Genomic DNA, 254,594 nt, shown 5'->3' on the forward strand with positions numbered 1-254,594 from the left:
TACATTCCCCAAGCCTCCATATGGTGTCATATTTCTTCTACATTTAGAATGGGTTGGTCTTTTGGTGAGCAGTTCTCTCAGCTTTTTTTGTCTGAAAATGTCCTTATTTAACATTTATTCTTGAGACATTTTAATTGGTTATAAATTTTTTTCCCAGCCCTTCAAAGCTATCATTTCATTGTCTTCTGGTTTCTTTTTTTTTTTTTTTTCTGTTGTGAAGACAGCTATGAATTGTATCACTTTGTGTGTAATTTGTCTTTAAGACTTTTTCACTTTGTCCTTGTTTTAGCAGTTTTAAAATTAAATGCCTTAGTATGTTTATGTCTGTTCTACTTTCAGTTCATCATTCTTTTGAATCTGTGGCATGTTATTATTTTTGAAAAATTATCAAGGCATCACCTCTTCAAATGTTGGCTCTGTCCCATTTTCTCCTCCTCTCTTTTTGGAACTCTAATTACATGTATATCAGACTGTCTCACTCTAATTTATGTCTTTTACACTGTTTTCTCTATTTTCATTCTTTCTTCTCTCCATCCTTCAGTTTGTATATTTTCTTGTGGTCAGTATTCTAATTATTAATTCTTTCTTGAGCTGTGTCTAATCTACCTTGAAAACAATCCCTTTTTTTGTTTTGTTTTGTTTTGGTTTGGTTTTTGGTTATGGTTTTTGGTTTTTGTCTTTTTAAGCCTGCACCTGTGGTATATGGAAGTTCCCAGGCTAGGGGTCAAATCAGAGCTGTAGCTGCTGTCCTATGCCATAGTCACAGCAACTCAGGGTCTGATCCATCCTTGTGATCTACACCACAAATCACAGCAATACCAGATCCTTAACCCACTGACCAAGGCCAGGGATCAAATCCGCATCCTCATGGTTACTAATTGGGTTCATTGCTGCTAAGCCACATTGGGAAGTCCTCCTTTGTGTTTTTATTGTACTTCTCAGTTCTAGAATTTCTCTTCAGCTCTTTTGTATAGTTCTTATCGTTTGTGTAGTTCCCTGTCAAGATTCTGAATCTCGTTTGTAATGCCTTGAAAATAATTGTTATTTTAAGCATCTATATATTATAATACCTGTATCCTTGTGCATCTCTATTATCTATTGTTTCTCTTCCTATTTTAACATGTTTTATAGTATACCTGGTTTTTTTAGATTGAGTGCTAGAATTGACTATGAAAACTTGCAGAAAATTTTCAGGGCCAGAATTATGCTATTTTTCTTCCAGAAGAGATTTACTCTCACAGGCAGGTGTCCAGGGACACTAGGGATTCCAGATTATTTTAATCAATCCAGTTGTTAAGGTGATTTGAAACTAGCTCTTCTATTTTAGTTCACTTACTTCTAGAGTATAGCATTTTGGGATGCCATCCGAAGCTGGAGGCATTACTAGCCCCACATTACCACTTAACTGGTCTTGAACTTCAGTTTTTATGCTGCTAACCATATGAGTCTATGAAAAGCCCAGTTCAGCTTTTAGCCTATTAGCTGACTCTTCAGAAATTAATGGATGTTCCAAATAGCAGGCTTCGTATCTATGTTTCTTCATCTGGACCTTGGCCATATAATTCTTCACAGGCTCTCTGATGTCAGCTTTTCTAGTTGTACTTAGGACTGTAGTGATTGGAATTACCAGGTTCACTAGTATAGGAGAAATATATAATTTTTAAACCTTAAAAATTCATTATTGCAGTTGTTTTATATCAGCTTTTTATATTTTATATTTCTCCTATACCAGGTTCACTAGTATAGGAGAAATATGTAATTTTTAAACCTTAAAAATTCACTATTACAATTGTTTTATATCAGTATTTTTTTTTGTCTTTTTGCCTTTTCTAGGGCCGCACTTGCAGCATACGGAGGTTCCCAGGCTAGGGGTCTAATTGGAGCTGCAGCTGCCAGCCTATGCCACAGCCATAGCAACGCCAGATCCAAGCTGCATCTGCAACCTACACCACAGCTCACGGCAATGCCAGATCCTTAACTCACTGAGCAAGGCCAGGGATCAAACCCACAACCCCATTGTTCCTAGTTAGATTTGTTTCTGGGGTGCCACAAAAGGAACTCCAATCAACCATCGTTTACATAGGTTTAACTACACATTTATCATTTTCTGCATTCTTCTATAGATGCTTTGAAATTTTCTTTTCTTTTCTTTTCTTTTTTTTAGGGCTACATCCATAGCATATGGAAGTTCCCAGGCTAGGGGTTGAATTTGCTGCTGACCTATACTACAGCCACAGTGACACCAGATCTGAGCTACATCTGTGACCTATGCCACATCTCACAGCAATGCTGTATCCTTAACCCACCAAGTGAGGCCAGGGATCAAACCCACATCCTCGTGGCTATAAGTTGGGTTCTTAACCCACTGAGCCACAAAACGAATGCCTGGAATTTTCTTTTCTGTAAGTAGATTGTAGTAAATGCTTTCATTTTTGTCACAAAATGTATTTTGCCTTAATTCTTGAAGAAATTGTTGAATTTTTTTTTTACTACTATTTTTCAGCGCAACAGAGATACCATTATACTTTTAACTTCCATTGTTGCTATAAAAATCAGCTGTGAGTTTAACTGTTATTTGCTTTTCTTGAATTTATGGAATGGTGTCGTTCATAAATTCTGTAAAATTCTCAGTTTTTATTTTTTAAAATATTGATCTCTCTCTCCTTTCCTTCTCAGACTCTAATTAAATACATTAGATGTTTTTTTCCATCATTTGAATATATTATGCTCTTTTACATATTCTATTTTTTTATCTCCAAGGGCTGCATTCTGGATATTTTTGTCTTATTTATCTTACAAGGTTTTCTCTTCAGCTGTTTGTAATCTGTTATTTAACCTATCCAATGAATTCTTAATTTGCTTTCTTCCTTTTGGATATGATCTATCAGTTTTTATAGGTTATTCTTCCCTGCAGACTTTCCCCCCAAAATTTGTCTTTTATTCATTTATGCGTAGGTGCCTTTACAGTCTATGGCTGATAATTCCGGTATCTGAAGGTTTGCAGATCTATTTCTTTTCCCTTTCCTTTCCTTTCATTCCTTTCCTTTCCTTTCCTTTCCTTTCCTTTCCTTTCCTTTCCTTTCCTTTCCTTTCCTTTCTTTTATTTCCTTTCTTTCCTTTCTTTCCTTTCTTTCCTTTCTTCCTTTCCTTTGTCTTTTTAGGGCCACGCCTGCAGCATATGGAAGGTCCCAGGCTAGGAGTCAAATCAGAACTACAGCTGCAAGCCTACGCCACAGCCACAGCAACATGGGATCTGAGCCATGTCTGCAGCCTACAGCAACGCCTGATCCTTAACCCACTGAGTGAGACCAGGGATCAAACCTGCATTCTCATGGATTCTAGTTGGGTTTGTTACTGCTGAGTCACAACCAGAACTCCTGCAGGCCTGTTTTGCCCAGTTCTCGCTTATAGTGTTTTATTTTCTTGGTTATCTTTGGCTGCCTCATAGCCATTGTACTTAAAAAATATTACAGAAAATTCTGAGATCGAAAATAAAGTTACTTTTTTCCAGAGAAGTTTTAAATCAGCTTCTTCCAGATACCTAGGAATAATAATTATATCACCATAACAGGGCCACCTTAAGCAAGTTCAAGACTTAAGGTCCCTCTGCCTATCTCAATCATGGAAATATATACTGTAATACCACATAGGTGCTGGTTCATTTCTAGTTAACCCTTAGTCTCAGAGTGAGACCAGCTTATTGTGAGGAAGTATCTGGTATTAGATTCCTCACTTTGTCTGACTCCGGGCTTCTTTTCTGATCTTCTTACTCAACTGAAGTTGTCAGAATGAAAGTTCAAATTTACTGGGATTGGCAAACATCTTCAGGCCGAAAGAGGACTCTGTATTGGCTTAACTCTTTAGGGTCCTCTGTCCCCTTCAGGCTTTATCTGGTAATTTCTTACAATCTTATCAGCCCTTCATTAATTTTAAGATTAAAAAAAATTATCTAGTATATTTAGTTTTTTTTAACAGAGGGACTCATCCAGTAATTTAGTTTGCTGAAACCAAAAAAGGGGGAGGAGGACAACCTTGTAAATATTGTGAATATTTTTCCATTCTAATTTTACCACCTTAGGGTCAGAGAATAAATTGTGTCAAGTCTTTGGATGCAGAGTATATTAATATTTTTGAAATTTATTTATTTATTTATTGTCTTTTTTCTGTCTTTTTCTAGGGCTGCACCCATGGAAATGGAGGTTCCCAGGCTAGGGGTCTAATCAGAGCTGTAGCCACTGGCCTACACCAGAGCCACAGCAATGCGGAATCCGAGCCATATCTGCGAACTACACCACAGCTCATGGCAATGCTGGATCCTTAGCCCACTGAGCAAGGCCAGGGATCGAACCCGTAACCTCATGGTTCCTAGTTGGATTCATTAACCACTGAGCCATGATGAGAACTCTTCCTTTGAAACTTAAATTACACAGTACTACCTTTAACCTACTGATATGATCCAATTTGCAATGATTATCATGAGAGTTACTTCTGCGATCTTTTGACTCATCTTTTCCATCACTGTTGAAGCTACCACCTGAATACAGGTATAACCTGACAGTATGTTGTTTCAGCTGCACTATGAATTTCTTGTTTTCTACTCTAGGGCTTCTCTATCACCATTGCCCAGGACATGTGCAAGAATCTCTCACCATTGTGACATGAGCAAACCAAGAATTTCAGATGAGTTAACAACCATGAGCAACCCTTGATCAAGGAAGCATATGAACTGAAGGATGAATATTCCTCTCTTCTATCCCTTAGGTAGTAACTCCTTTTTTAAAGATTTTTATTTTTTCTATTATAGTTGATTTACAATGTTCTGTCAACTTCTACTGTACAGCAAAGTGACCCAATCATACATACATATGTGTATGTATATATATATATATATATATATATATATATATATATATATGTATACACTATTTTTCTCACATTATCCTCCATCATGTTCCAACACAAGTAACTAGATATAGTTCCCTGTGCTAAACAGTAGGATCTCATTGCTTATCCACTCCAAATGTAATAGTTTGCATCTACTAAACTCAAACACCCAGTCCATCCCACTCCTTCCCCCTCCCCCTTGGCAACCACAAGTCTGTTCTCCAGGTCCATGAGTTTGTTTCTTTTCTATAGAAAAGTTCATTTGTGCCGTACATTAGATTCCAGATGTAAGTGATATCATATGGTATTTGTCTTTCTCTTTCTGATGTACTTCATATAGTATGAGAGTCTCTAGTTTCATCCATGTTACTGCAAATGGCATTATTTTGTTCGTTTTTATGGCTGAGTAGTATTCTATTGTGTTATATATACCACATGTTAGTCCATTCATCTATTGATTGACGCTGAGGATGTTTCCATGTCTTGGCTATTGTGAATAGGGTGGCAATGTACATAGGCATGCATGTATTTTTTCAATGAAAGTTTTGTCCGGATGTATGCCCAAGAGTGGGATTGCTGGGTCATATGGTGGTTCTACATTTAGTTTTCTGAGGTACCTCCATGCTGTTTTCCATAGTGGTTGTACCAGTTTACATCCCCACCAACAGTGCAGGAGGGTTCCCTTTTTTCTACACCCTCTCCAACGTTTGTTATTTGTTGAGTTGTTAACAATGGCCATTCTGACAGGTGTGAGGTGGTACCTCATAGTAGTTTTAATTTGCATTTCTCTAATAGTTAGTGATGTCGAGCATTTTTTCAGGTGCCTGTTGGCCATGTATATATCTTCTCCAGAGAAATGTTTATTCAGGTCTTTTGCCCATTTTTCTATTGGGTTGTTGGTTTTTTGGCTGTTGAGTTATATAAGTTGTTTGTGTATTTTAGAGATTAAGTTCTTGTCAGTTGCATCATTTGAAAATATTTTCTCCTGTTCCATAGGTTGTCTTTTTTTTTTAATGGTTTCCTTTACTGTGCAAGAGTTTTTTGTTTTTTTTTTTTTTGTCTTTTTGCCATTTCTTGGGCTGCTCCCACGGCATATGGAGGTTCCCAGGCTAGGGATCTAATCGGAGCTGTAGCTGCCAGCCTACGCCAGAGCCACAGCAACGCAGGATCCGAGCCACGTCTGCAACCCACACCACAGCTCACGGCAATGCTGGATGGTCAACCCACTGAGCAAGGGCAGGGATTGAACCTGCAACCTCATGGTTCCTAGTCGGTTTCGTTAACCACTGTGCCACGACGGGAACTCCAAGTTTTTAAGTTTGATTAGGTTCCATTGGTTTTTTGTTTGTTTGTTTTTATTTCTGTTGCCTTGGGAGACTGACCTGAGAAAACATTTGTGTGCTTGATGTCAGAGAATGTTTTGCCTATGTGCTCTTCTAGGAGTTTGATGGTGTCTTATCTTATGTTTAAGTCTTCAAGCCATTTTGAGTTTATTTTATGCATGGTGTGAGTGTGTGTTCTAGTTTCAGTGATTTACATGCAGCTGTCCAGTTTTCCCAGCACCATTTGCTGAAGAGACTGTCTTTTTCCCATTCAATATTCTTGCTCCTTTGTCAAAGATTAATTGACCATAGGTATCTGGTTTTATTCCTGGGTCCTTATTCTGTTCCATTTGTCTGTATGTCTTTTTTTGTACCAGTACCATACTATATTAATTACTGTAGCTTTGTAATATTGTCTGAAGTCTGGGAGAATTATACCTCCTGCTGGGGTTTTTTCCTCAGGGTTTCCTAATTCTGGGTCTTTTATGGTTCCATATAAATTTTTGGATTGTTTGTTCTAGTTCTATGAAAAATGTCATGGGTAATTTGATAGGAATTGCATTGAATCTGTAGGTTGCTTTGGGTAGTATGGGCATTTTTATGATATTGATTTTTCCAACATGGAATATCTTTACATTTCATTGACTCCTCTTTAATTTCCTTGATTAATGTTTTATAGTTCTTATCATATAAATTGTTCACCTCCTTGGTCAGGTTTATTCTTAGGTACTTAATTTTGGGGGGGTGCAATTTTAAAAGGTATTTTTATATTCCATTTCTAATATTTTATTGTTAGTATCCAGAAATGCAACCAATTTCTGAATGTTAATCTTGTATCCTGCACTTTGCTTCATTGATCAGTTTGAGTAGTTTTTGTGTGAAGTCCTTAGTGTATTCTATATATTGTATCATGTCATCTGCATGGAGTGACAATTTTACTTTTTCTCTTCCAATTTGAATAACTTTTATTTCTTTTGTTTTTCAGATTGCTATACATAGGACTTCCAATATTGTGTTGAATAAAAGTGATGAGAGTGGGCATCCTTGTCTTATTCCAGATTTTAGTGGGAACGTTTTCAGCTTTTCTCCATTGAGTATTATACTGGCTTTGGGTTTGTCATAAACGGCTTTTATTATGTTAAGGTATAATCCCTCTAGACCCAGATTTGTGAGTGTTTTTATCATGAATGGATGTTGGATTTTGTCAAATGTTTTTTTGAATCTATTGAAATGCTCCTGTAGTTTTTGACTTTTCTTTTGTTGATGTGGTATATAATGTTGTTTGATTTGCATATGTTGAATCGTCTTTGTGAATTTGGGATGAATTCCACCTGGTCATGGTGTATGATCTTTTTTATGTTTTTGGATTTGGTTGGCTAAATCTTGTTAAGAATTTTTGTGTATATATCGATCAAATATATTGACAATATAATTTTTATTTGGGGAGTATCTTTCTCTGGTTTTGGTATTAGGGTGATGGTGGCTTCATATAATGTCTTTGGGAATGTTCCTTCAACCTTTTGGAAAAGCTTAAGAAGGATGGGTATAAGTTCTTTGTATATTTGGTAGAATTCACCTGTGAAGCCACCTGGTCCTGGACTTTTGTTTGTAGGGAGTGTTTTTTATTACATATGCAATTTCATATCTAGTTATCAGTCTGTTCAATTGATCTATTTCTTCTTGATTCGGTTTTGGTGGGATGTAAGTCTCTAGAAAGTTGTCCATTTCTTCTAGGTTTTCAAATTTGTTGGCATATAATAAGTCATTGCATTCTCTGTTTTATGGTTTTTTGTATTTCTGCAGTATCCATTGAGATTTCTCCTTTTCATTTCTTATTTTGTTTATCTGAGTTCTTTCTCTCTTCCTGGTGAATATGGCCAGAGGTTTGTCAATTTTGTTTACCCTTTCAAAGAACCAGCTCTTGGTTTTATTGATTTTTTCTATTGGTTTTTCTTTTTTTTTTTTTTGAATCTCTGTTTGATTGATTTCCTCTCTGATCTTTATAATTTCCTTCCTTCTGCTGACTTCAGGTTTTGTTTGTTCTTGTTCTAATTCTTTTAGGTTGTGTGTTGTCAATTAGAGATGTTTCTTCTTTTTTGAGGAAGGTCTGTATCACTATGAACTTCCCTCTAAACACTGCTTTTCTGGCATCCCATAGATGTTGAATGGTTTTGTTTTCATTATCATTTGTCTTGAGGTATTTTTTAATTTCCCTTTTGATTTCCTCATTGACCCATTGGTTTCTTACTAGCATGTTGTTTAGTCTCCATGTAGTTAGTCTTTTCTCATTTCTTTTCCTGTGGTTGATTTCTAGTTTCATGGCATTGTGGTCAGAGAAGATACTTGAAATAATTTCTATAGCCTTTAATTTGTTAAGGTTAGCTTTGTGCCCCAGTATGTGGTCAATCCTTGAACATATTCCATGTGCACTTGAAAAGAATGTGTATTCTGATTCTTTTTAATGTAATGTCCTGAAAATGTCAACTAAGTTTAAGTTTTCTATTGTGTCATTTAGGATCTCTGTTGCCTTATTGATTTTCTGTCTAGAGCATATATCTGTCCATCAATGTGAGTGGGGTGTTAAAGTCTCCTACTATTATTGTATTCCCATCAATTTGTCCTTTTATGTCTGTTAGTATTTGTTTTATGTATCTGAATGCTTCTATATTAGGAGCATGTATATTGATGATTATAATATCCTCTTCTTGAATGGATCCTTTTATCATTAAATTGTGTCCTTCTTTGTCTTTCTTTATGGCCTTTGCTTTAATGTCTATTTTGTCTGATATGAGTATTGCAACTCCTGCTTTCCCATCTTTTCCCTTTGCATGAAGTATCTTTTTCCATCCCCTCACTTTTAATTTATATATGTCTTTTTCCCTAAGGTGAGTCTCTTGTAGACAGCATATTGTAGGCTCTCTTTTTTTTATATCCAGTCTCCCACTCCATGTTTTTTGATTGGAGCATTCAGTCCATTGACAATTTAAGGTAATTATTGCTGAAGATGTATTTATTGCCATTTTAAACCTTGTTTCCCAGTTGATTATATGTTTCTCCTTTGTTCCTTTCTTATTTTTGGTTGGGTGATTTCTTTTTATTTTTTGCATGTGTCCTCTTCTTTTTAGTTTTTGTGAATGTAATGTTGGATTTGATTTGTGGTTGCTCTGTTTTTCAAGTATGTTAACCCTTCCTATACCTGCTTGCTTTAGCCCGATAGTCAAATAGGCTCAAAAACATTCTAAAAACAAGAGTCTAGATTTCCTTACTTTCCTTCCCCATGTTTTATGGTTTTCTTGTCCTTTTTTAACATCTTCATGTTTGTCCTTTTGCTATTCCTTGTGTTTATCATTGCTTTTACAATACTTTTTTTTTTCCTTTTAGATCTGTATACTGGCTTATTTAAGTGATTGCTTTCTAATTGTGATTTCCTCCATCTTATTTCTTCTTACTTCTTTTTTATTTAGAGGATCACTTTCAGTGTTTCTTTAAGAATGGGTTTAGTATTGCTGTACTCTTTCAATTTTTGTTTGTTGGAGAAAATCTTTATTTCTCCTTCTATTTTAAGTAATATTCTTGCTGGGTAGAGTATTCTAGGCTGCAAAATTTTCCGTTTTAGAACTTCGAATATATCTTGCCACTCTTCTGGCCTATAGTGTTTCTGTAGAGACATCATCTGATAGCCTTATGGAGGCTCCCTTATAACTCTTTTTCTCTTGCTGCCTTTAGAATCCTCTTTTTATCTTTACCTTTTGCTATTTTTAATACATGCCTTGGTGTGGTCCCTTTTGGGTTCAACTTGTTTGGGCCCTCTATGCTTTTTGTACCTTGATATCTGTTTCCTTTAGATTTGGAGTGTTTTCAGCCATAATTTCTTCAAATATATTTTCAATCCCCTTTTCTTTTTCTTCTCCTTCTGGAATCTCTATTATGCATAGATTGGCCCACTTTATATTATCCCAGAGATCTCCCTTTTTTTGAGTTTTAAATCATGTTTATTGAAGCAGAATTTACATTCAGTAAAACACTGAAATTTGACAAATGCAATAACCAACCTTAAATCAAAATGTAGGAATAGTTCCTCATGAACACACCCCTTGAAACTTATGCAGCAAACTTTTCCCTGATCCTTAGGAATCTATTGATCCAATTTCTGTCAAAGAGGTCAAAGTTAATCACTACCACCATGAAAGGGATAAAGAAAGCAAAAGCCTCTGTTCCATATATTTCACATGTTCAAATATACCATATCTCCTTGAAAAGCTTCTTCCAAGCACCAGCCCTGAATTTTGTCAGCATCTTAAACTGGACCAAACTGAGTTGTGCACCGCAGCCGAAAAGCCCAAAGGTCTCTTATGTTGCTTTCATGTTTTTTTCCATTAGGTTTTCTGTCTGCTGTCCTGATTGGGTGATTTCCATTATTCTATCTTCTAAGTCACTAATTTGTTTCTCTACATTATTCATTCTGCTCTTTAATGCCTTTAAGTCAGCTTGTGTCTCTACAAATGAATTTTCTAATTTTTCTTGATTCCTCATATTTTCTAGTTCTTTTCTAAAGTAATCTGCATTACTGTTCATATCTGCTCTTAATTCCTTCATATTCACTCTTAATTCCTTCAGTATTTTTACTCTCCTTTTTGAACTCGGTGTCTGTTAGATTCCAGAGGTCTGTTTCATTGTTTGCTTCTTCAGGTGAATTCTCCTCTTCTTTTAACTGGGAATGGTTCCTAGGCGTCTTCACTTTGCTTAGATTTTTCTTATTCTGCAAGTTTAGGGAAAACAACTACTGTAGTCTTGGAAGGCCATTTATATGCATGAGCACCCCTGGGTATTTTGTGAGAGCTTACTTTTTATTTTTTAGGGTGATGTTTGTGCTTCTAGTGAGGTGAAGGCAATGGGCAGGGCTAGTAGCTGCTGCCTGGTTGCTGGGCCCTTGATAGTGGCAAGGACCTGTTGGAAGATGGCACAAGTTGCTTCTAGTTGCCAGGGCTCTGGGAAGTGACAGTGATCAGGAAGGTGTAGGTGGTGCCAGAGCATTTGGTATTCCCAGGAAGAGAGAAAGCAACAATGGGTGGTGCTCAGTTGTAGTGCCCTCTCTTTACCAACCTCTGAGGTGAGTGGGGTCACAGGTAGTGCCTGTTTATAGATTCCTAGTGGTGGCCCCACCTACATCTAGTGTCTGAGATAACTGCTGTGGTTTGCCTCCACCACCTGTAGACCACACAGGAGGTGCCACAGCATGCTTAGCCTTCTGCTGCCCTTAGTCCATTCAAGAGGTGCCTGGCTGCCCATAGCCCACACAAGAGATACACTCTCGCTATAGCCTGTACCAGTGGCGCCTCACCACTCATAGCCTGTGCCAAAGGCACCCTGCCCTCTGAGATTCTGTGCATACATAGGGAAAGATATTCATATGGCAATACACCCCTTCTTCTCCCACCCTCCCCAGAAATGGCACCTTACTTCTCCTGTAGGCCCAGATCTCCTCCTAGGTTTCCTTGGCTGTGGTGCTCGGCTCCCCAGTCCATAGTTCACCATTGCCTAGCCCCTCAAGCTGTCTCCACACAGCCAACCCTAGTCCTCTCCCTGGAAATGACCTCAGGAGCCTGAGCCTCACCTCCCAGCCTCTGCCTGAGTGGTCCAGATGGTTTGTGTAGCTCTCACTCTGCTTTGCCCTCCTCAGTCCAGCTGCTGAACTTTTTTTGGTAACTTTGAGGTTCTTCCATCTCAGCTGATCTCCCTGTTAGTTAGGTGGCTTCCTGGGGTGTGGGCCCCTTTCCTCTTTCACAGCTCCCTCTCAGAAGTGCTAGTTCTGTCCTGATTCTATCTTTCTCTTTTTCTCTTGTTTTTCACCTATTGTTCTACCCAGTTGTGTGGAGGGTTTTTGCCCTTTTGGGATGTTTAAGCATTTGGTGGATGTTCTATGTGAATTGTTCTATGTGTAGTTAGGTTGGGGTTTTGGTTTTTTTGTTTATGTGTTTGTGGGAGAAAGTGAGCACCATGTCTTACTCCTCCACCGTCTTGATACTTCTCAAGCTTGTGTAGTAATTCTAAAGTTCATTCTACCTGGGTCTTCAGAAGACACTGGTAGATTGAGCTCCAGTTGCCCACCATGCTGATCAACTTGAATAATGGATTTTTTTTTCATTTTTTATTACTCAATGAATTTATTACATTTGTTGTTGTACAGTGATCATCACAATCCAATTTTGTAGGATTTCCATCCCACAACCAAAGTGCATCCCTCCACCCCCCCAAACTGTCTCCTTTGAGTAAATATCTGTTCTACAAAGAAATTCATTCTGTCCTTTCTTCAGATTCCACATGTCAGTGAAAGCATTGGATGTTGGTGTCTCATTGTCTGACTTCATTTAGCATGATAATTTCTAGGTCCATCCATGTTGCTAAAAATGCCCGTATTTCATCATTGTAACGGCTGAGTAATATTCCATTGTATTTATGTACCACATCTTCTGGATCCACTCCTCTGTTGATGGACATTTAGGTTGTCTCCATGTCTTGGCTATTGTAAATAGTGCTGCAATGAACGTTGGAGTATATGTGTCTTTGTGAGTCATGTTTTTCTCTGGATAGATGCCTAGGAGTGGGATTGCTGGATCAAATGGTAGTTCTATGTTTAGTTTTCTGAGGCATCTCCATACTGCTTTGCACAGTGGTTGCACCAATTTACATACAATCCCACCAAGAGTGTGATAGGGTTCCTTTTTCTCCACACCCTCTCCAGCACTTCTGGTTTGTAGACTTTTGGATGATGGCCATTCTGGCTGGTGTAAGGGTGGTACCTCAGAGTGGTTTTGATTTGCATTTCTCTAATAAGGAGTGATGTTGAACTTCTTTTCATGTTTTTGGCCATCTGTATGTCTTCTTGGGAGAACTGTCTGTTTAGATCTTCTGCCCATTGTTTGATAGGCTTGTTTGCTTTTTTTTTTTTTTTGGTATGGAGCTGCAGAAGGTGTTTATAAATTTTGGAGATGAATCCCTTGTCAGTTGATTCACTTGCAAAGATTTTCTCCCATTCTGTGGGTTGTCTTTTCATTTTGTTTAGGGTTTCCTTTGCTGTGCAGAAACTTTGAAGTTTGATTGAGTCCCATTTGTTTATTTTTGTTTTTATTGTCATTACTCTAAGAGGTGGATCTGAGAAGATGTTGCTGTCGTTTATGTCAGAGAGTGTTTGGCCTACGTTTTATTCTAGGAGTTTGATAGTGTCTGGTCTTCTATCTAGGTCTTTAATCCATTTGGAGTTTATTTTTGTGTATGGTGTTAGGGAGAGTTCTAATTTCATTCTTTTCCATGTGGCTGTCCATTTTTCCCAGCACCACTTATTGAACAAGCTTAACTTTCTCCATTGTATATTCTTGCCTCCTTTGTCATAGATGAGTTGGCTGTAGGTGCATGGGTTTAATTCTGGGCTTACTATCCTGTTCCACTGATCTATATTTCTGTCTTTGTGCCAGTACCATGCAGTTTTGACGACTGTAGCTTTGTAGTATAGTCTGAAGTAAGGGCGTCTGATTCCTCCAGTTCCATATTTTTTGTTTTCAGGATGTCTTTGGCTATTCTGGGTCTTTTGTGCTTCCAAACAAACTTTAAAATATTTTGTTCGAGTTCTGTGAAAAATGTCCTTGGTAATTTGATAGGGATTGCATTGAATCTATAGATTGCCTTAGGTAGTATAGTCATTTTGATAATATTGACTCTTCCAATCCAAGAGCATGGTAGTCTTTCCATCTATTTGTGTCATCTTTGACTTCTTTCATCAGTGTCTTATAGTTTTCAGAGTACAGGTCTTTTGTCTCTTTTGGTAAGTTTACTCCTAGGTATTTTATTCTTTTGGATGTGATGGTAAACATGATTGCTTCCCTAATTTCTCTTTCTGATCTTTCATTGTTAGTATATAGAAATGCAGTCAATTTCTGGGTATGAATTTTGTATCCTGTGACTTTGCCATATTCAGTGATGAGCTCTAACAGTTTTCTGGTAGAATCTTTAGGATTTTCTAGGTATAGTATCAGGTCATCTGCAAATAGTGATAGTTTTACTTCTTCCTTTCCAATTCAGATTCCTTTTCTTTCTTTTATTTATTTATTTATTTATTTATTTATTTATTTATAATTTATTTTTTTCCCAAAGTACAGCAAGGGGATCAAGTTATCCTTACATGTATACATTTTTTTTTGTCCCCACCCTTTGGCCTGTTGGAATATGAGTATCTAGACATAGTTCTCAATGCTACTCACATGATATCCTTATAAATTTATTCCAAGTTGTGTCTGATAAGCCAAAGCTCCCTATCCCTCCCACTCCCTCCCTCTCCCATCAGGCAGCCACAAGTCTTTTCTCCAAGTCCATGATTTTCTTTTCTGAGGAGATGTTCATTTGTGCTGGATATTAGATTCCAGTTATAAGTGATACATATGGTATTTGTCTTTGTCTTTCTGGCTCATTTCACTCATGATGAGATTCTCTAGTTCCATCCATGTTGCTGCAAATGGCATTATGGCATTCTTTTTTATGGCTGAGTAGTATTCCATTGTGTATATATACCACATCTTCTGAATCCAATCCTCTGTTGATGGACATTTGGGTTGTTTCCATGTCCTGGCTACTGTGAATAGGGCTGCAATGAACATGTGGGTGCACGTGTCTCTTTTAAGTAGAGTTTTGTCCGGATAGATGCCCAAGAGTGGGATTGCTGGGGCATATGGAAGTTCTATGTATAGATTTCTTGTTTTTTTTTTTGGGGGGGTCGAATCGGAGCTGTAGCCACCGGCCTACACCAGAGCCACAGCAATGCAGGATCTGAGCCACGTCTGCAACCTACACCATAGCTCACGGCAACGCCGGATCGTTAACCCACTGAGCAAGGCCAGGGACCGAACCCACAACTTCATGGTTCCTAGTCGGATTCGTTAACCACTGCGCCACGACAGGAACTCCCTATGTATAGATTTCTAAGGTCTCTCCAAACGGTTCTCCATAGTGGCTGTACCAGTTTACATTCCCACCAACAGTGCAGGAGGGTTCCCTTTTCTCCACAGCCCCTCCAGCACTTGTTATTTGTGGATTTATTAATGATGGCCATTCTGACTGGTGTGAGGTGGTATCTCATGGTAGTTTTGATTTGCATTTCTCTTATAATCAGCGATGTTGAGCATTTTTTCATGTGTTTGCTGGCCATCTGTATATCTCCCTTGGAGAAATATCTATTCAGTTCTTTTGCCCATTTTTCCATTGATTGATTGGCTTTTTTGCTCTTGGGTTATATAAGTTGCTTATATATTCTAGAGATTAAGCCCTTGTCAGTTACATCATTTGAAACTATTTTCTCCCATTCTGTAAGTTGTCTTTTTGTTTTCTTTTGGGTTTCCTTTGCTGTGCAAAAGCTTTTCAGTTGGATGAGGTCCCCTGGGTTTATTTTTGCTCTAATTTCGATTGCTTTGGGAGACTGACCTGAGAAAATATTCATGATGTTGTTGTCAGAGAGTGTTTTGCCTATGGTCTCTTCTAGAAGTTTGATGGTGTCCTGTCTTATATTTAAGTCTTTCAGCCATTTGGAGTTTATTTTTCTGCATGGTGTGAGGGTGTGTTCTAGTTTCATTGCTTTGCATGCAGCTGTCCAGGTTTCCCAGCAATGCTTGCTGAATAGACTTTCTTTTTCCCATTTTATGTTCTTGCCTCCATTGTCAAAGATTAACTGACCATTTCTTTCTTTTTCTTCTCTGATTGCCACGGCTGGGACCTCCAAAACTATGTTGAATAGTTGTGGCAAGATGGACATCCTTGTCTTGTTCCTGATCTCAGCAGGAATTCTTTCAGGTTTTCACCATTGAGAATTATGTTCGCTGTGGGTTTGTCATATATGGCCTTTATCATGTTGAGGTAAGTTCCCGTTATTCCCACTTTCTGAAGGGTTTTTTCAGAAATGGGTGTTGGATTTTGTCAAAGGCTTTTTCCGCATCTATTGAGAGGATCATATGGTTTTTATTCTTCAGTTTGTTAATGTGGTGTATCCCACTGATGGATTTGTGGATATTGAAGAACCCTTGCATCCCTGGGATAAATCCCACTTGATCAGGATGTACAATCCTTTTAATGTATTGTTGGATGCGGTTTGCTAGTATTTTGTTGAGGATTCTTGCATCAGTGTTCATCAGTGAAATTGGCCTGTAGTTTTCTTTTTTTGTGGAGTCTTTGTCTGGTTTTGGTACCAGGGTGACGGTGGCCTCATAGAATGAGTTTGGGAGTATCCCTTCCTCTGCAATTTTTTGAAATAGTTTTAGAAGGAGAGGTGTTAGCTCTTCTCTAAATGTTTGATAGAATTTGCCTGTGAAGCCATCTGGTCCTGGACTTTTGTTTGTTGGAAGTTTTTTAATCACAGTTTCAATTTCAGTTCTTGTGATTAGTCCATTCGTCTTTTCTATTTCTTCTTGGTTTAGTCTTGGAAGATTGTACCTTTCTAAGAATTGCTCCATTTCTTCTAGGTTTTCCATTTTATTGGCATACAGTTGCATATAGTAGTCTCTTAGGATCCTTTGCATTTCTGTGGTGTCCGTTGTTACTTCTGCTTTTTCATTTCTAATTTTATTGATTTGAGTCCTCTCTCTTTTTTGCTTGATAAGTCTGGCTAGGGGTTATCAATTTTGTTGATCTTTTCAAAGAACCAGCTTTTCGTTTCATTGATCTTTTCTATAATTTTCTTCTTTTCTATTTCACTGATTTCTGCTCTGATCTTTATGATTTCTTTCCTTCTACTAACTTTAGGTCTTGTCTGTTCTTCTCTCTCAAGCTGCTTTAGATGTAAAGTTAGCTTGTTGATTTGAGCTTTTTCTTGTTTCCTGAGGTGGGCTTGTATTGCTGTAAACTTTCCTCTTAGAATGGCTTTTGCTGCATCCCATAGGTTTTGGAGTGTCGTGTCTCTTGTCATTTGCTGCTAGGTATTTTTTAATTTCCTCTTTGATTTCTTCAGTGATCCATTGGTTGTTTAGTAGCATGTTGTTGAGTCTCCACGTGTTTGTGTTTTTTGCAGTTTTTTTCTTGTTGATTTCCAGTTGTATAGCATTGTGGCAGGAAAAGATGCTTGATATGATTTCAATTTTCTTAAAGTTACCAAGGTGGGATTTGTAGCCCAGGATATGGTCAGTCTTAGAGAATGTTCCATGTGCACTTGAGAAGAATGTGTATTCTGTTGCTTTTGGATGGCATGTCCTATAAATGCCTATTAAGTCCATCTGATCTAAAGCTTCATTCAGGGCCTGTGTTTCCTTATTGATTTTCTGTCTGGATGATCTGTCCATTGCTGTAAGTGGGGTGTTAAAGTCCCCCACTATGATTGTGTCATTGTCGATTTCTCCTCTTAAGGTTGTTATCAATTGCCTTATATATTGTGGTGAACCTGTGTTGGGTGCGTAGATATTTAAAATTGTTATATCTTCTTCTTGGATTGATCCTTTGATCATTATGTAATGTCCTTCCTTGTGCCTTAAAATATTCTTCATTTTAAAGTCTATTTTGTCTGATATGAGTATTGCTACTCCAGCATTCTTTTGATTCCTGTTCGCATGGTGTATTTTCTTCCATCCTCTCACTTCCAATTTGTATGTGTCCCTAGAATTGAAATGGGTCTCTTGAGGACAGCATATATATGGGTCTTGTTTTTGTATCCATTCAGCTAGTCTATGTCTTTTGGTTGGGGCTTTTAGTCCATTAACATTTAAGGTAATTATTGATATGTATGTTGTTATTGCCATTTTATTAGTTGCTTTGGATTTGTTTTTGTTGCTCTTTTTTCTTCCTTCGTCTCTTGTTCTTTCCTCTTGTGTTTTGATGACTGTCTTTAGTATTGTATTTGAGTTGATATTTTCTTATTTGTTTGTGTATCAATTGTAGATTTTGGTTTGCAGTTATTCTGAAGTTTTGATATGAGTCTATATATATATATGTGTGTGTGTGTGTGTGTGTGTGTGTGTGTGTGTATACACGAGATTGTTTTAAGTTGTTGGTCTCTTAAGTGCAAGTACATCTGCAGTGTCCTGCATTTGAATAATGGATTTTTAAATTGTCTTTCCCTCCTTCTCAGCTTCACTCTTGCCAGTCCCTTATTCTTGTTCCTTGAGATTCTTTTCTAAAGTAAGTCTCTTGCATATAACACTTTGATTCAAGTTCTCTTCTTTGGGAATAGAGGAAAAGACACCATGCTTTTCTCCTGAGTTTTCTTTCTTTTTTTCCTTTTATGCCACTTATTAGATAATCAAATTTGTTCTGGTGTTTTGAAATTTACTTATTCTACTTCTTTTCTTCTGGTAGTTGCCCCTACATTTCAACCAGAGGCATTATCTAAAGCTTATCTGCAGGGAGCCAAGAAGATACAAGGAGCCAAGGAAGGGAGCTTGCCTGAATGGAATAATTCCAAGGGCAAGCTCCTAATCAGAAAAAGTGGCCTGTTTGAACGGTGCAATTCCGAGGGCAGATTCCTAAACAAGGAGATGTCTGCATGTTCGGCGCAATTCTGAGGACAGGCCCCAAAAGACAATAAGGCTCGCCTGCTGACATTGGTGGGGAACTGAATTTTCCAGGAAACAATTTCCATTTTGCGCTGCTGAGTGGGGATTGTTCCATGGATGACTTAGTCTTTTCTGTTATTCATTTGTTATTCAGTTTTTCCTCAGTCTTTCCTGATTGCTTATTATTCTTATTTTTCATTCTTATTTTCCTGTGGTGATTTGTGATTTAACAAAATTGCAACAATATTATAATAAGAATTTCGTCCTGAAGGACTTTCCCCTATTTAAATCCAACTTAATTAAAACATAGTGTTTATCTACTAACTAGTTATATAGTAAACTTTAGAGTTAGGATTTTAATGAGGTTCGTAGAAGTGAGACATATATTATTCTTGACCAAATGACCCCTAGCTATGAGTTATAGAAGCTTTTAAGTGATAGCTAGTTAAGTTGGTTTATATTTTCTTACACTGTCTCCCTGCCATAATGCTTTAAAGATAAGCACTAGTCTAAAAACAAGATTGTTATGTCTATGACCTCTTCAATTTATGGAGACTTTCTGGCCATGGGATGATTTGTATTGAGTCTCCTCCTTTCTACATGATGTATTATACCTAATTGCCCTTAAATCGTACTCACTAAATTTAGTTAAAACAAAGATCTTAGAACATGATGTATAGCTGCTGTACCATGTAAAAGTTAACCAATGTACTTTTAACACTATGATGTAATCTGTGGTTAGGAACTGTCTCTATAATCAACCACTTATGCCAATAAAATTTGAGCAGTCCAGCGCCCTGAAAGAAGGGACAAAGAGGCTGTCTCTGTTGCAAAAGCCGACACGCGTCCCTCTCCTTCGGGAAAAGTGTACACTCCCTGGTTGCCGGAGCTGGCCTCTGGCACTTATCAACATCTCAGTCTTTTCCCCAAACAACCCAATAATTTTAACTGGTTCTTACCACATTTACACCTATATCTAAACATATTAGACTCTTCCCATATTTATATTATATGTCATTTAAGTTTCATTTAAACAATAATAAAGTACTCAATGCTTTGTTCATTCATATATATCTCACTGCCTGCTCTTGGATCCATTGCTCTTTTACCTTTAGTACGGCCTATAATAGTTATTTCAAAGAGGTTGTAAGATAAACTTTCTGTAATATTTTCTTCATTGCATTTATAGTTTAGCTGGAAATAAGACTCTAGGTTCAAATGCTTTTTCCTTCCAAATTTTGAAAACATAACTCCAATGTCGTCTTCTAAGTATTATTGTTAAAAAGTGTAATTCCTGGAGTTCCTGTCGTGGCGCAGTGGTTAACGAATCCGACTAGGAACCATGAGGTTGAGGGTTCGGTCCCTGCCCTTGCTCAGTGGGTTAACGATCCGGCGTTGCCGTGGCTCTGGTGTAGGCCGGTGGCTACAGCTCCGATTCGACCCCCAGCCTGGGAACCTCCATATGCCTCGGGAGCGGCCCAAGAAATAGCAACAACAACAACAACAAAAAAGACAAAAGACCAAAAAAAAAAAGTGTAATTCCTGATTCTTATTTTTTTTAATAATATCTTTCAAATTTCCTTAATTATTTTTTCTTTTTGCCTCTGGAAGCCGTTAGAATTTTCTCATCTATAATATTGTTAATTTTTGTTGTAATTTCTTTGAAATTGTTCTTTATTTCAAAATGCCCATGTTCCTTAGCTATCTTATTATTTTTCACTTTAAGCTCATCTTTAATTTTGGCACAATATATTGCCTTGGTTAGTGGCCTTTACCTTGAATAAACCCTAAGCCTTGGCTTATGTTTCTCATAGGGAGAGTGTGTGTGTGTGTGTGTGTGTGTGTGTGTGTGTGCGCATGCATGCATATGTATGTGTGCATGTGTGTGCATGTATGGATGCATTCATTTGTTCATCGGGTGGTTGGGGAAAGGGAAGAAGAGTGGAGAGAAAAGAAGAGGAAAAGACAGGAGATGAGAGAAGAGATGCAGGTTCTCCTTAGTCTGGGTTCCATTATTTCCTATTTTCCATTTCAAAGGCGAGCTGCTCCCTTAGGGGTGTTCTAAATCCCTCTAACTAGAGGCACTATTTGCATGTCAAAGCAAATGTCTTTTTTAAAAAATTTCTTTTCCTAGCCAGGGAGTAAGGGGTAGGGGAAATGCTGAGGGGCTTGTTGGGTACTACCTTCTCTAGCTTTCCATTCTTGTGAGGTCCAGAATCTACCCCATTTTCACATAGCTGCTCCCAGTTGATCCTCTTGCTTTCCATTTCCATGGAAAGAGATCAATGAGATGAGCACTGTTCTGGGTCTACCTCAATTCAGACTCTAGTTGTGGCCCCCTGGCCCCATTGCCCTCACCACCATTTTCTCTCTCCATTGAGACTTTAGCTACCTTCTAATTCCTAAGGATTGCTCATAGTTTGTTCCCTTTCCTGAGCCTGGCTCTGGGTTCATAAATTTCTTCTTCCTTCTTGTAGCCTTCTCAGAGTTGGGTATGAGGTGGGAGCCAGCAACCTGGACTTCATTTCTCATCTAGCAGGACTGGGCTTGCTTTTTCTTTATAAACTCTCATGTGGCTCTTTAACTTTGCATGAGTGTCCATAGGCAGATTTATTTTTCCCCCCAAGACACCTGACCTAGTCTACTACAAACAAATTCCAAAACTAGTGTACCATGAGAATAATACCTCAGGCTAGAGAGAGGCAATATAACCTAGTGATTAAGGGAATGGGGGTAGATGACCAGGGCTCAAATACCAGTTCTTGAGGTAAGCTAATGGTTTAACTAAATAAGTTCTTTAAGCATCTTACAGCTCAGTTTCCCAGTCTCTAAGATACAAGTGACTAATGAGGCCCTTTTCTCTGAATTATTTTTCTTTGTCAGGTAAGCTCATCATGGATCTTGCATTTAATGTAGGTGGCAGTCAGGTGGCCAGGGATAATGGAGCTGAAATAAGCCCTTTTTAAAGAAAAAAAATTACAAAATTAGATACAGGGACTTAGCAGGGGCCTGTGCAAGTGAGGATCCTTGGGACTAGATTCATTAGCTTGATAGCAAATCTCTGCTAACAATGGGAATGACAGGAAATCATGACTATTTGCTATTCTATTCTATCCTATCCTACCCTACCCTATCTTATCCTTTTCAAGTATTTGTACTTAATATGGTCCCCTGACAGATAGTAGTGTGCAATCAGGGTCAGCTTTCATTATTCTTAGAGGAAAAAACAGGGTTCTGTGTTGAAATAAGTGTAGAAATGCTACACAGCCTTTCACTCTTAGAAATTTTTTTTATTGATAATACAATTATAGAACTGTGTTATTTAATTGTATAGTTGCATTATTTAATTATAACTATCATAAATTCTTTGATGGAGAGGAAATCAGAATCATATCTAAGAAGACTTCAGCATTCCAAGAATGATGTCAAATGACCCCCTTCATGGTGGATTATGCACTTATTTACCATGAAATATATTTCTTCTCCAGAAGTTCCTCGTTTGTGTATCAATTGTAGATTTTTGGTTTGCAGTTATTCTGAAGTTTTGATATAAGAGTCTATATGTATATGAGATTGTTTAAGTTGTTGGTCTCTTAATTGCAAGTTCATCTCCAGTGTCCTGCATTTGTACCCACCTCTTCTCATGATTTCGGATTTTGATGGTATAATTGTGCATGGATGATTTCATACCTTTACTGGTGAGCTTGTCATTTGTGGAATTTTTGTTTCCTGTTGCTGTCTTGTCTTTTCTGCCTAGAGAAGTTCCTTTAGTCTTTGTTGTAAGGCTGGTTTAGTGTTGCTGAATTCTCTTATTAGCTTTTGCTTATCTGTGAAGGTTTTGATTTCTCCTTCAAATCTGAATGAGAGCCTTGCTGGGTAGAGTCATCTTGGTTGGAGGATTTTTCCTTTCATCACGTTAAGTATATCATGCCACTTCCTTCTGGCCTGCAGAGTTTCTGCTGGAAAATCTGCCGAGAGCCTTATTGGGGTTCCCTTGTATGTTCTTTATTTCTTTTCCCTAGCTGCTTTCAAGATTTTCTCTTTGTCCTTAATTTTGGTCAGTTTGATTAGTATGTGTCTCGGCGTATTCCTCCTTGGGTTTATTTTGTATGGTACTCGTTGTGCTTCCTGGATTTGAGGGAGTGGTTCCTTCCCTATGTTAGGGAAGTTTTCAGCTATTATCTCTTGGAATATTTTTTCTGTCCCCTTCTCTCTCTCTTCTCCTTCTGGCACCCCTATAATACGGATGTTGTTGCATTTCACGTTGTCCCAGAGTTCTCTGAGACTCTCTTCATTTCTTTTCAATCTTTTCTCTTTTCTGTTCTGCATCCGTAATTTCCACTAACCTGTCCTCCACCTCACTTATTCATTCTTCTGCCTCCTATATTCTGCTGTTGGCTGTTCTAGTGAATATTTTACTTCAGTTATTGTATTTTGCCTCTCTTCTTGTTTAAGTTTTGTATCTTGTATCTCTTTGGTCAGTGTTTCCTATAAGTTATCCACCTTTGCCTCCAGTTTATTTCCAATGTCTTGCATCTTCTTCAGCATCAACAGTCTAAAGTCTTTTTCCTGGAGGCTGAGAATCTCCTCGTGGCTTAGCTGATTTTCTGGGGTTTTTTCTTTCTCCCTCATCTCAGTGATAGTTCTCTGTCTTTTCATTTGTATAGGTTTTTGGCGTGGTGACCTTCTTACAGATAATAGAGTTGTAGCCTCTCTTACTTCTGACATCTGCCCCCCTGTGGCTGAAGTCAGTGTGGGGGCTTGCTGTAGGCTTCCTGATGGAAGGGGATTATGCCTGCCCACTGATTCTAATCCCTCTGGTGGGTGGGCTTAGTCTCTGGATGGGATTAGAGGCAGCTGTGTGCCTGAGGGGTCTTTAGGTAGGCTGTTTACTGAGGGGCGGGGCTGTGATCCCACCTGGATTGTTGTTTGCCCTGGACCTTCTCAGCACTGACTGATGAGTGTGGCCAGATTTTCCCAAAATGGCCACCTCCAGAGAAAGGCACTGCTGCTGAATATTCCCGAGAGCTTTGCTTTCAATGTCCTTCCCTCACAACAAGCCATGTTCACCCCTCTCTTCCCAGGATGCCCTCCAAGAACTGCAGTCAGGTTTGACCCAGATTCCCTTGGAGACCTCGCTCTGCCCTGGGACTCAGTGCACATGAAAGTCTTTGTGTGCCTTTTAAGAATGGGGTCTCCATTTCCCCCAGTCCTGTGGAGCTCTTGGGCACAAGCCCCACTGGCCTTCAATGCCAGATGCTCCAGGGGCTCTTTCTCCCTGTGCCAGATCCCCACACGTGAGGGTTTGGTGTGTGGCTGGCTCAGAACTCTCACTCCTGTAGGTGAGTCTTTGTGAACCAGTTAGTTTTCAGTCTGTGGAGCTTCCCACCCCGGAGGTATGGGGTTGTTTATATCACGAAATCACCCCTCCTCCCTCTTGATGTGGCCTCCTCTTTTTCTTCTGGAGTAGGGTATCCTTTTTAAGGTTTCCAGTGCATTTGGGTTGAGATTGCTCAGCCTTTAGTTGTGAATTTTGTTGTTTTTAGGAGAGAAGCTGAGCTCCAGTCCCTCACTCTCTAGAAATTTGCAATGCATGACCATATATTGTAATTACAAAACAATAAATCTGAGGTACAGATAACACCTTTTTCATCTGGTCTTCTGCCCATCCTCATCATCTTCTGCTTAGAAAAAACAAAACTCACTCCCTACCCCACACCACAAGAAAAACAATGTCTAATTCAGTTTGAAGTTCTAAACAATACTTTTTTTGGCCATGAACATTGCATGTGGAAGTTCCTGGGCCAGGGATCAAATCTGAGCCACAGTTGTGGTCTGCACCACAGCTGTGGTGGCAACACTTAACCCACTGTGCCACACAGGAACCTCCTCTAACCAATGTTTTAAATCTTTCTTCTAGGTAATGCTCAGGTTTTCCTGCATGAAGTACCAAGTCTCTTACCTGTCCTCTTCCTTCCTCCAGGGTAGTCAGATGCTTTGGAGAGAGGTACATGGCTTATGAGATATGAAGACATGGGGCCAAGACAGGCTCCTGTGACCCCAGGCCTCTCCCTTTGCCACCTCCTTCCCATCAGGAGTCACAGCCCCTGTTGCCTGGTGACTGAAAGCTAATCCTTTTGGGCTTGGACAGAGCCTTCCATGGGACTCAGTGACACATTCAGCCTCACTTTTAGGCTCCTAATGCCTAAGGACCTGTAAATCTCAAATTTTAACATGAATAAGATTCATCTGGAGAGCTTGTTAAAATGCAAATTCCTTGGCTTCACCTCCAGAGATTCTGATTAAGTGATTTAGGGTAGGGTTTGAGAATTTAAATTTCTAACGAGCTCCAGTTGGTGGTGGTGCTGACACTGTCCATCAAGGGAATATAGTTTGAGTGAGGAAGGCTCCCTTTGAAATCTATGACTGTTCTTTAGTCCTGTCTGAGGAGTCTTCCCTGTAACTGGCTTTGGGGATGATTCCTTGCCCTGCCATGGCCACCATTTGAATAAATTCCCAGCCAGGAACCCTAACCTCTTGACCTCCCTCTAGGTATGTCCATGCTGAGTCAACATGTTGCACCTGCTTCATGTTGGTGATGGGTGGGGGCAATCTGAGAGAACATTCTTCCAGAGAAGGGGGCAACAGCTCCTCATCTACCTTTGCTAATTTCCTCACTTACTAAACACCCTTCCCATCTGTGGGCCAAAGCCAGGAGAGCAGAAAGGGGTTCTCGTGTCTGCTTTTCTCACTATCTCCCTCTCTCCCCTGCATCTCCTTCCCGTTAATCACCAGCTGAGGAAAGGGAATGGTGTTCTTTCATTTCTTCCACACCATAATCTTCTGCTCAAAATCCTCCAGTAGTTTTCCATCTCACTCAGAATGGGAGCCAAAATCCTGGCTCAGGCCTGTAAGATCCTCTATGGCCTGGCCTCTCAGTCTCTCTGATCCCCATCTCCAGCTCTCTCCTGTTCACTCCTCCACTCATTCTGGCCTCCTTAATGTCCCTTGAGCCCCAGGGACAATGCCATAGGGCCTTTGTCACACTGTTAATATCTTTGGAACACAGTTTGGGAAACACAGGCCAGTGGGTAAATATTCTTCAAAATATAATGGGATATCGTCACTCAAACTGAAAAGTAAAAGGCACATCATTAAGCAGAACCCAAGGTCTTGTAGGAATAAAAAGCATTGTCATAAAAACAACTCAAAATTGTTAAGACCTGAGTCTTAGAGCTAGAAGAAATTAGGTCTGAGTCTTAGTTCGGCCCCTTGCTTGCTCTGTGACACTGGGAAATTACTTACCCTCTCTAGTCCTCTGTACTTCAAGTGAGTACAAGCCGTCCTCACTTTGCACAGTTCCAATATGTACACATTTAGTTACCACAGTTTAGTTAAGTAACACCAATTCCCCAACAACACAGTTCAATCTTGGTTACATGTATAGAAACTGTAGGTAATTGCATAAAATACAAACTTTTCTACTAGCTCTTCAGTCCTCAAATCATTACATAAATGGTAGGTACACCTTATGGTCAGTAACCAATCATATCACTTTTTTTCTTTTTATGGCCTTGCCCCCGGCAATTGGAAGTTCCCAGGTTAGGGACTGATTCCAAGCCACAGATGCAGATCCTTAACCCACCATGCCACAGCAGGAATGCCTCATATGGCTTTTTTTTGAAGTCTTTTTGTATCTGGTCACTGTGCATCTGCCATTCAGTTCACACCCACATCACAAAGCCTGTAGTTGTGTTGGTTCTTTGGCTCCCAGTGATAAAACCATAGGACATTTTTAAAAAGTGGCTAAACAGAAGAAGAAATTGGCCAAAAAGATGAAATGCAGCAAAGAATGAAAAGCGGTGATGCTGGCCACCATATTACTGGTGATGAAATTCAGGGTCAAACATAATAGAGTCACAGAAGAAATAGCTGACTGTGGGAATGTTGACATTGCTGCTGTTGGAGAGACTCTAGACAAGCAAGCAGAGGAAGTAAGTGAAGGCTATCAACACAAATGAGGAAAGTAGTTGTGATGAAAATAAGATGTATGTCCCAGAGGAACTGATGCAGGCAGAAAATTTCACATTAAAGGAGATCTCAGAGTTATTTCATGACTTGGAAAGCACAATGGATAAAATAGTGTAAGCTGATCCAAAGACGAAAGGAATATGACCATTTGCCAAGACAGAGGAAAGATTCTTGCTCCATATTGTAAGTTATAAAAAAGGAAGAAGGGGGCTAGAACCGTTCAAACTACTCTTGATAGGTTTTTTAACAAAGAAAACACTGTTTCTCTATGTTTCTAATTTCTGAAATTACAGTATGCTAACATTAGTTTGCAGATTTGTACGTTTCCCTGTACAGTTAATCAACAGAGAATTTTCTAAGTTTTGACAAAATTTTTTAAAGTCATAGAACAATTGTCATTTTTCTCATTTATGATTGAGATTTCTTTGAACAATTTAAGTTGCACCATCACTTTTACAATTCCTTTGGTAAGGTAAGGGCAGCCTTATAATAAAAGAATTTACCTTACTGGGCTGTTGAGCAGAGTAAATGAAACAGTGCATGTCAAGCACCAACTACAAGGTCAGGCATGTATTAAACTTTAAATAGATGTTATCTATTTTATGTGATTATTGTCTGTTGCTCTATCTTTTAGGAATTTTAGGGAGTTTGGTGTGGTTATGTATGATTCATTTAAAATTTTTTTTTCTTTTTTTTTTTTTCTTTTTAGAGCTGCACCTTGTGGCATATGGAGGTTCTCAGGCTAGGGGTTGAATCGGAGCAGCAGCAGCACTGGCCTACACTACAGCAACAGCAACACAGGATTTGAACCGTGTCTGCAACCTACACCACAACTCATGGCAACACGAGATCCTTAACCCACTAAGTGAGACCAGGGATCGAACCCGGATCCTAGCCCAGTTCGTTAACCACTGAGCAATGAAGGGAACTCGCTCATTCTAAATTTATAACTGGATACTTTATTAATTGTAGGAAATTATTTTAAAATTTATATTTAAGCTAAATATCTATATATTTCCTCCTGAAAAATTTGTGGTAGAATATCTCCCCAGCTCCAAACTTATGTGTCATTAATGGAAGGGAAACACTGCATGTATAAGGCACTTTCATTAGAAAATGTTCAAAAGATTTCAAAGCATCCTAGTAGTCAAAAGGATTTGAATGCATTACTGTTTCATTTCCTCCCTATTTATTTAATTTTTTTATCTCCAGGGTTTTGCTTAAAAATTAAAAGTGTCAAGTTCCTTTAAAATATCCTTTTAGGGATTAAAGAATGAATATTACCTGAAGCTCAACCTGAAACTCATTTGGGCACTAGTTGGAAGTGCTTACAATTGGGTGGACTTTTCAAAAGGAATCAGCACAGCATGGCTGACCCCTTTGAGTCAGCAATTAGGACCCAATACAAGCAATAGAAACAAAGAGAAAGGTTATCATGTGCCTGTTATTTAACAGTTTTGTCCTATACAGAAACCAGAGGCTTAAAATACCCAAGCAATGATTTTTTTGGCTACATGACTCTACACTTGTAATGGAAGAAAGCTCTTATGGAGGCTGTCTGCTGATGAGTGAGGATATTTTGAACCAGATATTTGTGAGTTTTGATGCTCTTGAAAAACAGTGTAATCTGCACAGAATCCAGATGGGCTAGTGAGCTGATAAACTGAGTGCGGCTTGTATCTTGTCACCAGAGAAGTGATATATATTTAACCATTACATGGTTAAGTGCTTGTGAATGGGTGTTCTTTTTTTTTTTTAAAATTGAAGTATAATTGATGTAGAGTATTAATATGTTTAGGTGTACAACATAGTGATTCACAACTTTAAAAGTTATATTCCATTTATAGTTATTATAAAATACTGATATATTCCCTGTGTGTGCAATATATCCTTGTGGCTTATTTATTTTATACACAGTAGTTTGTTCTTAAAGGAGGGGTTGAGCTAAGACTGCAACCTAGTGGTGAGTTTGTTACTGAAAACAAGTGCCTGATTCACACTTGGCCATTGACAAATGCTGTATTTGAATTCAAAGTGGGAATGAACACACAGACACATGTGTGTAGACTGACTTTCAAATCATGTTGTGGGTGGACTAGAATTGGAGAGAGGATGACTTAATTGGATTCCTGGAGCTATTTATTTAATGTAGCATTTTCTACCTTGTATGAAGCTCATCACGTCTCTCAGTTTTTCTGTCTCTGAAGATTCAGAAGGACCTTGTCGAGACATTGTAGCTTATCTTCTCACATGAGCTGGTTTCTCTTATTTACTTGTTTAATAGTTCCACTTCAGGGCAGACTTGTTTTTATTTTTGTGACTGAAGCGACTCAAATCATACTCTTCTTTAATCCAAGAAAATCTTCCGTATAACATGATTATCAAATTCTCATTATTTTGGACTCAATAATAATGTTCAGTTTTTTAGTAGAGATAGATTTTATTTCTTAGAAATGATTATTACTAATTGTGTTAATTATTATTTCATATTAGTTTGCTTTAATATGGAAACATTAATTGACGTAGTCATGCTGAGGCTTTGTTCTTGTTAAAAATTATCACCTTCCTTACACAAAATACAGAATATCCAGGAAATATTTCTGTATTAAAATTTGAATCTTTTAATTATTGTATATATTAATCTCATTTTAAAAGTCTACTTGCATCTTATCTCAATTTTCCTCATTTCTCGTCAGTCCTTTTTAAGCATATACTTAAAATTAGTTTAATCATTGTTTTTGGATTTTCACTCAGATCATCCTTGTTCGTTAGCACTCTAATTCTGTTACCTTATATTAACTTTCCTTTTATAATTTTATTTTACCTGCAAAATGTTACCCGTGGCTCTTTCTCTTTGATTGTTCCTCTCCAGTCTTCTTTTTCTGACAAAGCTCGGTATTTGGATGTGAAATCTGATTATTCCATATGCAATAAAATAAGCCTTGTGCTTTCATAAGAGATAATGCTATTAGCTTTTAAATTCTTTCTTCACCCCAAGTCTTTCACATTTAATTCAAGTACATTTTCAGAAAATGTCTTAATTGTTTCAAATTTATACACTCCCAAGTTTGAAGCATGTGAATCTCTAGATTGCCAAAAGCAGATAGCTCATGATTACAAGACTTATTATACTAAGTTAACTGCAACTCTGTCAGTGAAAAATTAGGTACTCTACATAATCAAAGGACATTTTTTGTCTCTAATGTTACCCTAATGAAATAGGATTTTGGTTTTTTTTTTTAATTTTTTACTATGATTGATTTACAGTGTTCTGTCAATTTCTGATATACAGCAAAGTGACCCAGTCATATGTATATATAATTTTTCTCACATTACCCTCCATCATGTTCCATAAGTGATTAGATATATAGTTCTCTGTGCTGAACAGCAGGATCCCATTGCCCATCCACTCCAAAGTTTTCATCTGCTAACCCCAGATTCCCAATCTGTCCCACTCCCACCCCTCCCCACAGCAAACATGAGTCTGTTCTACATGTCCATAACCTTTTCTGTTTTGTAAATCATTTCTGTCATATTTTAGACTCCACATATAAGTGATATCATATGCTCTCTGTCCTTCTCTTTCTGATTTACTTCACTCAGTATGAGAGCATCTAGTTTCAGCCATGTTGCTGCAAATGGCATTATGTTGTCCTTTTTATGGTTGAGTAGTATCCCATTGTATAGATGTACCACATCTTCCTGATCCATTTACCCATCAATGGGGATTTAGGTTGTTTCCATGTCTCGGCTATTGTGAATAGTACTGCATTGAACATACAGATGCATGTATCTTTCAATGCTCCAACTGAAAGAGAAAGACTAGCTGAATGGATTCAAAAGTAAGACCTATATATGCTGTCTGCAGAAGACCCACTTCAGATCTAAGGACACGTACAGACTTAAAGTGAGGGGATGGAATGAAATACTACATGCAAAAGGAAATTATGGAAAAGCAGGAACAGCAATACTCATATCAGACAAAATAGACTTTAAAATAAAGAGGGTCACAAGAGACAAAGAAGGTCATTACGCAATGATCAAAAGATCAATACAAGAAGAAGAAATAACAGTTTTAAGTATATATGCACCCAACATAGGAGCAGCACAATATAGAAGACAACTACTAACAGCCATAAAAGGGGAAATTGGCAGTAACACAATAATAGTGGGGGACTTTAACACCCCACTTACAGCAATGAACAGATCATCCAGACAGAAAATCAGCAAGGAAACACAGGCCTTAAGTAATGCACTAGACCAAATAGACTTAACTGATATCTATAGAACTTTTCACCCCAAAGCAGCAGATATACTTTCTTTTCAAGTGCACATGGAACATTCTCCAGGATAGATCACATCTTGGGCCACAGATCAAGCCTTGATAAATTTTTAAAAATTGAAAATTATTTTAAGCATTTTCTCTGATCACAATGATGAGACTAGAAATAAACTATAAGAAAAAAAATGGCAAACTCTTGGAAACACAAACTCTTGGAAGTTAAACAATATGCTACTAAACAATCAATGGATCATTGAAGAAATCAAAGAGGAAATTAAAAGATACATAGAGACAAATGACAATGAAGATACAACAATCCAAACTTATGGGACACAGCAAAAGCAGTTCTGAGAGGGAAGTTTACAGCAGTACAATCTTATCTCAGGAAAGGAGAAGAAATGCAAATAGGAAAAACAAAGTCCAAAATTAGTAGAAGGAAATCAAAATTAGAGCAGAAATTAATAACATAGAGACGAAGAAACAATCAAGAATCAGTGAAACCAAACTTTAGTTCTTTGAAAAGATCAACAAAATTGATAAATTGTTAGCCAGACTCATCAAGAAAAAAAGGGAAAGGGTTCAATCAATAAGATTAGAAATAAAAAAACAGAAGTTACAACTGACACTGCAGAAATACAAAGGATCACAAGAGACTACTATGAGCAACTGTATGCCAATAAAATGGACAACCTAGAAGAAATGGACCTATTCTTAAAAAGTACAACCTATTAAGAATGAAATAGTTTTAGATTCTCTTGTGCTCTTCAAAACAAGGGACAAATTTGGTCTTGACTTAAATGGAGTGAACCTAAAAATCAGCCACTCTGTAATGAGTGCAGAAATCAATGCTGGAATACTGAATTATCTGAGAGAGCTTTCTATTTTCCTTCCATTATTAGGGGATATATGTTGAGAAATCTGTCACACAAAAGATCATGGTGACTGACATGGCACCCTAAAGGCAATTTCTACTAAAATAAAGGTCCATGGGATTTGCAACGACATAAATGGATTTTGAGGATATTATGTTTAGTGAAATAAGTCAGACAGAGAAAGGCAACTACTGTATGTTGTCACGTAAATGTGGAATCTAAAAAGTAAAACAAACTAGAGAATACAACAAAAAGAAACAGACTCACAGATATAGAGAACAAACTATTGGTTCCCAGTGGGGAGGAGCAAGATAGGGATAGAGGATTAAGAGGTACAAAATAAATAAGCTACAAGGTTATATTGTAGAGCACAGGGAAGATAGCCAATATTTTATAACTGTAAATGGAATATAATCTATAAAAATTTTCAATCAGTAAGTTGTACACCTGAAACTAATATAGTGTTGTAAACCAACTATACCTAGATTTTTAAAAAGTTCATGGAGCAAAATGCCTCCTATAAATTAATTAATGTAAAACTGAGAGAAACAAAATAAATCCCACCCTTCTCAATACACTTAATTATATTTTGGAAGGAGGAGGCAAATTAATAAAAGTAGCATGGCAGTCTCAAAGTTATTGATTTTTCAACAGACTACTTATATAAAGCTATGTAAAAAATATGACATGAGATATATTTGATGACCCTCATAATCTTTTTAAAAACCAATGATGTCTTTAATAATTTAGATTTATTAACTGTTCCAGAAGTAGTGTATTTAAAATGAGGGTACATTATATACCAGAAAGTATCATTATGGTTAAAAATTTATTAACAGAAAATTGTTGTGTAAATCTGCATAAAATAGTATAGTGATCTGAAAGCATCTTCACAATGTCCTTAAAATAAAGGTTTATCCTCAGGTAATGCCTTAGTTTTCATATAGGAAAGAAATCTACAAGTTTATTTTTCAGGTATCAAAGAGCTATTTTACCTGGCATTCTTAATATATCTAAAATAATGTAAGGAATACTGTTCTATTTCATATTCTTTTCTAACAACAACACAAAATCTTCAGTCGGGGGTTAATATTACTTCATTTTTTTAATAATGATGTTTATTTTTTTCCATTACAGCTGATTTACAGTGTTCTGTGTCAGTTTTCTACTGCGCAGCAAGGTGACCCACATGTATACATTCTTTTTTTCTCCCGTTATCATGCTCATCACAAGTGACCAGATGTAGTTCCCAGTGCTACACAGCAGGATCCATTGCTTATCCATTCCAAAGGCAATAGTTTGCATCTGTTAACTTCAAATTCCCAGCCCCTCCCATTCCCTCCCCCTCTGTCTTGGCAACCACAAGTCTGTTCTCCATGTCTATGATTTTCTTTTCTGTGGAAAGATTCATTTGTGCCATATATTAGATTCCAGGTATAAGGAAATCATATGGTACTTGTCTTTCTCTTTCTGACTTACTTCACTTAGCATGAGAGTCTCTAGTTCCATCCATGTTGCTGTAAACGGCATTATTTTGTTCTTTTTTAAGGCTGGGTAGTATTCCATTGGGTATATATAGCACATCTTTTTTTTTTTCATTTTTTTTATTGCTCAAATGAATTTATCACATCTGTAGTTGTATAATGATCATAACAATCTGATTTCACAGGATTTCCATCCCACAGCCCAAGCACATCCCCCCACTCCCCAAAACTGTCCCCTCCAGAAACCATAAGTTTTTCAATGTCTGTAAATCAGCATCTGTTCTGCAAAGAAGTTCAGTCAGTCCTTTTTTCAGATTCCACATGTCAGTGAAAGCATTGGATATTGGTGTCTCATTGTATGGCTAACTTCACTTAGCATGATAATTTCTAGGTCCATCCATGTTGCTAAAAATGCTGGTATTTCATTCTTTTTGATGGCTGAGTAATATTCCATTGTGTATATGTACCACATCTTCTGGATCCACTCCTCTGTTGATGGACATTTAGGTTGTCTCCATGTCTTGGCTATTGTAAACAGTGTTGCAATGAACGTTGGAGTATATGTGTCTTTTCAAGTCATGGTTTTCTCTGGATAGATGCCCAGGAGTGGGATTGGATGCTGGATCAAATGGTAGTTCTATTTTAGTTTTCTGAGGCATCTCCATACTGCTTTCCACAGTGGTTGCACCAATTTACAATCCCACCAAGAGTGTGCTAGGGTTCCTTTTTCTCCACACCCCTCCAGCACTTCTGGTTTGTAGACTTTTGATGATGGCCATTCTGGCTGGTGTAAGGGTGGTACCTCAGAGTGGTTTTGATTTGCATTTCTCTAATAAGGAGTGATGCTGAACATCTTTTCATGTGGTTTTTGGCCATCTGTATGTCTTCTTGGGAGAACTGTCTGTTTAGATCTTCTGCGCATTGTTGATAGGCTTGTTTGCTTTTTTTTTTTTTGGTATGGAGCTGCAGAAGGTGTTTATAAATTTTGGAGATGAATCCCTTGTCAGTCGATTCACTTGCAAAGATTTTCTCCCATTCTGTGGGTTGTCTTTTCATTTTGTTTAGGGTTTCCTTTGCTGTGCAGAAACTTTGAAGTTTGATTGAGTCCCATTTGTTTATTTTTGTTTTTATTGTCATTACTCTAAGAGGTGGATCTGAGAAGATGTTGCTGTCGTTTATGTCAGAGAGTGTTTGGCCTATGTTTTCTTCTAGGAGTTTGATAGTGTCTGGTCTTCTATCTAGGTCTTTAATCCATTTGGAGTTTACTTTTGTGTATGGTGTTAGGGAGAGTTCTAATTTCATTCTTTTCCATGTGGCTGTCCATTTTTCCCAGCACCACTTATTGAACAAGCTTAACTTTCTCCATTTTATATTCTTGCCTCCTTTGTCATAGATGAGTTGGCTGTAGGTGCATGGGTTTAATTCTGGGCTTACTATCCTGTTCCACTGATCTATATTTCTGTCTTTGTGCCAGTACCATGCGGTTTTGACGACTGTTGCTTTGTAGTATAGTCTGAAGTAAGGGCGTCTGATTCCTCCAGTTCCATTTTTTTGTTTTCAGGATGTCTTTGGCTATTCTGGGTCTTTTGTGCTTTGAAACAAACTTTAAAATATTTTGTTCGAGTTCTGTGAAAAATGTCCTTGGTAATTTGATAGATATTGCATTGAATCTGTAGATTGCCTTAGGTAGTATAGTCATTTTGATAATATTAATTCTTGCAATCCAAGAGCATGGTAGTCTTTCCATCTATTTGTGTCATCTTTGACTTCTTTCATCAGTGTCTTATAGTTTTCAGAGTACAAGTCTTTTGTTTCTTTAGGTAGGTTTACTCCTAGGTATTTTATTCTTTTGGATGCAGTGGTAAACGGGATTGCTTCCCTAATTTCCTTTTCTGCTTTTTCATTGTTAGTATATAGAAACACTATTGATTTCTGTGTATTGATTTTGTATTCTGCAACTTTGCCAAATTCATGGATAAGCTCTAACAGTTTTCCAGTAGAGTCTTTAGGATTCTCTAGGTATACTATCAAGTCATCTGCAAACAGCAATAGTTTTACTGCTTCCTTTCCAACTTGGATTCCTACTTCTCTGATTGCTGTGGCTAGGACGTTCAGAACTGTATTGAAGAGTAGTGGCGAGAGTGGACATCCTTGTCTTGTTCCTGATCTCAGCAGGAATTCTTTCAGGTTTTCACCATTGAGAATTATGTTCACTGTGGGTTTGTCGTATATGGCCTTTATCATGTTGAGGTAGGTTCCCGTTATGCCCACTTTCTGAAGGGTTTTTTCAGAAATGGGTGTTGGATTTTGTCAAAGGCTTTTTCCGCGTCTATTGAGAGGATCATATGGTTTTTATTCTTCAGTTTGTTAATGTGGTGTATCACACTGATGGATTTGCGGATATTGAAGAACCCTTGCATCCCTGGGATAAATCCCACTTGATCAGGATGTACAATCCTTTTAATGTATTGTTGGATGCGGTTTGCTAGTATTTTGTTGAGGATTCTTGCATCAGTGTTCATCAGTGAAATTGGCCTGTAGTTTTCTTTTTTTGTGGAGTCTTTGTCTGGTTTTGGTACCAGGGTGACGGTGGCCTCATAGAATGAGTTTGGGAGTATCCCTTCCTCTGCAATTTTTGAAACAGTTTTAGAAGGAGAGGTGTTAGCTCTTCTCTAAATGTTTGATAGAATTTGCCTGTGAAGCCATCTGGTCCTGGACTTTTGTTTGTTGGAAGTTTTTTAATCACAGTTTCAATTTCAGTTCTTGTGATTAGTCCATTCGTCTTTTCTATTTCTTCTTGGTTTAGTCTTGGAAGATTGTACCTTTCTAAGAATTGGTCCATTTCTTCTAGGTTTTCCATTTTATTGGCATACAGTTGCATATAGTAGTCTCTTAGGATCCTTTGCATTTCTGTGGTGTCCGTTGTTACTTCTGCTTTTTCATTTCTAATTTCATTGATTTGAGTCCTCTCTCTTTTTTGCTTGATAAGTCTGGCTAGGGGTTTATCAATTTTGTTGATCTTTTCAAAGAACCAGCTTTTCGTTTCATTGATCTTTTCTATAATTTTCTTCTTTTCTATTTCACTGATTTCTGCTCTGATCTTTATGATTTCTTTCCTTCTACTAACTTTAGGTCTTGTCTGTTCTTCTCTCTCAAGCTGCTTTAGATGTAAAGTTAGCTTGTTGATTTGGGCTTTTTCTTGTTTCCTGAGGTGGGCTTGTATTGCTATAAACTTTCCTCTTAGAATGGCTTTTGCTGCATCCCATAGGTTTTGGAGTGTCGTGTCTCTTGTCATTTGCTGCTAGGTATTTTTTAATTTCCTCTTTGATTTCTTCAGTGATCCATTGGTTGTTTAGTAGCATGTTGTTTAGTCTCCAGGTGTTTGTGTTTTTTGCAGTTTTTTTCTTGTTGTTGATTTCCAGTTGTATAGCATTGTGGTCGGAAAAGATGCTTGATATGATTTCAATTTTCTTAAAGTTACCAAGGTGGGATTTGTAGCCCAGGATATGGTCAGTCTTAGAGAATGTTCCATGTGCACTTGAGAAGAATGTGTATTCTGTTGCTTTTGGATGGCATGTCCTATAAATGCCTATTAAGTCCATCTGATCTAAAGCTTCATTCAGGGCCTGTGTTTCCTTATTGATTTTCTGTCTGGATGATCTGTCCATTGCTGTAAGTGGGGTGTTAAAGTTCCCCACTATGATTGTGTTATTGTCGATTTCTCCTCTTAAGGTTGTTATCAATTGCCTTATATATTGTGGTGAACCTGTGTTGGGTGTGTAGATATTTAAAATTGTTATATCTTCTTCTTGGATTGATCCTTTGATCATTATGTAATGTCCTTCCTTGTGCCTTAAAATATTCTTCATTTTAAAGTCTATTTTGTCTGATATGAGTATTGCTACTCCAGCATTCTTTTGATTCCTGTTCGCATGGTGTATTTTCTTCCATCCTCTCATTTCCAATTTGTATGTGTCCCTAGAATTGAAATGGGTCTTTTGAGGACAGCATATATATAGATCTTGTTTTTGTATCCATTCAGCTAGTCTATGTCTTTTGGTTGGGGCTTTTAGTCCATTAACATTTAAGGTAATTATTGATATGTATGTTGTTATTGCCATTTTATTAGTTGCTTTGGATTTGTTTTTGTTGCTCTTTTTCCTTTCCTTCCTCTCTTGTTCTTTTCTGCCTATAGAAGTTCCTTTAGTCTTTGTTGTAAGGCTGGTTTAGTGTTGCTGAATTCTCTCAACTTTTGCTTATCTGAGAAGGTTTTGATTTCTCCTTCAAATCTGAATGAGAGCTTTGCTGGGTAAAGTCATCTTGGTTGGAGGATTTTTCTTTCATCACGTTAAGTATATCATGCCACTCCCTTCTGGCCTGCAGAGTTTCTGCTGGAAAATCTGCCAAGAGCCTTATTGGGGTTCCCTTGTATGTTCTTTGTTTCTTTTCCCTAGCTGCTTTCAAGATTTTCTCTTTGTCTTTAATTTTGGTCAGTTTGATTAGTATGTGTCTCGGTGTATTCCTCCTTGGGTTTATTTTGTATGGTACTCGTTGTGCTTCCTGGATTTGAGGGAGTGGTTCCTTCCCTATGTTAGGGAAGTTTTCAGCTATTATCTCTTGGAATATTTTTTCTGTCCCCTTCTCGCTTTCTTCTCCTTCTGGCACCCCTATAATACGGTTGTTGTTGCATTTCACGTTGTCCCAGAGTTCTCTGAGACTCTCTTCATTTGTTTTCAATCTTTTTTCTCTTTTCTGTTCTGCATCCGTGATTTCCACTAATCTGTCCTCCACCTCGCTTATTCATTCTTCTGCCTCCTATATTCTGCTGTTGGCTGTTCTAGTGAATATTTTACTTCAGTTATTGTATTTTGCCTCTCTTCTTGTTTAAGTTTTGTATCTTGTATCTCTTTGGTCAGTGTTTCCTATAAGTTATCCACCTTTGCCTCCAGTTTATTTCCAATGTCTTGCATCTTCTTCAGCATCAACAGTCTAAAGTCTTTTTCCTGGAGGCTGAGAATCTCCTCGTGGCTTAGCTGATTTTCTGGGGTTTTTTCTTTCTCCCTCATCTCAGTGATAGTTCTCTGTCTTTTCATTTGTATAGGTTTTTGGCGTGGTGACCTTCTTACAGATAATAGAGTTGTAGCCTCTCTTACTTCTGACATCTGCCCCCCTGTGGCTGAAGTCAGTGTGGGGGCTTGCTGTAGGCTTCCTGATGGAAGGGGATTATGCCTGCCCACTGGTGGGTGGAGCTGATTCTAATCCCTCTGGTGGGTGGGGCTTAGTCTCTGGATGGGATTAGAGGCAGCTGTGTGCCTGAGGGGTCTTTAGGTAGGCTGTTTACTGAGGGGCGGGGCTGTGATCCCACCTGGATTGTTGTTTGCCCTGGACCTTCTCAGCACTGACTGATGAGTGTGGCCAGATTTTCCCAAAATGGCCACCTCCAGAGAAAGGCACTGCTGCTGAATATTCCCGAGAGCTTTGCTTTCAATGTCCTTCCCTCACAACAAGCCATGTTCACCCCTCTTTTCCCAGGATGCCCTCCAAGAACTGCAGTCAGGTTTGACCCAGATTCCCTTGGAGACCTCGCTCTGCCCTGGGACTCAGTGCACATGAAAGTCTTTGTGTGCCTTTTAAGAATGGGGTCTCCATTTCCCCCAGTCCTGTGGAGCTCCTGTGCATGAGCCCCACTGGCCTTCAATGCCAGATGCTCCAGGGGCTCTTTCTCCCAGTGCCAGATCCCCACACGTGAGGGTTTGATGTGTGGCTGGCTCAGAACTCTCACTCCTGTAGGTGAGTCTTTGATGAACCAGTTAGTTTTCAGTCTGTGGAGCTTCCCACCCCGGAGGTATGGGGTTGTTTATATCACGAAATCACCCCTCCTCCCTCTTGATGTGGCCTCCTCTTTTTCTTCTGGAGTAGGGTATCTTTTTTAAGGTTTCCGATCCATTTTGGTGAAGTTTGCTCAGTCTTTAGTTGTGAATTTTGTTGTTTTTAGGAGAGAAGTTGAGCTCCAGTCCTTCTATTCTGCCATCTGCAATATTACTTTAGATCTATGGGAAAACCTCCTACATACATAATTGTTTCAGGACACATCAGAGTACATTACAGAATGAGGACTTTTAGGAAAAGGGCAGGGGAAATAGGTAGTTTTTACTTAAATGATAGACATAATATATGTAAATGACACCAAAAGACTTGGTATCTTACTTTTCTTAACGTTATTGGTTTGAATAGATGATGGATGGGTAGAAAGAGAACATACACACGCTCCTCAAGTTTTTGATGTATTTGTGTCTTTGACCAAGGTCACACAGACTTAGTAGAAGCCAGCTGGCCACACATCCCAGCCTAACTCAGTGTGGCTGCCTGGCCCCCAGACCCCCTATCCCAAAGAGGGATTTACAACTGTTAACATTAGCTGCACACAGGAGGACTCTCCAGATCTGGGAAGCTTAATTTCGTCCTGTACTTTTTATACCAGGGACATACACTATTCTTTAGGAAGATCTCAGGCAATCAATATATGGCCCTATTGGAGGGAAAAAAAAATTAAGACATTTGGGACTCTGGCTTTCTAGCCTAACTCAGCAGCAGTCTCATTCAGAGGGAAAAACAGAATGAACGCCCAGCTACCCATGTGTGGTATCCTGACTCCAGCTTTCTGGGGTCTTGGAAAGTCTGGTTTCCCACCACATACTCTTTCCTCTTTCAATCCCATAACCTCAAATCTCTATCCAGAGCAATAAATTAATGCAGTATAGAGAAGTGAACAGTGAACTTATGAATAATAAATCTTGGACGAACTCAATGCTTGTGCAGATCTGAGAGAGCTGGTAAATCTTAGCACTATCTAAATGTACTTCCATACTACTACAAAGTAAAAATCCATGTTGGGAAAAGCATCATAAAATTTATTTGCCATTCATAATCAGAAAGGTGGTTCAAAATGAAGTAACTTTTTCCCCCAGTATATTCGCTCAGTCTCATGTTTCTCCCTCCTTACCTATTAGCATAATGTTTGGGATAAAAGTGGATGGAATAAGTCAGAGCCAAGTTCCAGTCTTACCGAGCATTTCTCTTCATTGTCACTCAGTGTGGTACATGGACCAGTAAAATCAGTATGTGGGGACTTGTTAAAAATGTAGAATCTCAGTCTTCATCCTATATATACTAAATCAGAATCTGCTTTTTAAAAGACCGCTAGGTGATTCACAGCATATTAATTTTCAGAAAACACTACTTTGTGCAAATTTAAGTAACTGAATATTTTTCTTTCTTGGTTTGTCTTTGGTCAAATGATGAGGCTGACATAGATATGTGTAGGAATATTTTTCATGTGTTTTTAAAAATTTTTTATTACTTTTTAAATTTTTATACAATTTTTAAAAGTTATACTCCATTTACAGTTATTGCAAAATATTAGCTATATTCCCTATGTTAAACAATATACCCTTTTAGCCTATCTTACATGCAATAGTTTGTACCTTCCATTCCTCCACCCCTATGTTGCCCCCCTCCACTGTTCTGTTCTCTGTATCTGTGAGTCTGCTTCTTTTTTTTGTTATAGTCACTGGTTTATTATATTTATTTACTTAGCTCCTCCCGTGGCATGCAGAATTTCCTGGGCCTGGGAATGTGTAGGAGTTTCTAAACTGGAAGGAACCTATGATAAGGATTAATGGTTTAGAGCATGGATTATGGAACCATTGTATCTGGGTTTGATTCACAACTCCACCACTTACTGTGTGATTTTAGGCAGATTATAGAGCCTCTCTGCCCCAATTTTCTCATTTGAAAAATAGGAATTATAGTATTTTTAACTTCATGAAGTTGACGTGACTAATTGAATTTAATAAATGTTAAGTATTTAGATTAGTGCTTGATAGAGAATAAGCACTATGTAAGTATCGACTCATTATGAGTTAAGATTCTTGATTGACTAGCATTCTAGAACATATGGAGGTGCCAACCGACTAACTTGAACGTTGCTAGTGAGGGCATTCTGTCAGTATGAGTGTGTAGAGCTGAGAAAAACTTTATGGAGGATATGAGAATTTAGAATAGTTTTATGGAATAAATAAATTGAGGAATGATTGGAGATAAAAGCATTTTTTATCTCTAAGGGCTTTCCAGGTAAAACAGACTTAGAGGCAGTAATAAATATTGGAGAGGGACAGAGGAAATCAGGGATCATATCTACAAAGGTGCCAGGAACTTCGAGGAAGGCATGGGGTGACTAGGGCAGAGGCTTGTTGGGCAGTTGAGGGGCTAAGATTGGATCCTCTTTATTCCAGACTTTAAAAAAATTGTCAGCTTTAACTGAGGAATAGAGAACTTTTATATGTATTATTATATGTATTTGTGCTAGAAAATAAAGTGATATAGGAAGACATTAATAGACAAGATGACCCAGTAGAGAGAGAGTAAAGGAATAAGCAGCAAGATTTGGTCATTAGACATGAAGGATATGAAGGGGGAGAGGCAATTATACTGCTAGGAATTTAAGTCTGAAGAACCAGGAATGTGATGGTTTTCTTTAGCAAAAATGGGAATATTGGGAGCATTAATGCTTTGAGGAGAATTTTTGTTTGTTTTGGAAGTGCTGAGGACAGGTGATAGGAATACATCCAATAAATGATTTGGCAGATCCTGTAGAAAAAGCACCATTCAGAGTAGGGCCAATCACACTTTCACCTTTGATTCTTCTATTACTGAGCACTTCACTAGCATCAATACAAAACAAAGGCAAAATCTTAAAATTATGGAATGATGACCCATTTTTCTTCTTATTTCAAATTCTCAGAATCTACTAACTATTTTTAATGTGAGTTTAAATTAAATGAGTCATATTAGCTTTTTATGGATCAGTAAAACAACTTGAAATGAAATGAGTCTCAGATCCATTATTCCATCATTCTGCTCTGGACAACATCTATACTCAGACACAAAGAAATTAAGAACAAATGAAATATGTAGTTTTCAGGCTTTTATACATACTCCTAGACCTAGAAGGCAAAAATCTTAATCTTTTTGTCCAGCACAGCCCAGCACAATTCAATGTCCATGAGACTATTAGCCATCATCAATAATGTTTACCAGAGTCCCTTGCCTTTAATGAAACAGGAGCAGAAAAATTGATTGGGAGGCAGTATGTGTGTTATCATAATACTGATCCTTGGGTAAAAAGTGCATTTGTGAGCAAATCTAATACTGCCTAGCAACTGTCTCTAGGTGAAGAGTGGCTGGGAGCCAGCTGCTGCTGTCTTTCGGAAGCCATCAGCCTATTTCTACCCACTTCATAGGATATCTGTTTTGGATCATTTGGATTCGTTTTAAGGTAGAGTTTTTCTTAGCAATTCTTAATGCCAAATATTTTGCTTTTGAGTGACACAGTAAACCTAATGTTATTTTCAAACATCTCAATGTAATGCAAGTATATAGATCTTTAATTTCAATGGAATATATCTAAAGTCAGGAGCTTCAGTGATTTTTAAAATCATTCATGTCTGTTTCTTTTAGGCCTGCCACATTCTTGAGTGGTCTAGGACTGTACCCAGATCTACACTTTCTTCTAAGACATAAGATGTGTTAAACATAATCCAGAAACTCCAGCTTTGACCTTTCCTCCTGAAAAACCCATGCCTGGCCTTCTTGTGTGGTCACTATGTCTACTTCTGCTACTGGCCAAGATTTATTTTCTTGCCCCTGGCCCTCGCAGCAGCATATAGCTCAGCTAATAGCAGTGAAGCAGGAGTTTCCAGAGGAACTAGCGGTTATGTCAGAAGCTGGTAAGGGGCAGACAGGCCAGAGGAGTGGGAAGGAAGTCTCTCCAGGGAGAAGAATGCACAGAAAACTTAAAGAATGTAGTCAGTATTGTAGCCTCACACTGGCTGTGTACTTCCTGATATTCCAGATAGTCCAGCCCCTCTAATTGTGTCCAAGCTGCTTGCTCAGTGTCCCTAAATACTTCCCAAAGCATTCATGGCATTCAGTCAATCATCCATTCATTCTTTGATCCCCATGACCTCTTTCTTTGCTCATTTTCTTACTGCTGTCCAGTCTCTCAATTCAGTTCCACAGGATCCTTTGAAAGCCTGATTCCTTTACAAACCTGCTTCCCTCAACCCATTTATAGAATATTCCATCACATCTTTCAATTAAAACCCAAGGACCTTATTCATTTTCAGCTCCTCAGACAAAGCCTGCTCTTTGTCCATAACCATAACCTCATAAACCAGAGCCAGGAGACAGGTTGTCACCCACTTTAGCCACCTAGGCCACTTCAGACCTTTCTTTTTTATTTTCATGAGAAGCCTTTCTTCATTTGGGAGACAATATAGCATTTAAGATCATGGATTGGAATTTTGACTCATATTCGGGGATGTTATATAGATCACCCAACATTTCTGAGCCTCCATTTCCTCTTCCGAAAAAGGGGAGGATCATTTTTGCATGGCTATGGAGATTAAATTGATGCATTCTTTTCACAAATCTTTGCTGATTATCATGTGCTGGGGATTTTTCTAAACACTGAGCAAAACAATTCCTTCCCTCATGAAGCTTGTGACAAGAAATCTAATATATATACATAATTTAAAAATCTGATATGAAAGAGAATATAGGGTGTTGTAATAAAGGTTTAATTAGAGGTATAATTGAGATGGGAAAGAGGTGGTCAGGAGGCAAGGCCTGAGGAGGAGACAGTTAATGTGAGAACAGCAGGATTGGTAGGATTTAGGATTTAGGCAATGGAGCAAGAGATGGAATGGGCATTGCAAACAGGTTCAGCCCGCCACATTCCAGGGACTGAAGAGGCCTTTGTGGGAGGGAGAGTGTGTCACAGAACATGGTTAGAGATGTAGACTGGGGACAGAATTTGTTTTTTGGGGGGTTTTTTGGTTTTTTTTTTGGTTTTTTTTTTTGTATTTTTAGTTATTTCTTGGGCCGCTCCCGCGGCATATGGAGGTTCCCAGGCTAGGGGTCGAATCGGAGCTGTAGCCACTGGCCTACACCAGAGCCACAGCAACGCGGGATCCGAGCCACATCTGCGACCTACACCACAGCTCACAGCAACGCCGGATCCTTAACCCACTGAGCAAGGGCAGGGACCGAACCCGCAACCTCATGGTTCCTAGTCGGATTCGTTAACCACTGCGCCACGACGGGAACTCCTGGGGACAGAATTTGTGTGACCTGAGTATGAAGGCTAGACAAAGAAGTTTAATAGTTTAATATCTTTTTCTTTTCTTCTTCTTCCTTTTTTTTTTTTTTTTTTTTGGCTGTGCCTGCAGCATGTGGAACTTCCCAGGAAACTGCATCACAGTAGCAACCCAAGCCTCTATAGTGACAACACTGGATCCTTAACCCACTGTGTCACAAGAGAACTCTTAAATTTCATTTTAAATGCATGAGAAACAGTGATTTTATTATTTTATTTTATTTTGCATTTTTACAGCCATATCTGAGGCATATGGAAGTTCCCAGGCTAGGGGTCAAATCAGAGCCGCAGTTGCAAGCCTACACCACAGCCACAGCAACACAGGATCCAAGCCACATCTGTTATCTACACCACAGCTCATGGCAACACCGGATCTTTAACCCACTGAGCAAGGCCAGGGATCGAACCCATGTCCTCATGGATACTAGTTAGGTTCATTACCACTGCGCCACCATGGGAACTCCAAGAAGCGGTGGTTTTGAAAAAGGCTGTAGCAAGACTTATGCATTTGAAAGATCTCTCTGAGGTCAGTACTTGGAACACAGTACTTACTTGGTAATATAAGTTATATTCACGCGCTCTGGTATTTGCTGAGTCTAGTCACCCTGAGTCACAGTTTTTCACTCTACCCCAGACTCTTGCCATCTCCCCTTGATTAGATCAGCCACAGCTCCTTTTTCAGAGCTCCTGGCATCCACAACTCCAGGGGACACTCTTTGGAGCTTCCCTAAACTGGGGGCCACCCTACACGAGGTATCTTATATGCCAGTAAGCTCTTCTGACCACATTTTCTATCTTCCTAGTTCCTACCACACCTATACATGTCTAGAACCCCAGGGTGGTAGGAGATGAGGATGGAAAGATAGGTAAGAGCCAGTTGTGAAGGGTTGCTTTGAGGCTAAGGAACTTGAAATTTACCCAGCAAGAGTAGGAAAGCAGCGCTAACTGTTGCCTATGCTTGAAATGCCCCCTCTTCCTGGGGTCACCCTCAAGCTCCTAGTCATCCTTTAGCATCTGGCTTGGCTCTTGTCCCTCCTAGGAAGACCGCCTTGGCAAAGAAGGTGGTTAATCATGTTAAATATTGTGTATAGCTCTTGGTGCTCTTATGCTGTGTACTCACATCCTTGCTTTTGCTCTACCCTTTAAGTTTGAACATCTTGAGAGCAAGAACTTGTATTCCTGTGGTATCCTCAGAATCTGACATAAAGGATTTCATCAAGTGTTTTGAGTTCTCAAGTTCCACTAAAAGGTAAAGTACCCTGATAAAAGATTGGCAAATTGGAAGTAAAAGATTGGCCATTTCCTCATGTACTCATCTAAAACCTCTAAGAATTGGCACCAATTTTTAAGAAAATTTCATATTTTTATCAATTTTTTTTATTCAAATATCAAAGTATTTAAAAAGAATACAGAGAAGTCTCATTACCTGTGCCTTTCCACCCATTTTCCTCTAGCTGCTATAGATTACCATTCTTAGTATTTTTTTTTCTTTTCATTGTTTCTTTATGCAAATACAAGGAAATATGAATATATTCTTATATAAAAGATAGCCTAAAATGGATATTCTTTTATTCTTTGCTTTTTGTAAAAACACAAACATTGGCCGAGAGATGTCTCTAAGTCAGTAGTTGATAGAGATCTTCCTTAATCTTTCTTGTGGATGCCTAGTTTTTGACATACCATGATTTATTCAACCATTCCCTTATTTCTAGATTCAGGGTTCCAGTCTTTTGGTTTTACAAACAATCCTGCAAAAGATAACCTTGTACAACTCTTGTTTCATATTAGCACAGATATATAGATAGGCACACACGTGTGTATGTTTTATATGGTATCTACCCAGCTATAGTCACCCTATTCAGGTCTCTCTTTACTGTTTGATTTGATGTGAAGTCTTCATGGAGCAATAAATTCCCATAGGTAGTCAAGTCTCTCTGGACTTTCTATTCTGTTTCATTAGTTTATCTTTTTATGAGCCAATCCTAGACTTTTAGTAATTGATTCATTTTTACATATGTGGTAGAGGTTATACCCTTATGGCTCTTTATCAGAATCTTCTGGCTATTCTTCTTTGCACATCTATTTTTTTTTTTCCTGTGAACTTTAAAATTGTTTTATCTGGAGTTCCCGTCGTGGTGCAGTGGTTAACGAATCCGACTAGGAACCATGGGGTTGCGGGTTCGGTCCCTGCCCTTGCTCAGTGGGTTAACGATCCGGCGTTGCCGTGAGCTGTGGTGTAGGTTGCAGACGCGGCTCAGATCCCGCGTTGCTGTGGCTCTGGCATAGGCCGGAGACTACAGCTCCGATTCGATCCCTAGCCTGGGAACCTCCATATGCCGCGGGAGCGGCCCAAGAAATAGCAAAAAGACAAAAAAAAAAAAAAGAAATAAAATTGTTTTATCTAGTTCCAGAAAACAACCTATATTTTTATTATGATTTTTTCTTGATAATTTATAAATAAAATGCACTGCTTTATGATATTGAGTCTTCCTACTAAAGAACACAGTACATCTTGACATTTATCCGAGTTAACTTAAAAATTTTTTATTATGATGTATTTGACATGGAACATTTAGTTATTAGTTTCAAGTGTCCAACATAATGATTCAATATATGTATATATTGTAAAATGACTATCACAATGAATATACCTATTACCACACATAGTTACACTTTTTTTTCTAGTAATGAGAACTTTTAAGACCTACTTTCTTAGCAACTTTCAAGGATACAATACAGTAATAACTATAGTCACCATGCTATACATCATATACCCAGGACTTATTTATTTTACAACTGGATGTTTGTATTTTGTGACCTTCACCCACCCCCTACCTCTGACAACCACCTATCTGTTCTCTGTATCTAGAAGTTCGATCATATTTATTTATTTTTTAGGTTCCACACACAAGTAAGATCACACAATATTTGTTTTTCTCTGAGTTGTTTCACTCAGTTTAATGCCGTTAAGATCCAAATGGCAGTATTTCCTTCTTTTCATGGATGAAGTATATAAATATAAATATTTATGCCACTTTGTCTCTATCCATTCATCCATCAGTGGATACTTAGGTTGCATCTATAGCTTGGCTCTGGTGAATAATGCTGAAACAAACATGGGATATCTTTTCAGTTAGTGTTTTTGTTTCCCATGGAGAAATACACACAAGTGGAATTACTTAATCATATGGTAGTTCTATTGGTAATTTTTTGAGGACCCTCCATGCTGTCTTCCATGTGGCTGCACCAATTTATATTCCCACCAACAGTGCACAAGGGTTCTTTCTTCTTTACATCTTCCCAAGTTAACTTGCATGTTCTTTGTATTAGAAACATTCTTCTTTAGGTTCTGGCTGTTTCTTAAACCCTGAGTATTTTGTCCTTTGTCGTTTTTGAAAGGGGGTCAACTTATCCATTATTTCTGTCATTGTTTGTTATATTAGTTAATTGACTAATTTCAGTATATTAATAATTTGATATCTTACTACCTTGATGAATTATCTTTATAGTTTCATTTGCTATCTCTTGGATTTTTCAGGTGTGCAATCATACCTTCTGAAAATATAGAGATAATTTAAATTTTTTCCAATTTTTGTACCTTTAATTTTCTATGGTTTTGGAGGTATTAGGCAATTAATTAGACAGTGTGAAATAGTAGTGATCATTGTGGGCATCTTTGTCTACTTCCTGACCTTAGGAGGAATATCTTCAGTGTTTCTCCAGTAGGAAATACGTTAGCCTTAGGGCTAAGATAAAGACATATAGTTATATAAAGGAAGTTTTCATCAACTCTTGAGTGTATTTTTTTTAAATCAAGAGTATATTTGATTTTTATCAAATTCGTTTTCAATAACTATATATATAAACAAGTTTTTCCATGGATTGATTAATATGCCAAAATACATGATTAAATTTTGTACTTTTGAATTATTCCTCCTTTTTTTACAAGTGGTAGGGAGGAACTCCACTTGATTATGACACATTATTCTCTTAATGTGCTGTTTGTTAATATTTTACTACCTTTTTGAGTTGATAGTCATAAGTATAATTCAAAATCTTTTTGCAATCTATCAGATTTTAGATCAATGTTTTAATTTTTAAAATAATTTGGAAATTTTCACTTTTCTGAGCTCTGGAAGTTAAAGTTTAAATAGCAGTAGAAACTCTCTAAAGATTCCTCTGTGAGGAAGTTGCCATATGGTGCAAGCCTGGAAATTTCCACATGCTGTGGGTACGGCCAAAAAAAAAGATTCCTCTGTGAGACTAGATAATGGTACTTTTTAGGAGGTGGAATAGGTGTTTGCAATATATATATAAACAACAATTAAATTAGTTTTAACCCACTCAATTCCAATATGCAATGTTAGAATTATCTTACAATGTTTAATCTGGATAATCTTAACTATGCTTAGGCTACTACAACCTAATTCATCAATTTTAATGGACATCAAGCTTAGTAGAATTCATAAATCTGTTGGGGTGAGTTTAAATAATCTGTTGGGCTGATTATATTTTATTTTTCCTAAAATTTTTCAAAGAGATGTGCAAAGTGGCCTTATAATCCCTTTTGTTTCTGTGATTACTCCCATCTTTTCATGTCTTATTTTTTGACTATTTCATCTGTTAGGGGTTGGAAAGTAAATTAAATTGTCCTATTTTTGGCACATTTCCATTTATCCTTATACATTCTATAGGATTTTACTTCATGAAAGTTATTGCTAAGTTATTTGGTACATGGGTATTCATATCTTATATTCCTTATGAATTCTTACCCTTAACATTAAAAAAAAAAGTCTTTTAAAATTGCTTTTGGGTTTCAAGTCTATATTCACTTATATCAAAATCACTGCCCATGCTTCCTTTTTGTTTGTATTTGTTCATACTTTTATTTATTTATTTATTGTCTTTTTAGGGCCACACTCGCAGCATATGGAGGTTCTCAGGCTAGGGGTTGAATCAGAGCTGTCACCACCAGCCTACACCACAGTTCAGGGCAACACCAGATCCTTAACCCATTGAGCCCAGGGATCAAACCTGTGTCCTTATGGATAGTAGTTGGGTACATTAACCACTGAGCTACGACTGGGAACTCCTATTTTTATCTTTACTGAATTGCATTTCCTCTGGGGTGCCTCTTGCTTACATCATAGGGCTAGCTTTTGCTTTATAATTGCAGTATGACTTGTATCCATCATGCACACCCCCAAATCATATTTTCTTATGTTCCACTGACCAAAGCAAATTTCGTGGTTGAGTCCAGATTCAAAGGACAGGGAAATTAACTCCATTCTTAGGGAAAAGCTGCCAAATATTGTGGCTATTTGGTCAGAGGATGGGCTCTACTCCAGGCAATGAGGTGGATTGCCTTGGTAAGAGCTAAGTCGGGAGTGGAGATGACATACATGCCTGTAGGCAGATCTCTTCCTGAGGAAACTCCCTGCAGAAGTAGAGATGCTTTTCCAAGTCTTAAGAATCCAAATGTTGACTGAGAAAGAACAACAACAACTTTGAGTTCAGTTTTATTTGGTGCTTACTGAGAGCCCCTCAGATAGCTCTGTGGAAATGCTCTTAAAATGTAGAGGGGAGGTCAGTATATATGCAATTTTTGGTGAAGGGAGTACATGCAATCAAGCATACATCTCGGTAGAAGGGTGCTTCAAGTCACAAGGAGCAGATGTCCCCATTAATGTTTGTAGTGCTTTTCTAGGCATGAAAAGATGAAAGAAATTGAGTTGAAAAAATTTTTTCCTGAAAATATCTAATTATCTGAAGGCCTGTTCTGCCAGTTTTTCCCAGAGCACAGAGTGCCTCATTCCTGATCTCTGCCCTGAACTCTCAGGGTGTGTTAAAGGTCAGTGACTGCAGTGGCTAGTGACTTCATTCTTGTAGAACCAGATGGCGAGTGGCATTCTTTAGTTGGCACATGCACGTACAGAAAAGAAAGCCAGCATTTGAATGTTCACTCCCCAGAGAACTTTGATGGTATGCAGTGTTAGCCACGGGAACAGGGACACCCACCACAGATGACAGCAACTTTCACCAGTTAAGGAGGAAAATATTTTTCTCTTCTCTCCTCCCACACTTTACCCCAAATACAGAAGAGCAAGAGAGAGGGTGGGAAGGTGTCTGGGAGCCAGATTCTTGCCCTTTCTTCTCACTCTAAGCTGATAGAGCCATAGTTTTAGTCTACTTTAAGAGAGCATAGGAGAAAAGGTAACAGAATAGTGTATTCCTGATGGTTGGAAATGGCTGAACAGCTGTAGAATTTGGTCAAGAGCCATACCACAACAGAAAAGGGGAATTTAACAGAGTACAGAGACTGAAGAAAAATATAAGAAACAGAGGTAGAAGGTGCAGGAGAAAAGAGGGCATAACTAATGGAGCAAGGTCCTCAGGACATTGAAAGGATTGGAGTCAATAGAGCCTGAACCTGAAAAGAAGGAAACAAATTTCTTCCTTCAGAATTGGAGGAGAACATGTTAAGAATGGGTATGACCATAGGTGATTGTGCATGGTGGAATGGGAAGCAGATAACCCCTGTTTTTTAATGAAGTAGGAAATAAGGACTTCTGGTGAGAACAAGGACAGCTTGAACAGTGAGAGAGATTTGGAATGGTCCTTGAAATACTAAAATTGAATTTGACCTAAGGTAGAGAGATAAAATAAATCACTTTTTTCTGTACAAGCAACAAGTTATAAAAGAGAAAAATAATAATGGATCATCTGAAAAAATTTATACAAAGACATTAAACAGTATCTGTTTTTAGATAGAAAGATTTAACATCTTAAAAACATTAATTCTCCCCCAAATTAAGCAAGTGTATTACAATTCTAACTTGAATGTGAAAAAGATGGGGGAGGTCGAATAAAGTGATCTTAAAGTTTATATGGAATTATAAGTGTAAATAAGAAGACTAATAAAGAATAACTTGCTTCACATTGACGATGTGAAGCATGCCACGACCTCCTTATTGCCTTTGGTTTGGGCTTACAAAGAGACAAGTCACAGAACAGATCCGAGAGCTCAGAAATAGATCCCAGAATCTGCAGATACTTGATATGTAACAAAAATGGTATTTCAGTTAAAAGAAAAAAATGGGTTATTTTTTAAAATGGTATTGACCCAACAACACATTCATCAGGAAAAAAAAATACATTATATAAATTCCATATTGACTAAAGAAAAGAAAGAAGATGTAGTGGATTTTATATACAGATAAATATCCCTCAAGTTGTTGCTTAGCTAGGACAGGACCAAGAAGCTGCAAAGGAAAAGACACATATTTTACAATTTAATCTGTCTACAAAAGATTAAACATAAATCAGAAGGAAATGAATATTGAGCTTCAGTAAAAACTTTACTGTAGAAAAGGAAATAATAACTTAGGGGAAAGTATTTGAAACACATAATAGAGAAGATCTAAACTGTACAGAAGTACTTACTAATGGCTAAAAATGTAAACAACTGAATAGAAAAATGGGCAAATGAGGTTTGGAGAAAGCAAATCCAAACTGCCACTAAACTGTGAATGACGTTCAACCACTCTGAGTTAGGGATACAAAGTAACAGTGACACATCTTCTCAAAGCCATTGGATTAGCTAAAGCTGAGAGTGAAAATACGTGTTGCTGGAGAAATTTGGGGAGAAGTATACTCTCATACATGTTGAAATGGTCTTTGTGTTAGCCTTCTTGAAAAGAAATATCATATTAGCCATTAAAACTAATAATACACTTACCTATCCCACTCTTAGGAATCTCTTCCATGGGAATAAAAGCACTAGTGGATTGCTGTACAACAGAAATTGAATGAAAATCATAAGGCAACTATAATAATTTTTTTTAAAAAAAGCACTAGTAGATAAGGTATACATACAGTAATGTTTATTGTACATCGTACTAGTCAAAGATTGAAAACAAAGTGAATGGCCCTTAGGAGGTAAATTACTAAGGATTCCTGGCACACCCATGTCATATATTATGCAGCCCTTGAGAAATAAAGTAGGTTCTTAGGCAGCACTTCCCCTGAGCTAGGAACTCATTTGATCCTCACAACAACCTGATGAGGTGGGTAGTAATAATGCTACAGGTAAGGAATTAAAACACAGAGTGTTTTTTAAGTTACCCAAGGCCTCACAGAACTGTATTTAAATATACTGTATTTTCTCCTTATGCCAGTTGAATTAGAGAGATTTTCATAGTGCTGTTCAGTGTGAAAATCTTGATATATAGGCTTTTATATAACGAGGTCACATTATGATAAAAAATAAATAACCCCCTCAACTTTAAACACACACACACACACACTGTAGCATGCTGTATATACTATATATCTCTAGAATATGTTTGTATACCAGAAAAGTATGGAGGGTTTCACATGAGGTAACAGTATTCCTTATAGAAGAAGTAAATTTACTATTTGTGGTTTAAAAAAAAAATATATATATATATATGTATAATCCTATACAGCTATTTATGAAAGAATGATTATCTGAGGGGAAGAGTCAATTCTATGTGATTTTTATCTTTATCTTGGTTTTTAATTTTTAATTACCTTATTTTTGTTAATGAGTATATATGACTGAGGGAAAGGAAAGCTCTATCCATTGTGGGAAAGAAAATCTAAATTAATGGGGACACAGCAATGATATTTATTCTATAAATCCACCTCAACAGATTTCCCCCTGTCTCTAGAACTTAAAAAATTAATGCTAGTAAGAGAAGATATAGTGATGATATTCAAGACCTAATGTGTAAGACTCGAAACATCAGGTCATGAAAGCACAGTTTTTAGCAGAAGTTAGATTTAATCTATACTTCAGTGTGTATGCAGACCCCTCAAACAAGCAATTTCATTTAAAAATGTGATGACTTATTATTTCTGACATTAATTAATCTGAAGCAAATTAAATAGTATGTTTCACTTATTGAGGAAGAACCAGTAATAATTTTTGACAGTCCTATATAAATATATAGTTTAAGTGATATAAATGTATTTTATTGCACACAAACTGTAATCACATTACTTTTTATGTTACTGATTAAATTATAATTTCCTGTGTGGATCCACCATATAATATTATCACTAAAGAAGTTTATCTTTTCAAAAATTCTGTTCTCCATGGAAAACATTATCTCCAGCATTATGCAGACAGTGGGGTGGAGAGGAAGGGTGGCCCCAAGCCCCAAACTTCCAATGAACAAGGAAATGTGTGTACAAGGCTGATTTTAAAGAATGATGAAGCATAGCAGAGAGTATGATCACACACAGAAGCCTCAGGAAGCAGGGGAAGTGCTGGCGTTTGGAGACCAGGGTGGGCGGAGAATCATATAGCTGTTTTGGAGGGAGGGCTTCAAGATAAGAGCTATCCTCAGAGGAGGACCAGGTTTCCCTTAGGGTCTGGAAGTCAACTGACTTCTATGACAAGATGAGGATATAGGAGGTTGACTAGAATGGGATTAGGATTCCAAAAGCTGCTGTGAAAGGGGCTGAAACAAAGCATAATGGTGGGATTCACCAGGCTGAGGAAACAGAGGACAGGCATCAGGAAACTAGAGAAGGTAGGTGGTTTTAGCTGTAACTAAGTACTTGCCTCCCTCCCTCCTTTGAGAGTTATGATTAGCCGAGATTGGCCTCCACCCAATTTGATAAAAATTTTATTGGTGTTGTAGCAGCCAGAAGGGTCCCAGGCAGTGTAACTTGTCTGCAGAATTTGTTCATATGGTCTGGAGTGGCGCTGAAGTGCAGGACTTCCAGGGAGGTTCATGGCAATTGTAGGATGATGAATACTATCGTGCTAAGCTGTTGTGTTCTCACTTTCTATGTAAATCACTATCAACAATGGTATTTTTGTGAGTATAAAATATTCACTTTTTGGTCATGAGCTAAACTGTTTGGATTCAATTTCTAGATATCTTTGGGTTTTTTCATCGAATTCAGGACATGCCCTATTTCAATTTGTGAAGAGAGCCACTAGCCTGTTGCAGTTCTGTCATATTTGGCTGTGAGTGGGTCTCATATCTTTGAGCTTCCTTTGTATTGTGAAGCTTGGTGTTTCAAGTTCTCTTGTCCCAAAGTTCCTTGGCTGAGGACTGCTTTGTAATCACAATCTTCTAGCCAACATGACGTAAAGTAATAGAGCTTGCCAGTAACATTCAATACTTCAGACTGAGAGATCACTTAGATTCTTAAGAAAGAAGGCTGAATTCAGTGACTTACAAAACTAGACTTTTGCCATACATGGGAGAGGAAAATATCAAGGAAGCCAATGAAGTTCAAGTTTCATAGTCCATTCTTACATCTAAACATCTATTCTTTAACCTCTCAAACTGCTGTCTTTATCTAAAAACATTAAGGTCCTACGAACTGGAATTTGCTGATGCCAAGTCAGAAGTAATGTATGAGTTTAGAATTTCATTGCAAATAAAGCTGTATTGAGCACGTTCTGTTAATGTTTCAGTTTAGGCTTGAGATAATTGTTTAGATTCAGGAAGTTACTCAGACAGTGGAGGTTCAATTTCAAACTCATGAACTTTTTACGGAGGACCATCAGGAACCAGTTGACCTTTTCATGGATCTAGTTTTGTTGTGGCTTTCAATCTCAGGTACTCTGATCTTTTTGATTTCTGTTCCTTAAATTGAGTTGCTTTGCAAACAACTACATTGCAAAGCCTTGGAGTGGGTTGATGATATGGTCGTTCATGAATTGCTCTTGGCCATTGTTCTGTTATCCGCATCCTCTGCTCCAATTTTTCCTACCTGCGTTAATGGCACTAGTCCTAGAATATATTTTTTAAAGCCATGATCATGGGCATATCGGTCCATGTTCCTCTGCAGGGATCCCCCACCTCAAAATGCCAACCCCCAAAGTATTGGTTTTTTGACCTTTTATTTCTAATTATTGTGAGAATTGCATAGCTTACTATATCCTGTGCTGAAAGAGAATACTTAGAATCTTATTTTCTCCCATGATATTTACAAAATATGATTGAAACTTCTGTCTTGACTCAAGGAATGGGAAACAAGTTGGAATCTTAGGATATACCTCTTTCTCATTTAATGCAAGTATGACTAGACTTTTGTGTTTGACCCACACTGATTAGGTAAAATGTCATGAGGTCAAAACATTTTATGTAATTAGCTCTCTTTCTTCATTTAGAATATATTTAAGAGAAATAGGCTTTGAAAATTGTAGATATTAAATAATAACCATAAAGATATCATCATGAGAGATGATAAATATTTGATAGGTTCTAAGACAAAATGTATTAATCTCATGGATAAGTAACTTTTAATTCTTAATATAACAATAACTTTTTCTTAATGATGCCACACGTCTATTCGCAGTTAAATAAAAGTCTAGTCATACTTGCTTTAAATTGGAAAGATATAGATTATGTTCCAGATTATTTCCCTAAGTGAAAATATGGTTTCATTCAGTTAAATTCTGTAAATTTATAGTCAATAATTATAGAAAAAGCCAATCCTATGTAACGTTATGTGAAATAAAAGTCGTGTTATAGAACCGTATATGTGTAAAAACCACTATTATAAAATATGCACATAGACATTTACTATAAAATATATAAAATACTGAAAGGAAATACATCAAAGTATTAAAAGGTTTTCTCTTTGAAAGATAGGCTCATTTTTTTCTACTTAAAAGAACTAATAATCTTCTGGTCAATCAATTATACTCTTCAGTGAAAATAAAGTTAATAAAATACTGACATGTAGGCGTTCCTGTCATGGCTCAGTGGTTAGCAAACTGGACTAGCATCCATTAGGACTCGGGTTCGATCCCTGGCCTCGATCAGGGGGTTAAGGATCTGACATTGCCATGAGCGGTGGTGTAGGTCACAGACACGGCTCGGATCTGGCCTTGCTGTGGCTGTGGCATAGGCCGGCAGCTGTAGCTTGGATTAGACCCCCTAGCCTGGAAACCTCCATATGTCTTGAGTGCGACCCTAAAAAAAGACTAAAAGATAAATAAATAAATAAATAAATAAATACTGACATACGAAGAATGCTAAAATGTAAATTTTAGTTGGTCTTAGATGATTCATTAGAAAATCCTAAATAGCAAATGGAATCTAGGAGACTTGACATTTTTAAACTTTCCAATTATTTAGAAACAAAACCAGGGCTTTAATTCAGTTCTCTTGATTTATAGTTAAACTTGTTTTCTTAAAAATATATATGATGAAATAGTAGAGGCAAATATGAGAGGAGAAAACAATTTAACCAGTTGTCAATGGTTTTCTAGTTTCTTAAACCATCTTTGGTTTATAGTGAAGGTAATTTTCTGATGCTGTTCCTTACAGTTTGAAGATAATTCTTAGATAAGACTCCCTCCCTGCCTTTCTCATTCTTGCTTAAATTGTTGAGAGAATAGTCAGATATCTAAAGTTGTCTGCCCATGTTGCCAGCTGCCGTAACAGGAGGGGGCCAGCCGTGCAGGAGAAACTAAATTTGAGCTGCTCTTGAGAAGCTCTGTTCCACTAATTTCAGTGACACTGCTGGTGCGTGAAGAAAGACTTTACTCCAAAAATCCTTGCCTCCAGAAATTATCAAACGCTTTCTATGGTGACATATTAGTCACTTTGTTTGCCTTAGTCAGCCCCACATTGGTGATCCAATACGGTTGAACTCAGAATATAGTTTATACCAGCCTTTAAATTGCATTTCTTTACTCTATACAAGTGGCACACTTATTAATTCAATGGATGGTCCATCTAAAATTATACTAGATTTATTTTCCATAAACAACACATCTGGTCTCCTCAGGCCTACTACTTAACAAGTAGCAGTGGACTCTAGGCATAACCATTCCATTTTTACTATTGTCATATTGTCTTGTGGAGAGATCTGTTCAACTCCTTCTAAAACAGATTATTGGTTTTCATTTTTGTTGATCTTTCATCAGTCTTTGACTCCTGGGGCAGGAATCAGTTATGAGATAAAATTCAGTAGCTCAGTATAGACTTTCTGCTAGAGATGCTTATACAGAAGCAGGGACTGAGCAGCGAAAGCATTCTCTTGATACATAAGAAAATATTTTCTAGTGCATTAAAATAAGAATGTGGGGAGTTCCCATTGTGGCTCAGCGGGTTGAGAATCTGACTAGCATCCATGAGGATGCGGGTTCGAGCATTTCCGTGAGCTGTGGCATAGGTCACAGACGCAGCCTGCGTTGTGCTGTGGCTGTGGTGTAGGCCGACAGCTACAGCTCAGATTTGACCCCTAGCATGGGAGATTCCATATGCCATGGGTGTGGCCAGAAAAAGAGAAAAAAATCTTAAAAATTAAAAAAAATAAAGTTGAATCTAATTTATTCCTAATGTTAGAAATCTGATATTTGAAAGAAAAAAATAAATAAACCTCAGTGATTAAAACTACCATAAATTTTAACGATCTTCGAGGTAATAATTACCTTATTTAGGCATTTTCTTTTCTTTTCTTTTCTTTATTTTTTATTATTTTTTTTTTTTAGAGCCATACCCGTGACATATGGATGTTCCCAAGCTAGGGGTCAAATCCGAGCTGTAGTTGTTGGCCTGTGCCACAGCCACAGCAATGCAGGATCCTAGCCATGTCTGCGACTGATGTCTGTGACACAGCTCAGGGCAATGCCAGATCCTTAACCCACTGAGTAAGGCCAGGGATCGAACCTATGTCCCCATGGATGCTAGGCAGATTCACTTCCAATGAGCCACGGCGGGAACTCTAAGGAATTTTTCTACTCAAAAATATCTAATTAAATATAATTGAAAAAGGAGTTCCCATCACAGCTCAGCAGAAATGAATCTGACTTAGCACATTTTCATATATTTATTAGCCATTTAAATATGCTCACTTGTAAAGTGCTCGTTGAAATTGTTAGCCCATTTTAAAAATTGAGTTATCTGTCTGCTTCTTGCAGGAGTTCTTTTCATTGTATATACAAGATATACATAAGATACATGAGATACATAAGATATCTTTATTGCAAATATACTTTCCTATGATATGGTATACATGTTCATACTTTTTTTTTTTGTCTTTTTAGGGCTGCACCTTCAGCATAGGGAAGTTCCCAGGCTAGGGGTCTAATCAGAGCTGCTGCAGGCTGTCAGATTTCTAACATTAGGAATAAATTAGATTCAACTTTATTTTTTTTAATTTTTAAGATTTTTTTCTCTTTTTCTGGCCACACCCATGGCATATGGAATCTCCCATGCTAGGGGTCAAATCTGAGCTGTAGCTGTCGGCCTACACCACAGCCACAGCACAACGCAGGCTGCGTCTGTGACCTATGCCACAGCTCACGGAAATGTACCTGCTGGCCTACACCACAGCCACAGCAATGCCAGATCTGAGCTGTGTCCATGACCTACACCACAGCTCACAGCAATATGGAAGTTCCCAGGCTAGGGGTCAAATTGGAGCTATAGCTGGTAACTTACACCACAGCCATAGCAACAACGTGGGATCTGAGCTGCATCCACGACCTACACCACAGCTCATGGCAATGCTGGATCCTTAACTCACTGAGCAAGGCCAGGAATCGATCTTTCATCCTCATGGATACTAGTTAGGTTTGTTTCTGTTGAGCCATGATGGAAACTCCCAAGGAGTTCTTACTTTTAATTTGATACTGTTTTTCAATCTTTTCTTTATGGATATGCTTTTTGTGTTCTGTTTAAAGAATAATTAACCTTCCCAAAGTCATTAAAAAATAATGTTGGCAGGGTTTTTTCCAATACTTTGATTGTCCTTCTATTGTTTTTTTGCTTTCATCAATTCTTTTCAAAGGCAGCTGTAAATATTATTATTGCTCCTTTGAGAATGATGTATCTCTTTTCCCTCTGCTGCTCTGAGATTTTCTATTTGTTTTTGTTTTTCAGCAGTTTTACTATTATGAGCTTAGATGTGATTTTATTGGAGTTTATCCTGCTTGGTGTTCATGGAGGATCTTGAATCTGTGGCTTGATATCTTTCATCAGTTTTTGAAAATGCTTTACAGTTATCTATTCAAATTATCACTTATGCCCTATTCACTCTATCCTCCCTTGGGGCTCTAATTTCAACTATGACAAATAGTTTCATCCTGTCTCATAAGTCTCTTACTTTTTTTCATTATTTTCCATCTTTTTAAAATTTCATTATTCATTTTTTATTATTTTTTAATAGTTATTTCCCCAATACAATTTTTTTCTACTGTATAGCATGGTGACCCAGTTACACATACATGTATACATTCTATTTTTGCACATTATCATGCTCCATCATAAGTAACTAGACATAGTTCCCAGTGCTACACAGCAGGCTCTCATTGCTAATCCATTCCAAAGGCGATAGATTGTATCTATTAACCCCAAGCTCCCCAACCACCCCACTCCCTCCCCCTCCCCCTCCCCCTTGGTAACCACAAGTCTATTCTGCAAGTCCATGATTTTCTTTTCTGTGGAAAACTTCATTTGTGCCTTATATTAGATTCCAGATATAAGTGATATCATAGGGTATTTGTCTTTCTCTTTCTGACTTCCTCCACTCAGTATGAGAGTCTCTAGTTCCATCCATGTTGCTGCAAATGGCATTATGGCATTCTTTTTTATGGCTGAGTAGTATTCCATTCTGTATTTATACCATATCTTCCTAATCCAATCGTCCATCGATGGACATTTGGATTGTTTCCATGTCTTGGCTATTGTGAATAGAACTGCAATGAACATGCGGGTGCATGTGTCTTTTTTAAGGAAAGTTTTGTCTGGATGTATGCCCGAGAGTGGGACTGATGGATCATACGGTAATTCTATGTACAGATTTCTAAGGTACCTCCATACTGTTCTCCATAGTGGCTGTATCAGGTTACATTCCCACCAACAGTGCAGGAGCATTCCCTTTTCTCCACACCCCTTCCAGCATATGTTATTTGTGGACGTATTAATGATAGCCATTCTGACTGGTGTGAGGTGGTATCTCATGGTAGTTTTCATTTGCATTTCTCTTATAACCAGCGATGTTGAGCATTTTTTCATGTGCTTGTTGGCCATCTGTATTTCTTCCTTGGAGAAATGTCTATTCAGGTCTTTTGCCCATTTTTCCATTGATTGATTGGCTTTTTTTGCTATTGAGTTGTATAAGTAGCTTGTATTTTCTAGAGATTAGACCCTTGTCCTTTGTATCATTTGAAACTAATTTCTCCCATTCTGTAAGTTGTCTTTTTGTTTTCTTTTTGATTTCCTTTGCTGTGCAAAAGCTTTTCAGTTTTATTAGGTCCCATGGGTTTATTTTTGCTCTTATTTCTGTTGCTTTGGGAGACTGACCTGAGAAAATATTCATAAGGTTGATGTCAGAGAACGTTTTGCCTATGTTCTCTTCCAGGAGTTTGATGGTGTCTTATCTCATATTTAAGTCTTTCAGCCATTTTGAGTTTATTTTCATGCATGGTGTGTGGGTGTGTTCTAGTTTCATTGATTTGCATGCAGCTGTCCAGGTTTCCCAGCAATGCTTGCTGAAAAGACTGTCTTTTTTCCATTTTATATTCTTGCCTCCTTTGTCAATCGACCATAGGTGTCAGGGTTTATTTCCGGGTTCTCTATTCTGTTCCATTGGTCTCTATGTCTGTTTTGGTACCAGTACCACACTGTTTTGATGACTGTGGCTTTGTAGTATTTCTTGAAGTCTGGGAAAGTTATACCTCCTGCATGGTTTTTGTTCTTCAGAATTGCTTTGGCAATTCTGGGTCTTTTGTGGTTCCATGTAAATTTTTGGATTATTTGTTCTAGTTCTGTGAAAAATGTAATTGGATAGGGATTGCATTGAATCTGTAGATTGCTTTGGGTAGTATAGCCGTTTTTACAATATTAATTTTTCCAACCCAGGAGCATGGAATATCTTTCCATTTCTTTACATCTTCTTTAATTTCCTTGATTAATGTTTTATAGTTCTCGGCACATAAGTCCTTTCAATGTGGATGTTTTCTGTTGTCCAATCTTCCTATTCACTATTCTTTTCATTAGTTGTATCTAGTCTGCATTCACTCTATTTGAGTTCTTAATTTTAGTTATTGCATTTTTCAGTTCTCAAGTTTCTGATTTGTAAAAAAAAGATTGACCATATTAATCACAATTTTTTTATTAGTCTGTGTCTGTAACTCTTGTAGATCTACTTATTTTTACATTTTTCTCTTAGTCTTTGGTCTCTATCTTCAGAGTATTGTAAAATTTAATCAAATTGTGATTTCAAATTTAATCAAATTGTGATTTCAAATTTTTAGGAATGATTTGAGACTCTGGATGATGTTTTTGCAGTCTGTTAGACTATGAAAGACTACATAATGGATTGAGCTAGTCGAAGACTGGGTTTAGTTTTCGTGAGAGCTGATTTACTTTCACTTTATTCTTGGTTTATCCTGGAGTGTGCCTCTTCAGCAGTTCCAACTCCCAAACTCTGTGAGAAGAATGAAAGCTTCTCAGCCTCCTGGCTTGTTACTTAAAAATTAGCAAAGGCCTCAAATGGATATTATGCATAAAATATCAGACTCATTTCCCAGCATTTCTATTCAAATCAGGATCTTGGCTCCTTGAGTCTTGGCTGCTTTGATAGTTTTTGGATACTTTGTCTTGATTATTATTATTATTTTTTTTTTGCATTCTAACCAAATTCTATAGTTTTTCTCCTTGGAAGAGTTGGTATAATACAAACTAGTCTATAATAATTGAAAGTGGAAATATATTTATTTGCTCAAAAAGTATTTTTAATGCCTACTGTATACCAGGTGCTATTATTCTAGGCACCACTGGATAATGTTTAAACACTATCAAAGGTTACTCTTTTAATGGATCTCACATTCTAGAGAAGGAAAGTAAAAACAAACGGCAATTTCAGGTAGTGGTAAAAGCTGTGATGGAAATAAATAGTGCGATGTGTAAGAGTAGCTGGTTGTGGAGAGAAGGTCTGCTCTAAGATATGCTAGTCAAGAAAACCTTCCCCAAAGAGGTGACATTTGAACTAAGGCATGAAAGATGTGGAGGAGACAACCAAGTGAAAAACTAGGGGAAACAGAGGAAACGGAAGGTATGAAGGCCTTGAGGTGGAGAAGAGGAAAGTGTGGCTAGGACTTAGTGAGAGAGGAAATTAGTTGTACAAGGTTGAAGAGGAGGTAGTCCAGGTAACAGCTAGTGGACTGTATATAATGAGAGGAGGAGAAATATAAGTAGGAAAACTGAAAATGACTCCTGTTTGACATTAGCCACTGGTTACCATTTATTGAGTTAGAAAAGACCAGAGGAGGAGCATATTTGGAGAATAAGCATCAAGATTTCTGTTTTTGATGTGTTAAATTTGAGGTACTGTTAGGCATCCAATGCAGGACATGTAAATTTGGAAATCAGGGACATAAGGACATATTAAAACAGTGCAAATGGATGAGCTCCCCTGAGAAAATATTGCAAAAGAAGAAGAGAAAAGAATCTGACACCAGGCCCTGAGAGATATCAATACTTAGGGGTTAATCAAAAGAGTAAGAGCAGCTAGAGACACAGGAAGAAAATTGGCATCACATAAGCTAAAAGTGTTTCAGGAAGAAGGGACAGGTCAGCTCTTATGAATGCACTAAAAATTAAGATACTGCTAAAAAACATCTGTTGAATTTGATAATATAGAAACATTGGTGATTTTGATCTTCTAGTGGTGGGGACAGAAGCCATACTGGAGTGTGCTGAAGAGTTTCCAGTTCCAGCAAAATGAGGACTGAACAACTCATCATTCTCTAAACATGCATACATGCTAAATTCAAATAACATTTACATGTATACTGGCCTCACAAGAAAGACACAGAAATTCCCAGGTACCCACCCCCCAAAAAAAGAAGCTGACAACTAGAGTCATATGTATAGAAGCTGACATCAAGAGGTGATGGGTACGAGTGGAATAAGAAGGGCAGGGGTCATCACCTAAAGTCTAGTGGCTTAGGCTTTAATTCGCTCACAGCAGTAGGAGGGGTGGTCTTGGCCTCATGCAGGGAAGGAAATGGGAGCTGAGATCCATGCCTAAAACTGAGATGATGCAGCTGTAGTATAGATGTTCTATTGTACTTTACCCTAGGTAGAGTCAGTCTTTGCTGATCTCTTTTCTTAAATTTGCACAGTCAATCTCCGTTCTTAGATCAGGCTGGTTAGGGATCTGGGATGCTGATGGAAGATTATGTATGTTAAACTTCCTTGTATGTAGACTGGGTAGGAGTTCTCCTGTGATGTAGCAGGTTAAGGATCCGGTATTGTCACTGCTGTGGCTTAGGTCACTGCTCTAGCATGGGTTTGATCTCTGGCCCAGCAAATTTCTGCATGCCAAGGGTGGGCAAAAAAAAAAAAAAATCCTAGATCTGATAAAGTAGTAATGTCCTCAAAACTGAACTCTTTTCAAAACTGAGCTTACCATTCTCCTGGGAAATAATTTTTATTTAAATATCTGGTGGGACTCCCAGTAACTGTTTTTTATTGGCAGTTAATCCTTTTAATCCAGATGGTCAGTTTAGTTCAAGAGCAAGTAGTTCACTGGGTGGATATAGGTCTTAGGAGACCTATGGAAAGACAATGAAATGATTTAAAGCACCTGTCTCCTTTGATGTAGGGCATAGATTATCCATAAATTGCCTCTTGCACCAATAATTCTAATTCTCTATTACAATATGCAAATAAAATAGAGAAAAGATAAACAGTGAAATTGTCATACTGTCTAAAATATTTTACTGAAAGTCAAGCGAGGCCTGAAAATGAGGTTAACAGAAGAGATAAAACTGCACTAGTAACTAATTCCTAAACAAGTTCCCTTTAACATGATCGTGGTTTCTTAGAGGAATCCCCAAACTATTCTATTCCACTTTTCAAAGTGAAAATTGTTTTATTGGATTCTTTTATGATTACAAGTATAATCAATGTTCATTGTAAAAAAAGTTTAAAGTTCTGAAAATAAAAGCCTTTTTCCTCTTAAATTCCAAATTCCTGCAGGCTCAGCTAATAACTTTGCCTTATTTTTACTGAGCAAACTGAGGGATTCAGTTTTTCCTCAACTCTACTCTATAAATGTACAATTGGTAGATACTTTTTTTTGCCCAAGCAAATTTCCTATTACTGAAATACTTAAACAAAATGGATAGTGATTCCATTAAGTTTTAAGAGCTTCATATCTTGGTAGTTGGTGGCAAGAATAACCACAGATATACTAAGTTTATGAAGGGAAAATAAGTCTCTAGAAAAAAACAAAACATCCTCTGTGGATGCTTTTTCATTCTCTCAGGCATTATGGGTGGCTGGGTCATTGATATATTCCATCTGGATCTCGGCAGCTTGGCTTGTGCCACTAATCTCTACCTACATTCTCAGAGTTGCCAAATTAATTCTATATCTATTCTATTCAAGGACAATTTCTATTACATTACTTTACAATTTAAGAACCTTCAGTGCCTGTCTATAAGTTGTCTAAACAAATTACCCTAGCTTGGCACTAGTGGGCCCTATGCCTTGCTGGCTATTTCTTACAGATTCACTTTCTTCCCATTCATATATATTCCAGGCTCATTGGCACCCCTGTAGATATAACATCAACTGTACACCCATTCTCTTCTTTCAGTAGTTAAAATTCTATGCTTGTGTTATGCCCCTGATCAAAACGCACCCACCCTTCATTGACCTCTTATGATTTACATTTTACAATATAATTTTTCCTTTCCCCACTTGTATGTATTTACTGGTTGGTTTGCTTATAGCTATTCTTTAGTTATCTCATGACTATCTTATTTCTATGGCTGGCTTTATGTAGCTACTGCATGTGTGATGTCAAAAACAGAGTTCATGGAATAGATCCTTGCTCAGAAACATAGAGGCCATAGAAAATATAATTGGTCAGGATGCTTCCCCTATCAACATATTCAAGCCAGATATTCTATCACCAAAATTTCATCAGTTTTGTTAACAACTCATCTTCTTTCCAAATCTCAGTACCTTAGAGATGAATACTGCCTATCAGAGTTGAGGAGCACTGCTGCATGGAACTTCGGCCATTGAACAAGCCATTGTGTGGACAACTGAGACATTGGACAGCAATGTAGAATAACAGAAGGAACACTGGCTTCAGACTTAGGCCTGGGTTCCAATTCAAGTTCTATCACATATTAATAGTTACCTTATCTTTTTCACTTCCTCATATTTAAATTATACCTACCTCATAATGCTATTGTGAGGATTAAATGAGATAGCATGTGAAAGGCTGTTGTGGTTCCCAGCACATAGTAGGTACTCAATAAATAGGAATTATCATTGTTATCTATAAACTATAATAGGTCCCCATTCCATCAAATGAGGTTAGCAGTTAAGTGAAATATCACAAGCCATAAAACACTGCTATGTAGATAATTTCTTATTTTGAATTAGCTGGAATTCTTCTTTGAGTACCAATTTATACAACATTTGGTGGTTGATTTGCTTTTAAGGAAAAATCTTTAAAAGGTGCTAAACTGCCTCCTTAGCCAAGGACACAGCATGGCTCTCTCTGTCCTTGTAGATGACACGCACGGTAAGACATCAAAATAATATCTGTAGTACTGGATTGAATACAGTCCAAAGGCCAAGTTCACATGTATTTGTATTGCTGAAAAACTTCTAAGATTACAGAATCTTGGCTTTGGAGGGATTTTCTTAGAGGGTATGGAATTTTGGTATTCTTTTTATAAATCTCCATTACAGCATTCTAAAAGAGTTTTTTTGTTGTTGTTTTTTTGTTTTTTTTATAATTTTTTTTTTTATTTTCCCACTGTACAGCAAGGGGGTCAGGTTATCCTTACATGTATACATTACAATTACATTTTTCCCCCACCCTTTCTTCTGTTGCAACATGAGTATCTAGGCAAAGTTCTCAATGCTATTCAGCAGGATCTCCTTGTAAATCTATTCTAAGTTGTGTCTGATAAGCCCAAGCTCCCGATCCCTCCCACTCCCTCCCCCTCCCATCAGGCAGCCACAAGTCTCTTCTCCAAGTCCATGATTTTCTTTTCTGAGGAGATGTTCATTTGTGCTGGATATTAGATTCCAGTTATAAGTGATATCATATGGTATTTGCCTTTGTCTTTCTGGCTCACTTCACTCATTATGAGATTCTCTAGTTCCATCCATGTTGCTGCAAATGGCATTATGGCATTCTTTTTTATGGCTGAGTAGTATTCCATTGTGTATATATATACCACCTCTTCCGAATCCAATCCTCTGTCGATGGACATTTGGGTTGTTTCCATGTCCTGGCTATTGTGAATAGTGCTGCAATGAACATGCGGGTGCACGTGTCTCTTTTAAGTAGAGTTTTGTCCGGATAGATGCCCAAGAGTGGGATTGCGGGGTCATATGGAAGTTCTATGTATAGATTTCTAAGGTATCTCCAAACAGTTCTCCATAGTGGCTGTACCAGTTTACATTCCCACCAACAGTTCAGGAGGGTTCCCTTTTCCCCACAGCCCCTCCAGCACTTGTTATTTGTGGATTTATGAATGATGGCCATTCTGACTGGTGTGAGGTGGTATCTCATGGTAGTTTTCATTTGCATTTCTCTTATAATCAGCGATGTTGAGCATTTTTTCATGTGCTTTTTGGCCATCTGTATATCTTCCTTGGAGAAATGTCTATTCAGGTCTTTTGCCCATTTTTCCATTGATTGACTGGCTTTTTTGCTGTTGAGTTGTGTAAGTTGCTTGTATATTCTAGAGATTAAGCCCTTGTCGGTTGCATCACTTGAAACTATTTTCTCCCATTCTGTAAGTTGTCTTTTTGTTTTCTTTTGGGTTTCCTTTGCTGTGCAAAAGCTTTTCAGTTGGATGAGGTCCCCTGGGTTTATTTTTGCTCTAATTTCGATTGCTTTGGGAGACTGACCTGAGAAAATATTCATGATGTTGTTGTCAGAGAGTGTTTTGCCTATGTTTTCTTCTAGGAGTTTGATGGTGTCCTGTCGTATATTTAAGTCTTTCAGCCATTTGGAGTTTATTTTTGTGTATGGTGTGAGGGTGTGTTCCAATCTCATTGCTTTGCATGCAGCTGTCCAGGTTTCCCAGCAATGCTTGCTGAATAGACTTTCTTTTTCCCATTTTATGTTCTTGCCTCCCATGTCAAAGATTAATTGACCATAGGTGTCTGGGTTTATTTCCAGATTCTCTCTTCTGTTCCATTGGTCTGTCTGTCTGTTTTGGTACCAGTACCACACTGTTTTGATGACTGTGGCTTTGTAGTATTTCTTGAAGTCTGGGAGAGTGATGCCTCCTGCTTGGTTTTTGTTTCTCAGGATTGCTTTGGCGATTCTGGGTCTTTTGTTGTTCCATAGAAATGTTTGGATTGTTTGTTCTAGTTCTGTGAAAAATGTCTTGGGAAATTTGATAGGGATTGCATTGAATCTGTAGATTGCTTTGGGTAGTATGGCCATTTTTACAATATTGATTTTCCCAATCCAGGAACATGGAATATCTTTCCATTTCTTTACATCTTCTTTGATTTCTTTGATTAAAGTTTTATAGTTCTCGGCATATAGGTCCTTTACCTCCTTGGTCAGATGTATTCCGAGGTATTTGATTTTGGGAGGTGCAATTTTAAAAGGTATTATATTTTTGTATTCCTTTTCTAATACTTCTTTGCCATTACAGCATTCTAGATCAGTCATGTAACTTCTGATTTAAGGGGAAGCTCAATATTTTGCCAACCAGTTCAGTCTGTTATAAGCTTTAACAAAAAGACAGTCCTTTCTTAATCAAATCCAAATATGCCTGCCATGACTTCTTCCTCATGGTTCCAGTAATGCTTACCAGAGCAGTGTAAGTTTAGTCCCTCATGCCTCTGAATACCCCTTAGATGTCTATTCTAATTCCCCTAACTTCTCCAGAATAAACATCTTAATATCTTTACGTTGGTATGCCTATTTTGAAGATATGTTTATCAAATATTTGATTCACTTGTAAAATTGTGAGCTATTAAACAAATATGTGAAAATCCAGAATTCCAGGGGTAAGCTGAACTATTTTGATCAAATTCGGACAGATTGTTTTTAACAACCAGGGTATTGAGACAATAGAAAATGAGTCATCTTGAAAGTCACATATGCCCTAAGTGAAAAACAAATCATGCACTATGATATGACATTTGAAATAATAAACTTTGGAACAATGATTACTGCAGAATTTATCTAATTTTTAACAATGTCTTCTCTCCACATCATATGCAAAAGAAGTTGGCCCCATCTTAATGTTAGAAATGGTTATCAGAATAAATGTAGGCAAAGAAGACTTACAGGAGCTTGCATTCATAGATATAAGCATTAATGTTTTTCTCTGTTTGATATGAGAAGAAATCATAGAAAGCACCAAAGCAGAGAAATGATGTTTAATTCAACAAATTTTAATGCCTTCTACATGCCAGGTGCTAGAAATAATTAGTACATAAAATACATAAAGCACATAGTTCCTGTTTCCATGATACTCAGAATCTAGAGGGGGAAACAAATATACAGCTCCAAAAAGGACAACAACAACAATTAGAGAAAAAGAAGATGTTCATTTATTTCCATGCATTTCTCTTTGGGGAGTGTTAAATCTGCTTTTACAAGAGAAATGTAGAGATTGTTGATGGTGATTAAAAGGCTCCAAAATTCGTTTGATTAAGTTTAGTATAAAGCTCTTCAGACAGAACTTGTATAGGTTACGTTGAGGCTTATTTACTGACAAGTGCATATCGCTAAACTTTAAAGACCAAAACTGAGAATGCAGAAAGAACTTTAAGGAAAAATAAAACCAGTGAGGAGAAGAAATAGACTGATGGCATCTTTGACAACCTACATAGTTGTTAATATAATGGACAGAGTTGGATTATACAGTATATGCTCAGGAAATATTGTTCTGTTAAACCCTGATGCTCAGCGTTGTTAAACCTTATCTGGAACTACCCTTAATTTGAGTTGCCAGACACATAACTACATATTTGGAGAATCAGAATAGGTCTAGAAAAGCCTGACAAATGTGAGGAAAGGAAATCTTGTGAGAAAACATTAAAGACACTCTTTTTCCTCAGGAAAGAGAAGGTTTGAGGGGTGATTTGACTGTCTTTCATATGAAGAAGACTATGTTAATCACTTCTCAAATCACTCACTTACATAATGAGTAGGATTAGACTGGCCTAAAGTACGGTTGTGAACATTTATGTAGGGCATAAGAACTTTTAAACATATCATGATATATATTAAAACATCAAAATGGGAAACTCATACAGGCTTGCATTTTTACCTGTTTGGCTGGTCAGGTAATTTGATGACTTATTCCTTGATTCTGGGCAAACATGAAACAGAGGTTTTTCACAAAGGCGTGATTAAGGTTTACAGCAAGATTTCGAAGGCTGCTCTGGCATAGCAACAGCTGGAAATAGTATGAAGTTTACAGGAAAAGGTCCAGGAGCAAAGGATGGCCCCATTCTCATATCTACAGTTAGTACTTCATCAGGAAATATGTTCACATGTCTTGGGCTCAGAAAGTGTTAAAGACTCTATATGCCATTTCTGCTGCTCAATTTTTAAAGCTTTACATCCTAAAACCCTAGTCTAAGGTGAGACATGAAAATATTTTTGTCATCTAGTCAGAGGAGCTATCTGGATCCCTCAGCTCATACAACTTGTTAAGTTCACTGTAAAGATAAGTTCATGTAAAAGCTGGATCAGTGAAACATATATGTAGGAAATAGTCGTTTTCCAGTTACCTCTAAGTGTTTTTTTGTTTTATTTTGTTTTCCCCTAGAGTAGACAGAAAAAAGATGTTGAGCTGCATTGAGGACTGCATGGCAAACAGTAAAGTTGCAATTAACAGGATCAAATCAAATCACCCCCCCCCCATACCTTTTCCCTTAAATAGAAATCCCATTTTGGAGTTCCCATTGTGGCTCAGCAGGTTATGAACCCTACTAGCATCCATAAGGACATAGGTTTGATCCCTGGCCCTGCTCAATGGGTTAAGGATCCAGAGTTGCCATGAGCTGTGATATAGGTCACAGACACAGCTTGGATCCCACATTGCTGTGGCTGTGGCGTAGGCTGGCAGCTGCAGCTCCAATTTGACCCTTGGTCTGGGAACTTCCATATGCCACACCTGCAGCCCTAAAAGAAAAGAAAAAAAAAAAAAGGAAATCCCATTTCTACCCACAGCCCCCTCAAATTTATTTAACAGAGCTTTATCATTATGAAAGTCCAAATGTCAAAATGAGTTTTCTCATAGGTCATACCTATGTGTTATTTTATCAGGGTTCATACCCCACAATGATATCTAATAATGATAGATATTCTTCTCTCCCCTCATTTTCTATTCTTTATAAATCTGTGACTTTCGTAATTCTCTAACACACATGCAGGCTCTAGCCCTTGTATGAAACTCCCAAACTCTTCCATCCACTCATCCTGTCCTCATTACTTCACCATCAGAAAACAAACACCATCAGACAGCTTGATATGCTGTAAGAGCCCTAATGGCAGAGAATTGAGTCCCAGGGCCCAGATCCCCAACAGGGTTGTCATTTCACTAAGAGTTCTTTTAGAGAGGGTGCCTCTGCCTGGCTGGCATGCCCTCCATGGGAATCTCAGAGGTGTGAGCTCTGACCTGTGGGCCTGAAGTGGAAATAGGGTCTGAGGTGCTCAGTAGGGAAACCAATGTAGGGGGTCGGCTACCTACCTCTCTCTGACCTATCAGGATTGGAAATGGAAGTTTTAGGGGACTGGAGGTGGAAATGGGATTTCATCAAAAGGGAAAGTGTATGGGGGTGGAACCTTGATTTAATCCAATTAATTATAAGTTTACTATTAGCCTACAGTCCTCAATCCAGCTCAATACCTCTTCCCTGTCAACGGCATGGGCTCTGGGGTCAGATCACTTGTGTTCAAATTCTGGTATTTTCTCATCACTATTTTTATTATTTTTAAATGCTGTATTCCGCACACTTTCAAAATCCTACACTCTGTGCCACCACCAGTTTTAGGACCGCTGGGTTCCCACCTCCTCTTTCCTTGCTCTAGCCAGGCTGAGAGAATGACAGGAGGGCAGAAATGCTGTCCCCGACTCCCAGTTCCCCTCTGGGCTGCTGAGAGGAAAGCCAGTATCTCTGGGCCCCAGCAGCAGAAGGCACCATGCTTCCCTGAGCATCTTCCTCCAGTCTTGACTGCACCAACTAGACCAGAAGCAGGGCCTATAGTCCTAAGAGGAGGCTGAGGCCCTGGTCACCTTTTAATGTGACCTTTTTAAGGCTGGAAGCAGTCTTCCTTTTGAAGGATCTTGGGGAAGCATCTTCTGGGTCCATGCTAGACCTAGTGGCCAAGTTTGTCCAAGTGCTGGGTAAGTCCACCTGGCCACCCAAGAGCCACTGGGAAGTATTGCCTTTGGTGACCCAGCCCACGAGCAGGGGTTCCTAGTGTGGGGCTGGCGTCTGGAAGCCCCACAGAGAGAAGGGGCCACTCCTAGGTTTTTCTCAGTCTTGGCCAGACCTGGGATGATGGATGGAGGGCCTGGTCTGAGTCTGGCTGGCTCAGGGAACTAATACTTGATACAGATGATCCAGTATATCTTTGAATTGAGTAAGAGACAGGAATGTACATGTATGCAAAGTATTTCTCTTCTGGTAGAGCCCAGACACTCATTCTTGTTCCATTACTGCTCTGGTAACTGGGAGATCAAAATATAAATTTTTAAGTTTCTCTTTTCTCACCTTGAGCACATATGGACTGACTCTGATCACTCACTGTGGAACCCAGAGGTCTTGTATGGATCATTCCAGCACTAGGTTGATAAAGGCTTAAAGCGTGAAGGGAGAGTGCCAGCAATGACACACCTTCGGTGAAGAATTAGGCCTAAAAGGTAGAACCTTGCATTTGATCATAATTATTTAGCATGAGATGCCTGAAGTATGTAGAACTAAATACTTGTTTTATTTTCATATAATTGATTTATATACATTAAAAATTGATTATATACATTAAAAACATTGAAAATTGATTAATTATAGATTAATTAGTATAAGCAAATGTATTCACATTCTATGATTGTCAGAATATACCTGTTTCGATTCCATTAATATTGTCATGGAGCAAAATTACATTTCTGGGCTATTGTCTTTGTAAAAACTACCTTACCTAATTTAAGCATAAGAAGGTTTGTTTCATTTGAAGTCTAAAAAAATCTGAGCTAGATTTTGTGTAATCTATGCTTCTCAATTCCTCTGAAATCTAGGCATAGTCTTTACTGTGTTGTATCTTTAGAGAGCTAGACCTCATGTTAGTCTAAAGACTGTGAGCTTTGTAGCTTCCAGTCTTTTTCACATTTAGTTTTGCCACTGGACTCTGGCCCCAGTGTCCTCACCTGTATTGAAGGTGAAGTTATCACCAAGGTCTCTTCAAATATGAATTTTGCATGACTAATCCATTGTAGAATGCAACTGAAATAATGGTTCTTCTGTAGTTCTCTTGGGGCTTTTACTATTGCCAGGAATCATGCTGTAAAGTTACAGGTATCACAATGGAATGGACAGAGAAACACAAATAATGGCTTATGTTTTGAAATAGAAACATTGTTAGTGATTTTTTAGGGAGAAATACGTTTGGAAAATGTTCTTGAATATTTCTGGTAAAGAAGTAGAAAATGGATGAGTCCTTTTAAATGTTTGATTACATCAAGCTATTTGCTCTGTATACTCACGGTGCAAGCTAGGGAGGGCACAGTCCCTGACTCAGGCCTGCACCGTGTGGGCTTTGAGGTCAAAGCGCGTTTGGCTGCTAAGCTTGGACCCCGGCGCCAGAACGCTTAGCTATGAGGCTGCGGCGAGTTCACCATATGCAGGCGAGGCGCGGCGGACCTCGAGCACCTGTTCTCCCCCATGGCGGGCCCCGCCTGGGTACCAGACCCTTCTCACCTGCGCAGAACCCAGGAGAGTTAGCAGCCCAGGTGGCTTAAATGGGGACCCGTGAAGTGATTTGCTTGCTTATGGTTTGTTTTCGGGTTTTTTTGTTTGTTTGTTTTCAAATTTGGGGATTTAATTCCTGCCTGGGGTCAGGGGCAGCCGTATTCTGGGTAGTGTATTAAGGGTGGGCGTGAGGATAGTGGCCACAGCTCCGCCCCGCCCTTACCAAGGACCCGCGCCTGCGGACATGACCGCCTCTGCCCCCGCCGCCCAGTACTCGCGTGCGGCCCGCAGAGGGCGCGCCCTGGAGCCGAGCACCCCTCGGACGCCACCTGCGGGGCCCGGCCAGCCGGGTGCTGGGCGCGAACCGGCCGGGAGCGCGTAGCGGGCGCGGCAGCCGCGGCGGGAGGAGGAGCCCGGAGTGCGGCCGAAGGACACCCCGTCCTCCAAATGCTGCCACTCTACTGAGCCGGCCCTGGCGGCTGGACAGCACTTCGCTCCGGCCCGGGCCCCAACTCCCACCCGCCTAGACTCGGACCGGGCCCGTAGCAGCGCGGACCCGGAGCGGCGGGAGCGCCCAACGCCTGCTCGGTCCGGAAGCCCGCCGACGTGTTGTGTAAGTGAACAGTTGGGAGGGGGAGACCTATGTGTGTCCGTCGGTTTCTGCTCCTCAGCTTTGCCGTTTTGATTTTTCAGTGGCATAAACCTTTGAGTCACAAGAGGCTTTGATTAAACCAGACCTTTCTCGGCAGCTGCCTCGGATAGAGCCTCACAGCTTCTAATTGAGTACTTAGCCCCCGGCCCTTCCACCTTGCTCCGAGCCCCCACATTAAAGGGTTTGCATTACGAGCAGCAGTTTCATCTCCCTCCTTCCCTCCTACTGAAGAGTGAATGAAGATCTTCAGGTATAAGATTTGCCTGGGAACATTTAATTTGTATGCCAAGCTGTCAGGCTTGTGCTCTGAATGGCCGGCAAGTCAGGAGCAAAGTGTGAGCTCGCGTTAGAGCGGTGGGAGGCTGAGTCTCGGGTGAATTGTGATGCAAGTGGAAATAAAGCGGAGTTGAAGGGTTAGATCCTTCAGCTTTTAGAATAGGGATCTGAGAAGCAGAGAGAAACAGCTGGAGTTGTTTCTCTTCTGTTTCTCTCCCCATCCTTTATGGAAATAGGTTAACATAAAATTATTAAACGTTCTCATCGAAGATTCCATTGTTTTAGGATCTGGTGTTTATGGTATTTATCTTAGGGAACATTTTGGTTAAAGATTTTGGAATAAGGGCTCTACTTTTATTATGACAAAGTATAAGTCACATCAATATCAACAGTTGAATATATCTTTTTTTCTTTGAATGAGGTTGTTTTCAAGTACCTAAAATACAGGTACCATATATGGATGGGAAATAACATTAACATTTAGGTATCCTGCCTGACATATGCAACAGCCTGGTCTGGAAAAACAATAGCTTCAGTTTTTAACTTCTTTATTTTGCCATCAAAAAGTACTTATTAGGCCCACAGTGTTATAGCAAAAAGGTACGTTAAAATCATGGGCCAACCTCCTGACAGACCAGCCACATTTTGAGCGAACACTTCAGTGGCAAGGTGAGGTATCCCTCCTTTCTGCTCTTGTCAGCAAGGCCTTGTTTACACTGAACTGACAGCTGCTTCCCTGGGACCTGTGTCTCATCAGTTTTCCTTTTGCCAACAGCCCTCCAACTTGTGAAATTACACGTAGAATTTTTCAGCGGAGAAGATATAAAACTTTGATCCATCTGAGTCTATGACCAAAAAACTTAAGAAATGAAAAGTTTCAAGTGGTACAGAGTAAGAGTGAAAGGCTCTTTTACTTGACAGGCTTTCAGGTCCCTGAGCTGCAGTTTCCTCATCTGTAAAATGGGAATGATAATATATTCTATAGGGTGGCTGTGAGAATTAAATGAAATAATGTTCATAAAGTACTTAGCATAGTTGCCTAGAAGTCAGTAAATGTAAGTTATCTTTACTAAATAATCTTCACTCTTATGTTTCCTTCTTTACCTCTATAGCACAAATTGAACTTAATGATTCATTCTAATCTGAACAGTGCAGCGTACAATGAATTCCTATCTTCAAACAAAATCATCTCATTTTGTATTGGCTTTTGTAGTAAATATACCAAAGTTGACCCCCAAAAATCTCACCACTGCCACCACTACCCCCACATACACACACGCTTTTGCTGTCGAGGTAGGCTTTATTCATTTTTTTTTTAATTTATGGTTAAAATTTTGAGTGTAAACATTTTTTCTCTTCTATTATTTAAGCCTCTCTGCAGTTTCTAGTTGGATAGATGGGTTTTAATCTTGATTGTGACATTCATCATGTTAACTCTGCCTGGTTTTTTGTCACCTGCACATGTGGTGTATTTATTCACCAGACATTCAAGTCATTAATAATAGATGGGACAGGGCCTTTTGCCATGGTAGCAAATCTAAAAGCTTGTGACATGTAGAAAGTCCTGGACTTTTGGAGCCTGGTTTTGGAGCCTGGCTACTAGCTTTGTGACCTTGAGAAACTTCTTTTCCATGTCATAGAATGAGATTAGGAACATCTATCTTTCAGGTAATCGTTAGAATTCAAAGTAATATATGCAAAGTGCCAAGTAGAGAACTGGTTGGGAAGCTAGTTGGCCCTCACTAGATATTGCTGAGACAGTTAATGAATCAGCTGAACTCAGCTAGCACTGTCCTTCACATCTAGCCCATAGATCAATCTTTTTCATAAGGACAGAATTTTAATCAAATGCTTTGCGAAAATTAAAGATCTTGAGTATTCTCCAATCAGAAAGGTAAATGATGTTAGTTTAGAAATGACTGATGCTTAGAGTTCCCAGGTGGCCTAGCAGTTAAAGATTCAGTGTTGTTACCACTGTGGCTTAGGTTCAATCTCTGGCCCAGGAACTACTTCTGTATGCCACAAGCATGGCTGAAATTAAAAAAAAAATAATAATAAAAATAAAAAGACTGATTCTTAGTGAACTGCTAGTTCCTAGAAGTCTCCATTTTTTTCTCCCAAATAGTCCTTGTTTTCTGATTAAATCTTGAATTTTGCCAGAAATTGGCATCAAAATTAAAGTGGTTTATAATACCTAGGAATTCTAATGCTTTCCTTCACTTTTGAATTTTAAAAAATTAGGGGAAAAAGCATGTTTGAGTCTCTAGCCTCTTGAGTCCTCCCTCCTTCTGTTTTTCTAAAGGTTGTCAGAATATTTCTGAGCTTACATCTGCGGGTCCTCCCTGGAACATAATTCACCAGAATTTGAAGACTTGAATTCCTTTAAAGTGACCTCTTCTTCTTGTACCTTGATCCTCTCTTAAATGAAGTTTCTTCTGTCCTTTCCAGCTGAAAGATCATTTGCCTTTTAAGAAAGTAAAACAGTTGCTGAACAGTTCTGTTTTCTTTCTCTAATTAATTACTATACCATCTGCCTTGGGTTTGGGAATTTTTTTTTTTTAATTGGAGCCTGTTTTGGAGCTCCCGTTGTGGCGCAGTAGTTAGCGAATCTGATTAGGAACCATGAGGTCACGGGTTCAGTCCCTGGCCTTGCTCAGTGGGTTAAGGATCTGGTGTTGCTGTGGCCGTGGTGTAGGCCGGTGGCTACAGCTCCGATTCGACCCCTAGCCTGGGAACCTCCATATGCCGCGGACCTAGAAAAGGCGAAAAAAAAAAAAAATTGGAGCCTGTTTTCCCGGGTAAGCATACTCTGACAGAATTGGGGGAGAAATACAACCAAGGGAGGTATTATAATGTTGAAAGTTTGGAGAATAATAAATTAGGAGTTATGGGATAAAGGATGCCTCCGAAGGGGCTGAAGGCAACATGAATTAGTGGAGCTGGATGAGTGACAGAGTCCTGGGAACTGGAGAATGAATGCCCAGCTTAGGACTGTTCTAATTCAGAACAGTTTGCACATCACACTGGCCAGAAACACTGGCCCAAACACTACTATGAGCTTGTGGCTTCTGCTTGTTGAGAGTGCCCTGGAAGAGGGAGAACTACATATAGTTCACTGTTTTATTTCCAACATCTAACACACTTTGAAGTACATGGATATTTGATAAATAGCCAAACTTTAATTAACATTCATTACATGCCTCTATGTGTGAGAACTATTCCGTGCAAAGTAACAAAAGGAGAAATTGGCTACTGCTCTAGAGGAATATTTAATCTCACTTGGGGAGGCGGCACTTGTAAATTAAATAGTTGGACATGGGCTCAAGAAGAGAATACTGACTGGGTAATTCCAGGAAGTCTGCATGAAGGAGATGGGCTTTCTCTAGCCTTCAAGATTGCTCAGGCTTGTTTTATACAGGGAAGAGGGGAAAGGGTGCTGGGTGGAGATACAGGGGAGGTGGTGTTTTCCAACCCCAGGGCAGGCTAGCAGGAGAAAATGAGCATGGGTGTGTGTGGTGAGGATAAAATAGCCTGAGTGGGGAGGAAGCTTCCTCGGATTCATGAGAAATTGAACCCAGTAGGAAAAAGGTTTTTTGTTTTGTTTTTTAAGAATGTTTAAATTAAACATACCTCTGCCCCTACCTCACTTCTACTCCCTGTCCTAAAACACGCCACCATCAGCTTCAGAGAACAGGAACTCTCTAATGATGCCTTAGGAGTGTGGTATATGTATCATGAAAAAATTACCAAAATTTAAATAGCAAAACTTTCAGAATTCTTCTTCCTTTGACCTAGAGTCCAAGCAGATTTGGACGCTGTGTTTTCTCACATCACCACATAAGAATAATGGTTCTTTTAAGTATTCAAAATTACGTATGCTACTGACTGGAATTTAATTCAGTGCACAGCAGTTGACACTTTCAGTTTACTGTTAATGCTCCCTAATCGTTCTAAAATAGTTGAGGTTGTTTCACTACGTAACATAAAGACTAACCAACCTTGAATGTGTAGGGGAGGAAGAAAAAATCATCTTCTTCTATCCTCTTAGGTTCATTGACTGGGCCTGCAAATCAAACTGATAACAGATTAATAGGAGAAAAAAAATTAATTACCTGTGTACACATGGGCGTTCACAGAGAAATGTGATTCATGGAAATGGCGACTTGGGGGCTTACATATCATTTTAACAAAGGGTGATAAAGTGGGGACAGAGGCCAGACTAAGGAAAGGGGGTTGGAGCTCCAGGCATGACAGTGAGTTCTGAAAGGGTGACTAGATGTATGACTAATAAGGGTTGTTTGTTTTGCAGATAACAGTTGTCTCCAGAGTGGTTATCTTTTTGGTATAGGAGAGGGAGACACCTTTACTAAGGGGAATTTATGCCCTGCTTTTGAACAGAAAGGTAGAGGGCAGTAAGCTAATTGCTTTTGGCTCAAAACAACCCCTATGGCAATGTGGCATCTTTTAGGGTGGCAAACTCTGACCCTTTCAAACTCCTTAAGAGTTTTATTTGCAGTTGAGGTTAATAAAATTTAGTGCCCTAGAAAAATGCCAGTTAAGATAATTTCATCAAGTTAAATGACTAAGATTTAGGTGTTTTAGACAAACCTGGAATTAGAAACTACTTATTAAAGTTCAGGCTTGAGTGAGGCCAAGTGTCTACCCTCTGAATTCACAGGCTTAGGAGAGAGGCATCCCAGTGGAGTGGGCTATGCATTCATACTGGAATGTAATTCCACAAGGATCTACATTTGGGGGTTGTTTTGGAGTGCATGGCTTCTACCTTTGAGGCAAGTTTTGTTACTGGGGTAGTGCTGTGTTTCTTGTGTGTGGACCTCGTGCAGGGGGTTGGGAGAACTGTTCAGAACCAGGGAGTGTGGGTTACCCAAGATAAGGCCCTCAGCTGTCAGCATCTCCTTCCTTTTTAGTGTTTTTTTTCTTCCCTCTTACATCATCATCCGTTTAGCAATGGATAGTAATTGTAGTAGCAGCATAGCTGCTGCATTTCTATAGTGCTTTTTCCTTATCACTCTTCATGAGGCATTTTGGGGCAGGTATCATTGCCCTTAGTTTAGAAATGAGGAAACAGTCTCAAAGAAACAAAGAAAAACTCCTATGGTCACATTATTAAATTGCTCTACTCTTTTTTGGACAAAAGCCATGTAAAGAACTCTCTATGTGGAATCTATTGGTTTTTCTGACTTTTCTGAGTTCTAAATGACCTGAGTTTACCGTACAGATATACTTCTCTCCTTAGGCCCAGTGAAGTTCAAAGAAACCCTATGAGAAAAAAGAGTTTATGCACTGATTTTGAGTATAAAGTAATTTTGTTTAGTGAAGCATTTTAAGTTTGGTATTCTATGATACCAAGTTGTCACTTTTTAAAAAGAACTTCAGTTACGTTCTTGGATGAACTACTAGTCTACACTCAGAGAAATAAGAAATGGCTTGACAAGGAATAATTTTGTTTACCAAATCTAAAACAACTTTTGCCTTCTTTCTGTGCATATAGCTTTAGGATTAATAAAAAGCACATTTTATACTGTGTGTAGAAAACCTGTACCCCCAAAGTGATCTTGGGCTAGAGTGTGAGATGCAAGCATCTTTAGGTAAATCACAGATGGTAGATACTGAGTTGATGAGAGATACAGGAGTTGCTCAGCTTTTTAATGTTTTGTTTGTAAACCCTGACCTTCTGGAACCACTGCCATGGAGTTCATCTATCATATCCCCTCATAAACTTGTTCTTGCTTCTGAGAGTCAAAATCCTGCATTAGTTTAACTATCATTTGAAGGCTTTTTATTTTTTAATTTAAGTGTAGTCCTATTGACTTTTGACTTGCTAATTCAGTGCCATCACCCAGATCACGATATGAGTCCAGTGCTGTTCTTTCTCTTCATAAGGTGGTTGAGTATCATATTGGCATTAAATTTTGGGTTCAAGCAGCTAAAGGGTACGGCATCATATAAAAATCAGTTTGGCTTTAAAAAAAAGATATTTCTGATGATAAAAAATAATACATGCATTTCAAAAAACTGGAAAACAGAGAAAAGCATAAAGAATTTAAATTATCTATAATCCCACCATCCAAAGAGAAACCCTTTTGATGTTTTCCTATATTTTATCCTATACTTTTAAAATCATTTATATTTTTAAATTTAGACTCATATTTCTGCTTTTAAAAATTAACTATCAATTCTGAAGACTTGGAAGAATTTTCTAATCTTTGTAAACTTTTCTCTGTATTTTAGGAGGCAGATTATAAGATTTTCAATGCTTGGTGTCATTTCTTTAGCTAATGATAATTATACTTAAAATTATATGATATTATAAGGCATGCTTTTAACATTCTTGATTTTTTTTTTTTTTTTTTTGCTTTTTAGGGTCACATATGCGGCATATGGAAGTTCTCAGAGCCACAACCATGGCGGAATCTGAGCTGCATCTGCAACCTATACCACAGCTCATGGCAACACCAGATCCTTAACCCACTGAGTGAGGCCAGGCATCAAACCCACATATTCATGATACTAGTCGGGTTCATTTCCCCTGAGCCACAATGGGAATGCCCCAGTCTTGAAAATTTTCAGTGAATGGAGATGTTGGAGGAAATTATTATTTCAAGTAACAAATATGTGAGTACACAGTACACTTAAACAATATTTTTGTTATTAACAGCCTGAGTTTTTTAATAGTCTTGTCATGGATAAATAAATCATTTAGCCAGTAATTTAAAAAGTTAATGTATGAGCATTTCCTCACGTTACTAAATATTTTTTAAAGTTATTATTAGGAGTTCCTGCTGTGGCACCACGGGTTAAAATCCAGTGTTGTGTGTGTGGTGGTGGTACAGGTTCAATCCCTGGCCCAGCCCAGTGGGTTAAGGATCCAGTGTTTCCACAGCTGTGGCATAGGTCTCAGCTGTGACTCAGATACAATCCCTGGCCAGGGAACATCCATACACCTTGAGTGCAGCCAAAAAAAAAAAAAAAAAGTTATTTTTATATCATGAACTACTCTAAAATCAAATTGCTTAAAATAACAAACATATATTAACTTCACAGTTTCTGTGGTTCAGGAATCTGGGTACAGCTTAACTGAGTATCTGTGCTTCAAAGCCTCTCACAATCAAGTTGTCAGTTGGGGCTGTGATCTTATCTGAAGGCTTAACTGGGAGACAGTCCAGTTCCTTGGCTACTCTCATACAGAGATTTCCTTCAATTCCTTGTCTTATGGGCCTCTCCATAGGGCAGCTCACAACACAGCACTTGGCTACCATCAGAGTGAGAGAAGGAGTGTAAGACAGAAGTCACAGGTTCTTTTAAGCCTAATCTTAGAAGCGACATCTCATATCTTCTGCTCTATTCTTGGTAGAAGTGAGTCATTAGTCCTACACTTAAGGGGAGGGAATTAAACAAAGCACGTGAATTCCAGGAGGCAGAGATGGTTGAAGGCCATTTTGGAGGCTCTCCACTGTAGTTATTAACAGTTCCATAGTATTACAGGATATAGACATATGATAAAAATCTTATTGTGGGACATTTAAGCAAACTTTCAGCTTAAAAAGGCTTTGATGAAAAATTTATATATAAATTTTTGTCTGCAGATCTCCTCATTTCTTCAGGATAGATTTTGAAAACAGGGTATTTGGGTTAGGGCTTTTAACATGAATTGTTGTGCTACTCTTGGACCAATCTGTACTACTAACATCTGTGTTTAGAGTGCTTGTTGAACCCTGTCCCCTTCAAGATAATTCTTTTGAGGGAGTTCCCGTCGTGGCACAGTGGTTAATGAATCCGACTAGGAACCATGAGGTTGCGGGTTCGGTCCCTGGCCTTGCTCAGTGGGTTGAGGATCTGGCATTGCCGTGAGCTGTGGTGTAGGTCGCAGACACAGCTTGGATCCCGAGTTGCTGTGGCTCTGGCGTAGGCCAGCGGCTACAGCTCCGATTCAACCCCTAGCCTGGGAACCTCCATATGCCGCGGGAGAGGCCCTAGAAATGGCAAAAAGACAAAAAAAAAAAAGATAATTCTTTTGAAAAAATAGGTTTGTAAAATAAATTGCTCTGTAACTAGGCAGTTTATTTGAATTAACATGTCATGAAATATGAAAGGGAGGAACTGTGATATAGCAGCAAGATTCTATTTGACTAGAATCAAAAGATATGGATTTTAGAACAGGCAGTGCATTTGGTCTCTTACAGTGTCATCAAGGTCACAGGCTTCCCCAGGCAGGATATTTAACATGCTTATGTATATAGTTATACATCAATGTATTCTGTAATATGAGGAAAATAATTCCTTTCTGTTGTGTAAATTAATTATAAGACACCAGGGAAAGAGGAAATGAGATATGCACAACAGAAACAGAGATAGATGGGTAATTTACTCTGAAAAGCTCCAGACACTTGGTTATCATTTGTAACTTAGAGCTATACATACTCTGTTGCTAAGAGTACTGGAATTTCTTTAAAATATCTAGACTTAAATTATTTAAACCAGTTACCATTTACTGAGGCCCTTCACTATGCTAGGCATATAGAAGTAAGATATAAAGATGAACAATTACTTATTACCCATCTTCTTTCAGAAAGAATTTAAATGGTATGGCCATGTTCCTGCCGTCAGGAGTCTAGGCACAGACTTGTAAGCAGGGCAGGATGGGAAAAGTACAGCAACGGAGATAAATGTGTTATGGAAACCCAAGGGAGGGACAGAGTAATCTGAGTGAGATGGCCTTGACACAGGCATTGACTTGAGATGAACACTAAAGAATGTTTCAACTTTTTCCCAGAAACAGTAAGCTGCCCACCACCTGCAGTTCATGAAGAGCCACCACAGCCTCCCCAGTTTCCTCCTAAAACCTAATAAAGGCTGACCTCCTCTTTGTCTCCCTAGACTTGCCTATGGTTCACCACAGTTTGCTGTCCCACATTGCAATTCCTCTGCTATTCCCAAATAAACTTGCTTTGCCGATTAAAATTAAAAAATAATAATAAAAAAGAATGGGTCAATTTTTAAAGAGATTTGTGTGAATAAGGAAGGAAAAAATAAGAAATCCCTTTTTAAAAGGGCAGGCATTTTACAAATGTGATATAGGAGTCTATGGAGTAAATTCCTGGCTTAGTATATAAGGATGAGAGTGGATCATGATTTTCAGATTGCAGGAAATTGAGGACTGAGCATTCATCTTTGTGTTTTATTATAAGTTTCGTGTTCTGATTTGAGCTCAGATTCCCAGTTTCAGCTATAGGATCAAAAGAATAGTCCAGCTGTAACAAACTAAAGACAATATTCTGACATAGTTACTCCTCTCACACGCCCCCCCCCCCCCATTTAATGACAGTTGCTTAAGGAATTGGCTTCAGAATCTTACAGAGCTTAATTCATGTGTGTTGAGTACAGCTGTGACAGAATATAAAGTTTAAATGTTTTACAACCTTACTGGTGATCTAGGGCAGGTTTTCCTCAACTGGTTGGTCAGAAGCGACTCTTCATTTCCTGCAAGGATTTACATTACAGTGCTGGGGGAATTGCTGCAGACTGAAGTTCAACATTTATGGTCACAAATAGGAGTGGCCAGGGGAAGTCAGACTTGTTCCCAGAGTAAAGCCTGTTTGTTTCTCCTGCACCTGAAAGACCTGGTAAATGAGATGTAGCACTGACAGCTGACTGAGATCTGTCACCCAATTCTAACTCTGTAAAATCCCAAAGGACTGTCAACATTTTTAGGTTATTATTCTTTTTTCTTAATTATAATCCTAAACTATAATAACCAAAGCACTTAAAATAGCTAATAATTTGATGTTACTAGGTTTAGGGAACAATCTAAGAGAGAGAAGGAAAGGAAATCATACTTACTGAGCGCCTTCCATGTTCCAAGGCAGTTCTAGATGCTTTGTGTATAGAAACTCACTTAATTTTTACAATGAATGTCTGAGGTAGATTCCTAGTTTACAGATGAAGAAGTCACACCACACAGCTCAACTCAGGTTTATTAGAATCTCAGATATCATCCCTTCACTTAACAATGTTATTTTCTCTGCCCCTCCATTGAGAAAATGTGGCCCCAAATGTGTCTTCCCAGAGAGCCTTCTGAGATGGCCCTGCTGGTAGGCAGCTGCACACAGCCACAGCGTGTGTTCTCTGTGCCTAAGGATGAAACCAGCTATTCAGTTTCCAAAAACCATGCAGTAGTGTTCTTTAGGTGACCTTCAGACTGACCCAAATCACATTTACTATATTTTGAGCTTTTACTTTTTTGTGAAATATTCCATTTAAATTGAGTTCATTTCTGTTTGCCAGTTTAACTGGCATCGTTTGATCCTGTTAGAAATTTATAGTGTGAGTCAGTGACTGTCAATATTACAAGGACAAAGACCTCTGTTTACTCTCCAGTTTTCACAGACCCCCCCCCCCCACAAGAAGGAAAACATACTCTTAGTTCCCATTATTAGATAACAAATAGTGATAAACATGCTATTAGGAACTTTGTTATTTTTTTCATACATGTAGTTATATTCATAATAAATAGGCATTTTTGTTAATTGCATCAACACTGACATTTGAAAAACAGCATATTCATTAGGCTTTTAAAGACTGAAATATGGTTTTTATTACATAGAGATTTGCATTAATTTAGGTCTAGGGCCCATTTTAAGCTATAACTTGAGATACAAATATCTTAGAAACCTGTTTTAAAGGATTATAATATGATTTAAAACTAGGGCAACAGTAATAACCATTTCTGTTAATCTAGTATTTGAGATAGACTTTCAGGGATTTAGCAGCCTATTAATTTATAGAGCAGATTTTGGAGGTTGCTTTTTTTCTGCTGGAGTCTTGTGTGTTTGATTACACTCATATTCAAGTTATGGCTTTTTTGCAGCACCTTCCCTGGCATATTCCCCAGGAGTTTACTCACCAGATTCAATCTGATGACACTGTGTCCAGGAGGAAGGACCACAGTTCCAAAATGCACTCTATAGAATAGGGTGTGTTAAACTGCATCTTCTGATCCAATAGAAGACCCCATAGTTGCTAGACCTGTTCCTGAGGGAGATGTCAGGGCTCTGGCCTGACCACTTGATACACTTAGTGCTTTGAGGCTTCAAAGTAATGCTGAGGGAACCTAGTAAAAGAGGCCTTTTTTTCTTTACGTCTGACTCTGACGTGTATGTATGTGTGTCTGTGTATTGGGATTTAGGGGAGGGAGTGGTGGGAGGAAAGGCATTCTTGTATTTTATTTTTGCTGGCAGTGGCCACTTCACACATATTAAGGCAAGGATAAACAAATCAAGGATGCTGTCTGGGCAGTTGCACTAATTACAGCCTGAATAACTTGTCGTCTCATTCTCATTCTCTCTTTCCTTATTTTGTTACATAAATTTTGAGAGTATTTACAGTGATAGATATTAGAACACACAGTACAGACTCAATGAAGACTGGCTGGATGGTTAAGAAACATTCTCATTGATAGCTCTTTATGTATCTGAGGATTTTAAACTTATAGAGAAAATTAATTTGCAGTATTTTTGAAAATTATATTTTTTAAACATTTTATATTTCTCTATCAACCAGTTAAAATGACAAGAGAGCCAAAATTTTTTCTTGGCTAATATCCAGCATTAAATGTATTATACCTTCAACTGATAGCCATAGTAACTTTCCAACCTGAAAGATGAATAATACAGACTAAGAATTAACTTCAAAGGGTTAACCTTGCAAGCTGTCCTAAGAAGGCCAGACGTATGATCTATTCAACTACTGACCTGCCTTAATAGCTACACTGTTGAAACTTTATTTCTTCATTATAAACCAACTCTTATTAGAGAATGAAATTATACCAAGCTTATTCTTCATTGATGAATAATTGGTTGGGATTGGGATTATAATGGTTTTAGATGTCTGTCAAATATTTGAATAGCTTGAACAGTACACTTGTTTTGTTTTGTTTTTGGCTCTTACTTTCCTTTAGGGACCACCCTTCCTTATTTATGCTAAATCACAAGAGGCTTTTGTGGAACAGAAGCTACAGAATTAAAATCTGATTAACAAAAACATGGGGTTACCAATCCTATTCTATCAGGGCAACTGTATCTTCTCTGAGCATGTTATAAACAATTCCATTAGACAGTTATTGTACCAGTTGATTACATAAGGACATGAATATATCAGTGTCATTTTACCCAAGATAGGACCTGAAGGTCAGAGTTGACAGCTAGTCCCAGGGTAGGAAACTCTTTAGGAGCCTGGGAAACTGAGCCATAATGTCCCTGCTGATGGAGACAAGGTCAAGAACTGGGCCAATGAGCAGAGACCCTGGGAAGGAGCTACACTGGTTTTTGTCGTCAAGAATTAACTTTAAAGCTAGGAGTGAGGGGAGTTTATCTATAAATTTGAGAGGTGGAGGATGTTTAACACTTACAAACTATGAGCTATATTTGGATAAAGTATTATGGGGGCAACTGTTATTTCTAGGAGAACCTGGAATTAGGAATTGGAGAGCCATGCATATTTGCCATGTGACCTCTCTGGGTCAGTTGCCTCTGCAAATGGAAAGTGCCAAGCCTGTCTGCTTATTTTATCTATTAGTTGGAAGGAAGGAGGTGGTAAACATGCTATGTTAGGAAACTGAAATGATAAACAGCTATAGAACAGCAGCCTTCTAAACGATAGAAGCACTATGGCTAAACTAGATTGATGGCATAAATAGTATAATTGTACTGCACTGTGGTTTTTAAAATATCTTTATAATGTTTACAGTAAAACTGACTTTATTTTGGTGACTAGGTCTATGAGTTTGATACATAGATAGACAGATAGACAGACAGACAAACAGATAGATTCCTGTAACCACTATGACCATCAGGATACATTGAGTTCACCACTCAAAAGTTCCCTCTTGCTGCCCCTTTGTAATCTCTTTCGCTTCCTTACCACTGACCCCTGAAGACCATATCTGTTGTCTATCCCTATAGTTTTGCCTTTTTCAGAATCATGCAGTATGCAATAAATGGAATCATGCAATATGAAACCTTTCGAGACTAGCATCTTTCAGTTAGCATAATGCCTTTGAGAGTCATTCATGTTGGTATCAACACATCTTTCTTGTTTTCAACTTTTGGCAATTGTGACTAAAGCTGTGACAGGTATTTATGTAAAGCTTTTGCATGAACACAAATTTCATTTTATATTCATTCATCACTAAATACCTAGGTGTGTTGATTTATAGGGTAAGTGGATGTTCCAACTTTATAAGAAACTGCTAAACTTTTCCAGAGTGGATGTACCATTTTGCATTCCCACCAGCAATGTATGAAAGAAAGTGTGGGTAAGAGTGGTATTATTTCTTTCTGAAATATTTGACAAGAATTTAGAGCTCTAGAATTATCATTTGACCTGGAGGTTTCTTCTTAGAAAGGTATAACTTACAAATCCAATTTGTTTCATTGGTATGGGGTTATCAGACTTTCTATTTTTTCTTGTGCCAGTTTTGGTAATTTGGTTTGTATAAAGTTGATCATAATATTTCCTTGTCATTTAATGTACATGAGATCCTTTCCCCAACGCACATCTTGGTAATGTGTCTGCTCTCATTTTTCTTGATCAGACTAGAAAGAAACTTATCTCTTTTACTAGATTAAAAAAAAAGCATTGATTCCATTGATTCTTCTCTTTTTGCCCTTTTCCTTCACTTTATTGTTTTCTGCTCTTACCCATATTATTTCCTTTCTTCTACTTACTTTGGGTTTAATTTACTTTTCTTTTTCTTGCTTCTTAGGGTAAAAGCTTAGCTTGCTGATTAAAAACCTTTCTTCTTTTCTGTTACAAGGATTTAAATCTATCAGTTATCCTCTCAGCTTTAACAATGCATTTCAAAAATTTTGATATGTTGTTGCTTCTCTTATTTAGTTGAAAATATATGTTAATTGTCTTGTGATTTCTTCTTTGCTCCATGGGTTAGAGATGTGATATTTAGTGTCCAATTATTTGGGGCTTTCCTGGATATTTATTATCCATTTTTAAATTTAGTTCTGTGGTGGTTGGAAAATATACTCTAATATTTCAAGCTTTTGAAACCAGTTGAGACCATTGTGTAATCTATCTTAATGAATGTTCTATATGCATTTTATAAGAATATGTATCCTACAGTTGTTTGGTATAGTCCTCTAAAATACCAGTTAACTCAAGTGGAATCACAGTGCTATTCAAAACTTGGATTCCTTATTCACTTTTTTTGGATATTCTATCAGTTACTGAGAGTAATGTTTATTTCTGCCTTTATTTATGATTGTCATATCTTCTCTTCATTGACACATAAAACATCCCTCTTTACTTCTGGTAATACTACTGTCTTCTAAAATCTCCTTTGTTTGATATTCACACAGCCATAGCAGCTTTTCTATGTTTCTTCTCTGCATGGTGTGTCTTTTCTCTTGTTTGCAACCTGTGTATTTTGCATTTTTATCTTTTATAGGTAGTGTATGGCTGGACTTTTTAAATAGACTTTCTTTTTAGAGCAGTTTCAGGAAGCACTGATACCCTCTTCCTGGTCTTCTCCCTAACACAGAGCCGCACCCACTATCAGCATCCCATTCCAGAGTGGTACATTTGTACAGTCAATGAGCCTACATTGTCATATCCCGATCAAAGTCTACAATTTACATTAGAGTTTATTTTTGGTGTTGTACATTCGGTTTGGACAATTGTTTAATGGCACATAGCCACCATTATAGTATCATACAGAGTAGTTCTCTACCCTAAAAATCCTCTATGCTCCACTCATTCAACCCTCCCTCCTCTCTAACCCGTGGCAACCACTGGGCTTTTTACTCTCTCCATGGTTTTGACTTTTCCAGAATTTCATACAGTTGCAAAGATTGGCTTATTTAAGTTAGTAATGTGCATTTAAGGTTCTTCCTTTCTTTTCATGGCTTGATAACTGATTTCTTTCTAGCACTGAATAATATTGTCTGTATATACCACTGTTTATCCATTCACCTACTGAAGGACATCTTGGTTGCTTCCAATTTGGGCAATTATGAATAAAACTACTATAAACATCCGTATATAGGTTTTTATGGACATAATTTTTCAGCTCACTTGGGTAGCTACCAAGGAGTGTAATAGTATGTTTGGTTTTGTAAGAAACTGCCAAACTGTTCTCCAAAGTGGCTGCACCATTTTGCATTTCCACTAGCAATGAATGAGAGTCCTGTTGCTTCTCATTAGCATTTTGTATTGTCAGTGTTTTGGATTACCATTCACAGAGGTTGTAGTTGTATCTCAGTGTTGTTTTAAAATGCAACTCCCTAATGATATATGATAAACATTTTTTCACATGCTTTTTTGCCATCTGTATGTCCTCTCTTATCTGTTGTCCATTTTTAAATCAGGTTGTTTTCTTACTGTTTAGAGTTGAGTTTTAAAGAGTTCTTTGTACATTTTGGATAAACAATCCTTTATCAGATACACTTTTGCAAATATTGTTTCCAAGTCTGTGGCCTGTCTTATTTTCTTGACAGTGTCTTACAAAGATCAGAAGATTATTTTGGCAAAGTCTAATTTTTCAATTATTTCTTTCGTGATCATGCCTTTGATGATGTATCTGAAAGGTCATGGCCAAGCCCAAGGTCATTGGTATCTCTAGATTTAACTGCTGGATGTTATCTTCTAGCATTCTTATAGTTTAAAATTTACACTGGTGACTCACTTTGAGTTAATTTTTGTGAAAGGTCTTAGGTCTATGTCTCTCTCTCTCTCTCTCTCTCTATATATATATATTTAACATATGTATGTCCAGTTGTTCCAGCAAATATTGAAGATTATCTTTGCTCTGTTAATTTACCTTTGGTTCTTTGTCAAAGATCAGTTGACTACACTTGTGTAGGTTGGATCTTATTTATTAACTAGTCAGCCCCCCTTTTTTTTTTTTTTGGCTTTTTAAGGCTGCACCCACGGCATATGGGGTTCCCCAGCTAGGAGCTGAATTGGAGCTACAACTGCTGGCCTACACCACAGCTAAAGCAATGTGGGATCCAAGTGGTGTCTGTGACCTATAACACAGCTCACGGCAACGCTGGATCCCTGACCCACTGAGCAAGGCCAGGGATCAAACCTGCATTCTTTTGGATACTAGCTGGATTCATTTCTGCTATGCCACAATGGGAAGCGCCCCCAGTCTGCCTTTTCATTGAAAATTTTGGTCTTTTTTTTTCAGATAATTTTTGTTATCTATAGGTTTAAGTCAGTCACTTTGCTGTTTGTTCCCTAATTGTCCTATTTTTTTCTTCCTGTTTTCCTCCTTTCCTGCCTTCTTCTACGTGAAGTGTATCTAATTCCTCATTATTTTTAAGCCATACTTATTTTTTTAATGGTGTCTATTCAGCTTTTTAAAATCTCCCCCTCATTGTTCAGATTGGCTATATCTATAGATTTATGTTCAAATTCACTAATCCTTTCTTCTCCAGTTCCCAATAGCTCATACAGTGAGTTTTTCATTTTAGTTCTTGTTTTGTGTTTTTGGTTTTGTTTTTTTTTTTCCCCCAATTTCCATTTCTCTGCTTGTTCACTCTATTATATTTCCTTTACGTCCTTGAAGGTATTTAAATAGCTACTTATAGATCTATTAAGTTCTGCTAATTATCAAGTGCTAGGTCATTTGGGAGTCAGTTTCTAATAACTTTTTTTTTCCTTTGAACATGGGGCACTTTTTCCTGCTTCTCTGCACTAGTAATGCTTTATTGTATGATAGCCATAGTGGATAACACCTTGCAGGAATCTGGATTATGCTGTCTTCCTTTAAATAGTCCTGAATTTTGTTCTTTGTTAGAATGGAACTGCTTGAATTCAATCCAGTATGGCCTATCGGCTGGCCACCTGTTTTTGCAAATGAAGTTTTATTGGAACACAGCCATTGTCCATTTGTTTACATGTTGTCTGTGGCTACCTCTGTGCTACAACAGGGCTGGGTTGTGTAACATAGACCATATGGCTCACAAACCTAGATTATATTATTATCTACCTCATTAAGGAAAGTTTGGTTAAACTCTGCTCTAGGATTTCCATAGAGGAGTAACTCAGTGCCTGAATTGTTCAACAAAGTTTCCTCGCTTTGGCTGGTCTAGAACCCCAACAATTCCCCATCGAGCTTCTAGCATTACTGTTCACTTCAAAGTCCCAGAGCAGGTAATCTTTTGTTGGCTCTTGCAAATATTTTTGTATATGCACATCCCAGCCTTCAGATAGGCACTCTTGATGATGATACTCAACCAAACTTGGGTCCGTTTATCCCATGCACAGCAAAGTTAATCTACTGAAACCAGATTGTGGTGAAGGAAAGTACAGTGTTTATTGTGAGGTGCCCAATGTGGGGCCAAGCAAAGAGAATGGACAGCTCTTGGTCAAAAACTCCAAGCTCCCCCATGGCTTTGGGGAAAGGGATTTTATTTATTTTCTAATGGCCACACTTGTGGCGTTTGGAAGTTCCGGGGTAAGGGGTTGAATCAGAGCTGTAGCTGCCAGCCTATACCACAGCCACACCAATGCCAGGTCCTAGCTGCATCTGTTACCTACACCACAGCTGGCAACAATGCTGGTTCCTTAACCCACTGAGCAAGGCCACACATTGAACCTATATCATAGATACTACAGTCAGGTCCTTAACCCACCGAGTCACAAAGGGAAATCCTGGGGATGGGATTTTAAAGGCAAGGTGAAGGAAAGGGTCACAGGGCATGTGATCAGCTAGTGGACATCCTTCTGATTGACTGGTGTGAGGACCTGGGTGGCATTTGAGGAGTTATTATCATCAGCCTCTGGTTCCAAACTTCTGGGGTCTACATGCTAGTGGTTAGGAGGCAGTTAACTTCCTCCACCTGGTGGGGGGTTTAGTATCTGTAAAATAGCTCAAGGATATGGCTCATGCCATATTACTTATAGCCCTTGAGGAACTAAAGGTCCTTGACATTGTTTTGTGGCTAAGCAATTATTATTTTGTCTTGCTTGACTGCTTCCCCTGCTTCTTTTTTTTTTTTTTTTTTGTCTTTTTGCTATTTCTTGGGCCGCTCCCGCGGCATATGGAGGTTCCCAGGCTAGGGGTCTAATCAGAGCTATAGCCGCCGGCCTACGCCAGAGCCACAGCAACGCGGGATCCGAGCCGCGTCTGCAACCTACACCACAGCTCACAGCAACGCCGGATCGTTAACCCACTGAGCAAGGGCAGGGACCGAACCTGCAACCTCATGGTTCCTAGTCGGATTCGTTAACCACTGTGCCACGACGGGAACTCCTGCTTCCCCTGCTTCTGTATTTTCTCACTTCTCTGGTTAAATTTGCTCTTTGGAGCTCTAGGAAGGCCTATGAAGCTAAAGCTTTTCTACAACTAAGAGACAGAGAAAACAGGGATTTGTCCCAAGGAAGGCTTTTCAGGGTCTTGCTTGGTTTAAATGAGAACTACCCCATGCAAATTTCTGCCTCCCTTTCCCAGCTCCCTTTTCTCTCTTTAAAAATTTTTAATTTTTATTTTATATTGGAGTATAGTTGATTTACAATGTCTTACTTTCAGTTGTATAGCAAAGTGATTCAATTATACATATACTTATATCTGTTCATTTTCAGATTCCATACCCATATAGGTTATTACAGACTATTGAGTAGAGTCCCTGTGCTATACAGTAGGTCCTTATTGATTATCTATTTTATATATAGTAGTGGGTACATGTTAATCCCAAACTCTGAATTTATCCCTTCTCCCACATTTCCCCTTTGATAACCATAATTTGGATTCTAAGTCGAGTTTGTTTCGGTTTTGTAAATAAGTTCATTCATATCATTTTTTATGATTCCACATATAAGTGATATCATGTAATGTTTGTTTTTCTCTGAGTTACTTCACTTATTATGTTAATCTCTAGGTCCATTCATGCTGCTGCAACAACATGGCTTTTTATGGCGAATATTCCCTTGTATATATTTACCACAACTTCTTTATCCATTCCTCTGTTGATGGATAGTTAGGTTGCTTCCATGTCTTCGCTTCTGTAAATAGTGCCACAGTGAACACTGGAGTACATGAATCTTTTCAAATTATGGTTTTCAAAGGATATATGCCCAGGAGTGGGATTGCTGGATTATATGGTAGTTCTATTTTTAGTTTTTTAAGGAACCTGCATACTGTTCTCCATGGTGATTGTACCAATTTACATTCTAACCAAAAGTGTAAGAGGGTTCCCTTTTCTCCACCCCCTCTCCAGCATTTATTGTTTGTAAGCTCTTTGATAATGGCCATTCTAACTGGTACGAGGTGATACCTCACTGTGGTTTTGATTTGCAGTCCTCTGATTATTAGTGATGTTGAACATCTTTGCATGTGCTTTTTGGCCATCTGTATGTCTTCAGAGAAATATGTTTAGATTTTGTGCTTTATTTGATTGGATTTTTTTAATATATATATATTGAGCTGCATGAGATTAATCCCTTGTCGGTCACTTTGTTTACAAATGTTTTCTCCCATTCTGTGGGTTGTCTTTTCATTTTATGGTTTTCTTTGCCTTGTAAAAGTGTTTAAGTCCCATTTGTTTATTTTTATTTCCGTTACCTTAGGAGATCCAAAAAGATATTGCCATGGTTTGTGTCAAAGAGTGTTCTGCCTATGTTTTCCTCTAAGAGTTTTAAAATATCTGGGCTTGCATTTAGGTTTTTAATCCATTTTGAGTTTACTTTTGTATTTGATGTTAGAAAATGTTCTAATTATTTTCAATTATCCAGTTTTCCCAGCACCACCTGTTGAAGAGACTGTCTTTTCTCCATTCTTCCATATATTCCACATATTCTTGCCTCCTTTGTCATAGATTGACCATGGGTGCAAGGGTTTATTTCTGGACTTTCTATCCTATTTGATTGATCTCTATTAATGTTTTTATTCTGGTGCCATACTGTTTTGATTACTGTAGCTTTGTGGTACAGTCTGAAGTCAGGGAGCCTGATTCCTCCAGCCCCTTTTTTTTTCAGGACTGCTTTGGCTATTCAGGGTCTTTTGTGTTTCCATACAAATGTAAAATTTTTTGTTCTAGTTCTGTGAAAAATGCCCTTGGTAATTTGATAGGGATTGCAGTGAATCTGTAGATTGCCTTGGGCAGTATAGTCATTTTTGACAATATCAATTTTTCTAATCCAAGAACATGGTATATCTTTCCATCTGTTTATGTCATCTTCAATTTCTTTCACCAGCATCTTATACGTTTCAGAGTACAGGTTTTTTGCATACTTAGGTAGGTGTATTCCTAAGTATTTTATTGTTTTTGATGAAGTGGTAAATGGGATTGTTTCCTTCATTACTATTTCTGATCTTTCATTGTTACTGTATAGAAATGCAAGAGATTTCTGTGCATATTACAATTTTTACTGAATTCATTGATGAGCTCTAGTAGTTTTCTGGTAGCATTTTTAGGACTTTCTATGTATAGTATCATATCATTTGCAAATGGTGACAGTTTCACTTCTTTTCCAATTTGGATTCCTTTTATTTCTTCTTCTTCTCCAACTGCCATGGCTAGGACTTCTAAAACTATGTTGAATAAAAGTGCTAGGAGTGGGAGTTCCCATCGTGGCTCAGTGGTTAATGAACCCAACTAGTATCCATGAGGACGTGGGTTCGATCCCTGGCCTTGCTCAATGGGTTAAGGATCCAGCACTGCCCATGAGCTGTGGTGTAGGTCACAACTGTGGCTCCGATCAAACATTGCTGTGGCTATGGCATAGGCTGGCAGCTACAGTTTCAATTTGACCCCTAGCCTGGAAACCCTCATATGCCTTGGGTGTGACCCTAAAAAATGACAAAAGACCAAAAAAGAAAAAAAAAAGTGGCAGGAGTGGACATCCTTATTTCCTGATCTTAGAGAAAATGCTTTCAGCTTTTCACCACTGAGTATGTATTAGCTGTGAGTTTGTTATATATGGCCTTTATTATGTTGAGGTAGGTTCCCTCTGTGCCCATGTTCTGGACAGTTTTTTATCATAAATGGGTGTTGAATTTTGTCAAAAGCTTTTTCTGCCTTTATTGTGATATGGTTTTTATTCTTCAGTTTGTTGATGTGGTGTATCATACTGATTTGCAGATGTTGAAAAATCCTTGCATCTGTGGGATAAATTCCACTTGGTTATAGTGTGTCATCCTTTTAATATATTATTGGATTTTGTTTGCTAGTATTTTGTTGAGGATTTTATGTTCATCAGTGATAATTGGCTTGTAATTTGTGTGTGCGTGTGGTATATTTGGTTTTGATATCAGGGTGATGGTGGCCTCATAGTAGAATGAGTTTGGGAGTGTTCCTTCCTCTGCAATTTTTTGGAATGGTTTCAGAAGGATAGATGTTAGCTCTTCTCTAAATGTGATAGAATTCACCTGTGAAGCCATACTGTCCTGGATTTTTGTTGGGCGTTTTTTAATAATAAATTTCAGTATTTGTAAACAGATCTGTTCATATTTTCTTTTTGGTTTCAGTCTTGGGAGATGGTACCTTTCTAAGAATTTGTCCATTTTTTCTAGATTGTCCATTTTATTGGCATATGGTTGCCTGTAATGGTCTTTTACAGTCCTTCATATTTCTGTGGTGTCAATTGTTAACTTTTCCTTTTTCACTCCTAATTTTATTGATTCAGGCCCTTTCCCTTTTTCCCTTGAGTCTGACAAAAGGTTTATCAAGTTTTTCGGACTCAGATTTTAGTTTCATTGGTCTTTTCTATTGTTTTCTTCGTCTCAATTTCATTTATTTCTGCTCTGATCTTTATAATTTCTTACCTTGTACTAACTTTTGAGTTTTGTTTGCTCTTCTTTCCCCAGTTGCTTTAAGTGCATTGTTAGGCTGTTCGGGAATTTTCTTGTTCCCTAAAAGAATATTGTATCACTATAAACTTCCCTCTTAGAACTGCTTTTACTGCATCCCATAGGTTTTGGATCATTGTGTGTGTGTGTGTTTCCATGTCTTTAGGTAGTTCTTGATTTCTTCTGATTTATTCAGTGATCCATTGGTTTAGTAACAATTGTTTAGCCTTCACATATTTGTGTGTTTATTTTCTTTCTTATAATTTCTAATCTCACAGCACTGTTGTCAAAGATGCTTAATATGATTTCAATTTCCTCAATTTATCAAGGCTTAATTTGTGGCCCAGCATGTGATTTATCTTGGAGAATGTTCCATGTGCACTTGAGAAGAATGTGCATTCTGCTGCTTTCAGATGGAATGTTCTATTAATAACAATTATGTCTTTCTGGTCTAATGTGTCATTTAAGGCCTGTGTTTCCTGATTTTCTGTCTGGATGATCTATCCATTGATGTAAATGGGTGTTAATGTTCTGCACTATTATTGTGTTACTATCAATCTCTCATTATGCCTGACCACTGGTAGGTGGAGCTGGGTCTTGTTCCTCTGGTGGACAGGGTCATGGCAATGGTTGTGTTTAGAGGTGGCTTTGGGCTCAGGATGACTTTAGGTGGCCTGTCTGCTGACGAGCTGGGTTATATTCCCACCTTGAGGGTTGTTTGGCCTGAGGTGTCCCAGCACTGGAGCCTGCAGGCTGTTGGGTGAGGCCAGCTCTTGGTGACAAAATTGTGGTCTCTAGGAGAGCTCATGCCAATGATTATTCCCTGGGGCATCCACTGCCAGTGTTCTTTCCCCCACAGTGAGTCACAGTCAATCTCTGCCTGCCCAGCAAACCAAGATCCACAGGGAGGTCTGGCCCTGATTCCTATAGACTCACTGCTTTGTCCTGGGTCCCAGTGAACATGAAACCTTGTCTGTGTCCTCCAGAAGTGGAGTCCCTGTTTCCCCCAGTCCTGTGGAGCTCCTCCATTCAAGGCCTGCTGCTCTTCAAGGCCAAATGCTCTGGGGGCTCCTCCTCCTGATGCCAGACCTCTATACTGGGGAGCTTGATATGGGGCTCAGAACTTACACTCTGTGGGAGAACCTCTGAGATATAATTATGTGCCAGTTTGTGAGCCACCTACCCAACAGGTATGTGATTTGATTATATAACAAAAGCACCCCTCCTACCTTCTCATTGTGGCCTCTTCTTTGTCTTTGGGTGTAGAATATCTTTTTTTGAGGGGTAGGTTCCAGTCTTTTCTCTTGATGGTTGTCCAGCAGTTAGTTGTGATTTAGGTGTTTTCAAGGGAGGAGTTGTGTTCAAGCCCTTCTGCTCTGCCATCTTGTCTCATAAGTTTCTTCTGCTCTAGTAACTCAACCACCGCCTCTCCTGACAGTGCAGGAGAATTACCACTCTGCTTGGGCCCAACCCCTGCAATAATGCTGGAAGCAGCTGCCAGAATCGCAAGATGACCAGTTGTGGTGTTTAACATCGTCTGTCTTTCTTCTTTTGGGGATCACAGTTTTGTGCTGTTGTTCATGCCTGAAAATACCCCCCCCCCCATATATTGCCTAGGTTTTAAATTGTTTTTGGAGAAAGGATAAATCTGGCACTCTTTTGTTATGGTAAGATAAAGCTGCTTTTGCAAAACTAAAGATTTTAGAAAACAGAATAATCTCATGATTCTTCTTCTCATGGCCTTTTATTTATCTGACACTCACTGAATTCTCTAATCATTTTCAGGTGAGTCTGATTCCCTTAACTACCCTTCATAGTACAAAGTAGATACTATATAAGTCATTACATCTTAGAGATGCACAACCAGGTCAATTCTTGTCTTCTAGTTCAGTTGAGTAAACCAGACACATCACACACATCTCTTGTTCCCTTTTTGAAATGCATCCCTGGAACATGTAGCAGGACATACAGAACTAAAGGTAATTAGAAGCAGAAAGCTAGATTTCCTTTCCATCCCTCCGTATCATCCTTATAAAGGAACAGAAGTGGGGAACAAGTGTGTTATGGGAGAACTTGGGTAAAATTTACTGAAATCGAAAAAATGTGTAGTACTAAGGCCTGGGCAAAGGTCACCTTTTCTGGACTTCTTGTAAACTATTTAAAAATGTATTAAGTGCATGCTAGTTTTTAACCTTAAGATCAGTGGTTTCAGAAGTAGTCATCTGAGTTTTATTTTATGAAGTTTTACAGCTGTCTTTGGTCCAAAATCTAAGATATAATCAGGAACCCTAACCTCATTCATAGTCTCTGCCTGCGCTTTCTTACAGTTAGACCTCCCCCCAGGGAAGTTGCTTTGTACGTTTTAGTTACCTTAAAGTCCTAGCTTAGGTAAGTTAATTCAGTGGCAATACCCCAATAGTAAGCTTAGAAGATACATTACAAGCACTGCTGCCTATTTACTACCCAAACATCAAAAAGAGTTAGATATTTAGAGAGAGAAACTTTTAAGCTAATTCTAAATTAATCTGAGCTTATCATATAATTTCATAATATCCAATTCAGAAGGAAAATTGGGTGACTTTGCCACATCTAACTTGTGTTGCCTAGAAGTCATCATTCTATTCTACTCTTAAGAGTTATAAACATGGACCAAGGGGTAAAACCTGACTTTAATCACAGCCTAAGATGTGCAGGCTCATGATAAATAAACATGAGGCAGGAGCAAATTTTGATATGTTTACCTCAACAATGTAAATCAAAGGTCAGCAAACATTTCTTACCAAGGGCCAGATAATAAGTATTTTAGGCTTGCAGACCACATGGTCTCTGTCACAACTAAACCCTGCAACTGAAGCATGAAAGTAGCCATAGATGATACATAAAAAAATGAACATGCCTATGTTCTAAGCAAACTTTATTTGCAAAAGTAAGCAAGTAGAATTTGGCCCAAAGGCTATAGTTTGCTGAACCCTGGTGTACATAAGTAAATCTAGGGTAGCAAAATTTGACTGTTTTCAGTATTATAAAAATTTTAAGGTCTTGAAAAAATGTTTTCCTGTTTTATAAGCTGCCATTATGAATGATCATCTTTTCTTTTCTTTTGTAAGATAAAGCTGTTATTACCTCACATTTCCTCCAAGTGATGAAAGTGATTTGTTTCTACTTGCTACCTAATCATACAGTATTTTGCATTCTGTGACTTCAGAACGAAACTTCCCTTCTCTTGACAGATAAACACTATATGTGAAGACTGGTGAATGGGAACATTGATTTCTGAAGTGGCCTGGAGAGGACAAATGCTTGGTGTTTTCCTAAGATGCTGTTGAAGTAGTCTTTGCCGCTGCTTTCCTTCACTTAGTCAAAGCTCTTCATAACATGGGCTGCATGAAATCAAAGCAAACTTTCCCATTTTCCACCACAATTGAGAGTGAGAAGAGGCCTGCAAGTCAAGAAAGCTTTATGCCTGAAGAGAGATTTCTACCCAGGATACCTTCTCTAGTTAACATCAAAGAGGAAGTGAAAGAACCCCCAGGGCCTGAAATTGTGGTGTCCGAATTTGCACACCGCCTGTCCCAGGAAATCCTGACTGATGCCTTGCAGCAGTGGGCAGGCAACAACATCAAGTACTATGACATCCCGTATATTGAGAGTGATGGGCCTTGATGCTGCATGGAGGAGGATGACACTTTCTTGAATTGTGGATAAAGTTGGTGCTAGTTTAAATACACAAAACAATAGCAAAAACTGGTGTGAATAAATACAGATAACTCCATCTGGTATTAAAAAAAAAAATCTATGATAGCATCAAGAGTCTAAGAATACCTAAAATGAAAAGTTCTATGTTCATTTCTGTCTGCTTGATCTTAGATTTTAGTCATTAAAGGGCTAAATGTAAGTTCTGTGGCACCAAAGGACTCAGCTATATATCACACCACTTTCTTCCATAGGCAGTAATGCCATAACCAAAGAAATAAGAATTTTAAAGGTACCCCAGGTTTCCAAATGGTTATTTTAAAGACATTCCTATAAAATAACTATTTGTCAACCTACAAAAATCCACAAGGCATGAAAGGATTGTCCTTGAAATGCCAGGCAAGAGAATGCCACTCAAGCCATAATGGTTAACAGAAGGTCTTGTTTGTCAAAATCTTTTCAGTCAAGGATCCCTACTTCATAACACAATGACCAAGCATTAGAAAGCAATCCATGCAGAAGAGGTCTACCACGAACCCTGTCCTTAATGAGATATTTACTTTTGTAGATGAAAATGATAACTATCACCTTGAACCTCAGGACCCTAATTAATCACAACTGTTACTGGATGACTCAGACTCTGCCTGTAAGCATCTTAACAAGATACAATTTACGAAGTCATGACAATGTTTATTGCACTGAATTAGGTAGCCCAGTGATATTACTATACAAGAAAACAAGCATGGGTAGCTTTTATAAACAGCAACCCAGTAAACTATAAAATAATAGAAGCCCTAGTTGGCAAGGTGGAAGGAAGAACCTGGTCTCAGGGCTGTATTTGTGTTAAGTTTTACTGTCTCACAGATGCAAGGGGCTGGCACATGGGCAGTCACCAAATTACTATGGGACCAGATTATGCATGAGAATTTACAGTTGTCTTTATAAAAGATTAAATACTCCTCCAAAGGTTATACTCATGTATATTTTTAATGGTAACACCACCAAAGGGCATTTATAGCCATACATTATACTATTTTCATAACTTTAGCTACCTTTTTTGGAAGCTCCCCTTTTTTTAAAAAATTAAGTACTATTTAAGATCAGTGATGGGAGTTCCCATCGTTGTGTAGTAGAAACGAGTCTGACTAGAAACCATGAGGTTTTGGATTCGATCCCTGGGCCTTGCTCAGTGGCTTAAGGATCTGGCATTGCCGTGAGCTGTGATGTAGGTTGCAGATGCAGCTCGGATCCTGTGTGGCTGTGGTGTAGGCCGGCAGCTATGGTTCTGGTTTGACGCCTAGCCTGGGAACCTCCATATGCCACAGGTGCGGCCCTAAAAAGACAAAAGACCAAAAAAAAATCATTGGTAACATAAAATCCAGAAGGGGGGAAGAAAATATTGAGAAGATGTAACTTAAAAGAAATTCATCTTTTCATCAAGATTTGCTACACAGTGAGTTTAATTGGAAAGGGAATTATTTACGCCCATGGGCATTATTAAATCCTTTTATTAAGATAAATTACAAAAGACCCTTGTCATTGAAATCTAAAGAAAGGCAGAAAAAGGCTTGTGACCTCTAATGACATAACTGCATATTTGACCTTATAAGCAGGTAGAACTACTACCTCTAATTTTAGCAATTATACTCTGAAACCCACAATCAAATAGTGAATTCTCCAAGGTAAATGAGCAAAAAAAGTTCTTTGAAGTGAGTGATGTGCTATCTTTCACAGCTGCCTTTGGACAACTGGTCATTTAACTTTCACTTCACCAAGTCCCAGGACATGTAATGTCCTGTTGTACCTATAATCTAGCAACTTTGCAAAACATAAAAATCACCACCCTTATTTATACAAGGATCTGAAGTTGGAAGGCTAAAAGTAGAAAGTTTCCCAAAAGTGCAAAACATTTTCAGCCCATGAAGAAAAATTTAGGTTTACAACTTGTTTTTATACTAACGAGTCAGACATGACATCTATGTTGCCATTTTTCATTCATTTTAAATCTTACATTTTTATCTCTTTTGGTTGCAAGGTCACTGCTGTTTAAGAGATATAATTGTGCGTGGAAGATAGTACATATTATAACAACACAAAGCCATATGAAAGCAGCACATGACACTAAATTTTTCAGCATACATAGGGACATGGACTAGTAGGTATAGATTAACCTCAGGTTCCTCCTTTGCCCTGGACCTCTATTTCCTAGGGGTCTAATATAGGGATGCCTGCCAGATCCATAGCTAGCTACAAGTCTAATCTCTGCTGCCACCCTGATACTATGGCAGTATGGCTTTGTTGCCAAGCACCACCCTCTCGCCCCAAACTCATTTTAACAAGAGTATAATATCTTGTAACTTACAGAGACTTACTTGGAAATACATGCCGAATTATATGTCAAGCCATGGACAAGGAATAGGCTTGCATAATCAGTGAGTTAGCAGATAAACCAAATCAGAAAAGGAAAGGGAGTTGGATAAACACATGCACTGTGTATAATTATTATCAAGATATAGTTTAGCCTTGATGACAAGATAAATGAAAACATCTTTAATAGGATAACTTTTTTTTGCATACCTTCATATTTAAATACTGGATTTACTCATTCTGAAGGTCTTTCATGAACAAGTAGAAAGGCTGTTGAAGCAGGAAAAAATAGAAGACCGAATAATTAGCTACTGCAAAGGGAAACATTTGTTCCAACTTAGCTCACAAATACAGAAGAAGTCAGAACAGTAGCCAAATTATAAGGGAAAGGAAAGTGGGGAAAAGAGGGCGAGAGAAACAACACTCACACGTCAGGCTCCAAAAGCAAGCTTCCAGTGTTTTCATCTGAAGTCAAGGACACAACTTGTTCCATGTTTTACCACCACTCTGACACGTGCCCAACCACTGAATCTTTTCCCTCAAGAACATCCCATAGAGGGGCAGAGAAGCTCCACCAGCGTGACAAAGAACCTGTAGGGGGTAACTGTGGAAGCAGCAGTTTACCATTCTCATTTACCAAACCCCCCATAATCCCACAGATGTGCTTCACTGCTCCTCCCCAGTTCAGCATCTTGAGTGCTATTTATTACCTTTCAGGCACAGGCCTTTGATGCAGGAAGTTCTCCACTTTCCATTGCCTTATCACTTCTTTGCAAACTACCTACGGTTATTAGCACTTAAAGCACAATTTTGAAGCGGATTAAAATGACCTTAGTCCCAAAGGAATAATTTGTGTCAAACTGCCTTATGAGCATTAAAAAGAGACATGTTGAATGAAAGAAATAGCAAGACACTCATAAGCCCTAACTCAGTTCCACTGGCATTTTATGAGATGGGGGAACTATACTTTTTGTAATTATATAGTTTTAGAAATCGAAAGAGACGGATTACAAATTACATCAAGTAACAGTAATATAGAAACAAAGTTCTAACGGATAAATTGTGTGCTTAACCATAATGCCCTCATCTTGTATTTGTGTGACCAAACCAGACAGGTCTTCCTTGGAAAAGTGGGGACAAACTCAGATGTACTCCTTACATCTTTACTAAAGTCAAGGTTTGTTAGCAAATTCTCTTCACTGTAAGACTTACTTATGAAATGGTATATTTTTTTCCCAAATATTTTTGTGAAACCATCTTTCCTAACTGTACAATAAAAGTCTAGTTGCAGTCAACTAGTTATGAGTTCTTATTTTATTTAAATTAAGCAAGCAAATGCTCTTCCCCATTGTGATTTCAAAATTTTTTAACATGAAAGACTTAACATTTTCTGCATTTTTAGCAAAAAAAAGGGGGAGGAATAAAAATCCATTTATAACAAATATTTTCTTAGATCATTCACATCCAATTTAGGGGCTTTAGGAATATAAATGTAGGAGTTTCTGTTGTGGCTCAGTGGGGTTAAGAACGCAACTAGTATCCATGAGGATATGGGTTTGATCCCTGGCCTCACTCAGTGGGTTAAGGATGCAGCACTGCTGTCAGCTGGTGTGTAGGTTGCAGATGTAACTCAGATCTGGCATTGCTGTGGGGTGGGGTGGCAGCTAAAAAGTAAAGGAAAAAACCCAAAAACTTATTTTGTCAATAATACCATTTTTTTTTTGGTCTTTTTTTAGGCCACACCTGTGGCATATGGAAGTTCCCAGGGTAAGGGTCAAACTGGAGCTATAACTGCCAGCCTACGCCACAGCCACATCAACACAGGATTTGAGCCATGTCTGTGATCTACACCACGGCTCACAGCAATGCCAGATCCTTAACCCACTCAGTGGAGCCAGGGATCAAACTCGTGTCCTCATGGATACTAGTCGGGTTTGTTACTGCTGATCCAAGAATGCAAACTCCAAGAATACCAGTTATTGAAGGTGTTTCTCTTTGGAACTAAAGTCTTCTTGTTTTTAGTTTTTTCTCCTGATTTGAACTGTGTAAGGACAAATAACTATCACATAAAAGTCTGACGTAAATTGCAGAAAGTAGAGTGTCTCTTAGAGATTAGAGTGTCCTAATGCCTCATTCTGCCAGATTAGCAAATACTGCAAACAACAAGAAACAGTGCTTTTACTTTCACCATACGAAGGGATTCTGGTTAACGTCAGGGAAGGTCAAGGCTGAGTTGATAATACTGGAGAGACAACCTTATAAAATCTTTTTTAATGTTTTTATAAAAGAAACACTTCTATAGTAACTCATAATTATTTAAAAATAAATCTGGAAGTTCCCGTCGTGGCTCAGTGGTTATCGAATCCAACTAGGAACCATGAGGTTACAGGTTCAATCCCTGGCCTTGCTCAGTGGGTTAAGGATCCAGCGTTGCCGTGAGCTGTGGTGTAGGTTGCAGACGGCGGCTTGGATCCCGCGTTGCTGTGGCTGTGGCTGTGGCATAGGCTGGCAGCTACAGCTCCGATTCTACCCCTAGCCTGGGAACCCCCATATGCTGCAGGAAGCAGCCCAAGAAATGGCTAAAAGACAAAATAAATAAATAAATAAAATTTTTTAAAAAATCTATATATGGAGAAAATTCTGTGACGTGTTAACACAGTATCCCTCAAATTTTCAGTTTTAATTTTTTATAACCAATACATAAATTTACATAATTAACATCAAAAAGCAATACCCAAAACCAAAACATAAAATTCCCATTTCAATTAAGCAGACTAACTTAAGAATCTCGAAATTTTCCCTATTTTAAAATATCTAAACATGAGTAAAGCCATGTTCCAATAAAACTTTATTTATGGACAATGATATTTCAATTTCATGTAATTTTCACATGCCATTGCAATACTGGTCTTTGATTTCTTTCCCCAACCATTTAAAAATACAGAAACCAATCTTAGCTGAAGGATATATTAAAAAAAAAAAAAAATGAGGCAGCAGGCCAGCTTTGGCCCATGTGCCATGGTTTACCAACTTCTGCTCCAAAATAATAGTTTAAAAATCCAGTTACTTTAAAATTTCAAATCATTACTTCCCAGAGACTTGAAGTGATTATTCAAATCTTCATCAGTAACTTCTTTTAGATTAGCTGGTTTCCACTTGGGATTCTGGTCTTTATCTATTAAAACTGTCAAGTGAAGACATAAGAAATGTTAGTATCCTTCTTTCCGGTATTGCCAGATTTCAATTCCTGAATTGACAGAAACTACCTTGAACTAAGCATATATTTTTCTATAGCACATCTTCTTCTGCAAAGTTGAGATTTTTTTTTTCCATGCCTGTGGCACATGGAGGTTCCTGGGCCAGGGATCAAACCTGCACCACAGCCATCACCCAAGCCGCAGCAGTGACAATGCTAAATCCTTAACCTGCTATGACACAAAGGAACTCCCAAAGTTGAAATTTTTGTATGTGTTCCCCCCAGCCACACAAATTAAGCCCCTAGAGAATTTGAATGAACAGTAATATACTGATGATGACCTGTGTGGTTATTTTATAACCTGCCTGATATCTGTCCCTTGAATACAGCTGACTGAACTAATCCAGTGGTTTAAGCCTTAGAACTCTTTTTTCTTTTTCAAACGACATCACAAATGAAATCTCTGTTATAAAACAGTTAAAACCAGAGCTTGTGTAAAGGGAAGGCAGGGGTTGCGGGAGGGCTCAGAGCTGCCTTCTAACCTCCTCCTCCACATTGAACTGAGAGGAAAATTACTTCAGGCAGAGGGAAGGGGACCTTATGCATAATTAAATGTGGAGACTGCTGTTTTGCTAAATCTTCTAGTTCACACTGAATTAAAATACCAGACCACCTTCAGGTTATCATGAGAAATTCTACTTCTCTTATTTCAGTGTAGTCATCACTTAGTGTAGCCATACAGTATCCCCACAGGATTATAAGTATGAGGCAATCCATAACCTCCTTTAAAAAGGGAGGAGAATGTCCATTGGGTACAGTTATATAAATTTTACTATTTGGGAGACTGGGTGGAAGACATGCAGGATCTCTCCATATTATTTCTTACAACTGCATGTGAACCTACAATTATCTCCAAAAATTAAAAACAAAGAATGAGAACAGGGCTATACTTAGTATGGCTGTGGTAGGGAATTTCAACCATGCTTAATAAGTGCATACTTCTTGTGAAGAATGAAAATATTTAAACATACAAATGGAGCATGATAATGTGAGAAAAAAGAATGTATGCATGTATGTGTGAATGGGTCACCTTGCTGTACAGTAGAAAATTGACAGAACACTGTAAACCAGCTCTAATGAAAAAATAAAAATCATCATTAAAAAAATATATATACGAAGTCTACAGTGAGCCTAAAAAAAAAAAAAAAAATTGTCACTATAATGCTAAATAATTAAAGAAGCAATCTGGGAACCAATGCAGCATGCTGCCTCAGGAGGTACATGGAAGGGGGCTTTATGCATAATTAAATGTGGATACTGAAGGTTTTCAAGGTTTGGCCACCTAACTATAGGATTCCAGTATCGGATCAGTAGTGATACTGACCACTGATGTTATGATTCCTGCTAATGTGAAAGTCCTACATTCCCTGGATGAAGTAACTAAAGACAATCCTGGAAAATTCTTTCTACAAGAGTCTCTCCCCCTTTAAGCTCGCTTCTCAATGCTATCTACCTCCTTTACAGGCCACTGAAGGGCAAAAAGAAAGAGAATACTAATCAAATTTGCATGTTATTTAACTTCAAACTAGCAAAGATATAACAAGTCCTTGACATGCATTCAACTCAAGTTTTTCAAAAGATTTCATGAGACACCCACTCAAATTCCAATTGGTAGCTGCCTAGCTCTTCTGGGCTCTTTTTTTTTTTTTTTTTTTTTTAATAGCCAGGAAGAAGTATATTCTAGATTTTTCTTTTTTTTTTTTTTTTTTTTTTTTTTTTTTGCTTTTCAGGGCTACACCCATAGCATATGGAAGTTCCCAGGCTAAGGGTCAAATCGGAGCTACAGCTGCCAGCCTATACCACACCTACAGCAACCAGGGATCCAAGCTGAGTCTGCAACCTACACCACAGCTCACGTCAACGCTGGATCCTTAACCCACTGAGTGAGGCCAGGGATCAAACCTGCATCCTCATAGATACTATTCGGATTCATTTCCGCTGCACAATGGTAACTCCTACGTTAGAAGTAATTTTCCTAGCAATTCCCCTAATTTGTTAGTTTATTTTACCTATTTTGCTAACATACTTTATAATTAGCAAATTATAGCAAACATTTGGTTATGCAAGAATATCTAATAGTTTCACCCAGAATAGATACTGCTTTCTGAATAAAGAGGTTATGCTGAAAGATGAGGCTACATACTTCCTCTTCATTAAAAAGTGGCTTGATAAGCACCTGTGTTTAGAATCAGAACTTTGATCCTGTTGGGTTTCAACTCTTCTTCCTTAAAATAACTGACAGTATATCTAAAAACAATACCTTTCTTTCTTAAGTTTAAGGGCTGCTATTAGAATGAATACTTTAAGAACATAATCGGAGTAGCACACAGGTCCTCCTAAAATCAGACCTAGGCTCTGATCCACATGCAGCAAGAATTTACAGGGAATTAGTGGGAAGAACACATGTTTTCTATAAAACATACAGCCATGTCCTCTGAATCAGCTCCATGTGTCCTCTAAAAGGATGTGAACCTGCTATTTCTGGTACTGCGTCATGCCAGAAATGAGGAGAATTCAACCACAGTGACCAGTGTTTATTGACACAGCTTAGAGAACATAACCTTTTATTCAGATAACATGTATATTAAAGTGATAAAAGCATAAGAAAATTAGATAGGAGTTCCTGTCGTGGCTCAGCAGAAACAAATCTGACTAGGAACCATGAGGCCGAGGGTTTGATCCCTGGCCTCGCTCAGTGGGTTAAGGATCTGGTATTGCCATGAGTTATGGTGTAGGTCGCAAATGCAGCTCGGATCTGGTGTTGCTGTGGCTGTGGTGTAGGCTGGCGGCTACAGCTCTGATTCAACCCCTAGCCTAGGAACCTCCATGTGCCATGGGTGTGGCCCTAAAAAGCAAAAAAAAAAAAAAAAATTAGATACACAAAATACTTGCAGAGGGAAAGAACTCACTTTATACAACATAAATAATAACTGCTATTTATAGGGATAATGGGCTTATACATAAAAATAAACACTGCAAATTTGCTAGGAACAAAACCACTTGCTTTTTCTAAATATGCTGACTTTGAAGACAGTAAGCAAAAATAGAAATTAATAACATTACTAGATATTATTAATTATATCGTAGGTTTTTCTCAATGTCAATGCTTAACTGCTCAGGCAAAGAGGTGCATGGGAAGGATGTTCCCAAGCCAGTACAAAAGCAAGGAAGGGTAGGGGATCTCAGGGCTTTCTGCAAGAGAATAAATGCACCTTTCAAAGACTTCAGCAGCAGAAAGAGTTTATAGACTCAGGCTACATTTAACAGAGGCAGTCCACATGACTATCAGAGCAGGGTTACTCCTTACATAGAAATTAGGGAGCAGGGACCAAGTTACTGGAGTTTTTAACATAATATTTTTTCAAAAACTGACCTTCCCTCATATGCTGATTAATAATATTTAAAAAAAAAACTCTGCCATCTTTATAAAAGTTTGATTTTCACTAATAAAACAATCATCTATTTTTTTTTTGTCTTTTTGCCTTTTCTAGGGCCACTCCATGGCATATGGAGGTTCCAAAGCTAGGGGTCTAATCGGAGCTGTAGATTACAGCAGAGGCACAGCAAGGCGGGATCCGAGCTGCGTCTGCGACCTACACCACAGCTCACAGCAACGCCAGATCCTTAACCCACTGAGCAAGGCCAGGGATCGAACCCACAACCTCATGGTTCCTAGTCGGATTCGTTAACCACTGCACCACGAGGGGAACTCCCAATGCATCTTTTTTTTTAAACAAGGTATGTTCACAATTCCTATTCCCTTAATAGCCAGGAAGGAAATGACTGTCACTTACCTGCCCTAACACCTTCATGAAAGTCATGGCCTCCCTGAAAGAAAATCAAGATTAAATGGGGAATTTCTGAGCATTCTCATTCCTGATAAGCTCCTCTCCTCCACCCACTTTAGCCCCCACTCCCTTGGCCACACCCTGAGCCAAAACATTCAGCCACTGGACCACCTCTGAGAAGCCACTCTCTGATCACCTCCTCCTATTATTTGCTCAAGAATGTCCATGGCTTCACGTCCCTTTTCCTGCATTCCACTGATCTAGGACTTTCTCACCATTTGTTCTGGCTTCACTTTGCTCTTCATCCAGCCCAGTTTCCCCAGTTCATTAATGTGGTCACTTTTGCTTGAAAATATCCTCATCTTCCTCCAGCCTTTTGTTGCCCCTTTATTCTGTCCTGGCAAAATCCCATCACCAGCTCAATCCTACCATTTATCTGGGCCTGCACTTGAGCAGCTAAATGTTACTGCAGAAAAATCATAAAACTGTGACTGGCTTTGTTTAGAATTCAAGACCACGAATCTCAAACAGGCATGGAAAACTGCCCCACAATCCATGTTCTCTTGCCCACATCTTGGGCAAGAGATAACTTCAAGTGTCTTCTGTCTCCTCAATTTCTACCGCCAGCAAGTAATCCTCACTATATCCTCGGCTAATGACTTAACCTTTTACTTTATTAAAAAAGAGAGAGAGAGAAGTCCTAAGACATGAATATCCTCTTTTTACCACCACCAAACCCCCTGCACTATAGAGCTACCTGCACCATGCCTTCCCTCTCCTGAATGAGGAGGAAAGGACCCTCCCCTCCAAAGGCCAGTCCTCTCCTATCTTCCCATTCACATGTCCTCTTCCAAAGGACTTCGCCCAAGAAAGGTCATCCATCTCTCTCTTCCTGGCATCATCAATGCAGGCAGTAAAACGTACGGGTTAAATGCATGCAGTTCAAATGTCTGGTTCACCTTCTGGCTCCACCTCACAGTAACTGTGTGACCACGGACTAGGAATTTCTCTAACTCCCAGTTTCTTTATATGAAATGGTAATATCAATACATTCATCATAAGATTATCTTAATCCACATCCCAGCACAGTGTCTGACACACAGCAAGTGTTCGGTAAATGTTAACTAGTGTCTCATCAACATAAACTTTCTTCCCCCCATTGAAACATTCCCAATCATTTATAAACTTGTTCTAGTATCTCCCACCTTACAAAACTGAAAAGCAATCTCACTTGATTCCACAGCCCAGCTTCCACTCCGATTCTGTTTCAAGAACAGGTTGTATACACATAGTCTTCACTTCCTCACATCCTATTTACTCATTTCCCCTCCAACCTTCCACTCTGTAACTTCTGTCTCAACACACTCTGAAAAGGCGTGCCAGAGTCACCCGTCACTTCAGTCTTGCTAGATGTGAAGCATGCCCCTTTATCCTGTCTCCTAGGGACTTTGGCAGTACTCCTCCTTGACACGCCTCTCCTGCTCTCACGACACCCGCTCCCCCGTTCTCTGTCCTTGTTCTCTTCCACTGCTCTTTCTCCTCTAGCCTACCTCAAAATGTTGGATCTCCAGGGTTCATATCTGGACTCTCTCATTTTGCTTCTAGACAATCTTATCCATTTGAAACTCAACACATAAGGGCCTGAGGGATCAATTCTGTTAAAAAAGAAGACATATCCCTCCTCTGCTCGAAAAACATCTAGTGCCTTCCCATTTTACTCAAAACAAAAACCAAAATCTTATAAAGACTTCCAAGGCCCTGTATGTTCTGCACAGCCTTTTCCTACCCTGTCGGCTCTGACCTCCGTTCTCTCTCACTCACCAACCAAGCCTGCCCCGCTCCATCCACAGGCCTCCCTGTGGTTCCTCAGAGCTTTGTCCTTGCCGTGCCCTCCACATACATGCACAGCTCGCTCCCTCACTTCTTTAAGGTTTTCACTCAAAGAACATCACCTCAGTGAGGTCTTCCCTGGTCATCCTCTCCACAAGTTCAACCTCTATCCTTCTATCCTCCTGTGGTCCATACCCTCCTTCCCACTTTACTTTTTCTCCTTAGTATTTGTAATAACATATTGTATATTTTATAAATGTACTTGTTTACGATCTATCTCCCCCACTATAACGTTAGTTCCATGAGGGAAAAGATGTGTGTTTTGTTTACCTATGTATTACCGCCCAGCACATGGTAAGCACTCTTATTTGTTACGTAAATAAAGTCCGAAGCTTTTTTAAAAATTGGTGCTAATGGGAATTCCCACTGTGACTCAGTGGAAACGAATCTGACTAGTACCCATGAAGATTCAGGTTCGATCCCCGGCCTTGCTCAGTAGGTTAATGATCCAGTGTTGCCATGAGCTGTGGGGTATGTTGAAGACGTGGCTCAGATTCTGCACTGCTGTGGCTGTGGAATAGCTCTGATTCGATCCCTAGCCTGGAAACTTCCATATGCCACGGGTGCGCCCCAAAAAGACAATTAAAAATTGAAAAAAAGGTGCTAATGTTTTTCAGACTTAAATCTTTAACCCATTCCTTTAAGCGCCAACTCTTAAATGCATTCTTTCCCTCACATCCATCATCACAGTATATCAATCCTCTCCTATATATGTCTCAAATCCATTTACTTCTCTCCACTGCCACCACTCTAGTCGAAGCCACCACTACTTTGCACCTGAATTACGGAAATAAACTCATCTCCAGCCTCTACATCCACTCCTGAACCCCTCTAGCCCCATCCCCATTCAGCAGCAATAATTACCTTAGCCCAAAACCATGCCTGCTGAAACTTTTCAGCATACTGGTTTCTCATCCTTCAGGTCACAGAAGAGCTGACATCTCAGAGATGTCTTCCTAGAACTACTTATTTAACACAGGTTTCCTTCTGCATCCCCCACTCCCTCTTGTCCCTCCACCATCCTCTTCTATCACCAATTCTGTATGTTTCCTTTAGAGCACTTACCACAATTTGTAATTAATTTACTTGTGTTGTTCACTTGTTCATTATAGTCTCAGTAGGCTATACATTCCATGAGAACAAGGACATTCAACAAGATAATACTCAACACAGTGCCTGGCACACAGCTAACATATTTTCTGCGAGAATGACGGGAGGCAGGAATCAATGGAGGCAGTGCACAGGGAAAAACAGGGACTGAGGAGGCATGCTGGGGAGTGGTCATGTGTGTGGCCACCTGGTGTCATACACCATGACTCTGTCACTTAACAGCAGCACCACCTCAGGCAGGTTACTTCTCTATGCCAGTTTCCTCATCTGTAAAATGGAGACAATAATAGTACCTACCTTCTAGAGATGGTGTAATATTTAATGGAGAGAATACACATACAGAGCCTGGCATAGTACCTACTCATAATAAACAACCGTCCTCAGCTGCCATTTATACCCTATGAAGTGACCTTAAGATATGACTAATAGAGTTTAATTTAGGGTTGGATGAACTATTTTGAATATCTTCACTATTTCAAGACATGGAAGTCCATTAGCGGTCTGCTTTCTAGTTATTAAACAAAATATTTTCTTTAGGCTCTGAGTTTATTGATCTAAGGGTCTTCTACACAAAATACAAAAGAGACAATTCTGCTTTTAAAGAGTTTATCTGATAATATTCTAGGTGATTATTGCCTATTTTAAGTGTATTTATAATGGTATTTTTTTTAATATTTTTCTTTTTTTTTTTTTCAGGGCTGCATCTGAGGTATAAGTAAGTTCCTAGGGGAGGTGTCACATCAGTAGCTGCTGGCCTACACCACAACAACACCAGATCAGAGCTTCATCTGTGACCTATGCCTTGGCCTGTGGCAACACTAGATTCTTAACTCACTGAGCGAGGCCTGGGATCAAACCTGCAACCTCATGGACACAATGTTGGGTTCTTAACATGCCAAGCTGCAACAGGAACTCCTCTAAGGGTATTTTCAATGCTAATCTATTAATTAAAACATGTAACAGACTAATAATTTCCCTTTGTGTATTATATATATATTTAGAGAACTTACAATTCTTGCCCAGGATCAGAGACCATGCCTGAAAAATAGTTACAATTTCTATTCTGAATTCTATATGAGAATAGAGTCCTTTTCACAATTACATGCAAATGTAACTGCTGTTTCATAAAGATTTATTAACAACCTGGGAGCAATATTTCTACATTCCTTAACCTTACTGACCTGTTGTATTTTCAAAGAGTAAATATACAGATAGCTTCAATTTTCTTGTTTATAATTTTCTGTATTTTACATGTTCTACAGTGAACATATATTACTTTCATAACTAGAAAATTACAATAACCTAAAGAAAAATTCTTACTATACAAGCTTGACTGAGCCGATATTCCATAGTTAATACTTCTGGCAAGGTCTTTGAAGATCCTTCCATGAGTTGCCTTAGTGTGATCTTCAGGGATGTTGGAGACATTTTATTAATTACCTATTAGAGACAAAAAATTTTTACTAGTTTTAGTCCAATAGTTCCTTTACCATCTAATAAACTGAGTTTTTGCATAAATCATATTAAAATGTTCTCATTAACAGTACTTTCATATGACAAAGTCTCATAAAAGATTACACCTTAACCTAATCCTGCTAAAGCACCAAGCAAAAGTTTCTAATGCAATACAACCTATCACAAGTGGAATAAATTCTATAAACATAACTGAAGTAATAAATCTACATTTTGTAGCTTGCCTAACATAAATTATCATCCCAATTAGGTAAGCAAAAAGTGATTATATCTAAATAAAATCAGTATATCAGAGAGGACATTTCACTTTAAAATTAAAAAAGGCGAAGGAGTAAAAATATAGTAGCTCTTCTTTCCCACTTTGTGACTCTAAAGAAGTGTCTTAATTGAACCTCAGTCCTCACCTATAAATAAATCCACTTACCTTGGACATAGAGACAATAATTCAAGGTATAGAGTGGTGGTCTCCTATAGGATTCAATATTCAATAAAATAAGAAATCAGGCCTGACTCTGGCTTCAATGCTACTCCACTTCTTTCTGAATTTAAAGATGCTATTACTGGTATTTCAATCCACAACTGTGAATACAACAGCAGCTGCAAGAGGTCCCAATACTTGCTACGTAAATCTGATGCTTGCCCTTTCCTTTATAATTGTGATATACAGTTTTCAGGTATGTTGTTGAGTGATTGTCTCAAAGGTATAAATTTGAACTTTTTGAGTTTAAAGAATTCCCCACGTCAAGATTCCAGGTTCTTTGTAGCATCCTCAAGTTTGGCAACAGATTGAGAGAAGAGCCATCTTACCAAGCAGTTGCCAGTGTTGCCAAGTAGATGACTACTGTTGAGGAAAAATTCAGGGACGATTAGTACCTTAGCTGCTGCCACAATGCTGCTGAAGATGAGAATGGGAGAGAGATGATTCAGTGTTTTATGACCTAGATCATCTTTGCAAGAACTCCTTCTTCTGCCCTTGGTGCTGTATGAATATGACCCCATTTAATGCCCTGATAGACATCCTACTCCATGTTCCTGCCTCTCTGGCTGCAGGCCACAAGGACAGTGGCACCCCTGCAGCAGTCTGCATGCTGTGCTAGGAGGCCCATCCTTTCCATGGGCAAGTCAGTAATGGTCCATTTTACTGACAAAACTGCTCGTTTTCTCTGGCCAGAGCAATACTCACATTATTGCAGGTGAAGACCTGAAGAACGTCATTCACAATGCTAAAAGATGCACTTAAGGGAGGGACATAGCGACTGTCAATCTTTTCTAGTCTGCAAAGTCAATGAAGCTACAATCCCCTTCCCAACAAGGCCGCAGTGTATTAGCCCATAATTGTATACCTCACTCTTACTGCTGTCAGGATTAACTGCCTTTGTCCTTACTTCTTTATGTGTTATCTAATTTCTCAAAACACAAAACTCTTTTCCTCACCTGGATACCAATTAAATTTTTTTTAATGGTCAAACTTGCAGCTTATGGAAGTTCCCGCCTAGGGGTCAAATCTGAGCAGCAGCTGCTGGCCTAAGTCACAGCCACAGCAATACCAGATCCATGCTGTGTCTGTGACCTTCACAGCAGCTCACAGCAATGCTGGATCCTTTAACCCACTGAGCAAGGCTAGGGACAGAACTCACATCCTCATAGATACTAGTTAGGTTCTTAACCCACTTAGCCACAATGGGGACTCCACAATTAATTTCATAAGAAAGGCCACTTAAGGGCTCCAGATGTCTGTGCTTATGTCATATAGATATACCAGAAAAAAAATTTCATTCAAAAAGCTCCACTGGTTCAGACATTTCATAAAATAATGAAGATATTTTCATAAGACAGATATCATAGAAGAAGAAATTATAGTTTCCAACAACTCTTACTATGATGGCAATTCAGCACAGATGCTTAAGATTTGGACTCCAGAGTCAGACAACACTGGGGTAGAATCCCAGCTCCACTACCTCCTACATGATTGAGCTTAGTTTTCCTCATTTGCCAAATGAAGATAATAATATTAACCACCTCATAAATGGTACGGCAATACATGACAGTGCAACATGTCAGAAAGCAAACAAATCAGGGAAGGGACAGAATTTTTTTTTTGTCTTTTTGCCTTTTCTGGGGCCGCTCCCATGGCATATGGAGATTCCTAGGCTAGGAGTCAATTGGAGCTGTAGCCAACGGCCTACGCCAGAGCTACAGCAACACGGGATCCGAGCCACATCTGCAACCTACACACCTACATCACAGCTCACAGCAACGCCAGATCCTTAACCCACTGAGCAAGGCCAGGGATCGAACCCGCAACCTCATGGTTCCTAGTCAGATTCATTAACCACTGCGCCAAGATGGGAACTCTGGGACACAATTTTTTTGAGGACATTTTCCTTAGCTCTCAGGCAAATATATTCACACATATGCACATTTTACACACGAGGTAACCAGACCCTAATATGAATTTCTCAAAGGTCATACAGAGCAGGAATCCAAACCCAAGAGTGCTAACTCCAAAGCCTACCTCCTTCTACTATGTGAGGCTATAAAAGTAGCCAATAATGTCAAAGGCTGAAGTAAAAAAAAAAAAAAGAGAGCCGTGTGTCAGCTGAAAAAATGAATAAAAACTTGTTTGTGTAATTTTGATGGTAACAAGGAAGACAAGGTCAGGAAGGAAGCTTGAGGAAAAACAGAGTAACTGAAGATACTGAAAGAGGGAGATAACTGATGCAATTAGTTTGGAGGAGGCAGAAAAGGATGAAATAAGACCATAGATGGGGATCTTTCCCTTGATAAGCAAGTGGAACATATTAGAGGAACCAAAGATGGGATGATGGAAGAGAGTTAAAACAGCTAACATAGCTTCATTCATTAAAAAGAGAACACACAGACTATTTTGGAAAAAATTGATAATGATTAGACTTAGATCCTCAGTTAAGCCAGAAATGTGTATGGATACAATCCTGCACCCACAGAACTGAGGGAACATATTTCTACCTCTTGGAAGAACACCAGTGAGTGTTCTTTAAAGAGTCAGTATCTCTTTTAAGATTAGTTGTCTCTGAGGATTGACCTGGGTGGTCGTGACCTCAGGCAGTTGCTGAGTGAAATCCTGCTTGTGTCCAGGGTGTTTCATGGCGACCAAGGGAGTAATCTTTGGCCTCTGTGTTTGCTCAAACCTTCCTGTATCCACACTCTTGGGGACCTTCCCATCATGAGGCTGGACTTGGACAGGTGACTTGTTTTGGCCAATAAGACTACAGCAAAGTGATGGAAGAAGAAACTCCCGGAACCTGCCCCCATGTGCGCAAAGCTTGACTAGGACCCCCAAAGTCCCAGCTGAGAGAGAGGTCATCTTGAATCATCCAGGCAAGCTTCCTGTGACCCCCAACACAGGAGTAAATCTCCCACAGGTGGGCTGAACCTAGCACAGCTTGAAGAATCACCTAGTGGGATCCTACACCACATAACGGTTCTTGAAGTGAGCAACTGTCTCCATTTATTGGCCTCTCGGGGGGGCAGGAGTGCTGGCTTGGACACTGGAACAAATTATGGCTGTCCAGCAGTCCAGGAGCCTTGCTACGTGCCACTGGTCAGCGCTGGCAGGGGAGTTTTCAGATATTAAAATATTAGGAAACAAGAGATTGGATTAAGATGGCAGATTAGAAGGAGTGGAGCTCAATTTCTCTCCTAAAAACAACAAAATTATAAACAAATGCTGAGCAATCTTCAATCAAATGGACTGGAAACTTTCAAAAAGATATTATACTCCAGAAGACAAAGAGGAGGCCACATCAAGAGGTAGGAGAGATATTTACGTGACATAAGCAACCCCATACCTCCTGGGTGGGAAGCGCCACAGACTGAAAACTAACTGGTTCACAGAGACTCACCTACAGGAGTGAGAGTTCTGAGCCTCACGACAAGTCCCCACACCTGGAGACCTGGCACTGGCAGAAAGAGTCCCTGGAGCATCTGGCATTGAAGGCTAGTGGGGCTTGTGCACAGAGCTCCATGGAACTGGGGGAAATGGAGACCCCATTCTTAAAAGGCGCACATGGATTTTCATGTGCACTGGGTCCCAGGGCAAAGCAAAGTCTACATATGAATATGGGTCCAACTTGACTGCAGTTCTTGGTGGATCTCCTAGGAAAACAAGGGGTGAATGTGTCTTGTTGTAGAGGAAGGGCATTGGAATCAAAGCTCTTGGGAATATTCATCAGCATGCCTTTCTCTGGAGGTGGCCATTTTTGGAAAATCTGGCCCCACCCATCAGCACAGAGAAGCCCCAGGCCAAACAATAATCCATGTGGGATCACAGGCCACCCATCAATAAACAGGCTGCCCAAAGACACCCAGGCAGACAGCCACTTCTAATCTCACTCAGAAACAAAGCCCCACCCGCCAGAGGGATAGGAATCAACTCCATCTACCAGTGGGCAGGCACCACTCCCTCGCATCAGGAAGCTTGCAGAAAACCCCCACACTGACTTCAGCCACAAGGGGGGGAAGACACCAGAAGTAAGAGAGGCTACAACTCTATTATCTGTAAAAAGTTCCCCACACCAAAAACCTATGCAAATGAAAAGACAGAGAACTATAACTGAGATGAGGGAGAAAGGAAAACCCCCAGAAAATCACCTAAGCAATGAGGAGATTCTCAGCCTCCAGGAAAAATACTTTAGACTGTTGATGCTGAAGATGATGCAAGACATTGGAAATAAACTGGAGGCAAAGATGGCTACCGTACAGGAAACACTAAGCAAACAAATACAAGATATCAAACTTAAGCAAAAAGAGAAGCGAAATACAATAACTGAAATTAAAAAAAACTCATTAGAAGCAGCCAAAAGCAGAATACAGGAGGCAGAAGAACGAATAAGCGAGGTAGAGGACAGATTAGTGGAAATCACAGATACGGAACAGAAAAGAGAAAAAAGATTGAAAAGAAATGAAGAGAGTCTCAGAGAACTCTGGGACAACATGAAATGCAACAACATCCGTATTATAGGGGTGCCAGAAGGAGAAGAGAAAGAGAAGGGGACAGAAAAAATATTCCAAGAGATAATAGCTGAAAACTTCCCTAACATGGGGAAGGAATCACTCCCTCAAATCCAAGAAGCACAACGAGTACCATATAAAATAAACCCAAGGAGGAACACCCCAGACACATATTAATCAAACTGACCAAAATTAAAGACAAAGAGAAAATCTTGAAAGCAGCTAGGGAAAAGAAAAGACACAAGTAACGTTCAAGGGAACCCTAATAAGGTTATCGGCAGATTTTTCAGCAGAAACTCTGCAGGCCAGAAGGAAGTGGCATGATATACTTAACGTGATGAAAGGAAAAATCCTCCAACCAAGATGACTTTACCCAGCAAGGCTCTCATTCAGATTTGAAGGAGAAATCAAAACCTTCACAGATAAGCAAAAGCTAATAAGAGAATTCAGCAACACTAAACCAGCCTTACAACAAAGACTAAAGGAACTTCTCTAGGCAGAAAAGAAAAGGCCTCAACAGGAAACAAAAATTCCGCAAATGACAAGGCTCACCAGTAAAGGTATATATACAGTAAAGATACGAAATCATCCACACACAATTATGCCACCAAAATCAGAAATTGTGAGAAGAGGTGGGCACAAATGCAGGACACTGGAGATGAACTTACAATTAAGAGAACAACTTAAAACAATCTCATACATATAGACTCATTCAAAACTTCACAGTAACTGCAAACCAAAAATCTACAATTGATACACAAACGAGGAATCTCTGGAGAAGAAATATATCTCATGGTAAATAAGTGCATAATCCACCATGAAGGGGGTCATTTGACATCATTCTTGGAATGCTGAAGTCTTTTTACATCTGATTCTGATTTCCTCTCCATCAAAGAATTTATGATAACTACAATTAAATAATACAACTGTACAATTAAATAATACAGTTCTACAATTGTATTATTAATAACCATTTCTCTCCATGGTACAATGTAAGGTCTATAATGTCTTGTTTACTACATCACCTGGAATGGTGTAATGCCTTTACTGAAGAATCAATAAGATTCTACTCAAAAAATAAAAAAATAAAAAAGAATCAATAAGATGTAACAAATTGTGAGGACATATTGATATAGTTACACTTTTTTTTTTACCAATTTATGCATTTTATATTTTACTTATTTTCAGAGGGTATATTATTTTTGTTATTCTTACCAGTTAAGTTATTCTTTTTATTATGCTATATAAAATATTTAATGGTATATAAGGCTTTCTTCTTTATAAATTTTAGTTGCATAATATACACAATTTTAATATAATGCTAATTTTTAAAGAAAAATTGAAATGTAATAGATAATACTAAATAGTAAAGATGAAAGCCATACAAAATGGGATAAAGTATAGAATAAATTTCCTATTTGTCTCAGCATATTTTCCATTCCACTTCTCCAGAGGGAGTGACAATCTGTTTCTTAATATCCGTGATATAATAATCTGTGTGAATGCAATTGTGTTTAAATATATGTATTTTATTCTGTAAAAAAAATTTTTTTTCAAAAAAAATCAAATCCACTACTTTTAAAAAACTTTCTTTGAACTGTTAAAAACGCCATCAAGAAAAACACTTAAGTAAGCCACAGAGAGTAACCACTTAAGAGTGTTCAATGTAGTTGTCACATTATAGCGGACAAAAGAGAAGGACAAATCATTTGCTCATAATATTTGCTCAAATTATACTACAGAAATTGTTTAATTTGAATAGCAGATATTTTTAAATACTTGCAAGGTACAAGAGAAATTAATCAACGCAAAAGAGGTCCAAACAAATTATTTGAAAGCAAAAAGAAAGCATTTTGAATAGAAGCAATATTTTCTACAAGGGCAGCAATGCTTAGAAAGTGAAAAACTAAAGAATACTACAATTAGAAACACCTTATACAGTTGGACTTTTAATTTTTTAAAGAAAAATCTAAAATAGTAAATCCACTTTTTAAGAAGTCCATAAGAACATAACATAGCTAAAACAACAGATACCAAACCCCCAAAATAACAAACTCCTGTCTTACATTATAGTTAGATAATGTAGAGTTTCTAATGAAATCTCTTATTTATGGACCATTATGGATCTGCCCCAAATCTTGGGGACACCTCTTCCACATTTTGATATTCCCTTTGATGTAAGTTCCACTTTCCTAATAGGTAAAATTTAACAGTTTCTATTAGGTATCCCAGAGGTTTTGAGATCTATACCCCTTAATAAGGCTCTTTCTGCTAAGAGTACCTGATGTGGACTCTGTTTTCCAGAACAAGAATTCTGGCCAATAAAGAGCCTAAAAATATAAAGAAGAAAAAATAAAGTAGATGGGTGGGGGAAAGAAGAAACAGCAGTGCAAGCTAAAAAGCAGTCACTATAGGGAGCTCCCATCATGGCTCAATGGTAACGAACCTGACTAATATTCCATGAGGACGTGGGTTCGATCCCTGGCCTTGCTCAGAGGGTTAAGGATCTGGTGTTGCTATGAGCTGTGGTATAGGCTGCAGATGGGGCTCAGATCCTGTGTTGCTATGGCTGTGGTGTAAGCTAGCTGCAGCCTACAGCCATAGCTCTGATTTGACCCCTAGCCTGGGAGCTTCCATATGCGACGCCTGTGGCCCTAAAAAGAAAAAAAAAAAAAAAAAAAAAGCAACCACTATAGGTATTGCAGACATTAAAAAATACCACAAACAACTCTCCAATAAATTTGATAATGTTGACAATTTAAATGAAAGTAACAGATGCTTTGAAAAATATATATTGCCTAAAGTGACCCAAGAAGAAAATATACCTGAATAGTCTTGCATCTCCTCACAAAGGAAACTTCAGGGTAAGACGGATTCATTAGTGAAGAATTTATACAAATTCTTCCAGAAAATAGAAAGGGGAAACTTCCCAACTTCTTTTATGAGTCAGCATAATCTTATTACCAAATCCTGACACAGAAATTACAAGAAAAATTATAGGCCAATCATTTTCATAAACATAATGCAAAAATCCTACACAAATACTATGAGTCAAATCCAGCAATATATAAAAAGGATAACACACATGACCAAATGGAGCTAATTTCAAGAATGGAAAGTTAGGGGAGTTCCCGTTGTGGCGCAGTGGTTAACGAATCCGACTAGGAACCATGAGGCTGCGGGTTCGGTCCCTGCCCTTGCTCAGTGGGTTAACGATCCGGCGTTGCCGTAAGCTGTGGTGTAGGTTGCAGACGCGGCTCGGATCCCACGTTGCTGTGGTTCTGGCGTAGGCCAGTGGCTACAGCTCCGATTCAACCCCTAGCCTGGGAACCTCCATATGCCGCGGGAGCGGCCCAAGAAATAGCAACAACAACAACAACAACAAAGACAAAAGACACAAAAAAAAAAAAGAATGGAAAGTTAGTTCAATATTCAAAAGCCAATCACTGTCCCAGAAATACATCTCTACCTATATGGTCATTTTATACCAATGATGAAAAAGAAAGTCTTTTCAAAAATTGGGCTGGATCAATTGTATAACAACATGAGAAAAAATTAACCTGGACACTTATATCTCACACCATACACACGAAATTATTTTGGGATGAATCTAGAAGTAAACAAAAAAGCAAAAAACTACAAACTTTCAGAAGAAAGCACAGAAGGATATTTTTGAACTTGGGAGTGGGTAAAGATTTCTTAAGACATCAAAAACAATTAATTACAAAAGAGAAAAAAATTAATAACTTATGTTTATTTAAATTAAAAATTTTTGGTCATTGAAAAATTACTGTAATGCCCCACATTGTTAAAGGTAAAAGAAAAATCATATTGTCATCTTGATGTAGAAAAACGCTTGCAATAAAATATAACATTCATTAGAAATAATTACAAAAAACCTCTTAGCCAGCTAAGACCAGAAAGAACTTCTCTATAGTAATAATAATAAAAAAAAAGAAAACCTATAGCAATCAACATTTTTAATGTTCTTCAAAGCTTTCCACATGAGACTGGGAATAAAATAAGGCTGGCTGCTATCATCACTTCTACTAAACAGAAGTGGTAGCCTTCTGGAGGCTAGAGGTGGTCAAGCTTTCATTATAGGATGCTGGGGAAGGAAGGGGTAGGAACCACAGGGACAAAGAGGGGAGAGGGGAGAGAGAGAAGAAAGAAAGGAAAAAGAAGGGAAGAGAATGGATGAAGAAAGAAGGAAACACAGATACCATCATTATGTATATGGAAATACTGGGTCATAGGGTAACTCCATATTTAACATTTTAAATGTTTAAGTTTTTTTTTTCTTTTTTCTTTTTTTTTTATGACTGCACCTGCAGCATGTGCAAGTTCCCAGGCTGGGGTTAAACTGGAGCTGCAGCTGCCAGCCTATGCCACAGCCACATCAACACCAGATCTGAGCCGCATCTGCAACCTACCCCTCAGCTTGTGGCAACGCCAGATCCTTAATCCACTGAGCAAGGGATAAAACCCTCATCCTCACAGACACTATGTTGGGTTCTTAACCCAGAGAGCCACAATGGGAACGCCCAGTGGAACTTTTCTAACCACTTCCGATTTGGTGCTTCCTGATTTAAATACAGTTTTGCTCAAACCTTAAAATATGCCTTAGCTTACCTTTTAGCAACATATGTGATGACTCCATAGTACTACTCCTGAGTATATACAGAAATGTGTACCTTTGCTATCAAAAGACACAGACAAAATTGTTCACAGCAGCATTATCTCTAACAGGAGGAACCTACAAATAACGCCAAATGTCCATCAGCAGTAGAAGTGAAAAAATAAAATATATCACACAATGGAGTATCTTGAGCACTTAAAACAAACCACTGCTACATACAGCACAGGTGAACCTCACAAATACAATGCTGATCAAAAGTAGACAGAGAACGGTATGATTTTATATACAACTCAAAACCAAAATCTAATGGTTATCCTAGGGGAAAGGTCATGACTGTGAGGGAACTCAAGATATCTCAAGTGCCTCATTTATTCTGGGTGTTGGTTATGTTTATGAGGCAAAAAAATTTCAGCTATACATTTATGATCTTCCCATACTTCTTACTTCCCATACTTCTTTAAAAATGTATTCTTAAAATGCACACTCAGAAAAAAAACTCGAGTTGAAAATTTTTAGTTTAACATAAGGCTCCTCACAATATGGCTCCAATCATCATTTTTTTTTTGCCTTTTTGTTGTTGTTATTGTTGTTGTTGTTGCTATTTCTTGGGCCGCTCCCGCGGCATGTGGAGGTTCCCAGGCTAGGGGTTGAATCGGAGCTGTAGCCACCAGCCTACACCAGAGCCACAGCAACTCGGGATCCGAGCCACGTCTGCAACCTACACCACAGCTCACGGCAATGCCGGATCGTTAACCCACTGAGCAAGGGCAGGGACCGAACCCACAACCTCATGGTTCCCAGTCGGATTCGTTAACCACTGCACCACGACGGGAACTCCCCAATCATCATTTTAGCCATTATTTTCTTCACTCTTTGTTGCTGCTCTGCATTCTCCAAACATTTGCCCTTTGAGAACGTGCTTTGTTCTGTCTGATATACCCTTTGCCACTTGGCGGCTCATTTCCACCTTCTGATCTCTGCTCAGAAGTCTCCTCCGTGAAGCCTTTAAGACTCCTTGCACTATTTTCTGGACACCCACAATAATCTGTGCAAGCCTCCAGCTTAGCAGCATTTACCATATGCTTATGCGTCTACTCCACTAGATTGTGAACTCCATCTGAGAACAAGTTCCTACCCTGTCAAATGCTCTGTGATAGGTGTCTGGAAATACAGGAATAAGCAAGCTTCTCGGGAGCCTACAGCCTGCTCTAGATAGGCCTCAATAAAGCACAAAAGCAGCAGTAGAGAGAAAAGGACACATAATAGGACAGGGACAAGGAGGTAGAGGTCTTTACGGAATAATGCTGCCATTTTTATGGTGCTTTTACAAGGCTGCCACTAAAGATCTGAAATTTTGTTGTGCTATTTTTAAGGCTTAAAAGGGAAATGTGTTTTAGCATTTGTCCTTGGGATTAAATGAAATTAAGTAGAAAATAAAATTTAAGCCTCAGTAAGTCGTATCATCTGTTATTTTAAAACCAAGCACCATAAGCCCCTGTTATATTCTGATAAATAGGTCTTTGACTTTTTTAAAACTAGTTTAAACCAATCGTAGTTATGTTTTGCTATGAGTTATAAATATTTTTCTAAATAATCACCGTATATATTACATACTTGTATCTATAAATCTTTTCCAGAAATGTTCAGATTGACAACAAAACAGGAGAAATACAAAATATCTAAGCAAGTTGGTTTATTTCATCAGATACCGCAGCTTCACAGAAATATTTTTAAATACATTTTCACCATTCTGGAGGATCACATTATTATATAAGATAATAATAGTGCCCACTTAAAAAAAATGGGCACTAATATTTCCTTTTTCTTATAAAAGGCTTAAAACTAGTCTAAGAAGAGTGCTTTTTAGCAAACTTATCTTTAGACTTTTCCAGAATTTTTTTTTTTTTTGCCTTTTTTTGTCTTTTTAGGGCCATACCTTCGGCATATGGAAGTTCCCAGGCTAGGGGTCAAATCGGAGCTGCAGCTGCTGGCCTACACCACAGCCATAGCAATGCCAGATCCAAGCCGCATCTACAACCTATACCACAGCTCACAGCAAGGGCGGATCTTTAACCCACTGAGCAAGGCCAGGGATCAAATCTGGATCTTCATGGATGCTAGTCAGATTCATTTCCTCTGAGCCACTATGGGAACTCCTCCAGCAATTTCTTAAAAGCTTTAACAATTTAAATAAAATGAAAAGACAGCATCTTAAAGATGCCAAGTGCTGCTATTCATGATACCCTAAATGCTTAGGATAACACTTGACAGTCACTAAACTTCATCTGGGAACTGGAACTGGGAACTGTTTTCTCTTTCTGTCTACATAAATAGACGCACTTTCCCCTTAAGGTCTATTGCACTCTTTCCCAAAGACACAATGTGTCCATCAACACTGCCATTAAATTACTTTTATTTACAGCAATAAACTGAATAGTGTAACTGGTACCTTCAGCATATATAATGCTCACTTCTACAGGTCAAACTGGTTTTTTGACAATATAATTTGGTATATCATTTTATTTTTAAATAATTAGCTTTACTAAGGTGTAATTTACATATGATAAAATTCACTCATTTTAAGTGCATTATTCTACAAATTTTGATAGACATACACAGTTGTACAACTACCTCACGATCGAGATATAGAACATTTTCATCACCCCAAAGAGTTCTCCGTACTTTGGTTCTATCCCTGGGCAACTGATCTGTTTTCAGTGCCTAGATTTTGCCTTTTCTAGAATTTCCTAAAAATAAATGCATACATTAAATAGTCCTTTGCATCTGCCTTCTTTTACTTGGCATAATGCTTCTGAGATTGATCTCTGCTGTTTAATGTATCAGCTCATCCCCTCTTTTAGTTGAATATAATCCACTGTATGACTGTATCACAATCTGTTTACTCATTCAATAGTTAAGAGAGATTGTGTTGTTTCCAGTCTTCGACTATTATAAATAAAGTTACTATGGACATGTGAGTCCAAGCACCTGTGTGGACACATGTTTACATGTTTCTTGGGTAAATCCCTAGGGTCAGGATCACTATGTTTCATAGTAAATGTACATTTAACTTTATGAGAAACTGCCAAACGGTTTTCCTACAGTTTCTTGGAAAGTTACACCTACACTTACTGTACAAGGTTGTGTGCTTTTCTCCTGTTAATCTGTCTTAGGTCAGTTTGATTCTAATGGGCCCAACCAGAGAACCTGAGGGTAGAGGAGAATTTTTCACTCCTCTACAGGGGCAAGGTAAGAGGCAAGACTTTTTTTTTTTTTTCCCTTTGCATATGGATCCCCAGTTGTTCCTGAACCATTTGTTGAAAATACTATCTTTTTCCCACTGAATTACCTTAGAAGTTCAGAGCAGGTTTTACTCTAGCATTTATTCACTCCCACTACTGAAGTGTAAACCTCCTGGCTGGTGGGCATATGAAAGCCTTGCTCACTGTTCAGAATACTGCTTTCCTGTGACTCTCTATCTGGTCTTCCAGAGTTTTACTCAAAACACATACAGATCAATATTCTAGAAATTCCTCCAAGAAGAAAGCCACATCAATCTTAGGGTTCTCTTGTTTGCTCCCCTTCTCTCAGGAATCACATGTGCTGCCTGCATTGTCCAATGTCTACAAACAGTTGTTTCATATATTCTGTCCCATTTTCTCGTTGTTTACAGCAGAACAATTCCTGTAGCAATTTTCTTGAATACTGGTCACTTTATTTTTAAACAGCAGAATTCACAAGTATCGAGAGACATGTTTCTATAATATTTTCTTAGCCTCTTTGCTTCTATTTTCTATGCTGAAAACTCCATCTTGTCCTGCTTTACTTTACCCCACCTTCCTGCTTGAAAAACAGTCACAGTGCTGGTAAATGACTTAAGCTTAAGAACAAAGACCTAAAGGCAAGGGTCAGCTGAATGAGGACATCATGTGTTGGTCAGGCACGCCGGACCTGTGCAGACTGGCACGTCATTTACACAAGCATGATATGTCCTCTAAAAAATAAGAGAAAGAGGAACTTCATGGCCAAGTGGTTTATGAGTGGTGGTTAGCAGAATATGCATTAGCAAAGAGAACCAAGGTGCAATAGGCATGCCATTTGCAGAAGCACAGTGAGGATTCTCTGGAATGCTATGCATAGACAGCTAGCTCAAATACTAATTGTTAAATGCCTAAAGGTCAGAGTAAAAGCTTGACCATCTACCAGCTATGTGACTTTTAAAATAATAAAAGAAATTATTAAATAATAAAAAAACCTATATCTTCCACCTATAGCCCCCTTCTCATTTGATGTAATCCTAAAGAGCACAGTAAAAGCAGTGTGGTTTCTTGAGGCAGAACTCTTGGTCCCTGAGACCTTGAGTCCCCTGGTTCCCACCTTTACTTAAGATAAATGTCTCTGTGTCTTGTTTTATGTTAACTTTTTTCCTTAAGTTTCACAGGACCCGTTCTTCAGCCCCATCTTGCTGAGCTGGTCTCGGCACACAAGTAATTCTCAAAGCTTACAGAAGATTAGTAATCTTTTAAGTTTAAATTTCCTTTTTAATACTTTCCTGATCTTCTTTCTTAAAAACTATGCCCTGATTACCGTTCTTAGTTTTCCAATGCAGGATCCTTAACCCAGTGAGCGAGGCCGGGGATCAAACCTGTGTCCTCATGGATGCTAGTCAGATTCATTTCCGTGAGCCATGTCAGGAACTCCGTTTTCCTATTTTTCCCCAAATTTTTCCGTACGTGAATTCTTTACAAAGGTCTGTCATATATGTTAACTTCTTCCAGCAAAAACTGCGTTTCATTTACTCTTCACAAAATGAGCATTTTAAAATTAAAAAAAAAAATACATAAATCTCACATTGGTGATTAGAAAGAAGACATTCTAAAGAATAAGTTTTCTAACACTGGGAAAGGAAAGTATAAGCTCTCTCTAAGCCTTTAACATAGCAGAGTATCCCTACATCAATAACAAGAAAATATCTCAAAGACAAGTCAAAAGTAAAACTGGTTTCCTGGCCTTTTGCTCAGAACCATCTTCCTGGACACCAACTTGACTCACTGCTCTCTGTTCCTGTCCCACTGCCTCTCTTGGCTGTGGACTTCATTCCCCAGCTCTCTTAGGGACTGGTGACCCATTTAAATTCTTTCCTTGGCTTAGCATCCTTGCTGGGGGATGAGGTGAGGGGGTAGCTTGATCTCTTCTGTTCATGATTCCTTTGATTACTGACATCACTTATAACTCTAGAAAAGAAATACTTCTTTCATTGGCCCAAAGAACATGTTTTCCTTTGGCGAGCCTGCTAGTCTCATGACCAGAAAAGGGAGACTGAAACAGGAGAGCACTTCCTACAACTCAGCAACAAAAACACAAAAACCCAATTAAAAAATGAGCAAGGAACTTAAATAAACACTTCTCCAAAGAAAATACAAATAGTCGATAAGCATATTAAAAGATGCTCAATATCACTAACCATTAGCGAAAAGCAAATCAAAACCACAATGAGGTATCACCCACCAGCCATTAGGGTGCTATTAAAAGAACAAGTGTTGGCAAGGATGGAAAAAAAAACCTGGAACTCTGTGCACTGTGGTTGGTGGGAAGTAAAATGGTGCCTGGGGCAAATGAACTTAACTACAAAACTGAAACAGACTCACAGACATAGAGAACAGACCTGTGGTTGGCAAGTGAGGGGAAGGAGTGGGATGGACCAGGAGTTTGGAATTAGTAGATGCATACTATAAGGTCCTATGGTATAACACAGGGAACTATATCCATTCGTCTGGGATAGACCATGAGGGAAAACAATACAAAAAACAAAGTGTACACATGTGTGTATGTATATATATATGTGTGTGTGTGAGACTGGGTCACAATAATGATTTATAATATTGGTATCAACTATACTTGGAAAAAAAAGCAGTGTCTCAAAGAGAAATTTGTATACCCACGTTCATAGCAGCATTATTCATAAGGGTAGAGAGGGAGAAGCAATCCAAATGCTCACAAGAGACGGATGGGAAAACAAAACGTGGCATAAACACACAATGGAATACTACTGAGCCTTAAAAAAAGAATTAAATTCTGATAAATGCCTCATGGGTGAACCCGGAAACCCCATGGTAAGTGAAATAAGCTAGTCACAATAGAAAAATGCTGTATGAATCCACTTACGTAAGGTGTCCAGTGCAGTCAAATGCATAGAAAAGGAAAGTAGAATAGCAGTTGCCAGGGACTTGGAGAAGAGGGAAATGGGGAGTTATTGCTTAATGGGTATAAATTTTCAGTTTTGCAAGTTGCAACTGTTCTGGAGATTGGTCGTACAACAACCTGAATATACTTAATATTGAACTGTACACTTAAAAATGGCTAGGGTGGATAAATTTTATGTCACATGTGTTTGAAACAAATACACAATGGTGAGAGTATCGAAATTGGAGTTTTTGGTTAAAGTTTCTTTAATATAAGCTACCCACCAGGGCATTTAAACAGTTCATTAACTCACATGGATCACCTGGCACCATGAAAAATTAAGAGATTAAAAGGAGGTTTGATGAATTTCAATTTTAAGCATTATTAGAAGGAAGGAAGGGATTGAAACTTTGGAGGAAAATCTACAAAAGAGCACTAGAGGCCATAAAATAAGGCTCTATGAAAATTCCATCAGTTGTAAAGAGTTTACAACTTCCCCATATTTATCATTTCTTTAGCCCATATGTTATCCTATAGTGATTGATAGTTAAAATCTAAAGAAATGATTTTAAAAAAAACTTTATGTTTTCATTTAATGATTAGCAAGTACGTTGAAAAGATTCCACATGGACAATCCTAAAAAGAAAAGAACCTCTAAGACACAGAGTAGATGGTTGCAACTTCAAACATGAACACAGACTAGATCTCTGGGACCTGCAGAAAGAAGAAGGAATCCCTGAAGAGCCCACGGGGTTAGGAGCAATCCTCAAGGCTTACTGACACAAGTGTTAGCATATTCTTTATTTGTTCAAACATATCATCTGCAAACCTGTCACTGAAGCACTAACAATTATCTTCTCCTGCAGCGTTTTTGGTGTGTTTCTGGTTGACATAATTTAAAGGAGCCCTATATAAGCTCTGTCAGGGAAGCCTCAGTGAGAATTTTTGATCCCCATTTTATTACATTACGGCTAACAGATGCTAATACTGTGGAACCGCATTCATTCACCAGAGCAGGTCGACTGAAAATGAAAATCTGTTCTTCCAATGAGAGTGCTTTTGCTAATCCTAGCTGTGATGGGTGGCTTGCCAAAGTACTCTTTTCTGAATGCAAAATAAATATACTGTCAGAGGAATGGGAGGGAAATTGAAAGACCATCTGAGTCCTATCCTTCACTTTTGGGATAGGCGAGTGGTTTTAAAATAATATGGTTAGTTGCCCATCTGTACCTAAAGTGACATTATACAGCCTATGAGGATTGCTGCATAACTATTTTCAAATGAAATTGCTAAGCACATACTTAATCAGGCCCAATTGCTGAGGAAAAACAAACAAACCAGGAATGCTGGTTTCTATATTGCTCTAAAAACAAGAGAACTAACACTCAGGTCAGACTCCTTGAAGTATCAAATGAGAAAGCTGTCATAGTAACATTACTTCTGTGACTTAGGGAAATACACGACTCGTCTACTTGCTCTAACTTATGCCTATCCTCGGAAGTTAATAGAATTCCAATACTGAGTAAGATCCTAAGAGGCAAACTAACATTTCCCTAAGAATGAGGAAATTATTTCCTCTTCACAGATAAGACTTAATTTTTTTTGTCAATAAGTTTCCTGACAACTGAAATGCTACACCTATACCTATAAGTTGAAAAATACTATCAAATAAAGACAAGCCACCTTTTCTTTTTGGTATGAGGAAACGTACTTTTCTTTGCCTAGAATTCTAAAATACCCCAAGTTTTATAATCGCATGATAGTTCCCGTATCCCATGTGCACTCATTTATACAAAACAGCGTTTCTTCTGCTGTTATCAGTTGAGTCATGCTGAAGAAAGATCAAAGTGTACCTAAAAGGACACTGCTAATACTCTGTACCTAACAGAAACACTGCTTCAGACTCAGTTATGGCTGTAGATGGAGCCTCTTGTCAGTTTAAAAAGGATCATTTTCTTATTAAACCTACTGTTAACAAAAACCAAATACTGATGTGTTGCATGTTACACAGAACTTACAGATTAATGTCACAATTGCAATATATTGTTAGGTAACTGTTCCTCCATTGATCCAACCCTTTTAATAAAAACATCCCTGAACATTTCTCCCTTAAGACAAAAGGGACTATTGGGGATGAATCACGCTTATGAAGTCCTTCTCACTACATTCAAAGAATCTAAAAACGGCTTAGCTTTGCGGTCAACATCCAGCAGGTAGACAAGGCATTGGGTTTAGATAAAAGTTTTGGGGAACTATTTTCCCAAGCTCAACTGAGCTCAGGAAAGAAACTGTGCAGTTGGAGCTCTAATGCCCCTCAGAGGAATTCACCACACTCAGGGCAGAAACAATCTATATATTACCTTTAACTGCTCTAGGGCAAAAGATGAACCATCTTGCTGCAAATTTTCAATAATCTCTTCCACAGTATTGGCTGAGAACCAACTATAAAAAACAAAAACACGAACAAAAAGAAAACAACATGATTTCAACAATGTGCAAGCAATTTTTTTTTCCAAAACAACAACAATGAATCTAAGCACAGGCCTCTCCTAAACCCCATTTCAATAATGAAAATATTTCCAACCTGTTTATAGGATGATGAAACAGAACACTGTTTCTCTGGATAAGTGTTTGCACACAAATTTGTGAAATAAAACCTACATTTTCTTTTTTGCTTTCTTGCATCAATTATATGTAAATAAATGATGTCTTCACTGTGAAAAACTGATGCTTCTAAAACGTAAAGATAATTGTCTTATTTTCTAATAGCTTTCCTCCTCTTGTGTTCTTTAAGTCAGTCACTCTCTCAAATTACTGCACAAAAACTCTTGTTGATCAGCTTGACAAGACCTTCAGAGAACATGACTTTGCAAATACAAAAGATAAGGTAATTCAATTGCTACTTTCCAGCCTTCCTTCCTCACTAAAGGAGAAAAAAATGTTTTGCACTAAAGTGAATCAGCATGATAGAATACTTAAATACAATGAATTTATTTCTCCCAAAAGAGTGGGCAGGAAGCTATTTTCAAGGGTAAGTGAAAACAAAAACACTATCCTATCTGATCTCAGAATTGGTACATTATCAAACCCAATGCAATTACAGTGTTAGTAAATTCAATTTAATATAGTCTTTCCAAAGGAATAGATATAATTAAGATCTCTCTTTAAGTACCTGTTTATTTTGTCCATGTGTTCCTCAAGGACAAAAGATTTGTCTTGATCAATCTTGGACTGTTTGAAAAGAAAAATCTTCAATTCGAAGAAACTCAAATCTTTAAAAAATGCTTAAAAGTTTCATCATACTTAATGATATACTTTGTGACACATAACTTTCAAATTACATCTAGTCTCATAAATAATTACCATCGTATGTTCAAAATTCAGACAGTAATATATTATTCCAGGCTAGCTCTTAAAAGTATCAATGGCAAAAAATGCTTTTTTTTTTTTTTCTTTTTAGGGCTGCACCCACAGGATATGGACATTCCCAGGCTGGGGTCAAATCGGAGCTACTGCTGCCAGCCTACACCATAGCCACAGTAATGCGGGATCTGAGCCCCATCTGCAACCTACACCACAGCTCAAGGCAACACTGGATCCTTAACCCACTGAGCGAGGCCAGGGATCAAATCTGCATCCTCAAGGATGCTAGTCAGATTCGTTTCTGTTGAGCCATGATGGGAACTCCTAGGGGTCGAAATGGATCTGCAGGTGCCAGCCTACACCACAGCCACAACAACGTGGGATCTAAGCCATGTCCTCAACCTACACAGCACCTCACAGCAACGCCAGATCCTCAACCCACTGAGCGGGACCAGGGATCAAACCTGAGACCTCATGGATACTAGTCGGGTTCGTTACCACTGAGCCACAACAGGAACTCCTATATTTTTATTTTATGCCATTATATATGACCAAGTTACGATTAAAGTATGTCAATGAATTTAAGGATAGCAAGGGACCTGAGAAGTCATCCTGCTCCATTTCTGCCCAATATAGGAATTCCTACCACATCTGATATTCCTGTAGCATTGACCTTCACGGAAAAAACCCACTACTCAGAAGAGAACTAAGTGTTTGAACAACTATAATTAGGACTTAAAAAAAAAAAAAAAGAAATCTGGACCAAAAATCAGCCCTCTTATGTTTATAGTTCTAGTTAATCCCTCTTTGAATCAAGCTTCTCTTCCACAGTACAGTTAACTGTCCCTCACAACCCACAGCCTTCTTGGGCACAAGTTTCAGTTTATCAAAATCGTTCTTAAAGCATGAAACATGTACCTCAGCTGCAGGTGTGGTTGAATCATAGCAAAGTACAGCAGGGCTCCACATACCCTTGTTTGTTTTGGATACAATGCCTTTTTTTTTCTTTTTTCTTTTTTGGTTTTTAGGGCTGCACCTGCCACATATGGAAGTTCCCAGGCTAGGGGTCAAATTGGAGCTACAGCTGCCAGCCTACACCACAGCCACAGCAATGCAGGATCTGTGACCTACACCACAGCTCACAGCAACACCGGATCCTTAACCCACTGAGTGAGGCCAGGGATTGAATCCACATCCTCATGGATACCAGTCAGGTTCATTACCACTGAGCCACAATGGGAATTCCTAAATACAGTGATTTAAATAATAGGAGTAACTGGGTTAGTTTTGGGGTAGTCCTATTATACTGCTGTTTAACATCAAATAGTTAAAACTTTTTTTTTTTTTTTTTGCTTTTTAGGGCCACACATGTGGCACGTGGAAGTTTCCAGAGTAGGGGTTGAATCAGAGCTGCAGCTGCCAGCCTACACTACAGCTCACGGCAACACTGGATACTTAACCCACTAAGTGAGGCCAGGGATCAAACCCAAATCCTCAAGAATACTAGTTGGCTTCTTAACCCACTGAGCCACAACAGGAACTCCTGAGTAGTTAAAACTTTTAGGTGGTATCATCACAGACTACATTCCTCCCATCCTGTACTTATGAACTTGTACCTTCAACTGAAATCCAATTATCCCTATTGTGATATTGTGATTTAAAGTAAGAAAAATGTATTTGGTCTTTGCCCATCTATTTGACTTTTTGCTCCAAGCGCACAGATCCCAAAACCCTTGGAAATCCCTAAGCAGAACACCTTTTGTTATAATTATTTGGTCTTTTGTCCTCGGTCCCTAAAATGAAGTTAACATGGGTGTCTTTTGTTTTTCACAAGCCCCTTTCAAGCACATCATTGTTTATGTAACTGAGGGGACTATAGGAAAGGCCCCTAAGGATGGGGGCTGGTTGCTCGGGGAACCAACCAAAACAAAGTTCAGTCCCTTTCCTCACTATCAACACTCCCCCAAACCTCTGTGAGGGGCAAGGGTCTGGAGATTGAGTTCAATCCCCAGTGGTCAGTGATTTAATCAATCATGCTAATGTAATGACGCTACATTATAAATAGCGTAATGACGCTAATGTAAATACCCAAAAAGATGGGTTCCGGAGAGCTTCTGGAGTGATGAACATGCGGGGAGAGTGGTTCCCTCCAACTTCATGGGGACAGAAGCCCCTGGGCTTGAGACCCTTCTGGATCTCACTCTATGGGTCATTTCATCATGCTGTTCATTCCTATCCTTCATTGTATCCTTTGTAATAAACGTTAAGTGTTTCCCTGAGTTCTGCGAGTCATTCTAGCAAAGTATCAAACCCCAGGAGGAGGGTCATAAGAACCTCAATTTATTTCCAGTCAGGGAGAAGTACAGGTGACAACCCGGGACTTGTGACAGGTGTCAAAGTAGAGTCAATCTTGTGGGACTGGGCCCATAAGTCACGGGGTCTGACGCTAACCTTGGGGAGACACTGTTAGCATTGAAATGAACTACAGGACACTCAGCTGGTGTGTGGAGAACTGCCTGATGTGTAGAAAACCACACATCTGGTGTCAGAAGTGTCAATATGGCAGCAGTGAGAGTGAAGGAAAACACATGGAGTGTCTCCCCAGACATCTATTAAATGTCACATTGTTACTATTAAATGGATCACTGTGAACTTGAAGTGGATTTACTTTTCTGTTTACCTAATTTATTTTCTTAGCTTCAAATCAATCTGATCAAAATGATGTCAACATTCTCATCCAAATCACTAAGAAAAATATGGAGTAAGTCAAGGCCAAGACAACTTTACTCAGAGACGCATACCTACACATTTAACAGAACTCTTTGGTGAGGCCCTTGAACCCGCACACACTATACAGGCCATCCCACATTTGCCCAACTTGACAGCAGAAGAGACTGTCCAATACTTTGACAAAACCCGATGAAACCCTCACATGCTCTGTATTCATATTCATAGTATGAAGGATCCAGGGCCCCATCAATCCATGCTCATGTTTTTTCAGTTCTGGGTAATTTGGGGGGGAACTACTTCTCTAAATATTTCCTCTCCTCTGTTACAAATTCCTAAGAGATATTGGACCTCCTGGAATAATACCTAATTTTCCTTTCTCTCCATTTTCCATCTTAGAGTTTCCTTAGCTACTGGTTTTAATCTAACCTGTTGTGGGGTTTTTTTTCTCTCTCTTGCTATCATATTTTAAATTTCGTTTTATTCTTTAACTATGTATCTTTATAACATCTGTTCCTATTTCACAGATGAACTATTTTCCTCTTAAGATAAAAAAAAAAACCAACAACTTAAAATTGTTAAATTTCCCTCTTCACCTTGCACTGTCTGCTTGTTTCAAGTGCCTTTTTTTGTTTTGGCCAGTCTCTGGCTTTTTATACCTGGTGATCCTTATTTTTCTATGTGAAGTACTAATGGCTATGGACTGTCAATTGTCTGATGCTTTAGGAGATCATTAGGCAAGGGCCTAGATGTTTCTTTCATTAGAGTGGTCCTCTCCTTGAATGTCAACAGCTAAAGGTTTTTTCCTTTCTATTCTAATGAACTGCTAGAGAGTAGGATGGTGCTATGGACACTATGTTTGTGCCTCCTCCAACCAATTCATGTTGAAACCCTAACCCCACTGTGATGCTAGGTGGAGGTGAGGCCTTGGGGTGGTTTAGTGCCCTTATAAATGGAGACCTGAGAGGGCTCGCTTTCTCTTTGCTCTGTAAAGATACAGCAGGCAGGCATCCACCTGCAAAAGAGGAAGAGGGCCCTCACGGGGGACCTAATCAGCTGGCACCTTGATCCTGGACTTCCCCGCCCCGAGAACTGTGAGAAATCTCTGTTATTTAAGCCACCAAGTCTATGGTATTTTCTTTTCTTTTTAGGGCTGCACACGCAGCATATAGAAGTTCCCAGGCTAGAGGGTCAAATCAGAGCTGTAGCTGCCGGCCCACACCACAGCCACAGCAATGTCAGATCCCAGCCCAGTCTGTGACCTACACCACAGCTCATGGCCATGCTGGATCCTTAACCCACTGAACAAGGCCTGGGATCGAACCTACATCCTCATGGATACTAGTCCGATTTGTTACCTCTGAGCCACAAAGGGAACTGCTGATGTTTTTGTCATGGCTCCCAAAAGTGACTAAGGCAGACGATATGTAAGTGTCCTGGAAGCCAACTAGGAAGAGGCCAGAGATCTTCCCAGTTAGTATCTCTGCCTCTTTTCCAGTAGAGCACCTCACCTAGCCCTGTCCTTAGTGAGGCCTGTCACATGGACCTGGTACCCTCCAAAAGGTCTACAGCAAGAACTGGCCTGATTCTACTGGCTTGTCCCACTGAAGGCTAAGATTTTCATGCTCTCAGGACTGAAATAAGTGCCATCATACTTCCACTTTCAAGCTTCCAAAACATCTCATGCCTGCCACTCTCTCCTCTTCTATTTCTCTTTGTGGATTCACACCTTTTTTTTCCACTCCTTTATTATAATTTTAGTGGGGTTTCAGGAGGGAGCATGTATCCAAACTATCATGTTTAACTATAAGTCATGTAGCACTTTTATAGATTCTTGACTCAAAAGAAATTTTAAGTTAAACAACATTAAGAGTTAAAAGTAAACACTGCAATGTACTTTATTATTATATTTAGATATATACCACGTTCACTTTAGCAGCTCCACAGACAGTGTCAATACTGAACCTCCATTTTGTTTAAAAGGAAAAAAAAAAAAAAACATTTTAATTGTAGGGCTGTACCTGTAGCATATGGAAGTTCCCACCCTAGGAGTAGAATCGGAGCTTCAGCTGCCAGCCTACGCCATAACCACAGAAACGCCAGATCCAAGCCACATCTTTAACTTACACTGCAACCTGTGGCAACACTCAATCCTTAACCCACTGAGCAAGGTCAGGTATCAAACTCGTGTCCTCATGAATATGAGTCAGGTATCCCACTGAGCCACAACGGGAACTCCTGAATCTCTATTTTAGACATGCCCTTGGCAAAGGCCAATCACAAGGCTATGCACTGAAGTTCAGCAGCAATGAGTAAACAAGCTATGCAGTTGCATGGCAAAGAAGTCATCTCAGCCATCATAACAACTGTGAAGCACTGATCCTTCTCTCAAGCGTTAAAGTAAATAAATCACAGTACATGTATTTATATCCACAAACTATAATATTCACCAACTGTTGATTTTTTAATACCTCCCCTTCCCCACGAATTAAAATCTGAGGTTAGAACATTGACAAGATTACCTTTGTGTGGTAAGTTTCTAAGACATCTGCAATATTTTCTTTTGAAGGAGAGTTCAGGGCTAACAGATCATCTTCTAACATGCCCAACTAAGGGAGAAAAGGAAAACATTTAAAAACCCCACAGCAACACAGACCTTTTTTTTTTTAGAAATCTTACATTCTTTTAAAAAATCCTTGTCTTAAAATTATGATGCTCTCTCTTCAGCTGAGTAAATGAAGAAAATTTTTCACTGAAGGTGAAAAGTTCCCAGGAAGCAAACACTGCCTGGCAAGGAATGCATAAAGGTGCAAGAAACTGAAGAGGACAAAAAACATTCATCTTTGTTTCCCTCTGGCTACTGAATACTTACAACAAAAGATCCAAATTATAAGTTTTATTTCAATTAATTTTAACTAAAATTTCCACATATGACTAATGGCTCTTAGAGTCAATGCGCAATCAATGTACAAAACTCTTGGATGGCTGTTAACATAACTGATACCATCTTGGGCCTATATGGTTCCTCCCATCCTTCCACTGACCCTACCCAGGACTGTACTAAGCGGTAAATCACTTCTCTGTCATCAAGGGCTTTTTAATTAACAGATATCATTTAATAATCATTAGGATCAGGTGGCCTCCATGCTCTGTTAGTCCCCAGACAATGATGAAGACTTTTGCTGACTTCCCAGTATTGCTGGTGCTCATGAGACTAGTTACCCATTCATAAATCTTGGCTTAGGCATGTCCTATTTCCAAACACCTACCCCCATACCCTAAGGTTAACTCTAAAACTGTCCCAGTGGCCCCTCCCAGAGTGCAGCTGCAAATGCTGCCAGATCGTGGTCCCCCGGATCCCACCTGCAAGTGAGTTACTCTATAACAAACTGATTCATTGATTATATAGAGCTGCCTGCCTCCTTTTTTGGTCTCAAGATACCTTCTCAGTTCAGGGAGTCCTTTTCAATCCCTGTGTCCTCCAACAACTCTCCATCTACATCCCTCACACACCTGTTCCTATGCTCAGCCCAATGGACTTCTGTTCCGAAGACAGAAGAAATGATTTCCTACCCCTATGGGTTTGCTCACTCAAGTTTCCTCCACCCAGAATACCTTTTCCCAACAATATTCACTTTCAAGCCCAGCTGAACTGCAACCTCTATGAAAAAAATTCCAGTCCTTTCTTAGAACTAAGCTCCTCCCCTTTCAATCCATTTGAGGACTTTCTTTGTATTCTGTTTTTATACTTACCATATTTAACTCTCAGATGGTACAAATGGGTTTTTTGTTTTTTTAATCTTTTGTACCCAACTCCAGCCTCATCCCCAATGCATATTACCCATTTCTGTTATTACCCATTTCCTTTATCTGCTACAGGCCCTGTAATGGTGGTCTATGCACTGCAGACATTACTAAGCAATCTGACAGAGAGAGGGAAGGCTTGTGGAAGAGCTCTCTCTCTCTTCCTTAACCGAATTCCCTTGTAATCGAGGGTGTCTCTTCAGAGAAGACAATGGAGTGCCCATGTTTGCTTTCTCTTACAGCCCAAAGGAAGAATGAGACAGCCACCTGCTCAACATGAGGGAGGATGCCTCTAACACAGAGGAAGATCTGCAATGTGAAGCAAATGTGGGAAGGCCCTCATAGCAGTATAAGGGGGCAACTTCAATTGTGCATACTTCATACATTTTAATAACATTACTTCCCCTATCCCATAGCACCCCTCCCTCAAGAACAGATATCCGTGGATTTCCTGGGGAACTGACTTCACACCACAGTTCCGGGAGTGTAGTATATTAGCTAGGATAGGTTAGTCAGTGTATTCCACCTACCCACATGGCTCAGAGGTTATAAAAGCCTGTCCGATCAGACTGAGCTAAGCTAGGTGAAGTAGAATAAATCCCAAATCTCTAGCTGGGAATTCTGAGGCAAAACTACCTTGAACTGGGCTTTCTGTTAAATTTAGCACAAGTTTCAACCAGTAAGATAAAACTGCTGTTCCAGCTTTGGAGATGAGAAAACTGGGGCTAAAGAGGCTAAATTCAAGCTGGGATTTAAAAACAGGCTGTGCATCTGCGTATCTTTGGCCACTATGCTATCCTAGCCGTGCGGTTTAAAGACAAAGATAAGAAAAATGTGTCCTGTGCAACAAATACCCTTCAGAAAAGTTTTTAAGAGCATATTTTACGAACTTTTTAATGTACTAGGAAAACGCACAAGAGAGCCTTTCAAAAATGTCTTTATAAAAGCCTATCATTTAATATATAAATCTAGATTTTTATATATTAGACTTCCTTAAACTATTAATATTTTTTTTAACACAGACAGTAACTACTCATTCAAAAATATTCACTGAAGTACCAGGCAAAACAGCCCTGGATCCAGATATAATTATCTCCATTTTGCATATGAGGAAACTGGGGATCTTTAGGCACCTTCCCCAATGCCACCCAACTTTAACAGCAGATGCAGGATTCAGACCCATGTCTACCAAAAGCTTGTAATCTTAACCACTCATACCGCCTCCCCATGCAGTATGAGTTATTCCAACCACACAAAATGCAACCATCCGAGTAATTACCTTTTCGGAATCTACAAAGTGTGTAGCAATTCCTGCTGTGTACACATCTCTTCCTTTCAGTCTGAAACCTGTTAATGCAAGGAAGTATCCCAGTTTTCCTTGAAGTCGTGGCAAGAAATAACCTCCACCCACATCAGGGAATAGCCCTGTAATTAAAAACAGAAAGAGATAGCGATTCAAATGAAAGAGATAAACATAGCTCTCTTTACTTTATCAGTTAGACACTTTTCTCTGAAGTCTGAATCTATATTAAAAATACTATTACTTTTCCACAGTACTACAATGTACTATACAATGCAATCAATGTCACAAAAGACTTGCTATAAACTGTGCTAAGTTAACTGAGGTATTTCTCAAATTTTTCATGTTTCATGTGAAGTCAATGAAGGATTTGATGGCACACTGTTTCGTACATAGCTACTTGATAAATATTACCTAAGTTTCTCATCACCACTACTACTACTTTTATTTAAGACTATCCGATACAGGTAAAGACCGAAAAAATATTTTCTTTCCAAATGACAAACACAGGAAAAAATAAATGTCACCTAAGGCTATTGTGTGACAAATCATTATTATCATTTATCAATTTCCAAAGAGTCAATTATGTAATTCTCAAGAAACTTAAAGTGATGTGATAACCATTACTCCTACTAAATGAACAATTTACCTACTTAAATCTTGTGCACTTACTTGTTTCTTAACATCAGTATTTTTAAAATTCTCTTATTCTCTCTACTGAAAACAACTAAAAACAGTATATGTGCAAATACTTCAGTACACCACTTGTTTGGTGTTTATAAGCTCCTTAAATAATTGTGAACCACTAGTTTTATAATCCATATATCTTTTTGAAAACGGTTTCAATTAAGTTGAGATAAAAACAAAAACGTTCAAATTCTTTCTAATTCTACTTGTCAAGAAGTTACTAGACTTAAAACAATCAGTGGCATGCTACTGTAAATAGAAACACCTCTTAGCATCTCAAACAAGATAGGTCTAAAGTTGCATTCATGACCACCGCCCCCAACCCTCGTCTTTCTCCAGTATCAACCACCCCAATAAAGGGGACAACCATCCAGACTCGAACCCTCTTCTCTTGCACCACCGACTTAATCCTCCATCAGTGACTATGTTCTGTTGCTTCCTCCTCTAAACAGTTCCCTACACAGCAGCCAGAGTAATCTTTTTAATAACACACATCTTGATCAGAGTCTTGCATTCTACTGCTTAGAATGCCTTTTTCTTCCCTGGTTGCCTTTTTCTCTTAGATTAAAACTAACACCTTTATCAGTCTTCAAGGCCCCTGACCACTTTTTAAATTACCTCTCTTACCATGCACTCACTATAGTCCAGACACTGTGGTCTTTCAGTTCTTCGATACTCATTCTTACCTGCCTCAGAACCTCAGGAGTTCTCTGTCCAAGTGAAAACACCTCTATCCTGAAACACTTTGGTCTGTTCCTGGGCACCACATTCTCCCTGTTCATCCCTTGCCTCAATGGCTGCGTCTTTCCAGTCCCCTTTGCTGGCTCCACTTCCCTTTTTGGGCCTGTACATGATGCTGTGCCTAGGCCTCATCTTAGGCCATCCGTTCCCCCTAAACACACATTTCCTTTGCCCTTCATGTCTTTAGATAACATCTGTATGCTGATTAGTCCCTGTTATGGACAGAATTGTGTCCCCAAATTCTTAAGTAGAAGCCCTAATCCCACAATGTGACAATCTGGAAATAGGGCCTCTAAAGAGGTAATTAAAGTTCAATGAGTTACAAGAGTGGGGGCCTCATCTAATAGGACATGTGTCCTAAGAAGGAGAGGAAGAAACACCGAGGGCACACACACAGAGGAAAGGCCATGGACATAAAGAGGAGGCAGCTGTCTATGAGCCAAGGAGTAAGACCTTAGGCGAAACCAAATGTGCCAGTACCTTGATGTTGGACTTCCAGCCTCCCAACCTGGGAGAAATAAATGCTGTTTAAGCTACCCAGGCTGTGGTATTTTGTTATGGCAGCCCTGGCAGGTTAACACAGTCCCAAATCTATCTATCTAGTTATGCCGTTTCTAATAAAAACTCTCAGATCTGCATTCTAGATATAACCACACAGGTAATAAGCACCCCAGGTATGACATGGCAAAAACACAACTCTTGTTTCCCAACCCTCCAACCACCCTGTTCCTTCCCTAACAGTAACACTGGCTAAACACCTGGAGTTATTCCTGATTTATTACATCAGCAAGCAAGTTAACTCCACGACAGTTTCCAAATCTATCCAACTATTTCACCTCTATAGCTCCATACTTCTCCAAGATAATTCTCTAAAATTATCTCTCTCTAGACCTGTGCTATCCAATAGAATTTTCTGTGATGATGAGAATGTGCTATGTTCTATGCTGCCGATGAGGTTGCCACTAACCTGTTGTGGATATTACACACTTGAAATGTGGCTGGTGCAACTGAGGAGCTAAATTTACTTAATTAACTTACAGTTAAATAGCCACGTGTGGCAAGTATCTACAGTATTAGACAGCAAAACTCTAGATTAATGTCCTAACCTCCTAACAAGCCTCCTTGCTATTACTCCTGCACCTCCAACAACCCATTATCCTCAAAGGGGCCAGAATGATAGTATTAAAATACAAACCAGACCATCCACCCCCTCCTTTAAACTCTCCCAGAAGTTCCCATAATGCTCAGGTTTAAATCCAAACTCACCACCAGAGGTCCATGTGAACCTCTTGAAGAGCACAGTGTGTCCTTGATTCAGACAGGTGACTCCATTTGGTCCCATCACTCCTGTCCTTGATTCAGACAGGTAACTCCATTTGGTCCCATCAAGAGGTAAAGTTTATTCTTTCTTTAGGGTCCTAAGACTAATTTTTCTTAACGACACAGTATTCTAAGATACTACTATAGTTGGCTCCTTTTTGTCATTCCAATCTCAGCTTGAAGGCATTTCCCTGGAGGACCTTTTTAACTATCTAATCTAAAGCAGCCATCCAAGAGAATTACACTTTGGACAAGATGGGAGTAAATGGGACAAGATTTACTCTCCTACCTGAAATAGTATTTAAAAAACAGATGTAATGTATCAAGTAACAGTTTTCAACATACTGGACCATCAAATAATAAAGGCAAGTGATTTCTGAATATCCAAAAACAAGTGAGGTAAACTCTACAAGAGCTCCAGCTTAATGCCTTGAGAGAACTTCCAAGCCCAGAATAGTCTTTAATTTGAGAATGAACCAGCTAAACTTCCCAGAACAGAGGAGAGAGCTGCACAAACAGAAAACTCTGGAGATCTGCAGAGTGTCTCCCAAGAGTATTGAGCTGGGTACTGATCAATAAATGTGTATGAAGAAACTGCCTGAGGTTTGGGAAAGAACCACAGGAAAGGATTATACAGAAGAGTACTGGAACCTACACAGGGCTGGGAATAGTGCCTATTCCCATCAATCAGAGTGAAAACCCATGATTCGTGGAGCACTGAGTAGGATACAAAGAAGGGTCTTGTTTCACAATAGGAAATAATTAGCCCTAGCCTGAGCACTACTTCATTCCTGCATTAAAAAAAAAAATCTTAAAAGACCTTAAAGAACACACCATTTCCAAGTAATTTCATCCTGAAAGTAAGCTCAAGGGTTATTCATAAGGGTATATATCTTCCTCAACTTAGAGTTGCATTTTGATAAATCCATCATAAGTTGAAAATACTGTAAGTCAAATATGTATTTAATACAGCTAACCTACTGAACATCATAGCTTAGCCTATCCTACCTTAGACATGCTCAGAACACCTACATTAGCCTACAGTTGGGCAAAATCATCTAACAAAAAACCTATTTTATAATAAAGTGTTGAACATCTCATGTAATTTATTGAATATTGTACTCAAAGAGAAAAACAAAATGATTCTAAGTATCAGTTATTTACCGTTGTGATTTTGTGGCTGCCTAGGAGCTATGGCTCACTGCCATTGCCTGGCATCACAAGAGGGTATGGTACCAGATACTGCCAGCCCAGTAAAAGGCCTCAACTCAAAGTATAATTTCTTCCACATATATATTGCTTTTGCATCATCATAAAAACATAAAATTGAAAAACTTTGACTAGCAGGAAAATACTACCCATAATGATATGATAAGTCAATCAAAACTGACGCAGAACTGACATAAACATAATTATCAAACAGGGTCATTAACACCATTATAATAAACACATACCATAAGTTCAAAAATTAAATAGAAACAAAGAAGACAGTAGTACTGGATACTACTACAGATGAAAATTAAAATTAATAAAAGTTGAAGTATAGTTCCTGAAAAGGAAATGGGGAGATGGAAAAATATTTGAAGAAATAATGTTAAAATTTCCAAATCTGACAAAAACTAGAAACTTAATTAGCCCAATAAACACAAGTACGAGAAATATGAAGAAAACTACACAAAGGAACATCATAATCGAGTGCCTAATGTACACCAAAACAAGTGATCAATACAAAATCTTAAAGACAAGTCAGCAAAAGTTAAAAAGACATTTATTTACAGAGGAATTAAGATAACAATGAGAGCAGATTTCTCATAGAAAACAACATAAATGAGAAGACGGTGCAGCAAAATCTTTAAAGTACTGAATTTAAACAGAAGAGAATAGAATTCTTTACCCAGGTCTTGTATCACTGACCTCGGCTTCACCTTATGAGACCAGAGAAAGGCGATAAAGTAGAAGGAAGTAATAACAATCAAAGCAGAAAGCAATAACACAGAAAATAAATAAAACCAAAAAACTGTTTGAGGTCAATAAAATAAACTTCTAATTAGACTAATCAGATAAAAAAGGAGACACAAATTACTAATATCAAGAATGAGAGAGTTCCCTGGTGGCCTAGCAGTTGAGAAGGATTCAGCATTGTCACTTTTGTCACTCAGGATTGATCCACGGCCCAGGAAATTCCACATTTCCACATGCTACACACATAGCCAAAAAAAAAAAAAAAAAAGAATGAGAGAACTGGCTATTACCACAGATAATAAAAAAGTAAGAGAATATTATTGAGTTTATATTGATAAATTGGACAAACTCCTTAACAGACCAAAATCACCAAAGCCTATATAAGAAGAGACAGATAACTTAAATAGTCCTATATCCATTAAGGATTTTGCATCTGTAGTTAAAAAACTTCCCATAGGAGTAACTGCGGGGGTGCATTGATTTAAGAATCATGGTACAGTGGGTTAAGAATCCAACTGCAGTGGCTTGGGTCGCCGTGGAGGCATGGGTTTGATTCCCAGCCTGGCTCAGGGAGTTAAAGGTTCCAGGGTTATCGCAGCTATGGCGCAGGTTACAGGTGTAGCTCAAATTCAATCCCTGGCCTGGGAACTTCTATATGCTGTGGACGCAGCCATTAAAAAAACAAACAACCCAAAGCAATAGAAATAAGAGCAAAAATAAACCCATGGGACCTCATCAAACTGAAAAGCTTTTGCACAGCAAAGGAAACCCAAAAGAAAACAAAAAGACAACTTTCAGAATGGGAGAAAATAGTTTCAAATGATGCAACCGACAAGGGCTTAATCTCTAGAATATAAAAGCAACTTATACAACCCAACAGCAAAAAAACCAATCAATCCATGGAAAAATGGGCAAAAGACCTGAATAACTGTTCTCCAAGGAAGATATACAGATGGCCAACAAGCACATGAAAAAATGCTCAACATCGCTGGTTATAAGAGAAATGCAAATCAAAACTACCACGAGATACCACCTCACACCAGTCAGGATGGCCATCATTCATAAATCCACAAATAACAAGTGCCGAAGGGAGTGTGGAGAAAAAGGGAACCCTCCTGCACTCTTGGTGGGAATGTCAACTGGTACAGCCACTATGGAGAACAGTTCGGAGATACCTTAGAAATCTATACATAGAACTTCCATATGACGCTGCAATCCCACTCTTGGGCATCTAACGGACAAAACTCTACTTAAAAGAGACACATGCACCCGCATGTTCATTGCAGCACTATTCACAATAGCCAGGACATGGAAACAACCCAAATGTCCATCAACAGAGGAATGGATTCGGAAGAGGTGGTATATATACACAATGGAATACTACTCAGCCATAAAAAAGAATGCCATAATGCCATTTGCAGCAACATGGATGGAACTAGAGAATCTCATCCTGAGTGAAATGAGCCAGAAAGACAAAGGCAAATACCATATGTATCACTTATAACTGGAATCTAATATCCAGCACAAATGAACATCTCCTCAGAAAAGAAAATCATGGGCTTGGAGAAAAGACTTGTGGCTGCCTGATGGGAGGGGGAGGGAGTGGGAGGGATTGGGAGCTTGGGCTTATCAGACACAACTTAGAATAGATTTACAAGGAGATCCTGCTGAGTAGCATTGAGGACTTTGTCTAGATACTCATGTTGCAACAGAAGAAAGGGTGGGGGAAAAAAATGTAATTGTAATGTATACATGTAAGGATAACTTGATCCCCTTGCTGTACAGTGGGAAAATAAAAAATAAATTAATTAATTAAAAAAAAAAAAGACCTTCTCACTCCAGGCCTAGATGGCTTCACTGGTGAATTCTATCAAACATAGAGGAAAAAAATAAATAAATAAACCACTTCTACACAAACTTTTCCAGAAAATGAAGCCAGTACTACCTTGATATCGAACTAAAGCAAGGATATTACCAGAAAACCAGAGAGCAACATCTGTCAAGAACATAAATACAAAAAATCCCAAATAACATTTTAATGTACCGAACCCAACAGCATATAAAAAGTCGAACATATCATACCAGAATGATATTTATCCCATCAGTGAAGAGTCAAATGTTGAAAAACCAAATTCATCATTAATAAACTAAAAAGGTGACAGAAGAATGTAAATCAACTCTAATAGAAAAAAATAAAAACCTAAACAAACAAACAAACAAAAAAACCCAAAAAGATTATCTCAACAAATGCGGGGGGGGGGGGGGTGGGGGGAATATGACAAAATCCAAAACCCATTCCTAATAAAACCCCTCAGAAATCAAGAAATAGAAGGAAAGTTCCTCATCCTGACAAAGAGCACCTACGAAAAGACTATACCTAACATCATACTTAATTGGTGAAGGGCCGAGTGTTTTCCCCCTAAGATCCAGATCCAGTCAAGAATGCCCACTCCCAACATATCTGTTCAACACTGTATTGGAACTTCTACCCAGTGCAATAAGGCAAGAAAAAATAAGAATAAAAAGCATCCAGATGAAAAAGAAAAAAGTAAAACTGACTTTACTTGTAAAAGACATAATTACCCATTTGGAAAATCCAATTCAATATACAAAAAAGTCTACTAGGACAATAAGTGAGTTTATTAGGTTTGCAGGATACAAAGTAGAAAAATCAATTGCATTTCTATATACTGGTAACTAATCATCAGAAATAGTTTTTTTTTAAATGTCATTTATTGTTGCAAGACATGTTTCCTTGAAAACTCCATCTTGCAACATGTCTTGCAACAATTTATAATACAACTGAATAATTTAGGATAAATCATAAGAATAAATCTGACAAAGGATATGTAAGAAACTGAAAACTACAAAACCTGAATTAGAGAAATAGAAGACCCAAATAAATGGAGAGATATACACTGTTCACATGACTGAAGACTCAATATTGTAAAGATGTCAATTCTCCCTAAATCGATAGATTCTACAATCCAAGTAAAAATTCTAACAGGTTTTTTGTTAAAACTTACAAAATAACTCTAAAATTCATATAGAAATACAAAGGATCTGTATAGCTGAAACAATTCTGGGGGAAAAAACAAAATTAGAGGATTATCATTATTGATCAAGACTTATTATAAAGCAACAGCAATCAAGACAGTGTGGTGTTGCCACCAAGATCAGCACAGACAAAGGTGCAAAGGCAATCGGTGGAGAAATAGTAGCTTTTTCCCAAAAAAATGATGTGGCAATGATTTTATTTATCTTCATATGCAAAATAATAAACTTAAGTCTTTACCTTTGATCCATATCTCACACCACATACAAAAGTTCATTCAAAATGAAACATAGATCTGAATGCAAGAATATTTCTTCTAATAACTTTTTTTTTTTTTTTAAACAGCTGCACCTGAGGCATATGGAAGTTTCCAGGCTAGGGGTCGAATCGGAGCTACAGCGGCCAGCAGTATATGCCACAGCCACAGCAACATCAGATTCAAGCTGCCATCTGTGAACTATGCTGCTGCTTGTGGCAACACTGGATAATTAACCCACTGAGAAAGGCCAAGGATCGAACCCACATCCTCACGGACACCATGTAGGGTTCTTAACCAACTGAGCCACAACAAGAATTCCCACTTCTAATAATCTTTCAACTGAAATTAACTACAGTGTGCTAGTGTCTCCAGTTAAATATTCTTGCTTTTGTGTTTTCAGATATGAGTATGAACTAATATAAACTTTTCAGGTATCTTCCTATTTTTAAAGGTTTTTTTTAAATGGCTGTATATCACACAAGATCCATCAATTCCTTGAATAGCAGTGTAATCTGAAATGTAACAAAAGATCATAAAAAATAATTATGAAAAATTTGGGGTTTTTTTCTGTTTTGTTTTGTTTTTTTACCTATTGCTGTTTCTGGCATTGCAAAAAGAGACTTTTCGGTAGCCACTCGGAATTGCCCATGAACTGAGAGACCAACTCCCTAGGGAAAAAGGTAAAAAAATTGTTTAAAATTACTGTGGGAGTTAAAAAAAAATTCACACATTCACAAACATTATAAACAAAGTAAATTACATTATATGTGAGTACATATTATAAATATTCTATTATAGATACATATGATATATAAATAATATACATTATACTATCTATAATTCTTCATAAAAATTTATTTTAAAGGAATTTCTTCCAAGAGATAGATGGCAGGAAAATCCTATACCACAGTTTCAGAAGAACTTACTGAGCAAAAAATATATGTGTATCCCTGATATCTGGAATAGATTTAACTGTTTTCAGTCAGTATCCTGTGTGATGTTTCATGTTTGCTTTCCCAATTCCCTCTTACTTCAAATCAGATGCAGCATTATAGAATATACTCTTCCCAGAACCAATGAGTGTTCTTAGCGGAATCAATCATCAAAAAAGCGTAACCAAGCTATTCTAGCAAGTTTCAGTAGCTTTAAAAAAGAATATTAACACATTTCAATTATTTACATATTCATCAAATAAAATTAGCAACATTATTTTTCTCAGATACAACATTTAACTATTAAACTCTTAAAACTGGCTCAGTGGTTAACGAATCCAACTAGGAACCATGAGGTTGCAGGTTTGATCCCTGGCCTTGCTCAGTGGGTTAAGGATCCAGGGTTAAGGATCCGGCATTACCGTGAGCTGTGGTATAGGTTGCAGAGGCGGCTCAGATCCCGCATTGCTGTGGCTCTGGCATAAGCTGGCAGCTGTGGCTCTGATTAGACCCCTAGCCTGGGAACCTCCATATGCCACGAGACCGGCCCAAGAAATGGCAAAAAGAAAAAAAAAAAAAAACCAAACTCTTAAAACTGGATATGAAATACAAGTATATTTACAAAATAAAAAGATTTGGCTGAGAAGCTATTTCTGATTTGTTGAATGACACTGAAAAGGACAAACTTAACAGTCATCTTTGAATAAACAGATATAGTTGAATAAAATAAGAGGTATATATATGATTACAAAGCATCCAAGTTTATTCCAGTGCTCACATTGTTACATATTTCCTGCTATGTTTTTTCACATTATTCAGAACTTCTATTAGATTGTTTTACCTCTGCTAATTCTTAGTCCTTTTTAACCAGTGTATTCTATGTTTGACATCACAGAGTTAAACAAGTCAAAACATGTAAAGTATCTGGAAGAGTATCAGGCACTTGGTAAGAGTACTGTAAGTATAAGCGAAATAGAAAGGGCTTATTTCTATTTCTTCAAGCCTTTCAAGGGTTTTCACATTCAGTTTAGCCATTTAAAAGTTGTTGAAACTTTTAAACCTTTTGTTTTTGTTTTCGTTTTTTAGGGCTGCACCTGTGGCACATGGAGGTTCCCAGACTAGGGGTCTAATCGGACCTACAGCTTTGGCCTGCGCCAGAGCCACAGCAATGCCACATCCAAGCCGCATCTGCAGCCTACACCACAGCTCATGGCAACGCCGGATCCTTAACCCACTGAGCAAGGCCAGGGATTGAACCCTCAACCTCATGGTTCCTAGTCAGATTGGTTAACCACTGCACCACGACAGGAACTCCTCGTTTAAACCTTTTTAAGACAATACTCAAAAACATAGGCAATTTCTTATATATTTTATGTACTATATGCTAAGCTTAAATATTAAAAGACTATATCAATAAGCATGGAAGTGAGTAAAATCCTTCAGTCACTACCTGCATCCTTGGGAGTTAACATTTTTAAGTTAAACCCACATGTTTGACACTGTTTGAACAAGCAAATATCATGTTATAGGTATTGTATATGACATAACCATCTGACAATATTAACTCAAGTTAGATTGTATACACTTCAGGAGTACATGAAATCTTACAAATTTTAATAAAAATTAAACATTACTAGTTTTATTAATATTTATTATATTAAGAGCCTCATATTCTACTCCCTGCTGTAGTTGATCACAATGTAGCTGAAAGCTATGAGTGTTCAGGAATGTCTTGCTAAGAACTTAGAGAACTGGACTAGATTTGCAGTTTTTAGACTATGTTTTCACTCCTAGAGTTCAGAAGGGCTGCCTCCATCTGGGACAGCACAGCAGGCAGATCTCAGGCCTTACAGACTGACCCTGCCTCAGCCACACTCTGCTGGTTATTGCCCCCTATCTCTTTCAATTAACTTTGAATTCCACAAACAGCACATGACTATATCCCTTATTATCAAACATATATATATATACAAAGATAAAAGTCCAACCACGACCCCCAATCCTAGTTTGCCCTCTCTCCTCAAAAACACAGAGTTATTATTAATTTGGTATGTAACCCTTCAGATTTACCCCTATGTTTCTCTACTACATATTTGAACAAATGTGGACATTTATCTGAGACACATACATACTTCAAACTCAATGACCTGCCAGGTTCTACATGACACAGCCCAGCAGCCTACCTCTCTGATTTCACCTCTCACCACTTTTTCTGTGCTCATTCCACTGGCCACAGGGCCTTTGTGCCATTCTTCCCAAATTCCACACCTTTGCAATTTCAACCAATCAAATAATTTTAAAGAGAGGAGGACATACTATAGAAGGCCACTGCCTGGCCCATCAGTACACCTTCTCTGCAGGAATCTGCTCTCTCCCCAGCAGTGGCTGAACTATGGGCACTAGACCCAAGGGCAGTCAGTTGAAGGCTAACCAGAATTCTAAGGCACAGAGAGCAAAGGAGGAAGAAGAGTGCATTAAACAAGATTTTCACTCTTAGGTATTTAACCTAAAACACAGTGGGCAGCTGTGGGTTGATGACAGCCAAAGAAGCTTAAAGGTCATTTGAAATTTGAGCTGAAGAAGATAGGGCAGCCAAGAGAAAAGCTGAAATAATATGGGGCAATGATGAAAAAACCTGAGAAGCAGCATGCAGCCTGTACAACAAAGAGAACAAAGCAAACATACCAGAAGCAGAAACAGTTGGAGAGAGAAAGAGAGGCAAACACCACTCAAATTTGCCTTAAGTCCATACTTGTGGTTCAATTTTCAGGAAGACAAGCTGTGCTGTGGTTTTTGTCTTTGGACTCCCATTTGATCCCTGCACTTGTGTGACAACTGCTCCATTCTCTTTTCTTGATCTGTTTGGGTGAGTCCCTGTTCTTTTCTATTAAAAGCCTCTTCATCACATTTTCAGTGAGAACCAAACCTAGGTTCTGTCATGATTCAGAGTTACACAACAGCCGCCTCAGTTCTTTGATCTCTGGCATAAATTCATCCTGATACTACTGGGTGCTTTTTCCTAACATGGTTCTCCTTCACAGTCATTCCCCTTATATGTTCTGGAACCCTCATCCCTTTGTAAAAGTACCACCTAACAGCCCAACTTCTCTACAGAGGGCCCTCCATACTTCCCAAATTAGAGGAAGAAAGAAATTTATAAGCCCCACACTCTTTCATGTAGAAACTGTTGATCCCATATTCACTGATTTAGTTTTTTATTTGTTTCAGCCATGGCTGATAAAATAATGAATGAAATCAAAGACTTCAAAATGTTAGTAAGAAGTAATTGTAATGTATACATGTAAGAATAATTTGATCCCCTTGCTGTAAAGTGGGAAAATAAAAAAAAAGAAGTTACTGAAAGGCCTTCTGAATAAGAGATCACTGAAACAAGTACCATTTAAGAAACAATTTAAAATGCCTTTCAGTTTAGATGAAATGAAGGCTCAGAAATTCAAACTACCTCACTTGGAGATGCTATGAACATAAGTATTGATCCAGCTGAAAGCACTCTCATGGAGATTCATATCTAATTTTTGTACCTTACATAAAAGAATCCATTAAAGGTTGCTTATATTAAACCCCCCTTAAAATTTCCAAAATTTACTGTTAAATACAATTTAACCATTAATCTTAGCTGATATTCCTTTGCTAGACCAACACAGCTTCAAAGCCTTCAAGTTTTATTATATTAACAACTGGTTATTCAGATTCATTCCCCAAATGTAAAACTTATTCCAATCCCAAATGTCTTCAGTTATTCTCTCTGCATCCTGCTAAACCCAGGGGTCAAATTTCACTTATCATCTCATTAAATATCTCAAAAGCATTTGACAGAGTTGCTTACTCCCTACTTCAGGAAACATCTGACTTGGCTTTGCAATACCACCCTCTCCTAGTTTTCCTTCTATCTCATTAGCTGCTCTTTCTCTTCTCCCTGACATCAAAATGTTGATCCACCCCAACAATCAGATGTCTCCATCCACTCCACTTCACCTGTGCTCTCTGTTTTTCTACATTCATTCGCCAGGTGATCTCTTCCAAGACCCCCAAGATTTTAAGCACTATAAAATTAGTAACAAATTATTTCCCCATCCCTGATTTCTCTAAAATTTTATATCTAGCTGTTTATTTAATATTTCCACCTGAAAGTAAATCTTGCATCAGAAGTAAATCTTGGAGTCCCCATCGTGGTGCAGCGGAAACGAATCCGACTGGAACCATGAAGTTGCGGGTTGATCCCTGGCCTTGCTCAGTGGGTTAAGGATCTGGAGTTGCTGTGAGCTGTGGTGTAGGCTGGCAGCTGTAGCTCTAATATTTCTCTTTGAACATGCTGCTCCCTTACTTTTCCATCTCAGAACATAGCATCACAATTCACCCAGCTGCTCAGGCTAAAAATCTCAGCATCATCCTTTCTTTCTGACCTTACTATCTAATCTTTGAACCTGTCTTGACTGCTCTAACTACAAAATATATCTTAGATTGAGCCACTCTTGACCATCTCCACCGTTACAACCCTAGTTGAAATCACAATCACCTCTTGCCCAAGCTAATCTCTCTTGTTTCTGCTCTTGCCACAATCCATCCTCTGCACAGCAGCCAAGTAAGCGTATTAAATGGAAATCAGCTCATGCCATCCTCCTGCTCAACACTCTCCAGTGACTTCTCATCATATGAAAGTAATACTGAAATTCCTCGTCCTGGCTGATAAGGCCCTATGTGTTCTGGTCCCTTTTCTAGCTCCCTGATCTTATAGTCCACCATTCTCCATTTTCCTCTCTTTCACTCCCATAAGCCATGCTGGCTTTCTCTCTCTCTCTCTCTATTTTTTTTTTTTTTTAGGGACATAACCTGCAGCATATGGAAGTTCCCAGGCTAGGGGTTGAATTAGAGCTGCAGCTGCTAGCCTACGCCACAGCCACAGCCACACCAGATCCAAGCCGCATCTGCAACCTACATCACAGCTTGTGGCAACACTGGATCCTTAACCCACTTAGGGAGGCCAGGGATCGAATCCACATGCTAACAGATACTAGTCAGGTTCTTAACCCACTGAGCCACAATGGGAACCCCCTGGCTTTTTTACTTTTTAAAAATTTCTTAATTGATATATAATATACAATTGAAAGTACATAAATAGTACAAATAGTAAACATACAGGTCCAGTGATTTAACCCAAAATGAACATATCCATGTAACCAAAATCCAGATTAAAATTATCAGAAATTTTTTGTGCACCAAGTCACTACTCCCTCCATTCTCCAGGTTAACTACTATACTGACTTCAAACAAAATAAGGTTACCTTCTTCAGGTTTGGATCCTGATGGGATCATAGAACATGTTGTTATTTTTTTTACTTCAGTCAACATTATGTTCTCAAGATTTCTTTCATTGTATAGCATTCTTTTGTATATATAAACAACTTATTGATCCATTCTACTGTAAAAGCTATTTAGGTTTCTCAGTTTGGGCTACTGCAAATCATGATTCTTATGCATGTCTTTTGTGGCTTAAATGTACATATTTTGGTTCAGTTGTAAATATGTTGGAATAAAGTATTAATTCAATCAACTTTAAAAGATGATATTAAACAATTTCCCAAAGCAGTAGTACCAGTTCTTACTCCAGCAGTAATATGAGTTTATATTCCACATCCTCACCAATGCTTGAAATTATCTTTCACATTTTAGACATTCTACACAGAACAAGCACAAGAAAACATGTTTAACACTGCTAATTATTAGAGAAACGCAGATCGCCTACAATGTGGCATCACCTCTTACCAGTCAGAATGCCCATCATCAAAAAGTCTACAAATAATAAACGCTGGAGAGGGTGTGGAGAAAAGGGAATCCTCCTATGCTATTCGTGGGAATGTAAACTGGTGCAGCCACTACAGAGTGGAGGTTCCTTGAAAAAACTACAAATAAGAGTTCCCATTGTGGCTCAGCAGAAATGAATCTGACTAGCATCCATGAGGATGCAGGTTTGAGCCCTGGCCTCACTCAGTGGATTGGGGATCCGGTGTTACCGTGAGCTGTGGTATAGGTTGCAGATACAGCTTGGACCTGGCATTGCTGTGGCGGTGGTATAGGCCAGCAGCTACAGCTCCAACTCAACCCATAGCCTGGGAACCTCCATATGCTGCGGGTGCAGCCCTAAAAAGACAAAAAAAAAAACACCCAAAAATTAAAAACAGAGTTATCAAAATGATCTGGAATCCCACTCCTGGGCATATATCCAGACAAAACTATAACTCAAAAAGATACATGCACCCCAATATGCACAGCAGCACTATTTATAATAACCAAGACATAGAAACAACCTAAATGTCTGTTAGCAGATGAATGGATAATGAAGATGTGGTATACAAATACAACAAAATATTACTCAGCCATTAAAAAAAAAATGAAATAATACCATTTTTAGCAACACAGATGGACCTAGAGAGTACTGTACTGAGATCAAAGAAAGACAAATATCATATGATATCACTTACATGTGGACTCGAAAAAAATAATACAAATGAACTTATTTACAACAAAGAAATAGACTTACAGACATAGAAAATATTTTAGCCATTCTAATGAGTATATATGTTAGTATTGCACTGTGGTTTCAGTTTTAATTTCCTTGATAATTAATACAGTTGAGTGCCTTATCCTATTTTTGTTATTTGTACATTCTCTTTGGTGAAATGTCTATTCTGATCTATTGCTCATTTTCCCACTGGATTTTCTTATTGATTGGCAGAAATTCTTTCTACATTCTGGATATTTGCAGCTTATCTGAACAATCAACCAACTGCAGATCAAAAAAAATTTTTTTTAATTTCAACAAAAAGTTCCAAAAAACAAAACTTGAATTTACTGCATACCAGTAAGTATTTACATAGCATTTTACACTGTTTTAGGTATAATAAGTAATCTAGAGATGATTTAAAATGTACAGGGGGACATGTGTAGGTTACATGCAAATTCTATGCTATTTTATACAAGGGAATTGCACATCCTTGGATTTTAGTATGGGGAGCTGTCCTGGAAATAATCCCCTGCCGATATCAAGAGACTGTATTCCAAATACCTGTTTTCCAGTCTGTCACTTGCTTTTCACACTCTTAATGATGTCTTGGAATGGCAGTTCTTAATTTTAGCACAATCTAATTGTTTATGGTGCAATTAGTGTACTATTTAAGTAATCCTTCCATACCCTCAAGGTGTAGGATAAACAGGTTCTAAACACTCAAAAATTTTAAATTATCTATCATTAATTACTAGCTTACTTCTACTGGGTCCAAAGAACAGTCTGTAAGATTAATTCTTTGAAATATGTTGAGACTAACTCCATGGCCAATTTGGTAAATGTTCCTCATACACATGAAATGAATATAAAATCTGCAGTTACTGAGTACATGTTAATTGGATCAAGTTTACTGGACAGTGTTCAAATCGTGTGGTGCATATAAAATATATGTATATATATGTATATGTACTGTTTATGTCTGCTTTGCCTGTTACTGAAAGAAATATGTTCAAACCTTCTCCAAGGATTGTGGTTTTGTCTACTTTCACTATAATGGCTTTTCACTTTTTTGTAAGATCAAGTATTTTTAAATGTTTGAAAATATCACACCAGTAATTTCAGAGGCAGAAGTTTGCTCCCGTTTTTACTCAGTGTCATATTGTAAGTTATGAAACTCATTAACTCCTGCTGTTACTCAGTGTCATATTGAATGTTATGAATCTCATTAAGTAATTCAGTTCAGCTTCATATTCAGTTATAAACAGTTTTAGACAACTATGTATAAAATATCATTCTATAGTTGATTACAGTCAATAAAATTACTTTCAGAATCTGACCTCACTGATCTTCAGAGGGTGAAAAGCTAAAGAGTTTTCAACAGACTGATCTAGGCTTTTCTGCTAAGGGAACAAGAACTGAAATTTAGGACTTGCCAAATTGGGCCCCAAATTGTTACACATTAGGATTTGGGTGGCCTGGACCAGCACTCACTTAGAATGTGAAGCTAAGCTTCAAATCTTCCCATTCCTGATTAGACTGAGAAAACTCAATTAGAAATAACCAGCACTCAATTAGAAATAATCAGACATATAAGACCACAATGACTAAAGCCAAAGAGAAAAAATGTACAATAGAAAGATTCACAAGACATACAGATTTAGATTTGTTCTGTTTTATAACAATGAAATGCCCTATATCAAGTAAAAGTTTTTGCCAAAAAATGTACCTTAAGTGATCTTAAAATGCAGCATCAACTTTATTTTAGTGTTGGTATCTTTTTCTATTATTTTACATGTAATCCCTTTATGCCTTATATTTACAGTGTCCTAAGCATTCCAACATTATTTTTTACTCAGATTATTATTATTTTGGGGGGGGGGGAGCTTTTTTGGCTTTTCTGGAGCCGCTCCCGCGGCACATGGAGGTTGCCAGGCTAGGGGTCCAATCAGAGCTGCAGCCACCGGCCTACACCAGAGCCACAGCAACAAAGAATCCGAGCCATGTCTGCAACCTACACCACAGCTAATGGCAACACCAGATCCCTAACCCACTGAGCAAGGGCAAGGACTGAACCCGCAACCTTACGGTTCCTAGTCGGATTCGTTAACCACTGCACCACAATGGGAACTCCTCAGATTATTATTAAACAATCTTCATTGCAGTGTTGTACTAACACTGTGTAGAAAAAGTAAAATGATTTTGATGCATATTTATAAGCCTAGTATAGAGAATGCTAATATGAATAAGCATGAATAACAATATATGGATGAAGTCAAACTCATACACTTTCATAAGAATGACAACCTCTGCATTTAAATTTTGGCATTCTTAAAGGCAAAACTTAGGCAATCTCTAAGACCTTTTTTTTTTTTTTTAATTAAGAGACATGGCTAGATAAGTTTTCAGACTGACCAATAAAGGAAAAAAGCTGTTATAGTTTTAAGGCCTTAAAACAATATAGTTACTACAGTTCCCATTGTAGCGCAGTGGTTAACGAATCCGACTAGGAACCATGAGGTTGCGGGTTCGATCCCTGGCCTTGCTGTGAGCTGTGGTGTAGGTTGCAGACGCGGCTCAGATCCTGCGTTGCTGTGGCCCTGGCATAGGCTGGCAGCTACAGCTCCAATTCAACCCCTAGCCTGGGAACCTCAATATGCCACGGGAGTGGCCCAAGAAATGGCAAAAAGACAAAAAAAAAAAAAATATATATATATATATATATACATATATATGTATATAGTTACTTAAAAAGCACAATTAAATCCTTCAAAGTGTAAATATAAGTAGAAACAAGTTGTCACTTCTCTATTTCCAGGTATTAATATCCTAGATGAAAAACATTAATTTTTAAATTGATAATTATAAAGATGTTTAAAGTTAATGCAAGATATAGTCAACTACTCCATGATTTATAGTAATAACAAGCTTAATCTCCCAATGCACAAAGAGACCTGTAGAACAATTTAATTTGGTGCTTGAAAAAGAATTTTTCCAGATAATAGTATATCAGTCTTAAATTTCCTGATTTTGGTGTCCTTATTTTTAGGCAATATACCTGAAGATTTAGCAATAAAGAATTATCGTGTTTTCAAATTTCTCTCAAATGATTCAGGAAAAAAACTGCATGAAGGATATACTGGGGTTCTCTATACTATTCTTGCATCTTTTTTGTAAGTTTGAAATTGTTTCACAATAAAAAGGTTTTCTTCTCAATTTAAAAAATAAGTGAAAATAAAAAATAAATGTTCCAAAGTAACCGGAGTCAACAACCACGGTAAAGAAAACAACAAACTCAGAAAGGCATACAATGGGGTGCTGTGACTAATGCTCACACAAAGAGCCATGGACTTCGATTCTAATCAGAGAGAATGAGTAAGCTCCTGTCCAAAACGAACACTGCATCACAGTATTGGAGAGGATGTGAGAGTTTTCTCTATCATTCAGGATTTTGAACAGTGCTTTCAAATAGTTCTATATTTTCGTTAGAAATTCAAATAGGTTTTTCATCACACATTATCTCACTGTGGTATAAAAATTAGTATGTAACTGTAAAAATAAGTTTTATAATGTATCTCTGGGACCACATGCCTTATATTAGCAGCCTCCATAGGAAAAAAAAAACAAGATTTTTTTATGCTTCTCACATTAATATTAACAGACTAATATTGCACAAAGTATTAATATATTGATATATAATATTAATGAATTTTGATAGCCTACAGAGATCAGCACCAAGCCTTTTTTTTTTAATCCTGCTTTAGATGAATATAATTCACATTATTTTTGGACAAAAATTATATTCAGCAGATAAATAATCAAGGTAGAAATATTTAATTTATTTATGAATTAACAGTCTACCATTCCCGGAGGCACAGTTCTACCCTAAGCAAAAAAGTTAGGGAGATATTAAAGTTGCTAAAAGAGTAAATATTAGAAGTTTTCATCATAAGAAAAAAAATTTTTAAGTATGTGGTGATGAGTGTTAACTTACTGTTTTACAACATATAAACGTATCAAATCATTATTTGGTACACCTGACACTAATTATATGTGGATTACATCTCAATTTTTAAAAAGCCAGTGAGTTAAAATATGAATTCTGCTACATTATACATTAAAGCATAAATTAGGAATAACATTTACACACCTCCTGGATTCATACTCAAGGTTTTTACCTCGATAAGCACATTCCCCCTCAATAAGCACATTCCCCCGTATGTTAGAACATACTACATGTTATATTTAAGTGTCTATACTTTTAATAGATATTTAAAGAAAAAACTTCTAAGAAAGTATTGCCTTATATCACATATTGAAAGAGTACTCTTAATTGACCTCAGATTTACCAAAGATTTCCATTAACTCTGTGAAATAGTAACTATTTTTATCCATATTAACTAGCATCCTTTAAGCTACTCTCTAGGTACTTTTTGATATCCCTTTCTGCTTCTCTGATCTGTTGAGTTCAGAGTTTACCAAATATCAGGCGTATTTATTTCTGATGTGTTTATGTCAGTTGCACTTGTTATAGGTAGCATGTACTTTAAATATTATTAATCATAAAATCATATAAGTATAAAAATAATTATTTCATGAGAACCAAGTTGAATACTCTGGAAAAATATGAAAAAAGCCATGTCACTAAAAAAATTTGGTAGAGGGCAAAGACAGCAATTATTTCAAGTGACTAGTCTTCATAATAATATTGATATTGTGATTCTAAAATTATTATACAATTAGGACAAAGCAAATGTGTCACATTGTGAGTTTAAAAAAAAAAAGATTTTCAACATAAGTAAGAGAAGAAAGCTATAAATATCAAAGAACCTAAATTTGAATAGGAAGTACAGAGCTCAAGATCTATTTTCACTCAAAAATAAAACACATATTAATTCTCTTCAAAAAGGCCTAGAAAAATTACCAACTAAACTAGTGCCCAGACTGTTATTGCTAACCACCACTACCAACCAAAAGTAACCAGGGCTACCCTGGAAAAACAGTTGATTTTAGGTCTGGTGAATGAAGTGTGCAAGATGAACACGTAATATGGTTCTTTACCACAAAGTGAAGAAACTGTCAAATGATTTCTAGGGCACAGAGGCCAACTTGAACGTTCCCATGATAAGCCTACTCTTCTGGTTTGCCCTTATCTTCTGCCCCCTCCCCCTTTTTTCAGGGTCTTTTATAGGTTCCTTATTCTGCCCCCCAAGCAATAAACATTTTTAAGATTCCATTCTGAATCTTGGGGGTCACCATATTTCTGTCACATTTCTTTGCCTAACTTTTTCTACTGACAAATTTTCAATACAAGGATCTCTACTATAACATGAGTTACTACAACAGATCCTCGGATTCTACAAAACCACACAGAGCTTATAGGCAAAACAGAGTTTGGGCAGTCTGCTCAAAACCTATGCAACTTCATACTCAGAGTGCTAACAAACTTTAAGTGTTCCTAACTAAGTACAAACATAGAATGCCACAGCAGATATTTTTTTTTTATTTTATAATGATTTTCATTTTTTCCATTATAGCTGGTTCACAGTGTTCCGTCAATTTTCTACTGTACAGCAAGGTGACCCAGTCACACGGACATGTATACATTTTTTTTCTCACATTATCATGCTCCATCATAAGTTACTAGATATAGTTCCCAGTGCTATACAGCAGGATCTCATTGCTTATCCATTTCAAAGGCAATAGTTTGCATCTATTAACCCCAAATTCCCAATCCATCCCACTCCCTCCCTTGGCAACTACAAGTCTGTTCTCCACATCCATGATTTTCTTTTTGCCACAGCAGATATTTAAAATGCACAAAATAAAGTGAAAAGAATGGCAATCCTTTCATTAAAACAGAACTGGCAGATGCTGAGACAAGGCAGTGGAAGTGCAGCCAGGAGCCAGTGGGACTGCCATCAAACACCAAATGTCAAGAGTCAGGGGAGGGGTTTCACCTTATGGTGGAAGTCTTCCCAGGAACAGGCGTTTGTTTGTGTGGGTTTTTTAATTATCTTAAAATACAAGCAAGAGAATTCCTGTTCACAATACAGCAATTGAGTTTAGCACTCTCTTCCTGTCTGGTTAACTATCTACTTTCACTATCCTATCTCCTCTTGCCTAGAAAAAAACTGTGTATTTTGCATTTATCCGCATCATTTTCCCATTTACCAACCACTTATGAGTTAATTCATGTTGCAAAAGCACACATTGTGGAGCACACTGTGCTTCCATAAACCCTAAAGTTATACTTCCTGCCCAGGCAGCACCATGAGTTTCAGGCTTGCATAAGACCAAACACTTTTGTTCAGAAGAAACTCTTGTGGATAAGCCCACAGTCATTTCACTTAACAAGGCCCAAATTAAACTCATCTCCCTTCACTCTTCCCAGCTACTTTTTCTCCCAAAATCTTAGGAAACAGTCCACCATTCATCTCACCCTCCAGGTTAGAAACCTGTAAATCATCCTTACCTCCTTCTCCACTTTATCCCTCATATTCAACACATCATCAAATCCCAAGTCTCCTCCTAAATATTTCCCTAATTCTAATTTTCTCCCCCTTCATTATCTCTACCCTAGCTCAAAATCACCATAATCTCTTACCTGAATCCCTGCAATAGCTCTCTAAACAATCCCTTTACATCTAATTCCAACCCACTCCCACTTGTTTTTCCCACAAGAGAGAAATCTGTCTAAAATGCACTGTTCAAGCCACCTCTCTGGCCAAAAGCACTTAAATATGGCTCTCCCTCTTTATCTCTGGATAAACAACTTAATATAGTTTATAGAAGAGGAAACTCAGCTTCTTAGTTATTCTCAACTTCAGTTCTGAACCACTCTTTCATACTCCAAAATCTAGGCACAATGAACTTTCCCCAAACATGAATTTTCTCTTCAATGCTATTATCTTCTCATTCACACACTACTCTTTTACACTACATCAAACCCTTAACACACTTGCACAAACCATATTGTATTCCTCCACTACTTCCACTTTGTTTTTTCCCAGCTAATTCCTTTTAAGTCTCAGCTCAAAAAAACTTCCTCTAGGACACTTTTCCTACACTATCCCCATTACTAAAGTACTCACACGTACACATACAATTGAGGTTGTTACTCTTTGTAATCCAGGCCACACTACCTGCCTTACTAGACAGTAAGCTCCACGAGGAAAGAAAACATATCTGCCTGGTTCACTATTTTATCCCTAGAGCTGAATGGGTATTTAGTACACAGCACACATCCAGCAAGCTTTGCTGTTGGGTAACACAGCTGAGAACAATCTCAAATTATAGCTAAAATCATAATGAACCTCTAGTTAGTCTTAAACCTCCGACATCCATTCATCCTTTTGGAAAATGAGCTCATTTTATAAGCAAGAAGAGCTTTCTTGCCTCTTCTCCGTGAAACAATCTGATGCCTCAAAAAGGCACAGAGCCCTCTGGACCACAAAACATTCAACCTAACACTGTGGGGATAAAATGGAGGCAGGATGAGAATGACATAGAAGAAAGGTGCCTGCCATGTGACCAAGAACCTAAAGTGCTTTCCTAGTTAAAAATGATATGAGGAGTTCCTGCTGTGGTGCACAGGAAACAAATTCGACTAGGAACCATGAGGTTGAGGGTTCAATCCCTGGCCTCAATCAGTGGGTTACAGATCCAGTGTTGCCGTGAGCTGTGGTGTAGGCCAGCAGCTACAGCTCTGATTCGACCACTACAAAACCTCCATATGCTATGGGAGCAACCCTCAAAAAGACAAAAGACAAAAAAAAAAAAAAACAAAAAACATGAAATGAACCAAAATCCTGACCCAACATGACCACAGGAAATGGTCAAGGAAAAGAACTCCCTGCAGATCTGAGAATCTGCCAAGTCAGTGAAAGTTGCCAAGAATACACATATCACTAGAAAGTAAAAGTTCTACTTCCCATAGATCAATACCTTAAAATGGGGACAGGGCGGGGGTCAGGCAGTAAAGCCAAGCTCCTATTTAGGAAATCAAAGTACTTACAGGGAATTCCCATTGTGGCTCAGTGGTAAAAAACCTGACCAGTATCCATGAGGACACAGGTTCAATCCCTGGCCCCACTCACTGGGTTAAGGATCCAGTGTTGCCATGGGCTGTGACATAGCTCACAGACACCGCTCAGATTTAGCTTTGCTGTGGCTATGGCCAGCAGCTGCAGCTCCGATTAGATGACGAGCTTGGGAACTTCCATATGTCACAGGTGCGGCCCTAAAAAGAAAAGGGGAAGAAAACAGTACTTTCAAATGCTTTTTGTTAATTACACAATGAATTTTATCACATTTAAAGTTGTACAATGATCATTACAACCAAATTTTATAGTATTTCCATTCGAAACCCTCAGCGCATCCCCCCAGCCTCCAATCTGTCTCATTTAGAAAGCATAAGTTTTTCAAAGTCCGCGAATCAGTATTTATTCTGCAAAGAAGTTCACAGTATCCTTTTTTTAGATTCCACACATAAGTGATAGCATTTCATGTTGGTGCCTAACTGTCTGACTGACTTCATTTAGCATGATAATTTCTAGGTCCATCCATGCTGTGCTGCAAATGCCGTTCTTTCTTTCCTTTTAAAGGCTGAGTAATATTCCATTGTATACATGTACCAAATCTTCTTGATCCACTCCTCTGTCAATGGACATTTAGGTTGTTTCCATGTCTTGGCTATTGTATATAGTGTTCCAATGAACAATGGAGTACATGTATCTTTTCAAGTCACAGTTTTCTCTGGAGAGATGCCCAGGAGTGAGATTGCTGGATGAAATCGTAATTCTATTTTTAGTTTTGTGAGGCATCTCCATACTGTTTTCACAGTGCTTGGACCAATTTACATTGCCACCAACAGTATAACAGGGTTCCCTTTTCTCCACGCCTTCTCCAGCACTTATTGTTTATAGATTTTTTGAGGATGGCCATTCTGGCTGGTGTAAGGTGGTACCTCATAGTGGTTTTGATTTGCATCTCTAAAAATTAGTGATGTTGAATACTTTTTCATGTGTTTTTTTGGCCATCTGTATGTCTTTTTTTTTTCCCCAGTGTATTTTATTTATTTTTTATTACTCAAATGAATTTATCACATCTGTAGTTGTATAATGACCATAACAATCTGATTTCACAGATTTCCATCCCACAACCCAAGCACATCCCCCCACTCCCCAAACTGTCTCCTCCAGAGACCATAAGTTTTTCAATGTCTGTGAGTCAGCATCTGTTCTGCAAAGAAGTTCCATCTGTCCTTTTTTCAGATTCCACATGTCAGTGAAAGCATTGGATGTTGGTGTCTCATTGTATGGCTGACTTCACTCAGAATGATCATTTCTAGGTCCATCCATGTTGCTAAAAATGCCCTTATTTCGTTCATTTTAATGGCTGAGTAATATTCCATTGTGTATATGTACCACCTCTTCTGGATCCACTCCTCCGTCGATGGACATTTAGGTTGTTGCCATGTCTTGGCTATTGTAAATAGTGCTGCAATGAACAATGGAGTATGTGTGTCTTTGTGAGTCATGGTTTTCTCTGGATAGATGCCCAGGAGTGGGATTGCTGGATCAACTGGTAGTTCTATGTTTAGTTTTCTGAGGCATCTCCATACTGCTTTCCACAGTGGTTGCACCAATTTACAATCCCACCAGCAGTGCACTAGGGTTCCTTTTTCTCCACACCCTCTCCAGCACTTATTGTTTGTAGACTTTTGGATGATGGCCATTCTGGCTGGTGTAAGGTGGTACCTCATGGTGGTTTTAATTTGCATTTCTCTAATAATGAGTGATGTTGAACATCTTTTCAGGTGTTTTTGGCCATCTGTATGTCTTCTTGGGAGAACTGTCTATTTAGATCTTCTGACCATTTCTTGATGGGGTTGTTTGGGTTTTTTTTTTTTTTTTAGTATAGAGCTGCAGAAGGTGTTTATAAATTTTGGAGATGAATCCCTTGTCAGCTGATTCATTTGCAAAGATTTTCTCCCATTCTGTGGGTTGTCTCTCTGATTTGTTTAGGATATCTTTTGTTGTGCAGAAACTTTTTTTTTTTTGTCTTTTTGCCATTTCTTAGACTGCTCCCGTGGCATATGGAGGCTCGCAGGCTAGGGGTCGAATTGGAGCTGTAGCCTCCAACCTACGCCAGAGCCACAGCAATGCAGGATCTGAGCCAAGTCTGCAACCTACACCACAGCTCACAGCAACACTGGATCCTTAACCCATTGAGCAAGGCCAGGGATCAAACCCACAACCTCATGGTTCCTAGTCGGATTTGTTAACCACTGAGCCACAATGGGAACTCCTGTTGTGCAGAAACTTTTAAGTCCCATTTGTTTATTTTTTTTTTATTGTCATTATTCTAAAGGTGGATCTGAGAAGATATTGCTGTGGGTTATGTTGGAGAGTATTTGGCCTATGTTTTCCTCTAAGAGTTTTACAGTATCCAGTCTTACATTTAGGTCTTTAATCCATTTTAAGTTTATTTTTGTGTATGGTGTTAGGAAGTATTCTAATTTCATTATTTTATTGAACAGGCTGTCTTTTCTCCATTGTATATTCTTGCCTCCTTTGTCACAGATTAGTTGATGTAGGTGCATGGGTTTAATTCTGGGCTTTCTATCTTGTTCCACTGATCTATATTTCTGTCTTTGTGCCAGTACCATATGGTTTTGATGACTGTTGCTTTGTAGTATAGTCTGAAGTAAGGGAGTCTGATTCCTCCAGCTCCATTTTTCTTTCTCAGGATAGTTTTGGCTATTCTGGGTCTTTTGTGCTTCCACACAAAGTTTAAAATATTTTGTTCAAGTTCTGTGAGTGCGGGGAGCTGAGAAAATGCAGGGACTCAAAACAAGGACCTTGCCTGATGGCAGAAAAACCTGAAGGCAGGTTCCTAACCAAGGAAGGGAGCTCACCTGAATGGTACATGCCAAAGGTGGGCCTCTGGACAGGATAAAAGCCTGCCTGAATGGTACATGCCAAAGGTGGGCCTCTGGACAGGATAAAAGCCTGCCTGAATGGTACATGCCAAAGGTGGGCTTCTGGTCAGGATGAAAGCCTGCCTGCAAGGTACAAGTTGAGGGCAGGCCTCAAGTTACACAGCTCTCATTTTGATGTTGATGGGGAAGAACTGGAGCTTTCCTAGGAAAACAATTTCCATGTTTGCACTGGAGAACATGGATTGTTTCTCGGGTGACCTAGCCTTTCCAGTTGTTTTATTTGTTATTCAGTTTTCCTCAGTCTTTCCTGATTATTTACTTACTGTTCTTATTTTCCATTCCTATTTTCCTGTGATGATTTAACAAAGTTATAACAATAATATAATAAGAATTTCATCCTGAAGGACTTTCCCCTATTTGAATCCAACTTAGTTAAAACATAGTGTTTATCTATTAACTAGTTATATAGTAAACTTTAGAGTTAGGATTTTAATGAGATCCATAGAAGTTAGCCATATGTTATCCAAAAAACCTAGCTGTGAGTTTTGTCTTTGATTTTAAAAGCTTTTAAGTGGTAGCTAGTTTAAGTTGGTTTATATTTACTTCACTATCTCCTTGCCATAACGCCTTGAAGATAAGCACCAGTCTACAAACAAGGTTTGTGAATGCCAAATTCTTGTGTCTATGGCCTCTTCAAAGTACTCACTAAGTTTAGTTAAGATAGAGATCTTAAAACATGATGTATAGCTACTATACCATGTAATAGTTAACCAATGTACTTTTAACACTGTGATGTAATCTGTAGCAAAAAGCTGTCTATATAATCAACCACTTACGCCAATAAAATTTGAGCAGTCTAGTGCCCTGAAAGAAGGGACAAAGAGGCTGTCTCCATTGCAAAAGCCGACGTCCGTCTCTCTTGTTTGGGAAAAAGTGCACACTCCCTGGCCGCCAGAGCTGGCCTCCGGCAACATGTGAGAATTGTCCTTGGTAATTTGATACGGATTGCATTGAATCTGTAAATTGCCTTGGGTAGTATAGTCACTTTGGCAATATTGACTCTTCCAATCCAAGAGCATGGTATGTCTTTCCACCTATTTGTGTCATCTTTGATTTCTTTCATCATCATCTTATAGTTTTCAGAGTACAGGTCTTTTGTCTCTTTAGGTAGGTTTACTCCTAAGTATTTTACTCTTTTTGATGAGATGGTAAATGAGATCATTTCCCTAATTTCTCTTTCTGGTCTTTTGTTGTTCGAATATAGAAATGCCATCAATTTCTGGGTATTAATTTTGTATCCTGTGACTTTGCCAAATTCATTGATGAGCTCTAACAGTTTTCTGGTGGAGTCTTTAGGATTTTCTAGGTATAGTATCAAGTCATCTGCAAATAGTGATAGTTTTACTGCTTCCTTTCCAATTCAGATTCCTTTTCTTTCTTCTTCTTCTCTGATTGCCATGGCTAGGACCTCCAAAACTATGTTGAATAGTTGTGGCGAGAATGGACATCCTTGTCTTGTTCCTGATCTCAGTGGGAATTCATTCAGCTTTTCACCATTGAGAATGATGTTAGCTGTGGGTTTGTCATATATGATATGGCCTTTGTTGTGTTGAGGTAGGTTCCCTGTATGCCCACTTTCTGAAAGGTTTTTATCAGAAATGGGTGCTGGATTTTGTCGAAGGCTTTTGCAGCATCTATTGAGAGAATTGCATGGTTTCTATTCTTCAGTTTGTTAATGTGGCATACTGACTGATTCTCAGATATTGAAGAATCCTTGCATCTCTGGGATAAATCCCACTTGATCATGATGTGTAATCCTTTTAATGTACTGTTGGATCTGCTTTATTAGTACTTTATTGAAGATTTTTACATCTATGTTCATCAGTGAAAATTGGCCTCTAATTTGTGTGTGTGTGTGCGTGTTATCTTTGCCTGGTTTTGGTATCAGTGCGATGATGGCCTCATAGAATGAGTTTGGGAGTATCCCTTCCTCTGCAATTTTTTGGAATGGTTTCAGAAGGATAGGTGTTAGCTCTCCTCTAAATGTTTGTTTGATAGAATTCGCCTGTGAAGCCATCTGGTCCTGGACTTTTGTGTTGGAAGTTTTTAAATCACAGCTTCAATTTCAGTACTTGTGATTGGTCCGTTCATCTTTTCTATTTCATCTTGGTTTAGTCTTGGAAGATTGTACCTAAGCATTTGTCCATTTCTTCTGGCTTTTCTGTTTTATTGGTATATAGTTGCATGTAGTAGTCTTATGATTCTTTGTATTTCTGGGATGCCACTGTAACTTCTCCTTTTTCATTTCTAATTTTATTGATTCAAGTCCTCTCTCTTTTCTTGGCAAGTCTGGCTAAGGGTTTATCAATTTTATACGTCTTTTCAAATTTTATTTTCATGTATCTTTTCTATGGTTTTCCTAGTGTCTGTTTCATTGATTCATAAAATCAAATCTTTATGATTTCTTTCCTCCTGCTAACTTTAGGTCTTGTCAGTTCTACTCTCTCTAGCTGCTTTAGATGTAAACATAGGTTATTTACCTGAGCTTTTTCTTATTGCCTGAGGTAGGTTTGTATTGCTGTAAAATTTCCTCTTAGAACTGCTTTTGCTGTATTCCATACGTTTTGGACTGTTGTATCTTTGGTGTCATTTGCTTCTAGGTGTTTTTTAATTTCCTCTTTGATTTCTTCAGTGATCCATTGGTTGTTTAGTAGCACATTGTTTAGTCTCCATGTGTTCATGTTTTTTTGCAGTTTTTCTTGTTGTTACTTTCCAGTTGTAAAGTGTTGTGGTCAGAAAAGATGCTTGATATGATTTCAATTTTCTTAAAGTTACCAAGGCTTGATTTGTGGTCAAGAATGTGATCAATCCTAGAGAATGTTCCATGTGCACCTGAGAAGAATGTGTACTCTGTTGCTTTTGAATGGAATGTCGTATAAATATCTTGAGTCCAGGAGTTCCCGTAGTGGCGCAGTGGTTAACGAATCCGACTAGGAACCATGAGGTTGCGGGTTCGGTCCCTGCCCTTGCTCAGTGGGTTAACGATCCGGCGTTGCCATGAGCTGTGGTGTAGGTTGCAGACGCGGCTCGGATCCCGCGTTGCTGTGGCTCTGGCGTAGGCCAGTGGCTACAGCTCCGATTGGACCCCTAGCCTGGGAACCTCCATATGCCGCGGGAGCGGCCCAAGAAATAGCAATAGCAACAACAACAACAACAACAACAACAACAAAGACAAAAGACAAAAAAAAAAATATCTTGAGTCCATCTGGTCTAATGCTTCATTTAAGGCCTATATTTCCTTATTGATTTTCTGTCTGGATAATCTGTCCATTGCTGTAAGTGGGGTGTTAAAGTCCCCCACTATTATTGTGTTACTGTCAATTTCTCCTTTTAAGGTTGTTAGCAGTTGTCTTATATATTGAGGTGATCCTCTCTTGGGTGCATATATATTTACAATTGTTAAATCGTCTTCTTGGATTGATCCTTTGATCATTATGTAATGACCTTCCTTGTCTCTTATAATATTCTTTATTTTAAGGTCTATTTTGTCTGTTGTAAGTATTGCTACTCCAGCTTTCTTTTGATTTCCATTTGCATGGAATATTTTCTTCCATCCTCTCACTTTCAATTTGTATGTGTCCCTAGAAGTGAAGTAGGTCTCTTGGAGACAGCATATATGTGGATCTTGTTTTTGTATCCATTCAGCCAGCCTATGTCTTTAAGTCAGGGCATTTAGTCCATTTACATTTAAGGTAATTATTGATATGTATGCTATTACTGCCATTTTATTAACTGCTTTGGATTTGTTTTTGTTGCTTTTTTTCTTCCCTTCTTCTCTCGTTCTCTCCTCTTGTGGTTTAATGACCATCTTTAGTGTTGTATTTGAGTTGATTTTTCTTATCTGTGTATACATCCATTATATATTTTTGGCTTGCAGTTACCCTGAAGTTTTCATATAAGAACCTATATATATGAGATTGTTTTAAGTTGTTGGTCTCTTAATTGCAATTTCACCTCCCGTGTCTTGCTTTTGTACCCTCCTCTTCTCATTTGATTTCTGATTTGCATAGCATGTTCATGTGTGGATGATTTCCTACATTTACTGTGTATATGCCTTTACTGGTGAGCCTTGGCATTTGTAGTATTTTTGTTTCTAGTTGTGGATTTTCTTTTCTGCCTAGAGAAGTTTCTTTAGTATTTATTGTAAAGCTGGTTTAGTGTTGCTGAATTCTCTTAGCTTTTGCTTATCTGTGAAGGTTTTGATTTCTCCTTCAAATCTGAATGAGAGCCTTGCTGGGTAGAGTCATCTTGGTTGGAGGTTTTTGCCCTTTCATCACCTTAAGTGTATCCTGCCAATCCCTTCTGGCCTGCAGAGTTTCTGCTGGAAAATCTGCTGATAAGCTTATGGGGGTTCCCTTCTATGTTATTTGTTTCTTTTCTTTTCCCTAGCTGCTTTCAAGATTTTCTCTTTGTCTTTAATTTTGGTCAGTTTGATTAGTATGTGTCTCAGTGTATTCCTCCTTGGGTTTATTTTATATGGTACTCGTTGTGCTTCCTGAATTTGAGTGAGTGGATTCTTTCCCATGTTAGGGAAGTTTGGGGCTATTATCTCTTTGAATATTTTTTTTGTCCCCTTCTCCCTCTCTTCTCCTTCTGGAGAATATGGATGTTGATGCTTTTAACGTTGTCCCAGAGTTCTCTGAGATTCTCTTCATTTCTTTTCAATCTTTCTTCTCTTTTCTGTTCTGCATCAGTGAGTTCCACTAATCTGTCCTCCACCTTACTTATTCGTTCTTTTGCCTCCTGTATTCTGCTGTTGCCAGCTTTCAATGAATTTTTTTCAGCTATTGTATTTTGCATCTCTTTTTGCTTAAGATTTAAACCTTGTATTTCTTTGCTCAGTGTTTCCTGTAAATGATCCATCTTTGTCTCCAGTTTATTTCCAATGTCCTGCATCATCTTTAGCATCGTCAGTCTAAAGTCTTTTTCCTGGAGGCTGATAATCTCCAGATCACTTAGTTGATTTTCTGGGGTTTTTTTTTTTCTTTTTTTTCTTTCTCCCTATCTGCATTATAGCTCTCTGCCTTTTCATTTTTATAGGTTTTTGGAGTGGTCTCCTTTTTGCAGAAAACAAAGTTTCAGCCTCTCTTACTTCTGATGTCTGCCCCCCTTGTGGCTGAAGTTGATATGGGGGCTTGCTGTAGGCTTCCTGATGGGAGGGAGTGGTGGCTGCCCACTGGTAGGTGGGACTGATTCCTATCCCTCTAGTGGGTGGGGCTTTGTCTCTGAGATTAGAGGTGGCTGTGTGCCTGGGAGGAGGGGTCTTTCAGCAGCCTGTTTACTGATGGGTGGGGCTGTGATCCCATCTGGATTACTGTTTGGCCTGGGGCTTCTCAGCACTGATGGGTGGGGCCAGATTTTCCCAAAATGGCCACCTCTACAGGAACACATGCTGATGAACATTCCTGATAGCTTTGCCTCCAATGTCCTTCCCCCACAAGGAGCCACAGTCACCCCGTTTTCCGAGGAGATCCTCCAAGAACTGCAGTCAGGTCCAACCCAGACTCCTATGGAGCCTCTGCTTTGCCCTGCAACCCAGTACACATGAAAGCTTGAGTGCACCTTTCAAGAATGGGGTCTCCATTTCCCCCATTCCCATAAAGCTCCTGTACACAAGCCCCACTGGCCTTCACTGCCAGATGCTCTGGAGGCTCTTTCTCCCAAAACCAGATCCCCAGGCATCAGGACCTGAAGTGGGGCTCAGAACTCTCACTCCTGTAGGTGAGTCTCTGTGATACAGTTACTTTCCAGTCTGTGGGCTTCCCACTCAGCAGGTATGGGGTTGCTTATATCACATAATCGCCCCTCCTACCTCTTGATGTGGCCTCCTCTTTGTCTTCTGGAGTATAATATCTTTTTGAAAGTTTCCAGTCCATTTGGTTGAAGGTTGTTCAGCATTTGTTTATAATTTCGTTGTTTTTGTGAGAGAAGTTGAGCACCAGTCTTTCTATTCCACCATCTTAATCCTATCTCCAGTAACCATACGTTTGTTTTCAAAGTCTGTGAGTCTGTTTGCCAGTATTTTCAAATTCTGTATTTACATATCTCTAGACTAGAAGTCAGGGGAAAAAGAATATAGGAAAGGAGAAAATAAAGGGTCCTCTCTAATAAGACAGACAAGCAGTGAGAAGGAGTTAAAAAGCATAAGAATATTTGTTAGAGGATAAGTAATTGTGTCTTAAAAAACATAACCCAATGCTACCTATTTAAGAAGTTCATTGAGAAACTAAATGACCCTAAAAATTTACTATGAGAAATTCTGCAACTAAAAGCAGCCCTCACTCCCCCCTATTAATGCTGAAAGAAAAGAGAAATCTAAGTAGAGAGAATAAATCCCATGGCAAGAGGGGGGGAACCTGGCCCTCTCTATCAAGAAAAAAAATCTCCATCCATTCTTGGAGAAATTCCAACAGAGAACACAAATGAAAATGAGTACACATACGTACACATTCTAAACACTTAGAAATCTAAGGGAAATTTCCACTTCATTCTTCCTTTCACAAATCCTGCTGTGTTGCTAATATTTGTCTTTAAGGAAGCTCTTTTTCATATTCTTTTTTGTCTGATTATTCTTCCTTTCTTAATGTATTTTATTGCTTTCTATGTAAAACAGCTTTGCCAGTCTATAATATAGTTTTTATTTTTAGTTTCCAGGGCAACTGCACCGTAGTACCTTTCTTTAGTTTCTGACTGATTATCGTTTATCTTTGCACATCCACTTCAAGTCTAGTTTCATCACACTTGCAATTGGCTGTTTCCACTCTGAACCCACAAAGGACAAATAAGAATCACATCCATGTATCTGAAGTCAGATAATCTTGATCTACACAAGCAGATATAGTGATAAGAATGTCTATCATTCTTATTAGAAAAATACTGTAAGAAAAGAAAACTACAGGGCAATATTCCTGATGAACACAGACATAAAAATCCTCACAATATTGAGGAAGCTAAATTCAACAAGACATTCAGATGGATCATACACCATGATCAAGTAGGATTTATTCCTAAGATACGAGAATGGTTCAACATATGCAAAATCAATGTGATGCACATTAACAAAAATGAAGGATAAAAATCATATAATCATCTCAATAGATGCAGAAAAAGCATCTAACAAAATTCAACATCCTTTTATGGTTTTAAAAGAAAAAACCTTTAAAAATTAGGTATAGGAGTTCAGTGGTTAACAAATCCGACTAGGAACCATGAGGTCACAGGTTCGATCCCTGGCCTCGCTCAGTAGGTTAAGGATCTGGCATTGCCGTGAGCTGTGGTGTAGGTTGAAGATGCCACTCAGATCCTGCATTGCTGCGGCTCTGGTATAGGCCAGTGGCTACAGCTCTGATTAGACCCCTAGCCTGGGAACCTCCATGTGCCATGGGTGCAGCCCCAGAAAACACACACACAAAAAAAAAAATTAGGTATAGCTGGAATGCACCTCAACATAATAAAGTCCAAATATGGTAAGCCCACAGCTAACACCATACTCACAGTGAAAAGCTGAACAGGAACATGACAAGGATGCCCACTCTCACCAAAGAAAGTCCTACCCAGAGCAATTAGGTGAGAAAAGAAATAAAAGGACCCAAATCAGAAAGTAAGTAAAACTATCTCTTAGGATGCCATGATATTATGTATAGGAGACCCTAAAGATGCCACCAAAAAACTGTTAGAACTAGCAAATTTAGTAGTTTCAGGATACAAAATCAATACACAAAAATCAGTTATGCTTCTGTACACAAATAAATTTCACAAAGAGAAATTAAAAAAACAACTCCATTTATAATCAACAAAAAGAATAAAATACTAAGATTATATTTAACCAAGGAGGTGGAAGAGCTTTACACTGACAAGTATAAAACATTGTTGAAAGAAATTAAAGAAACCACATAGTATAGAAAGATATTCTGTGCTCATAGATTGGAAGAATTAATATTGTTAAAATGTCCATACTGGAGTTCCTGTCGTGGCTCAGTGGTTAACAAATCCAACTAGGAACCATGAGGTTGTGGGTTTGATCCCTGGTCTTGATCAGTGAGTTAAAGATCTGGCATTGCCATGAGCTGTGGTGTAGGTTGCAGACACAACTCGGATCCCGCATTGCTGTGGCTGTGGTGTAGGCCGGCAGCTACAGCTCTGATTAGACCCCTAGCCTGGGAACCTCCATATGCCATGCGTACGGCCCTAGAAAAGGCAAAATGACAAAACAAAACAAACAGAATATCCATACTACCCAAAGCAATATACACCAAAATGTCCATACTACCCAAAGTAATTTCTGTCAAAATCCCAGTGTGGCATTCCTGTTGTGGCACAGTGGTTGACAAATCCGATTGGGAACCATGAGGTTGTGGGTTTGATCCCTGCCCTTGCTCAGTGGGTTAACGATCTGGCATTGCCATGAGCTGTGGTGTAGGTTGCAGACGCGGCTCGGATCCCGCATTGCTGTGGCTCTGGCATAGGCTGGCGGCTGCAGCTCCGATTGGACCCCTAGCCTGGGAACCTCCATATGCCACAGGAGCGGCCCAAGAAATGGCAAAAAGACAAAAAAAAAAATTCCAGTGTTTTTTTATAGAAATTGAATTATCTTAAAATTTGAATGGAATCAAAAAAGACCCCAAATAATTAAATCAATCTTGAGAAAAAAGAACAAACCTGGAAGCATCACACTTCCTGACTTCAAATCATATTATAAAGCTACAGTCACTAAGACACTATGGTATCAGCATAAAAACAGATACATAGATCAATGGAATCAGAGAGAGAGAGAGAAGCCAAAAATGAAGCCGCACGTATATGATCAATTACTTTTAAACAAAGGAGCCAAGAATATACAATAGGAACAAGACAGTTTCTTCAGTAAATAGTGTTGGGAAAACTGGATATCCATATAGAAAAAAATGAAAGAGGACACCTCACACCATACAAAAAAATAAGCTCAAAATGGATTAAAGACTTAAATGTAAGACCTGAAGCCATAACACTCCCAGGAGAAAACATGGGTAAGCTCCTTAGTACTGACCTTGATAATGATTTGGGGGAAGTGTTACCAAAAGCAAAGGCAACAAAAGCAAAAACAAACATATGAATTACATCAAATGAAAGCCTCTGCACAGCAAAGAAAATCATCAACAAATGATATAGCAACCTATGAAATGGGAGAAATTATTTTTGCAAGCCATATAACTGATAAGGGGTCAATATCCAAAATACACTCAGCCCTCAGTACCTGCAGATTCAACCAACTGTAAATTGAAAATATTTGGGGGGGAAATTCCAAAAGTTCCAAAAAGCAAAATTTGACAACTATTCACATCGTATCTACATTGTATTACACAGCATTTACACTGTATTAAGTATAAGCAACCTAGAGATGATTTAAAGTATACAGGAAGACATGCATATGTTACATGCAAATATTATGTCATTTTATGCAAGGGACTTGAGCATCCTCAGATTTTGGTATCCTTGGTGGGGGTAGGGAGGGTCGGTGGGGATCCTTTAACTCACTGCACCAAGCCAGGAATCAAACCCACATCTCCCCAGCAACCCCAGCCTCTGCAGTCGGATTCTTAACCCACTGAACCACAGCAGCAACTCTCTAAAATCATTTTTTTTAATATGGCTAAGCCTCTCAATTAGTCCTTAAAGTTGAAGGAGATACCACTGATGAATAGCATGCAGGAGCAAATACATGATTGATTTCCCACAGACAGCCTTTCCTATCTTTACTCATGAAAAAGAACATTCTTTGGTTGGTGGACTGTAGCCTTCACATTGGAAGTCTCAAGCATGGGCAACTAAAATGGCAAAATATAAATTCAGAATGTTTTCCAGGCTTTCCTAATGACTTAATATTTGCTCTTTTGATAGCTTCTTGGCTGGTTTTTCATTTAAAAATGGCATGGCCCACGTATGTCCCAGTGTTCTCATTATACTACAATGTAAGCATATTAAATAGTATTATAATAATTTTTTTAATGAAGAGATTTAAATGACATGAGGGGAAGAGGTATACCAAAGTAAGCTAAGTAAGTTTCTTTAAAAATCTTCTTTAACATAGTTAATAAAGTTATTTCATCTCTTCTTTTACAATTGCTCAGATTCTATTAAATAACTAAATGCTGTTAAAAGAAAAACCTTGGAGTTCCCATCGTGGCTCAGTGGTTAACGAATCCGACTAGGAAACATGAGGTTGCGGGTTTGATCCCTGACCTTTCTCAGTGGGTTAAGGATCCAGCATTGCCGTGAGCTGTGGTGTAGGTTGCAGATGCCACTCAGATCCTGCATTGCTGTGGCTCTGGTATAGGCCAGTGGCTACAGCTCTGATTAGACCCCTAGCCTGGGAACCTCCATTTGCCGCGGGAGTGGCCCAAGAAATGGCAAAAAAAACAAAACAAACTCACACACAAAAAAAAAAAAAGAAAGAAAAGAAAAACCTAGCATTTCACTATAATAAAAATGTAATTTCTTGGAGTTCCCGATGTGGCACAGTGGTTAACGAATCCAACTAGGAACCATGAGGTTGTGGGTTCAGTCCCTGCCCTTGCTCAGTGGGTTAACGATCCAGCGTTGCCGTGAGCTGTGGTGTAGGTTGCAGATGCAGCTCGGATCCCGCGTTGCTGTGGCTCTGGTGTAGGCTGGTGGCTACGGCTCCGATTAGACCCCTAGGCTGGGAATCTCCATATGCTGCAGAAGCAGCCCAAGAAATAGCAAAAAAAAAAAAAGACAAAAAAAATGTAATTTCTTAAAATGTCATCTATTCAAATTGTCTCTAACAGCAGCAAAACAAAATACCTTTTAAAACAGAACAAAGATGTACCTATTATGTCTTACAGATCTTTTCAATACATTAACCTAATTCAATCTTTGAGACTATTAATTCTTTCCATAAGAAAAGAACATGTCTCAATGACATTAATCAGTGGCTAAACTTAATCTGACTCAATAGCTCCCATTTAACTGAGTGCTGGTCAGATCTCCATGGGGCTGGCTAGTTGGTGTACCAAAAAGTCTTTGGGGGACTCTATATGCTTGTTGTTCCCATTCCAATTCCCATTTCTTCTCCATTCATTAGAATATACCTCTTCTAAAGAATGCCTTAAAACCTAATTTTCCATTATACTGATCACAAAACCCTTTTGCTGGCAGCATCCTGATCCTTTGAGAAATACAAAAACTATACCATATTGTACCCATATTGGCTTGGAAAGAGAAAAGAAAGAGAGGGAGAGAGAAAGAAAAGGAAGGAAAGAAAAATTTTAAAGTTCTTAAAATCCAATTCAGTCGAAAGGGAAATGTGGGTGATAATACATGTACAGAACAAAAATGTAAGGACTTTTCTACATTCTTTAATTACTTAAAATTATTTTTTAAATTTATTTTTGGTCCTTTTAGGGCGTACCCATGGCATATGACAAATTTCCAGGCTAGGGGTTGAATTGGAGCTGTAGCTGCTAACCTACACCATAGCCACACCAAGGCAGGATCCGAGCCACATCTGTGACCTACACCACAGCTCACGGCAACGTGGAATCCTTAACCCACTGAGCAAAGCCAGGGTTCGAACTAGTGTCCTTACGGATACTAGCCAAGTTTGTTACTGCTGAGCCACAATGGGAACTCCTTAATTTTAATTTTTAAAGCAGATTTACTGTTCTATTATATATTAAATGGAGAAAATATGACTTCAGATTTTAAAATAAAGAGTAAAGGAAATTAAAACTCTTCCTTCCTAGGAAACAAAATCAATTATTCTTTCAAATTTCTACTCATAAAAAAAAATGTTTCTTTCTTTCAGAAACAGTGTAATGACATGATCATATAATTTTGATTAACCCAGTGGAAAACCACTCAGAAACATTTTCATTTTACTGTATACTGAAATATTGAGTAAATCTTCAAATTTCTTAAATCTGAAACATAGCAGAATTTAGCCATCCCATCTAATAAGTGCTATGCTACTCTTCATGGTAAATAACAAGAGACAATAAAACTGTCATGTTCCTTGCTGGAAGAAAAAAATTTCTATAGTAAAAACAAGATAATAAAAATCAAGCTCTATGGCGCCATCTTTTGGATGGTTGAAGTTTTCTTACAATCCTTTCTTAATATAAGAACAATTTACTGATCAGAATCAAGATAAAGACAAGAGACAAAACTATTTGTCTACTTTTTCTTAAGCTTGAGAGCTTGTCGTCTCCTAATGGGTTGTCTTTCCTACGTTATTGGAGCCAAATAATAGAATGTCCAATGGTTTTTGTTTATTTTCATTTTTTCCCGGTTCCTTTCACATTCACAGGGGGCTCTTCCTTCAATGCTTTAGATGTTTTCATTCCCCTTGTTCCACATAATTTTTTCAGGTTGCTCTTATTTTTCCCATCTTAACACTTCCTTAACAAAGAAAGTGCGATCAACTCATGCTCAGTACCTGCCACAAGCAGAGAGGTATAGCTTGCCCTTGATGCACTTTCCAACCATAGCTGCTAGGGGATACTCCTTTCCCAAGATGACACGCAAGATCTAAGCAATTCTAAGTGCCCCAAAGACTTCATCTTGTGTGTGGTTTTCCTACAAAGATGGGAGTTCTTATACTCCCAATAACTAAACCTTCCAAACACTTAACAGGTTCAATCTTTGAAATTCCACTCTTTGGCTTCCTACTACCTCCTTAAATCTTTTCCTGCCATGAAGACCCATTCTGATGTCTTTAAAAAAGGCTCGTCTTTGCCAATGCCATAAATTTTAACACTTTCTGTATTTCATATTTTCTCCCACTCCTTATCAAGTTACTCAAGACCAGTGACATTTAAGACTTAGTATTTTTGTATCTGTGCTATTAAAAAGATTTGTCAACTGTTAGAAACACACTTGCAGAGAACGTCATAAAGAATCCAAACCCTTTCACTAAGGTTAAATTTTGTGCAGTCAATATAATTTTGGCAACCACATCCCCACAATCCAGAGTCTAATAAAATAACTCAACATTCCCATTTCTCTTCTGAAGCTATTGAAAGCAATCATTCTATTAAGTGGAAAAAGGACTCTACAAAAGGAAAAAAAAAAAAAGACCCCGTTTTGTTAGTTAGGAAAGCTTACTAGGAGTTCCATTGTGGCTCAGTGGTTACGAACCTGACTAGTATCCATGAGGATACAAGTTTGATCCCAGGCCTCACTAAGTGGGTTAAGGATCTGGCGTTGCTATGAGCTGTGGTGTAGGTTGCAGACATGGCTCGGATCTGTCATTGCTGTGGCTATGACAGGCCAGAAGCTGCAGATCCAATTCAAACCCTAGCCTGGGAACTTCCATATGCTGCAAATGCAACCCTAAAAAGCAAAGAAAAAAAAAAAAAAGAAAGAAAAAGAAAAGAAAGAAAACTTACTAATTCAAGAATCTGAAATAGTATGTAACAAACATAATTAAGAAGGTGTTCTTTTGCGGAAAGCAAGTATTATATCCCAAACCTGCAAGGCTCCAAACACAATTTTGTTTCAACAAGTTCTATTATATTACACTCACCATCTCACTTCTCTTTAATAATTAACTTATGTTTAATAATTAACTCATTTTTAATACAACTCATAACAATGATGACAATAAACAGTCTACTTACCCCACCCATTGTTATTCCATGAATAAGTGCAATATATGGTTTCCGGCAAGAATCTAAAAGAAATATAGCTGTAATTAGTTACGATGTTTAAAATACATTTGCTTCTTCCAAAAAAATCCCATGCTACATGAACTCTGAGTATTTTTTCCTAAGAAATTTTTGCAAGAAATATCAAAGTGGACTAAACATATGGCTTATAAAATATGTTCTTTTTAAAATGTCAATCCATATTCAATCCTGATATCTATTAATTATTAAATAACTCAATGCTTCAATTTGAAACAAATGAAACTCTTCAATAACCCAGCTATTAAGGAAAACAACATTTGCCTTACAAGCCACTGATGTTTATGTAACACAATCATATTTTAAAGAACATAATTTGTTTTCTATGCATCCAACGAACTATCTGGATACAAAGTGTAGCATATAGGAAAAAGGCCAGACTGGGAGTTAGAAGACCCAAATCCTAGTCTCAGCTTTGTCATTAACTGGCCATTAAACTATATTCAATATATATACTGGAATTAGATACTTATATACTGAAAACTCAATATATGTATAATGGTATTAGGTGTACATATATATTTGTTTATATATACACGAGTTATATGTATGTACATATATCATGTACATGACACATGGTTAAGTTTCTTCATTTATGAAGAAACTTGCCTCAGAAGTCCCTTAAAGCTCAAAAATTCTGTAAACTTTTACTCTGTTCCTTTCCCTTTTTTTGTTTTTCCTTCCTCTGAGAGAGGAAGTTGCCAACAACATAGAAATATAAATCACTGTGCTAATACAGCTTGTTGCCAACAAATTCCCTACTAAGGACCAATATAAAATGCAGTTTTGATACATCTAGCAATTCTACAAATATTCACAATTTGCCTAATGAGTCACCAAAGCACAATTCTAATTTCACATTTACAAGGACTTCCACAGCCCTCAATTTTTAACTATAATTCCCTAGACACAATGGAAACAGATTTCTCAATTGATTGGGATGGAGATACTAATGTACAGTTTCAGCTACAGAAATGTATGTTTTAGATACAAAATATCAGAAGCTAAGTGATGAAGTTCACAAAGCCAGAATCTAATTGTTAAATTCCTTAATGACTAAAATAGGTCATTGTAATGTACAGAAATTATATCTTGAAGGTTTTCTCTATATATATATTAACATTGTTTCAAACTGCTTAGAGGTTTTCCCCCCAATTTAATTTAGTACAGAACTGCACTAATTTAGAAGCCAACAGCAAATGTAGTTATTTAGATTAAAATTAATCAAAATAAATTTTTTTGGCTTATCCTTTTTATTTTTTAAATTTTTATTATGATTAATTTACAATGTTCTGTTAATTTCTACTGTACAGCAAAGTGACCCAGTCGTACATACATACATACATATATATACATATACACACACACACACACACACATATATATATACACATTCTTTTTCTCACATTATCCTCCATCATGGTCCATTACAAGTTATTAGATATATAGTTCCCTGTGCTATACAGCAGGATCTCATTGCCTGTTCACTCCAAATAAAAGTTTTCATCTACTAACCCCAGATTCCCAATTCATCTCACTGCCTCCCCCTTCCCCCAGCAAACATGAGTGTGTGCCACATGTCCATGATCTTTTCTGTTTTGTAGATAGATCATTTGTACCATATTTTAGACTCCACATACAAGTGATGTCATATGTTGTCTTTCTCTTTCTGACTTACTTCACTTAGTATGAGAATCTCTAGTTCCATTCATGTTGCTGCAAATGGCATTATTTTGTCCTTTTTATGGCTGAGTAGTATTTCACTGTACCTATGTACCACATCTTCCTTTATCCCATTCATTGGTCAATGAGCATTTTTAGGTTGCTTCCATGTCTTGGCTATTGTGAATAGTGCTGAGATGAATATATGGGTGCATATATCTTTTTCAAGGAAATTTTTGTCTGGATATGTGCCAAGGATTGGGACTGCTGGGTCATATGGTAGTTTCTATACTTAGTTTTCTGAGGTGTTTTCCATAGTGGTTTTACCAATTTACATTCCCACCAACTGTGTATGAGGATACCCTTTCCTCCACACCCTCTCCAGCATTTGTCATTTGTTGACTTGTTAATGATGGCCATTCTGACTGGTGTGAGGTGGTACCTCACTGTAGTTTTCATTTGCATTTCTCTAATAATTAATGATATCGAGCATTTTTTCAGGTGCCTGCTAGCCATCTGCATGTCTTCTTTGGTGAAATGTCTATTTAGGTCTTCTGCCCATTTTTCAACTGGGTTGTTTGTTTGTTTTTTGTTCTTGAGTTGTATGAGTTGTTTATATATTTTGGAGATTAAATCTTTGTCAGTTGAGTCATTTGCAAAAATTTTTCTCCAATTCTGTGGGCTGTTTCTTCATTTTTTAATGGTTTCCTTTGCTGTGCAGAAGCTTTTGAGTTTAATTAGGTCCCACTGGTTTGTGTCTTTATTGTCTTTATTCTAGGAGGTGGATCAAACAAGATGTTGCTGTGATTTCTGCCAGTGTTCTGCCTGTTTTCCTCTAGGAATTTTATAGTATCTGGCCTTACATTTAGGTCTTTAAGCTATTTTGAGTTTATTTTTGTGTATGGTGTTAGACAATGTTCTAATTTCATTCTCTTACATGCAGTTGTTCAGTTTTCCCAGCACCATTTATTGAAAAGACTATCTTCTACTGTATGATCTTGCTTCCTCTGTCACAGATTAGTTGACCATAGGTGTTTGGGTTTATTTCTAGGCTTTCTAACCTGTTCCATTGATCTATATTGCTGTTTTTGTGCCAGAACCATGCTATCTTGATGACTGCAGCTTTGTAGTAGAGTCTAAAGTCAGGGAGCCTGATTCTTCCGGTTCCATTTTTTTTTTCTTTTCAATATTGCTTTGGCTATTGAAGGTCTTTCATGTTTCCAAACAAATTTTAAAATGTTTTGTTCTAGTTCTGTAAAGAATGTCATTGGAAATTTGATAGGGATTGCACTGAATCTGTAGATTGCCTTAAGTAGTATTGCTATTTTGAATATATTAATTCTTCCAATCCAAGAGCATGGTATATTTTTCCATCTATTTGCGTCTTCTTTGATTCTTTGCATCAGTATCTTATAGTTTTCAGAGTATAAGTCTTTGGTCTCTTTAGGTAGGTTTATTCCTAGGTGTTTTATTCTTTTTGATGCAATGGTAAATGAGATTATTTCCCTCATTTCTCTTTCTGACATTTCACTGTTGATATATAGAAATGCAATTGATTTCTGTGTATTAATTTTGTATCCTGAGACTACCAAATTTATCCATGAGTTCTAACAGTTTTCTGGTAGTGTCTTTAGGATTTTCTAGGTATAGAATCATGTCATCTGCAAAATGGAATAGCTTTACTTCTTTTCCAATTTGGATTCCTTTTCTTTTTCTTCACTAATTGCCATGACTAGGACTTCCAAGACTATGGTGAATAACCATTTGAAGAAGGCCTCCTTGTCTTGTTCCTGATCTCACTGAATATGCTTTCAGGTTTTCACCATTGAGAATGATGTCAGCTGTGGGTTCATCAAAAATGGCTTTTATTATATTAAGGTAGTTTCCCTCTATGCCCTCTCTGGAGAGTTTTTATTAGGAATGGGTGTTGAATTTTGTCAAAAGCTTTTTCTGCATCTATTGAGATGATCATATGGTTTTTATTTTTAAGATTGTTGATGTAGTATATCACATTGATAGATTTGTAGATATCGAAGAACACTTGCATTCCTAGGATAAATCCTACTTGATCATGGTGTATGATCATTTTAATGTATATTTGTATGTGGTTTGCTAATATTTTGTTGAGCATTTCTGCATCTATGTTCATCAGTGATATTGGCCTGTAATTTTATTTTTTTTGTGTGTGGTATCTTTGTCTAGTTTTGGTATCAGGGTAATGGTGGCTTCATAGAATAAGCTTGGGAGTGTTCCTTCCTCTGAAATTTTCTGGAAACATATTAGAAGAAGAAGTGTTAACTCTTCTCTGAATGTTTGGTAGAACACAGCTGTGAAGCCATCAGGTCCTAGACTTTTGTTTTTTTTGCAAGTTTTTTAATCACGTTTTCTATTTCAGTTCTTGTGACGTCTATCCATATTTTTTATTTCTTCCTGGTTCATTCTTGGTAGGCTGTACCTTTGTTCTTCCTGTCCATTTCTTCTAGGTTGTCCATTTTATTGGCATACAGTTGTTCATAGTAGTCTCTCACGATCCTTTGTATTTCTGCAGTGTCAGCTGCAACTTCCCCTTTTTCGTTTCTAATTGTATTGATTTGAACCCTCTCCCTTTTTTTCTTGATGAGCCTGACTAATGGTTTATCAATTTTTACCAACTTTTGGTTTCAATGATCTTCTCAACTGTTTTGTCTCTGTTATTAATTTCTGCCCAAATTTTTATGATTTCTTTCCTTCTACTAATTTTGGACTTCATCTGTTCTTCCTTCTCTAGATGCTTTAAGGTGTAAGGTTAGGTTGTTTATTTGCATTTTTCTTCTTTCCTGAGATAAGACTGTATTGCTATAAACTTCCCTCTCAGAACTGCTTTTGCTGTGTCCCATAGGTTTTGGATTGTTGTATCTTCATGTCATTTGTCTCTGTATATCTTTTAATTTCCTCTTTGATTTCTTCAATGATCCATTGATTGTTCAGTAGCATATTGTTTAGCTTCTAAGAATGTATGGTTTTTGTCTTTTTCTTGCAGTTTTTTTCTAGTCTCGTAGCATTGTAATCAGAGAAAATGCTTAAAATAATTTTCAATTTTTAAAAATTTATCAAAGCTTGATCTGTGGCCCAAGATGTGATCTATCCTGGAGAATGTCCCATGTGCACCTGAAAAGAAAGTGTATTCTGCTGCTTTGGAGTGAAAATTTCTATAGATATCAGTTGTCTGTTTGGTCTAGTGCATTACTTAAGGCCTGTGTTTCCTTGCTGACTTTCTGTCTGGATGATCTATCCATTGCTATAAGTGGGTGTTAAAGTCTCACACTATAATTGTGTTACTGTCAACTTCCCCTTTTATGGCTATTAGTAGTTGCCTTCTATATTGTATTGCTCCTATATTAGGTGCCTACATATTTAAAATTGTTATTTCTTCTTCTTGTATTGATCCTTTGACCATTATGTAATGTCCTTCTTTGCCTCCTGTGACCTTCTTTATTTTAAAATCTATTTTGTCTGGAGTTCCCATCATGGTGCAGTGGAAATGAATCTGACTAGGAACCATGAGGTTGCAGGTTCAATCCCTGGCCTTGCTCAGTGGGCTAAGGATCAGGTGTTGCTGTAAGCTGTGGTGTAGGTTGCAGATGCAGCTCAGATCTGGTGTTGCTGTGGCTGTGGTGTAGGCCGGCAGCTGTAGCTTCAATTAGACCCCTAGTCTGGGAACTTTCATATGCCGTGGGTCCAGGCCTAAATAGCAAAAAAAAAAAAAAAAAAATCTATTTTGTCTGATATGAGTATTGCTACTCCTGCTTTTCTACAATTTCCATTTGCATGTAATATTTTATTCCATTCCCTCACTTTAAGTCTGTATGTGTCCAGAGATCTGAAGTGGGTACCCTGTAGAGAGTACATACATGGGTCTTGCTTTTGAATCAATTCAGTTAGTCTTTTGCTTTTAGTTGGAGCATTTAATCCATTTACATTCAATGCAATTATGGTTAAGTATGTATTTACTGTCATTTACTTTAACAGAATTCTTTTTGGATTGCTATTTTGGATCTTTTGTCTTCCCTTCTTTTTTTTTTTTTTTTTTTCATCTTTTCTTGTGATTTGCTGACCATGTTTACTGTTATGTTTTGCTTGGTTTTTCCTTTTTATGTGTGTGATCATTAGTTATTTGACTAGTGGTTCCCCTTATATTTTGATATATCCATCTATATGTGTCCAGAATTGTTTTATCTTGCTGCTCTCCTTAATTTCAAATGCATTTTCAATGTTCTGCATCTGTCCTCTCTTCTCATGCTTGCTAGATATCGTATTTGTCAATGGGTGATTTCCTACTTTTAAATTATCTTTGCCTTTACCAGTGAGCTTCTTCATTTTTAATATTCTCCTTTCAAACTGTCGCTTTTTCTTTTCTGCTTAGAGAAGTTCCTTTAGTAGTTGATGTAGAGCTGGTTTGGAGGTGCTGAATTCCCTTAGCTCCTGCTTGTCTGTGAAGCTTTTTCTCTCTCCATCAAATCTGAATGTGAAATTTGCTGGGTAGAGTATTCTTCATTATAGGTTCATCTTCTTCATCACCTCAAATATATTTTGCCACTCTCTTCTGGCTTGTAGAGTTTCTGCTGAGATATGCTGTTATCCTTATGGAAATTCCCTTATACGTGATTTGTTGCTTCTCCCTTGTGTCTCTTAATATTTTTTCTCTGAACTTAATGTTTGTCAGTTTGATTAGTATGTGTCTTGCTGTATTTCTTCTGCAGTTTACTGTGTATGGAATTCTCTGTGCTTCTTCCACTTGAGTGTTTCCTTTCCCATATTTGGGAAATTTTCAGTTACAAACTCTTCAAATATTTTCTCTGGCCCTTTTTCTCTCCCCTCCCCTTTTGAAACCTCCATTATGCGAATGTTGGTACATTTAATGTTGTCCCAGAAGTCTCTTAGACTCTCCTCAGTGTTTTTCTTTTTTTCTTTGTTCTTTTCTGTAGCAGTGATTTCCATCACTCTGTCTTCCACCTCACTTACTCATTCTTCTGCCTCTGTTAACCTGCTATTGGTTCCTTCTAGATTATTTTTCATTTCAGCTATCACACTATTCATTTTGCTTTTCAAATCCTCTAGCTCTTTGTTAAACATTCTTTTTTAAGTTTTCAATCAGTGTCTCCATTCTTTTTCCAAGACCTTGGATCATCTTTCCTATTATCACTCTGAATTCTTTGTCAGGTCCAATTGCCTATCTCCTCATCATTTAGTGGTTTTTGTGTATTCCTGTCTTGTTCCTTTGTCTAAAGGATGCTTCTTTGGTATCTCGTAGTGTCTACTTTTCTGCTAATTGTCCCCTGCAGTTAGAATGTAGATGTTGAAGCAGATGCCCAGTCCTGGAGTTCTCAGGGGTGGTAGTGGTTCATGTGCACCACTTTGCTGAGTAGGCTCTAGGGACTGTTCTCTGTAGATATGGGAGCATGTTCCACTGCTCTGCTGGCATTCTCCTTGCTTGGCCACTCTAGGGCTCTCTTTCTAAAGTCTCAAGGGTGGGGGCGTCTCCCTAATTGTCACTCACAGGCTGTCTCTGTAGCTGCAGGATATGTTTCTGGCAGTCCCTCCCACTTCCTTGCTGCCGGTAGTACTCTCTGTAGTCCTGCAGATTGAGATTGCAATACCAATCTTTCTCCACTCTTTCTCAGTGGAAAGAGTGCCATTGACATAAGCCTTCACAGGGCCACTGGCTGGGGTCCTGTATCTTGTGCTTTTCCCTAGTTGGGCAGCGCACAACTCCATCAGAAAGCAAGCACCACCACCAGAAGCTTTTCTGGCGCTGCCCTGCTGGCCGGATCCCCTGCAGATTCTCTGGGTGGAGCCAAATCACCTGTGTTTTCCCTGATCTCTCGGGGGATGAGCACCACCATGGCTGGCAGCTCTTCTGGTGCAGGTTGGACTCTACTAGTGCGGGGCCCCCAGCAGCAGGAACCAGGAACTTGTGTTATTCTTCCAGGCAGTTACTCCATCTGCTCCAAGAAGCCTGTAGCCCTAAGGGCAGGGCTGCATCCCAGCCATTGCCAACCACTATTGCCAAGTGGTTCCTGAGCTGAGGCAGGGAGTGTCCTGCAGCTTGAGAAAGTGGGCTTAGGGAACAAGGCTGTAGTGGTGGATCCCGCCCCTTCCTTCCAACACCTCCAAACAATGGCATCTAGTCTCCAAACCCAACTGGGTTGCCTCTGCTTAGATGCTCTCTATTGTGGTTGCCCCATACTCTAGTCCCTCCAGGCGATTTCTGCATGTCAAACCCCTTTTCTTCCCCACATAACTGCCCCCAGCTCCCTCTTTGGGTCTGATCTCTAAGGCCAAAGTTTTAGTTCCCAACACCTGCTGGCACCCGCCTACAGATGCCTGTTGCAATAGCACTGACCATTTGTGGAGGACTGTTTCCTTCTTAACTGCTTCAGACCATTCAGAGCTCCTCCTCTGTTTTTGGCTGATCTCATCTCTGGTGAGGAAACTTCCCAGAGTGCAGAAGCTATTCCTCCTTCTAGCTCCCTCCTGGGAGGGTAGGTCCCATCTCATTTCCTTTTCATTCTTTTTTCTCTTACTCTTTGTCTTTCTTGTGTCCTAATGTTTTTCTTGCTCTATCATAATCTTGGGGTCTTTTTCAGGTTTTCACAAATTTCCTGTGCAAATAGTTACACATATAGTTGTATTTTCAATGTATTTGTGGGAGTATATGAGCCTTATGTCCTATTACTCCACCATCTTAGACTTCCCCTCTCACAATTAAGTAAAATTTAAAATTCAGTTCGTTGATCACACTAGCCCCATTTCAAATGCTGATTAGCAATGTGTGGCCAGTGATGATCATATTGCAGAGCACAGAAGCAAAATATCTTCATCACTGCAGAAAGTAATATTGGACAGTGTTGCTATAAATTTTTAGACTGAATAAAACATTCTGAGTAAATCTGATCTGCAGAATTTTTTTAATTTAATTTTACTGGAGTGTGGTTGACTTACAATGTTGCACTAGTTTCAGGTGCACAGCAAAGTGAATCAGTCATACATACAAACATATCCATTCTTTTTCCCAGAAAGATTATTACACACTATTGAGATTTTCCAACACTATACAGTAGGTTCTCACTGTAGAATTTTAGAAGTAAGTGTCCATTCAACACGGCTCACTGAGTCAAACTGGGAAACAGCCTCTTTTCTCCACTCCTACTTTAAAAACATAGAAATTCAAAAAAAATTTTGTTTTAAATGTATATCCAAGTTCAAAGCCAAACAACAAAAATCCCCAGGTGCCAGAAATAAATAAGAAACTCAACATCAACAGCTGTGTGGAAGCTACAGCCAAAGATTACGAGTGAGTGTGTATCAATTCTGAGTCAGGAATAAGTACTAGGCCACACATGTACACAATGAGCTACCTGCATAAAGCCTCACAGGAGAAAAAGCCACATGATTTGTGAGACTTAACTAACTGCTGATCCTGGAACTCAGTAAATTCCTGCCTAGAAGAAGAGTAAAGATCAGAAAAAGTGGATGCTCAAGCACTGGTAACAACCACCACCACCACAACTGAACAAACAAAAGGAAATAACAATGTTGAAATAGAAGTAACATCTAACTTGGTATAAAGGTCTACAAAAAGATTATACTACAGGATAAATTTTAAAAGCTTTCCCATGGGCATCAGAAATAAGACACTACAGTCATTCAGCATAATAACAGAGGTCCTAGCCAAAGTATTACAAGGAAAGTCATAGGTATAAGGACCGGAAAGAAAGAGATGAAATAAACTATGTGGACATGGTAGAATTGCCCATGTAGAAAAGCCAAGAGGATCTACAGAAATGTCATTGGAAGTAACAACAAATTTCAGCAAGGTTGCTGGATATAAGATAGAAATACAAAAATCAAAAGCATTTCTATATGTCAGAAATACTTGATTAGAAAATATAATAGGCAAAATTACCATTAGATGTTGTAAGACACACACACACAAATAAGTTACCTAAGAATAACACTTTAAAAAAAAAAAGATGTTAAGCAGGATTATTTATGGAGAAAATTATAAAACATTATGAAAGGATGTGAAAGTCAATCTGTGGAACTCCTATCATGACTCAGCAGTTAAGGAATTCGACTAGGAATCATGAGGTTGCGGGTTCAATCCCTGATGTTGCTCAGTGGGTTAAGGTTCTGGTGTTGCTGTGAGCTGTAGTGTAGGTCACAGACATGGCTCAGATCCCCTGTTACTGTGGCTCTGGCATAGGCCAGCGGATACAGCTCTGACTGGACCCCTAGCCTGGGAAATCTCCACATGCCACAGGAGCAGCCCTAGAAAAAAAAAGTCAATCTGATGAAAATGTTCTGAAACTTGCTTATGGTGATGATTGCATAAGTTTACTAAACATTGCTGAGTTGTATACTTGAAATGAGTGGATTTTCTGCTTTGTAAATTATAATTTTATAAGTTTTCTTTAAAACAGACATGAAAAACAAACTCATATGCAACATTTATAGGTGGGAAGGCTCCATATCAAAGATGTCAATTCCCCAGAATTAATCTATAATTCATTGTCATTCCAATCCAAATCTCAATAAAATCTTCTGTGAAATCACAAAAATTTTAAACTCATTTGGAAAATCATAACTCCAAGACTAGCTAAGACAATCCTGAAAGAAAACAAGAGCAACTTGTCCTACCAGATAGAGACATATTTTAAAGCTATAATAATTTTGAAACAGTAGCTTCATCATAAGTACAAAGATACCAATGAACAAAGTTGCCAAGAAACAGACCTGGTCACATATAGGAACTTGATATATGACAGGGACGGGATTAAGATGGTGGAATAGAAGGACTGGAGCTCAACTTCTCTCCTAAAAACAACAAAATTCACAACTAAAGGCTGAGCATTCTTCACCCAAATGCACTGGAAACCTTAAAAGACGTATCCTACTCCAGAAGAAAAAGAGGAGGACACACAAGAGGTAGAAGGGGCGATTTCGTGATATAAACAACCCCATACCTCCGGGTGGGAAGCACCACAGAATGGAAAGTAACTGGTTCACAGAGACTCACCTACAGGAGTGAGAGATCTGAGTCACACATCAAACTCTCACGTTTGGGGATCTGGCACAGGGAGAAAGAGCCCCCGAGCATCTGGCACTGAAGTCCAGTGGACCTTGTGTGCAGGAACTCCATGTTACTGGGGGAAACGGAGACCCCATTCTTAAAAGGTGCACACGGACTTTCACATGCACTGGGTGCCAGGGCAGAGCAAAATCTCCATGGGAATCTGAGTCAAATCTGACTGCAGTTCTTGGAGGACAACCTGGGAAAAGAGGGGTGAACATGGCTTGTTGTGAGGGAAGGACATTGAAAGCAAAGCTCTCGGGAATATTCAGCAGCTGTGCCTTTCTCTGGAGGTGGCCATTTTGGGAAAATCTGACCCCACCCGTCAGTCAGCTGCTAAGAAGCCCCAGGGCAAACAACAACCCAGGTGGGATCACAGCCCCACCTCTCAGAGTAAACAGGCTACCTAAAGACCCTTCAGGCACACAACTGCTTCTAATCCCATCCAGAGACTAATTGCCACCCACCTGAGGGATTAGAATAGGCTCCAACAACCAGTGGGCATCAGCCCCTCTCATCAGGAAGCCTACAGCAAGCCCCCCATTCCGACTTCAGCCACAAGGGGGGAAGACAACAGACGTAAGAGAGGCTACAACTCTATTATCTGTAAGAAGGTCATCACATCAAAAACATATACAAACGAAAAGACAGAGAACTATAACTCAGATGAGGGAGAAAGGAAAAATCCCAGAAAATCAGGTAAGCCATGAGGAGAATCTCACCCTCCAGGAAAAAGACTTAAGACTGTTTATGCTGAAGATGATGCAAGACATTGGAAATAAACTGGAGGCAAAGGTGGATAACTTACAGGAAACACTGAGCAAAGAGATAGAAGATATAAAACTTAAACAAGGAGTTCCCGTCGTGGCACAGTGGTTAACGAATCCGACTAGGAACCATGAGGTTGAGGATTCGATCCCTGCCCTTGCTCAGGGGGTTAATGATCTGGCGTTGCCGTGAGCTGTGGTGTAGGTTGCAGACGCGGCTCGGATCCCGCGTTGCTGTGGCCCTGGTGTAGGCTGGTGGCTACAGCTCCGATTAGACCCCTAGCCTGGGAACCTCCATATGCCATGGGAACGGCCCAAGAAATGACAAAAAAATAAATAAATAAAAATAAATAAATAAATAAAACTTAAACAAGAAGAGAGGCAAAATACAATAACTGAAATAAAATATTCACTAGAACAGCCAACAGCAGAATATAGGAGGCAGAAGAATGAATAAGCGAGGTGGAGGACAGATTAGTGGAAATCACGGATGCAGAACAGAAAAGAGAAAAAAGATTGAAAAGAAATGAAGAGAGTCTCAGAGAACTCTGGGACAACATGAAATGCAACAACATCCGTATTATAGGGGTGCCAGAAGGAGAAGAGAGAGAGAAGGGGACAGAAAAAATATTCCAAGAGATAACAGCCGAAAACTTCCCTAACATGGAGAAGGAATCACTCACTCAAATCCAGGAAGCACAACAAGTAACATACAAAATAAACCCAAGGAGGAACACCCCAAGACACATATTAATCAAACTGACCAAAATTAAAGACAAAGAGAAAATCTTGAAAGCAGCTAGGGAAAAGAAACAAGTAACATACAAGGGAACCCCGATAAGCCTACTGGCAGATTTTTCAACAGAAACTCTGCAGGCCAGAAGGGAGTGGCATGATATACTTAACGTGATGAAAGGAAAAAAACTCCAACCAAGATTACATTACCCAGCAAAGCTCTCATTCAGATTTGATGGAGAAATCAAAACCTTCTCAGATAAGCAAAAGTTGAGAGAATTCAGCAACACTAAACCAGCCTTACAACAAATACTAAAGGAACTTCTATAGGCAGAAAAGAACAAGAGAGGAAGGAAAGGAAAAAGAGCAACAAAAACAAATCCAAAGCAACTAATAAAATGGCAATAACAACATACATATCAATAATTACCTTAAATGTTAATGGACTAAAAGCCCCAACCAAAAGACATAGACTAGCTGAATGGATACAAACACAAGACCCATATATATGCTGTCCTCAAGAGACCCATTTCACTTCTAGGGACACATACAAATTGAAAGTGAGAGGATGGAAGAAAATATTTCATGCACACGGGGATCAAAAGAAAGCTGGAGTAGCAATACTCATATCAGACAAAATAGACTTTAAAATGAAGAATATTTTAAGGCACAAGGAAGGACATTACATAATGATTAAACGATCAATCCAAGAGGAAGACGTAACAATTTTAAATATCTACACACCCAACATAGGTTCACCACAATATATAAGGCAATTGATAACAACCATAACAGGACAAATCGACAATAACACAATCATAGTGGGGGACTTTAACACCCCACTTACAGCAATGGACAGATCATCCAGACAGAAAATCAATAAGGAAACACAGGCCCTGAATGAAGCTTTAGATCAGATGGACTTAATAGGCATTTATAGGACATGCCATCCAAAAGCAACAGAATACACATTCTTCTCAAGTGCACATGGAACATTCTCTAAGATTGACCATATCCTGGGCTACAAATCCAACCTCGGTAACTTTGAAGTAAACTGAAATCATATCAAGCATCTTTTCCTGCCACAATGCTATACAACTGGAAATCAACAACAAGAAAAAAACTGCAAAAAACACAAACACCTGGAGACTAAACAACATGCTACTAAACAACCAATGGATCACTGAAGAAATCAAAGAGGAAGTTAAAAAAAAAACTAGAAACAAATGACAACAAAGACACGACACTCCAAAACCTATGGGATGCAGCAAAAGCCGTTCTAAGAGGAAAGTTTACAGCAATACAAGCCCACCTCAGGAAACAAGAAAAAGCCCAAATCAACAAGCTAACTTTACATCTAAAGCAGCTTGAGAGAGAAGAACAGACAAGACCTAAAGTTAGGAGAAGGAAAGAAATCGTAAAGATCAGAGCAGAAATCAATGAAATAGAAACAAAGAAAACCATAGAAAAGATCAATGAAACAAAAAGCTGGTTCTTTGAAAAGATCAATGAAATTGATAAACCCCTAGCCAGACTTATCAAGCAAAAAAGAGAGAGGACTCAAATCAATAAAATTAGAAATGAAAAAGGAGAAGTAACAACGGACACCACAGAAATACAAAGGATCATAAGAGACTACTATATGCCAATAAAATGGAAAACCTAGAAGAAATGGACTAATTCTTAGAAAGGTACAATCTTCCAAGACTAAACCAAGATGAAACAGAAAAGATGAATGGACCCATCACAAGAACTGAAATTGAAACTGTGATTAAAACACTTCCAACAAACAGAAGTCCAGGACCAGATGGCTTCACAGGCAAATTCTATCAAACATTTAGAGAAGAGCTAACACCTCTCCTTCTAAAACTGTTTCAAAAATTGCAGAGGAAGGGATACTCCCAAACTCATTCTATGAGGCCATTGTCACCCTGGTACCAAAACCAGACAAAGACTCCACAAAAAAAGAAAACTACAGGTCAATTTCACTGATGAACATCGATGCAAAAATCCTCAACAAAATACTAGCAAACTGCATCCAACAATACATTAAAAGGATTGTACATACTGATCAAGTGGGATTTATCCCAGGGATGCAAGGATTCTTCAATATCCGCAAATCCATCAGTGTGATACACCACATTAACAAACTGAAGAATAAAAATCATATGGTCTGCTCAATAAACTCATATGGTCTGCTCAATAGGAGAAAAAACTTTTGACAAAATCCAACACCCATTTCTGATAAAAACAAAACCCTTCAGAAAGTGGGCATAAAGGGAACCTACCTCAACACAACAAAGGCCATATATGACAAACCCACAGCGAACAGCATTCTCAATGGTGAAAAGCTGAAAGAATTCCCACTGAGATCAGGAACAAGACAAGGATGTCCACTCTCACCACTACTCTTCAACACAGTTCTGGAAGTCCTAGCCACAGCAATCAGAGAAGTAAAAGAAATAAAAGGAATCCAAATTGGAAAGGAAGAAGTAAAACTATCACTATTTGCAGATGACATGATACTATACCTAGAGAATCCTAAAGACTCTACCAGAAAACTGTTAGACAGTTCATCCACAAATTTGGCAAAGTCACAGGATACAAAATCAACACAGAAATCGACGGCATTTCTACACACTAACAATGAAAGAGCAGAAAAGGAAATTAGGGAAGCAATCCTGTTTACCATCGCATCTGAAAGAATAAAATACCTAGGAGTAAACCTACCTAAAGAAACAAAAGACCTGTACTCTGAAAACTATAAGACACTGATGAAAGAAGTCAAAGATGACACAAATAGATGGAAAGACATACCATGCTCGTGGATTGGAAGAGTTAATATTATCAAAATGACTATACTACCTAAAGCAATCTACAGATTCAATGCAATCCCTATCAAATTACCACGGACATTTTTCACAGAATTTGAACAAAATAATTTAAAGTTTGTTTGGAAACACAAAAGACCCAGAATAACCAAAGACATCCTGAAAAAGAAAAATGGAGCCGGAGAAATCAGGCTCCCGGACTTCAGACCATACTACAAAGCAACAGTCGTCAAAACCACATGGTACTAGCACAAAGACAGAAATATAGATTAGTGGAACAGGATGGAAAGCTCAGAATTAAACCCATGCACCTACAGCCAACTCATCTATGACAAAGGAGGCAAGGATATACAATGGAGAAAGTTAAGCTTGTTCAATAAGTGGTGCTGGAAAAAATGGACAGCCACATGGAAAAGAATGAAATCAGAACACTCCCTAACACCATACACAAAAATAAACTCCAAATGGATTAAAGACATAGATATAAGACCAGACACTATCAAACTCTTAGAGGAAAACATAGGCCAAACACTCTCTGACATAAATGACAGCAACATCTCAGATCCACCTCTTAATGACAATAAAAACAAAAATAAACAAATGGGACCTACTCAAACCTCAAAGTTTCTGTACAGCAAAGGAAACCCTAAACAAAACGAAAAGACAACCCACAGAATGGGAGAAAATCTTTGCAAATGAATCAGCTGACAAGGGATTCATCTCCAAAATTTATAAACACCTTCTGCAGCTCTATACTAAAAAAAAAAAAAAAAAAAAACCCAAACAACCCCATCAAGAAATGGTCAGAAGATCTAAACAGACAGTTCTCCCAAGAAGACATACAGATGGCCAAAAACACCTGAAAAGATGTTCAACATCACTCATTATTAGAGAAATGCAAATTAAAACCACCATGAGGTACCACCTTACACCAGCCAGAATGGCCATCATCCAAAAGTCTACAAACAATAAGTGCTGGAGAGGGTGTGGAGAAAAAGGAACCCTAGTGCACTGCTGGTGGGATTGTAAATTGGTGCAACCACTGTGGAAAGCAGTATGGAGATGCCTCAGAAAACTAAACATAGAACTACCAGTTGATCCAGCAATCCCACTCCTGGGCATCTATCCAGAGAAAACCACGACTCACAAAGACACACGTACTCCATTGTTCATTGCAGCACTACTTACAATAGCCAAGACAGGCAACAACCTAAATGTCCATCGACGGAGGAGTGGATCCAGAAGATGTAGTACATATACACAATGGAATATTACTCAGCCATTAAAATGAATGAAATAAGGGCATTTTTAGCAACATGGATGGACCTAGAAATGATCATTCTGAGTGAAGTCAGCCATACAATGAGACACCAACATCCAATGCTTTCACTGACATGTGGAATCTGAAAAAAGGACAGACGGAACTTCTTTGCAGAACAGATGCTGACTCACAATCACTGAAAAGCTTACCATCTCCGGAGGAGACAGTTTGGGGAGTGGGGGGATGTGCTTGGGTTGTGGGATGGAAATCTGTGAAATCAGATTGTTATGATCATTATACAACTATAGATGTGATAAATTCATTTGAGTAATAAAAAAAACAAAAAAATTAAAAAATAATAAAATTAAAAAAAGAATATATGATATAAGTATCATTAAAATCAGTAAGGAAGGCACGAAGTATTCAATAAAAGACATTATAGCATCTGGCTTTCCAGCTGGAAAATAAAGTTAGATGACATCACATGCAAAAAAAAATGCAAATACATTACAGACTTGGAATATAAAAAACTATTAAAAGAAAATATAAAAGAATATCTTAAAAGTGTCCATGTTAATAAGTGTTTTTAAAATGCAAAAAAGTAGAAATTATAAAGGAAAAGCATGGATACATTTTATTTAATCAAACAAAAACTTGTATATACTAAAAGATAAAGTAGCAGACTGAGAGAAGTGTATTTGTTATACATATAATAAATAATATATAAAATATATAATATATAAAAGCCAAGAATCCAGAATACACAGACCTATGAAATCAGCAAGAAAAAGACAAAAGAAAGATAAACAAAGGGTGAAAATGAAAAGAAAACCTAAATGATTAACATAAGAAAACATCTCACTTGTGTTCAATGAAATACAAATTAATACCACAATAGGATATCAAACATGCAAAGTTTAAAAACAAAACAATGACAGAAAGGGCATGAGGATACTGAAGTATTGTACTTAAGAGAATAACTTGGAAACACTGAAAATGAATAAACTCTAATCTATTCATTCAGCTGCTATTTCTTCTAGAAACTTTTGCACATGGACAATAAGGGTGTACCTATAATGGTATAACAATCTGTATTAGTAAAAATTTGATATAATCTAAAACACCCATTAATGTAGAATAGATAAATAAAATGGGGTACTGAATAACATACAGCAGTTATATTCCATGTTATTAAAAACAACTTAAGGAATGGTATACACAGTAGGAAAGTACTCATGCAAATTTCCAAAACAAAAAAGTAATACTACATTTGTTGATAAACACATAGTAAAAATATAAATTACAGCCTGATAGGATGCACTCAAAATTAACAACAATGGTTGTTTCTAAAGAGAGAAAGATGTTTCTGGAGAAAGAAAGAAATGGAACTGAAGAAAGCGACAAAGCAGACAGGACTGTAATTTTAAAGACTTATAGTATTCTATTTAATTCTAATAAATTGTAAGAAGATGGTGGAAGAGTAAGCTATTGTACGTACCTTCTCCCACAAACGCATCAAAAAAAAAACACATCTACATGTAGAACGATTCACAGAGAACATCTAAACACTGGCAGAAGAACTTAAATCTCCAAAAACAGGAAGAAACCCTTGACATAACTGGGTAGAAAAAAAAAAGAAAGAAAAGAGAGAGAGAGAGAAGGAATCAGGACGGGACTAGCGTTCACGAGAGGGATCTGTGAAAGACAAAAGGAATCCACATCCTGAGAAGCCACCTAACTGATGGGAGATCAGCTGAGACAGAGAGACCTCAAACTCTCCAAGAAAAGCACAGGAGTAGGACTGAGAAGGGCAAGGCAGAGTGAGAGCTGCGCAGATCTTCTGTAGCACCAACCCGGACACCACAACCTGAGACACTCGGGTCGGGGCTGGGCACTGAGTCTCAGGCTCTGGAGGTCAGTTCTGGAGAGAGGACAAGGATTGGCTACATGGAGAAAGCCTGAGGGGCTAGGAAGCAGTATGCCACAGAATGGGGAGTATAATGCCATAGCCAAGGGAACCCAGGAGGAGGTCTGGACCCTCAGGAGAAGCAAGGCACCATTGGGGAGGGTAAGAGGAGGAGAGGCAGACTGCCATAGGAATCTTTGTATACATGTGTGGGCTCTCAGAGGTTGAGGTACCTCTGGCACAGGCTACAGGTAGGGAGAAGCAACTTGCTGGGGCTATGGGAGACCAGGCACTTCTCATGCAGGTTATGAGTGGCCAGGCACTTCATGTGTGGGCCAAGGGCAGCAGGAGGCTAAGCACAACTCAGTGCCTCTTGCAGTGGGGCCAAACCACAGCAGTCAACTCAGAAACCAGAGGGAGACGTGGCCTGCCACCACTAGGGGTCTGTGAACAGGCTCCACCTGCAGACCCAATCACCTCAGAGATCAGCAAAAAAAGAGTGCTGTAACTGAGCACCACCTGTTGTTGCTCTCACTCCCCTGGGAACACACCCACCCTGCTGCTGTCACTGCCAAATGCTCTGGGCAGCATCCACATAATTGATCACTGTTACTTCCCAGGATGCTGCAACTAGGAGCAGCCTGTGCAGCACCTCCTGCATGAAGGAACTAAGTGGGACAGGATGCTTGTTGCATGTCTACAGGTGGAAGGGAAAACCACTGCAGTTATCTCTGACTCCAGAGGTGGGCATGGCCCGCCACCATAAGGGGTCCATGAACAGGCACCACTTGTGGCCCCAATCACCTCAGAGAGCACCACAGAGGAGGGCACTGTGACCAAACAACACCTGTTTTTGCTCTTACTCCCCTGGGAACTCACACACCCTGCCATTGCCACTGCTAAATTTTCTGGGCACCTCCTAAATCTGCCTAAGGCTCTGTACCACTTCCCAGTGCCCTGCAACTAGGAGTAGCTTGCACCACCTTCCTGCAGGTCTTTGTTACTGTCAAGAGCCCAGCAACCAGCACTGACTACTAGCCCTACCCACTGCCTCCTTCTCCCTGGAAACACACTCAGCACCCTGGGGATAACAGACTGCTCACACTGAAGAAAGAGATAGCAAATATCCAAATGCCCATGCCAAAAATAAATAGTAACAGCCTACCAAATACCAAGGGGCACCCCTGCATAGAAATAGCCCTCCAAGACTACGATTTGGTTTCCCTAAACTCACAGAGAAAGAAAAATATAAGCAAGATGGAGAAGCTCAGGAAAAATTCCCAGTTAAAAGAAGAGGAGAATTCACCTGAAACAACAAAAATGAAACAGAATTCTGCAGCCTAATAGACACTGAATTCAAAAGAGAGATCATGAAAATATTGAAGGAATTAAGGGTGAATATGAAGGAATTAAGAGCAGATATAAACAGTAATAATGCACATTACTTTAAAAAGGAAATAGAAAATATAAGGCAGAACCAAGAATAATGACAAAATTCATTTGCAGAGACACAAACTGAGTTAAAGGCATGAAAGAGGAGAATGAATAATGCAAAGGAACAAATTAGTGATTTGGAAGATAGAATAATGGAAATCACCCAATCAGGATGGCAGAAAGAAAACCAAATTAAGAAAAAAAAAACATGAAAACAATATAAGAGATCTATGGCATAATATAGAGCAGGCCAATGTATGCATAATAAGGATTCCAGAAGGAGAAGAAAAAGAAAAAGGGATTGAAAATATTTTCGAAGAAATTATGTCTGAAAAGTTTCCAAATCTAAAGGAAACAGATGTCAATATACAGGAAACACAGAGGGCCCCAAACAAGATGAACCCAAACAGGGCCACAACAAGATATATTATAATAAAAATGGCAAAAGTTAAAGATAAAGAGAGGATTCTAAAGGCAGCAAGAGAAACACAAAGTATTAATTACAAGGGAACCCCCATAAAGTTATCAGCTGATTCTCTATAGAAACACTACAGACCAGAAGAGACTGGCAAGATATATTCAAAGTTCTACAAGGGGAATGTTTACAGCCTAGAATACTCTACCCAGCAAGGCTATCATTTAAAATAGAAGGAGAAATAAAGAATTTCTCGGAGTTCCCATCATGGCGCAGTGGTTAACGAATCCGACTAGGAACCATGAGGTTGCAGGTTCGGTCCCTGGCCTTGCTCAGTGGGTTAACGATCCGCCGTTGCCGTGAACGGTGGTGTAGGTCCCAGACGCGGCTCAGATCCTGCGTTGCTGTGGTTCTGGTGTAAGCTGGCAGCTACAGCTTCGATTGGACCCCTAGCCTGGGAACCTCCATATGCTGCAGGAGCGGCCCAAGAAATGGCAAAAAAGACAAAAAAAAAATAATTTCTCCAACAAACAAAAACTAAAAGAGTATAGCAACACTAAACCCATTCTAAAAGAAATACTGAAATGGTTTCTCTAAATAAAAAAAAGTAAGAAATAGGATGGAGGAAATTACAACTGGAAAGCAACCACTTAAGACAGTATATAGATCTAAAAATTAAATAAAAAAAAAAAACCTAATGTAAAAGTGACAAACACAAGGAACAGCAAAAGGACAAACATGAAGATATTATAAAAGGACATCAAAATCATAAAATGTGGGAAAGGATCATTTTTTTTTAATAATGTGTTTGAGCCTATATGACTATCAGGCTAAATCAAGCAGATATAGGAAGGTAAATCATAAATCAAAACCAAACATTACACTCACAAAAACTAAAAAGAAAAGTACTCGGACATAAAATAAATGGAAATCAGCCAACCAAAACAAGAAAGAAACAAAAGAGAAACATAGAATCAAGTGGAAAAGAAGGTTTGAAATGGCCATAAATATGTATTTAGCAATAATTACCTTAAATGTCAATGGACTGAACGAGTCAATCAAAAGACAAAGAGTGGCAGATTGGATAAAAAAGCAAAAGCCTACAATAGGCTGTCTACAGACTTACCTTAGGGCAAAGGAGACATGAAGATTAAAAGTGGTGGGGTGGAAAAAAGATATTTCAGGCCAATGGACAAGACAGGAAAGCAGGAGTTGCAATACTCAGACAAAATATACTTTAAAACAAAGGCCATAAAGAAAGACAAAAAAGGAAACTATTTAATGATAAAAGGATCAATTCAAGAAGAGGATATTATAGTCGTCAATGCCCCTAATATAGGAGCACCCAGATACATACAATAAGTATTAACAGACATAAAAGGAGAAATTGATAGGAATACCATGATAGTAGAAGACTTTAACATCCCACTCACATTGATGGACAGATCCTCTAGACAGAAAATCAATTAGGCAACAGAGATCCTAAATGATGCAATAGAAAAATTAGACTTAATTGACATTTTCAGGACATTACATCCAAAAAAATCAGAATACACAGTCTTCTCAAGTGCACATGGAACATTCTCAAGGATTTACCACATACTGGAGCACAAAACCAACCTCCACAAATTTAAGATTATAGAAATTATTTCAAGTATCTTCTCTGAACACAATGCCATGAAATTAGAAATCAACCACAGGAAAAGAAATGAGGAAAAACTAACTATATGGAGACTAAACAACATGCTACTAAAAAACCAATGGGTCAATGAGGAAATCAAAAGGGAAATTAAAAAATACCTCAAGACAAATCATAATGAAAACACCATCATTCAAAATCCACGGGATGCCACAAAAGCAGTGTTTAGAGAGAAGTTCATAGTGAAACAGGCCTTCCTCAAAAAAGAAGAAAAATCTCAAGTTGACAACTTAACCCACCACCTAAAAGAATTAGAAAAAGAACAAACAAAACCCAGTCAGCAGAAGGAAGGAAATTATGAAGAGCAGAGAGGAAAGCAATAAAATAGAGATTCAAAAAAAAAATAGGAAAAAAAATCAATAAAACTAAGAGCTGGTTCTTTGAAAGGGTCAACAAAATTGACAAATCACTGGCCAGACTTGCCAAGAAGAGTAAAGAAAAAAACCCAAATAAACAAAATAAGAAATGAAAAAGGAGAAATCCCAAAGGATAATGCAGAAATACAAACAACCATAGGAGGATACTATGAACAATTATACGCCAACAAATTTGACAACCTAGAAAAAGTGGACAACTTTCTAGAGATAGCACGCCAAAACTGAATCAAGAAGAAAAAAAAAAAAACTCCCCCACAAACAGGACCAGATGGCTTCACACGTTGAATTCTACCAAATATACAAAGAAGAACTTATACCCATCCTCCTTAAACTTTTTCAAAAGACTGAAGAAGGAACATTCCCAAAGACATTCTATGAAGCCACCATCACCCTAATACCAAAACCAGACAAAGATACTACCAAAAAAGAAAATTATAAGCCAATATATTTGATGAATATAGACACAAAAATTCTCAACAAAATTTTAGCCAACTGAATCCAACAACATATAAAAAATATACACCATGACTAAGTGGGATTCATTCCAGGTTCAAAGGATGGTTCAAAATATGCCAAATCAATCAATGTCATACTCCACATCAACAAAAGAAAAGTCAAAAACCACATGATCATCTCGAGAGATGCAGAAAAAATATTTGACAAAGTCCAACATCCATTCATGATAAAAACTCTTACCAAAGTGAGTATAGAGGGATCATACCTTAACATAATAAAAACCATTTATAACAAACCCACAGCAAATATAATACTCAACGGAAAAAGATGAAAGACTTCCCACTAAAATCAGGAACAAGACAAGGATGCCCACTCTCACCACTTTTATTCAACACAATACTGGAAGCCCTAGCCACAGCAATCAAACAAATAAAATAAAATTTATCCAAATTGGAAGAGAAGAGGTAAAAGTGTCACTGTATGCAGATGACGTGATACTATATATAGAAAACCCTAAGGACTCAACACAAAAACTACTCCAACTGATCAACGAATTCAGCAATGTAGCAGGACACAGGATTAATATTGAGAAGTCAGTTGCGTTTCTGTATACTAACAATGAAATATTAGAAATGGAATATGAAATACAATACCTTTTAAAACCACAACCAAGGAGTTCCTGTCATGCCTGGAGTTCCCGTCGTGGCTCACTGGTTAAGGAACCCAACTAGTATCCATGAGGATGCAGGTTCAATCCCCAGCCTCACTCAGTGGGTTAAGGACCCAGTATTGTCATGAGCTGTGATGTAGGTTGCATATGTGGCTCAGATCCCACATTGCTATGGCTGTGGCATAGGCCGACAGCTACAGCTACAATTCAACCCCTAGCCTGGGAACCTCCATATGCCGTGGGTGTAGCCCTAGAAAGACAAAAAAAGAAAAAAAAATGAAATAAAATCACAGCCAAAAAAATTAAATACCTGGGAATAAACCTGACCAAGGAGGTGAAATACTTACATGCTGAGAACTATAAAACATTAATCAAGGAAATTAAAGAGGATTCAAAGAAATGGAAATATATTCCATGTTCCTGGGTTGGAAAAATTAATATTGCAAAAATGGCCATACTACCCAAAGCAATCTAGATTCAATGCAATCCCTGTCAAATTACCCATGACATTTTTCACAGAACTACAACAAACAATCCAAAAATTTATATGGAACCATATAAGAACCAGAATTGCCAAAGCAATACTGAAGAACAAAAACCAAGCAGAAGGCATAACTCTCCCAGACTTCGGACGACAAAACCACAATCATCAAGACAGTGTGGTACTGATACCAAAACAGACATACAGAACAATGGAATACAACAGAGAACCTAGAAATAAACCCAGACACCTACAGTCAATTAATCTTCGACAAAGGGGACAAGAATATAAAATGGGAAAAAGATAGTCTTTTCAGTAATTTCTGCTGGGAAAACTGGACAGCTGCATGTAAATCAATCACACTCACACTATGCACAAAAATAAACTCAAAACGGCTTAGAGACTTAAACGTAAGACAAGACACCGTCATACTCCTAGAAGAGAACACAGGCAAAACACTCTCTGACCTTACAAATGTTTTCTTAGGTAAGTCTCCAAGGCAAAAGCAAAAATTAACCAATGAGTCTTAACCAAACTGACAAGCTTTTGCACAAAAAGGAAACCATATAAAATATAAAAGAAAACCTACAGAATGGGAGAACATAGTTTCAAAAGATGCAACTGACAAAAGCTTAATCTCTAAAATGTATGAACAACTTATACAACTCAACAGTAAAAAACCCAACAACCCAATTGAAAAGTGGGCAAAAGACCCGAACAGACATTTCTCCAAAGACATACAGATGGCCAACAAGCATATGAAAAAATGCTCAACATCATTGATTATTAGAGAAATGTAAATCAAAACTACTATGAGGTACCACCTCACACCAGTCAGAATGGTTATCATTAGTAAGTCAACAAATAACAAATGCTGGAGAGGGTGTGGAAAAAAAGGGTACTCTCCCACACTGTTGGTGGGAATGTACAACCACTGTGGAAAACACTATGGAGATAGCTAACAAAACTATGGAAAACAGTATGGAGATAGCTAACAAAACTAAATATAGAACTACCATATGACCCAGCAATCCCACTCTTGGCATATATTTGGACAAAACTTTCCTTGAAAAAGACACATGCACCCGTATGTTCACTGCAGCACTATTCACAATAGCCAAGACATGGAAACAACCTAAATGTCTATCAATAGATGAATGGATTAAGAAGATGTGGTATATATACACAATGAAATACTACTCAGCCATAAAAAATAACAAAGTAATGCCATTTGCAGCAACATGGATGGAACTAGAGACTCTCATTCTGAGTGAAGTAGGTCAGAAAGAGAAAGAAAAATACCATATGGTATCACTTATATCTGAATCTAATGTACAGCACAAATAAACCTTCCCACAGAAAAGAAATTCATGGACTTGGAGAACAGACTTGTGGTTGCCAAGGGGGAGGAGCTGGGATAAGGACAGACTGGGAATATGGGGTTAATAGACGCAAACTACTGCATTTGGAATGAATAAGCAATGGCACTGGGAACTATATCTAGTCACTTATGATGGAGATGAGGGAGGATAATGTGAGAAAAAGAATATATATATATAAATATATACATATATATGCATGACTGGGACACTTTGCTATACATAGAAAAATTGACAGAACACTATAAGCCATCTACAGTGGAAAAAATATTTTAAAATAAAATAAAATATAAATAAATTTTAAAACATCAAACAAAAATAAAATATAGATGTCTATTTATTCTGAGCTGATGAGTACACAAGTATTTATTATATTATTCCCTGTAATTTAACACTTGAAACACATGCTTGCTAAATGTAACTACTGTTTCACTTACAATGAAATCTGGAACACTGACTATAAAGAAATTTCAGTTCCTGTCATGGCTCAGCGGTAACAAACCTGACTAGTATCCATAAGGACTTGGGTTCGATCCCTGGCCTCACTCAGTGGGTTAAGGATCCAGCCTTGCATAAGCTATGGTGTAGGTCACAGAGGCAGTGCAGATCCCAAGCTGCTGTACCTGTGGTATAGGCCGGCAACTACAGCTCTCATTTGACCCTAGCCTGGGAACTTCCATACACCATGGGTGCAGCCCTAAAAAGATTAAAAAAAAGAAACTTCATCCCAGGGTTCCTCAAGAATTAGGAAATGATACTTCATTTTATAGTGAAAACTGGGACCAAGTTTTTTTGGTTTTCCAAGAAAGCTAGCCATATGATCAGAGTTCATGTTTCCATATTGACTGTATGGCAAATAGTGGTTAAGGATAGCCTATTTAATAATAAAGTATGGATTGTCTGGGAATTAAGAAGTCATGCTAGTTTAATCAAGTTTATTCCTAGCCCAAAGTATATAAAAAATTAAATATAGTGTCTGTTGATTATATTTTAACAACTTATGTTGTGCAGCTTATGTCTTGATTCTACTTTCAAAACTCTCAGCAGAGCACACATACCAATGGCATTGTTCAGCATATACTCCTCTCTGAAAAAATCTTGAACCATCTTTGGGTTTGTCTTTGTATTTTCTGAGATCACTACAAAAAAAAAAGAAAAAAAAGATCATAAATCCACACACACACAAAAAAGTGTTTTCCAGTAAATACAGCCAAATAGAATAAATTTAAAATACTGTGATTATCAATCAGTACCAGAAGGTTCTAGAAGGTTCTGAAGTTGCCCATGCCACAGACACATTATGGTTAGCCCCAGATCCAGAGTCCAGTCAAAACTTCAAGGCAGGAGTTCCCATCGTGGCTCAGTGATTAACAAATCTGCCTTGGAACCATGAGGTTGCGGGATCGATCCCTGCCCTTGCTCAGTGGGTTAAGGATCCGGCGTTGCCATGAGCTGCAGTGTATGTTGCAGACACAGCTCGGATCCCACGTTGCTGTGGCTGTGGTGTAGGCTGGCGGGTACAGCTCCAATTCGATTCCTAGCCTGGGAACCTCCATATATTGCAGCAGTGGCCCAAGAAATGGCAAAAAAAAAAAAAAAAAAAAAAAACCTCAAGGTAAAAATTCTTAATCAAAACCTCCCACAAAGTGTTATCCTTACATTAGAAATCATGTATTGCTACAAAACGCATTTTCTTTTGACTATTTTCTGTAGCACCTGAACAAACACTGGCTGGATACACATCTTAATTCAAAGTACATTATACACATACAAAGAAATATATGCGGGTACCATACATTTTGAAGACTGTAGCTTTGTAGTATAGTCTGAAGTCAGGGAGCCTGATTCCTCCAGCTCCATTTTTCTTTCTCAGGATGTCTTTGGCTATTCTGGGTCTTTTGTGCTTCCAAAGTTTAAAATACTTTGTTCAAAGTCTGTGAAAAATGTCCTTGGGAATTTGATAGGGATTGCATTAAATCTGTGGATTGCCTTGGGTAGTATAGTCATTTTGTAATATTGATTCTTCAAATCCAAGAGCATGGTATGTCTTTTCATCTGTTTGTGTCATCCTTGATTTCTTTCATTAACGTCAATAGTTTTTAGAGTATAGGTCTTTTGTCTCTTTAGGTAGGTTTATTCCTAAATATTTTATTCCTTTTGATGTGATGTGGAACAGGATAGAAAGCTCAGAATTAAACCCATGCGCCTACAGCCAACAAAGGAGGCAAGAATATACAATGGAGAAAAGACAGCCCGTTCAATAAGTGGTGCTAGGAAAACTGGACAGCCACATGGAAAAGAATGAAATTAGAACACTTCCTAACACCCTACACAAACATAAACTCCAAAGGGATTAACGACCAAGATATAAGACTGGATACTATAAAACTCTTAAAGGAAAACACAGGCCAAACACTCTCCAACATAAACCATAGCAGTATCTTCTCAGATCCACCTCCTAGAGTAATAACAATAAAAATAAAAACAGGAGTTCCCGTCGTGGCACAGTGGTTAACGAATCTGACTAGGAACTATGAGGTTGCGGGTTCGATCCCTGCCCTTGCTCAGTGGGTTAAGGATCTGGCGTTGCTGTGAGCTGTGATGTAGGTTGCAGATGCGGCTCGGATCCTGTGTTGCTGTGCCTCTGGCATAGGCTGGTGGCTACAGCTCCGATTAGACCCCTAGCCTGGGAACCTCCATATGCAGTGGGAGCAGCCCAAGAAATGCCAAAAAAAAAAAGACAAAAAAAAAAAGAAAGAAAGAAATCCCTTAAGCATCTTCAATGGAATGGCCCTGACTGTTATAGAAAATTTACAGGGGGAAAAAACTCATCCCTTCCCAAATGAATAGTTTTCAAAAATTACCTGGGGTGGGATTTGAAAAAATAAAATAAAATAAAATAAAATAAAATAAAATAAAAACAAAAATAAACAAATGGGACTTAATTAAACTTAAAAGTTTCTGCACAGCATAGAAACCCTAAATAAACCAAAAAGACAACCCATAAAATGGGAGAAAATATTTGCAAATGAATCGACTGACAAGGGATTCATCTCCAAAATTTATAAACAACTTCTGCAGTTCAATACTAAAACAAAAAACAACAAAAAAAAATCAAAAAATGGGCAGATCTAAAGAAACAATTCTCCAAAGAAGACATATAGATGCCAAAAAATACAAGAAAGATGTTCAATATCACTCATCATTAGAGAAATGCAAATCAAAACCACTATGAAGTACCACCTTACATCAGCCAGAATGGACATCATCAAAAAGTCTACAAACAAGAAGTGCTGGAGAAGGTGTGGAGAAAAGGGAACCCTATTACACTGTTAGTGGAAATGTAAATTGGTGGAACCACTGTGGAAAACAGTATGGAGATGCCTCAGAAAACTAAAAATAGAATTACCACTTGATTCAGCAATCTCACTCCTGGGCATCTATCCCGAGAAAACCATGACTCAAAAAGAAACATGTACTCCAATGTGCATTGTAGCACTATATACATTAGCCGAGGCATGGAAACAACATCGACAGAGGAGTGGATCAAGAAGATGTGGTACATATACACAACGGAATATTACTCAGCCATTAAAAGGAAAGAACAAACGGCATTTGCAGCACAACATGGACGGACCTAGAAATTATGACAAGTGATGTCAGTCAGACAATGAGACATCAACATTATATGCTATTACTTACATGTGGAATCTAAAAAAAGGACACTATGAACTTCTTTGCAGAACAGATACTGACTCACAGACTGAAAAACTTACGGTTTCCAAATGAGACAGGCTGGGGGGTGGGGGGATGTGCTGAGGGTTTGGGATAGAAATGCTATAAAATTGGGTTGAGATGATCACTGTACAACCATAAATGTAATAAAATTCACTGAGTAATAAAAAACAAAAAAGAAATATATGCACAGGTGTGTGTACGCACACACGCAGAGTCCTACAGAATCCTATATATTTAATCTAGTTAAAACACTCCTGACACTCACTTCATTAGGGAACATTTGTTGAGCATCTACCAGGCATACTGTTTTAGGTGCTGTAAATTACAAGGTAGCAATAGAAGACAGCTGCCCTGGAGTTCAGACTAGTAAGACAGACTACCAACATACACTCCTTGCACTATGCCTGCTCTGAGGCTGGAGAGCTATGGGAATGGCAACAAGAGAGGTGTAATTAAAATATAGCTTCCCAGAAGAGAAAAATCAGAGTCAAATATGAATAGGTAAGGATTTCCTAGAAAATGACAGAGAACAATTCTGAGTAGAGACGGAGTTACCTCCAAAGGCACACAGGCAAGAAACAATAAAATCAAGAAATAAGTAGTTTTAAAAGATTAAAGGAGAATGGTAAAAGGTGAGGCTAGGGACCTCACCTTTATTTATTAATAAATCTATAAATAAATTTATTAATAAATCTATTAATAAATTTATTAATAAATAAAGATTTATTAATATCAATGGAAATATAACTTCCCAAAGATACCGCTATAGCATAGGAATGCCTGGCTTAAGCACGTGCTCAGTAAATATCTCAATAATAAATACTCTCAAATGGTTTCATTTCTATTGCAATTTCCTATTATCCAGAGTTCACATCCTTACTCCTATTTCAGTCAATGTCAAAACTATCAAATCTCTCTTCCATATTCTGCAAGCTCATATGCTTTTCCTATCTTTAAGTACTATGAGAACTACCTACTAAAATACAAATTAAACACATGATTTCTTTTATGGGAAAGAGTTATATAAAAATTGTGGTTCACTAATAGATTTTTAGACTAACTCCACAACTCTGATAAAGCTTCCTTCAAAATGTTCCAATCAAATATGTTCCCGAGGGGGAGGAAATAGAATAGATTGGGAATTTGGGGTTAACATATGCAAAGTATTGCCTTTGGAATGGATAAGCAATGAGATTCCTGCTGTATAGCACCGCAAACTATGTCTAGTCACTTATGATGGAGCATGACAATGTGACAAAAAAGAATGTATGCATGTATGTGTAACTGGATCACCTTGCTATACAGTAGAAAATTGACAGAACACTATAAACTAGCTATAATGGAAAAAGTAATAATTATAAAAAATTAAAAATTAAAATAAAAATACTTATTTTCCTCGTTTTTTAAAAAAGTTTGATATCCAGTTTTGTCATTCTGAGGTTTCACTGATAAAAGCCCTGAAATCATTATCTATTGTCGTGTGTGTGTGTGCGCGCGCTTTTCAGGGCAGCACCCATGGCATACAGAAGTTCCCAGACCAGGGTACTAATCAGAGCTACAGCTGCTGGCCTACACCACAGCCACAGCAACATGGGATCTGAGCCGCATCTACGAACCACACCACAGTTCACAGCAATGCTGGATCCCCAACCCACCGAGTGAGGCCAGGGATAGAACCCACATCCTCACAGACACTAGTCAGATTCGTTTCCACTGTGCCACAGTGGGAACTCCTAATTATCTATTGTCTTTTAGTATTTCTTACCAATTCTAAAAGGAAAGGCGTATAATATATGGCCTGTGGAATAAAGCTCTTTTACCTCAGAAATCTTCCGCGATTTCTTTCTAATCTTATTCTAATCAATAATTCCATATAAATTAAATGATGTTTAATAATACCACTTAAAAAATGTTTTTCAGAGTGTCCACTTTAAAAATAAAAATCACTTCATGATTTTTAAAGAAACCAAATTTCCTGGAATTGAAATTCATCGCTTTATACATGTCAATGAGAATATAATTCTAGAATTTCTAACTGTATTTCCAAACATAAATATAAAGTTAGGCCTATATGCAAAAATAGCTCACAGTCAGAAGAAGTTAAAATCAATACATAAGGCTCTGCCCATTTGTAAACTGACAAGAGCAAAGGCACAACTCTAGAGGAAAGTTTAATTCCAGGCTGAAAAGTAATGTTTTAAAAATGTTTAAGTTGTGGAGTTCCCATTGTGGCTAAGTGGTAACGAACCAGACAAGGATCCATGAGGACTCGGGTTCGATCCCTGTCCTCACCCACTGGGTTAAGGACCCAGCGTTGCCATGAGCTGTGGTGTAGGTCACAGATGGGGCTCGGATCCTGCTTTGCTGTGGCTGCGGTGTAGGCCAGCAGCTGCAGCTCCAATTCAACTCCTAGCCTCGGAACTTTCACATGCCACTGGTATAACCCTAAAAAAAAAAAAAATGCATAATTTGGGAGCAAAAGATAAATTCAGAAACAATTCAGTTACCATGTCAGTCTAAGCAACTGAATATTTTAAAGTGAAATTTTAAGACTCAGTTACTTTAAATTTAACAGGTAGTTGAAGTTATGTCCTGAATCAAGCTCATTTCTTCCTATTTCAAATGTAATGGCTTACATAAGACTTAATAAATTTGGTAAAAAGATCAACCCAAATATTATCACCTTAACACAATATAAAAAACAAACCAATATAAAAAATAAAACACATAGAAAAAAACTATCTTAGGAACCTACCAATTCCATAACAAATAAAACTCGAAATGTGAAAACAGTTTGCAGTAAATACAAAATACTGACAAGTGGTAATAACTTTCTTCTCTCTTTTGTCCTTGGGTTTAATAATTAAATGTCAATAGACTGACCTAAACAATTAGAAAGATTCATCTTTTTATCTCAGAATGTTTGTTTAAATACCAAAAAACACTAATAACATAATAGGATAAATAACATAATTAACTGCATTCTTGATTTAGGATCATGAACAACAGAAAGCACAAAGTCATGGAAATGTGTGAAAGAATGTCATAATTGGAGAATAGCAAGTCACTCAAAATGGCCAGACTGTCAGACCTCTGTGACAAACTGAACTATTTAATATCAGCTATTCTAAAATAAAAAGTGGACTCACGTGCCATAACTGGACATTCCATTCAGGATGATTCAGGGAAAGAAACAATATATCTGAAGGGCTTATATATGTAGGTAAAATATAAAACAATATGCTATTCTCTTCATTTTTCTATTAACTATAAAAGGTAAGCCTCTAAATTTTCCCTTTTTCTAAGTTAACTACATTAAGAATATGTAGAGAATACATTCTCTCTTTCACTGGGGGGCCACCCCCAAAGCATGTGGAAGCTCCCAGGCCAGGGATAAAACCCATGCCACAGCAGTAACCCCAGCCACTACAGTGACGACACTAGATTCTTAACCCCCTGCGCCAGAAGAGAACTCCACAAATGTCAATACATTCTTCATAACAATAAAAATTGTAAAAAGTAAAGCAAATTACAAAACAAAGCAAATTACAAAGTACTGCAAAACTTTTCTAATACTTATTAGTTCTATAGGGGAAAAAAGCATTTAGGCAAGAAGGAAAATGTTTTTACCTCTGATATCACCCCCAGCACAGAAAGCCTTTTCACCAGCTCCCTTCATGATGATCAGGAATGTTTCTGGATCTTGTTCCCACTTCTATCCAAATGTAAAAAGTGGTATATTACAAATACAAAGTCATTAAAGATATGTCCATATACACATGTGTATAAAGAGATATATATGGATATACACAAAGCATAAAACTTATAAAGCACATCCAGAAGAATGGATCCCAACTTCATTTTCTTTTCCAACATAAATTAGAGGCTATTCCAACAGTTTCTAGATGAGTGATCCAAATTTGATGATGACAACTGACATTCTTACCATGACAACTTTGAGACCAAGGTGAAAAAATATGGGCTTAATAATATTATGTTACATAAGCTTATAAATCTGGTGAACAAATCAACTCAAAGATCGTAAATAAACAGAGTAGAAACCTTTCTACTGTGGTGATACAGTCTCTGTCTAAAAAAATTTTAAGTAACAGTGAAAACATTTCTACTGATCAAATGTGGAAGTGATGTGGGGTTGGTAAGGACAGCTAATACGTAAGCTAATAAACAATCAAGAGGCAATGGAAATTGAAAAGACCAGAAAAAAAAGGATCAGATAAAATGTTAGCCAGAGACAAAAAATTAAGAGGGGCTCTATTAATTCTACACTTGAGAATAAAAATATAAATGGACAAGGAAGAGGTATAGCTGGATATATGTGGTTGTCCAAAAGGTTAATACTGGATTACATTAACAGAAATATGGTATTCTAACATGGAAGCTCTACTTTCTTCCACTTTAATCTGGAACTCTTGGCTTATTTCTCTGTCTCACACTGAAGTACTGAGGTCTCCCAAACAGACAACATAGGATGGAAAAGAGAATCATTAGTGAAGAATTAACAAATGGGTGACCAGGGGAGCACCAGTCTTCAACCCCTACGTGGCCAACCATATTAGGTACTATTTCAGTTCATCTTCACAACAACTCTGTGTAATAATACCATCCCCACTTCACAGCTGAGAATAGTGAAACACAGAGAGATTAACATTCCCAGCCTACACAGTTAATAAATAGAAACCCAAGTTTCATACACAGGTAGTCTGACTTTATTGCCCTATACAGTTCACTTAGAAAAGCTTATGGCCTTCTCCAAGAAAAGGTTGGCCAGACAGTTCAAAAACAATCATCTTCAAATAAAGGAGCTGTCATGTGGAAGCAGACTAGAAGTGTACACACATGACTCAAGAGACAGAACCAGTACCACTGGCTGAAAGGTTGGAAAAAGGAAGAAACCTGAAGCTATGTAAAAGTGGAAGGGGTTGTTTCATGGGGCAATGGGCTCCCCATCACTAGGGGTGCTCCAGGATAACCACTAGAGAAAGCACTGAGGACACAAGAAAGGCCAGAGTCTGGGCACTGATCCCAGACAGTCCAGGACGCTATGGAAGAAAATACCAGAAATGTTCTATGTATTTTTTAAAGGACCCATGTGATTTTAAAATTACAAACCTTCAGCTGTGGGTAAATTTGCCGAATCATACTCAGATTCAGTGCATTTAGGAACTTTGGTCTGTTTAGTGTTATCACTCCTGCACAACCTTTTCTCTCCAATAGGACTTCTGCTGCTGCATCCGTGTGCTTAGACATTGTCTGTGTAAATGAAGAATAACTTTAGGATAAAATTCATTACATTTTTGTCACAAGCCTACATCAAAACGAATACATTAAATGCAAGACCTTCCACACAATGCTAGGGGTAACTAATTGAATAGATAACTAGGTACACCTAACAAAGGTTTCTAAAGTTACTTAGACTCTGTAGACAGACAATTCCAAGGAAAATTATACATACTTATTAAATCTCTTTATTTTTATCTCTGAATGAACTTAGTCAAATGATTTAAAACAGAATCCAGGAGTTCCTGTAGTGGCTCAGCACTCAATGAACCCGAATAGCATCCATGAAGACAAGGGTTTGATCCCTGGCCTCCCTCAGTGGGTTAAGGATCTGGCGTTGCCATGAGCTGTGGTGTAGGTCGCAGACATGGCTCAGATCCTGCGTTGCTATAGCTGTGGTGTAGGCTGGCAGCTATAGCTCCAATTGGACCCCTAGCCTGGAAGCCTCCATATGTGCAGGTGTGACCCCAAAACGACAAAAAAATAAAAGAAAATAGAATCCAGAAAGTTGCAATTGCAGCTCAGCAGGTTACAAACCTGACAGTACCCATGAGGATGCAGGTTTGACCCCTGGCTTTGCTCAGTGGGTTACAGATCCAGCATTGCCATGAGCTACAGCATAGGTTGCAGGCACGGCTTGGATCTGGCGCTGCTGTGGCTGTAGTGTGGGCCAGCAGCTGCATCTCCAATTCAACCCCCAGCCTGGGAACGTCAATAGGTCACAGGTACGGCCCTTAAAAAAAAAAAAAAATAGAATCCAGTCCTAGAATTTCTTGGACTACAAAACACTCTTAATCTTTATTACTGTATATCAAGCAATATATTGGGTACTTGCAATCAAAGACGAATAGCAAGGGCAAATAATTCTGACCATAGTAGCCACCAACAAGTTGTGGAAAAAAAGGTAATGTTTGAGCTGGGCCATGATGTATGCCAAGAAAAATAGGAGTGAGACTCCTGGAGAGGACCACATCCTAAAACATGAACAATGAGTGTCTAGAAATATTGAGATGTTAAACATGAGTGGAATAAAGAAAGCCTGAATGAGGAAATCAGTGATGGGAAATTAGGCAGAATAAGTAGCTTAAGGCCAGATTATAAAATGACAGATTACGACTCACATGACTGTGAAGAACTTACCTATACACAAGTTCTTAGGGCCTCACACACTATGGTGAGTGAAACAAGTGTCGCACAGCCTACTCCCCTTCACTAATCATTGTAGCTTTAATTCCTTGATTAAACCCTTACTCGTATGATAAGACAGATGATAGACTAAAAAAGCTGCACTTTTCAGACCCCTACATCATAATTTTTCAGGTACTACAGATAAGAATTTTCATATTATACAAATTTATTACATGCAATTATTAATAAACTTTCATTTCTCTCTATACTTTTTTTTTTTTTTTTAGGGCTGCACCTGTGGCATATGGAAGTTCCCAGGCTAGTAGGCTAGGGGTCAAAAGAAAATACAGATAAACTAAATTTCATCAAATTAAAAACTGCAGCTCTGCCAAAGATACTGTTCAGAGAATGAAAAGACAAGCCAGAAATTAGAGGAAAATACTTTCATATCACATACTAATAAAGAATTTGCATCCAAAATATACAGTTGGCCTTTGAACAAGACTGGTTTGAACTGCGCCAGTCCACTTACAAGCATTTTTCAATCATAAATACTACAGTACTATGTGATCCTCAGCTGGCTGAATTCATAGGAGTGGAGAAGGAACCTCAGTTGTAGAGGGCTGACTGCAAAATTATACTCAGACTTTTTTTTAACTCTTAAAACTCAGTAAGAAAACAATCCAATATTAAAATGGGCAAGAAAAAAAAAAAAATCTGAGGATCTTTGAGGAAAATGGGGGGTGGGGAACACCACACACACACATATATACATACACATATGAAATGTTCAACATCATTTCTTATTAGGAAAATGCAAATTAAAACCACAATGAGATCCCATTATACAATATTAAAAGGCTAAAATTCAAAAAGACACAATAACATGCTGCCAAAGATGTAGAACAGGAACTCTCATTCACTGTTGGTGGAATTACAAAATTGCACAGTCACTTTGGAAGATGATTTGGCAAACTCATAAAGTTACACATAGACTTAGCATATAACCCAGCTATCACACCCCTAGATATTTAGCCAAGTGAACTGAAGAAAACTTATGTTTACACAAAAGCCTGTACACAAACAGGTTTAGTAGTTCTGTCCATAATGGCTAAAACCTGGAGGTAACCAAGATGCTCTTCAACAGGGAAATGGATAAATAAACTGCGGTACATCCAAACAATGGAATACTCTTCAGAGATAATGAGAACCAAGTTCTCAATTCATGCAATAATATATATGAAACTTAAATGCATTCTGGCTAGTGAAAGTCACCAACAGCTTATATGTTGCATGATTCCATTCATTATGACATTGTGCAGAAATAAAATTCACAGGTCAATGACTGGGAATGGGAGAAGTGACTGACTACAAAGGGGAAAACACTGGAGAAGATTTAGGTGATGAGGCCGCTCTGTATGGACTTTGGGTGGCAAATGCGTGACTTATGCATCTGTCAAAACACAAAGAAATGTACAAAGAATAAACTTGAATGTATACAAGCTATATTATTAAAAAAAAAATCAGCCTGAGTATCAGGGATTCCAATATGGAATGCAGACTATGACAAACCACACATGCATGACCTAACCACAATGAAGTGATCATAGTGATAGTGGCAGGAAAACTGACCTAAGTAACCTTAGAAACCAGTCATTTGACTGGAAACTATACAGAAATATACAAAAAGAACTGTACATCAACATTGTGCTCTAGTTACTATATTTGTTTTGCAGGGCTGGAGGGGGGTTAAGAATTATGGAACTGAGAGAGGACAAGATGGCGGAGGAGTAAGGGGACACGCTCGCCCTCTCCCACAAACACAACAAAAAAAGCACATCTACAGAATAAATGACTCGCACAGAACAGCAACCCATCGCTGGCAGAGGAACCTAAACTCCAATAATGGCAAGAAGTTCGTGACATTACTGGGCAGAACGGGAGAAAAGAGGAGAGTGAGAGAAGGTGAATCCGAGCGGGACGGGCGCTCCCGAAAGGGAACTGCGGAGGAGAAAGGGATCCCACACCCTGGAAAGTCACCTACAAGGGGGAAAGCTCAAACGAACCGGAGGAATCTCCAGATGCAGAGAAGAGTGTAGCAGTAAGTTGGAGTACGGAAAAGCCGATCAAGAACCGAACGGACCATCTGAACCACGGGCACAGTCACCAAAAATTGAGATGCCTGGGTGGGGGCTGGGCACCGAATTCTCAGCTCCAGAGGTTAGTCCCCGGGAAAGGGCCAGGGGACACCTGGGTGGGGGCTGGGCACCGAGACCTTGCCTCCAAAGGTTAGTCCCCGAGAAAGGGCCAGGGGACGCCTGTGTGGGGGCTGGGCACCGAGACCTCTGCTCCAGAGGTTAGTCCCTGTGCCCGAGAAAGGGACGGGGGACGCCTGGATGGGGGCTGGGCACCGAGACCTCGGCTCCAGAGGTTAGTCCCCAGGAAAAGGACGGGGGACGCCTGGATGGGGGCTGGGCACCGAGACCTCGGCTCCAGAGGTTAGACCGTGAGAACGGGCTGGGGGGGCGGGGCGGAGCGGAAACTGCTTGGGAGGTCTAGAAACCATTTGACGGGGCAGAGACTGCCTGGGAGACTAGAAAACAAAGCTGTTGCAGAGGAAGGGAGCAATACTCTAGGGGCGGGGAAGTGGAAAGCAGCATGAGAGGGAACCTGGGAAAAGAGCCTGGTCTGCACCAGTGCTGGGGAGGGGAGAGAAGAAGGGGTGGGTCCCCATAGAATACCCCCCACACCACAGCAAGCTTACAGGCCCGCTAGCTAGCTGAAAGCTGTGCTTCCCAGTGCATCCCCTCCCCCCACCCCCTACGCTCTCGCCGAACCTGGGGCTGCCTGCCATCCAGGAGGGCTGACCTCAACAATTGCCTGAAGCCTACCACTGCAGGGGCTGTCCCTGCACAGGCCTGCTTGCCCTTTGGAGGGGCTACACTTCCGCAGAGTAGCACCAAACACCACCAGCCCCCGAGAAAAGGCCTGCAGCCCAGAAAAGCTAGAACAAGCCTAGCCAGGCCGTGAATAGATCTGCCTAATTCTCGGATGGTTTTTCTGAGTCGGGCTGCCCCGGGGAGGAGCCTCTTGGATTTCCAGTGGCCCTGCTACCCTCCCAAGCCCCCAGGGGGTGCCAAGCTCTAGAGGATCAGCTTCATAGGACTGCCAGCTCCAGGCAGGACCCCCTGCAGCCCAGAAAAGCTGCAACAAGCCTGGCCGAGTCGGGAAAAGATCTCAGACGGTTTTTCTGAGTCAGACTGCCCCAGGGAGGAGCCTCTTGGGTCTCCAACGGCCCTGCTACCCGCCCAAGCCGCCAAGGGGTGCCCCACTCCCGCGGAATAGCTGCTCAGCACCACCAGCCCCCTAGAAGAGCCCCTGCAGCCCAGAAAAGCTGCAACAAGCTTGGCCAGACTGTGAAAAGATCCGCCTACATTCTCAGGCCATCCTTCTGAGTTGGGCTGCCCTAGGGAAGAGCCTCTTAGGTTCTCAGTGACCCAGATAGCTGCTCCAGCCCCCAGGGGGTGCTGCACTCCTGAGGAACAGCTGCCCAACACCGCCAACCCCCTGCAAGAACCCCACAGCCCAAAAACACCAGAGCAAGCTCTGCATGACCAAGTGTAATCTGGTACCATCGTGGTGTGGACCTCCCAGTCCTGTCTGCCCTCAGGAAGTCCTCCTTTGCTTCAAAGAAACACTGTTAGCCCCATCAACACTCCAGAAAAGCCACACTGCCTCAAAAAAGATTGACCAACAATGCCAGCCCTCAGGAAATATTCCACAGCAGTGACATGGCAAACACTGCCCGATAACAGAGAGTACAACTCCCTCAGGAGAAAGAAAACAACAAGCAAGATGAAGAAGCTGAGAAACCACCCCCAGTCAAACCAACAAGAGAACTCACCTAAAACAGTCAACAATGAAACAGATCTCTGCAGTCTGACAGACCTGGAGTTCAAAAGAGAAATAGTGAAAATACTGAAGGAATTAAGAGAAGATATGAACAGTAATGCAGATACCCTCAGAAAGGAACTAGAAAATATAAGGAGGAGCCAAGAAAAACTAGAACATTCATTTGCAGAGATGCAAACTGAACTAAGGGCAGTAAAAACCAGAATGAATAATGCAGAAGAACAAATCAGTGATATGGAAGATAGAATAATGGAAATCACTCAATCCAGTCAACAGACAGAAAACCGAATCAAAAAACTGGAAAGCAATATAAGAGACCTATGGGATAATATAAAGCGGGCCAATCTACGCATAATAGGAATTCCAGAAGGAGTAGAAAAAGATAAGGGGATGGAAAATATATTTGAAGAAATTATCGATGGAAACTTCCCAAATCTAAAGGATACTGGGTTCAAGATACAAGAAGCACAGAGGGCCCCAAACAAACTGAACCCAAATAGACCCACACCAAGACACATCATAATAAAAATGGCAAAAGTTAGTGATAAAGAGAGGATCCTAAAGGCAGCAAGAGAAAAACAGAATGTTACCTATAAGGGAACCCCCATAAGAGTATCAGCTGACTTCTCTACAGAAACACTACAGGCCAGGAGGGAATGGCAAGAGATATTTAAAGTGCTAAAAGGAAAAAATATGCAACCTAGAATACTCTATCCAGCAAGTATATTATTTAAAATAGAAGGGGAAATAAAAAATTTTTCCAACAAACAAAAACTTAAAGAATACTGCAACACAAAACCCAGGTTAAAGGAAATATTGAAAGGGCTTCTCTAAACCAAAAAGAAAGGAAGGAAAGGGAAGAAAAAAGAAAAGAAAAAAAAAAAGAAGAAGAAGAAGAAGAAGAACTAGGACCGAGGAAACCGCAATCAGAGAGCAGTCACTCAAATAAGCCAGCATACAGATTTAATCATGAACATGCTTCAAAATAAAATTAAATAGAAAAAAATAAAAAAGAGTCATCAAAACCATAAAATGTGGGCTAGGGATGTTAGGAAATAAATAACCATTTTTGTTTGTTTGTATGTTTCTCTTCTTAATTTTAATATAGTAATGAAGCATTTGAACCTATAGGACCATCAGGCTAAAACACACAATTATGGGAAGGGGTCAGCATACTTAAAAAACAGGGCAACCACAAGCCAAAAGCAAATATGGCATTTGCAAAAAATGAAAAAAAAATACACTCAAGCAGATAATAACAGGAGACCAACCAAAAAAAGAAAAAGAAAGGAAGAATGGAGAACCATAGAATCAACTGGAACACGAGGTTCAAATGGCAATAAATAATCATCTATCAATTATCACCTTAAATGTCAATGGACTGAATGCACCAATCAAAAGACACAGAGTGGCTGAGTGGATAAAAAGGCAAAAACCTTCAATATGCTGCCTACAAGAAACTCACCTTAGGACAAAAGATACATATAGATTGAAAGGGAAAGGGTGGGGAAAAATATTTCACGCCAATAGACATGACAGAAAAGCAGGAGTCGCAACACTCATATCAGACAAAATAGACTTTAAAACAAAAGACATAAAGAAAGACAAAGAAGGACACTACTTAATGATTAAGGGATCCATCCAAGGAGAGGATGTTACTATCGTCAACATATATGCCCCAAATACAGGAGCACCCAGATACATACAACAAATATTAACAGACATAAAGGGAGATATTGATGAGAATACAATCATAGTAGGAGACCTTAATACCCCCCTCACATCAATGGACAGATCCTCTAGACAGAAAACCAATAAAGCAACAGAGATCCTAAAGGAAACAATAGAAAAGTTAGACTTAATGGATATCTTCAGGACACTACATCCAAAAAAAGCAGAATACACATTCTTCTCAAATGCTCATGGAACATTCTCAAGAATCGACCACATATTGGGACACAAAGCTAATCTCAATAAATTTAGGAGCATAGAAATGATCCCAAGTATCTTCTCTGACCACAATGCCATGAAATTAGAAACCAACCATGGGAAAAGGAAAGAGAAAAAACCTACTGCATGGAGACTAAACAACATGCTACTAAAAAACCAATGGGTCAATGAGGAAATCAAGAAGGAAATTAAAAACTACCTTGAAACAAATGATAATGAAGACACAATCTCTCAAAATCTATGGGATGCTGCGAAAGCAGTGCTCAGAGGGAAATTTATAGCAATACAGGCCTTTCTCAAAAAAGAAGAAAGATCCCAAATTGACAACTTAACCCTCCACCTAAATGAATTAGAAAAAGAAGAACAAAAAAGGCCTAAAGTCAGCAGAAGGAAGGAAATTATAAAGATCAAAGAAGAAATCAATAAAATTGAGACTCAAAAAACAATAGAGAAAATTAATAAAACCAAGAGCTGGTTCTTTGAAAAGGTGGACAAAATTGACAAACCCCTGGCCAGACTCACTAAAAAGAGGAGACAAAGAACCCAAATAACCAAAATTATAAATGAAAAAGGAGAAATCACAACAGGTACAGCAGAAATACAAAAAACCATAAGAGAAGACTATGAACAACTATATGGCAACAAGTTTGACAATCTGGAAGAAATGGGCAATTTTCTAGAATCTTACAGCCTGCCAAAACTGAATCAAGTAGAAACAGACCAACTGAACAGACCGATCACTAGAAATGAAATTGAAGAGGTCATAAAATCACTCCCTACCAATAAAAGTCCAGGACCAGATGGCTTCACAGGTGAATTTTATCAAACATATAAAGAGGAATTGGTGCCCATCCTCCTTAAACTCTTTCAAAAGGTTGAAGAAGAAGGAAGACTCCCAAAGACATTCTATGATGCCACCATCACCCTCATTCCAAAACCAGACAGAGATACCACCAAAAAAGAAAACTATCGCCCAATATCATTGATGAATATAGATGCAAAAATTCTCAACAAAATCTTAGCCAACCGAATCCAACAACATACCAAAAAAATTATACACCATGACCAGGTTGGGTTCATCCCAGGTTCACAAGGATGGTTCACCATACGCAAATCAATCAGCATCATACACCACATTAACAAAAAAAAAGTCAAAAATCATATGATCATCTCAATAGACGCAGAAAAAGCATTTGACAAAGTCCAACATCCATTCATGATCAAGACCCTCGCCAAACTGGGTATAGAGGGAACATTCCTGAATATAATCAAAGCCATTTATGATAAACCCACAGCAAATATAATCCTCAATGGGGAAAAACTGAAAGCCTTCTCCCTCAAATCTGGAACAAGACAGGGATGCCCACTCTCACCACTGCTCTTCAACATACTTTTGGAAGTCCTAGCCACAGCAATTAGACAAACAAAAGAAACAAAAGGCATCCATATAGGAAGAGAAGAGATCAAACTGTCACTGTATGCAGATGACATGACACTGTACATAGAAAACCCTAAGGACTCAACCCCAAAACTCCTTGAACTGATTCATAAATTCAGCAAAGTAGCAGGATATAAGATTAACATTCAGAAGTCAGTTGCATTTCTGTATACCAGCAATGAAATATTAGAAAAGGAATACAGGAGTTCCCGTCATGGCGCAGTGGTTAACAAATCCGACTAGGAACCATGAGGTTGCAGGTTCGGTCCCTGCCCTTGTTCAGTGGGTTAACGATCCGGCGTTGCCGTGAGCTATGGTGTAGGTTGCAGACGCGGCTCGGATCCCGCGTTGCTGTGGCTCTGGCGTAGGCCGGTGGCTACAGCTCCGATTCAACCCTAGCCTGGGAACCTCCATATGCTGCGGGAGCGGCCCAAGAAATAGCAACAACAACAACAACAACAAAAAAAAAAAAACCAAGACAAAAAGACAAAAAAAAAGAAAAGGAATACAAAAATATAATACCTTTTAAAATTGCACCTCCCAAAATCAAATACCTCGGAATACACCTGACCAAGGAGGTAAAGGTCCTATATGCCGAGAACTATAAAACTTTAATCAAAGAAATCAAAGAAGATGTAAAGAAATGGAAAGATATTCCATGTTCCTGGATTGGGAAAATCAATATTGTAAAAATGGCCATACTACCCAAAGCAATCTACAGATTCAATGCAATCCCTATCAAATTACCCATGACATTTTTCACAGAACTAGAACAAACAATCCAAACATTTATATGGAACCACAAAAGACCCAGAATCGCCAAAGCAATCCTGAGAAACAAAAACCAAGCAGGAGGCATAACTCTCCCAGACTTCAAGAAATACTACAAAGCCACAGTCATCAAAACAGTGTGGTACTGGTACCAAAACAGACAGACAGACCAATGGAACAGAAGAGAGAATCCGGAAATAAACCCAGACACCTATGGTCAATTAATCTTTGACAAGGGAGGCAAGAACATCAAATGGGAAAAAGAAAGTCTTTTCAGCAAGCATTGCTGGGAAACCTGGACAGCTGCATGCAAAGCAATGAGATTGGAACACACCCTCACACCATGCACAAAAATAAACTCCAAATGGCTGAAAGACTTAAATATACGACAGGACACCATCAAACTCCTAGAAGAAAACATAGGCAAAACACTCTCTGACAACAACATCATGAATATTTTCTCAGGTCAGTCTCCCAAAGCAATAGAAATTAGAGCAAAAATAAACCCATGGGACCTCATCCAACTGAAAAGCTTTTGCACAGCAAAGGAAACCCAAAAGAAAACAAAAAGACAACTTACAGAATGGGAGAAAATAGTTTCAAATGATACAACCGACAAGGGCTTAATCTCTAGAATATATAAACAACTTATACAACCCAACAGCAAAAAAGCCAATCAAGCAATGGAAAAATGGGCAAAAGACCTGAATAGACATTTCTCCAAGGAAGATATACAGATGGCCAACAAGCACATGAAAAAATGCTCAACATCGCTGATTATAAGAGAAATGCAAATCAAAACTACCACGAGATACCACCTCACACCAGTCAGAATGGCCATCATTCATAAATCCACAAATAACAAGTGCCGAAGGGAGTGTGGAGAAAAGGGAACCCTCCTGCACTGTTGGTGGGAATGTAAACTGGTACAGCCACTATGGAGAACCGTTTGGAGAGACCTTAGAAATCTATACATAGAACTTCCATATGACCCCGCAATCCCACTCTTGGGCATCTATCCGGACAAAACTCTACTTAAAAGAGACACATGCACCCGCATGTTCATTGCAGCACTATTCACAATAGCCAGGACATGGAAAAAACCCAAATGTCCATCAACAGAGGATTGGATTCGGAAGAGGTGGTATATATACACAATGGAATACTACTCAGCCATAAAAACGAATGCCATAATGCCATTTGCAGCAACATGGATGGAACTAGAGAATCTCATCCTGAGTGAAATGAGCCAGAAAGACAAAGACAAATACCATATGATATCACTTATAACTGGAATCTAATATCCAGCACAAATGAACATCTCCTCAGAAAAGAAAATCATGGACTTGGAAAAAAGACTTGTGGCTGCCTGATGGGAGGGGGAGGGAGTGGGAGGGATCGGGATCTTGGGCTTATCAGACACAACTTAGAATAGATTTACAAGGAGATCCTGCTGAATAGCATTGAGAACTTTGTCTAGATACTCATGTTGCAACAGAAGAAAGGGTGGGGGAAAAAATGTAATTGTAATGTATACATGTAAGGATAACCTGACCCCCTTGCTGTACAGTGGGAAAATAAAAAAAATTATAAAAAAAAAAAGAATTATGGAACTGCTCTGCATGTACACTAAGGTTAAACAAGTAACAAAGGGGAGTTGGTGAGAGCCAGGCCCTCACTTATCAGAACAGCAACAGACAAACAAGAAGAGAAAGCTAGAATGAACCCTGCCCTACGATACGGGATTAAAGGCATAGGTCACAGATATGGCTTGGATCCCACACTGTTGTGGCAAAGGCCTGCAGCTGCAGCTGCAATTCAACTCCTAGCCTAGGAACTTCCATATGTCACAGGTGTGGCCCTAAAAAGAAAACAAGACAAAACAAGAAAAAAAAAAAGACAGAAGCTCATATTAGAGGCTATTCTACAGAATACCTGGCCTTTATTCCTCTAAACTGTCAAGGTCACGAAAAATAAGGGAAGAGTAATCAACTGTCACAGACGGAAGAGAACAAGAAGACACAACAAAGAAAGGCAATGTGGTATCCTGGACTGGACTCTGGAGCAGAAAATTCAGGGAAAAACTGGTGAAATCCAAATAAAGTCTAAAGTTAATACTAATATATCAATGTTCTTAATTTTGACAAATGTACCATGGTAACTGTATTCCTTTGCTAGGGCTGTTGTGACCAAGTAGCACAAACTAAGTGGCTTAAACAGAAATCCATTGTCTCAGATCTCAAGGCTGTAAGTCTGAGATCAAGGGAGCAGGACCACATTCCCTCCAAAGGCTCTAGGCAAGGATCTATTCCCAGCCTCTCACCTAGATTCGGAAATTCCTTAGCTTGTCACAGCATAACTCCAGTACTCACATGGATTCTCTGTGCATATGCATCTCCAAGTTTTCCCTTTATATAAAGACAAGTCACATTGAATGATTCCAATAATTCCTCCTCCAGTATAACCTCATCTTAACTAATTACAGCTGCAGTGATCTAACTCGAAACCTGGCTGATGGGAGAAGCCATCCACCTCAGGTCCTGAGGTTTCTCTTGCACTTTATTGCTGTGTATGTCATGAATCCAAAGGCCTGACTGTTCTCCTGGGTCATTTTTCAGCATTGTGTTTACTGTGAGAAACTTTGAGGAAAAGGTACTGTCTTCTTCTGGGATGGAAGGCAGGCTTGCTTACAGCATGCTACGAACTGGCAGGGTCCCTGAATTCAGTATTGCTGTCCCACAATGCAACCCACTGCACAGGAACACATTCATCTGGACCTCCTGTCACCCCTGTGGGGCTTGGGGAGAAGGGGAACCAATGCAAACATGAAGCTCAATGCTGCTCACTGGGTCACTAATAACGAAGTCCTTTGTCTCTAAATAAAAATTTCACACCTTCTGTCAGCACCCAAAGAATAGCAACAGGCTAACTACCAACTTGTTATTGGAGTAAAATCACATCCCAGACCCAGTGTTGTCTGGCCAACCCAAAAGCCTTCCACTTGCTCCATCCCAATCTTAGCCCTCTCTCTCCCTTCAAAAGCATCAAGTAGGTTTTATGATAAATACAAAGTGCACATCCATCAACATCATCTGTCCATTTTTTTAAAGTGGATATATCTTTCAAGTCTTTTTTAAAATCCACAGCTCCTCCCTCCATCCTTTTTTCTTTATAATTTGTTGTAGAAAAATAAAAAAAAAAAAAAACAGGCTACTTAACCTATAAAATTTGCCAGTATGGATTTTGCCAACTGCACACTCATGCTACCTTTTTTTTTTTTTTTCCGGCCACACCCATGGCGTGTGGAAGTTCCCAGGCCAGGGATCAAACCTGCACCACAGCAGCGACCCAAGCTCCTCCAGCGACAATGCTGGATCCTTAATCCACTGAGCTGCAAGAGGACTCCGCTACCCAGTATTTTTAACAGCTGTTCATTCTTAGATATCAATTTAATCAGTCCCCTACTGATAAGCACTGAGTAATTTCTAATTTTTGCTTTTACAATGATGAAGGAATATCTTTAAGCATGGACTTTCCAGCACTTAGGCCAAGTATTTTTGCAGGACATTTACAGAGAATCACACTTTGTAAACAGAATCTGCTATTAAATGCCACTAGGATGATGTAAATGAATAAATGAAAAATTCGGGGCCTTCTCAACACCTGAAAACAACTATTGGTACATTAATTATAAAGCATTCATGCGAAAGGGCAGAAAGGAAAAAGATGAGGTCTCCAGTATTAGTGTCACTTACATATATGTTTAAAAAAATTAATTCTGCATTAAAAAAATATCTTTCCCAAAAATGTCTAGGTTTTTAGCTAAAACCTAGAAAAAGTTTCCATGAAGAGAAATTTATATTAGGGAGATGACAGAGACTAGCATCAGAAAAGAACTTCTCATACAACCAAAAGTTGGCGGTGGGGAAGAGCAGAAGGGGTAGGAGAACATCCACTCAGTAGAGCAATGCGAAGGAAACTTGCTAAAATGTATACCAGCAACACACAGCCCTGTGCTGAACACATGAAGTCTGCCAAAATAAAATCCCCGAGACACACACAGCTTAGAATATCTACTCTGCTCAAACATGGAACTATTCTGGCAAAATCCACAGTAGCAGCATTTCCCAAAGTGTGCAAAAAAGATGTCTCCTGCTGCTATGAGGAAGGAGAAAATGGCCTTTGGTCAAATAACTTTGGTAAAAACTTAAACCAATATAAAGCATCATTCCTCTAAGACTTTTGTCTTTAATATGAAAATACACAAAGCAAACTTCTAAAATACAACAAGCAGTATATTTCTTACTTGATTAAGGAACTTTTTTTCTTTATGGAATATCTATCTCTTGAGACTTGTCTTTTGCAGGTCATGTTTTAGAAAAGACAGTAGAGATTTCATAAACATTGAAAAAAATAAGGTTTTCCCTTGAGGAAAATCCAGTGCCTGACAGAGCAGGTATCCTCAAAATGTTTAATAAGCTGAATGAATAATCTATCATTCTACTGATGCAGTCCTGCTGTAACACAAGCCTAGGATAAGCTTCACGCTGTGGATACCCAAATCCCAGTCTATAGCACATGCTTTTCACTATATATAACATCCACTGCCACTTAACTAAGCTGCAACTCAAAGACATACCCAGGATATACCCTACCTTTTGGAGAACTTGATTTATTTTGACATGTCATCAATTTCCAGCCAATATTGAAGAATGCCATTAAATTTAGGTCATTATAACATAAATACAACACCAAAACACAAGCACAATTTGTAGCATCGAAAAACATTAAATAAATGCTGATTACTCAAGCTTCACTCAAGCCTTCCTGACTTCAAACTGGGTAAGTAAATTCCTTCATATGGTAATAGATTAAAGAATCTAACTGTCCTTGGCTGGCTCTCTTCTTTCATTTTCTGGAATATCATTTCTTTCCCATCTTCAGTTATTACTTCTAAGCAGCTGACTCAAACCTGCATCTGTACCTTTACTTTTCCAGAGGCCCAGGCCCAATGCCTGCTACAATTAGAGGAGGACCTACATAGCACCCTAAACTCACCTCACTAAAAACCAAATTTACCGAGAAATTTCTCTCCAAGAAAGCTGTCCCTCCACTTCTGTTCCCTGTATCCAGTAAAGGTATCACCATTTTCTCCATCAAGCTCAAAATGTTGGTATTAAATTTGATTTCCTACTGTTCTCCTTCCCTCTCTACCAACAATTTGCCGCAGCTGCCAAATACCAGAGAAACTATTTCTAAAGTGATTAAATCTATCCATTAGTTTCTATTCTCATTACCCTAGCAATACAGCAATTATTATCATTTTCCTTTTTGGCATGTTGCCGGAATCTCTGCCAGATGATCTGTCCTTCATATTGCCATCAGAGAAATTCTGCTACACAGCACAATTCTAATCTTGTTACTCGCATTCAGAAATGTTCCATGACTTGCAATTAACTTCAAAAACATCCAAGTTGCTTGTCACGGCCTTCAAGTCTCTCCGCACATGATCCCAGGTAAACTCTCTGGACCAACCATTGCACAGCACTCCTTACAATGGATTCTCAGAAAGCCCTGAGTATAACCTCCATTCTCTCATCTCAGCTCTGGCCACCTGGAATAAGCATATTGTGTAGCACAAAAAGTTAATGGATGCAAACATTAGTTTTGCCACTCACTACTGTACCATCAGATAACTTACTCTCAGAGCTTCATTTTCTACATTTATAAACCGTTGTTTACTGTTAATGTTTAGTGTTACTCGATGAACTCCCACTACTTCTCATCTCTACCTGTTGAAACCCTAATCCTGTTTCAAAGCCCAGATCAAATAAGCTACCACCGGTTATAAAGTCAACATCAATCTATCCCATCTTTGTTCACACCTCTAATTTATCTGGCCTTTGCACCAAACATTATTACTGTATATTTTTATATCTTTCATTAAAGTATTCATTTCTTAGGTCAGAAATTATCTTTTTCATAATAATACCTCAAAGTGCTTAGTTGAATTCATTGCATACACAAAGCAAGCCCTTAATGTATGTCTGTTCAAAGCACATGGATTATAAATTGATTGATCCTGACTCTAAATTATCTGGACAAACAGAATGTGAAAATGATTGCTGTCATGAAAATGACATGTGCAAGTATCAGTTCATGAAGTCCAGCCAGTATACCTTCATAGTGAAAAGAACTATTTCCTGAAAGAAAAAATTTTTCTCCACATCCAGGTCGAAATTATGGGGGAAGGAATTCCTGTTATGGCTCAACAGGTTAAGAACCCAACGTAGTGACCATGAGGATGTGGGTTCAATCCCTGGCCTCGCTCAGTGGGCTAAGGATCCAGCGTTGCCACTAGCTTCAGCATAGGTGCAAATGTGGCTTGGATCCAGTGGTGCCACGGCTGTGGTGCAGGCCTCTGCTGCAGCTCTGATTTGACCCCTAGCCTGGGAACATCCATATGCCACAGGTGCGGCCATTAAAAAAATTTTTGTGTGGGAAAAGTGAGTTTTTCCATGTTAAATTAAATGCTGTATAAAAGTTTTAAATAGAACATTATGGAAAAAGGAAAAAAAAAAACTTCCCCGTGAATATTTTTGTTGTAAAAGTATGTTCAAATCCACCTATGAATACAAATGAGACTTCATGAACAGGTCCCGCCAGCTTGCATTAGCCAGACAAACCCATCTGCAGAAATGCAGAACCTTGGCCTCCTTTCTAGTTCAGGTCCATCTGGTATCTTTGAAGGGGCACAAGGAATGTCACATCACTATCACAAGTTAGTCCTGTCCATTTCTCATAACTCTGCCTACAGTATTGCCATCAATGGTGTATTTACATCACCCTACTAGGAAGTAAAAAGGGCTCTTGTTCCATTAGCTCTCTTAGACGTCACAGAATGACTGCTTGGGATACAGGCTCTCTACCTTGGAAGTACATGAAAAAAGCCAACGACGGGACCTGGAACTACTCAGGCTCTGATGAAAATCCAATTTATCTTCCTTTCCTCAATTATGCTCCAGGTCACACAGCCCCACGTGATCTGGACTGTCATGTCCCTTTATTCTACTTCAGTGCATGTCTACATATAACCACTAATATTGCTCTAAATTCTTTTTCCAGGAAAATCCTCAACCCTCACCTATATCAGCTGATTAAAATAAGTAAGGGTAAGATATTCCAGTTTTCATGTGCCCATATCTGCTTAGGCTGGGCTAAGGAGAAACACTCTGCAATAGTTACAGTGAGAATCAACTGAGCTAATACCTTTCAGTACTGAGAGGAGCACCTGGCATACCATAAGTGCTATATCGGAGTGACTTGCCATTTTTATGTGCAAGGTACTTGTCAGGTTGTATAAGGGTGTCTTAGTCTGTTCAGACTGCTGTAAGAAAAATACCATAGACTGGCTGGCTTATACAACATTTAACTCTCATAATTCTGGAGGTGAGGCGGTAAGGGTAAACAAGATACCTGCAGATTCAGTGTCTGGTGAAGTCCCATTTCCTGGTTCATCATTGGCTATCTTCTCACCGTGTCCTTCCTCAAAAATAGAACAGGTGAGGGAGCTCTCCAGTGTCTCTATAAAAAGAGACACTGATCTCATTCATGAGCGCTCCACCTTCTTAACCTAATCACCTCTTAAAGGCCCCACCTACAAATACCAACCCACTGGGGACTAGATTTCAAAATATGAATTCTGGAGGACTCATTCCGTCTATAGCAGAGATACACAAAAATGAATAAAAAATTATTTCTGGGAGTTCCCGTTATGGTGCAGCAGAAACATATCTGACTAGGAACCATGAGGTTGCAGGTTCAATCCCTGGCCTCGCTCAGTGAGTTAAGGATCCAGCGTTGCCGTGAGCTGTGGTGTAGGTCGCAGACGCGGCTCGGATCCCACATTGCTATGGCTCTGGCATAGGCTTGGATCTGGCATTGCTGTGGCTGTGGTGTAGGCGGGCAGCTACAGCTCTGATTAGACCCCTAGCCTGGGAACCTCCATATGCAGTGAGTGCGGCCCTCAAAAAAAAGACAAAAAAAAAATTTTCTTCCTTACCACGAAGGGTACTATTAGTACGATGGTAGCTAACATATGATTATTATATGCCAAGCACTATGCTAGATTTTTTAGTGAAATATTATTCGAAGCACTCTAAAGGGTGCTATTATCCCCACTGTATACATGTCAAAGGCTGAGAGAAACCAAGTAATCTGCCCAGATTAAGTAATGGACCCACTATTTAAATCCAGGCATTCTGACTTGGAGATCCATCATCCTCTTATCCATATCCCTACGCAAATTATATACATCAAGTCTTGACACTATAAAATTTGAAACCACAGTGTACTTAGGACAATGAAATCTCCCAGTTCTTCTCGACTTCCCTAACAATGACATTTTAAGTTACACATCACAATCTAATAACACTAGCAAAACACAGTCCAAACTTACCAAATGCTGCAGTATGGTATTAGTCCTTTTGGATGAATTAAACCTGAAACAGATGTAGAATTACAATGAATATAGTAGTGGGTACTCATGTTTCAATATATAAACATTATTTCCTTTCATTTGCTTCAGCCTCTTTGGAAAGGTATCAGAAAAGTTTTAAAAGAGTTTACTTCTCATTCACTGCATTAGGAACCCAGGAGGATATGGTCACTTTGAAAGAATATTTGGCAGTTTCTTATAAAACTAAACATACTCTTAGCATATGGTCCAGCAATGCACTCCTTGGTATTTGCCCAAATGAGTTGAAAAACATATACCCACCAAAAAAAATTTGTATTAAAAAAAAAAAACCCTGCACATGAATGTTTATGGTAGCTTTATTCATAAAAGCCAAAATGTGGAAGTAACCAAGATGTCCTTCAATATCTGAATAGATAAACAAACTGGTATATCTACACAATGAAATATTACTCAGCAATAAAAAGAAATCAGCTATCCTTGCATTAAAAGACATGCAAGAACCTTAAATGTTCTTTAAGCAAAAGAAGGCAATCTGAAAAGGCCACAGACTGTGTGATGCCAACCACAGGTTGTTCTGAAGAAGGTACAGCTATGAAGATAGTGAAAAAGATCAGTGAATACCAAGGGTTTAGGGGAGGGAGGGAGGAAAGAATAGGTGGAGCACATGGGATGTTTAGGGCAGTGAAACTAGTCTGTATCATTATAAAGGCAGAGACCTGTCATTATGCACTTGTTGAAATTTTCTGCTAAATTTTTCTGTAAAACCTGAAACTGTCTTTAAAAAAATCTATTAATTTAAGGAAATGTTTGCTAAGGATGTAACAGGCATTCTCAGACTTTGCTGTGAGATATATGAACTGGTATTGCCTTCCTAGCAGGCATTCTGGAAATACAGACCCACAACCTTTAAAATGATCACACCCTTAGACCTAGTAGTTTCACAGGTATTTGTATTAAAGAAACCTCAGACATGATCAAAGTGACTTACAAAGATATCTGTATCAATTATTTACATAAAGGAAAAATTGGATACAAAGTATATATCTAACAATACAGAAATACTTTAGAAACTGTCATCTATACAAATCTGCTACATAGCCAATAAAAATACATATTTAAAAAATATTTGAGTTCTTGTTGTGGTGCAACAGAAAGGAATCCGACCAGGAACCACAAAGTTTCGGGTTCAATCCCTGGCCCTGCTCAGTGGGTTAAGGATCCGGTGTTGCCATGAGCTATGGTATAGGTCACAGATGCGGCTCATATCCTGAGTTGCTGTGGCGCAGGCTGGCAGCTGTAGCTCCGATGAGACCCCTAGCCTGGGAACCTCCATGTACCAAGGGTGCCACCCTGAAAAAAAAAAGCAAAAAAAAAATTTTTAAATAAGGAGTTCCCAAAGTGGCTCAGCAGGTTAAGAGCCTGACATAGTGTCCATAAGGATGCGGGTTCAATCCCTAGCCTCGCTCACTGGGTTAAGGAACTAGCATTGATGCAAGCTGCAATGCAGGTTGCAGATGCAGCTCAGATCCCAAGTTGCTGTGGCTGTGGTATAGGCCAACAACTGCAGCTCTGATTTGACCCCTAGCCTAGGAACTTCCATATGCTGCTGGTGCAGCTGTTTAAAATAAAGAATTTATATAATACTTATGACGTGGAAAAATAGTCATGTCAGAAGTTACAAAAAGAAAGCAGGCTGCAAAACAACAAACAATACATTTCTAAGTTTGTTGTTCAAAGGTGTTTGCTAGGCTAGGAAAGCAAAGCTTATGATACTGCTTAACAAAAGTGATCAGTAACAGCAGATGTCAGAATGGTGGAGGGTGGGGGCAGCTGAGAAAGGGCATGAGGAAACAGAGTGATGGAAACTGCCCATCATTATGGGTTACAGGCTGTTGACATATGTAAAAGTTCACTGAACTGCACACTTCAGAACAGTGTATTTAAATACTTTACATACTTTAAAATTAAGAAAGTGAGAGCAACATAGAGGAGGGTAGTGACTAGAAAGGGCATGACAAGGACTTCCGGATGCTTGGTACTACCTTGTTTCTTGAACCAGTTGCCAGTGAAATGAGTATGTTCATGAAAATGCATCAAACTGTATCTTTATGCTTTGAGTCTTTTTTTAAAAATCCCCAAAAGACCTCACTCTTGCCTTTGAGAAATTCAGAGGACAGTGAAAGTATGACAAAAATACTATAATGAGGAAAATAAAGGCATCTCCTGCTTTTCAAAAGCTCGCTTTATGCCACGTTGCTTTTACCAAAGACACTGCATTAGTGCCTGTTTTCACTAACCCAAAGAAATCTAAAGAAGATTTTCACTTTTATGAAAAAAAGTTAAAATCAAAAATAGAATTCCATGTATGCTCTGAAGCAAGATGTCACAGAGGCAGCACCCACCTGGAACAGTTCGAATGACCACCAAGCTCCTTCTCTAGGAACTACACTCTACATCTCAGCATCAAGTGATCAAAGATAGCTTTGAACTATGTATCTGTGCTTTGTCTCGATTTATTTTGTGCATCTATTAGAAGGATGTGTCCTAAGGTAATTGTTTCTTCAATTTATACCATTTCGGCTTATGAAAGGTTTACTAGAAATGCCCTACTTTTAGATATCAGGGGAAGCCAGCACTGGGATAGAACTGAATTTTTTTTTTTTTTTGGCTTTTTTGGCTTTTTAGAGCTGCTCACTGGCATATGGAGGTTCCCAGGCTAGGGGTCAAATGGGAGCTGTAGCCGCTGGCCTATGCCACACCCAAAGCAACGTAGATCCAAGTGACCTACACCACAGCTCACAGCAATGCCGGATCCTTAATCTAGTGATCGAGGCCAGGGATTGAACCTGTGTCCTCATGGATACTAGTCAGATTCCTTTCCACTGAGCCATGACAGGAACTCCAAGAAGTGAAATTTAAGATGTGTGGAAAGAAGTCAAGGCTGAGACCAGCAACAGCCTGACAGGGACTATGCACATGTGAATTTACAGATACTATCTGATGGAAGTGATAAATTATCAATTTATTAATTCTTCAAGGGTAATTTGAAATTGAGGGGCAAAAATTTAGCTGAGACATTTAAAAAAAGAGGGGCACTATTGTTAACCACTTGTAACCACATTCTAGATGAACAAATTCATAAAAATATTTGTAATCCAACTTTTCAGAGTTTATACAACTTTCACTTTATATTACATTCAAATTGAGTAAGACTGGGAGAAAAAAGAGGAAATCACTCATTTAAGTCAATCACACTAAACAGTCCTGGACTAGCATATTCTGAATTTGCCTTACTGCAAGTAAAATACTTTCAATCCTAATCCAGTAATTCCACAATTTGTCTGCAATCAAGTAGAACCACCAGGGAACACTTGTAAACATTCCAAAACAAAAGATCAATTATCAAACTCTGGAGGTAGGACACAGGAAAAGGTATTTTGTTTGAAGCTCCCTCAAATGATACCAAAGTACAGACATGCTATCATGAAAATCAATCATTTATAAAAATTAAACTGAAGTTGACAGTTCCAGCTTACTTAGGAATATTTTAAAATTTTTTCATAGACTTTTAAAATCTGAACTATGTTTACCCTAAAACAACATTTCTAACATTTTTTCAACTGAAAAAACTTCGAAAAAGAAAAATTAAGTATCAAAAAATTCAAACACTAATTTCTTTAGATCCAAAATAACTGAATTCCTTAATGGCCAGTACCCAAATGCCAGTTCAAGGTTAATGATGGTGCTGCCAGAATGGCAAATTTTATATACCAGTTTAAGTACTACCAGCAACATAAAGAATAAATAGAAACGCCAAGGCCTGGCTTCAAGTCCTAGTTTTATTTATGAGATAGAATTTTATTTCACTCAAAGAACATTAATGTAAACTTACCAAACACAAGTTCAAAGCACTGTGTATGGCATTTATAGGTCAAAAAATATCTGGAGCAATTGTTATAAAACAAAATAGAAAACAAACCTAAGTACATCTAAGTTCCCTGCCAGATTCTATATAATCATATTACTTCTATGTTTCAATTTAGTCATCTGTTCTTTAAAATCTAGTATTAAATTTTATATATCAAAAATGTGTTTACATATTCAGAGTCCCCAAGTAATTCTGAATTTATGATCTTCTCTTTCCTTCCTATTAGCTCCAAAACTGCCATCTGGTGGAAGGTAAGAGCTATGCAGATTCCAGTGACTGCTAATTTACTAATTCACTTTATCAGACTTATTTTCTTCAGGTGATGGTCAACTTGGCTACTAGTGGCAGTTATCCTGGACCAACACCATCAGTTCACCTGGGAACATGTTAGAAATGCAAATACTTGGCCCCATGCCACACCCACTGAATCAGACCCTGTGGGGTAAGACTCAAAAATCTATGTTTAACAAACCTTCCAGGTGATTTTACTACACGCTAAAGTTAAAAAAAACTGTCTTAGAAGGACAGGAACCTTATCCTTTAGGTCTCTGATTATCCAGTAAAGTACACAGGGGTTTACAAAATTGAATAACTTTTCATTAAATTCTTTAAGATGATGACATAATACAAAATAGTGCTGAATAAAAGATTGTTACAGCAGAAGTAGGCAAGGTAGAATGTGAACAGCAGAAAACCAAGACCAATGCCAAGTGGAACTCTTGTCATGGCTCAGTGGAAACGAATCTGACTAGCATCCCTGGCCTTGCTCAGTGGGTTAAGGATCCAGCATTGCCGTCAGCATGGTGTAGGCTGCAGATGTGGCTCAGATCCCACGTTGCTGTGGCTGTGGTGTAGGTCAGCAGCTCTAGCCCCAATTGGACCCCTAACCTAGGAACCTCTTTATACCACAGACGCGGCCCTAAAAAGACTGGAAAAAAAAAAAAAAAAAGACCAATGCCAAGTAACTCAGGCATGAATTAGAATTAGTAATTCATTAGAACAGCTGTGGAAATAAAGGAAGGATTTATTGCATTATTATGGAGTAAAAACTCAATGGAAAAGAAATATGTCAAAAATGATTTCAAGCCAGGATAGCTAAGAGAAATACGTATCGAAAAAGTTGGGGAAGTTCCCGTTGTGGCGCAGTGGTTAACGAATCCGACTAGGAACCATGAGGTTGCGGGTTCGGTCCCTGCCCTTGCTCAGTGGGTTAACGATCCGGCGTTGCCCTGAGCTGTGGTGTAGGTTGCAGACGCGGCTCGGATCCCGCATTGCTGTGGCTCTGGCGTAGGCCGGCGGCTATAGCTCCGATTAGACCCCTAGCCTGGGAACCTCCATATGCCGCGGGAGCGGCCCAAGAAATAGGAACAACAACAACAACAAAAAAAAGACAAAAGACAAAAAAAAAAAGAAAGAAAAAGTTGGGGAAAAAACTAGGTGGTTTGTAGGATAAAATATGAATTCCATTTTGAATTTCTCCCGTTTATAATGACATCAGTAGATATAGTCAACAGTAGGTGGAGAAGAGAAACTGGAGTTTGAAAGAAAAGTTAGAACTAAAGACACATCAGGGAACCACATACAGAGATAATCACTGTGGCATAAGAACCTCTCAGCTCTCTATGAGGAATAAACGAGAAAGCTGAAGTTGAAAACTAATGGTCTGAAGGCTGCCTGGGCCTACGAGTGTGTTGTTTAGTTAGCAGTGTTTTGAGTGGGAGGGATCGGGAGCTTGGGCTTATCAGACACAATTTAGAATAGATTTACAAGGAGATCCTGCTGAATAGCATTGAGAACTTTGTCTAGATACTCATGTTGCAACAGAAGAAAGGCTGGGGGAAAAATGTAATTGTAATGTATACATGTAAGGATAACCTCACCCCCTTGCTGTACAGTGGGAAAAAAATAATAATTAAAAAAAAAAGACCTATGAGAGCAAAAAAATAAAAAAATAAAATAAAATGACAAACATTTAAAAACCAAGATATTTTGGAGTTTTCTTGTGGCCCAGTGGGTTAAGGATCCAGTGTTGTCACTATAGCAGCTTGGGTCACTGATGTGGTACGGGTTCAATCCCTGGCCCAGGAACTTCCACATGCCGAGGGTGTAGCCAAAAAAATTGATTATTTCACTTCACATGCAGTTTTCCAGCTTTTCCAGAAAAGCTGGTAGTTATGGAAACCCTCTGTCTACACTCTACAATGGTGGCAGTGCCAGGAGATGAGAAGCTGCCTCCTTTAGACAGAATGCTCCATTGCTCACTAGTACCCCACTAATCCCCACTGCTGCCATGTAGCCAGCATCACTCAACGCTTCTGCTGAAAGAAAAAATAAAGAATCAAATATTGAGCCTTCTGAAACAACTATGCAGAAATAAAGAGAAAACAAGCAAACCAAAACAATGTGGTTCATCATCGCACACAGGAGGTCAAGAAGAGAATGAGTACTATTAACAACTTGGAAAGGGCTCCCTGACCTCTTCCTTTCTAAAGTTTGCTCTCTTTTCCCTTAAGACACTTGTAAGAGTTGATAATTAAGTATCACTTTGTTTTCATTCATTTCTCATTTGCTCTCCTTGAACTTCAAGGCCCTGAAGTAAGAAACAATAGCAAATGGCCCAGGTTGGCCACAGGATAACAGAAGGGCCTAGAACAGTACTTCCCAGGAGCTATATAGCATAACATTAAGTATTGCTGAATTCATGAAGTAAAATGGGGCCAGATCTTTGAAACCTGGGCTGGAAGTTTTTATTTAACTCTATAGATAGGAGGACACCTCTGAGAACATCTGAGCAGAGGAACAGCAGGCACTAAAGTCAATTTTGATAAGATTAATCTAGCAGTCAAGTGCAGAACCTATTCAAATTGGGAAGCGATAAGTCCATTAACCTAGTGTCTGCAAAATGAACAAGTGTCATATGAGATGACTTCAAATTCGAATCAGCAGGAAGAGATAAGGATCGGGAGTGTAGGAGAACTTAGATAACTTTAAGAACATAGAAGAATGGATGGTAATAAGTTGAAAGTGCAGAGGAAAAATAAGGGTTGCACTTATGTGCAAATTTACATGGGAGGCGCCAAGGAGACATTCAAATGGTTGCACCTAGTACTGAACTCAGGATAAATCAAGATTAGACACACAAATTCAAGAGTTACCTTCAGAGAAAGGTATGCTACTGGGGAATCAAAAATATTATAGGGCAGTATTAGCACTAGGACAAGATAAATAGCAGAGAATATAAGTAGGAAAGTGAGACGGTGTTGTCGCAGGACAGTGCCAGAATAGCCGAGAAGCCAGAGCTCAAGGACTGCCCAACAATCAAACTAAAGCACAGAGGCCCTATTTCCTCTCAGAAAACTGTGGCATCCTATTCCTTAATACATTTGTTGATTAAACTGAGGTAGACTGTATGGTGCTGGCCTCAGGTCTCTGCTTTGCTAAGGTAATACCCAACCCAGAGCTGGAAAACAGTCTGCACCCCGCAATGTGTGGCTGAACAAAGACAATTTGAACTCTGAAAATGACAGGTTCTTTCCCAAGTGAGTTAATTCTGTTAACAAACCTGTCTCCCAATTTGTTTCTCAAATAATTTGGTAATTGCTCACAGTTTCAAAAAAGCAACAGCAATGATTACATGCACTGATTTTCATAGTATCTGCCAAGCCTCTCTGAGCTGGTGGTTACAGGCACAGGAACAACTGATTTCAAGGTATTAAAAAAAAAAAAAATACCATGAAGGAAAGCAACTTTTTGATTGTTCTGCAATACTGAATACCAGGTTGGTGGATACAATGTTAATTTAAACAACTAGACACATTGCCCTAAAGCAGTAACTAGCTTTAAAAAAAATTTTTTTTAAACTCCCATCCCCTTCCCCTAGGCAAAATCCACGGCTAAAAATCCCAGGAACTTCAGCTGTGGAGGATATCAGACTGTTCTCTCTTCAAGTGGTCCCAGCTGCTACCTGGTAAGGCATGGGGGCAGGCTGTAGGCCTCAAAACTGCTGCATCCTAACTTTCTACAGTGATCGCTACCAGGTTTCCTCAGCTGAGCTCAAGCTGCACTGAGTAGCACTTTCAAAAGTTAAACGTATTTGCTGGAAGGTCCTTTCGTGGCTCAGCGGTTAATGAACCCGAACCCGACTAGTATCCATGAAGATGAGGGTCTTGGCCTTGTTCAGTAGGTTAAGGATCCAGCGGTGGCGTCAGCTGTGGTGTAGGTCTCAGATGTGGCTCGGATCCAGGGTTGCTGTGGCTGTGGCAGGCAGCTGTAGCTCCGATTCGACCCTTCGCCTGGGAACTTCCATAGGCAGCGGGTGCGTCCCTTAAAAAAAAAAAAGTTAAGCATATTTGCACACACACAAATCTCTATGTCCACAACACTTGCCTAAAAGTTCCAGACACCTATACTAACACTGGAAGCATGCGACAAGTGCTGAACAACATTCACACCATGCGCACAGGTGCAACAAACAACCGGCAAAGAACGAGCATTTGCTGGCAACACAAAACACGCCACAACATTCTTCCAAGTTTCCAAAGGAAACTCCGCTTTTCCTCCAAACTTACTCAACTTTGAAGGATAGAAAAGGGAATCAAAGGAAAAAAGGAGTGCGGGGTCAAGGCTGCACAAGACCCAGAAAGGCTAAAAACGAAGGTGATGCTGCAAAAAAAGGTTCCAGAAGGAGTAAGAGCGAGACCTGGAAAAGGGCCGAGGTTGGCCCGGGCGGGCCAGGGCTCAGGTCTGAGAGCTGCTCCTCCACCGGCAACTCCGAAACTTCAAGGTAAGGTAGTCCCCACCCCCGACCATTTCCGCCAGGGGGAGGGTAACCAATAGGCCTATATTCCTCGCTTACTCACCTGGACATGACGCTCCACACCTTCCACAGCCCCATAGCCAAAACACTAGAAAGCAGCCGGCCCCAGCAGCGCACTGACTCTACACGCCGCACGTCGGACCCGCCCACAGCCTCCTGGCGCCGCGGAGCACAGACTACAAGCCCTCCAGAGGGCCAGAGAGGCCCGGGGCGGGACTTCGGCTGCGCCGCGCCGAGGGACGGAGCGTGAACTACAGGCGTTGGAACTAGATTGAGAACGGGAGAGGAGGAGCGTGGGAAGGGGCGTGGCCTGGGCGGGGCCATGCCGGAATAAAAACGAAAGGAAAGCTTCCGCCGGGTGCAAGCACTTGGCGGATACCTGGTGGCGGATGCAAGATTAGGAGGGAAAAGAATATGCTCTACAGGCTGTTAGGAAAACCCCAAGTGTTCTTCCAGGCTTAGCCTGCTTAGACTGACTAGCAGAGATTGACAGGGAAAGACCTTTCTGAAATCTTAAGATTTTTTAATTAAAAATGTAAATTTAGTATTCTTTTCTGAGAATCAATCAGATGAAATACACCTAGGAAGAGGAGGACTTTGATGTAGTTTATTCCTAGCCTAATTTAGCAGAACCTCTTTCATATTAGGATTGGAATAGTCCCAGTTTTTTTGAAAAAGTTATAGAAGTTACTGTCAACAGAGAAAGCGTAATTGCCTCTAGAAAACAGCTTACTCTTGAACCCAAAATTTAACTCATCCACCAGGATCTACTATTACGTAGATTCAGAAGAATGCTCCTCTGTATCCAGATAATCCCAAAGGTCCAGCAACAAAAATTTCATCACCACCGAAATATTATCAGGAAGGAGGAATTCAGGGAAGAATTTCAGAGAGAATTTAAAGTAGTCTTAGCAAGTGGACGTCTAAGAATATACTATCAAGTCTTTGGTCAAAATTTCCCTTTCCAGGAATTCCCACTGTGGCGCAATGGGATCCCAGGCATCTTGGGAGCTCTGGGTGACAGGCTGGATCCCTGTGCCTCACAGTGGGTGGAGGATCTGTCGTTGCTGCCGCTGTGTCTTGGGTTGCAGCTATTGCCTAGATCTGATCCCTGGCCGGGGGAACTCCATGTGCCATGTGCCTTGGGGCAGCCAAACATTGCGGTGGAGGGGCAGGGGAGGGCAGTTACCTTTCTACTAGATCAAATATAATTACCAAATATCCACTGAACAGAGGACAAACAGACATCACAGGAAGAACTCCTGACCTGCAATTCAGTTTTAATTGGCACGGGAAATTGCTGTTTGACAGCAGCATCTGACATCACCCTCATTCAGTGTGCAGAAAGAAAAAAAAAAATCAGCATGGTTTATTGGAAAGAACATGAGCTTTCTTGTAAGCCCAAGATCAAATCTTCCCTGTTCCCTTAGCTTCATGGGTGTGCAACCAGGGTCTCACAAGGCTCCATGCTTAGAAGGACCCTGTGTTTGATTTAATGCTCTGCTCTTAGTAATTTTTGAACAAGGGACTCTGCATTTTCATTTTGCACTAAGCCCCACAAATTATGTAGTCGGTCCTGATCTGCCTCTAGCACACTAATAGTTTAGTGCCTTTGGGCAAATTTTGTCACCTAAGACCTTTTTCAAAAGTGCTTGTATTAGATAGAGTTCTCTCCTGGCTCAGCAGGTTAAGGATCCGGAATTGGCACTTCAGCACATCAGGTCACTTTTGTGGTGCAGGTTCAGTCCCTGGCCCAGGAAATTCTGCATGCTGTGGGTTGGCCAAAAAAAAAAACAAAAAGAAAAAAAAGTTTGGATTGTTTTGGACTAAGAATTCTAGCTGCAGACAATCCACAGAATGGGGATAAAATAGCAAGCGATGTATTTGACTGGCAGCTGTTATCTACAGTATGTATTACAACTCAATAAGAAAAAACAACAAATAGCCCAGTTTTTTAAATGGACAACTGATTGAAGAGACAGTTCTCCAAAGAAGATGTACAAATGATTGGTAATCATATGACAAGATGCTCAACATAAATGGCCATCAGGGAAGTGCAAATCAAAATCATAATGAGATATGACTTCACCCTTACTAGGAGGTCAGTAATCAAAAAGACAGATAACAGTGTTGATGAAGATATGAAGAAACTGAAATCCTCATACACTGCTGGTGGAAATGTAAAATGCCATGGTCCATTCAGAAAAGAAGTGTGGCAGTCCCTCAAATGGTTAAATATACCATAAGACCTGGCAATTCCACTTCCACTCCCAAGAGAAATGAAAACATAGTCCACACAAATCTTTATAGGAGCATTATTCATACTCTCCAAAAAGTGGGCCCATATGTCTAACTGGTAGATTTTTTAAGTGATATATCCACAAAATAAAATATTTGACAATGAAAAGAAAAATACTGCTGATACATGATACAACATGGATGAACCTTGAAAACACCGCAAAGTGAAAAAAGCCAGTCACAGAAGACCACATTTTGTGTGATTCCATTAAAATAAGTGTCTGGAATAAGCAAATGTATAGAGGCAGAAAGTAGACTAGAGGCTGCCTAGGGTTTGGGAGGAGGGATGAGACAATTGGAGGTGACAGCTAAGTCATATGGGTTTCTTTTTGGTGTAATAAAAATATTCTAATATATATTGTGATGGTTGCACTGTAGTAAAAGCGATTGAATCGCATATTTCAAATCAGAAAATTGTATGATATACAAATTATATCTCAATTTTTTAAAAAAAGAACTCTGGTTGCGCCACATCCTTATCAACATTTTGTGTTGTCAGTCTTTTCAATTTTATTTCTTTATTTTATAGGCTTTTGATGCCTACTTTTTTTTTCTTACTGATTTTATTTATTTTTTGTTGTTATTCCACTGGTGTGTGTATAGTATTATTTCATTGTGGTTTTAATTTCCATTTCCCTTGTATCTAATGATATTGAGCAGGTTTCCATACACTAATTATCTTCTTTTGTAAAGTGGCTGTTCAATTCTCTTTCTTTTTTTTTTTTTTTGTCTTTTTGCCATTTCTTGGGCCACTCCTGTGGCATATGGAGGTTCCCAGGCTAGGGGTCTAATCAGAGCTGTAGCCGCCGGCCTACACCAGAGCCACAGCAATGCAGAATCTGAGCCACGTCTGCAACATACACCACAGCTCACGGCAACGCTGGATCCTTAACCCACTGAGCAAGGCCAGGAATCGAACCCGCAACCTCATGCTTCCTAGTGGGATTGTTAACCACGGAGACACGACGGGAACTCCCTCTTTCTCATTTTTTAAATTGGGTTCTTTGGGGGGGGGGGCTGCTCCTACAGCATATGGAAGTTCCCAGGCTAGGGATCAAATCAAAGCTACAGCTGCCAGCCACAGCCACAGTAATGTGGGATCTGAGCAGAGTCTGTGACCTGCACCACAGCTCATGGCAACACCGGATCCCTGACCCACTGAGCAAAGCCAGGGATCGAACCTGCATCCTCATGGATACTAGTCGGATTCGTTTCCACTGGGCCACAACGGGAACTCCTGACTAGGTTACCTTTTTAGTAAAGCTTTATGTACTAATTATCAATTGCTGTTACAAATTACCACAAAGTTTAGCCACTTAAAACAACAAACATCTGTTATCTCTCTGATCCTGAGGCTCAGGAATCAGAGAGAGGCTTAGATGGGTGGTTCTGGCCCAGAGTCTTCGCTGAGGTTGCTGTCCAGGTGTTGGCTGGGACAGTGATCATCTGAATGCTCAGCTGGGGCAGGGGAACCCACTTCCAAACTCACTCACATGTTGGCAACATTCAGTTCCTCACCACAGGAGCCTCTCCATCAGGCTGCTGGCAATGCAGCAGTTAACTTCTCCCAGAGCCAGTGATCCAACAGAGAGAGCCACCAAGACAGAAGCCACCCATCTTTTATAACCTAATCTTGGAAGTGATGTACCAACAATGACGGCCTTATTCTGTTGGTCACACAGACCACCCCTGGTCCAATGTGGGAGGGGACTACATGAGGGTGTGAATACTAGGAAGCAAGGATCCTTGAGGACTGTTTGGAAGCTGGCTACCTCTCCTGAATGTTTTTTTCTTCTCTCATTGCCGATCAGTCATTAAGGTATACTATCTCTTGAAAACATCTCTCAGATTTGCCCTATCCTCCTAGCACCCCACTGCTATCATTCTATACCCACACATAATACATTCCAGCTCTAACTTCTCTCCTCTCTCAATCATCACATCCTTCAATTCACTCTGCATTTTACCGATAATAAATCTTCCTGGGATACAACTTTTGACTTATTATTTAGCTGCTGAATGATCTCATAGTTGTCTATAGCTATGTTGTTCAACATCAGACACATGGATTGAGCCCTTTAAATGTGTCTAGTGCTGAGGAACTGAATAGTTTTTAATTTAAATTTAACAACTGAACCAGTGTGAACATTTTTTTCATATTGGTTATTGTTGAGCCGTATCTGGGCACCATTTCTTGTCATCTCCCTCTCTCTTTGGCCACATGGAATCTTACACAGACTTGTGGAATGTCTGCTTCTCTCTTGGTGCTTTGTCTAGTCATTGTGGACCTGTTATGATCCAGGTGCTGTGTTAGGTATTGAGCCCTGCACCCTTGGAGGTGATGCTATGGAAGCACACAGTAGGACTACCTGTCATAATCTAGGAATCGGAGAAGGCTTCTCAGAAGTGACTGTTTTAGGAGTTTCCATCGTGGCTCAGCAGAACGAATCTAATATCCATGAGGACACAGGTTCAATCCCTGGCCTCACTCAGTGGGTTAAGGATTTGGTGTTGCCATGGGCTGTGGTGCAGGTCACAGATGTGGCTTGGATCTGGCATTGCTATGGCTGAGGTGTAGGCTGGCAGCTGTAGCTCCAATTCACCCCCTAGCCTGGGAACTTCTATATGCTGTAGTTGTGGCCCTAAAAAGGCCAAAAAAAAAAAAAGAAGAAGAAGAAGTGACTGTGTTTTAGTTGTAGGAAAACTCTGCACAGATGGAACAAAAAGTGACTCCAAAAATGTTGCCAATAAGCATGTGAGTGAGTTTGGAAGTGGGTCCTCCTTGGAGGGATAGGATAGGATCAGATCATAAAGGGCCTATAAAACTACTATGTTAAGGGTATTTAAGCAGAAACTTGACAAAATCAGATTTGAATTCTATCAGTATCACTTTGAAACATAGCCAGTAGATCAGAGAAAACATATCTGGCTCCTCACACCACTTCTTATAATTTTCTGTACCTTCATTTTTAACTTGATTTGTAGGAGGTTTGGACTTGCCATGGGTTGTCCAATCCCAGCTCTACTTCATGACATCATCTCACAAAATGGCTTTTAAATTGTTATTTACTTATTCATTTTGCTTTTGTCACACTTGCTAACTGGCCAACTTTTTTCTCATTTTCTGAACTCAGCAAAGCAATCTGACTAGCCTAGTTTAAATTTTTTGAGCTACAAATGGGTCACTTTGGATCAAGAGTCCATGGTGTTTAACCACCTATTTGGATACTGGGGATGTTCATGAGTTCCAAGATTATGTGTGTTTGGCAGGCAATGATGGGTTATTTCTCAGATCATCAACCAGTATCCATGCCCAGTGTATTGATTCAAATAGCAGCTAACAAAGATAGAAGCATTAATAAAATAGGATATTCCAAAAAAAAGAAACGGTTTCTGTTAGAAAAAAAAAAAATGTGTGTGTATATGCACAGAAACATTCTAGAAGAATATATACCCAAAGTGTTAACAGCAGTTATCCTTTGGTGCGGTAGAAATGTGGGTGACTCATATTACTTCTCTATTATTATATTTTCTATTGTTTCTCTTGAGAGTAGATAATTGTTTTGTAACAAAAACAAAAGTGATTTCTTTTGGCTGTGCCCTCAGCATGTGGAAGTTCCCAGGCTAGGGGTCAAATCAGAGCTACAGCTGCCAGCCTAGGCCACAGACACAGCAACGAAGGATTCAAGCCGCAACTATGACCTACACCACAGCTCACGGCAACGCCAGATCCTCAACCCACGAGGCCAGGGATCCAATCTTCATCCTCATGAATCCTATTCTGGTTTGTTACCACTGAGCCACAACGGGAAATCCTAAAATAACTTTTAAATATGCATTTTTGGAGTTCCCTTTTGGCTCAGAGGGCTAAGAACCCAACCAGTATCCATGAGGATGCAGGTTTGGTCCCTGGCCTCACTCAGTGGGTTAAGGATCCGGTATTGCTGTGGGCTGTGGTATAGGTCACAGACATGGCTTGGATCTGGTGTTGCTATGGCTATGGTTTAGGCCAGCAGCTTTAACCCTTAGCCTAGGAGCTTCCATATGCCACAGGTGCAGCCTTAAAAAAAAAAAAAAAATTTGTGGAAAGCATTTAGGATCAAAAGTTCAATATATGTGAAGACATTATGAAAGCTAAAATTATTTTTAATTTGTACGAGATTAGGAATAATAGTACAGTCCCATGTGCCCAAATATATTTGTCTTCTCGTATTACCTAAGTAATGAGGAAATTTGTAGATCACAGAAAGAAGTTTCTTAACACATTAAAAACACAATACAATTAGCATATGAAAGCTCTACCTCTTGTCTCCTCTTGCCTTTCTCTTGTTGGCTTGAGTTTTTACCAGAATAGTTAGGTAACACGAGGTATGGAGGAAATACAATGGGTGTGGTTTTGGAAAGGAATTTCATTCTGCATATTAGACATTTTAAAGCAGTTTCTACTGTTTAAAGTTCTACTTTTGAATACCTAAGAAGTGGAAAAAGGAGTTCCCTTTGCAGCTCAGCAGAAACGAATCTGACTGGCATCCATGAGGACCCAGATTAGATCCCTGGCCTCCCTCAATGGGTTAAGGATCCGGTGTTGCTGTGAGCTGTGGTGTAGGTCCCAGACGAGGCTCCAATCTGGTGTCACTGTGGCTGTAGGCCACTGGCTACAGCTCCAATTCAAACTTAGCCTGGGAACCTCCATATGCCGCGGGTGTGGCCCTAAAAAGACCAAAAAAAAAAAATTGAAAAAATTTTAATGCACTTTTCCCTATGAAATTAATGTCATATTCACAACTGCCACGTAATATCCAAAAGACAGATTATGAAAATAACATTTATGAAAAAAAAATCTAGGCAAATTTATTTCAAGGCAAAATACACTGAAGGAATAAGCAATCAGGATGTAAATATTGGAGATAACAAAACATGCAGTAAAATGATTTTACAAACTGAAGAGTGTCAGGGAAGATCCAACAATAAGTTGATTTTAGGGTCTTCCATAGATAGCTAAAATAAATAAGAAAATATTCAGGAAAGTTTCAGAATTGGAGGAAATGACTCATTGATAACATGTTGCTTCAGAGGATAACTTTTGAACTGAGCAGTAGGGAATTCTACACCTAATCAGCAGGGGCTGGGCTGGGCAGCTTACTAAAAAAATGTTCAGACGAAGCACAGGGGAAGGCAATCCAGTGTCCCGTCCCTATGTCTTTTGCTTTTAGAGTCCAGCCTTTAATTCTCTTGAGACAGAGGGGAATTCAGATCCAAAGTATTCATGAACTTCAAGGCTTTAGCATTTATTATATTTCACATTTAGGAATTCAGTAAGCAACCCTTCTATAGAAAGGTAAGTGAAAAAAAAAATTCCCATTTTATGAAGTTTATTTAACAGTGTGTGTGTGTGTGTGTGTGTGTGTGCAGAGTATGAGACAATAAAGATAAACACTGAGGCCTAGTGAAACTTTGTCAGAGATAAGCCTGTGTTCCCACGAATTGGGAACTGCCATAAATATATATGTATAACTTGTTCTAGAAATTTATCCTTTGCTTCTGTAGAATCTCATTGAAGTGTAGCCCTCAATACCACATTCAACATCCCCTAGATTATCTAGTTTAGTAAATTTGTACCGTAACTTAAGAGAAACTCAGAGTTTTAAATATTTCTATCACAAATGTTAAGGATTCTTCCTCCAAATCTTTTTAAAAAATCATGCACATGCTTTGTTATCATGAGAGTTGTTCAGTCTTTTCCAAATATAAATGATTTATATTAGTTAATGATTTTTAAAGGAACACAAAAATAAGAGTGTGCAATATGGTGCTAGGAATCTTACAACTAAATCAATTCAAACTTATTTCTTGTGTGGGTAACCTATGTTTTTGCCTCTTTGTTAGCTACCTAATATCATCTGGCTGAGTCATTTTTATATATGCCTAACAGAAAAGATACAGTTGGCAAATGCTCCAAAACTCATTATAATCCAGTGAATAACAGTCAAAACCAATTTCAAGTTTCCAGCAGCTGATTTCAAGCTATGAGGTGTGACAGTGGCAGGCGTGCATCATTGATCTCTTGGTGACTTCAGTGCTAGTTGGATATGACGGAGTAAAGGGTATGACGGAGTAAAGGGTATGACGGAGTCTAGGAGGCTGTGAGAGCTGCTTGCAGACACTGCTACATTTGACCCTTATGCTAGAGGCCTCAGCTAACATGTCATTAAAAATCATATTTCAAAAGAAAATTTAATGACATGGTGAAATGCTCATATATGGTGATTAAATAGCACTTTACAAAATAGCATGTTTAGTAATATTTGTAGAAATAATATACACATACACATGCAGAGAAGATGGAAAGTTATACTCAAAAAGGTTAACAGCCATAGGATTTGGGATGGAATTTGTTTCCTTCTGTAATTTTTTCACGGTTTTTCAGTTTCCACAACTTGTCTTCAAAATACTTGAATTTTTTTCTTTTGCAACACAAGCCACAGCAGTGACAACGCCGGATCCTTAACATGCTGCATCACCAAGGGAACTCCATAATGCATTCCTTTTTTTTCTTTTATTTTTGTCTTTTTAGGGGTGCACTGTGGCATATGGAGGTTCCTAGGCTAGGGATCCAGTCGAAGCTACAGCTGCTGGCCTACACCACAGCCACAAAAACGTGGGATCCAAGTCGCATCTGCATCCTACACCACAGCTCACAGCAACGCCAGATCCTTAACCCACTGAGAGACACCAGGGATCAAACTTGCATCCTCATGGATACTAGTCAGGTTTGTTAACCACTGAGCCACGACAGGAACTCCTGAATTACTTTTATAATCAGAGAAATAGTTAATAAATTTCATCTGAAAACATAAATATTTTGAAAAAGTGAGTTTTGGTGGAGAGTTACCCTTTTGCCATTAAGAAACTATTCCATTGGCATGGTAATGCAAAGGAGGGTGAATGAAAAAAAAATAGAGGGCCCAGAAATATGGCCTAGTGCATAAAAAACTTAATACATGATATAGTTGTCATCATGGATTAGAGAGGAAAGGATGTCTGTTCAGTAATGATGCCAGGAAAATTGGCTAGGTATTTGGGTGGGGTAGGATCAAATTAGAGCTTCTCAAAATAACTTCTAGATAAGGTATTAAGATTTAAATCTTAAAAATCAGATAGTAAAAATATTAGGAGAACTATAAGTGAATACTGATCTTTGATTTTAAAAGGATCTTTTAAGCATAAAAACAAATAAAAACAAAGATCCATACATTTGACCACATACAATTTTTTAAATTTGTAAATAATAAAAACCCTTCAATAAAATGTAAACTGGAGTTCCTGTCATGGCTCAGTGGTTAGTGAATCTGAACAGTATCCTTGAGGATGTGGGTTCGAACCCTGGCCTTGCTCGGTGGGTTAAGGATCTGGCATTGCCTTGAGCTGTGGTGTAGGTTGCAGCCATGACTCGGATCCCCCGAGTTGCTGTGGATGAGGGGTAGGCCAGCAGCTACAGCTCCTATTCAGACCCTAGCCTGGGAACTTACATATGCCACAGGTGCAGCCCTAAAAGGACAAAAGACAAATATATACATACATACATAAATGGTAAACTAAGAAAATTAGTCGTAACAAATGTGACTAAGGGTTACCATACTTACTATATTGTAAACTGAATTAAACAAGATAAATAGTGAGACTACAATATTGTCAGTTTGTGAGCTCCATGAGGGCAGAGGCAAAAGTGTATTGTTTATCTTTTACACCTATTAGCATAGTACTCAGATACAAGGAATTAATGTGTATTAAAGGAACAGAGAAATGGTCAAACATGAAAGGCAGTTACAAAGGGATGGGGGGGGGAGAAGAAAAGGAAATACAAATGGCAAATAGATAAGAAAAAAATCTCTCACTAATAACAAAAATCCAGAGAAAACTAGGATGAGAAATTAGGAAATGTTTTTTGTTTGTGTGTATTTGATAATAGGTGCAGTAAAAAGAAAGGCAACATCACGCACAGTAAGGAGTGTTTTGAAGGGCAATTGGCAAAGTCATACAATTGACCATATAATTCTAGGAATATAGAGAAATATAATAGACACTTGATGTTTATGAAGGATATACCTTCCAGACCATTGGACTTTCCAAATCTGGGGTTCTGCTTGGATGTGCTAAAGTCTGCCAAAAAGGTGAGGAAGAAGGTTCCCCCAGCCCTGTGTTTGACTTTTAACTCATTTGTATATTAGACTCGATATTTAGGAATATTTTATTAAGATTCCACTGAAAACATCAAAATGTGAACACCACTATACTGTATGATTTTTTTCGTTAAAATGCAATGGAGAGTTACTTCTCAAAAAAAGTCTGGAGAAGTGAAGAATAATAGAGTGTGACATTCCCAAACACTGGCCTCACAGTCAGTAATCCAAATTCCTGCTTCAGGAAACTTGTAAATCATTCTATAATCACCCTACAAATAGTCAAAAGCTTAGATGTAAAATCTGAGACTATCCCGGGCCTGTTGCATAAGAGAAAAGATTTGTGTTCCATGCTCCTCCCTAGTGTTCTTTAATACAGCAGTCTGTCCAAAGAGGAACCAACTTCCACTTAGATGTTTCAACCGAAAAGATTTTATGGAATGGACTATTTACAGAAGTTTGGGGTTAGGTTTAGGGTTGGGTGAAGGGAAACAACTCAATATGAACATACCCAGGCTCTTGCAACAGTAAGAAGATGTTACCACTGCTAGGGTTGAAGGAATAAGGAAAGGAAGGATATCAAACTAGCAGTGCAGTAGGGGCTGCCTCACTGGAGTCTTAAAGGCTCAAAGTAGGAAAAGAGGAGTTCCTGCTGTGGCACAGTGGGTTAAGGATATGTCACTGCTGCTGTTGTGTAGGTTCAATCCCTGGCCCAGGAACATCTATGGGCCCTTCATATTTTTTAAGGGTGCAGAAAAAAAAAAAGAGGTGGGAAGAAGGAAAGAACTATCCCAACCAACCTATTGTTGGTATCACCCATCAGGCAATCCTACCAGCTGGCAAGAGAGCCCAGACAAAATAGGCTATGAAAGTTCTGCCTTCTGAGACACAGAGTCCAGCAGAGAAGGAAGGGAAATGGATCTAGCAGAGAGCAAATAGAAAATAACCAGCATGCTTATAATAGTGAAATACTGGGAACCCAGATGTCCAATAATAGAAGAATGCATAACTACATGAAAGTAATAACCATTCTCCAATTAAGTAGATAATGGTACTCAAAGGACCATTATAGGAGTTACCGTCATGGCTTGGTGGTAACAAACCCAACTAGTATCCATGAGGTCGAGGGTTGGATACCTGGCCTCGCTCAGTGGGTTAAGCATCCGGAGTTGCCATGAGCTATGGTATAGGTCACAGACCCAGCGTGGATCTGGCGTTGCTACGGCTGTGGCATATAGGCCAGCAACTGTAGCTCTGATTCAACCGCTAGCCTGGGAACATCCATGTGCCACAGGTGCAGCCCCAAAAAGATGGGAAAAAAAAAAGAACCTGTGTGTTCAGGGTGCACACAGGGAGAGGGAAGTGAATTCAGGGGAAGACTTTCTCAAATTGGCAACTAAGGACTTTGTTGCTGCCCAAGCAATGTTTCTTGTATTTTTACTTATTACAAAAACAGTATATGATCACTATTGAAAACACATATGCAAAACTAAAAAACCAAATATCTACAATCTCGCCCCCACTCAAGACCACTATCAATATCTTAGGTTGCTTACATCTTCCCAGATCTTTTTCTATGCATTTATACATGATTATGTTGTATTTGGAATAACATAACATTCTTTAGTAAACTGTATTTTCCCTCTGAATAAATCATGAATACTATCTTGTGAGATAAATATCATTCTGAAAGGTTTTAAAGCATTTAACATTTTAAAAAAACTTGTTTTAAACTTGATTGTAACTAATTTCTATCCTTAGACGTTTTATTTGCTTTCTATTTTTTGGCTATTCGCAAACCCAGGGAGATGAACTTTTTTGTAGTCAACTCTTTGCACACATTACTGACCTCAGGCCAATTTCAGGCCACAGCCAGTTTTTCTACAACCCTCAAGCTAATAGCTTTCATATTTTTTAAGGGTTTAGGGGGAAAAAAGCACACAGAGAAAAAAGAAAAGGAATAGAGACACATGTGGCCTGCAAAGCTTAAAGTGTTTACTGTCTGGACTTTTATAGAAAACATTTGTCAACCCCTGCATTAGGAATTCCCAGAAATGTAACTTTTGAGTCAAAGGGTGTGAACATTTTTGAGGCTTTTATTGCATTCTGCCAAATTGCCCTCCAGAAACATTGAAGCAATTTACATCCTTCTCAGCACTGAGCATGCTCACTTGCCACACATCCTGCCTCAGGGGTCACTGGCCCAAATCGCTAGCTCTGAGCATTCTTTTATTCTCAGTCAACTTAAAGGTGCATTACATTTTACATTTTCACTTCCCTTAAAAGTGTTTGGCCATTTGCATTTTTCTTTCACAATACAACTAATTTATATTTTTGCCCATTTTTAAAAACAGGATATTTACATTTTCTTTTTCTTATAATGATTTTTATTTTTTCCATTATAGCTGGTTTACAGTGTTCTGTCA

General features: G+C 38.6%; 2 protein-coding genes across 3 annotated transcripts; one reads left to right on the forward strand and one right to left on the reverse strand.

Moving 5' to 3' along the window:
• The first annotated feature begins 99,531 nt into the window (after positions 1-99,531).
• Positions 99,532-100,145, forward strand: C3H2orf88 (chromosome 3 C2orf88 homolog). The gene has a single exon (XM_047773065.1). The coding sequence runs from the start codon at positions 99,675-99,677 to the stop codon at positions 99,960-99,962; it is 288 nt and encodes a 95-aa protein (XP_047629021.1). The 5' UTR covers positions 99,532-99,674; the 3' UTR covers positions 99,963-100,145.
• Positions 100,146-105,190: 5,045 nt separating this feature from the next.
• On the reverse strand, positions 105,191-241,943 carry HIBCH (3-hydroxyisobutyryl-CoA hydrolase). Of its 2 annotated transcripts, XM_047773067.1 has the most exons (15): positions 241,734-241,757; positions 232,926-232,968; positions 231,944-232,051; positions 215,101-215,241; positions 213,601-213,685; positions 207,291-207,371; positions 180,982-181,034; positions 149,498-149,576; positions 140,864-141,009; positions 138,303-138,389; positions 132,863-132,921; positions 132,051-132,132; positions 113,724-113,843; positions 109,410-109,443; positions 105,191-105,543 (listed from the first exon to the last, which is right to left on the reverse strand). In XM_047773067.1, exons 3-15 carry the CDS (start codon positions 231,986-231,988, stop codon positions 105,428-105,430), a joined length of 1,128 nt encoding a protein of 375 aa, XP_047629023.1. In that variant the 5' UTR covers positions 231,989-232,051; positions 232,926-232,968; positions 241,734-241,757; the 3' UTR covers positions 105,191-105,427. The 2 variants fall into 2 exon arrangements, with proteins under 2 accessions (XP_047629023.1, XP_047629022.1); XM_047773066.1 differs by lacking the exon at positions 231,944-232,051 and having other exon boundaries at positions 241,734-241,943.
• Between the last annotated feature and the right edge of the window lie 12,651 nt (positions 241,944-254,594).

This window comes from Phacochoerus africanus, chromosome 3 (assembly GCF_016906955.1).
Source record: "Phacochoerus africanus isolate WHEZ1 chromosome 3, ROS_Pafr_v1, whole genome shotgun sequence".
Classification (NCBI taxonomy): Eukaryota; Metazoa; Chordata; class Mammalia; order Artiodactyla; family Suidae; genus Phacochoerus; species Phacochoerus africanus.

Excerpts from the sequence above, each read along its gene's own strand:
- C3H2orf88 (XM_047773065.1), top strand. The coding sequence starts at position 99,675 with ATGGGCTGCATGAAATCAAAGCAAACTTTCCCATTTTCCACCACAATT.
- HIBCH (XM_047773066.1), bottom strand. The coding sequence starts at position 241,768 with ATGGGGCTGTGGAAGGTGTGGAGCGTCATGTCCAG. Across the intron at positions 207,372-213,600 it reads TGCTGGGGGTGATATCAGAG|TGATCTCAGAAAATACAAAG; the intron begins GTAAAAACATTT and ends TTTTTTTTGTAG. Across the intron at positions 105,544-109,409 it reads TCATGAAGGTGTTAGGGCAG|TTTTAATAGATAAAGACCAG; the intron begins GTAAGTGACAGT and ends TTCACTTGACAG.